Raw genomic sequence first — 216,073 nt, 5'->3', positions numbered from 1 at the left:
TATCAACACTAGGTTATAAGATCCTCTCATAAGATTGCAAACTTAAAAACAATAGCCTCAAATGTTTAACAGAGTAGGTAATTCCAAAAAAAAATGCTTGTTGAAATAAACAGTATCAGATAATGAGGATCTCTGGTGTTTTAAAATGAAAGTGGTATAGATGTCTTGAAAATTTAATCTAAGTAGCACAATGTAGTAGGATGAAGAAACCTGGGAAATTTGAGAACTTGATTCTAGACCCAGCATTTCCTGGTTGTTGTGGGGAAATCATCTGACCTCTCTTTAGCAGCAGTTCTCAACCCTTTGTAACAATGAAAATACATCCTGCATATCAGATATTTACATTATGATTCATAACAGTAGCAAAATTACAGTTATGAAGTAGCAATGAAAATAATTTTATGGTTGGGGGTCACCACAACATGAGGAACTGTATTAAAGGGTCGCAGCATTAGGAGGCATTAGGAAGGTTGAGAACCACTGCATGGGAAAGGAAAGGGTTGTATTAGATAATTAAGGCCCTTTCAGTTCTGTAGCTTGTATCAGTGACCAACATAAAACATTAAACCATGGTAATGAGTACAGAATGGAATATATAAAATTCATTTAAAGACAAGAGGCACTAATTGGAAACAATATATGCCATTAATTGTAGTAGGTGCTAGGAATAAAACGCTTAAGACTAGATACTGCCTTTCAAGAAGCTGCCAACTTAGAGAAGTCAGAAATAACGACTAACACATTGGTTCACTGGTTTCCAAATATTTATTTGGCATCTACTATTTACTGGGTACCAGACTGTCCTATGCACGAAGGATACAAAGATGAGTAAAACGTAGCCTCTTATCTTTCACAAAGAGTACAGTGAGGGAAGACACATGTAAACAGTTATGTGACAATTTAAGTGCTATAATAGAAACATGAATATACTAGGAAGCACAAAAGGGCCAACATTTATGAAATACTTTACAAATATTAGATATTGGGATCATCTTGCATATGGGTCATAAGATTTTCTATTGTTTTAGGACATTTTAATTGAATACAGTAGGGTTATAGAGAAGCTATGAATTCTACTTTAAAAGGGTCATTTCATAGATGAATGTTTCACTTATTGGAAGAGAGGTGAAGAGAAAGAGGAGGCAGTGTTCCAGAGATAGAGGTCATTCCCTACCTCCATTATCAGTTCTACACCACTGGATCCATATTTCTACTATTTGGAGTTTAGGCTACTTTCCAAAGAAAAGTAACTGAGACTGTCCTTTCCAAAATTACTTAGGGGTGAAACTTCAGAGTTTATTTCTCGGTGGCCATCAAGTACAATGATCCTAAAAGGCGTGTTGTGTTTAGGACATCAAGTTTCAGCTTCTGGGGGAACATTAGGTTTTCAGGGCTGAATGAAAATGATAAAGAAAGAGTTGGGTGAGGTCAGATTATGCAGATTATGAAAACTTTTGTAGTCCATGATGATTATTTGGGAACTCACTAACATTTCTAAAACAGAGACTAAATAACGGTCAGATTTTTGTGTTTGTTTTTTTTTGAGACGGAGCCTCAAGCTGTCGCCCTGGGTAGAGTGCTGTAACATCACAGCTCACAGCAACTTCCAACTCCTGGGCTCAAGCGATTTTCCTGCCTCCGCCTCCCAAGTAGCTGGGACTACAGGCATCTGCCACATCGCCTGGCTATTTTTTTGGTTGCAGCCATCATTGTTGTTTGGCGGTCCCGGGCTGGATTTGAACCTGCCAGCTCAGGTGTATGTGGCTGGTGCCTTAGCCGCTTGAGCCACAGGCGCCAAGCCAACGGTCAGATTTTTATTTTGGGAATCAGTCCCTGCCGCCGCTCGGTAAAGTAGGTTGGAGTAGCGGAAGAGTTAATCATCAGCTTTTAGGTGTTGCAACATTCTTAAAAATAGTATGGCCAGTTCTAGAGCTTTAGCAATTAATAAACTCATGGCTGGGTGCCCACAGCTCAGTGGCTAGGGCGCTAGCTACATACAACATACAAGAGAAATGGAGTAGTTAGATTCTAGAATTTTAAAGACTTTACATGGGACCTGGTTAGTAGCGGGTCCGTACAATACGGGGAAGAATAATTAGCCAAGGGTAACTGGGTTGGCGTGACTGGATGATGTTGCTCTCATAGGTAGTGTGGCACCCAAAGAGAAGCGCAGGGAGATCAGGGAAAGTTCATTCGCGATAACCTGACTTTGCCTCCTGCAACGCCCAGGTCTGTGCGAGGCCGGCGGGAAGTAAACCAGCGCCTGGAGCTCAGCACCGTGGAAAGGAGGAGGCTAAAGTCTGGGCGCCAGCGTTAAAGTGGCGGTGCTGGGGCGTCGAAGATTTTCAAGGAAGAGGATTAAGTGGACGAAAAGATACGGGAGGCTGTGAAAAGCATTAAAAAAGGCGAACAGGGATAGAATTCTAATTCTTTGGCCCTCCCCAGAGTGTAAAGAACCCAGTTCTGGCCGGGCGCGGTGGCTCACGCCTGTGACCCGGGCATCCTGGGAGGCCGAGGGGGTGAATCGCCCAAGACCGACCCGGTCAAGAGCCAGACCCCGTCTCTAAACACAGCCGGGCGCCTGCTGGCCCAGCTACTTGGGAGGCTGAGGTAGGAGGATCGCGTTAGCCCAGGAGTTTGAGGTTGTGAGCTGTGAGCTAGGGCGACGCCACTGAGCTGGAACCTGGGCGATAGAGTGGGACTCGGTCTCAAAACAAAACAAACCCCAAGTTCTGCTTCACTTGCAACAGGCGCGAAATCCTATCCCCTCCTCGCCCCGTCAGCAACCAGGGATGGACTGAGGAGGGGAAGGCGGCAGGAAAACACTTCACAACCAAAGCGGATGGGTAAGGAGCCAGCCTCACCAAGTAGGACCCAGAACCCCTCCCACGCACTACAGCAACCTCCGGTACCACCGCCCTCGGCCGGGTGCTGGTTTGCACCCGCGCTGTCGCCCACCAGCTAGTCCGCGGCGCTTCTGCAGCGCCGGTGCGGCGGGGCCCTGGCGCGCGTGCGCGTTCTCCCGGCCGTTGGCGGCGCGCGCGGGGCCTGCCGGGACTGCAGGCGCCCTTCTGTAGCCAGGGAAACCAGCCGGCTGGTCCCGGCTGCGTTAATTTCTTCGCGCCTGCTCCCTCCCACCCAGGCCGAGAAGAGAAATGGCTACGGTTGGTTTTCCTTGTTACTGCAGGCAGAGGGTGTCGATGTTTGCCTAAAAAATTTAAAACTGCTGGTGGTAATGCAGTGGCTTGCAACTTCGGAAAACAAGCCAGTACGCCCTCAAAGAACTAAACCCAGAGTCCACCCCTACGTGTGCACACATGTGACCCAGCGATTCCACTCCTACGTGTGCACACATGCATACTCAAGAGAATTGAAATGCTCGCGTGGAAACCTAGGCACGAATGTCCATGATATTATTCATAGTAGCCCCAAAGTAGATAACCTAAACATGCTTTTTTTTTTTTTTTGTCTTCAGACAGAGTCTTACTTTGTCACCCTGGATAGAGTGCCATAGGGTCACGGCTCACAAACTCTTCGGCTCAGGCTCGGTGCCTGTGGTTCAAGCGGCTAAGGCTCATACAGCAGAGCTGGAGGGTTCGAATCCAGCCCGGACCCGCCAAACAACAATGACGGCTGCAAGCAAAAAATAGCCGGACGTTATGGCGGGCGCCTGTAGTCCCAGCTGCTTGGGAGGCTGAGGCAAGAGAATCTGTGGCTCAGTGAGTAGGGACCCGGCCCCATATGCCGAGGGTGGCGGGTCCAAACTGCAACAAAAAAATAGCCGGGCGCTGTGGCGGGCGCCTGCAGTCCGAGCTGCTTGGGAGGCTGAGGCAAAAGAATCACGGAAGCCCAAGAGCTGGAGGTTGCTGTGAGCTGTGTGACGTCATGGCACTCTACCCGAGGGCGGTAAAGTGAGACTCTGCCTCTAAAAAAAAAAAAAAAAGAATCACTTGAGCCCAGGAGGAGTTGGAGGTTGCTGTGAGCTGTGATGCCAAAGCACTCTACCCAGGGCGACAGCTTGAGGCTCTGTCTCAAAAAAGATAAAAAAAAGAAAAAAAGAAAAAAGAAAAAACAACTCTTGGGCTCAAGAGCTTCTCTTGCCGCAGCCTCCGCAGTAGCGGGAACTGCAGGCGCCCACCGCAATGCCGGCTCTTTTTAGAGACCGGGTCTTGCTCAGGCGGGTCTGGAACTCTGAGCTCAAGCAATCCACCCACCTCGGCCTCCCAGAGTGCGAGGATTACAGGGCTGAGCCACTGTGCGGAGCCCTAAATGTTCATCAACCATCAATGGATAAATGTGATGTATCCACACTATGGAATATATTGGGGCCATAAAAAGTAATGACATAAAACATATAGAGTGAAAGAAGCCAGACATAAAAGCGCACACGTGTGATTGCATTTCTATGAAATGTCTGGGATAGGTGAATCCGTACACACGCATGAAGTCCAAAAACGGGGAGGGAAAAACAGCCATTGCTAATGCGTATTGGAGTTCTTTTCACTTTCTTTTTATTTCATTTTAATTTTTTTTGAGACATTCTCACTATGTTGCCCTCACTAGGGTGCAACCTCAAACTCTTGGGCTTAAGCGATTCTCTTGCCTCAGCCTCCCGAGTAGCTGGGATTACAGGCTCCGGCCACAACGCCTGGCTATTTTTTGGTTGCAGTTGTCATTGTTGTTTAGCTGGGCCTGGCCAGGTTCAAACTGCCAGCCTCCGTGTATGTGGATGCTGCCCTACCCACTGAGCTGTGGGCACCGTCTACTTTCTTTTTAAATTGTGGTAAAATATACATAAAATCTACCATTCTAAAAAAATTTTTTTTAAAGACATGGTCTCACTGTTGGCAAGGAAGGAGTGTATAGTGGTGTCGAAGATCCTTTTGTCTCAGCCTCCTGAACACCTGGGACTTAATAATTTATTTTTTCTAGAGATGGGAAAGTGTACATTTCAGTTGCATTAAGTACAATACATTCACATTATTGTATAACCATCACCACCACCTGTCTTCAGAACTTTTTTCCACCAAAACTGAAACCCAGGACCCATTAAACAATAATGCTCCATTCTTCCCTCCCCTGTCCTCTGGCAACTGTCATACTTTGTCTCCCTGAATTTGACCACTTTAAGTACCTCCCATAAATGGAATGAATCATATAGCATTTGTTCTTTTGTGACTGGGTTATTACCTTTGCAAAATATCTTCAAGCTTCATCCATATTGTAGCATGTTAAAATTTCTTTCCTTTTATATATACCACATTTTGTTTATCCATTCAGTTTCTTTCTGAAGTGACAGAAATGACCTAAAGTTGTGGTGATAGCTGAACAATTCTGAATATAGCTTGAATATACTGAAAGCCAATGAATTATACACTTTAAATAGGTGACTTGTATGGTATATGAATTAGATCTTAATAAAGCTGTCACTAAAAATCTTCCCAAGCTTTAAAAATTGTGCCTGTTCCTTTACCAGTAGTATTTGTGATACAGTTATCAACTCTGCTCCATTGCACTGGGGAAGTGGGGACTCAGAAGGTTAGATCACTTTCCATGGAAGATTGAGGCCATTCCTTTCCACATATAATAGAGGTCACAAAACACCTCAGTTTGTTTCTTTGAGAGAATATAATCTATTTTACTGGTGAGATGAATAAAATATCTTTGTGGAATAGTAATTAACAACAGCAAAAGGCTGTCTAGATTGGTACTACAATTCTGTGGTCTTGAATACTATTTTTTTTTAGAAACACAGGATTCCTTTGTTGCCTGGGCAAAACGGTACTGTCATGATCATAGCTCACTGTAACTTCGAACTCCTGAGCTTAAGTAATCCTCCTGCCTTGGGCTCTGGAGTAGTTGGGACTATAAGGCACGAACCACCAGCCATCCAAGCCTGGCTAAGTTTTCTATTTTTTGTAGAGACAGAGGGTCAATTATGTTGCCCCCGTGGGTCACAAGCAATCCTCTTGCCCCAGCCTCCCAAATGCTAGGATTACAGGCATGAGCCACTATTTTTAATATTTTAGATGGGCATAGGCTATGTCTGACAATAGGCCTTATATTTAAAAATAGAATCAGGGCAGCACCTGTGGCTTAGTGGGTAGGGCACCGGCCCCAAATACTGAGGGTGGCAGGCACCTATAGTTCCAGCTACTTGGGAGGCTGAAGCAAGAGAATTGCCTAAGCCCAGGAGTTGGAGGTTGCTGTGAGCTATGACACTACAGCACTCTACTGAGGGTGACAAAGTAAGACTCTTGTCTCAAAAAAAAAAAAAAGGAATCAATTCTTCAAGAAGATATTAATATACTTTAAAAGTTTGATTAATCAGTTATAGCCATAACAGTTCATTTCTGTGCCAAAGTAAGTTTTTTTTTTTGTTTACATAAATTAACCCATTTATTAGTGGCTTGTGTTGTCTGAAAAGGAAGAGCTTCTATTGGTCTTTCAGTTCCTTCAGTCTTCTAACCACAGACTTTACTGTAACAGCACAAGTGGTGTTGTAGGTCCAGGAACCACACTGCCAGATCCCCACAGCTCCTCTCTTCATCTTGGTTTTGTCACAGAAGGAGCAAGTGTACTTGGTGTGCTGGCTGATTCCAATCTTCACTATTTTCTGGAGGGAGGCACCATAGCAGGAAGGACGATCCCGAACTTCCTGGTGCATTTAGCCATGTCGCCATGAACCAGGCCTGAGCCCAGAGAGCCAAAGTAATAGTTTCATATCAAACGAGTCTAGCAAAATAGTCTAAAAGCTTTTTCTATACTTAAACTCTGAAATACAGGTTAGACCTAAGAATAGAATTTAATACCTTAAGAATTCAGCACATTACCACACATTGCAAACTCTTTGAAAATGACGGTTGATATCTAAAATCAAAATTTCATTGCTCCTTACTGCTACATTGCTGTAAATACTTATAGGACTTTATTATTACAGAGTATCACTGAGCATCAGAAACAAATTTTCACGGGTAGCTTGAATTAGAAATTTCCCAATTTGGTTGAAACTTTTAAGTTATATGCAATGTGTAAAACAAGTCTTTGTAATAAGCAATATTTACTTTTAGATACATTCACATAGAACATCTGTCAGGCAGGTTCATAAAAATGAATAGATGAATATTTTTTATTATCCAGTATATTCATCTTAGTTTTTTAACTCAGGCATGTGTATGTGAAAGATTTTATGCAACCCAAATCCTTTCCCCTTTTGTACAGCCCCCCCATTACTCCAGCCCTTTAATTTTTCTTTTACTCCAAATTCCTGGTCTTACATGTGATCTGGCAAAATGGTTCAACTACTTCTTTTAAAGTGGTGAAATTATGAATTGTTTTTATTTTGCCTTTTATAGCTAATATTTTTTGCCTTTTAATATTTTTCATTGTTATACTTTTTATACAGCAAGATGAACAGCTGTTAAGTGTTAAAGTTTTGATAAATATTAATATAAAGCTTTGGTTTTGATATCTAATAGATGCATACTGCTAGGAGATATCATACAAAGGAAGTATTACTGATCCCAGCTACTTAGGAGACTGAAGATGGGAGTTCAAGACCAATCTGGGCCACATAGTGAGATCCTATCTCAAAAAAACAAAACAAAACAAAGCACCTCCCCAGACCCCATCAATATATCAATAAATCTAGCTGTCATTTTTGTATTATTATTTACTGTCATTGAGGCAGCATCAGACAAAAATTCAATACAGCAAGGCTGGAAAGAATCGAAGAAAATACAACATGCTGAGATCAGATTTGACCATTTGAGTGGGTTGATTTTACTGTATATAAGCTTTCTGGATTCCATAATACAATCATTAAAACACAAATATTTAAATATTGACAACTCATTGTAGACTTTTTTCTCAAAGATTTAACTAAAATTAAAGTGGAAATCTCTTCTCCCTAATAAATTACGAAAAATATATTAGAAAAAATATGAGACCGATTCCTGCAAAAGAATTTACATTAAAGGCTTGGCTCCTGTAGCTCATACACTGGGCCTGGCAGGTTGGAACCCATCCTGGGCCTGCCAACAACAACTACAACAAAAAACAGTCAGGCATTGTGGCAGGTGCCTGTAGTCCCAGCTACTTGGGAGGCCGAGGCAAGAGAATCGCTTAAGCCCAAGAGTTGGAGGTTGCTGTGAGTTGTGATGCCACAGCATTCTACCGAGGGTGACATAGTAAGACTGTCTCAAAAAAAGAAAAAAGAAAAAGAAAAAAAAATTTACTATTGCTGAAATTATACCTGTACAGTGTTTACTCTCTTTATAAATTTCTTAAATTCAAAAATTATTTTGGTATATTAAAACTGTGCAGAGCATATGCTACCAATGTCTACATCATTTGGCAACTACTCTCCAGGCGTGACAACCCAATTTTGTGATTTTCTGTGTGTATCCTGATGTAACAATGGTTGGGAAGCCACTGTAGCCATCAACAATTTTGACAGATGTTAGATGATCATTAATTTTTTTTGCTAATTTTATTATACTATATAGATTTGTATTTATGATCTGAGAAACAGTAAAATTCTATTTTAAATTTGTTCTTAAAATATACAATATTGCACTTTAATTTTTGGCAGTATAGTTAAGGAATGACTTCACAGAAAAAAATCATACAAGAAACAACAATTTTTATTTTGCTTTATAAGAAGCAAAGAGCTTTGTGTAAAAGCAAAACTTACAGTAGTGCCAAATAAACCAAATATTTACAGTGTAGATGTTAAAGTCTTCACCTCTAAAGGAAGATTCAGTGTATTTGTATTGAATGTAAATATCATTAGCCTAACAAAGGCATACCACCCACATTCTGCCGAACATTTTTAAGACAAAGGGTATTGGTGATTTCCTTCTCAAGAAAACATAGAAGAAATGTTTGTTCTTAGAGTATCTAAACTGGGTCATTGACCTCTTTCACAAGAATATTTCCTACATGGCTTCAAAAACCTCTAAACTAAGAATCAGAATTGCACATTAAGCATTCTTTTAAAGTTTTCTATAGTTACTCTCTTTTATTTCTTGTAAGTGTACAACTTAGTTGGGTATGTTATGATTTTATGGCCAGTTTCCTGTACTTTTTCTAAGATACAAAAAATACTGAATGTGCATCTGCCTATTTTTAACTTGTGTCACATTATATACATTAACATTGGCTCAGAAATTGTTGTTTTACTTTTTAATTCCAATTAGGCAAATACTTTAGAAAGCTCAATTTTTTTTTCTTAACCAATTTGGAAGAGAGTTTTTAAATGGCTATTTGCAAAAGCAAATACAAAGATCCAGAACTACTTAATAGTATATTAAACATTCAAAAGACCAACAGGAACATAAATAGAACATTATCTATAATATAAATATATCACTTAGAGACATTCATTTGTGGCACCACCTAAAAAAAGCCAGCAGTACTTTATTAACCATCACATCTTTGGAATACTTAAAATTCCTAATCTTTAAGTCTTTTCTTTTTCTCCAGAAGAAAAACAATCCATAAGTTTAAATTGGTATTTCAAACGCAATGATTTCCTTTTGTTACTTCTTAAATGATCTGAATGAACAATTATTCAAAGTGTTAACTAGCAGCCAATGCATTAATTATGCCTTTACATTTTAATCCTACCAAGAATGGATTGTTTCAGTGATTTATCATGGAAAGAGATAAACAACCACGTATTAATTGCATAGTTCTGATTTGATAACAAAAGTCATAGTAAAGAGTTCAAAAGTGTTAGTATATATTAACTTAAATCGACTGTTAAGAAACAGTCTATCACGGGTAGATGTTAGTGTAAACTTAGAGGGAAAAAAACAGTCAATAGCACAATGTTTTCTTTAAAAACAGGTTAATGTTAAGAATAATAGCTTTTAAAATTTTTGTTCAAAAATAAGCTTAATAAACAATACAAATTTTAATCAAAACATAGCTCTTTGAAATGCCCTATTTTCTTGCATATAGCAGAAAATACATTTTCCATAATTTTCAATATTACATGTAAAAATGAGGCACTAGTTATACATATTTGAATATATTCACAGAAATGAGTTTCAGTCCCATCCGTGGCTTGTATTTGCTCTATAGTTTCTGAATGGCAAACCATTCACAAAAATAAGTCTTCTGAAGGAGGTGCGTAAGAGAAACCAAGGAATGCGTCATCAGCCTCCAAAACACTGGCATTCACTACAGAATAGTCAGAAGACACACACACAGAATACGGAACAGTTTCTTCTGTAAATGCTGTGTCAAAGTTCCTGATATCATCTGGTCCAGCCTAAAACATCAAAAGCATAATATTATTCAACCTAGCTTGTTTTTCATTAACTTAGTCCTTTAAAAACTCCTTTATGAATTTGTGTATTTACTAGTAGCAAGTTTAGATGTCTTCCTAATTCATTTCTTTGGAACATTTCTCTGCTTTTCCTTTCCTGACTTTTATTTAGGTGAGGTTATCTGTCCTAACAGTTAAGGTTTTTATTGGGTGGAGGGAGGAGAAGAAGGGTAAGGAAGGCTAGCAAAGTGCTTGCCTATGCTAATTGGAATCTCAAGCCCTGTCCCTGGTTCTCTTTTTTTCCTCTACCCATCACCACCCCAAAGCTCAGAAAAGGGGCTCAGGTACATTTTCAGGATGGGATTTTGTATTTGAGCTTCCACAAAATACCTGCCCATCTAGTTTCTCAATCCTTGATGGGTGAAACCTTCTGATGAAGAAATAAAGAAGGTGATAAGTAAAACTGTGAAATGTGACTCAGTGTGCTATAGACAAGGTCGTGAAGTATTTCATAGGGCATCCTCAGCTCTGGACGGCTGTGGGGTCCAGGTACACAGGAAATGAGGCACAGTGGCTGTGTCTCAAAGGCAGTGGTTCTTAACCTTCCTTTACCAATCTGATGCAAGTTAACAGATTCTCCCTTTCCAATGTATTTATAGATTAACACTGGGCTACAAATTCAGGTGATTCACTTTTCAAGTCCATCCTTGAAGCTCTAGGTTATTTCTGCTCTATAGGGAAGGGAATCCCTAAAATGTGCAATTCATCAAGTATAACTGAGGTGAACAGGCAGGTATTCAGAACAGATGTAAATTAAGGATAGTAGCTAGCCTGGTACACCTAAAACTGAGCAGAGACAAGACCAGGAAAAGCCAGAATGCTACATCCTTTCATAGGAGAAAACATCCACACATGGCAAAGAATGCCAGAAATTATATGTGTGTATGTATATTTTTTTCCCTCAAATTCTTACATATAATCCTAGAAAAATCACAGGCTCTTGATTTGTGGCTGTATCATTCTTTATTTAAACTACCCTATCACTATGAGCTTATTTCTTCTTCTGTAGTAAGAACACTATCATCTACCTCTTAACGCAGTGGTTCTCAACCTTCCTAATGCCATGACCCCATTACAAAATGCTTAATACATCAAATAATTACTATAAAAACTGATAAAGGCACTTTTAATTCGAGGTTTGTTTTCTGGCAACCACTAATTTGAAATGTTAGTGAGCTCTCTCCTACCAAATAAGCAACTCTGTTTTCATAATTTTTAAAATCTAAGTTCATAGTAGACTTTTATATGTAGAAAGCAGAAATTCCTAAAGTAGGGACTGAGGCCGTGGATCTGTAAACTATTAGCTATGCAGAAGACTCAATATTTCAAAAAGGAAGCCAAAAACCTGAGGGAGCTGCACTCCAGAGGCTGCCAAGATGAAAGCAGTAATAAAGTCAGTTATTCTGAGGATTACAGTAGAGGCAAGGATCGCAACCCAGATGTGCCCGACACAGTGGAATATTAGGGGCGGCTTCCATAGGAGATTTCTATAGTTTGGACTGGAATGAGTGTACATAGAAAGAGGATTTTAAAGGCACTTTATAAGGTCCTGTCCAAACATGGGTTACTATACAGGGACTTACTTTGTTTTGGTTGTTCTCAAAAGGTATATTGAGAAAAAAATTTTTAAGATATCACAAAGTGCTTGTTGGGACCAGGTGCAACGGCTCACATCTATAATCCTAGCATTTTGGGAGCCTGAGGCAGAAGGTTGGCATGAGGGCAACAGGGAGACCTTCCTTCTAATAAAAATAAAAAGGCTTGCCTCATACCTATAATCTTAGCATCTTGAGAGGCCCAGGCCAGAAGATCACTTGAGGCCAGGAGATAAAGACAAGCCTGAGTAACATATGAAGTTCTTTTCTCCACAAAAATTAAAAACAAACTAACTGGCTCAACACCCATAGTTCAGTGGTTAGGGTGCCAGGGCTGGTGGGTTTGAACTTGGCCCAGGCCTGCTAAACAACAATGACAACTGCAACAAAAAAATAGCCAAGCATTGTGGTGGGCGCCTCTAGTCCCAGCTACTTGGGAGGCTGAGGCAAGAGAATCATTTAAACCTAAGAGTTTGAGGTTGCTGTGAGCTGTGACGCCATAGCACTCTATGGAGGCCGACATAGTAAGACTCTGTCTCAAAAAAAAAAAAAAAATTAACTGGGAGTGAGTGGTACATCCTGTAGTCCCAGATAGTTGGGAGGCTGAGACAGAACAGTGCTATAGACCAGGAGTTTTGAGGTTGCAGTGAGCTGTGATGACACCACTGTACTCTAGCCTGGGCAACAAAGTGAGACTCTGCCTCAAAACTAAATGAATACATACATACATACAACTTGTTGATGAGCTTTATAGCAAAAAGAGTTTGCAATATAGTACTATACCCACATATACCCAATATAGTACTATACCCACATTGTTTGTGTTAGGCAATTTTAAGACCCCTGCTATTCGCCCCTCTCTTTTATAGTTACTATCAGCTGCTGGGAGAATAAAATTAAACCACCATTGCTAGTTAGGATGAATTAAATATTTAGAAGTATAAATTCAATTCTGTGGATTAACAAAAAGAATTCATAATGCATGTTACCTACTGTTAACAGGGAAATAAACTGATTATACTCCTCTTATAATAAGAGTGCTTAGGAATATATGATTGAAGTAAATACTTTATGCAATATATTGGATTTTGGAAGAACTTTTAACTGCTAGAAACACTCTTCGTAAAAATGTTGAAACTTAGCATGGTCAATAAGCCTACTCTCCCCTTTCGTAGTAACTAATTCTATATAAAATATAGAACACCAACCTGACTAAAAATTCAATGAATGCATTTTAGTCACAGGATGAGTAAGCATCAAAGACAATCTCTATCAGCTGCTTTTCCTGCACAAATGTAATCATAAGTCATCATGAGGCATCTGGTTTCTGGCCTTACTTTACATATTTCAGTTCAACCAAAATATTAAATGCCAAGTACATGCTCACAATAGAGTTTTTAAACTCTTTATCTCTTCCTAGTTTTACCTTTTTAACTCTGAAGACAGAGTCTATGTCCTATGCATATGTATTTTCTAACTAAGTTACCAATAAATATTTAACTGACACATTCCCAAATGGAGGGAAGAGGAGAAGAGAACTAATACTGATTGAATACCTACTATGTGCAATGGACTCACAGGTGCTTTACGAATGTTACCTAAATTAAACCTCACAACCAGTGGGTTTTTTTTTTTTTTTGCAGTTTTTGGCCGTGACTGGTTTTGAACCTATCACTTCTGGTATATGGGGCTGGCACTCTACTCCTTTGAGCCACAGGTGCCACCCCAAAGGCAGTGTTTTTTTAAAAGCCACAAAAAGGGCAGTGACTGTAGCTCAGTAGGTAAGGCACTGGCCATATACACTGAGGTTGGCGAGTTTGAACCCGGCCCGGGCCAGCTAAAATAACAATGACAACCGCAACAAAAAAATAGCCAGGCGTTGTGGTGGGCACCTGTAGTCCCAGCTACTTGGGAGGCTGAGGCAAGAGAATCACTTGAGCCCAAGAGTTGGAGGTTGCTGTGAACTGTGATGCCATGGCACTCTACCCAGGGCCACAGCTTGAGACTCTGCTCAAAGAAAAAACAACAAAGCCACAAAAAACGCCACAAAAAAACCCCAAAACCTTGGAGTGGCTTAATGTCTAAATAATCATAGATGACCAAGGATCCAAAGTTTGAGGTATGGGACTCTCAAGTCAACACTGTTTTCAGTTCCAGTGAAATGTTGCTTAAGAGGAGTCCCCTAGCTCTCTACTGCTTGGTGATGTACTTGAGGATAACTAAACTCAACTAAGACTGTCAGTCTGAAGAGAAAAAAACAACAATTCTTAAAAGTCCTAGGTTCCACAAAAAAAGAGCAACAATCCCATCTATCACAGAAACATGAACAGAACCTTCTCTGAGGAAGACAGGGGAATGGCTAACAAACACACGAAAAAATGTTCACCATCCCTAATCATCAGAGAAATGCAAATCAAAACCACCTTGAGAATATCACCTGACCCCAGTAGGATTAGCCCACATCACGAAGTCCCAAAGTTACAGATATTGGCACAGATGTGGAGAAAAGGGAACACTTATTCACTGCTGGTGGGACTGCGAACTAATAAAGCCTCTTTGGAACAAAATATGAAGAATCTTCAAAGAACTCAAATTAGACCTCCCATTTGACCCCACAATCCCATTTCTAGGCACCTACACAGAGGAAAAAAAAATCATTTTATCATAAAGACATTTGCACTAGATTGTTTATTGCAGCTGAATTTACAATCACCAAGAAGTGAAAATAACCTTAACATCCATTAACTCAGGAATAGATTAACAAACTGTGGTATATGTATACCATGGAATACTCTTCAGCCATAACAAAAGATGTGACTTTACATCTTTTGTATTAACCTGTGGATGGAGTTGAAACACATTCTTTCTAGTGAAGTATCACAATAATGGAAAAGTTATAAAATGTCACACCTATTAATGCCAAGCTATGAGCTATGTACAGAAACTAACCTTTAACAAAGCCTGAGTAGACTAAATAAAACTTTCCTAAAGAGATTCCCTTTTCTGTTCTAATACAGTAAAAAAAATTTCCCTAAGTTTTACACCAACACCAAAAAATGTTAAATAAAAGAAAAAAAAAGTGGGGCACGGTGGTGACTCACGCCTGTAATCCTAGTACTCTGGGAGGCTGAGGCAGGTGGATTGCTTGAGTTCAGGAGTTAGAGACCAGCCTGAGCAAGAATGACCCTGTCTCTACAAAATACTGAAAAACTAGCCAGATGTTGCGATAGGCACCAACAGTTTCAGCTGCTGGGAAGGCTGAGGAAGGAGAATCTCTTAAGCCCAAGAGTTTGAGGTTGCTGTGAGCTATGATGTCATAGCACTCTACCCAGGGGGACAGAGTAAGACTCTTTCACAAAACCAACCTTAGGGGTGGCGCCTGTGGCTCAGTGGGTAGAGCGCCGGCCCCATATGCCAAGGGTGGTAGGTTCCAACCCAGCCCTGGCCAAACTGGAACAATAAAAAAACAAAAACAAAACCTTAGTTTATATCTCTTCCAGTCTTATTTTACCGTTATAATCAGAAGTCACAAAAATTGTAATTATCATGTTCATCAAGAAGATTTTCTAAATGTTTGCTCATTTTTATTATAATTTACTCAATAAGAAAAGGAACAGAACATAAGAAAGCACAGAAAGAATGACAACTTTGGAATCATGCACAGATTTAAAATCATGGCTTTGCTACTTTTCATTCAGCTATGAGACATCTCTGAGTTTCGATTTCCTCATTTATAAAATATGTATAATAATATAGTAATAGCAGTAAGCTTATAGCTTGAGGAGTAAGTTATATGCTTTTTTTTTTTTGAGACAGTGTTTCACTATGTCACCCTCAGTAGAGTGCTATTGCATAACATCTCACAACAACTTCAAACTCTTTGGCATAAGCGATTCTCTTGCCTCAGCCTCTCGAGTAGCTGGGACTACAGGCGCCTGCCACAATGCCCAGCTATTTTTTTGTTGTTGTTACAGTTATTTAGCTGGCCCGGGCCAGGTTTGAACCCGCCACCTTCAGTGTATGTGGTTGGAGTTATAACCACTCTACTACGGGTGCCGAGCTGGAATAAGTTATATGTTTTAACACATACAGAGTGTACATGGTATACACGGGAAGCTATCAATAGTTAGTAACGTCATCATAGGCCTACTGACACATATTTATATATTTTTATTTGTATGTATATGTATATAAAAATATAAAAACCAATTCTCCTATTATTATATATTTGCTAGCTATATTTCCAAAATTTCCTAACACTGTTCTGTCCAGGGATGTCTGATTTGTGGCCTGCATGCTGATTTTGTGAGGACTGCTTTTGCTTATTTGTGGTGTCAGACATCATGAAAAGTATGTACAGACTTTTTTTTTGTAATCAGCTTTTGTTGGTGTTTGTGTATTTAATGTGTGGCCCAAAACAACTCCTATTCTTCCAATGTGTGGGTGGAGAAAAAAAATTGTTGGACACTCCTGCAATCATGTCTTTGATACAGCTATTTGCTTTAAAAAAATTATCTTTAGGTAAAATGTTTCTATCACTGGGTTTAAAAAGTCTAGCTAAAATGAACACTTTTATTATATTCTCTTATTGTTTTCAAAAAAGGATGTAACAATTTACATTACCATTATGGTTTGTTTGTACCAGGTTTTTATCACTCTAGTAGAAAACCATGAATTAGTGTTGTTTATTGATTTAGTACGGATAAAAGTGATACCAAATAGTTACTTTATTTTTTTTTTTTTTTGAAACATCTCACTTTAGCACCCTTGGTAGAGTGCCATGGCATCACAGCTCATAGCAACCTCCAAATTGTGGGCTTAGGCGATTCTCTCGTTTCAGCCTCCAGAGTAGCTGGGACTACAAGCGCTCACCACAACGCCTGGCTATTTTTTGTTGCAGTTTGGCCAGGGCCAGGTTCGAACCCACCACCCTCGGTATATGGGGCTGGTGCCCTACGAACTGAGCCACAGATGCCGCCCTGTAAATAGTTACTTTAATTTGCATCTTCTTTTCCTTGCTGAATTCGTCCCCTTCTTATATATGCTCCAGAAAAACACTTGACAATTATTATTATTATTATTTTTTGAGACAGAGCCTCAAGCTGTCACCCTGGGTAGAGTGCCATGGTGTCACAGCTCACAGCAACCTCAAATTCCTGGGCTTAAGCGATTCTCTGGCCTTAGCCTCCCAAGTAGCTGGGACTACAGGTGCCCAACACAACGCTCGGCTATTTTTTGGTTGCAGTTGTCATTGTTTGGCAGGCCTGGGCTGGATTCGAACCCACCAGCTCTGGTGCATGTGGTTGGCACCTTAGCCGCTTGAGCTACAGGCACCACTCCACTTGACAATTATACTGGAAGATACTTTCATCAACTTAATCTAATTATAATCTGACTGGTCATCTTTGAGTTATCAGATATACTTGACAACCTGAATGACATATTTCACAGATACTTAGGTAATGATTCCATTTATAGAGGTTAGATTTTGAGATCTATTTCCAGAATTAGAGTGAACTACAGTTCTATGTTTCACTATTTTAGTAAAAGAAAGATTTGGATACTTACCACATTAGGATTAAACGGTGGTGGAATCTTCTTTTGTACAAGGTCAGTCCAGCTGAGTGATTCAAAAAAAGGATGACTCTGAATTTCAAGCTAGAATATTAAAAAAAAAGATACATTTTTTTTTTCACTAATGCTGATGAACATATTAAGTATTCAGTAAAGAATTTTATGAATTCTTTCCATATTGGCCCCTAATAATTCTTTTTAGGCACATGTTTGTTACTTATGCAGCAAAACGATGTAATTTGTATGGCAAAGTGGTAGAAAGACCACCAAGACAGACCTGAAGGAAAGTTACTTAGAATGACCTACTTGAAGTTATAGCCTCTTCACAGTCAGTTTCCTCAGAGCTCAAATGGGGTTAACATATCTGTCCTAAATACTTCACAGATTGTTTTAAGGATCAGGGTAAAGTGTGAAAATAACAGCAGCTATATAAAACAGCCAACTCAAAATACAAAAAGAAAAGTGCGATGAATAGAATGAAGCACTAACAAAGAATTATTATTACCGGAGTAGGAGAGGTAAAGAAGTGGGGCAGAGAAATTTTCTACAGTGGGGCAGAGGTAAAATTAGGACCATGAGCTCCACTACCAAAAAAAAACATTCCAGTCTGGGTTGGTACTATTGAAAATTGGTGCAATAGTGATTCTAGCTTTTTTTCCTGCAAGAGGTCACAGGAGTGTAGAAAGTAGGATCCAACCTTATTTGTTGGCTTAAAAAAGACTTCTTAGATTAAGTGATATCTCACCACAAGTCTGAAAGATGAGTAAGAATAAGCCAGATAAAAGAATAAGGGAAAAATGTTCCAGGCAGAATAGAAAGATCCTGAGGTGGCAAAAACGTTGGTTTGGTCAAGAAAATTAAGTGTCTGATATGGCTGAAGCCCAGAAGAATAGGACTGTCACATAAGTTCTGAAGCTCAAAGGCTAAATTGGATAATATCATATCAGGTCTACATGAAGAAATTTTTTTTTTTTTTCAGACAGAATTTTGTCACCCTTGGTAGAGTGCCATAGTGTCCCAAATCACAGTAACCTCAAACTCTTGGGCTCAAGGGATCCTTTTGCCTCAGCCTCCTGAGTAGCTGGGACTAAAGTAGCCCACCAAAAGGCCCGGCTATTTTTTAGAGACGAGGGCTCACTGTTGTTCAGGCTGGTCTTGAACTTGTGAGCTCAAGCAATCCGCCTGCCTCAGCCTCCCAGAGTGCTAGGATTACAGGTGTGAGCCACTGTGCCAGACAAAGAATTTTTTTCTTTTTATTTTTTTTGAGATGGGGTCCCACTCTGTCACCCTGGATAGAGTGCTGTGGCGTCATAGCTTACTCACAGCAACCTCAAACTCTTGCACTCAAGCGATCCTCTTGTCTCAGCCTCCCAAGTAGCTGGGACTATAGGCGCCCACCACAATACCCAGCTAGTTTTTCTATTGTTAGTAGAGATGGGGTCTTATTCTTGCTCAGGCTGGTCTCAAACTCCTGAGCTCAAGCAATACACCTGCTTCAGCCTCCCAAAGTACTAGGATTACATGTGTGAGCCACCACACCTGGCTATGTTAAGAGTTTTGGATTTTATTCTAAGGTTATAGGAAGCCATTAAGAAGTTTTAGTCTTCTATGTCACAACTGTTTTTCTTTAAAGACTACTCTGGCTATAGGGGGAAATAGATTGGAGAATCAAGAAAGGACAAATAGCTATTGTGTGGCCAAATTGAAGACAACAAATGGCAGGAAAAGATAGTAGCAGCACGGCTAGGAAGAAATGTGGAGATATGGGAAAGATTTAGGAAGCAAATGCAGCAGGATCCAGCCATTTGTTGAGCATGGAAGTGTGACAAAGAGAGGAGTCCAGGATGCCCCTCGTATTTCTGATCTGAATTCCCATATGGACAGTGATGTCCTTTAACATGAAAGGAAGCAGGCTCAGCACCCATAGCTCAGTGGGTTAGGGCACTGGCCACATACACCAGGGCTGGCAGGTTCAAACCCAGTTGGGGCCTGCTTAAACAGCAACTACAACAACAACAACAACAAAAAAAAAAAAAAAACAGCCGGGTGTTGTGGTGGGTGCCTGCAGTCCCAGCTACTTGGGAGGCTGAGGCAAGAGAATTGCTTAAGCCCAAGAGTTAGAGTTTGCTGTGAGCTGTGACGCCACAGCACTCTACCAAGGGCAACAAAGTAAGACTCTGTCTCAAACAAACAAAACAAAACAAAACTACAAGGAAGCACAGGAGGACACTGCCTCAATTTTGAACATGTCATGTTTAAGGTTCTCTCAAGAAATCCAAGTGGTGGTGCTGGGCAGGCAAATTTTGTGTAAGTGCAAAAGAGAGCTCTGGACTCATGATATAACTGTGAGAGATAAAGACAGATAGAGAACCACAATCAGGAGACCAGATGAGACTGTCTAGGAAGACAGCTTAGAAGAAAAGAGGGTTTAGGACAACAAGGAACTGCTACACTAATAGGTTGAAGAAGAGGAGCTTATACAAGAGATAGCGAAAGTGGGCCCAAAATACAGAAAAGCATGAGATGAGATGTATGCTTTTGTAGAAAACCAGGAAATGCTGGTTTGCATTTAAATGCTGCTGAGAGTGTGAGCAGAGGAACAGATGTATTTAGCAACTCTACTGGCTACTCTGTAATAGACTGAAAAATGAGAGCATGGTAAAGAAGTAGTGAATACAGAAAATTTTCGGTAAGTTTGGCTAAGAGGGGAAGCAGAGCAGTATCTTGCAGGATGGTAGAGTTGAAGATTTTTTTCGTGTTTTATGAAGCAATAGATTTGATAAAGTTTAATTATTGATTGAAAAGAATCAGAACAAAAGGGAGCAGTTATCTGAGCAGCAAAAAATGGCATGATGTGAGTTCCTCGCAAGGGGACAGGATTCAGTGTACATGCAGAAACAGACCTTTTCGACTATAGTAGGAAGAAGAAAATGACAGGTTTCTGCAGGTGTAAATAGGACGTCAAATTTGTTAGCAGGTGGCTGGGTTAGTTCTGTTCTGATGGTTCTATTTTCCATGTGAAATGGAAGGCAAGATAATCTGCTAAACGTGTAGAAGAGGCATAAAAGGAATCTAGAAGTCTGGAGAGAAGGCATGATATAGTAGAGAGAGTAGGGGAGTAAGCTAACTACAGAAACATAAGAGCATTACCAGACAGTGCTAGAGCACAGAGGAGGTTCATGACTATAATGCCACAGTGCTTTGAAAATGCCCAGCTATGTTATTTCATTCAGCACTGTCCAGCAGCCCAGGAGATGACAGCTGGATTCATCCACGATTGCAATTTCTGCCAGTGATTTCAATAAAAGGACCAAGGGACAAGGAAGTGTGAAATATTAGCAAGACTGACTGAAACAATAGATAGAAAATTGTTGAGAGAGATACCAGCTGCAGTGGGTAGTGCCACCAATTTAAAAAAAAAGGTCATTTGATGTTAGTTCAAGGCAAAAGGCATTGAACCTTTTGAACCATTGAACCTCCTGCCTCAGGCAGATAGGAGGCGCCTTAAATTCTTGTTAAAGAAAATGATTTCAAAGGTTAGGTAGCCCCCAAACCCCAACAAAAAGCTTACTTTGTTATTATTTTATGGTAATGCTAATGTTATTTAGCAATAAAGACACCAAAAAAAAAAAAAAAACCCATACTTAGGTAGTTAAAAACGTAACACCACATAGCATTTTTTTGAAAGAAGGGAGGAGGAGAACTTCAAATAAAAAATTAAATTAAATAATAGGGTATGACAGCTGGATGTGGAGGATGAGGAGAGGATCAAATTGTAAGGATCAAATGAAAGAATGCAAGTAAGCGTGTTTTAAATACTGTATAGTTTTATATAAACACAGGTAAAAAACTATGGGGATAAGTATGCTTTTATCCCATGGTGCTATTCTCCAATAGTTATGTTCATTCCATTAATACTACATAAAATAAAGAGGTATCTCCAAATTTTAAATAAGCTTAAATAGAGCTGGAACTGGGAAACATGTTACATACAAAATCTTCTTTGGCACCGAGTCGATTTTGCCTGTCTTTTTCTAGGAGTTCCTCCAGAATGGACCAGGCTGTGAGGCTCACCCCTGGCCTCAAATTTAGGGGTTTGTGAAGGATGTTGTCATACATTTCAGCAACATCTCGGCAATAGAAAGGAGGCTGAAAAAAAAAAAAAAGTAAAATAAACTTAGAGGTAATTGAATTATGCCAAAATGGGGTTATAATAGTTGGATTTGGCTTTGATCTGAAGGGAGGACTGTCCAGAGGTGGACATTTGCAGAAATGCCTGGGCCTTTAGAATTGTGTAGAGATCTGCAGTGTGCAGATCTGCATCTCCCAATGCGAGGAGATTCTAAAACCCAGCACATCACCAAGCTTAGGGCTAATTTGTTCAATAGCATCCTGTAGACCTGTTTTAGAGAAAACCACCAACCTCATTATAGGCAAATGATAGAACCACTGGAAACAGAGATTCAAGATAGATTAAATAATCTGAGACTTGGGAATAAACTCACTAAAACAAAAAGATTTCCAGTAGAGATAGAGAGCTGAATGCTTCTGCCTAAGTATTTATGATAGTGACAGCTTTATAGATGTATGTCACAGGATAAAAATGTAGTATCAGAGACTAAAGACCTGGGGTATACCTTCAACATGACCATTAGCCGGTTAACCATCGAATTAAAAAGTTTAAAGTAAAAATAAGTTTTAAAGTTAAGAGAGTTTTATAGGTTTATCAACTTTCTTTTTTTTATAGGAAAGAAAAAACTTTTGTATTTTAAAATATAACTATTTTTAAAGCATCAATAAAAGTCTTATTATTTTTTTTTATTTATTTTATTATTTTTGTTTTATTAAATCATAGCTGTGTACATTGATATGATCATGGGGCGTCATTCACTAGCTTTATAGACCGTTTACCAAGTTTCACATATACCCTTGTAAGATGCACCGCTTTAAGGATGTTTTAAATATTCCCTTTTGAATCAAGTGCATTTTATATACAATGATATTTCATATTTTCTCTAAAGAAATTCAAAGGATTCTGAAATATCAAGATGGTAAATAACTGTGCTTGAAGAAAGCAAGATGTAAAATTGTTTTCTTCATGTGCTGAATTTTACTGAAATCTCCACAATTTTCAGGAAAAAGCAAACTACACACTCTAACTCAGGTCTCAGGTGGTGGTAGCAGCTTTAGGGATTAGCACGTAGTTGCCAGCATGAGGCTGCTGAACACTTCCAGGACCACAGTGGAAGTCTGAAAACTACTCCAAATATTTCCAAAAGCCTAAAGAAAACCATATATTTACTCTATAAAGCTATGTAAGCTAACTGTATAAGATGCATAAATCAAAAAAAAAAAAGAAAAGAAAAGATGCATAAATCGTTGGCTCTGGGTTGGAACAATATTAACTCAATGTAATAAAGCAACCTTACTCATGTTTATCTGAGCTCTGGCTGGCCTTATGTGTCTTGAACTAATAAAAACCGGGGAAACTGACAACATACTAAACATCACTTTTTTTGAATAAAATCTTTAGGACATGGTGTTTTCAGGAAAGAAAATACAAGGTACTCTCCAGTAGTAGAAAAAGCCTATAAAAATAAAGTAAAAGACAAAAATGAAAAGACATTATCTTCTGAAATAATGTGTGTTGTTGTTTTCTTTTTAAGACAAGAGGGTCTTGCTCTGTTGTCCCAGCTAGAGTGCAGTGGCCTCATCATAACTCACTGCAACCTCAAACTCTTAAGTTCTTGCCTCATCTGGGACTACAGGCAGCCACCACAGCTGGATAATTTTTCTATTTCCTGTAGAGACGGGGTCTTGCTCTGGCTCAGGCTGGTCTGGAACTCCTCACTTCAACCCATTCTTCCACCTCAGCCACCCAGAGTGCTAGGCATGAGCCACAACGCCTGGCCTGTACCTTAATAAAAACCAAAGTCTTTTCCTTACCATCTTTTTGAAATTAGAATAATGTTAGGGTAACCGAATAAACGTAGGTAATTTTAATATTGCAACTAGGCGTCTAGTTCTAAAAATGCTAGTGGGATGTGAATACTTGAATGATTAGCATGACAGAGAAATAATCATATTAATTCAAAAAATTCCTAACAGAATGAAAAGTTTTTCTTTCTCTACATATTCCTAATATGGTTTTGGATTGATTTAACCAGGCTATTACTATTCAGTTAGTATTGTCTAAGTGTCCATCATATTATTAAGGAAGAGAGGAGAGAACCAAATCAATGATAATCAATAATATTAAAGTATAGAAATACATACCAATCCATACAGCATTTCATACAGAACAGCACCAAGGCACCACCAATCTACAGTATTATCGTAAGGTTGTTTTCTGATTACTTCAGGGGCAAGGTACTGTAGAAAAGAATGAAATATTAGAGGAAATCAACATAAAATTAAAAAATAATTGAGAAATTTAGCAAATTGTAGGTGTTATTATCACACTTAAAACATATTATCTAGAAAAGGGTTTGGATGTTGTATATTCTCCAGTGGTTCATAGGCAGTACCAACTGGGACACTTTTCAAAAATACATGGATTAGTGCACTTCTCAGAAACTGTGAAACAGTTAAGACAAATATTAATACAAATATTAAAAGGACAGCAAATGTAGAATCTATAATACTGCATAGGTAAAGTAGGTATCTGGGGGAAAGTCTTTCGTAAGATTAAATTTTTTTTTTTTTTTTTCTTTTTTGAGACAGAGTCTCAAGCTGTCACCCTAGATAGAGTGCTGTGGCATTCCAGCTCACAGCTATCTCCAACTCTTGGGCTTAAGCGATTCTCTTGCCTCAGCCTCCCAAGTAGTTGGGACTACAGGTGCCTGCCACAATACCTGGCTATTTTTGTTGTTGCTGTTGTTGCAGTTATCATTGTTGTTTAGCTGGCCCGGGGCCGGATTCAAACCTTCCAGCCTCAGTACTTGTGGCTGGTGCTGTAACCACTATGCTATGGACGCGAAGCCAAGATTAATTTATTTTAGAAGTTCATTATTCATAATGTTTGCCCTTGGAAAAAAAATTCATGTAGCAATTATAATACACGATTTTTCTTTTCAGTGAAAAGAAAAGAGAATGAATTATATTCTTCTCTAACGTATTATTTAGAAAAGTGTGAATTGTTAGATGGCTATTTACGTTTTTTTTTTTTTTTCGTAGAGATAGAGTCTCACTTTTATGGCCCTCAGTAGAGTGCCATGGCATCACACAGCTCACAGCAACCTCCAACTCCTGGGCTTACGCGATTCTCTTGCCTCAGCCTCAAAAGTAGCTGGGACTACAGGCACCCACCACAACACCCAGCTATTTTTTGGTTGCAGTTCAGCTGGGGCTGGGTTTGAACCTGCCACCCCTCGGTATATGGGGCTGGCGCCTTACTGATTGAGCCACAGGCGCCACCCAGATGGCTATTTACATTTTAATTTGTAAAAAATGTAATCACAATTTCACAAATATAACAAAATATTGAACTTGAATTTTAAATTCGAAAATATATTACCCCTTCCCATGTGAAATACATGTAAGGAAATAGTTTCCTCATAACCTTTTTTGTGATCCAAAGAAATAGGAACATATATAAAAAGAATATAATAATTTCTGGTCACATTTATATTTAGATGACCAAAAATACTTATGGTTTCCTTTCTAAAACCTGCAGAAATTAAGGTTTTGAGGCCAGGTGTAGTGGCTCAGGTGGGCCTTATGTGTCTGAGGTGGCCTATGTGCCTGTGATCCTACCACTCTAGGAGGCTGAGATGGGAGGACTGGTTGAGGTCAGGAGTTTGAGACCATCCTGAGCAAGGGCAAGACCCTGCCTTTACGTGTAGTGGTGCATAACTATTGTCCCAGCTACTCAGGAGGCTGAGACAGGAGGATCACTTGAGCCCAGAAATTCAAGGTTACAATGAGCTATGATGATGCCACCATTGCACTCTAGCTGAGAAGACAGCAAGCCCCTATCTTGGGGGTGGGGGTAAGAATCAACTTAAATGCCCGTGAATTGATGAGTGGATAAAGAAAATGGGATATACATGTGACACACACACATACATACACCATGAAGTACAACTGACTGGTAAGAAAGAATGAAATAATGTCTTTTGCAGAAACTTGGATGGAAATAGAGGCCATTATCCTAAGTATCAGAGGAGTAGAAAAATAAATGCTGCATGTTCTCACTTATAAGTGGGAGATAAACTGTAGCTCACAAGGACATAGAGTGGCATAATACTATGGTCCCCAGACCCTGGGCTGCACACCAATACTTGCTGGTCTATGGTCTGTTAGGAACTGGGCCGTATAGCATTGGTGCCTGAGCTCCACCTTCTGCCTGCCCCATGCCCTCCCCTCTTAAGTGGAAACACTGTCTTCCATGAAACTTGTCCCTGGTGGCAAAAAGGTTGGGGACCTCAAGTATAATGAACACTGGAGACTCAGAAAAGGAGAAAGGTGGGAGGGGGTGAGGGATAAAAAATTACCTATGGGGTGATAGAGAGCAAGATGGCAGCCAACTAACAGCTTCCCTACCATCTGGGCACCACGAGTCTGGGGAGATAAAGACTCCAGGCACCTCTGGCTGGTGGGATCTGCCTATAATCAGATATAATCCTTTGAGGATACAGGGAGTCAGCAAGAGACTTCTGGACCCCAAGAGGAGGACAAAAACAGTGGAAAACTGGCAAGTGGTCACGTGTGTTTGATGGGTCTAATCTCACCGGCAGCTCTAAGTACAGTAGCAGCGAGACTGCAAACTGGAAAGGCCGTACCTGTGAACTGTTTTGGTGTTTTTGGACTTGGCACTCAGTTGAACTGCCTTGGCGAGAGCTTGAGCAGGAGTGCAGAGAATTCTGGGAATTGTCTATGGCCCCAGACTGAGCGGCTGAGCCAGACGGAGCTAATAGTGTTTGGCTGTGGGCCGCAGGGAGGTATTATGAGAGAACTGCCCTGGCAAGCTCCGCCCTCAGGGTCGCAGAGCAAGGATCGGGCGGGAGCTCGTAACCTATTGACTGAGCAGCCTAAAAGCAGGGACTAAGCCGCCTTACAGCCTTAACCCTCAGGGGCAGAATGAGACTGGTTTTGGCATACTGGTAAGTGGATAGCCACTTCAGCAGTGATCCCAGTGACAAGCACTTTCCTGGAAAAGCTTCTGTTTAGCAAGTTTACAAGTTTAAAGTGCCTCTTCAGAGGGCTGAAGAGAGATTAAGGGGGTTTGAGAAATCAGCAGAGGCCTCCAGTTGTATCAGCATTGTAATTAACATCTCATACCCTAGAAGACCACCTGTCGCCCAGACAATATTCAACAAGATACATACACTGCTTTGTTTTTTTGTTGTTGTTGCTGTTTGTTTTTTATTTTGATGTTGTTGTTGTTCTTTTCTAATTTGAACCGTTTCCGTAGACATTTTTTTTCTTTTTTCTTTCTTTTCATTCTCCATCTTTCTAGTTTAAATACAATTTCCCATTGCTGCCTTTTTCAATAACCAGAACTTCATTTTTGCTACTGTTTCTACCACTATTATTTGGTTTTTCACCCAATTTTATCCTGTAAAGTTATCTGTTTGCTTGTTTTGGTTTGATTTATAGCATTTTTGTCTTTCCTCTCTACTTGATAGAGGTGGGGTACTATGTCTGACCAGGTTAGCAAAGAGCTGCTGACCTCAAGGAAACCACCCAACCGGGTACCCCCAGAGGTTGGGTTTTTTTTTAAGGCTGTGTCAAAGTATCCTACTGTACACCTATATTGCTCTGTCTCCCTCTTTCTGTGCCTCTCTTCTTTTTGTCAGTATTCCCTTTTATCCACACCCTCTTCTTTCTCTATTTTCTTTTTGTTCTTTCTTTCTTTTATCCCTTCTTGCTCTTCAACCTTCTCATTCTTCTGGTCCTGTACCAAAAGGACACATCGAAACCTTAGTCCACAGGCATGGGAACTTAAAGAGCAAGAGGAAGTGAAAGAAAAATTAGGGCAAGGAAACAGATAAAAGAAATCACTCATGAGGAAGAATCAGCAGAAAACTCCTGGCAACATGAAGAACCAGTCCAGAACAACCCCGCCAAGGGACCATGACGTAGCTACTGGAGGATTCCACCTATAAAGAAATGTTAGGAATGACAGAAAGGGAATTTAGAAAACACATGATGAAAACAATGAAGGAAATGATGGAAACAATGAAGGAAACTGGTAATAAAGTGTAAAAAAAACAAAAGGAAATCCAAAAAAAGAATCAAATAAGAGATGAACGATAAGAAGAATACAGAAAGGATATAGCAGAGCTGAAGGAACTGAAGCAGTCAATTAGAAAACTTAAAGATGCAATGGAAAGTATCAACAACAGGTTAGACCATACAGAAGACAGAATTTCAGAGGTAGAGGAAAAAGTTCTTGAGATAGTAAAAGAGGAAGAAAAGAAGAGAGAGAAAGCAGAACGTTCACTGTCAGAATTATGGGACTGCATGAAGCGTTCCAACATACAAGTTATAGGAATCCCAGAAGGGGAAGAAGAATGCCCCAGAGGAATGGAAGCCATACTAGAGAATATTATAAAAGAAAATTTCCCAAATATCACCAAAGATTCGGACACACTGCTTTCAGAGAGATATCAGACCCCAGGTTGCCTCAACTCTAACCGACCTTCTCCAAGACACATACATTGATGAACCTGTCCAAAGTCAAGACAAAAGAAAAGATTTTGCAAGCTGTCAGGAAAAAGCGCCAGTTGACCTACAGGGGCAAATCCATCAGAGTGACTGCAGACTTCTCTAATGAAACTTTCCAAGCAAGAAGACAATGGTCATCTACCTTTAATCTACTTAAACAGAACAATTTCCAGCCCAGAATTTTGTACCCTGCTAATAAGCTAAGCTTTAAAATTGACGGAGAAATCAAATCATTTATGGATATATAAACATTGAGGAAATTCGCCACAACAAGACCAGCTCTACAGAAAATACTTCAACCTGTTCTGCACACTGACCATCACAATGGATCAGCAGCTAAGTAAGAACTCAGAAATTAAAGGACAGAACCTAACCTCCTCACTGATGCAAAAGATAAAAATAAGCAATGGATTCTCACAAAATAAGATGAATAGAATACTACCACACTTGTCAATTATCTCAATAAATGTTAATGGCTTGAATTCCCCACTGAAGAGACACAGATTGGCTGACTGGATTAAAAAACACAAGCCATCCATTTGCGGTTGTCTGCAAGAAACACACCTGGCTTCAAAAGACAAATTAAAACTCTGAGTCAAGGGTTGGAAGACAATTTTTCAGGCAAATGGAATTCAGAAGAAAAGAGAAGTTACAATCTTATTTTCAGATACATGTGGATTTAAAGCAACTAAAGTCAAAAAAGACAAAGATGGTCACTTTATATTGGTCAAGGGAAAAATACAACAAGAAGACGTTTCAATTCTAAATATTTATGCACCTAATTTAAATGCTCCCAGATTCTTGAAACAGACCTTACTCAGTCTGAGCAATATGATATCCAATAATACCATCATAACAGGGGACTTTAACACTCCCCTTACAGAGCTGGACAGATCCTCTAAACAGAAATTAAACAAAGATATAAGAGATTTAAATGAGACCCTAGAACAACTGTGCTTGATAGACACTCCATCCCAAAAATAAACAATATAAATTCTTACCTGACAATTGCAATCAGTGTAACCTGGCTTATTGTACCCTCAATGAATCCCCAACAATAAAAAAAAAAAAGAATATACATTCTTCTCATCACCCCATGAAACATTCTTCAAAATTGATCATATCCTGGGACACAAAACAATTATCAACAGAATAAAAAGAATTGAAATTTTACCTTGTATCTTCTCAGACCATAAGGCACTTAAGGTGCAACTCAACTCTACCAAAAACGTTCGACCCCACACAAATGCATGGAAATTAAACAACCTTCTGTTGAATAACCGATGGGTGCAGGAAGAAATAAAACAGGAAATCATTAACTTCCTTGAGCATAACAACAATGAAGACACAAGCTACCAAAACCTGTGGGATACTGCAAAAGCAGTTTTGAGAGGAAACTTTATCGCTTTAGATGCCTACATTCGAAAAACAGAAAGAGAGCGCATCAACAAACTCACAAGCCATCTTATGGAATTGGAAAAAGAAGAACAATCTAAGCCTAAACTCAGTGGAAGAAAAGAAATATCCAAAAACAAATCAGAGATCAATGAAATTGAAAACAAAAGAATCATTCAGAAACTAAGGGTGGTGCCTGTGGCTCAAAGGGGTAGGGCGCCGGCCCCATATGCCGGAGGTGGTGGGTTCAAACCCAGCCTTGGCCAAAAACTATCAAAAGAAAAAAAAAAACAAAACACAGAAAATTAATGAAACAAGGAGTTGTTTTTTTGAAAAAATAAATAAAATAAACCATTGGCCAGACTAACGAGAAATAGAAAAGTAAAATCTCTAGTAACCTCAATCAGAAATGATAAAGGGGAAATAACAACTGATCCCACAGAGATAAAAGAGATCATCTCTGAATACTACCAGAAACTCTATGCCCAGAAATTTGACAACATGAAGGAAATGGATCAATATTTGGAATCACACCCTCTCCCTAGACTTAGCCAGGAAGAAATAAACCTCCTGAACAGACCAATTTCAAGCACTGAGATTAAAGAAACAATAAAAAAGCTTCCAACCAAAAAATGCCCTGGGCCAGATGGCTTCACACCAGAATTCTATCAAAGGAAGCTCTTCAAGGAAGAGCTTATTCCGGTACTGCAGAAATTATTCCAAAAAACTGAGGAAGAAGGAATCTTCCCCAACACATTCTATGAAGCAAATATCACCCTGATACCAAAACCAGGAAAAGACCCAACCAAAAAGGAGAATTTCTCTCTCTCTCATGAGTGAGAACCAATCTCACTCATGAATATAGACGCAAAACAATATCCTACCCAATAGATTACAGCTTATCACCAAAAAAGTCATACATCATGATCAAGTAGGCTTCATCCCAGGGACAAAAGGGATGTCTTTAACATACGCAAGTCCATAAACGTTAACCACCATATTAACAGAGGCAAAAATAAAGATCATATGATCCTCTGAATAGATGCAGAAAAAGCAGGAAATTAGAACACTGAAGAGTCTAGGCATAGGTGGCACATTTCTAAAACTGATTGAAGCTATCTATGACAAACCCACAGCTAATATTTTACTGAATGGAGTAAAACTGAAAGCTTTTCCTCTTAGAACTGGAACCAGACAAGGTTGCCCTCTGTCACCTTTACTATTCAACATAGTGCTGGAAGTTCTAGCCAATACAATTAGGCAAGACAAGGAAATAAAGGGAATCCAAATGGGAGCAGAGGAGGTCAAACTCTCCCTCTTTGCTGACATGATCTTATACTTAGAGAATCCCAAAGACTCAACCACAAGACTCCTAGAAGTCATCAAAAAATACAGTAATGTTTCAGGATATTGTCCACAAGTTTGGATATTGTCAGGATAATGTCCACAAGTCAGTAGCCTTTGTATACACCAATAACAGTCAAGATGAGAAGCTAATTAAGGACACAACTCCCTTCACCACAGTTTCAAAGAAAATGAAATACCTAGGAATATACCTAACGAAGGAGGTGAAGGACCTCTATAAAGAAAACTATGAAATCCTCAGAAAGGAAATAGCAGAGGATATTAACAAATGGAAGAAAAGACCATGTTCATGGATGGGAAGAATCAACATTGTTAAAATGTCTATACTTCCCAAAGCAATCTACCTATTCAATGCCATTCCTATCAAAATACCAATATAGTACTTTCAAGATTTGGAAAAAATTATTCTGCATTTTGTATGGAACCGGAAAAAACCCCGTATAGCTAAGGCAGTTCTTAGTAATAAAAATAAAGCTGGAGGCATCAGCATACCAGATTTTAGGCTGTCCTACAAAGCCATAGTGGTCAAGACAGCATGGTACTGGCATAAAAATAGAGACACAGACACTTGGAATCGAATAAAAACCAGGAAATGAAACTAACATCTTACAACCACCTAATCTTCCATAAACCAAACAAGAACATACCTTAGGAGAAAGATTCCCTATACAATAAATGGTGTTGGGAGAACTGGATATCCACATGTAAAAGACTGAAACTGGACCAACACCTTTCCCCACTCACAAAAATTGATTCAAGATGGATAAAGGACTTAAACTTAAGGCATGAAACAATAAAAATCCTCCAAGAAAGCATAGGAAAAACACTGGAAGATATTGGCCTGGGGAAAGACTTCATGAAGAAGACTGCCATGGCAATTGCAACAACAAAAATAAACAAATGAGACTTCATTAAACTGAAAAGCTTCTGTACAGCTAAGGAGACAACAACCAAAGCAAATGGACAACCTACACAATGGGAAAGGATATTTGCATATTTTGAATCACACAAAAGCTTGATAACTAGGATCTATAGAGAACTCAAGTTAATCCACACGAAAAACGCCAACAATCCCATATCAATGGGCAAGAGACATGAATAGAACCTTTTCTAAAGAAGACAGACGAATGGCTAACAAACATATGAAAAAATGTTCATCATCTCTATATATTAGAGAAATGCAAATCAAAACAACCCTGAGATACCATCTAACCCCAGCGAGAATGGCCCACATCACAAAATCTCAAAACTGCAGATGCTGGCGTGGATGTGGAGAGAAGGGAACACTTTTACACTGCTGGTGGGACTGCAAACTAGTACAACCTTTCTGGAAGGAAGTATGGATAAACCTCAAAGCACTCAAGCTAGATCTCCCATTTGATCCTGCAATCCCATAACTGGGCATCTACACAGAAGGAAAAAAATCCTTTTATCATAAGGACACTTGTACTAGATTGATTATTGCAGCTCAATTTACAATCGCCAAAATGTGGAAACAGCCTAAATACCCACCAACCCAGGAATGGATTAACAAGCTGTGGTACATGTATACCATGGAATACTATTCAGCTATCTAAAAAAATACAGAGTTTACATCCTTCGTATTAACCTGGATGGAAGTGGAAGACATTATTCTTAGTAAAGCATCACAAGAATGGAGAAGCATGAATCCTATGTGCTCAATTTTGATGAGGACAATTAAGGTCATGGGGGGTAAGGAAAAGCAGAGAGATGGAAGGAGGGAGGGGGGTGCCTGGTGTGTGCCACACCTTCTGGAGGCAAGACATGATTGAAAGAGGGACTTTACCTAACAAATGCAATCAGTGTAACCTGGCTTATTGTACCCTCTATGAATCCCCAAAAATAATAAAAAAAAAAAAAACTCAGAAAAAAAAAGATAAATTACCTATGGGGTATAATAAACTATTCGGGTGATGGGTGCACTAAAAGCCCAGACTTCACCACTGTACAATATATACATGTAATGGAATTCAACTTGTACTCTTTAAAAATGTTTTTTAAAAGGAAAAAAAGAAAAATAGGGCGGCGCCTGTGGCTCAAGGAGTAGGGCGCTGGTCCCATATGCCGGAGGTGGCGGGTTCAAACCCAGCCCCAGCCAAAAAAGAAAAAAAAGAAGTAAAAGGAAAAAAAAAGAATGATTAACTGTAAAATGAATATACACACACAAAAATGTTTCATGTATAAACCAAAATAGAAATAGTTACAAATATATCCAAGAGCTATGATTAGAGAGAAATAAAGAAAAAATACTTTTCGGGCGGCGCCTGTGGCTCAGTGAGCAGGGCGCCAGCCCCATATGCCGAGGGTGGTGGGTTCAAACCCAGCCCTGGCCAAACTGCAACAGAAAAATAGCCGGGCATTGTGGCGGGCGCCTGTAGTTCCAGCTGCTCGGGAGGCTGAGGCAAGAGAATCGCGTAAGCCCAAGAGTTAGAGGTTGCTGTGAGCCGTGGGATGCCACAGCACTTTACCCGAGGGCGGTACAGTGAGACTCTGTCTCTACAAAAAAAAAAAAAAAAAAAAGAAAAAGAAAAAATACCTTTCAAGATAAATAATTGTTACTCATAGACACTTCACATTAAGTTTCTGATGTCAATTCAAAGGTTCATGCGAGCTAGTTTACCGTACATTTTCAGTATTGTACTTGCAAGTACTCCATGGTAATCCTGAAACATTACATGGCATCTAAGATCACTACAAATACACTGAAATTAGACAATTTAAATCTGAACACATTTGTGAAGTGAGAATAAGGCTTTTAAATAAATTGTAAGGATTATTGTCACAAAAAGATGTTTTCCACTAACAAACAATATTAGAGAATGTGATGTTCTGGTTAATTAGGTCTTTTTTTTTTTCTTTGAGACAGAATCTCACTATGTTGCCCTTGGTAGAGTGTGGTGGCGTCACAGCTCACAGCAACCTCCAACTCTTGGGCTTAAGCAATTCTCTTGCCTCAGCCTCCCAAGTAGCTGGGACTACAGGTGCCCACCACAACACCCGACTATTTTTTGTTGCAGTTGTCATTGTTAGCTGGCCTGGCCAGGTTCGAACCTGCCACCCTTGGTGTACATGGCTGGCGCCATAACCACTGTGCCACAGGCAGCAAGCCAGGTTAATGAGTTCTGATTCACTTTTCTCCGTACATTCAATGCTTTATTTTCTTCTGTTAAATAATTTTATTATAAAATATTACAACCAGATAGAAAAACAGAATAGAAACCAATAAAGCTATAATCCAGATATAGGCAATGTTAATATTTTGCTCTAGCTCATAAAAGAAGTTTTACTGGGGAGGGAGGATGGCTGGAGGGAGGGTAATTGGTGGGACCACACCTACGGTGCATCTCACTAGGGTACATGTGAAACTTACCAAATGTAGAATATAAATTATGTCTTAACACAATAACTAAGAAAATGCCATAAAGGCTATGTTAACCAGTTTGATGAAAATATTTCAAATTGTATGTAAAACCAGCACATTGTACCCCATGACTGCATTAACGTACACAGCTATGATTTAACAAAAAATAATAAAAAAAAATAGTTTTACTATACCACTTTCAAAAATCTACAGGGTCAACATGGATGAGAACCAACCAGTGATTGTCAGACACATCAAATAAAATCATAAAACCACACAAAACCCCCAGTTCTATTGACATCTTCACATACCACACAATTCACCCATTTAAAGTCTAAAATTCAATGGCTATAAACATATTCACAGAATTATGCAACCATAAACATAGTCAATTTTAGGACATTTCCATGACTGGTTCATGATTTTTTTTTAAAGGATTAGAAATATAATTAAATCTTTAAAGAACTCTATGGTAAATTTTTAGCATTAAAAAAAGCATAATTTACTTATTTATTTTTGTTTGTTTTTTTTGTAGAGACAGAGTCTCACTTTATGGCCCTCGGTAGAGTGCCGTGGCCTCACACAGCTCACAGCAACCTCCAACTCCTGGCCTTAAGCGATTCTCTTGCCTCAGCCTCCCGAGTAGCTGGGACTACAGGCGCCCGCCACCATGCCTGGCTATTTTTTGGTTGCAGTTTGGCCGGGGCCGGGTTTGAATCCGCCACCCTCGGTATATGGGGCTGGCGCCTTACCAACTGAGCCACAGGCACCGCCAGCATAATTTATCTTTGTTGGGTTATTCAAAAGGGTCTTGTGGTATCTCACAATCATAGTTAAAAATACCAACTATTGGCTTGGCGCCCGTAGCTCAGTGGTTACAGTGCCAGGCACATACACCAGGGCCTGCGGGTTTGAGCCTGGCCCAGTCCTTCTAAACAATAACAACTACAATTAAAAAAAACAAACAAACAAAAAAAACAGCCGGGTGTTGTGGCCGGCGCCCATAGTCCCAGCTACTTGGGAGGCTAAGACAAGAGAATTGCTTAAGCCCAAGAGTTTGAGGTTGCTGTGAGCTATGATGCCATGGCACTCTACCCAGGGCCACAGCTTTAGACTGTGTCCCAAAATAAATAAATAAATAATAAATACCAACTACTGATAAACTCTAAATGTATAAAAAGGATTATCAGATATTTCCACTTGTTTAGAAGCAGAAATGACAGTCTTTATTCTACTTTTCTTATTTCAAATTTATATATGCTATGCAATTTGTGATTCATATTTGCACTTTCTATGTGATTATATGAATGACAAATGAGACGTATTTCTTACCTCTGGTGTCCCACAAAATGTTGTGGTGGTATCAGAAATAGCAATTCCTTCTTTACAAAGCCCAAAATCTGTTAAGACAACATGTCCCTGACAAATACAGGAGCAATAAGAGAAAAGAAGGCAAGCATATAAATTGACAAATTTTAAAACCTTTTTTATTTGACATAATTACAGATCCACAGGAAATTGCAAAAACAGTATACAGAGTCTGATGTATCTCTCACCCCACTTCCCCAATGCTGACATCTCACTAACAGCAGTACAGTGTCAGATAGGAAACTGATGGTGTACAGTACTGTCAGCCAGACCACCACGCTGGCTCAGTTGTCACTGTTTTTTATAGGCATACTTGTGTATGTGTGTGCAGTTCCATGCAATCATACATGCACTGATCATGAACTATCCATCACAAAGCACCTCCCTCCTGCTAACCCTTTATCTTTGTGCTATCTCCACGAACTCTGTCTCCTTGCAGCTACCAATCTGCTCTCCATCTCTATAGTTTTGTCATTTTGAGAATGTTACATAAATGGAATCATGCAGTATGGAACCTCTGAGACTTTCTTCCTCTGACCATACAACCACCACCAAATTGAGAACTAGTCAAAAGAGAACACTTACTACTGAATCCAGAAGAATATTTTCTGGTTTCAAGTCTCTATCAAATTAAAAAGAAAGAAAAGCAAAACTGAATATAAACCTAAATAAATAAAATTATCAAAAAGAAAGTTTTACAAGTTACATTTTAAAATTTTACCTGTACACGATTTTTATGGAGTGTAAGTAACCCAATGCACTGGCAATTTCAGCAGCATAAAACCTAGCTCTGTGTTCAGGAAAGGACCTTTCTCGTTGTAAGTGAAAAAATAGCTGTAAAATTAGAGGTGGGGAGAGAGAATGTTAGGCTCATTCGGACACAGCATTAAACAGACATATTCCGTAAATACAAAGATAGAATTGGTTCTGTGACTATGAACATGAGATAAAAACGCACCAAAGCACGGAAGTGTAACTCTCCTTTCTCACATCCTCCACTTACCAATTACCCTCTCTTTGCAACCATGTGCCTGTTTACCTGGCTAATGTCACTCTTCTCCCACTTATCCCTCAATCCGCAATATAGCAGTGTCCTCACCCTTTCAAGCAATCACTCAGGAAAAGACTTATCAATGAAGATTTAATATTGCCATTTTGGACTATTTTTTTCATTAAAAAAAAACAAACCCTATTCAAAGATGAAAACTAGTGGTTAGCAGAACAAACACAGTACACAGACACAATTTTCTTGAGCCAAATACTATTTTCAGAAAAATCTAAATTAGGGGTGGCACCTGTGGCTCAGTGGGTAGGGCGCCGGCCCCATGTATACCAAGGGTGGCAGGTTCGAACCCGGCCCCAGCCAAACCGCAGTGAAAAAACAGCCGGGCATGGTGGCAAGTGCCTGTAGTCCCAGATACTCGGGAGGCTGAGGCAAGTGAATTGCCTAGGCCCTGGACTTGGAGGTTGCTGTGAGCTGAGATGACACTGCACTCTACCAAGGGCGATAAAGTGAGACTCTGTCTCTACAAAAAAAAAAAAAAATTAAAAAGGAAAAATTGAAATTAGGTGATAACATTAAAAACTGCGAATTTGGGGGGCTAACAATTCTTTAGCTTTGGTGTCTTCTGAAAAAGAAAAAAAGGGGTGAGGGGAGCTCTGAACCATTAGCCTTAAATTTTAATGTGGTGGCAACCGGCTAGAGCAGAGCAGCGGCTGGACTCTGCAGTTCATTCCTCATACTTCCTAATTTTGAAGTTGATTTCTTACAAGGTGGCCTTTAGCCATTAGGTTACCTGCCTGCGACCTTTCCAATAGGTCCCTTTCGGTCCCTTGGGTCTGGGAGAGTTTCGTCTCTGCTCCTTCTGGTTCCACATGCAGCAGGGGTGACAGGGATTCTGCCCTTGCCACTATCATTCTTTCTCCAAATACTCTTCCCAGGTAACCTTATCCTTTTAATGATTTTTACCACCATCTCTATGTTGATATCTCCCACATAAACATCATTCAACAATTTAGAGGCAGAAAATGAATGAGGAAACTAAGGTCTCAAAGGGCTTGTTTATCTGCCCAGTGTCACAAAACTTACATGTTTATACTCTGTTCCAAATAAGGCATCAAGCAGTATACAAAAATTAAGTATCACGTGTCAAGGTTAAAATCTAAGTATGAACCATCGAGAGGTAAATAACAGTCTAATAGTAGGGAACACGTGATGAAACCACACTCCTGCCTCTCCCTTTCTGTCTGTCCTCATCTTTATTCCTTGTCTACCTACTGCCCCACTCAATTCCTCCTCCACCCATCCTACCACTCTATTATACTTTATTCTTTTTCTCATCATCTTAGCCAAGTGTTATCTTTTAAATTACAAGCTTTCCTCTTCCCATCTTTCCTGTTCAGTTTAAGAGCAGTCACTGTGTAAAAAAAGGGCCCAGAGGCAAAGGCCTAAAACAGCATGAGGAAACCACATATGCATAAAGCAGGAAAGCTGCAGTAGAATCTCGTCTGCATTTAGAGGTTCAAGGAACTGTGTCTGGCACTGAAGAAAGGGCTTTGCAGTCAGGATGTCTAAGTTAAAACCAAGGCCTGGGCTCGGTGCCTGTGGCTCAAGCGGCTAAGGCACCAGCCACATACACCTGAGTTGGCAGGTTCGAATCCAGCCCAGGCCTGCCAAACAATGACGGCTGTAACCAAAAAAAACAGCTGGGTGTTGTGGTGGGCACCTGTAGTCCCAGCTATTTGGGAGGCTGAGGCAAGAGAATCGCTTAAGTCCAGGAGTTGGTGGTTGCAATGAGCTGTGATGCCACGGCACTCTACCCAGGGCAACAGCTTGAGGCACTGTCTCAAAAAAAAAAAAAAAAAAAAAACAACCAAGGCCTGACACTTACTAGAACATTGTGACATTAAGAAAGTTACTTAACCTCTCTGAGCCTCCTTTCCTTATCTATAAAATGGGTCTAACTAAATAACCTGGGAGTTACAGTGCCTGTAGTCCCAGCTACTCAGGAGGCTTAGACAGGAGGATTGTTTTGAGCCCAGGAATATGAAGCTGCTGTGAGCTAGGCTGATGCCATGGCACTTTAGCTTGGACAACAGAGTGAGACTCAGAAAAAAAAAAAAAAAAAGAAAGAAAATTACAGTGGTTATTTCAAAGAGCTATGATGCACTGAAACAAGACATGTGAAATAGCTGCAAAGTTGCAGGCCTCAATAAACTGTTATTATCTCTTAGTACTCATGCACACACAAATAAAATGGCCAACTTCAAAGTGGGAACAATGTAGGGTACATCACAGAATAAGGAAGGGTGCGCCTTGGGCTGGGCGTGGTGGCTCAGTACTTGGGAGGGCGAGGCAGGTGGATTGCCTGAGCTCACAGGTTTGAGACCAGCCAGAGCCAGAGTGAGACCTTGTCTCAAAGAATAGCCAGGTGTTGTGGTGGGTGCCTGTAGTTTCAGCTACTTGGGAGGCTGAGGCAAGAGAATCGCTTAAGCCCAAGAGTTGGAGGTTGCTGTGAGCTGTGACATCATAGCACTCTACCAAGAGCAACAAAGTGAGACTCTGTCTCAAAAAAAAAAATAAATAAAAATAAAAAGGAAGGGTGCCTGGAAGACACATAATCTTGTCCTGACCTTGAGGAGCATTAAGAGACTTTTGTCATAATTGAGTAATGATTCTATTTATGACCTTTGCCCAAAATGATCTTTAGGTTTATCTGACCACCTTTTGGATTTATAGGATAGAAACTGCTCTTTCTTATAAGTTCCTTTATTCTACAGTTAAATGTACTCTAGTAAGGTTGAAATATTTTTTCCTTTCTTCTTAGTATCACAAGAATGGAAAAGCAAATATCCAATGTACTATATATAGTACTATATATATCCAATATACTAATATGAAGCCAGAAGACAATCTAATACATGCCCACCGAAGAGAAAACTCAATTCAAGTTGTAGGGGGAATTGGTGTGTTCCCACCTAACGGGCACGATGTAAGGGTACATGGCATACCGCCTGGGTGCAGGGCACAACCACAGCAGGGATTGTACCTAACAAATGCAAACATTATAACCTAATCATTTCTACCCTCATATTAATTGGAAATTTAAAAAATATTCTTTTTTGGGTGGCGCCTGTGGCTCAGTTGGTAAGGAGCCGGCCCCATAAGGGTGGCGGCTTCAAACCCGGCCCCGGCTGAACTGCAACCAAAAAATAGCCAGGTGTTGTGGTGGGCGCCTGTAGTCCCAGCTACTTGGGAGGCTGAGGCAAGAGAATCGCCTAGGCCCAGGAGATGGAGGTTGCTGTGAGCTGTGTGACGCCACGGCACTCTACCGAGGGCCATAAAGTGAGACTCTGTCTCTACAAAAAAAAAAATTCTTTTTCTCTCTGCTCTCAGAGTGGAAGATGGACAATCTCTTTGTAAAGATATCATGTCTACTAGTTTAAATAATTTTTGAAGACATTCACATGTTAAAGATCAAATTACAAATGTGTGTTTTCCTCGTTTTCCCCGCCCCCCCCATTTGTTCTGCAGGTAGATTCATTACACAGCGGAAGCCCAGTGCGTGCTCTTCGTGGTTGGCCCAGCAATCTCTGCCCTTGGCCTAGTGGACGGAACAGCTCCCCTCACCGAGGCAGAGAGCCTGGGCTCACGGGGCCATGGTGTCTGGACTCTGGGCTTGCTGAGCACCAAGTCCTCCCAGGCTCTCAGAAGCGACCAGCAACTGCCTCAGATGCCAGGACACCTACAACAGGGACTGCAGTGCGGAGGCAGCCACTGGGGTGGTTATAAAAAATGGCCCAAAGAATTGCCCTAAGGAATCGACAGCTAGGAATTGGGATCAAGAAGATGTAGCTGAAGAGGTGGAAAAATTCTCAGTGGCCAGTGAGGAAGTCTCGAAGAAGAGAGCCATGAAGAAAGAAAAGTGCAGAAATGCCAGATCTCAATCCGATCGTGTAGGAGCCTTGAAAGGCCTGGTTGTCCATTCTGGAGGAGTAGGGTTTTCTTGATTTGGTGGAGGTGCTCGGAAGGAAGCCTCTGCAAGGACTATCAAATGGAAACTGCGTAACCAGCACAAGGGTGGCAACAGATACCAAGGCTGACTTTGGTTGGGTTGCTACAAATGGCCTCACCACCTTGGCCGATAGAACAATTTCAAATCCCAAAACTAACAAGGACAGTCAGCAATCTTCCTCCTATGGCTTTGCTTCTAGTAAAGCCCACATATGAATACCTGGAACAAGCAGCTGATAGTCTAGAACTGCTCTTTTCGGGATTGGCTAGGCAAGCATGTAAATGCAAACCCACTCTGGGATCTGACACCTGCCTTTAAACACTATGAGAAATATTTAGAGAATATTAAACAGCAGCACATATACAATGTCAGGAGTAATCCTCAGAATAAAACTAACAAGACAGTGGTTGAATAGTAGTCTCCTTCCCTATTTGGTTCAACAAAATCACAGAAAGAGTCAGCATTTTTGTTCCATGGCAACAAAACTAAAGATACATCTAAAAAGAAGATCAAGCTTTTACCTAAAAAGAAAATTCCATCACTAGAAGGAATAAGTGCCTTGTTTAATTTTGGCAAGATAATAGATAGCTCACTTTTGCACTCATTAAGCTCTGGCTCCTTGGCTGGAAACTCTGCTTTATTTGGCAAAGATATTACCCAGAACAAACCCGTTTCTTTTCATTTTGCACTAAAACGCTGGCGAGCTGAGCAGAAGGCGGCAGTAATGAGAGCAAAGGTAGAGCTGAAGAGGGTCCGGAGCCACCCAAAGTGGTAGTTACTGAAGTAAAAGAAGATGCTTTTTACTACAAAAAGCAACATATTGCTGAATGTTCTGATTTCATCCAATATGCCACGTACCCGAATGGGGAAAAATCATGTACTTAGTGTCTGTGTTCCAAATCTACCAATTGATGATAAGGATAGCACTATCCCAATTACTATGTTAATCTGGGCAAAAACTAGCAAGGATACAGACGAATTGCACAAATTTTACTGGAGAAAAAGGATGCTTGAACACATGAAGCCAAGCAAGGAATTACTGCCAAGTTGGTGCTTGCCCCTCCACCCCTTAAATATAGTTTTTTTCTCTTCTTACTTTGACATCCTAGGAACTTAATAACTTGACTTTTGTGAGGAAGGTTAATATGGCCAATAAAACCTTTAATATTAAGTGCCCAGAAACTGTATTCTCCCTTAACAATTGTCTAATGTATAACATACAGTTCAACGAAATTTTTGAGCAGACTTTTTAATGTTCATTTGTTTACTAAACTAACCATAAATGATTTTTAAAAAGAAAGAAAACTGTGAGGATTAAGTAGAAGAATGGGAATGGTCATCTGTCTAGATTCAGGATCAGACTGCCTGAGTTCCTTCCTGCCTCCAAGACTTCCTCACCACATGTCTTCCATAAGCTACCTAGCTTCTTTGGCTCTCTCTCTCTCTCTTTTTTTTTTTTTGATCTTATATAGTAAGGTTGTTGTGAAGATAAAATACTTAAGTGCAAAGAACCAGAGTGCTGGACACATAATAATACTCAATACATGTTAGTTGTTACTGTAATTATCATCATAGTAGCGGCGTTTCCCATAGCATATTCAATATCCATCTGAATCAGAATTGGGGGGAATATTAATAGAATTGGTTCAAACAAAAATGAAAACTATACAGTAAAAAAAAAAATTCTCTTAATTTATCATAGCTTTGCTTAAGGCGGAACTTCTGTCTTTAACATGCTGAAATGTACTGTGAATCACCAAGGAGACACACCATGAAACATTTCCCAAAATGACTTCACCATGTAGCCCCTTTTCAGAGGCTCATCTCGTTTGTTTAATAGTATGCAAATTTTAGATGATGATAGACTGGAGTAATATTTATATGCAACTGTTGGAACAACTATCAAAATTATAAAGCATGTTTTTTCTAACATTTTTGATGTGTATTACTCATGCTCTATAGCATGGTGATAAATCTGTCCATGAAGTCTGCTGCTTCGTGCCCCGTTCTTTTATGAACCTTCCCGACTATATACGTACCATGTGCTTAAGGGCCCTGTGTTGTGTTTCTCCGCATCTTGCATTGTACTTAGTACCTGGAATATTACTGCTACTCAACAAATAGCTATTGATAATGCATTGTTTTTCTACAACTAACAAAAGAAAAATTTGGTCTTTATGCTATTTTTTCTAAACTATTAATATGAGGAAACTAATGAGAAAACTCACCTCCCCTCCATTAACAAAATCCAGAACAAAATAAAGCTTTTCAGTTGTTTGGAAAGAATAATGTAATCCAACCAAAAATGGATGTTTCACATTTTTCAAAAGCACATTACGTTCAGCCATAATATGTTTTTGCTGGAAAAAAAAGGTAAAGGATCAATTATATTATTCACCCCACAAAAAAGCATGTTAATTGAGAAAACGGGCTGAAGACAAACAGCTATTGCAATTTTACCTCTTTTCTGTTGAGAACTACTTTTTTCTGTAACACTTTGACAGCATAAAATTTTCCATCCAGTTTTCGTTTTGCAAGAAGAACCTGTTATAAACATTATGCACACTATTAGAAATTTCAATATTCTGAGATTAATTTTAAATAAATCAATACTTCTTAAATTATGTAAAAAGAAAGCCCACTGGCTCGAAGCCTGAAACAGTGGTTACGGCACCAGCCACATACACCAAGGCTGGCGGGTTTGAAACTGGCAATAGCCGGGCATTGTGGCAGACACCTGTAGTCCCAGCTACTTGGGAGGCTGAGGCAAGATAATAGCTTAAGCCCAAGAGTTTGAGGTTGCTGTGAGTTGTGACGCCATGGTGCTCTACCAAGAGCAACATAGTGAGACTCTTGTCTCAAAAAAAAAAAAAAAAAAAGAGTCCACACAGGACCTAGATATGTTTTATTCTGAAAAATCAAGAATTATTGCATTTATTTCTATAATTCTACTCTTCCCTAAATATTTTGTTATTCATAAAGATACAGTGAACACATTTTTAGGGTGAAATAGTCCTAAAGTCAACTGTTGGTATTTTCCTTTTGTTTTCCATAACATTTGGCTCTGTTGAACATTACTCCCTAAAATTTTTCCTTTTCTTGACAATTCTCCTCTGCCTTTTTCTTCTCCAATATTTTGATTGGTTCATTTTAAGTACCTTCTGAGAAAATAACTCTAAGAACATGGCAATTAGTCATTATTAATTCCTTTCAAGTAGGTATTTTTTTCCAGTAAAGTGGAAGCTTTGGACAACAGTTAAGAAGCAAATAGGCAGGGCGGCGCCTGTGGCTCAGTGAGCAGGGCGCTGGCCCCATATACCGAGGGTGGTGGGTTCAAACCCGGCCCCGGCCAAACTGTAACAAAAAAATAGCCGGGCGTTGTGGCGGGCGCCTGTAGTCCCAGCTACTCGGGAGGCTGAGGCAGGAGAATCGCCTGGGCCCAGGAGTTGGAGGTTGCTGTGAGCTGTGTGACGCCACGGCACTCTACTGAGGGCGATAAAGTGAAACTCTGTCTCTACAAAAAAAAAAGCAGCAAATAGGCAAATGAAAAGTGGAACTAAGACCAGACACTGGAGAAGGGTTTAGAATAATGTCAGATTGCCATTATTGCTATTTAGTTTATCACATCTATTTTTCTAATCTTCAAATTGTGAATTTGCATTTGTTTGCTTTTCCTTTGTGTATTGTTTTGCTTTGTTGCAATTTTTTTTTGCATTTTGCAAAAAAAATTTTTTTGAGACAGCCTCAGTTTGTCCCCCTCAGTAGAGTGCAGTGGCATCACAGCATACAGCAACCGCAAACGGTTGGGCTCAAGTGATTCTCTTGCCTCAGCCTACCATACCTGAGACTACAGGCACCGGCCACAACGCCTGGCTATTTTTAGAGACAGGGTCTCACTCTTGCTCAGACTGGTCTCCAACTCAATCCACCTGCCTTGGCCTCCCAGAGTGCTAGGATTACAGGCATGAGCCACCGTGCTTGGCCTGCATTTTGCAAAATTTTAAACTTTTATTAAACATAGCATACATATACAAAAACTCAAAAATCATTACAGCTCAGTAAATTATTATAAAGTGAACACACACAGCTATACAGCCACTATCCAGGTCAAAAATTAAAACAGTAGCTGAACCTCCATTTTCTCCCATCCCAGTCATGACTCATCTGCCTCAGCCTCCCAGGTAACTACCAGCATCTCAACTTGCAGTAGCATGGGTTAAGTTTTGCCCTTTTTTGAATTTCATGTAATTACAACATAGAGTTGTTGCTGTCTTAGTTCTTTCATCATAAATTACATAAGTTTCATTCGTGTTGTGGCAGATGGCATAGTTTTCATTATTTTCATTGCTGTGCAGAATATTCCATGATTACCCTATATACCATAGAGTACCTCTGTTCTATTGATAGGTATCTAGATTGCTCATGAATAATGACGCTATGAACATTCTTACACACACCTTCCTATTGCACATGCATTTCTGCTGGATATGTAGCTAGGAGAGTTTTCGACAGCATAAAAAACATCTAGGAATAAATCTAATTAAAGTTGTGTAAAAATTCTAAGCAGAGCACTATAAAATATTTTTCTTTTTAATTAATTTTTTTTTTTTTGAGGCAGAGTCTCATTCTGTAGCCCTCAGTAGAGTGCTGTGGCATCATAGCTGACAGCAACCTTAAACTCTTGGGCTCGAGTGATTCTCTTGCCTCAGCCTCCCAAGTAGCTAGCTGGGACTCTAGGTGCCCGTCGTAATGTCCAGCTATTTTTTTTTTTTTAGAAACGAGGTCTCGCTCTGGCTCAGGGCAGTTTCGAACTCATGAACTCAGGCAATCCACCCACCTAGGCCTCCCAGAATGCTAGGATTACAGGCGTGAGCAAACTGTGCCCGGCCACACTATAAAATATTATTGAGAAAACTTAAAGATGAGCTAAATTAACAAAGAGATATACTATAGCACGGATTGGAAGACTCAATATTGTAAAGCTAACAATTCTCCAAACTCATCTACAGATTCAATGAAATCTCAACCAAATTCTAACAGAATTTCTGCAGAAACTGACACATTGACTCTGAGTTTGATATATTATAGATATGTAAATGGTTAATAATATCCTCTGGGATATTCTTAAGGAAGGACGACTTGTTCTGTTGGATATTAAGCTACAGTTGTTAAAGCAATGTGGTATTGGTGCCAGGATAAACAAATAGGCCAATGAAACAAAATATAAAATCCAGAATCATTAGGGAAAGAATATTTTTTCATAGATTGTGTAGAATCATCTGGTTATCCATATGAAAAAAATGAACTGTGACCCTGCGTCTCACATCATACGCAAATTCCTGACAGACTCTAGATCTAAACATGAAATTTTCAAAAGATAGTGCTTTTTTTTTTTTTTAAGGCAGGATCTTGGTATGTTGCTCAGGCTAGTTTTAAACCCCTGGGCTCAAGCAATACTCCAGGATTAGCCTCCAGTGTAGCTGGATTTGTAGGTGTGCATCACAGTGCCCAGCTCAGATAATACTTTTTTTCTAATGATAAAGTATCTCTAGCATCCCAACAGAATTTTGGGCATTTTGAGAGAAGGATTCACCTCTAACTTTCTATTGCTTATACTAGCATAATGTCCAGCATATGGTAGGTGGACAATATACATTTGATGAATGAATAAACACACATGGTTTTAACTGTATGGCCACAGTTTCTGGTCTCAAGGGAACTCAGAAAAGAAACAAGAGTTGCCAAAGCTATGTATACAGCAAAATATAATAAAACACATACATATTCATTTTTACTACAGATTGAACTACAGTGTATAAAAGCACTTAAATATATTTGATGATTCTGGTAACTTCATCTGTGATTTCTTTCCTGGCATCCCTGGCCTGAAATGCTCCCTTTCCTTGGTATGACTACCCTGTCAAGCTATGTGATTCATCTGACCACATAGGAGAATAAGGTCTTCACACATATATTCCTTTCCTGCTCAAACTGTTATCTTACCCAGCTGCTCGTTTCTGCCTTTTCACCTCCAGCTTACACACCACATCTTCTAAGAAGCCATTCTAGATCCACCCATCTCAGGCAGGGGGGACCTTCCCCTAGATGCCTGGCATCCTCTCTCATTTCACCTTCATCTTCATTTCCTTCATAGCCATTACTATTTGTGATTATTTACTTGAATATTTTTAATTGTCTATTTCCCTCACTAGCTTGCAAGCATCAGGAAGGTAGTAACCACGTCAGTTTCTGTCAGTATCTAACCAGGGTCTAGTAGGGTAGTTGGCACAGATACCATGTAAAAGTGAACTTTATTTTAGATTACAAGTGGTTGCTTCATCTCTCTAATTACCGTTAGTACTTTGAGGGTAGGGAAAGTATCTTAATTCTATATGCTACATGCCGAAAGTCCTGTGGCTCACATATAGAAAACATTTATTTAGTAGATGAGAAAATAAAACCATTCTTACCTTGCCAAAGCTGCCTTTTCCAATAACTTTTAAGAAATCAAAGTCAGTTGGTTTAGCACTGAAATAAATTAACAAGAATTAGTCCCCCCCAGTTAGAAAGATATTAACTTTAAAACATTTCTTGGGCCCACTCTTTAATAAATAATGTTAGGCACAAAACACTTCATCATTGTGACTCCAGCTTTCCCACCAGTAGTAACTCATCTTTAATATATAAAAGACAATGTAAGTAGTAATAATAACTACTTTCTGATCAGATAAAACATTTTCTAACTTTAAATCTCATTAAGCTACTTAAGAGGGACTTCAATAATATTCTCTTTGACAGAAAAGATGTATGTATATCCTGTATAAGGATGAACTCAAAGTAGCCTCTCTGTAAACCAATTTTATTAGCCAAGAATCAATGTTGGAATGAGGAAACTGAATATGTATATTAGTGATACATTAGGACTATCTGTATCTGGTAATTCTTCTGAAAAGAAAGTTCCTCTTTGGAACACCTATTGAAGATGCTAAGAAAATTCCTGATGGAAAAAAAACCCTACCATATTGTTTTACATATAAATCACCTAGTATACATTGAAGATAAAAAACCTGCTTATTCTCGTGGATGGTAACACAGGAAATTCGGGAATAGAAAAAAGCCAGCGGGAATATTACGACTGTCTATTTACGTTAGCCTATCAGATAAAAACAGCATAGGCTTTATGTTGGCAAAAGCACCCAGCAGCAGAAAGTTGAGATGAAGCAGCCAGAAAAAGCTATTTCCTCCAATACCAGTCTAAATTCCTAAGTCATACTAGGGAGAGGGGAATGATTCCATTTAGATTTAAAATTTGCTTCAATTTATTATCAAAATAGTTAATTCAAACACCAGGGCCAGGTTAAACAGTGACAGGTAAAGATTAGTGAGATAAATAGTTAACTACATTTAGATGTTTTTCTTCTTCAAAAACCCCCTCTTTGGACTATTTTGTTCTCTAATAACATGCAGAGATATCAAAATATTTTTAAACAAATGTAGAGTGAAAAACACGCCAATCCCTCAGACATAGGAAACAGGATAACTAAGGCCATACCAATGGCACCCATTGTTAACTGCTCTGATGAACCCTAACTAAAAGCAAATTTCCATTTTTCTTCAATGCTATGAATAAGAGAAAAGAATGCTCAAAAACAAACTTCCTCTAGTTAGCATTCCATTTCTTTGCTTTCCTTGCAGGAAAACTCAAGTAAGTTTTGTAAACTGTCTCCACCTGCTGTCCTCCTCTGGCTCTCTTGCGAACCCCTCCGTCGCGGGCCCATCACACCACAGACGGCTCAGAGTTTAGCAGCCAATCTTCAACTTTCATCTTACTTGCACTAACAGCAACGTGAACAGAGTTAATTACCCCCCTGACTTTGGGAAACTACATTCTTGGTTTTCCTCCTGTCTCACAGACTGCCCTTTCTGTCTCTATTACCGGTTATTCCTTGACTTTATGATGCTGAAGTGTCCCAGGATTCAATCCTTGCACCATTTCTCTCATCTGTCTATACTCACTCTCCAAGGAGACCAAGAGGGTGGAGAAAGCCTGGTGCCCTGGGATGAAATAATACTTTATAATTAATCCAATAAGCCTGTGAGGATAAAGTAAGGATGCAACACCACAACTCTCCAATCCATGGCAGATGTCATCAATCATTCAGGGCTTTTCTCAAACGGAGCTAAGCAGCCTTGGAATCCTTCTTTGTATGGAGTATTGTAGCCATTCACTTCCAATGAACTGCTGGACTTGACATTCCAGATGAAGTCTATACCTGCCAACCCTGATATCGTTCAGTATTGCTCAGACTGTGTTTCTCAAAATGTTCCCCATGCTCAAATAAATGTGAATATGGGGAGAAACTGAATAAATAAAGCTTACTAGCCTTAACATACTAACGTCCATCAAGACTCCGCTGGAACAAACTGGCTAACAAGTAGGGTGAACCAACAACAGAACGCCAGGAGGGTATTAATCACGCTTGCAAGGGCACTTTCTTTCTGACTACCTTATAGGTCCCTCCAAGAACTTATTGTCCCCTGGGAAGTATGGTCAACTGATTTTCTCCAAATGCATACTCGCCCCCAAAATAAGACCAGAAAAGTGACAATGACAAAACAGCAGAACCCAACCAAAAATATGTGGATTAAAAACTCCTCAAGGCTCTACTAAAGCAATAAAAAGTTAGAGCAGCAATTAGTGAAGCATATGACAGTACTATATTCACTGTAACCATGGTTATATTTCATAGGCCTCCAATTAAACTGGTATAATTATGCATATCTGCATACTCTCAAAAAAGATCTTCCCAAAATTTAGTCAAAGGATGGTTTGAAACAAATTAAACCTACTGAGGATTTCCAGATGGTCCCAGGTTGATGTTCTGTGAGGTAGTGTGTAGCTGTTTGGATGGGGGAAAAAAACAACATTCTCAATGGAGCTTCAAAAATTATCAATGTTTAGAAATAAAACATACAGAACTGTACCACAGATAACATGGGTATTGTCATATAATAGAAACCTAAGGCCTTAATAAGTATATAGACTTATTTGGAAACATATAATTGATATAAGCATAATTATTTTTATCACAATAACTTCTAGGAACAGTTGTAAGGAAAAAAAGTAAGTAAGCCAGAAATCAACCTCAAAGTTGGCAAATGAATGAAATACACTGGAGGAAGCTCCTTGGAAGAGGTGGGTATTGAAACATTAAGAGGAAACATTTTATCAAAGAAAACTATTTAAAAATGGCTATTTTTCAAGTTTTCAGGTAATTAAAGATAGAAGATAGGATACTGATGATGATTGTAAATGCTGGATTTCAGTTTTAATTTGACGCTAGGTAAATATAGGCAAAGCAAATACAGACAGCAGTGCTCTTCCAATTCCAGCACTGTAGTAGCACCAAAATTTTAAAGGCTTTCTTCTTTGTTACACTTACAATATTATAAATTCAACCTCTGATACTAATTTAGAAGCAGATCTTTCTGTACCTATTATGCCATAAAAAAATTAATAAAAGTTTCTAGTTCATTAACAATTAGCCAGAAATTTGACTCAGAATCTCAAAAGATTAATCTAACAATCCTAGCAGACCAGTGTAGATGAATTCTGCTTCACATAAATTCACTTTGAAATTCTTCACACAAGAAAAAGGAGACGAAAAAAAATTCTTTATACATTCAGAGAATTAACTCAGTTATAAATGTCTGAAATACATGCACTTTTACTAGTTCTCTATATAATTATACTTCATATAAGTTACAAATATAAAAAGCTTTAAAAAACTCTTTAGGCTCGGCTCCTGTAGCTCAGCGGCTAGGGCGCCAGCCACATACACCAGAGCTGGTGAGTTTGAATCTAGCCTGGGCCTGGCAAACAACAACTCCAACCAAAAAATAGCCGGGCGTTGTGGCAGGCTCCTGTAGTCCCAGCTCCTTGGGAGGCTGAGGCAAGAGAATCACTTAAGCTCAAGAGTTCGAGGTTGCTGTGTGCTGTGATGCCACGGCACTCTACCAAGGGCAACATAGTGAGACTCTGTCTCAAAAAAACCAAAAAACTCTTTAATCAGAATCATGAAAATTTTACCTTGTCATATTTCTTATCACTGACATATGTAATATATAGTAACTTAAATTCATTTCAAATTTATAGTCCTCAGAATAAAAAATATTTTTCAAAATAAAGGACAATTACTCTCATCCTTCAAAAGTTCTTAAGTGTAAGTTTCTTAGAAAATAACACTAGCACTAGTATTTTGTTTACAATTCAAATTTATTTCCTCCTGATACCTGTATATGAAAACTCCTCGTGTAATAGATTTTCAATCCACAGAAGACAAAAATACATGAAACTTATGATAATATAATAGGAGACACAAAACTTTATAAATTTCACTAAATGAGATTAGTCCGCTGTGGCTAATTTTAACATGAGAGCAGCCTTTCATGTTTATATACTATAGTGCTCCACAGATTCTAACAATGTAATTCAAAGTAAGTTGTAATTTCAAGTCACTTATTATTATTGTTTTTTTCTAAGATAGACTCTCACTTTGCCACCCTCGGTAGAGTGCCATGGCATCACAGTTCATAGCAACCTCAAACTCCTGGGCTTAAGCGATTCTCTTGCCTCAGCCTCCCAAGTAGCTGGGACTATAGGCACCCGCCACAACACCTGGCTATTTTTTTGTTGTCATTGTTGTTTAGCCAGCCTGGGTGTATGCGGCCTACACACTGAGCTATAGGTGCCGCCCAACACTTACTCTTTTAATGAATGTGTAGATATTTGGATCAATTTTCCATTCAATAAACTTCTCATATGTAGATGAAGAAAAATAATTAAATAAGGGTAAATTAAACAACATAAAAAAATTTGTCCCTTCTGTAGATTTTTATTACTTGGCAGTAATTTCCCTAATGGAGCGCATTTCTAAAATGACAAATATATTTGGGACTAGACAATTTTTCACTGTACCCATTTTTTAAAGATAATGGCTCGGCGCTTGTAGCTCATTAGTTAGGGTGCCAGCCACCTACACCGGGCCTGGTGGGTTCGAACCCGGCCTGAGCCTGCCAAATGACAATGACAACTACAAAAATAACAACAACAACAAAAACAGCCGGAGCTCAGCACCTCTAGCTCAGCGGCTAGGGCGCCAGCTACAAAAACCGGAGGTGGCGGGTTCGGATCCAGCCTGGACCTGCCAAACAACTGTGACAACTACAACCAAAAAATAGCCAGGCATTGTGGCAGGTGCCTATAGTCCCAGCTACTAGGGAGGCTGAGGCAAGAGAATCACTTAAGCCCAAGAGTTTGAGGTTGCTATGAGCTGTGATGCCACAGCACTCTACCAACAGTGACAAAATTCAAAATATTTTTGCAATTTTTTTTTTTGGCCAGGGCTGGGTTTGAACCCGCCACCTCCGGCATATGGGACCGGCGCCCTACTCCTTGAGCCACAGGCGCCACAAAACAAAGATGATATCAAATTAAGGGTGAGATATAATTTATTAACAAAATTAACACTAATTGAGATCATAAGTTTCTTGACTTCTCTTGGCCTCTAGTTTTCCCTTTATACATAGAACAGTAGGTCCACATGCCTTCTAAGATATTTCAGTTGTATCTTCACTTAGTTATCTACTTAACAGTCCTTAACAGTTATAACTGTAAGTCAAAGTATGGCGCTTTCCTTTTATTAAAGAGATTCTTTTTTTTTTCTTTTATTTTTTTGACAGAGTCTCACTACGCTGCCTGAGCTAGAAAGCAGTGGTATTATCATAGCTCAATGAAGACTCCTAGGCTGTAGTGATCTTCCTGCCTCAGCCTTTACAAGTAGCTGGGACCACAGGTACATGCCACCATGCCCAGCAAAGTTTTCTGTTTTTTGTAGATACAAGGTCTTGCTATGTTGCTCGGGCTAGACTTGAACATCGGCCTCAAGAACCAATCCTCACAGCTTGGCCTTCTAAAGTGCTAGGATTACAAGCATGAGCCAGTGTACCAGTCTTTGAAGATTCTTTTTATCAGTATTTTAAAACTTTTAGAGAGTCTAGTCCAAGTTTCAGGCATTATGAATGAAAAAGGTAACAAAAATAAAATCTAAAGCCAACAGTGGCCAGGCACAGTGGTTCATGCCATTAATATTAGCACTTTGAGAGGCCAAGGCAGGAGGACTGCTTGAGGTCAGAAATTCAAGACCAGTTTGAGAAAGAGCGAGACTCCTGTCTCTGCAAAAAAAAGGAAAAGAAAGAAAAGAAAAAAGAAAAATAAGCTGAGTGTGGTTCTCAGAGGCTGAGGCAGAAGGATTGCTTGAGACCAGAAGTCTGAGGATACAGTGAACTATGATGATGTCACTGCACTCTAAGAGCCTGGGCAATAGAGTGAGACCCTGTTTCTAAAAACTAAATTAAACAGGCCGGGCAGAGTGGCTCATGCCTGTAATCTCAGCACTCTAGGAGGCCGAGGCAGGTGGATTGTCTGAGCTCACAGGTTTGAGACTAGCCTGAGCAAGAGTGAGACCCCATCTCTAAAAAGGAATAGCAGGAAGTTGCTGTAAGCTATGATGCCATGGCACTCTACCAAGGGTGACAAAGTAAGACTTTGCCACAAAAACAAAACACCAAAAATCTAAAATAAATAAATAAATAAATAAAGTCAAAAGGGACAGAACAGCAGCCAGAACCCAGGAATCTCTCAGTTTAGCTAATTCTGCAAAGCCAGCTGTCTCCTATAGCAATGCAAGACATTCTTCAAAGAACCTAAACCTACAAATTCTCACATTGGTAGCAAGCAAAAAGTGGAAAAATCAGTTATATATATTTTAGTCTTTAAGATATTATTTTAAGTCTTTTTCAATTAAAAATATATACTCAGAAAATATAGAAAAGTATGAGAAAAATATTTAAAATCCATAACCTCACTAACACATTATTTTGCAAATATGTAAGTAAATTCATATAGTCCTTTCTTGCCTTTTAAAAACTAATTCACAATGTGTGAATATGCATATAAAATTTGATATATTGGGGCGGCACCTGTGACTCAGTGAGCAGGGTGCCGGCTCCATATACCGAGGGTGGCGGGTTCAAACCCAGCCCCGGCCAAACTGCAACAAAAAAATAGCCGGGCATTGTGGCGGGCGCCTGTAGTCCCAGCTACTCGGGAGGCTGAGGCAGGAGAATTGCCTAAGCCCAGGAGTTGGAGGTTGCTGTGAGCTGTGTGACGCCACGGCACTCTACTGAGGGCAATAAAGTGAAACTCTGTCTCTACAAAAAAAGAAAAAAAAAAAAAAAAAATTTGATATATTGATTTCACATGTTTTCACTTGTGTCAAAGTTTAAAATATTACCTTCGAATGTTACTTAAAATGTGTAATATATACAAATACCTTCTGATTGATATTAAGGTTCTAATGGTTTTATAACAGATCACGCTGAAATGAACATCTTTGTTTTTGTCTGTGTGAAGGATTTTATTGGCATCCACTCCTACATGACATGAATATGTTTATATTTGATACATGTTGCTGAATTGCTTTCCACAAGAGTTCCAAAAAATTATGACATAAATAATGCCTCAGGGTGTTTGTTGTACCTTACCCTTATCAGTCTGGCAGTATGTAAAATACTTTACATTTTTGCTCAATTGATGGAAAAATACAAAACACTCCTTCAAAAATTTCATTCGTTATTAGCATCACGGTTGAACATTTTCCCATCTATGTTTTTCCTAGCAGTCCTCGGTCATGTCCCTTTTCCTTTTAAGTACCGGGGGGTATTAAGAAGCCTATTTAAGGGCAGCGCCTGTGGCTCAGTCGGTAAGGCGCCGGCCCCATATACCGAGGGTGGTGGGTTCAAACCCGCCCCCTGCCAAACTGCAAGCAAAAAATAGCTGGGCGTTGTGGCGGGCGCCTGTGGTCCCAGCTGCTCGGGAGGCTGAGGCAAGAGAATCGCTTGGGCCCAGGAGTTGGAGGTTGCTGTGAGCTGTGTGACGCCACGGCACTCTACCGAGGGCGATAAAGTGAGACTCTGTCTCTACAAAAAAAAAAAAAAAAAAAAAAAGAAGCCTATTTAAAAACTCATCTGGCTCAGGGGCGGCGCCTGTGGCTCAGTTGGTGAGGTGCCGGCCCCATATACTGAGGGTGGCAGGTTCAAAACCGGCCCCAGCCAAACTGCAACTGAAAAATAGCCGGGTGTTGTGGCAGGCACCTGTAGTCCCAGCTACTCGGGAGGCTGAGGCAAGAGAATGCTTAAGCCCAGGAGTTGGAGGTTGCTGTGAGCTGTGTCAGGCCATGGCACTCTACCGAGGGCCATAAAGTGAGACTCTGTCTCTACAAAAAAAAAAAACTCATCTGGCTCAGCACCTGTAGCTCAGTGAGTAGGGCGCCAGCCATGTACGCTGAGGCTGATGGGTTTGAGCCTGGCCCAGGCCTGCTACACAACAATGACAATTACAACCAAAAAACAGCTGCACGTTGTGGTGGGTGCCTTAGTCCCAGATACTTGGGAGGCTGAGGCAAGAGAATCGCTTAAGCCCGAGAGTTTGAGGTTCCTGTGAGCTGTGACTTCATGGCACTCTACCGAGGGCGAAACTGAGACTCTGTCTCAAAAAAAAAGAAAAGAAAAAAAACCCACAAAACTCATCTGTATGAGCTTTTTACATAAATGTTATTTCTTCTTATGCCTTGTTACAAATGTTTTCCCAGATTATTATTTTTTTCGCCAACTATAAAAATATATATATCTTTTTATTATTTATTTATTTATTTATTTATTTTGAGACAGAGTCTCACTATGTCACCCTCGGTAGAGTACCGTGGCATCATAGCTCACAGAAACCTCAAACTCTTGGGCTCAAACAGATGCCCGCCTCAATGCCCGGCTATTTTTTATTTTTTATTTTTTTTTTTTGTAGAGACAGAGTCTCACTTTATGGCCCTCGGTAGAGTTCCGTGGCCTCACACAGCTCACAGCAACCTCCAACTCCTGGGCTTAAGCGATTCTCTTGCCTCAGCCTCCCGAGCAGCTGGGACTACAGGCGCCCACCACAACGCCCGGCCATTTTTTGGTTGCAGTTTGGCCGGGGCCGGGTTTGAACCCGCCACCCTCGGTATATGGGGCCGGCGCCTTACCGACTGAGCCATACCCCGGGGCAGGTTCAAACATACAAGCCCCATGGCTGGCACCCTAACCACTGAGCTATGGGCATCCTGCCAGCAAACATATATCTTTTTACACTGTCACAGGAGCAACCATGTCAAAGATACAAAGGTTAAATTTGTTCTCATAAGTAAGAATCTTTTGAGGGCATCAGAGAAAAAAAATTGCTACTTCCTAATAGTCACAAAAAAGGAATATTTTTTTTTTCCCAAATGAATATTTTAGCCCTAGGATAGTAATATGTTCTAGTACATAACATTATCTTTTAAATTATAAAAATAAAGCCATAAGAAAATTAAAATACATTATAAAGAAAAATGTAAATCAAAAAAAAAAAAGAAAAATGTAAATCAACCCAACACCTCAAATTTTCATGTATATATTTAATTATAATTACAAAGCTTGAATTATAAATATATTATATTTAATTATATTCATAATTATAATTTTAATTGCTACATAATATATTGAGTTAAATTATTACAGTTTTCCCTTTCTATACAACTTTCTAAAGTAAATGATGAAAACATCTTCATAATAAGGTACACAAGTTTATTTTACTTATTGCTATCATAGCTATCATAATCTAGTTAAAAAATAACAATACCCCATTCTCTATTAGGAATATATATTTATTATGTACCTATACATAGAAATAAAAGTTAGTTGATGCCAAATGGCATGTGTGTACGGATTGCTCTATGTATAAAAACCTGACAAGGCAGAGGAAGAGCTATGTAATTTGTGGTTGAAAAGGCCTTTCCTGCTGGCCAAAATTCAAAACAATAATTTCAAGTACAGTGATGATGATAAATATAAATAATGATCAAAAAGTAAGACATAAAGTGAAGAATATATACTTGTACACACTGTATAATTATCATTAGAGAAATAAAATTAAGATTAATTTTTATGAGATAAAATTAGATAATTAAGAGAATACAGGAAAGAAAATCACTAAAATATTAAAAATTACTAGGTCTCGGGAGGCAGGAGGGTACTTGGGGGGAGCCTCACCTAATGTGCATAATGAAATGGTACATTTAAAAACAATTAAGAAAAGAGTATAATTGTGATGGATATATTACTCAGTTCAATGTAAGCATTTCACATTGTATATCAAATCAGTTATCCTGCCATAATGCATCATAATTACAAAGGTATCATAAATGCATCAAGGTACACAGTTATGATTTAATAAAAACAAAAAAATTTTAAAAAGTAAAAAATAAATAAACAAATAAATTGAAAAAAATTACTAGGTCTGGGTGGCAAAAAATATGAGTAATACTTTATTAACTGCTATTTTCAAATTTTTCTTTTATTAACTTATACTACTTTTTATTACATAAATATTCAGCCTATAAATTTTATATGAAATAGAGATCAGAAAAAAAAGTGATCAGTAAGTTGTACATGTTTGTCTTTATGTATTTTATGTAGCAGAAACCTACTATGGATGAAGTTACTTCATTTTAAGTATATGTTGCCCTAAAGTTGCCACTAATTTCAACTTTGGGGGAATGGTATTTTTTCTGTTAAAAAAAATTCCTCTTACTACCTTCTGAATACTTCTTTCATCCTCATCTTCAGATGGATCTGACTGGTGTTTTGGACTGTCCATTTGAAGGAATGCTCTGACATCTGGACTAAAAACAAAAATTAACTTTATTATAACTTCAACAGCATTTCTACAGGTTTTCTGCCTTTTAAAATAGAAACCAATATAGAAATAACTATATTAGCACTGATAGTAAGAAAGCCAACAAAATCTATTAACATTATAAAAGCAGTAAGAAAATTACTTTTTAAAAAACAAGGAAACCAACAGACAAATGGGCAAAGGTATAAAGAGGTAGTTGATAGAGAAAACGTAAATGACAAAGCAAATTTATGAAGATGCTAACTTCACTAATAACCTAAAAATATAAATTAAAACAATAAGGATATACCATTTTATATCTACTAACAGGCAAAAATTAGGAAGATAATATCAGGGGTGGCGCCTATGGGTCAGTGAGTAGGGTGCCGGCGCCTTATACTGAGGGTAGCGGGTTTGAACCCAGCCCCAGCAAAAAAATAGCCGGGTGTTGTGGCAGGATCCTGTAGTCCCAGCTACTTGGGAGGCTGAGGCAAGAGACTCGCCTAAGCCCAGGATATGGAGGTTGCTGTGAGCTGTAACACCACAGCTCTCTACAAAAGGCGACAAAGTAAGACTCTGTCTCTAAAAAAAAAAAAAAAGGGGGGGGGGGAAGAAAGCTAATACCAGAAGTTAGTAAGGACTTAGGGAAAGAGACACCCTCATGAGAGGTGAACAAGAAGATAGAACAAGACAACTTTTCTGTAAAGAAATCTGGCAATACTTGGTGAAACTGTGTATGCATTTTCTCTGGGCCCAGAAATTCCAGTTCTAGGGATTAAACCATACAAAAATTATGTGCAGGACCAGGCAAAGGCATGTAGTAACCGTGACATTCACTGCAGGATTCTCTACAGTAGGAATTTGAAGCAAAGTAGGCATCAGGGAAATCAACTATGGTAACAGACTACAGAGAATATCAGTCAGCAGCCAGAAACAAGGAACTATAACACAGGATATATATATTTGCTTTCTATCTACATATATATATATAAATATGTGTACACACAAAGCATCAGTAAGTCTAATTTTAACAAAGTTACATAGATACAGATATGCAAGCACATATATCCAACATATTAACCTGGATGTCAACGGTGACGATGAGGAAATGGGTATGAAGATCAAGGATGAGGAGAAAGGCACAGCACCCACAGCACAGTGGTTCTGGCGCTGGCCACATGCACCAAGGGTGGCGGGTTTGAACCCGGCCCGGGCCAGCTAAACAACAATGACAACTGCAACAAAAAATAGCTGGGCGTTGTGGTGGGTGCCTGTAGTCTCAGCTACTGGGAGGCTCAGGCAAGAGAATCACTTAAGCCCAAGAGTTTGAGGTTGCTGTGAGCTGTGACACCAAGGCACTCTACCAAGGGCAACATAGTGAGACTCTCTGTTGCCAAGAAATAAATAAATACATAAAAAGAGAAAAAAATGGACTAAAATGAAAGATGGGCCACGCGTGGATTAGTGACAATTCCGAGGAATGATTCACTCTCTACACCTGGTACAATGTACATTCGTTGCAGGGAATTCAAAAGATAAAAAAATTACAAACAATATACATTCATTGCAGGGAATTCAAAAGATAAAAAAAATTTTTTTTGAAAGGGAAGGGCGGGCGGTGCCTGTGGCTCAGTCGGTAACACGCCGGCCCTGTATACCAAGGGTGGCAGGTTCAAACCCGGCCCCGGCCAAACTGCAACCAAAAAATAGCCGGGCGTTGTGGCGGGTGCCTGTAGTCCCAGCTACTCGGGAGGCTGAGGCAAGAGAATTGCTTGAGCCCAGGAGTTGGAGGTTGCTGTGAGCTGTGTGAGGCCACGGCACTCTACCAAGGGCCATAAAGTGAGACTCTGTCTCTACAGAAAAAAAAAAAAAAAACGGAAGGGCTGACTCGGCGCCTGTGGCTCAAGCAGCTAAGGCACCAGCCACATACACCTAAGCTGGAAGGTTCGAATCCAGCCTGGGCCTGCCAAACAACAATGATAGTTACAACCAAAAAATAGCCAAGCGCTGTGGTGGGCGCCTATAGTCCCAGCTACTTGGGAGACAGAGGCAGGAGAATCTCTCGAACCCAGGAGCTAGAGGTTGCTGTGAGACAACAAAAAATTAGCCAGGCATTGTGGTGGGTGCCTATAGTTCCAGCTACTTGGGAGGCAGAGGCAGGAGAATCGCTTGAGCCCAGGAGCTGGAGGTTGCTGTGAGCTGTGATGCCATGGCACTCTACCTAGGGTGACAGCTTGAGGCTCTGTCTCAAAAAATAAATAAATAAATAAAATACAAATAAAAAGGGAAGGGCTGGCATGAATGTAAAATGGTACAGCTGCTGTGAAAAACAGTTTCATAGTTCCTTGAAAAGTTAAACAGTTACTGTATGACCTCACAATTCCACTCCTGGGCATATATCCAAGAGAAATAACAACACATGAGTATGTTCACACAAAAACTCACACAGGACTACTCAGAGCAGCATTATTTTTGTTTGTTTGTTTTGGAATGAATGAATGAATGTGGGAGGATGACATTTTCCACAGTGGTGCTGGAAAGGCTGGCACCTGTTTTCATTACCTGACAGGAACCTGGGGAAGCCACCCTTAACAGTGGGGCAGGATTTAGGAGAGGAAAGGGAGGGGCCGCATAAAGAGAACATACAAGGCTAGGGAAGGGCTTCTGTAATTGCCTTTAAATTCTTTTTGTTGGCTGTATCTGTTAAGTGTGATAAGATATTATTAATCTTTGGACAATCTGGCCTTGAATACCTGAATGAACTCTTGTTAGTGGGTTCACTTAGGTCTCTTCACCTCCCTAAATGCTTCTTGAATGAATGCTGGCCGAAGCATGACAAGGCCCTATAAGACAGTCCATGTATCTTTCCGGTACATTTCTTGTGAATGATTCACAAGAAAGATCCCGGAATGTTGCATTAAACTGACCAGAATTAAGTTGCTTGATGATAAATTCTATCTGGCGGGGTGGTGCCTGTGGCTCAAGGAGTAGGGCGCCGGTCCCATATGCCAGAGGTGGCGGGTTCAAACCCAGCCCCGGCCAAAAACAAAAAAAAAAAAAAGAAAAATTCTATCTGGTGGATCATTTCAGCGTTGCCTTCTTTGATGAAGCAGTGTAGGATGTCTTCCATCCCCATTGCTCTCGCTTCCTCCTGGATGGACAGAATAGAAAGGATGCTGTACAGAGCTCCATTCACATACGGCTGGATCTCGTGGCTTTTATGGCCAAGCAGATCTGAAAAGACTTTGAGCACGAGGCCTGCCACCTTGGCACACATGTTCTTCCCTGCACTCCGGAGGCAGAGGTTCATAAGCAAAGCACTAAGTACTCCAGTGTATAGTCAGACCGGCAATCAGAGTCCTTCAGAATATCAATCAGCCAGAAGATGAGACATCTTGAAGCGATACTGTCTGCAGCGGGCACCTGAGGCTGAACTTTTGCAAGGCCCCAAGGACATTCGCCTGGGTGATGACATCCTTGTCCTCCTTCAGCCTTCCCTCCAGCATCCACAGCACCATTTTGTTCTGAGCAAGGTAGAGGCGACCTTCAGCTAGTGATGCAAAAGCGTTGATGAGCCTGGCCATGTATTGCCGCACCACCTCACTCTTTGCGTGCAGCAGCTGAAGCACATTCCTCTGGTTGTGGCTATGACAGTCCAAGAGGTCCTTGCTGATGTAGGCCTGCAGAGAACCGTCTCCCTCTGCTCTCCAGGACAGGAGGTGCTCAAGCGCCAGCACAGAGCCTGCAACAAGAAGGCTTTTAAACGATCACTCCCCCAAATCAAATCCTTCTTCAGTTTCTCATAATCCAGGGAGGGCAGTAATGGGACATCTTTCAATCTCACGGGTGCCAAGGAAGCTTGTAACATGGTGGAAGCCGTCCCAGGCCTTGTGAAGTCCACGCTATGAGCCAGGCTCTGCCACATCTGGTTGCTGAAGAGGCGGACATGGACACTCTGGAGGTACTCAGGAGTGATCATCTTGCCACTGACTGTGGCCTGAGAGAATCCGCCAGCTCTGCTGTGACTCCAATGAGATTGTGGTAGTCTGCTTGGATCTTAGTGTACCGTCTCAGGTACGTCATTGACCTAAGTTCAGCTTTGACCAGCTGCTGGTGGAGTGCTGCAATATTTCTTTGTTACTTTGTCCATTCTCCTTATACACTGTTAAAAGCTTCAGCGTGTTGCTATCTTTAAATATTAAAGCTAGAAACTTTCCAACTTCAACTCTGGAGTCCAGGAATGCTGAAAGAGTTCTTTAAACGAAGGGTGTACCATAGGGTTGGGAACAAAAGGAAGGGCATAGAAAGGAAGAAACTCGGTGGTCAGGCTCAGCGCTGCTCCTTTGGTCTCCAGGTAGGTTTTGAAGTAAGAAATCCTTTCCTCCAGAACCTCTCTGTCTTGTCTCCCTACGGAATGTTTCAGAGGATAGATGGCAAAATGGATGTGAAGATAGAATTCCAACTTCTGGGCAAGGGCATCACCATTTTGGATGAAACTGGGAATGTGTTCTTCCCATAAATTGAAGAACACCTTCTTGTCTCCATTGTCAAATGCAGAGACAAGATCCTTCTGAATTATCAATGATTTAGAGTCCTGTAAAGATCCACCTGCTGTTTTACATAATGGTTTTCCTTTTATTTTGCATTCTTTTGAAAATGTTTTCAAGATATCTTCAAATTCAGCAAAATCTAAATACTCTTTCACTAGTCCGAGTATTTCAGATTCATGAGCCAGAATATCCCCCATATTGAACTCTTACTGGTAATTCTCACAGGAAAAATGCCTGTACTTCGGCCGCGGACCAGCCTCCACCCTGCAGCATTATTCATAATAGCTAAAAAGTGGAAACACCCCAAATGTCCATCAGTGGATGAATGGATAAACAAAATGTGGTTTATTATCAAGTGATTCTCTTGCCTCAGCCTCCCAAGTAGCTGGGACTACAGGTGCCTGCCACAACACCCAGCCTTTTTTTTTTTTAGAGACAAGGTCTGGCTCTGACTCAGGACGGCTTCAAACACATGAGCTCAGGCAATCCACCCGACTCAGCCTCCCAGAGTGCTAGGACTACAGGCATGAGCCACCACACCCAGCCGAAAGGATCACATATTGTGATCCTTTTCTATTTGTTTATTTATTATTCTATTTGTTTCTATTTGATTTGACTATTTGATTTGATTCTATTTGTTTATTATTAGCCTTGCCAAAGCAAGGCCTCAAAAAATTGATTAAAAACTCAACTTGTTCCTCTCCACGGAAATCTTTTTTTTTTTGAGACAGAGTTTTACTATGTTGCCCTGGGTAGAGTGGTGTCACAGCTCACAGCAACCTCAATCCCTTGGGCTTAAGCAATTCTCTTGCTTCAGCCTCCCAAACAGTTGAGACCACAGGTGCCTGCCACAATGCCCGACTATTTATTTTGTTGTTGTTGCAGTTGTCATGTTGATTTTAGCAGGCTCAGGCCAGTTTGAACCTACCAGCCTGGGTGTATGTGGCCCGTACTCTACCCACTGCGCAACAGGTGCTGCCCATTCTCCAAGGAAATCTTTAGTAAGATTTGCCCACTCTGAAGAGAAACCAGACCATACTGTATGATTTCACTTTATTTATTTATTTTTTGAGGCAGAGTCTAAAGCTGTCACCCTGGGTAGAGTGCTGTGGCGTCACAGCTCACAGCAACCTCAAACTCTTGGGTTTAAGCGATTCTCTTGCCTCAGCCTCCCGAGTAGCTGGGACTACAGGCACCCGCCACAATGCCCAGCTATTTTTTGGTTGTAGTTACAGTTGTCATCGTTGATTTTAGCAGGCTCAGGCCAGGTTCAAATTCGCCATCCTTGGTGTATGTGGCGGGTGCTGTACCCACTGAACTACGGGCACTGCCCGTATGATTTCACTTTTGATATACTCAGAATAGGCAAATCTATAGAGACAGGAATAGAATAGTGGTTTCAAAAGTTGGAGGAAGAGACAATTTGGAGGTAGTTTCTTTTGTGGGGGGGATGAAATGTCAGATTAGACTTGGAGTAATAGAATTAGATGCTGAAGATGGTTGTACAGCATTGTGAATATATTAAACACCACTGAATTGTATACTTTAAAATAGTTAAAATGTTGAATTTTATCTCAATAAAAGGGGGGTGGAGATTTTTTTTTTTTTTGTAGAGACAGAGTCTCACTGTACCGCCCTCGGTAGAGTGCCGTGGCGTCACACGGCTCACAGCAACCTCTAACTCTTGGGCTTATGCGATTCTCTTGCCTCAGCCTCCCGAGCAGCTGGGACTACAGGCGCCCGCCACAACGCCCGGCTATTTTTTTTTTGTTGCAGTTTGGCCGGGGCTGGGTTTGAACCCGCCACCCTCGGCATATGGGGCCGGCGCCCTACTCACTGAGCCACAGGCGCCGCCCGGGGGGGGTGTGTGGAGATTTTTAATCTTACCACACACAAGCACTATTACCATTTTAGCATGTTTTATTTCAGTCTTGTTCTCTGCATAATTAGGATCATGCTATATTTAAATTTTTATGTTTTTCACTTAAAAATTAATTATAAACATTTGCCAATGTTGTTAAAAAACTCTTGATAAACAGTAACTTTTGATAGATATATGATGTTGTATAATATGGGTGCACTAAAAGTTACTGAATGAAAAAAATAAAAAGACATGTTACTGAATGATTCTTTTACTTTAGGATCTATAGATGGCTTCCAACTTTTTACTATACAATTTCATTACTATAAATAACACTGCAATTGACCATCTTTGTGCTAACGTTAGAACTCCACAGATTTTTTTTTTTTTTTGAGACAGAGCCTTATTTTGCTGCCCTCAGTAGAGTACTGTGGCGTCACAGCTCACAGCAACCTCAAACTCTTGGGCTTAAGCAATTCTCTTGCCACAGCCTCCCAAATAGGTGGGATGACAGGCACCCACCACAACACCCAGCTATATTTAGACACTGGGTCTCGCTCTAGCTCAGGCTGTTCTTGAACCCGTGCACCTAGGCAATCCACCAGCCTCAAAACTGCAGATTTTTAAAAATAAAATTACTGGTCAGAATTGTAAACAATTTTTCAGCATTAAATAATTTGTTAAAGTGATTTCCAGAGAGGTTATACCAATTTACACTCCGTTAGCAGTATAGGAACACCCTGAAAACTCTCCCAGCCTTGGTTTGCATTAAAGGTATATACAAATACACATTGTATATTAACATCTTTGATAATTTGGTAAGCGAAAAATTGCATTTTTCTAAAAAGGTATTAAGCAAATGCAAATTAAAGAAACTAATGACTTACTAAAATGGAAAAGACTAACAATGCTAAATGCTGGTGAGATAAGCAATGTGATTTAATGGTAGAAGTATGAAACTGGTACTAACATTTTGGAAAACCATTCAACATTATCCACTAAGGTTAAACATATACATATCCTATAACCCAGAAGTTCTGCTTCAAGATACATAAAGAATGTTTGCATGTGTGCACCAAAAGATGTTAATGACAATATAATTTACAATAGCCAGAAAACAGAAACAACTCAAGTGTCCATCAATAGTAGAACAGATTACTGTGGCACATTCATACAATGGAATATTACATAGCAAAGGAAATAAATTACACCTACATACAACAACATGGGTAACTCTCACCTTGTTGAAAATAAGCCAGCTGGAGAAAAAACATTGTATGATTCCATTTACATAGAGTTTAAAAACAAGGCACGCGAATCTATATTATTAAAAATCAGGACAATAGTTACTTTTAGGAAGAAAAGAAGACACAGAGATTGAAAGAGGATGTGTGAGGGGCTTCAGGGGTATTGATAACGTTTTATTTCTTGGCCTGCTGGTCAAGTGGGTCACCCAGGCTAGAGTACAATGGCATGGTCATAGCTCATTGTAAACTCAAATTCCAGGGCTCAAGCAATCCTTCCACCTCAGCCTGCCAAATAGCTGGTAATAGTGACAACTGAGGTGTGTTCCCTTTCTGATCATTCGTTGAGCTGTGTAGACATGATCTGGGCACTTTTCTGAATCTTACGCTTCCATTTTTTTTCTTTCTTTATTTTTTTGAGGGTCACCCAGGCTAGAGTACAATGGCATGGTCATAGCTCATTGTAAACTCAAATTCCAGGGCTCAAGCAATCCTTCCACCTCAGCCTGCCAAATAGCTGGGACCACAAGCATGTGCAATCACACCAAGCTAATTTTTTATTTTTATTTTTTGTAGAGATAAAATCTTGCTGTCTTACCTGTGCTGGTTTTGAACTCCTGGCCTCAAGCAATCCTTGTGCCCCAGCCTCCCAAAGTGCTAGGATTACAAGCAAGAGCCACTGCATCTGGCCATTTTCATTTCTTAAGGAAATGTTCAGTTTTTCTGATAATTAATCAGCCATTTGTATCTCCTCTTTTGTAAATAGCTCATTTGCTTTATTTTTCTTTTGGTGTCTTGAGTGTATTATTTGCATGAGTTCTTTTCTATATTAACTTTACTTCTCTATTGATCTTTATCATGGAAAATATTTTTGTATTTTTGATTTAGGATTGATAATTCATTTATGATTTACGAGAAGTTTTTAATACTCAAATTTTTCATTGTTTTACTTTGTGATACATCATTCACTGCCAATATTCTCAGACAACCCTCCTCCATATACAGGTCAGAGAAACTAATAACATTTTATTCCACTTTTTAATGATTTTTAAATTTGATTTTAATAAAGTTATCTTAAAAATGAGCTTTTATCTATTGAAGTAAAGCTTTTTTTTTTTTTTTTTTAAGAGCCTACGGTAGAGTGCCATGGCGTCATAGCTCACAGCAACCTCCAGCTCTTGGGCTTAGGCGATTCTCTTGCCTCAGCCTCCCAAGTAGCTGGGACTATAGGCTCCCGCCACAATGCCCAGCTACTGAAGTAAAGCTATTTTTAAAGTACATTTCCTCAATAGTAATAAAAGGCTTGATTGGCTTCTTGCAATCTTAAACCTTTACTATTTTAGGGCGGCGCCTGTGGCTCAGTGAGTAGGGCGCCGGCCCCATATGCCGAGGGTGGCAGGTTCAAACCCAGCCTCGGCCAAACTGCAACAAAAAAATAGCCAGGTGTTATGGCGGGTGTTATGGGTGCCTGTAGTCCCAGCTGCTGGGGAGGCTGAGGCAAGAGAATCGCGTAAGCCCAAGAGTTAGAGGTTGCTGTGAGCCGTGTGACGCCACGGCACTCTACCCAAGAGCAGTACAGTGAGACTCTGTCTCTACAAAAAAAAAAAAAAAAAAAACCTTTACTATTTTAAAAATAGCTTGATCTCAAATGAAGAGCATGAAAATTAAAGTTCTGTTAATAAGAGAAGGGATCCAGAAAATATGAAAGGTCACTTTTATTACAAAGAAAATGTCAGTTACAAAATTAAGTTTAAAAAACTCTTGGCTATTCTGGGGGTGCTAGAAATGTTCTCTATCTTGAATGTACTGGCGGTGGCTACAGGGGGCAAAAGTATAGAAAAATCCATTGAGTTGTACGCTCAAGAACTGTATATTTTACAGTACAATGTTTTATAAACTGGCGATTTTAAATAATCAAGTTGCTTTTAGTTGAATTTTAATGTCAAATATAACATCTTTGTAATACTACACTTCAAGATTCAGAATATTTAATATTTATTATATATATAGCATTAAAACTTCTGAGTAACAATTAAAAATATTAGAATAATCACCACCCTCATCTTTTGTATACTTATTCCAAGTCAGCTCTGTCAAAACAGAACAGATTAAAGCTTTGAATGCATGGAATATATTTTAAAGGAGCCAGTCATATACTATTTCAGAGTAACAGCCAGTGCCATAGCCAAGACTGGCGGTTAGAAGGGTACATCTAAACTGAAGATAGCATAGAACTTGTCCTCAGGAAAAGGCATAATGTTTAACCAAGTAATTCCACTAAGAGCCAAACTGTAAAAGAATCTTTGCTAAATTAGCTGGGCATTGTGGCAGGCGCCAGTAGGCCCAGCTACTCAGGAAACTGAGGCAAGAGGTTTGCTTGAGCCCAAGAGTTGGAGGTTGTTGCGAGCTATGACATCACGGAGCTTAACCCAGAGCAACTGACTGAGACAAGACTCTGTCTCAAAGAAAAAAAAAAAAGAAATAAAGAAAAAAGTCTTCATTAAGGAACAGACTAGAAAGGGAATTCAATTTCATGTGAAGACACCTGCTCGAACTGCACTGGTTAATCCAGGGGCAAGACCTCCTTGACCCTTGTCCTACCTGTGAGCATCAGGGGAAATCCATAGCTCTGGGCAGAAGACCTTGTCAGAGAAGACTCAGTTTTAGTATTTTTAGTAACTTAATAAATTAAGTAAATTAAAAAAGAGTGGAAGTTGGCTTGGTGCCTGTAGCTCAGTGGGTAGGGCACCAGCTATATACACCAAGGGTGGTGGGTTCGATCCCAGCCCAGGCCAGCTAAATAACAATGACATCTGCAACAACAAACAGCTGGGTATTGTGGTGGGCACCTGTAGTCCCAGCTACTTGGGAGGTTGAGGCAAGAGAATTGCTTAAGCCCAAGAGTTTTAGGTTGCTGTGAGCTGTGATGCCACGGCACTCTACCGAGGGTGACAAAGCGAAACGTTGTCTCAAAAAAAAAGAAAAAAAGAGTTGATGCCTTCTTTGAACTATGAAGAACTATATAAATGGTAATCATGGTTTTTACAACAAGTGCTCAAAAACACAGTCCTTCAGTGTTGTACTTCTGAAAAGATTATTTAAGTGTTTTGTGTTTACATCCTTATCCATATAAAGCAACTTCTGCATTTACATAGCTAAGTTAGGTGTGAAAAAGCTCCCCAGATATTTTACTTTACCTTCTTTATTTCTTCTTAGAATATAATACTTTTACATACAAAACAATGTAAGTACTGTAACATATATTAAATTACCAAGGACAATAAAGGTAATCACTATGAACCAACTACTAGACTCAAAAATAAAAACATAAACTAAGCCACAGATCTACCAATGTTTTCACAGGTATTTCTTTCTTTCTTCTTCTTCTTTTTTTTTTTTTTTGCAGTTTTTGGCTGGGGCTGGGTTTTTAAACCCACCACCTCCGGCATATGGGGCCAGCGCCCTACTCCGTTGAGCCACAGGCGCCACCCTTCTTTCTTATTTTTTACAGACAAGGTCTTGCTATGTCACTCAGGCCGGCGTACAGTGGTGCCATAGTAGCTCACGATCAAACCATTTTTAAATGGGGTTCAAGCAATCCTGTGTCTTCCTGAGGAGCTGGGACTACAAGTGCTACCACACCTGGCTAATTTTTTTAATTTTCTAGAGACAGGTCTTGCTATACTCAGGCTGGTCTCAAATTTCTGGCCTTGAGTGATTCCCCCACCTTGGCCTTCCAAAGAGCTGAGATTACAGGCATGGGCCAACATGGCAGCCAGGCCTGGGAAAGTGCCTTCATCTGCCTACAATACTATGCTGAGAAAGACTAGAGGCCTTCTGTGGGTCAACAGAACACTGCTGCAGCTAGAACAAAGGCTGGGGGCATGTGTGCCTGACCCTACCAACGCCATCAGCCTCATCTCCTTTCCAAAACCCTACTCTGTTCCAGTCACTGTGAAATGTTATAAGTGGCCTCGTGGTTCCGGGTTTTTGCATCCTCTGTTACATGTACTTCTCCCTTTACCTGAATGTTCTCCCTACCTTTTTTTCTTGAATGATTATACATGCATTAAGTCCTAAAAGGCTTTCCTTGACATCCTCAAAAAGAGAGGGCCACATATTTTTCTGTTATCTTCTGACATCTCTACCATAAAAACTACCCAACTTCAATTACTTGTTTATATGTCTGACTCTCCCACTGGGCTGGGAACCCATGCCTCTAGAAGGGATGAAAGGGATGGAAGTCATTTTTTTTTGTGGTTTTTGGCCGGGGCTGGGTTTGAACCCGCCACCTCCGGCATATGGGACCAGCGCCCTACTCCTTGAGCCACAGGCGCCGCCCCGGGATGGAAGTCATTTAGCTTTATATTCCCAAAGCAGGCAATGGGCACGTAAATGCTTTTTGAAGGCACAAACATAGTATCAAATAATTAGCAAAATGTTTTAACTGCATTATGCAAATTTATTTCAAGTTTAATCTGTAAAACTAATTCAAATACAAATGGAAGAAAGAAAAGAAAACAAGTTGATGAAGGGCAAAGGGAATTAAGAACATCAGGGAGGAAATGCTCCAGGAAGACTTTACGAACATACCTAGTATAGCACAATTTCACAGAAGAGATAAAATCTGTGTGAGGCTTATTTAACATTCTTAGGTTTGGTTTCAGCATCCCTTCAGAATACAATGATAATGACTTACTGGTTATAGAGCTCTGGATGCCTAACCAGGTTCTGAATAAATTCATTCAGTCCTGCTCTTCTTTGTTTAATAAAATCTGTTAAGAGAAATATAAGACCTTCAGTTTATTTATGTCAGATTATGTAACTATCATCAATACAATTACATAAGAATAAACAGGTATAGACGGTACATTTTGATTAAGAATCTATTTCTCAATTCATGCTTCTTGGTTACAATGAGGAATAAATGCTCAGAAATATACATCTATAAATACAATAATTAACATAAATCAGATAATGTAGCTCCCAAAATAACTTAAAAGCTATCTATTTTGGATTGTGAATACATTCAACTACAAAACTTAGAAAAGTACTTTGCTTTGTCTAACTCCTCATGTACTGTCAAGTAATGAATAAAAATTAACACTAATAACTATCATGCTAACTTTTAAAAAACAAATGACAAAAATAAGTATTACTGGAAATCCTTTGCAACTGGGGAATAGTGATTAATTGATTAACTGAGTACTACCAAAACTCTGGTTTAACCCTCATTGTTAAAACCCCCTTGAAAATGTATGGGTACATTGTCCTAACAAGTACTTGTACAGCATCTTCTAAGTATTTTATTTGTTGATAATCGAGGGTCATATAACAGCAGTTTAGTAATAAATGTGAAGCATAAGCCTTTCTTAGAATTAGAAAACTTTACCCAAGTATCTTGTCTCTGGTACTTACTAGATGACCTTAAACCTTTCTAAGACTTAAATCCTTACTTTAAAATGGGGATAACAACAATATTCATATGTCAAAATGCTGCTATATGATTAAATGAGACACACAGTAATGCATATAAGCTTATAGCAGAATGTCTGGCAGATGGTTAGGATGTAATCATTAGCTGCTATTATTTTTATTAAATGTGGGGTTAAAAAGCCATCATCCTAAACCCTAATACTTAAGAAATATACAGAAAAAACTGAAGAAATGTGACTTGATAAAGTGCCTCCTAATAGTGAATATCTGAATAAAAACCCACAAACAGTATGTCACTTAATAATGAATTTTGGTTTAGTAAATCCACTCAATAAAGGATTTAAAGTACACCATTTGTCACCAAACTGATGGGTTATTTCCAGTCACGTAGGTTTATTTCTACTTCTTATATGTTAAGTATGGCTGTTAAAGAACAAATATAAAATTAGGTGTGGACTTTTGGACTGATGCACTTGGTACTTTCTTTGTCAACTATGAATTCTCTGAAGAATTTCAGGTATCTTGTAAGATTCTTCCAACGACATTTTTTCATGTCACCAGACAATGCACATGTGAGGATTACATGAAAAACTGTACTTGAGGCTTGGGTCTGTAGCTTACTGAGTAGGGTGCCGGCCACATACACCGAAGCTGGCAGGTTTGAGCCCAGCCTGGACCTCCTAAACAACAATGACAACTGCAACCAAAAAATAGTCGGGCATTGTGGTGGGCACCTATAGTCCCAGCTACTTGGGAGGCTGAGGCAATAGAATCATTTAAGCCCAAGAGTTTTGAGGTTGCTGTGAGCTGTGACACCACAGCACTCTACCATGGGTGACATAGTGAGACTCTGTTTAAAAAAAATGAAAAATAAAAAACTGTACTTGAAAAACAGTTATTTCTTGAGAGCTGGACTTAGGAATATGGGAGGAAGAACTAATATGAATGACTGCATTGGGAATATTAAAAGAAAATTTTTTTTCTCCTTGGAGGCAGAGTCTTACTATGTTACCATCTGAGCTACAGAGTGCTGTAGCATCACAGCTCACAGCAACCTCAAACTCTTGGGCTTAAGGGATTCTCTTGCCTCAGCCTCCCTAGTAGCTGCGACTACAGGTGTCCGCCACAACACCCGGCGATTTTTGTGTTGTAGTTGCCATTATTGTTTAGCTGGCCCCCGCCAGGTCGAACCCACCAGCCTTGGTGTATGTGGCCGGCACCCTACCCACTGAACTATGGGTGCTGCCTTTAAAAGAAAAATTTTTTTTTTTTTTGAGACAGAGTCTCACTTTGTTGCCCTGGGTAGAATGCCCTGGCATGACAGCTCACAGCAACCTCCAACTGTTGGGCTTAGGCGATTCTCTTGTCTCAGCCTCCCAAGTAGCTGGGATTACAGGTGCCCACCACAACACCCGGCTATTTTTTTTGTTGTTGTTGCAGTTTGGCCAGGGCCGGGTTTGAATCTGCCACCCTTGGTGTATGGGGCTGGCACTCTACTCACTGAGCCACAGGCACTGCCCCTAAAAGAAAATTTTAATGACTATATGGAAGGAGCTTTAAATTCTTCTGTGGATATTATTAAAGATGTTTTACTTTTGGAGACTAGTATGATAACAGAGGGAGTTTTCTTTTTTCAATGAGCTATAGACCGCGCTGCACTAAGCGCTACAGACTTTCCAGTTCATCACTAACTAAACAGTTTTGAAATGCCAGTGTGAGGCCCTATACGGAAAGAGAAAGAAAGAAGTCTACAATCAAACAAGAAGTTCAGCAGCAGTCATAATTTAGGAACAATTCCAAGCTTCATTTTTTTAGATCAACATTGAGCATGCAAATATCTGAAAAAATTCCAGAAAAGACTAAAATGTGTACCATGCCATTATAGGATTAAGTGCCAAGAATTTTTATAAGGTTGAGATATTGTGTTAAGAATTATACTAGGCATTTTTAAAATCTTTCTAATGAAGAACTTACACAAACATATCTGTTGTAATTAAAAAGAAATTTCAATTAGAAATTCAGAAAAACCCTTAATGCTCAGATAATAAAATGAAAAGCTTTAGTCTCCAAAATAAGTATTAAACTGAACTATTCCCATTTCTATCATTTTGCTCTTCATGAAAAATCATCCAAAAGGACACTATCCTCAACAGTGTGGGGCAGAGGAAAGAATCATCGGTCTGACTGAGGAGATGTTGGGTTTTACGACCAATGCCATGAACTCTGCTTTTAAAGGCGTCCTATGTTTACACACGAAGCAGACAGTAAAGAGGGGAGGGAATGAGCTCTGAAGACGGACGACCTGGCAAGTCTGATTCTGCCCTGGATTAGCTATGAGACTCGGGAAAATGGCCTAGTCTTGCGAACTCTCTATTTTCCTCATCTGTGAAATAGAGGTAAAAGGCACTACCGTATAGATATGAACTCAAGTAACAGCACAGTTACCATTACGACTCCTACTATTATAACGGCCTGCCACAGCAAAGGACACTGGAGTAGTCTCCTAACTCTGGATCTTGCCTGTGCCGCTTTCTGGCTTTCTAACTTCAAACAAATGCCCCCTTTCTTTATCTCATGATCTATAAGAGATCCTTCCAGCTATACCACTTTGTGATGGTCATCTAAAAAAGAAAGGGGGTGGGAAGCTAGCTAACAAAATTATTCTACCTAATTTGGAATCCTTGATAATTTAGAAGTTTAAGTTATACAGTAAGTGATATTTAAAAGCTTTAACCTAATATTGAATAGCCTTTCTAAAAGAAGTCACTCAGGTGAAAATGGCATACAAGCATTCATTTATTCATTCATTAATCATCTATTGTACACTTTAAAATGTGCAAGGCACTGGAAATACAAAAATGTTTCATTAATACCTGATAACTATCCTCAAGAAGTTCACATTCTAGGCTGGGCAGGGTGGCTCACCCCTATAATCCTAGCACTCTGGGAGGCAGAGGCAGGTGGACTACCCTGGACTCAGAGGTTCGAGACCAGCCTGAGCCAGAGTGACACCCCATCTCTACCAGAAAAAAGACAGGCGTTGTGCCGAGTGCCTGTAGTTCCAGCTACTTGGGAAGCTGAGGCAAGAGAATCTCTTAAGCCCAAGAGTTGGAGGTTGCTGTGACCTATGATGCCATGGCACTCTACCGAGGGCCACAAAGTGAGACTCTGTCTCAATAAAAAATAAATAAATAAAAAGGAAAAAAAAAGAACTTCACGTTCTAGTGGAGAAGAAATTTAAACAAATCACTACATACAGGCACACCAAGGGTACTAACAGCAAAGAACTCACAGGTTGTTTCAAAAGCAAAGAGATTCCCAGCCTATCTAGGGATTAGCTCTTAAGAAAAATATCCTGGACAGCTGACATGACAACAAGTCTTATAAAAAGACCTGGATAGATAGGAAGTCTGGACTTCAGTAGAACTCAAAGACTGGGACTGAAATAGGAAGTAGTCTTTTTATTTTGTACAAACTTATTTGTCTTCAATAAGCAGAGGTAAATATTGAGTAATAAAAGAAGTTTATAGCTAGGCCAGATGTGGTGGCTCACTCCTGTAATCCTAGCACTCTAGGAGGCCAAGGTAGGTAGACTGCCTGAGCTTAGAGGTTCAATACCAGCCTGAACAGGAACAAGACCCCACCTCTAAAAATAGCCGGGTTTTATAGTCCCAGGTACTTGGAAGGCTGAAGCAAGAGAATTGCTTGAGCCCAAGAGTCTGAGGTTGCTGTGAGCTATGACACCATGGCACTCTACCAGGGGCGATAAAGTGAGACTCTGTCTTAAAAAAAAAAAAAAGGAGTTTCTATCTAAGCTGTTTAAGGGAAGGATCATGCCTTCCTGGTGGGAATGCAAATTAATACTCATCATCCTTAATGCTCATCATCCTTAATCATCAGAGAAATGCAAATCAAAACTACTTTGAGATATCATCTAACTCCAGTAAGATTAGCCCATATCACAAAATCCTAAGACCAGAGATGTTGGCGTGGATGTGGAGAAAAGGGAATACTTCTACACTGCTGGTGGGAATGCAAATTAATATATTCCTTTTGGAAAGATGTTTGGAGAACACTTAGAGACCTAAAAATAGATCAGTCATTCAATCCTGTAATTCCTCTACTAGATATATACCCAGACGACCAAAAATCACATCATAACAAAGATATTTGTACCAGAATGTTTATTGCAGCCCAATTCATAATTGCTAAGTCATGGAAAAAGCCCAAGTGCCCATCAATCCACGAATGGATTAATAAATTGTGGTATATGTACACCATGGAATATTATGCAGCCTTAAAGAAAGATGGAGACTTTACCTCTTTCATGTTTACATGGATAGAGCTGTGATATTTTTCTTACTAAAGTATCTCAAGAATGGAAGAAAAAGTATCCAATGTACTCAGCCCTACTATGAAACTAATTTATGGCTTTCATATGAAAGCTATAACCGAATTACAACCTAAGAATATGCGGATGAGGAAGGGGGAGAGACAAGGGAGGGAGGGGGGAGGATGGGCAGAGGGAGAGTTATTGGTGGGATTACACCGCGGTGCATCTTACAAGGGTACATGTGAAACTTAGTAAATGTAGAATATAAATGTCTTTTTTTTTTTTTTTTTTTTTTGTTGTTGTAGAGACAGAGTCTCACTGTACTGCCCTCGGGTAGAGTGCCCTGGCGTCACACAGCTCACAGCAACCTCTAACTCCTGGGCTTACGCAATTCTCTTGCCTCAGCCTCTGGAGCAGCTGGGACTACAGGCGCCCGCCACAATGCCCGGCTTTTTGTTGCAGTTTGGCCGGGGCTGGGTTTGAATGGCATATGGGGCCGGCGCCCTACTCACTGAGCCACAGGCGCCGCCTGAATATAAATGTCTTAACACAATAACTAAGAAAATGCCAGGAAGGCTATGTTAACCAGTGTGATGAAAATGTGTCAAACGGTCTATAAAACCAGTATATGGTGCCCCACGATCGCATTAATGTACACAGCTATGATTTAATAAAAAAAATTGATCTTTAGCCCTTAACATAATGTCTTACAAGGCATTTAATACTTACGAATAGGCTCGGCGCCCATAGCACAGTGGTTACAGTGCCAGTCATATACATCCAGACTGGTAGGTTCAAACCCAGCCCAGGCCAGCTAAACAACAATGACAACTGCACAACAACAAAAAAAATAGCCAGGCGTTGTGGTCGGCACCTGTAGTCCCAGCTACTTGGGAGGCTAAGGCAAGAGAATAGCTTGAGCCCAAGAGTTTGAGGTTGCTGTGAGCTGTGATCCCACAGCACTTTACTGAGGGTGACACAGTGAGACTGTCTCAAAATATATATATATATGTTAAATAAATAAATATTTGTAATTAAAGAAAATACTGAGCAACCATTTATACATTCTAGCAATTCACATTCTCTAAATTTCATAAAACCACCCCTTAATGAACTCAATTTCTTTATAATTTTGCCATTTTGTTATTTTCAACAATAATCTTTTTTGGTAAACAAAAAAGTGGTGTCTATATTGATATCAGGATCCCAACAGCAAAAGATTTGATACTAAACTATTTTGAACATAAGAAATATAGTTTCCTGGGCAGTGCCTGTGGCTCAGTGGATAGGGTGCTGGCCCCATATACACAGGGTGGCGGGTTCGAGCCTGGCCCCGGACAAACTGCAACAAAAAAATAGCCCGGTGTTGTGGCAGGTGCCTGTAGTCTCAGCTACTCGGGAGGCTGAGACTGGAGAATCACCTAAGCCCAGAGTTGGAGGTTGCTGTGAGCTGTGTGATGCCACAGCACTCTACCAAGGGCGATAAAGTGAGACTCTGTCTCTACAAGAGAGACTCTGTCTCTTTTCCCCCGGGCAGCACCTGTAGCTCAGTGGCTAGGGTGTCAGCCACATACACTGAGGCTAGCGGGATTGAACCTAGTCCAGGCCAGCTAAAACAATGGCAACAAAAAAAAAGCTGAAAGCCAAGAGTTCTGGCGGAAACCTGTAGTCCCAGCTACTAGGGAGGGAGCCTGAGGCAAGAGAATCACTTGAGTCCAAGAGTTTGAGGTTGCTGTGAGCTGTGACACCATAGCACTCTACCCAGGGTGACAATTTGAGACTCTGTCTTGGAAAAAAGAAAAGAAAGAAAGAAATATGGTTTCCTTTGGGTGTGCCTTATAAAAAATCTTATATTCAAAATAAAATTTTAACTTTGAAAAATATAAGCAGAAATCATTCTTAAGCCTTCAAGCACATAAAACTCATCTTACAGAGGTTGGCAACCATCAGAATAAAGAAATAAAAAAAGAAAATGAAGACACAGGCTTGTGCTGCACCCCAAGGACTCAGAAAGATGTAAAACAAACTCAGGATGATGGCTGCCAAACACAAATTAAGTTAAAAGGGGAATTTCAGGCTCAGCGCCTGTGGCTCAAGTGGCTAAGGTGCCAGCCACATACACCTGAGCTGGCAGGTTCGAATCCAGCCTGGGCCCGCCAAACAACGACGGCTGCAACCAAAAAATAGCCGGGCGTTGTGGCGGGCGCCTGTAGTCCCAGCTACTTGGGAGGCGGAGACAGGAGACTCCCTTGAGCCCAGGAGTTAGAGGTTGCTGTGAGCTGTGATGCCATGGCACTCTACCCAGGGCGACAGCTTTCTATCTCAAAAAAAGGGGGGGCGGGGGAATTTGAGGATATTTTTCTAAGGTATGAATTTATTTTTAACTTTTCACTGTGGAAAATTTTAGAAATACACAAAAGGTGACAGACGAGCATAATGAACCACATGTACTCATTACCCTGCTTTAAAAATTACCATACCAACATTCTGGTATTGCTGGCTCATTTATCCCTATTCTTTACTTTTTTTTCTGGAGTATTTTAAAGCAATTTTTAGACAACTTTGTGGTTTTGTTTTTTTAAATACATCATTGTGTATTGCCGGTAATATCTTTTTTTAAAAAACGTGACATCATCTTACAATGTCCATAAAGTCTTCGATTTGCCTCCAATCTATAGACAGAGCTTAATTCTTCTCTTGAATGTGTGTTGGACTAATTGACTATCTTCGAATTAACTGAATATGGTGGATGTGATGGTATGTGACTTCCAAGTCCAGGTCATAAAAGGCATTGCTAGTTCACTTGGATCATTCATTCCGGAAAAGCCAGTTGCCATGTTGAAAGGACGTGGAAGGCTAAGTAGCCCACATGCAAGAAGGCTTTCTGCCAAGAACCACAAGAGTGAGTCATCTTGGAAGTGGATTCTCCTGCCCCAGTAAAGCTTTCATCATTGATGGTCTGTGCCTAGATCCATTAACTCATCAGAAGTTATACAGTGATTCTTCCAATTTTGTCATTCCTTTTGCAATTATGAGCTGTTGATTCTTTTATGAAGAAGTACTACTTTCCATCATTATCTCTTTGGTACAAAGAAATTATGTTTCATACCAAACAAGGATAAATGTTTGATTCTTTGACTGACTGCAAGAATAATAAATCAGTAATCTAGTAACCTCTAAGGTATTTGATGAGTTGTTCTATTTTTTTTTTAAAGAATCCATGTGAACTCTTAGCCGGGCGTTGTGGCGGGCGCCTGTAGTCCCAGCTACTCGGGAGGCTGAGGCAAGAGAATCGCTTAAGCCCAGGAGTTGGAGGTTGCTGTGAGCTGTGTGAGGCCACAGCACTCTACCGAGGGCCATAAAGTGAGACTCTGTCTCTACAAAAAAAAGGAAAAAAAAAAAAAAAGAATCCATGTGAACTCAAGGGTCTTTATATATTAATGTGTTCTAACCCACTCCAATACTCTTTCTCCATGTTCTAATTGTCCAATCTTTGCTCAACTAAAGCTCCAATAAATTCAGCTCTTTTGTAGTTTTGATAAACCTTCAGTAATTGCAGATCGCTTCTGTGTGAAAATTTAAGGCAAGATGTCTTGAGATAATCTTGTACATTGCTTGCCCAGAAGCTGAAATGACCATTTTCCAGGAACTCTGGTTCCCTTGAGAGGAAAATGGTATTTAGAGATCACAACTTAAATGCTGGGGTTGTTGATTGCTACTTATTTGTTACTGCTTTTAGGCATTTCCAGGAGAGAACACTAATACGTACTGTTTGAAAATGTAAAAAAAAAGAAAAAAATTATGATTCCACGTTATGTTTCAAAATGAAGCAAAAATTATAGGATTTTCACTTAAAATCTTCGATTTCATATTTGTTTCTCTTTCCTCTTCTGCTTAAAATCTTGGTTCCCATGACATTAACATAATTCCAGAATAACAACTTTATATAACTTACTATCGAATGCCATATAAAACTTCTTTGAAGGTTTTTGTTTTTGTCTTTGGCATATAAACCCATGAGATATAGTCAAAATCTTATTCTAATGATTAATTATTCTCTAAGTATTTACAACAAAAATCAAAATATAGTTAGGTTATTTTTTCCTTTAGTTTATTTTCAATTGTTAGAGGTCTCTTTGTTATTGCATTTTAATTTTTGTTTTTAAATCATGTAAAACGGGGGCTGGGCCCAGTGGCTCATGCCTGTAATCCCAGCACTTGGAAGGCTGAGGTGGGTGGATTGCCTGAGCTTACAGGTTCCAGACCAGACTGAGCCAGTGCAAGACCCAGCCTCTAAAACATAGCCAGACGTTGAGAAGCTGAGGCCAGAGGATCACTTGAACCCAAGAGTTTGAGGTTGCTGTGAGGTAAGACGCCACAGCACTCTACCAAGGGTGACCAAGTGAAACTCTGTCTCAAACATACATACATACATAAATTATGTAAAACAAATACATGGTTCCAAAGTCAAAACAATGAACAAGATTCACTCAGGGACATTTAACTTCCACCTCTGTGGCGTCCCCTAGCCTCTCCCTCCTCAAAGTCCCAGTTTTGATTTATTCTTTCATCATCTCCTCGGTAGAGAGCCGTGGCGTCACAGCTCACAGCAACCTCCAGCTCTTGGGCTTAGGGGATTCTCTTGCCTCAGCTTCCCAAGTAGCTGGGACTACACGTGCCCGCCACAACACCCAGCTATTTTTTGTTGCAGTTTGGCCAGGACCGTGTTTGAACCCGCCACTCTCGGTATATGGGGCTGGTGCTTCCCTGAACATACATCATTTTATGTGCAGTTTATCTTTGGGATAGATTCCTAGAAATGTAATTTCTTGGTCCAAGTGAAATACATACAGTTTTCCTAAATATTACCAAATTTCCATCGACATGGATTTCCATTTGGCATTCCTACCGGCAAAATATAAGAATGCCTGTTTCCCCAGCAAGGCTTAACCAAACAGACATTCTTACCTATTTCTGGATTTTTACGTTAAGACTTACATTTGCTATCCCCAATGCTTTTCAAGATTTCTGTTACATACAATGTAGTTCACTGTTACTAAATCATATACAACACACTTTAAGATAGACTGCAAATGGCTTTTCAATAAAAATCCATTTTTAGTGTCAAATAATTAATTCATTAAAACATAGGTACCATTGGGCATTCAGTCTGGTTCTTGTCTTTTACAAGAAAGGAGTAGAGCTGCGGATCTTTTACTTCTTTGTGCCTTCATTCCTTGAAGGAATGACTGCCTTAACGATTCAACTAAGGGCTCTACAGAACTCCAACCCAAGTTCAAGTGTCATCACTAGCATAGTTTGATTCTTCTCAAAGTCTTTCTGCCACTTCATATTAATTAATTTTCTCAGTCAGATCATACCTGACACTTCACTTATCTCTCATTCTCTTCTTTATGTGGCATTACTAAGCAATCATCAAAATTTCTCACAGATTTATCATTAGAAGAGCTTTTGCACACGGCTCATTTTTTAACCCTATTCCCACTCGAGTCTCCATGCTCATTATCTAATGCCATGACTGGTGGGAATACTCTCTTAACCAGCCTCCCACTCTCTACTTGGTCTTTCCTCTCTGCAGTGCCTACTACAGGGTATTCTAAAAGTCTCCACACACAGGAAAAACTTTAACACAACAGATCCCTTAGACTGTGTTCTCCAGGAGTAAGGGAGAAGACTGTGTATGTTACAAAGAGGTGGCCACTGAGAACACATAGAGAATATTTTGTAATTTTTTTCTACATATCTATATCTATCTTTCTTTAATTTAAATTGAGTAAAAAAGGGAAATTAGAGGCTCAGCACCTGTAGCTCAGCAGCTAGGGCGCCAGCCACATACACTGGAGCTGGCGGTTCGAACCCAGTGCAGGCCTGCCAAATAATAACTACAACAAGAAAAGAAAAAACAAAACCAGCCAGGCATTGTGGCAGGCACCTGTAATCCCAGCTTCTTAGGAGGCTAAGGCAAGAGAATCACTTAAGTCCAAGAGTTTGAGGTTGCTGTGAGCTGTGACAGTATAGCACTCTACCAAGGACGATATAATGTGAGACTCTGATTAACATAACATAACGGGAAATTAGACAAATTGATATACTTAAAGCCTAAAAGAGGATATTTTTACAATCCTAGTATCTGCTACCCTTAAATTAAATGCCAATGATAGCATGTATAAGGATTTTTGCAAAGTACAATAAACTTTATACACAGTGGAACAGACTATTATGTTACATTTTTCAGAAATATGATTACTAGAGTCTGTCTCATTACAATAGCAAAAATATTTTCAGCATGTACCAAAGAAATGCTTGAACTATGTATCTTACTATGTAGAACAAAATTATATATATATCGATCCATCTATCCTGGGCTCGGTCCCTGTAGCTCAGAGGTTAGGGCACCAGCCACATACACGGGAGCTGGCATGTTCGAATCCAGCCCAGGCCCGCCAAACAACAATGACAACTACAACCAAAAAATAGCTTGGTGTTGTGGCAGGTGCCTATAGTCCCAGCTACTTGGGAGGCTGAAGCAAGAAAATCGCTTAAGCCCAAGAGTTGGAGGTTGCTGTGAGCTGTGATGCCACAGCACTCTACCGAGGGTGACAAAATAAAACTCTGCCCCCCACCCCCAAAAAATATATATATACATATGTATATAGGTTCAGTGCCCATAGCTCAGTGGCTAGGGTACACTGGGGCTGGCGGGTTCAAACCCAGCCTGGGCCTGCTAAACAACAATGACAACTACAACAAAAAAATAGTCCCAGCTACTTTGGGAGGCTGAGGCAAGAGAATTGCTTAAGCCCACGAGCTTGAGGTTGCTGTGAGCTATGACTCCACAGCATCCTACCGAGGGTGACATAGCAAGACTTTGTCTCAAAAAAAAAATAAATAAAAAGTTTCTAAATGTAAAAATAAATTCCTTTTCTGGCATTGTTTAAAGTTAGAAAAGTACCCCTAAGTTGGCGATTGCTAAATTTATCTGAGGCAAGATTGCTTGAGTTTAACTTCCAAAGCTGCCATTTACCCTCTATGTGTGACCCTGAGCAAAATAATGAACCTAACTGTGCCTCAGTTTCCTTATCTAATAATGACAACAATACCTACCTTATAGGCTTGTTGTAAGGATTGAATAAATTAAAACACCTGGCACACAGTAAGCACATTCCCAAGCAGTATTTTCATAAAGCACAAGATCAATTAGTTTTCTAAAGTCCTGCACTATGACACAGTCCAATGAATATGCTCATGACTTCTTCAAACCTGAACTACCACTTAATTCCTGGTCTATAAAGTTACACCTTACCTGGATCAAAATTATCACCAAATATTCTCTTGGCAGGAATCTTCAGGGCCATAGCAGGAAACTGCTTCTTTAACTAAAAAAATTTAAAATAACATTACAAATTACAAATAATTTTGCAAGTGGTCTAGTTCTGCATGCACCAAAACCAAATATAACCTGATTTTGAAGAAAACCCATTCTAAAATACTTTTAAACAGATGCCCACCCAATGTACAGTATTAAGTTATACCAGTAAACCACACACTGACTAAGCATCTTTATTTGCCCCAATAAAACACTTGGTATCTGTGTTGCCTTGTATCAGTTACTTAACATCTCTGGGCCTCAGTTTTCTGGCCTGTGAAATGGAAGTAATTTTAGCAATTCCTTTACAGATTTATTGTGAGACTTAAAGGAGATTGGATGTTAAGTGCTTGGACGAGAATCTGATGTGTAAGTACATGTTACTCACCATTTATTACCTCAAGAGGAGATGTGATCTTTTGTGTTCCCTCTACATGAACAGATTAACAATAGTTTTCTTTCTTTTCTTTTTTTTTTTGTTTTTTTGAGACAGAGCCTCAAGCTGTCGCACTGGGTAGAGTGCCGTGGCATCACAGTTCACAGTAACTTCCAGCTCCTGGGCTTAGGTGATTCTCTTGCCTCAGCCTCCCAAGTAGCTGGGACTACAGGCACCCACCACAATGCCCAGATAGTTTTTGGTTATAGATGTCATTGTTTGGCGGGCCCGGGCTAGATTCCAACCTGCCAGCTCTGGTGTATGTGGCTGGCACTGGCCGCTTAAGCTAGAGGTCCTGGGCCAACAACAGTTTTCTTAAAAAGCTGATGTATTGACAGCTGCCCAGGCTCGATGGGCTCCAGGTATGGTCTCCAGCCTGGGTCGGAGTCCGGGGCTCCACATCCTGCCCCCCTCCAGCGCCCAGGCCAACGGGAGGCATTAGAGGTGAAAAGGAGATCAGGTCACCACCAAGGGAAATGTATCCGGAATGTTCTCAATGTCTGCCCTCTGGCTGAGTGAATGGATTGCTGCAGTTCAGGCCTGTTGAATCAACAAGGCATTCAGCAGTGAGACTTTTATTATCAAATAGTACTGACGGAGGAAGTTTAGTTTCCTCTTCTGGTGAGATGATATTCTGTGATGGTTTAATTTTTTCAGGGCTACTCATCAAAACATCGTGTGATATAATTGAAGAATTAGCTCCATTCCTTCCACAACATCTGAAATTTCTTCTTTTTTGTTAATATTATCTGCTACTCCACCAGCAAGAAGAGGCAAACTCAATTCTTTCACTGGGTAAGTAATCCATCCCAAAGTTTACCTTATTTTCATCATGTTTTGCTTCGATTAAATCTTATGATCCAGGACACTGAGCATCTTCTCCTAGGTTGCTCTGGCTTTCAGGAGTATTTTCGAACAAAGTCTTCTTATCATCGTGTTCATTTTTGGTACTCCAAGGACTGGAACTCTCTGGTGATGCAGTTTGCCCTAGAAGGCCCACCGCACCCCTGCTCTGAGACGCAGCTTTGCTGACAGACTTAGGTGTTCAACGTCTTTTGAGAAGGATGTTCAAAAGAAATGGAAAGTCTTGAAAATGATATAACGGGACTTTCAACCCTGAAAAATCCAGCATCAAACACTATTTTATCAATCAAACACTATTTTATCGATCTCCTTTGGCATCGAAGAGGCTGCTGCCTCCGCATGTTCTCCCAGCTTCGTCTTCTCTCTCTCTGCACTTTTTATGGCAGCCAAGCGATTTCTACCTGCAATTCTTCCACCATCACGTGGAAGAATTTGTTTTGGTTTATTCACCATACCTGAGATGACTTTTTTCCTGAAGACTAAAATGCTTGCATTACTATTGTTTTGCCACCCAGATTCTTCAAGTCTGGTCAAATTTTGTTGAATTTTTGCTTTACATCTTCTTTCTGAAAACTAATCATATCCCAGAACCTGTCCAGATCTGTGCGAGTAATCTCCTTTTCACCTTGTTTGTATTCACAATCATTCACTAGTCCTTCAAATTGTTTGAACCTTTCCTTCATAAGGAGTCTTGTTGGACCAACTGCTGTGCGAATAAGATCTTTAGCATCATCTGGAATGTCCGATCCCAGCTTCTTCTCCCCCTGAAGGCAACTTGACATTGTTAATTTCTCAGTTTCTGACTGGAGGATATTTCTGAAATATGGTACATCATATTTCTGAAATATGGTACATATCTGTCCTTCCTTCATTTCAAGTGATGGGACCTCTGTTACTGGAAGGCCATTTGACTTTTTAATAGATTTATTATGATTTAAGACCTGTTCTTCATTCCAAACTGTTAGAGAACCCAAAGGATGTTGTAACTTATTTGAATCTTGCTGTACTAACTCAGTAGCCGACATTTTACATTTTAGCACCAAAATGTCTTTTGTTGCTTCTTGAGTCTTATCATCTTCTATTTTGCAAGAGGTCCAGGTGTAACTGGGTGTCGAGAAATTGTCAGCACTTCTGGGAGTCATGGGTGTGACTTGATAGGTCTTCAGACCATCCAGGGGCTTTGCAGGTTTTGTTTCTATTTGGGGGGGCGGGTCTTCCTTTATTTGGTGCCTTTCTTCCTGGTTCACCGTCACCAGTGGCTCTTGAGAATGGCTTTCTTGCTGTGCTGGATGAGACTGCTCCAGCAACCTGCTTTGCTGCTTGAGCAGCAGATCAAGTCATTCTCACCGATGTGGGCACTACAGGCTGTCCAACTTTTCCCTCTTTGTCCAACACTTTGTTTTCAGAAGTTTGTCTTTGACCAGGTCATACTGCTGGTCATACTCCCATTATTGGGAGTGATGTTCGAGCAGTACAAGTGAGCCTCCTAGGACAAACCAAACAGGTCTTTGGCCTTTGACCTTGTAATCCATACAGAAGAAGTCTTTTGTGGCCCAGCTTTCATAGCATTCAGGTTTGATGAAAGAAAACCAGGCATATCAGGTCTATAAAAACCCACTTTAAACACTTCTCGTTTAGCTTTCTCTTTCTCTGTGCTTTCAATTTTTGTAGTTGCTTTTCTTCTTTGTATTTTTGGAGCGTTTCTTTTCGTTGGTCACACAGAACAGTTTTTATTGACCTTGGCTTGGCGTTTTCTAGAGCAAGCTCTTGAGATGTCTCATCTAATTCAACAAGAATTCTACCTTCCAAGGTTGGAATGCTGACATCTTTCAAACCAAAGAGTCTATTTTGTTCATATTCCTTATGCCTGTTTTTGTTTTCTCAGACAGTGATTTCCTTTGAGCAAGTTTAGTCCTAATCATTTCAGTACTGAAATCCTTTCTGAACCAACTGGCAAAATGTGATGAAGACATTCTGAAGCACCTCCTAGCATGAACCTCAAGTGAATCAAAAGTTAAGGAACCCTGGAAGTGGACGCACACCACCGCCTCCAAGGCTCACCTCCATACAACTCAAACTTCCTGCACTGAGCCCATCTTTGGATTTTTAAATAATGCTTTATGAGTATTGTATATAAAATTTTAGAAGTGAAATTTCTGTGCCAATGGATATAGAAACATTGCTTTAAATTTTTGCTAAATATTGAAAAAAAAAGCTGATGGATTTTGCTTTAAATAACCTCTGCTCTAGCCTTCTTATTAATATTCTAATATATTCAGGCGGCACCTGTAGCTCAGTGGGTAGGGTGTCAGCCACATACACGGAGGGTGGCGGGTTTGAGCCTGGCCTGGACCTGCTAAACAATGACAACTGCAACAAAAACAAAAAAAATAGCCAGGCGTGGCGGCAGGCACCTGTAGTCCCAGCTACTAGGAGGCTGTGGCAAGAGAATCACTTGAACCCAAGAGGTGGAGGTTTTGAGCTGTGATGCCACAGCACTCTACCGAGGGCGACATAGTGAGCCTCTGTCTCAAAAAAAAAAAAAAAATCTAATGCATTCATATCAGATTTGCATGTCCCCAGAGAAGGTAAACTTGGCCCTGAAGAAATTAAATTTGGGACAGTAAAGTCACAAAAATGGTTTATATTTATAATATAAACTTCATATAAACAAAAACCACACGCAAATACAAAAACTACAGCTCTAACACCTCGAAATACGAAGAATAAAAGAATGCATTAATCACTTTACAATATAGGCATACTGTCAACTGGAAAATCTATAAAAAAAGAAAAAGACTTTTTTTTTTCTTTTGGCCGGGCTGGGTTTGAACCCACCACCTCCAGCATACGGGACCGGCGCCCTACTCCTTGAGCCACAGGCGCCGCCCAGAAAAAGACTTTTTTTCACAAAAGTTTGTAGAGGAAAGAAAAGAGAGGCAAAGGGGAATTTGGTGATTAAAAGACACTTGATAGGGCGGCACTTGTGGCTCAAAGGAGTAGGAAGCTGGCCCCATATGCCGGAGGTGGTGGGTTCAAACCCAGCCCCAGCCAAAAAACCACAAAAAAAAGACACTTGATAGAGCTATTAACCAGTCCTATGAACACTAACTGGATTTTTTTTTTTTTTTTTGAGACAGAGTTTTGGCTTGGCACCCATAGCACAGTGGTTATGGCACCAGCCACATACACCAAGGGTGGCAGGTTTGACCTGGGGCAGCTAAGCAACAGTGACAACTGCAACAAAATAAATAGCCGGGCATTGTGGTGGGCTCCTGTAGTCCCAGCTACTTGGGAGGCTGAGGCAAGAGAATCTCTTGGGCCCAAGAGTTTGAGGTTGCTATAAGCTGTGGCACCACGTACTCTACCGAGAGTGACATAGTAGGGTTCTCTCTCAAAAAAAAAAAAAAAAGAGAAAGAAAGAAAGAAAAGAAAAAAGAGAGTTTCACTTTGTTACCCTTGGTAGAGTGCCGTTATAGTTCACGGCAACCTCAAACTCTTGGCTTAAACGATTCTCTTGCCTCAGCCTCCCGAGCAGCTGGGACTACAGACACCCACCACAATGCCTATTTTTAGAGATGGAGTCTCTCTCTTGTTCATACTGGTCTTAAACCCATGAGCTCAGGCAATCCACCTGCTTCAGCCTCCCAGAGTGCTAGGATTACAGGCATGAGCCACCATGCCTGGACTCTAATTAGATATTTGATACTAAGGCATTACTGTTTTTTTTTTGTTTTTTTTTGTAGAGACAGGGTCTCACTTTATGGCCCTCGGGAGAGTGCCGTGGCTTCACACAGCTCACAGCAACCTCCAACTCCTGGGCTTAAGCAATTCTCTTGCCTCAGCCTCCCGAGTAGCTGGGACTACAGGCGCCCGCCACAACACCCAGCTATTTTTTGGTTGCAGTTCAGCCGGGGCCGGGTTTGAACCCACCACCCTCGGTATATGGGGCCGGCGCCTTACCGACTGAGCCACAGGTGCCGCCCTCTTTTTTTTTTTTTTTTTTTTTTTTAATGTGATAGTAGTTTTCTTTTTAAGAATTTTTATCTTTTGGCTGGGTGCAGTGGCTCACTCCCGTAATCCTAGCACTTTGGGGAGTCAAGGTGGGTAGATTGAGCTCTGAAGTTCAAGACCAGCCTGAGCAAGGGCAAGACCCCATTTCTATTAAAAAAAAACAACAAATGGCAAGGCATTGTGACGGGTACCTGTAGTTCCAGCTACTCAGGAGGCTAAAGCAAGAGGATCACTTGAACCCAAGAGTTTGAGGCTGCTATAAGCTATGACACCATGGCACTCTCTAGCAAGGGCGACAAAGTAGAACTCTGTTTCAACAAAAAAAAAAAAAAAAAGAATTTTTATCTTTTAGAGATGTACACTAAAATATTTACAAATGAAATGATGTCTGAGATCTGTGTCAAAATCATTGATGGAATGGTACAGGATAGAGATTAATTAATCAAGAATAGCCATGTACTGGTAATTGTTGAAGGTTAGTGGTACAGTTACATTATATTACTTTCTATATTTATACTAATCTACTTCTGCATGTATTCGACAATTTCTATAATAAAAGGTTTAAAAATATAAACTATAGTCATCAAATATACATTTAAGCTGACAATTAAAATGCTTACAGTTTGGAAAATTTTATTATACTTTTTATCTTTTCTTTTACTCTAAAAGGAGAATAGTTCAAGAATTTGTGTTTTTTGAAATCCAGGCCAAGTTTAACCTCATGTCTGTAGTTTCAAAGAACACAATTGATACCATTTTTCTGTTTTATTTCCTGCCCCTCACCACAGGAGGCAGAATTAAAAGGAGTTATATAAAAAGACAGAGGTAGACACAAAAAGGAATGAAGTAAGAAAAAGATGAAAAAAAGGAAGAGAAATACAAGAGCAACAAGGGAGATGAATGATAAAAAATGAATTACATATTAAAAAATTCTGCTGCAAAAGTTTAAAGATAGGGCATTTCAAAGAAGAGAGAATAAAAGTGATCATGGGGGAAGGGGCTCATACAAGTTTTATTACTTCACCTTTATTATTAAAGATATACAAATATACACACACATATATATATATATATTTTTTTTTTTTTTTTTTTTGAGATATAGTCTCACTTTGTCACATTGGGTAGAGTGACACCCTGGCATCACAGTTCACAGCAACTTCAAATTCTTGAGCTCAAGTGATTCTCTTATCTCAGCCTCCCAAGTAGCTGCGACTACAGGCACCCACCACAACACCAGCTATTTTTTTTTTTTTTCAGAGACGGGGTCTCACTCTTGCTCAGGCTGGTCTGGAACTCTTGAGCTCAAGCAATCCACCCACCTTGGCCCCCCAGAGTGGTAGGATTACAGGTGTTGAGCCACCTCACCCAGCCAAAGGTACACAAATATTAACACTCTGTCTATGAGATCATCAGCTATTTAATTCATAAAACCATCTTCAAGTGCAGCACTGGGATGGATCGCCATACTGCTCAGTTTTTAGGTGACATTCCCTGTACACCCCTTCCTTTTATGAACAGTTCTGCTAAAGGTAAGTTTAGAAAGCAAGTGTAGCCTATAAAATATTTTAAGCAGAATGTAGAAAGAAGTCTCAAATTTCAGTTATTACTATTTCTTTTTTTTTTTTGGCCGGGGCCAGGTTTGAACCCGCCACTTCTGGTATATGGGGCTGGCACCCTCCTCCTTGAGCCACAGGCGCCACCGTTACTACTATTTCTTTAAACAAAATTTCGTCTTATCTAAGAAAATCATATAAACTGTGTTCATAGGAGAAAGATATTGTAATGTTATTTTTCCCTGGTCTATGGGGCTGGCACCCTACTCCTTGAGCCACAGGCGCCACCGTTACTACTATTTCTTTAAACAAAATTTCGTCTTATCTAAGAAGATCATATAAACTGTGTTCATATGAGAAAGATATTGTAATGTTATTTTTCCCTGAGCATAACTAGGTATCGCAGTGGGTACAGAGTTTACAATCCTCAAAACAAGGATGAACATGTAGATAACAGGTATCTAAGAGTTTTCAGCAGAACTAACAGTTCAACTCTTACTCAGTTTCCAAAATAAAACCATTTTTTAAAAATTACGGAAGGCAGCCTGGGTATGGTGGTTCATGCCTATAATCCTAGCACTCTGGGAGGCTGAGGTGGGTTGAGTGCCTGAGCTCACAGGTTCGAGACCAGACTGAGCCAGAGTGAGATCTCCATCTCTAAAAACAGCCAGGCATTGCAGCGGGCGCCTATAGTCCCAGCTACTTGGGAGGTTAAGGCAAGAGACTCACTTAAGCCCAAGAGTTTAAGGTTGCCTGAGCTGTGACACCACAGCACTCTACCAAAGGTGACAAAATAAGACTCTGTCTCAAGAAACAAAAAAATTGGGCGGTGCCTGTGGCTCAGGGAGTAGGGCGCCGGTCCCATATGTCAGAGGTGGCGGGTTCAAACCCAGCCCCGGCCAAAAAACCACAAAAAAAAAAAAAAAAAAAAAAGAAACAAAAAAAATTATAGAAGGCTAGCCAGGCATTGTGGTGGGTGCCTGTAGTCCCAGTTACTTGGGAGGCAGAGGCAAGAGGACCACTAGAGCCTAAGATTTGAGATTACTGTGAGCTGTGATGCCAGAGCACTCTATCCAGGACAATACAGACTATGTCTCAAAAAGAAAATTATGGAAGGTATTTATTTGCATGCACAAAGTTCTACTGGCTTCTACTTATTTCAAAAGTGGAACTTTGGCAGGGAACAGTGGCTTATCTTGTAATCCTACCACTTGGGCCTCTGTGTAGGATCTTCAAGGCAACACTGTCCACAACCATTGGTACCTATGTAAGATCTGGCCTGATGTATCACAACAGAGGTGGTCTGTGGCCTACTCTAGAAAGTATGTACTAGGAGCACTGCAAACACTAGATTATGAATACTATTTCATATCTGCACTATGAATGCATAAAAATAGGTTTTAATTATTTAAGTAAATAGCTAATGGTCTCTCATCCCAGGTAACTATCAGAACTTCTGAAAGTTTATACACATTTCAGTTGTGGGAGGTACTTAAAATCTGGAACCTGAGACTTACCTTCTAACTAAGTATGAAAGGAGAGTGGGTACATGACATAAGTTCAAACTTAAACCTTACAGTTGGGCAATTTAAACAGAAATATCTTGATGATTAACCATTATCAAAGAGGTAGGTAGAAACAATTTATTTCTAATATTCTGTGACAGTAAAATGTACAGGGTGGCCATAAAGTTTGTGCATGAACTTTAAGCCGTTATCTAGTTCTCTTACTTTCAATGATTTATTTGGAACCTCTCAATGGTATCTGTTCATCTTCTTCTGTAAGAATTCTTTAAAGTTACAATGCATTTGAAAAATCTTACCCTTTTCTTCTTATCTGATATGTGCAAATATTAATTTAATCATTCAAATAAATCTCTCTCATTTGGTCATTTTCTCAGGTTATTTTGTTTTAAACGAAAATCTTATAAAACGACTATTACTTACAGTGTTATAAAGTTTATCAAACTCTGCATATCTCCTGAAGACAAACCATTCACTCCTGCCCACTGAGACCAGAACTTTATAAACCTGTGGAAATAAAAAGTAACATAATGAAACAAAATTCAATTGCAAAAAAATCCACTGTCTATTTAAATATGTGAAAATCTGTTTTCATATCCACAACACTGATATATATTGTGATTCTGTAAGATACATAAGCATGTCAACTAAAACACTTATTATATCTTGACAAAAGGTGATATTCTATTTTAGAAATGTTGCTGGGCATGGTGATTGCTGCCTATAATCCTAGCACTTTAGGAGTCTTGAGGCAGAAAAATCACTTGAGGCCAGGAGTTTGAGACCAGCCTAGGCAACAGTGAGAACCCATCTGTATAAACAAAATCAGCCGGACAAGGTGGCAGACACTTGCAGTTCCGGGTCCTCAGAGGGGTGAGGCTGAGGACTGCTGAGGTCAGAAGCTACGACGATGCCACTGCCCTCCAAGCTGGGCGATAGAATAAGACCTTGTCTCCGAAAGTTGTGAAATATTTCTGTAATTCTCAAAGAATAACACCATGTTTGCTGTGAATTTTCTCTGAAAATTACAGAAATGTTTCTTTGTGCTCATTATTTAGAGCTATTAAATTCTATCATTTTATCATTCTTGCGTCATATTTTTCCCCAAGAATAAAATATTATAGATTCAATTAACGTCATTTTCCTCTCTTCTTCCTCAGCCATATATATATATATATATTTTTTTTTAGAGACAGATTCTCACTTTGTTGCCCGTGGTAGAGTGCCGGCATCACAGCTCACAGCAACCTCCAGCTCTTGGGCTTAGACGATTCTCTTGCCTCACTCAGCCTCCTCAGTAGCTGGGACTACAGGCACCCGCCACAATGCCCTGCTATTTTTTTGTTGCAGTTTGGCTGGGGCTGAGTTCGAACCCACCACCCTCGGTATATGGGGCCGGCGCCCTATTCACTGAGCCACAGGTGCCACCGCCTTAGCCACAGTTATTACTTTGAAATTATAAAGTATTTTAAAAGTGATGCCTGGCACACAGTAAACAATTATTAGTCCCCTTTCTTCCAGATCATCTTTTAAACATTATATTTCAAGCTAAAAACTTATCCTCAGGTTTCTTACTTCCATCTTACGTGCGTTTAATATTTTCATACATAATCTCACATAATCATATGAAGCCTATGATAAGCAGAACATTGCAGCTTCCACTATATCTCTACTATACATGAGGAAATAACAGACCAAAAATTTATGTAACTTGCCTAAGTTCACAAACTTAATAAAAAACATAAAACTGAGACTAAAATCTAAAGCTAATTGTCTACCCACAAGAAACAGTATCAATTATAATATACAATCAACCCTCATAATTCATTCTACAGGTACTCTCAGAATATAATTCAACATACCAACAGTAAGAAAAGAGTTTGGAGGACCAACGGTCTTGGACCATTTCTAAAGCGAAAATAATAAGAATCCAGCTATATGAGGAAAGACTAGATGATGATGGCTTGAGTTACCAATCTTACTATTTTACAGTGATGATGAGGGGAAACATATGATTTGCTCTGGGGTTTATGATACAACTTTCCACAGTCTGTTGAACAAGTTAAAAGAAGAAATAAGATTTACTTCAGAAGACAGGCATACTAAAGTGTATAAACTATCTCTTCCCATGAAAGATAGGTAACCTATACTCACAAGTTTATATTTAGATAATACTGTGAGGAAAACATCTCTCTGATCCTATAGGTGATATTATACATGAATTCTGTAGTACTGTTTAAACTTTAAAATATGGTCACACTGGCTGGGTGCATTGGCTCACACCTGTAATTCTAGCAGTTTGAGAGCCCAAGGAAGGAGTATTACTTGAGGCCAGGAGTTTAAGATGAGCCTGGATGAACACAGTGAGACTTGGTCTCTACAAAAGTTTTAGAAATCAGCCATGCATGGTGGTGTGTGCCTAGCTACTTGGGGGACTGAAGTGGGAGGACTGCTTGAGCCCAGCAATCCTGCAGTGAGCTATGATAGTACCACTGCACTGAAGCATGGGTGACAGACAGAGACCTTGTCTGGGGATGAGGGGAGAAGGTTATATTAACAGCTCACCCATAGTGTCAGTGAAAAGGCCTAGAATGCAAAGCTATATCCCTCTGTAAAAGAGGGGGAAAGGTCTCATCCAGAAGGTGAGGCAAACAAGGTACTGGTATTAGACACCTGGGCAAGGAATGCATCCATCCAGATGGATAGGAAAAGAGGGTAATATGTAGGGGGATAATCTGGCCCTTTGGGTCTTAGCCAAGAGGGCATCCAATTGTTTAGGAGAAGCTCCAGGGTGAAAAATGTTAGAATAAATAGTAATGGCTCGGTGCCTGTAGCACAGTGGTTACAGGGCCAGCCACATACACTGAGGCTGGCAGGCTGGAACCCAGCCAGGGCCAACTGCAACAAAAAAATAGCTGGGCACTGTGGCAGGCACCTGTAGTCCCAGCTACTGGGAGGCTAAGGCAATAGAATCTTTTAAGCCCAGGAATTTGAAGTTGCTGTGAGCTATGATGCCACTGCACTCTACAGAGGGTAATATAGTGAGACTCTGTCTCAAAAAAAAATAGAGTAGTGAGATGATACTCCCCACATGGAAAGAATGCAAAGTGGGCTCAGCGCCTGTGGCTCAAGCAGCTAAGGCGCCAGCCACATACACCTGAGCTGGCGGGTTCGAATCTAGCCCAGGTCCACCAAACAACAATGATGGCCGCAACCAAAAAATAGCTGGGCATTGTGGCAGATGCCTGTAATCCCAGCTACTTGGGAGGCGGAGGCAGGAGACTCGCTTGAGCCCAGGAGTTGGAGGTTGCTGTGAGCTGTGATGCCACTGCACTCTACCCAGGGCGACAGCTTGAGGCTCTGTCTCAAAAAAAAAAAAAGAACATAAAAGTGGAGGGTAAAGGACCTAGCCAAGGTACTAGTGAAGCTGACTGAAACTAAGCAACAGATTTATCTTACACAGCACTCAACATCAGCAGACAGTCCTAGAAACAGAATTGCTACAGGAAGATCAAAACACTTAGGCCATATGACTGAGTTTCTTGAATTCTTTGTGCTGACTTCCTGGTGAGAAGAGCAGGGTTTGGAAAGGTCAGATGCCCCCTCCCACTACCCAAGTGCAACCAAGGCTAAAAGCAAGTCTAAGCTCCAGTCTGGAGCAGTTTTGCCATAAATATATTTACAGGAAATAAGATAAAGCTTTATAGGAAATAAGATAAAGCTTCGTGAAGCCATTAATAGTATGTTTTATAAACAAATGCTTATTAAGTTCTTATAAAAAGTCAATAAGCAAAAATACCTATTTAAATTCCTAAAAATACTTTCATTTGCAAAAAACAAGATTTCACAAGAAGCAGTGAATACTTACTATGTATGAAATGATCTTATATATTTTTAAGTATTTCCTTACTGTCTGTCCTGCCCCACTAGAACGTAAGTCACTCTTACTATCCCCTACACCCCCAGTGCATAGAACAGTGACTAGTATAATACAGAAACCTGACACTTTCCTTTTTTTTATGTAGAGACAGAGTCTCACTTTATGGCCCTCGGTAGAGTGCCATGGCATCCATCACACATCTCACAGCAACCTCCAACTCCTGGGCTTAAGCGATTCTCTTGCCTCAGCCTCCCAAGTAGCTGGGACTACAGGCGCCCGCCACAACGCCCAGCTATTTTTTGGTTGCAGTTCAGCTGGGGCCGGGTTTGAACCCGCCACCCTCGGTATATGGGGCCGGCGCCTTACTGACTGAGCCACAGGCGCCGCAGAAACCTGACACTTTCAACTGGATTGAGTCAAGACATCCTAGAATGTAATGCATTTCTCTGTTAGAAGTCCACCAGTACAGAGCTATATATAAGAGTCTATTTTTATTTCTCAGTATAACATAGGCTTCTGGGCCTGCTGAGGGTGGACAGAGTCCTGTAGGGGGTGGGGTCCATATGCACTGACTAGAACCACATTTCTGAGGACTGAAGACTACACTGTAGTGATCAGCAAATAACTTGTGAACTGGTACTACTTTTCATTCAATACCAAGTCAACAAATATTTATTTAAACTTCTACTACCTCTGTTCTAAGGGGATGGTCAAATAATAGTGAGGGACATCTTTGCTTCAAAAGACCTTGCATTCTAGTCAGGGAAAGCACACAAAATATGTCAGGTGGTGATAAAGGCTATTTAAAAATTAAGTAGGGGCCTGGCACAGGGGCTCACACCTGTAATCCTAGCATTCTGGAAGGGCAAGGCTGGTGGATCCCTGAGCTCAGGAGTTTGAGACCAGCTTGAGCAAGAGCAAGTCCCCATCTCTAAAAAAAATGGAATTACTAGCTGGGCATTGTGGCAGGTGCCTATAGTCCAGCTACTCAGGAGGCTGCGGCACAAAGATTGCTTGAGCCCAGGAGTTTGAGGTTGCTGTGAGCTATAACACCACGGCACTCTACCCCAGGGCAATTGAGTGAGATTCTGTCCCAACGAGAAAAAAATGTTATAAGGAAGATATTACAAAAATTTCAGTAGAGTGTTCTTGACATGGGATCAGTGACTTCAAGAGGGCATTAACCCTGATAGTGCATACAAAATTATACGCACGTGTAAAGATCCCTGTGTATGCACATGCTCATCTTCTGGTAAGAGGATTAATCAAGCTGGGCAGGGTGGCTCACGCCTGTAATCCTAGTACTCTGGGAGGCCAAAGCAAGTGGATTGCTTGAGCTCAGGAGTTAGAGACTAGCCTAAGCAAGAGCGAGACCCCATCTCTACTAAAAACAGGAAAAACTAGCTGGGCGTGGTAGTGCACACCTTTAGTCCCAGCCACTTCGGAGGCTGAGGCAGGAGGATCACTTGCACCCAGGAGTTTGAGGTTGCTGTGAGCTACAATGATGCCACAGCACTCTACCCTGGATAAAGAAGTGAGACTCTGACTTGAAGAAAAGAGAAGGGAAAGTGAGGGGAGGGAAGGAGAGGGGAGTAGAAAAGAAAAGGAGAAGAGAAGAGAAAAAGATTTAACAGTTTCACAAAATTCTACAAGAGAATATATAAAAAGGCAAAAATCTAAACTAAAAAGGGAAAATTTATTCCATCACAGTGGCCAGGGAAGACTCTATGGAGGAAATATGATTTGAAAGAAGTAAAATCTGGATATGTGGAGATGGGGGAAGGGGGTGTTCTAGGATAGCAAAGAAAAGCAGAAATGAAAATATTCTCTATATTCATGTTTTCCCATATGCTTTGTGTTACATACTTACAGTGAACCTCTTCTTTTTCTCTCTGTGTTCATCAGAGCTGGGAATGCTTACACTTGGGCAGCTTTCCTTGTAGTCCATGGTATAATCTCTTTGAATTTAATGCCTCAAAAGGACACCAAAAAATGAGTCCAAAGAAATAGTCAGATGACAAACCCAATTAACTAATCCAAAATATAAAACCTCTTGAAGTAATGTTCAAATTCCATCATGCAACCTTAACCAACAGAAGAAAAAAAAGAACTGATTAGCAAAACAATTTTTTAAAATACTTTGTCATTCCTGCGCCCAGGATCCATGTTATGTTTATTCCAGCAGGACTTACTCTGTTTATACGTCTCAGTCCGCATTAGAGATGCAGTTTCTGTTATGTTCCTATCACTAAACCACAACAAAACATTTACATCCCATCTATATTCCTTACTACTAGGAAATTTCGTAGGCTTATATACCACAGTTCATGTGAACTAAAGGCTAATTCTCACCTAAAAAGCTCTAGTTGGACTAAAACATTTCAGACTTGTGGCATATGCTGAACACTTCAGATTACAATCCCATGTAGTAAGTAACGATTTACCCATTTTATAAATGAAGCAACTGAGGCTGGGCTCCCATCTGTAATCTTAGCACTCTGAGAGGTCGAGGCAGGGACTGCTAGAGCTCAGAAGTTCTAAACCAGCCTGGGCAAGAGCGAGACCCTGTCTCTAAAAACAGCAAGGTGTTGTGGTGGGCATCTACAGGCTCAGCTACTTGGGAGGTTGCAGCAAGATGATCACTTGAACCCAGGAGTTTGACGTTGCTGTGAGCTATGATGCCATAGCACTCTACTCATGGCAACAGAGTGATACTCTGTCTTAAAAAGAAAAAAAGAAAAACAAACTCACACACGAAAAGCAAAACAACAAATGAAGTAACTGAGACACAAAGAGGTTAAATAATTTACACATCCACGATTTGAACCCAGGCTGTCTGGCCCCAGGCCTGACTCTTAACCACTGTTCTTTGCTGCATTTTATTACCTGAGGGTATTTGTTATACACTGAATACCTGGTTAAAGACATTACGGTACATCTTCACAACGAAGACATGCAGTATGTTAATATCACCTCACCCTTGAACAAGGGGTGTGAGATGTCACACTGGTGTCACCTTTGCTACACACAGCAGCCCATACTCTCTGATGACACGCAAAGCAATACTTTTCAAAGTATCACTTTACCTGGATAACTTTCCTTGATTATTTGTTTTGGGAAATCACTCTAAGACAGGGGTTCTCAACCTGTGGGTCGTGACCCCTTTGTAACAATGAAAATACATCCTGCATATCACATATCTACATTACGATTCATAACAGTAGCAAAATTACAGTTATGAAGCAGCAACGAAAATAATTTTATGGTTGGGGGTCACCACACCAGGAGGAACTGTATGAAAGGGTCGTGGCAACTAAAGAGATCTGACCACTGTAAATGTCAGCTCATAACTTTATTCAGGTATAACAAGTTTTAACTGATTTAAGTGTACTTCCCTTTGAGATGATTTAAAATGTATGTTGTTGGATTTGCTGCTGCAAATGCATTAAGGAAGAATTTATATGTAGCTGAATTCCTGGTTAGAAAATACAGATACGTAACTGACTCTCCCCTAAATGCAGTGTGCGGCATCTGTCTATATGAGATACAGAACCTACAGCAGCAGCCACTTCGGCCCCATTAGACCAGGGCAGCACCCACTAGGGCCCTACTTACCCTCCCAGGGCCCCCGTCACAGCTCTTACATGAGAGCAGGTGGAACCCACTTTAGCCCATCCTTCTTCACTGCCACAGACAGGGTAAAGATTATGAGCTACATTTTGTACACCTCTCCCTTGAGAAAGTGGAACACAGACAGAGGGGAGTAGGGCCCGCTGGTACTTTATTACGTATGAGCTTGAATATCTGTCTATGCCTGTTGGGCCACAGCACACAGGAACAGCATTCCAGGAAAACATCAGGCCTCAGGCCTTCCCTCTGGAAGAAACAGTAAGATATTAAGTGGCATCAGGAATAAAAAAGAGGAAAGAGCTGGTAGGCAGGATAAGCTGTTTTGTACAGGTTGCCCAGGGGACGTCTAAGAGCACAGGTACAACAGGCAGTAAAGTGTAGAAGCCTACATCCAAGGTGTGCACTCAGACCTGGGCCAGAGGCTTCAGGGAGGCAATAGACGTAGATAATCTCCACTGATGCTTCCAGATTCACTCTTTTCTGCTCTGCTGCATGCCCAGAAGCTGACCTCTATGGACTACACATCGAGGCAGGCCACCTCTTTGTCCTTGGCTTCTGGCTGGGTTTAGCCAATGCCAGGGACTAGCAGACCAGAGGGTAGGAGGAGTGAGATGCTAAGGTGTTCTCCCTGGCCTCTTTCTGACTCCAGGGTTTTCTCTGCCCAAGGCCACAGTTCCTACCAGGCAACTCCTCCCACAGCTGCAGCTGAAGTCCTCAGAGCAGTTTCCTAATGGTTAGTAAGAAGGGTGCTTCATCACACCTTGCTGGTTCCCGTAACCCTGCCCACACTATCTTAGTAAATAGTTCTTTGTATGACTCCCTTCAATTACTTCTGAGTGTGCCATGTGACTGATGCAGTTAACTGACACCAAGAATGACCCCAGAAAACCAGGCTCAAAAATGAGATGCATATTTGGTAAGTGCCCTGACAACCTTCCTGTGGAGGGAAGGGATGGCACACAGTGACATCATGATCACTCAAAACTTCCTCCTGTGCACGGTGTCCAGGGATGGAATGCAGGTGCAGGGCAGGGTGCTCAAAGTCCAAGCAGCTGGTGAAAACATGGACTGCGGCTGCTTCCGGCTGTCCTTGAGAATGTGCACAAAGCAAGTGACAAACTGAAAGCTGTGAATTTCCAAAAATATGGGTGGAAAATCTACAGCTATTTAAAAGAATGCTTTTAAAAAATAAATTAAAGAAAAAGAATGCTTTATTTCATAACAGTAGCAAAATTACAGTTATGAAGCAGCAACGAAAATAATTTTATGGTTGGGGGTCACCACACCATGAGGAACTGTATGAAAGGGTCATGGCAACTAAGAGATCTGACCACTGTAAATGTCAGCTCATAACTTTATTCAGGTATAACGAGTTTTAACTGATTTAAGTGTACTTCCCTTTGAGATGATTTAAAATGTATGTTGTTGGATTTGCTGCTGCAAATGCATTAAGGAAGAATTTATATGTAGCTATTTAAAAGAATGCTTTTAAAAAATAAATTAAAGAAAAAGAATGCTTTATTTCTTAATAGTTGCTGAGCTGATGGGACTAAGGATCAAGCCTGGAGTTTGATGGTAAGGGCTGCAGAGCCCATTAAGCACCCAACTCTGCACAGTCTCTTGTGCTAACACAGGGTATGGGCTAAAAAAGTGAATAATGCCAAATCACAGATGCAGGCATGTGGGAAGACACAAGCAAGACTAAGAATGTTGAACACCAAATTCAAATGAGCTTCCCCTACTGAAAGCAGCTACCTACACCACACTAAGGAGACCCAGCTTCCCAACGTCCCTACCACCAATAAAACCCTTCCACATTGTTTCACATGTGATTGTCAGTCTTCTTCACTAACTACTCCTACCCCTTTTCCTTGCCATCTAACCCAAAAGATCCCAGAAATAAATTCAAAGCCCTCTCTGGGAGAAGACTATTTCTATACAAAAACATTTGCGCAATCTCAACAAGTTTCACCAGCAAGAGTCTGGGGAGCACATATAGGAGTACACTTGAACCAAAGACGACTAAATACAAGATTATTATGACCCTTTAAACAGCCATAAGTGGCTCGTGCCTGTAGCTCAAGCGGCTAGGGTACCAGCCACACACCCTGGAGCTGGTGGGTTCGAGCCCAGCCCAGGCCTGCCAAACAACGACAACTACAACCAAAAAATAGCCTGGCATGGGGCGGGTGCCTGTAGTCCCAGCTACTTGGGAAGCTAAAGCAAGAGAATCGCTTAAGCCCAAGAGTTTGAGGTTGCTGTGAGCTGTGATGCCATAGAACTCTACAGAGGGCAACACAGTGAGACTCTGTCTCAAAAAAATAAATAGCCATAAGTGTATATTGTTGACCTTTCTCCAGGCCCTTTCCAAAAGAGACCTGCATCAATTCCCGAGGGTGACTGTCCATTGCAGAAAGGGAAATTTATAATCCTTCTAAGGGTCACTGGATACCAGCTCTAAACTGACACATCACTGGGGACCAACACACGGTCTCCCAGTCAAAGTGGGACTTCCAGGGATAAGGGAAGAGATGAAGTCAGCCCTAGTGTCTCATAGTGGGTCCAACTGGACCATAGGCTCAACTTGTGCTTATTTCCCTAGTCCTACAATTTTAGTAGAAATAGATACACTTAGTGTCTGGTCAAATGCCTACATTGGTTCCCTGCCCTATGTCATAGAAGCTATGATAAGGAGAAAGGACCATGAAAAATCCCTGGAACAGTCTCCTTTCCCCCCCAAGTAAGAAGTAACCCCAAACTATATCACATCCCTGGGAGAAAGTCAGAAATCAGTACTGCTATCAAAAATTTAAAGGATACAGGGATGTTGGGCGGCGCCTGTGGCTCAGTCGGTAGGGCGCCGGCCCCAAGGGTGGCGGGTTCAAACCCGGCCCCAGCCAAACTGCAACCAAAAAAATAGCTGGGCGTTGTGGCAGGCGCCTGTAGTCCCACCTACTCGGGAGGCTGACGCAAGAGAATCGCTTAAGCCCAGGAGTTGGAGGTTGCTGTGAGTTGTGTGAGGCCACGGCACTCTACCGAGGGCCATAAAGTTAGACTCTGTCTCTACAAAAAAAAAAGGATACAGGGGTGTTAAATCCTACTATAGCCCCATTTAACTTGCCCATTTACCTTGACCAATGCTGGAAAGATCTTAAAATATGACTATGGATGACCGTAATTTTTTCTTGTTTTTATGAGACAGTGTGTCTTACTTTGTCACCCTCGGTAGAGTGCTGTGGCATCATAGCTTGGAGCAACCTCAAACTCTTGGGCTCAAGCAATCCTCTTGCCTCAGCTTGCCAAAGTAGTTGGGAATACAAGCGCCCTCCACAAGGCACTTTAGAGATGGGGTCTTCTTGCTCAGGCTGGTCTGAAACTCCTAAGCTCAGGAAATCCACCCATCCTGGCCTCCCATAGTGCTAGGATTACAGATGTGAGCCACCCCGCCCAGCCCTGATAACCACAATTGTAATCAGATTCAATACCAATTATAGGTTATGATTCTAAATGTGATGTATTTTGCTGAGGCAAATTAGCATAACCTGGTATCTGGTATATGACTATTGACCTGATAAATGCTTTCTTTTCTATCACCATCAGTAAGAACCATGAGATGCAATTTGCCATGAAATAGCAGAAACACCTTCATTGTTTTACCTGAGGGCTGTGTCTGCATTGTCATAACATAGTCTCGGAGAAACTTTAATCATCCTGCTAGCCCACAGGTCACCCCACTGGACCATCATAATGATGGCATTATCTTAAATGGACTCAATGAACAAAACATTAGCAAGTACCTCGGACACCTATGCTAGACACACGAGCAAATCAGAGGGTGGGAGCAAAAAGCCATTGGAATTCAGGGATCTGCCACATTGATGTTTTCTAGGGTTCTGGTCTGGGATAGGGTACCACATCTCAGGAGACAGAAATTACCACACCTTGGACCACGTCCACCGAGGAGGCGAAACAACTGGTGAGCTTCATATTTGGAATGCCAATGTGACCCCGAAACAACTGGTGAGCTTCATATTTGGAATGCCAATGTGACCCATTTACTGGGTAACCCATAAGGCTGACCATTTTAATTGAAGCCTGTTCCAAGAGAAGGTTCTACAGCAATGAGAGCAGCCGTAACTCTTGAGCCTATGCCTTAGCGCACCTGACAGTACTAGAAATGACATGGCAGACAGGAACGAGTGAGGGAAGCTCTGACAAGCACCAAGAAAAGAGTAAGAGTTGTAGACCCTTGAAGGTTTGCCTACAACTACTGTCCATTTGGTTGCTGGCTTACTGCTAGGCCCACGTAGAGATTAGATGCCTGCCTATGGAAAATCAAGAGGCTGTGTGATAAGCATCCCCCAATATGAATAGAATATCATCTGAATTACTGAATCACAAAACTTTTTATGTACAGACAACAGCATTTCACTTGGTTCAGTAAAAAAAGACTAGGCTGTGTGGCACACACCTGCAGTCCAAGCTACTCCGGAGGCTAAGGTGGGAGGATTACTTGAGCCAGGAGTTGTGGGCTATAGTGCACTACAGCAATGGTGTCTGTGCTAAGTTCAAGACCAACATGGTGACCTCCTGACAGTGGGGGACCACCAGGTTGCCCAAGTATGAGTGAACAGGCCCAGGTCAGAAACAGAGCAGGCTATGGATTGGGAGTTGCTGCATTCCTCTCTAAAGTCATAGCCCCTGTCACAATGGGATGGGAATGCAGTCCCACCTCTTGTAACTACAATTCTTTTGGGATGAAATGTTACAATTCTCTACTCGGTGTCCTTGAACAAATTTAAATGATCTGACCCCTGGTTTCCTAATCTAGAATTTGGCGCTAGTAACACTGACTTCATAAAGTGCTTTAAGGATTCAAGACAATTATAAAGGCCAGGCAAGGTGGTCCACACCCGTAATCCTAGCATTTTGGGAGACCAGGGCAGGAGGATCATTTCAAGCCAGGAGTTGGAGATCAGCCTGAACAAGAGTAAGACCCCATCTACAAAAAATTAAAAAAAAAAAAATCAGCTAGCCATAGTGGTACAGTCCTATAGTCTCAGCCACTGAAGAGGCTGAAGCAGGAGGATCACCTGAATTCAGGAGTTCAAGATTGTAGTAAGTAGTGATGAGGCCACTGAACTCCAGCCTGGGCAACAGAGCAAGACCAGGTCTCAAAAAAAAAATTGAAAAAGTACAGAATCTAGCACCATACGGGTTACCAATAAATCACATTTAAAACATGTCAATTTGTTTTCAATTAATTTTCATTTCCTTCAACAAATACTGAGCATTCATCATGCACTAGGCAATAAAAACAGAGAAAATCCTAACCTCAAAGAACTTAACCAATAGGGAAGACTGACAAGCAACTTACAAATCTGTGAAGTGTGATGCTGTGTGTGGGCAGGTACACCAAGAGAGCACTGGGAAGGGGGACAGCCGCAGACTGTCACCTGTGTTCAGCTTAGCTAAAAATAAAGCCAGGCAGGTATGGAAGCGTAAGTTTGAAAAAATATCACACACATTTAACTCAACTGTCTCTGTGAAGAGACAAAAGCACGTGTCGGAAATGAAGCTGCTGCTGTGAATGAAAACAGAGAGAGGTGAAATCACTTGCCCAAGTTAATATCCAACTAACAAACAACAGAGTTACTATTCAAATTTGTCCAACTCTAAAATCCGCTACCAATTTTTTTACTATCTCCACAGTTTTGCCTTTTCCAGAATGTTACGTAGTTGGGATCATACAGTACATGGCCTTTTTAGATTGACCTCTTTCACAGAGTACATGCACTTAAGGTTTCTCATGTCTTTTTATGGCTTGGTAGCTTCTCTCTCCCTCCCTTCCTCCCAGCAACAAAGAAAAATAGTAGACAGTGGTCTGTCTTAAAATCAAAACTCCCACTTTTGAGCATAGTTCATTTCTTTGTAGTGCTAAAGATCATTTGTCTAGATGTACTACAGTTTATTAATCTATTCACCTACAGAAGGACATCGTTCTTGGTTGCTTCCAGGTTTTGGCAATTATGAATAAATTTGCTATAAACGTCCCTATGCAGGTTTTTGTGTGGACATAGTTTTTAACTCCCTTGAGTAAGTACTGAGGAGAGTGATGGCCGGACTGTGTGGTTCAGAGTATTTAGTTTTGTAAGAAACCAGGAACTGCCTTCTAGAGTAGCGTTTAGCATTCCCACCAGTAGTGAATGAGAGTCCCTGCTATTCCCTGTCCCCCTTATAGCACTTCCAGGCCTAATTCTTTTCTTCCTTCCAGGCTTGTTCTTGTTTCTCTGACTGCTGTATAGTGAAGAGTAGGTACTCTTACCTTCTTATCTGGGTAGGGTTCACCAGTCAGTGTCAAGCAGTCTTTATGATGTGTAAAGGAAATTTTCCGGAGGTGGTGGGTTCAAACCCAGCCCCAGCCAAAAAAAAATCCTTTTGGCTGCCCTGGACAAGATCCGTCTTTGGACAATAATTAGCCTATGGTGGACAAAAAGATGGACACAACGATGAAGGGAAAAAACCTTTAAGGTCTGTTTTAACCAGTATTTGTAACAACAAAATTCTAGCATAAGAATTTGGGGAAGTTTTCTATCCTGGAGTTTCACCCATACTGTTAACTTTTTACAGCTCCCATTGATAAAAAATTTAAGTCTCTAAATGCTTTTTTTTTTTAAAAAGATAACTTTGCCTCCTTTTCTAAAGATCATATCCTTGATCATATACCCTTTCTTATATACTCTTTATGTTATAATTTATTGGTTGTTCTTGTGATGGAGCAACACTGAGCCTGCTCTTAGATGTACCAAGCTCTTGTTGAGATATATGTTTACATGTGGTGTTTCAAGAAAGGGAAGGCAGGGACCACTACTGACATAGTGTCACACAGACTTTGACCCCTCCTGGCGGCAGAATCTGAAGTCTGCTTTTCCTGTGCGTGGCCTTCTGTCTGTAACCTTATTGACTATTGAATACCAGCTGCTCTCTTCTCTTCAGTTTTGATTTGCAGAGATGACTTAGAAGTGGACAATGCAACAGTAGCAAAAGAAATCAAGGGACAAGGTGTGTGAGCTGGGCTCAAGACAGAGTGCTATCACCCACAGTTGTGTGGCCGTATGGAAGTAGTCTTTGAAGCCTAGGTTTCTTCTTCAGCTTCTTTCAGGAGTAGCTGTGAGGATTCATGGATGTGTTAGATGTGAGGTTAGTTTCTCAGCCTCAGCACTGGTGACGTTTTGAGTCAGATGATTTTTGTTTTTTTCTGTTGTAGACAGTCCTGTGCATTGTAGGTGCTTAGCGTCATCCCTCACTCCCCAAGTGGTGACAGCCAGTCTCCAGACATTGCCAAATATTCTGTGGCTCAGTGGGTAAGGCGCCGGCCCCATATACCGAGGGTGGCGGGTTCAATCCCAGCCCCGGCCAAACTGCAACAAAAAAATAGCTGGGCGTTGCGGCGGGCGCCTGTAGTCCCAGCTACTCGGGAGGATGAGGCAAGAGAATCGCTTAAGCCCAGGAGTTGGAGGTTGCTGTGAGCTGTGTGACGCCACAGCACTCTACCGAGGGTGACAAAGTGAGACTCTGACTCTAAAAAAAAAGCCACATACATACTACTCTGGGCATGGAATGGCATGGCATGGCCCGAGGACTGGATGAAAACTCAAGTAAGAAAAGAAATAAAGGGGCTCAGTGCCTGTAGCTCAGCAGCTGGGGCACTGGCCATATACACGGGAGCTGGTGGTTTCTAATACAGCCAGGGCCTGCCAAACAACAATGACAACTACAACCAAAAAATAGCCAGGCGTTGTGGCAGGCGCCTGTAGTCCCAGCTACTGGGGAGGCTAAGGCAAGAGAATTGCTTAAACCCAAGAGTTTGAGGTTGCTGTGAGCTGTTGATGCCACAGCTCTCTACCGAGGGCAACATAGTGAGACTATCTCAAAAAAAAAGAAAGAAAGAAAGAAAGGAAAGAAAGACAGACAGACACACAGACAGACAAAAGGAATAAAGGAACTGGAGATGGGGATGGGATCGGGGATTATTCACGAAAAGGGAAGAGGCCACGTGAAAAGGTTTCATTTTAAGTTATTTTAAAAGCACCCTCCCAGGAAATTATAACCCCAATTATAACTGAAAGTCTACTGTAATAGTATATAATCTGTATCCATTTATTTCCGCCTGTCAGGATACTAGCTCCAAACACATCTGAAATGTTTCAACAGAAACAAAGCACATCTTTGTTATATCTGTAAATTAAATTCACTGCAGAAAAGATTAAAAATCTAGCAGACTCTGCCAATGAAAGATAGAGAGTAACATTCTCCCCTCTCCTCACACATATCACAGGATGAACCAGTTACTTTTCCTGTTTTCCTTCTTTACTAATATATCCTTCCTGTAATTCCCATGCCACCACCCCACTCTGATTTTTCCCTCATTCTGTATGAGGAAGCAGTCCCAGTTTTGCTAGGTTTATTACATGTCTTATTTGAAGTACCTTTTATATTTCTTGATCCTTTATGAAATGATAGAGGAATTAAAAATAAAATACAGTATAGGCAAAATAGCCAACATTGGGGCTAATGCAATATAGAAGAACAGGGTGCACTCAAAAACTAGAGAGAGGTGTCCAAGATCCTCTCCAAAAGTCACAAGCCTGCTGATTCCCTGAAACCAGCTTCATTTAATTATGGACGTTTAGAGTAATGGACTGAGTGAGGAGATGGATGTTACCAGGGACAGCTCTTTGTTTTGATCAGAACCAAAATTGCCAGGATAAGGAGGAAGGCCCTAACCTTACTTCAGTAATACCATGCCCCTACATTTGGTCCACAAAGAACAGGCTGGGACGGAAGCAGTGGCAGAAGGCTCTGTGCTGGCCTCCAATGCCTCCCAAGGTTGCTGGCTGTCTTGGGTCCCCAACCACAAGAAAACTGTAAATCTGATAATTTCACTCCCTACTTAAACTCTTTCCATGGCTTCCCACTGTCTTTAGAATAAAATCCAAACTCTGAAGCTACTGACAACTTACTACCTCCCACAGGCCTAATCTCTGCCCACCTCTCCAGCTGCCCCCTCCTCCCCTTCTGTTTACTAGACTTTCCTAGTTTGCACACACACCAAGTCCCTTCCCATCTTCTGTCTCTCAGCCTCTTGTACAGGTAGCCCCTTTATGATGTTGTCCTCTCTCAGCTCTTCTCCCTGAGGCTTTTGTTCAAATTCTTCTGTAAAACTTCATGACCACCCGAAATAAAGCACTCTCTCTCCCAGGTAATCATCGCATTTATAGATTGCATCTAGGATTGCATTTTGCTTGTTTATTGAGAGCCTCTTTGACAAAGGCGTAGACGTGTGACTCATTCAATGACTTGTACTTAGGAGGCCCTAATAAGATATTTCATTCATTAATTCAACAGGTGAAGAGACACACTTGGAAATTCAACTTGGCAAAGTGTGCTAGTGAGATCTTCATAGTGACCAGTGCCTCATCCTTCTTTCATCAGTCCCCTGAATCACCAATTTCTCCCTCTTTACCGGGTTACTCCCAGTATAATATGTGATCTTAATAAAATTCTCCCTAAAAATAGAGATTTCCTCATTTAATGATATTTACTGCTTATCATGTGCTGGGGATGTATCATTAGTCTGCACCCCCCACTTTTATTAATTGTATTAATGAGTCCATCTGCTAACACTGTTAATTAAGGCTTTTTAAAAATGAGGGCTAAAAATAAACACAGATGCTTAAACAGTAAGATAAAGAAAACTTCACTCCAAGTTAAGTATTTGCTTTCAAAATTCTTCTCACAGTAAAACTGTGCTGGTTAGCACATTAGAAAAAATTTCCCAAAGCACACAAATTACAGTCAACTAATATGTAAATCATAATACTTTTTTTTTTTTTTGAGACAGAGTCTCACTCTGTCATCCTGGGTAGAGTGCCATGGCATCGTAGCTCACAGAAATCTCAAACTCCTGAGCTCGAGCAATCCACCCACCTCGGTCTCCCAGAATGCTAAGATTATAGGTGTGAGCCACCACGCCTGGCCTATAATACTTATTTAAATTATACTATTTCCTTTCAAATCCTGACCTTACACTGGGTATGCTACTGGTTAAGACAACTTGAAGAATTCTACCTTAATGTTTTAACATTTCAAAAAATTATATTTCCCTACTCTTTCTGATCAATAGAAACTGCAGCTTCATCCCAGGAATGATAAACTAAATTTAGACCTATACCTGTAAGTACTCAAAATTACGAACAAAGAAAGTAAGTTAGGTTAATGCATGCCCTAGAACGGGAAAACCCCAGGTAAGCTGTGGGAGGCCACCGGAGAAGAAAAGATAAAATAAGTGGCAGAAACATCTACACAAATTATTGAGTTAATTTTTAATCTGCAAGTCACAAGTAAAATAAAAAGATTTAATTGGAATATATGCAAGGATTTATGTGTGATGTAAAATCAAGCAAAATGTGTTAAACCAAAAGTTGACATCAAACTTAATAAAGCTGAGAACTTCAACAGTAGCCACACTCAGGCATCTTGTATCTACCCACCTATCTCTAAAGAACTAAAAGCTTCTGGCATTTAACTTCTCCATATATCCAGGACAATACATTAGAAAGAGGTATAAATATTTTTTAGATTAAACAAAGAAAGGATAAAAGGTAAATCATACAGGCCAGAGAGAGGAAAAGAAAGATCAGCCCTATCCAGCTTAGAAAACAAAGCAGAGAAACAGTATTATGCATGCCTGAAGACACAAAAACAAAATATAGTTTAAGAATAATACTCCAGGGCGGCGCCTGTGGCTCAGTGAGTAGGGCGCCGGCCCCATATGCCGAGGGTGGCAGGTTCAAACCCAGCCCCGGCCAAACTGCAACAAAAAAATAGCCGGGTGCTGTGGCGGGCACCTGTAGTCCCAGCTACTCGGGAGGCTGAGGCAAGAGAATCGCTTAAGCCCAGGAGCTGGAGGTTGCTGTGAGCTGTGTGATGCCACGGCACTCTACCAAGGGCCATAAAGTGAGACTCTGTCTCTACAAAAAAAAAAAAAAAAAAACAATACTCCAGGCTCGGTGCCTGTAGCTCAAGCAGCTAAGGCATCAGCCACATACACCTGAGCTGGAGGGTTCAAATCCAGCCCAGGCCTGCCAAACAACAATGACAACTACAACCAAAAATAGCTGGGCATTGTTGTGGGCGCCTGTAGTCACAGCTAATTGGGAGGCTGAGGCAAGAGAATCACTTAAGCCCAAGAGTTGAAGGTTGCTGTGAGCTGTGATGCCTCAGCACTCCACCCAGGGCCACAGCTTGAAGTGCTGTGTCAAAAAAAAAAAAAAAAAAAAAGAATAATACTCCACAAGAAAATCCAAAGCTGCACATATTGCTCCACAAAGTTTGTCCTGTCCTAATGGTTTCCTGAGTAGTTTATCACGTATTTTTTAAAATATCTGTCTATCCACATGGGTGTTAGGTATGCAGCTCTCCCTGCACCCACTTCATTCTATGAAACCAGATCCCAATGTTCATATGTACCTTTTAAAAATTTATTTATTTTTGGGGACAAAGTCTCACTTTGTTGCCCTCGGTAGAGTGCCACAGCATCATAGCTCACAGCAACCTCAAATTCTTGGGCTCAAGTGATCCTCTTGCCTCAGACTCCCAAGTAGCTGGGACTGTAGGTGCCCACCACATCTCTAGTTTTAGAGATTGCATCTCACTCTAGCTCAGGATGGTCTTGAACTCCTAAACTCAGGCAACCCACCTGCCTCAGCCTCCCAGAGTACTAGGATTACAGGCATGAGCCACCACTCCCAGCCTTGTACCTTTTTATTTAGTACTGAATTTTTTTCTGTTCATCTTCCTATTTGTCCATCCTATAGAAATAATTGTTGAAGTTTAATGACTTCAAGGCCTATTAGAACTTTAAGTTTCCTTGTATTTAAAAAGCAGAGTGTGGGTCTTATTTTTCCTTTAAAAGTAAACAGATTTGTGTATGCATGCTTCTTGTCCTCCAGAAGCTCACATGTGGCAAAAAAGACAAATGTCCAAAGAATTACAATTCAAGGTAGACTGTGCTAAGTTCTCTAAGAGAGTCACCAGCATTCATCAGAAGGAAAAAAACACTTGCAACTGAACGTATCTAGGTATTGGGGTCGTGTGGAATGTGAGAGAGGTTTGAAGGATGGTCACTCAAGAAAGAAAGGACAGTAGAAGTCCTTAGAACAAACAAGGGCTACCCAGTTTGGAAATGCCTGCATCAGATGCAAGAAATTGAACTTTCTGTGTGTTAAGTTTTATTTCTAGGCACTCAGGATACAGCAATGAACTCAACCAGCAAGGACTCCGACCTACACGAAACTAAAGAGTGGCAGACAGGAGATAACGAATAAAGTAAATATACAGGTAGATGTATCGTATAGTATAGGAAAAGTGGAATTGCACGTAACTTTAATTTCAGGTAACATCTGAACAAATACCCAAAGGTGAGAGAGTGAACTACACAATGAGCTGGGCAAGAGTCAGCAACTAACACAACAATATCTCAAAGCAATTTCACTCCACAATGCTTTGAAGTTAGCAGCAACGCTCACTGCAACTTATCTCTTTTGGACCCAGTCCTACTTCCTTCAGCTAGTACTCAGGGATCCACTTCCTGACTCTATCTTACCCCAATCAAGAATACTTCACCAATAATACAGTGATAACAAACTGTCTAGTAGGTTAATTTATTTATACTGGCTGTTTATTTTCCCTACATAGGAGAAAAGGCTGCGTTTTAAAACAACAAAACCAAAGCACTGTTGGAACATGTTTGTACAAAGCTTAAGAAGACAACCATCTTGTTCTCAAAGCAATAATTGATGTAGCAACCGGAGACTTGTGATTTAAATCAAAGGTTCTGAAGAATGATTATGAATCATGCAATTAAACTACCAAGCAGGATGCTGCTCAGAGAAAGAGAATTCACAGTACCATAAAACTGTCAAAAATAAAAATAGTAACCATCATCAAAAGTAGAAATATTATCCTTTGGTTTTATAATTTGTTCATCAGAAGAGCTGAATTCTAGTCTAAACTCTGCCATTTACTGGTTCTGGATCTTTGGCCTTATACATAAAGACCAGCTAGTATGATTTTTCAGATTTCTTTCGATCCCAAGATTCTATGTGGCAAGCTAAGGTTCCTATGATGTTTATGTATTTTGAGTGCCCTGGTTTGCTTCATCTTGCAATAACAGGGTAGGTACCTACCCAAAATACTGTGATACAACTTATAAATTCTGAATAAAGTGATATGTACTGCTTTTAAACAAAACTAGCTGAACTAGGTGCTTAAAATGAGGCTACATTCACCCTGAAGGTGCTGCCTTTTACATCTTTCTTTTAGAACTAGATTCTAGTTCTGGCCTAGAACTGGTTTCTACGCCAGTTGAGAGTGGATGTGATTTAAAACAAAACAAGGTGGATAATCACATCAGGCAACACCCCTAGTATTAGAAAAAGTTATGAGATCTTTTCTTCTAGGACTCAAAATCTATGAAACTGTTCCAAAGGAATCCCCAAGCATTTGTAGCAACAGTTCTGAGGAAAGAAAAAATGTATGTTTTCTGATAATGACAACTTTGGAGATTACTGCCCATCTGAATGTATGATAAAGAAAATAGCCAAAAGGGCGGCACCTGTGGCTCAATGAATAGGGTACCAGCCCCATATACCGAGGGTGGCTAGTTCGAACCCAGCCCCAGCCAAACTGCAACAAAAAAATAGCCGGGCGTTGTGGCGGGCGCCTGTAGTCCCAGCTGCTCAGGAGGCTGAGGCAAGAGAATCAAGTAAGCCCAAGAGCTGGAGGTTGCTGTGAGCCGTGTGACACCAAGGCACTCTACCAAGGGTGGTAAAGTGAGACTCTGTCTCTACAAAAAAAAAAATAAATAAATAAAAAAATAATAAAAAAAAAAGAAAATAGCCAAAAGAAAAAAAAAAGAAGAAAGCCAACATTTACTGTGTACTATGTGCCAGGTACTAGTACTAACTCGTTTAATCTTCAAAACAATCCCGTAAAGTTGGGACTATCATATCCCCACTTTGCATATGCGGAAACTAAGACATAGAGAAGTTAAGAAAATTCACCAAGTTTTCACAGTTAATAAGTAGATTCAAACCCACACCTTGTAGCTTCAAAGCCTCCTGCACGCTTAATCTCCCCATACACTCCCCATGTAAATCTGTTGCCCTAATTTAAGTAACAGTCTCACTACTCGCACCCTCCCTGCAAACAGATTAACACGAAGTGAAAATAAAGCGGCGCTGCAAGCTCACTATCCAGTTTCTCCTCCAGTCCTGACCCACGACTATAAATATATTTTAAAGAATACAAAAACTTTACAGTTTCTTCTCGAGATTTGGGGAGTGAAAGTACGGAACGACTCAAACGTTTTCTATTCCGAAGCAAACGCCCATAACTAGTGCTGCGAAGCCAGAGCAGGACCCGGGTAGTCCCCGCGTCTCCCTCCCGGGTTCCACGCGCGGAGGCTGCCCACCCGCCCGCGTCCTGCCCCGCCTTCCAACCCGCTGCGGAAATGGAACCTGGGCCCGCCGGTCCAACCACACACCTGCCCCGGCGCACCCGCGGAGTCCCTCCACCTGGCCCACGCGGCGCCAACATCCCTCTCCACTTGCTGTCCCCGCACGAGCTCGGTGCGCCACACGCTTACCTTCGGGGACCCACGCCCGGCGCGTGGCGAGCGGGGAGCGGCTGGTCCCGGACAGGCGCCGCGCCACCCACTCGCAGCTGCGCCGGCCGCGCTCTCCGCCTGAGCTGAACCTCCGGGTCCCGCCCCCCAGGGCAGGCTCCGCCCCCACCAATCACCAGCGCCCCCGCAGCGGCGGGCAAGACCCGCCTCGGCTCGCTCAGCCCCGCCCACTGCTCTCGTGGAGCGCCGAGACCAAGAGGAGGTGAGGGCGGGCTGCAGTCCCGGAGGCCCTGAGCAAATAAAGGGGGTTACGGACTGGAGGTGTATGACCTGAGGGGAAGGAAGGGCGGGAGGCCGGCAGACTGAAGAGGAAAAACCAGAAAGAGCCCTTCTAGAAGTAAGGTGGAGAAAAAGTCGTGGTAAGGTAAAGATAAGGCTCTCTCCCCGGGTCCCAGCTGAAATGTGGTCTTTTTTTGTTTTTTTTCAGAGTCTCACTATGCCGCCCTCAGTAGAGCGCTGTGGCATCACAGGTTACTGCAACCTCAACTATTGGCCTTAAGCAGTTCTCTTGCCTCATTCTCTCAAGTAGCTGGGACTACGGGCGCCCGCCACAACACCGGGCTATTTTTTGGTTGTAGTTGTCATTGTTGTTTGGCAGGCTGAGGCTGCGTTAGAACCCGCCAGCCCCGGGGTATGTGGCTGGCGCCCTAACCCCTGAGCTACGGGCACCGACCAGCTGATGTGTGGGACTGGATGAGATCTTAAAACAACAGAGTTCACTCTTTCAGGTCATTGGCATAATCTCATTCTCGTTTGTCAGGCTGGGAGTTACGAATCCAGGGTTCCATGTTGAGAAGTCTTTGGGAATGGGATTCACAGGAGCAAAGAAAGGAAGCAATTCCTTTACTGGCCTCCAGCACATATCCTTCAGTTTAAAAATTATGGACGCATAAGAATCCTCCTCCCCGCCACCCGGCTTAAATTAATGTTAATCATCCCCTCTCCCCTCAAACAGCTCCAGCACACTTCAAGAAAGCAGATCTAGCACACCTGGGTTTGACGTGAATGTCCACAGTGTACTTACTACAAGGTTTGCAACTGAGAGTATGGATAAAGGAAAACCAGATTACACAGATGGACTTGTTTTAACTATTAATGCGTCAAAGTTTGGAAGGTGAAAAACAACTTGAGGAATCAAGTCAGTAACTAATTTGAGATGGGCCTATGCCTGTAATCCGGGTTACCTCAGGCAAAAGGATGGCTTGAACCACCCCAGGAGTTCAAGACCAGGATGGGCAAAATAGCAAGACCCTCCATCTTTAAAAAAAGAACAACTCAATACTAATTGAATTATGGCAAGGAAACAAGGCTCACTTTGCCAACAATCAGGACTGACACGTAGTAACTTTTACTACAAGAATTTGGGAAAATAGTTCCAAGAGGCCAGGTATGTTACAAGATTCAAAGCCCTCAAGTTGCTTATCAGTAAAATGAAGGGATTCGTCCTTGTGACCACATGGCCTCTAAATACCCTTTCATACTCGAGAGTTCATCCTGCCAGGCTCAACTCTTAAAGGAGAGTAGAAGGAATGCAGTGAAGAAGCCAGACAGAAAAATTGGGAATTTTTTGAAAAGCTTCAGGGATCTCTGGCATTACTTCATTCAAGCTCTCCTATCTGACTTTCCTGTTTGTAATGATAATAGTACATTAGTTCCTCTTTATCTTCAGTTTTTCTTTGACCCAAGGTTAACTGTAGTCTAAAAATATTAAGTGGAAAATTCTCATACATTTTAAATTGTGTGTTCTTTTGAGCTGTGTGATGAAAGATCACACTGACCACCTGTCCTGGATGTAAATCTGCCTTTTGTCCAGTTTATCCATGCTGTGTACACTCATTAGTCACATAGTTATGAGATCATCTCACTTATCACATCCACTATCTTGGTATGGCTGTGCTTGTGCTCAAAGAACCCTTACTTCATAAGAGCCTCAAAGCACAAGAATGGTGACACTGGCAAAAATTGTTATACTTACTCTATTTAAATATTAGTTATTGTTAATCTCTTATTATGCCTAATTCATCAATTAAACTTTAACATAGTTATATACATATAGGAAAAAAACAGCATAAATGGGGTTCAATACTGTCTGCAGTTTCAGGCATCCAGTGGGAGTCTTGAAATGTATATGATATGATACTGAAGTAACTACCAGTTGCTTTGTGCTAACCAAGAGCTTTGGTTGGCAGTTATATATGACTGATTCATAAAAATGGAGAAATTAAATAAGACTTGTTTGGAAGACTAAATCTTTGCAATTCATAGAGATAAATAACAAGTAGGCTACCCACTTTTCATCACTTATTAATGCCCAAAGAAGTGATTTACCCATATTAAATGCTTAAAAATATATTAATCAGTCCATGATTATTTTCAGCTTTCCGTAAGCCCTTTTTCTCCCTTGCTATAACTAAAATACTAGTCTTTTCTTTTTCATGCAAATAAGATAGAGTTTCTCCTTCTAATTTTGAAGAAATTCTCAAAAATAAGATAAGGAAGAATCACACAGAACTTCCTGGAGTTGGACTAGAAAAGTTTTCAGTGCTCTAGAAATAAACCCTTGAATCACAGTAAATTCCCTATGTGGGAGGAGTCCTACATATTATTAAGATCTTTAGAGAGTACATTTTCCCTAACTGCACTTTTTTTTTTTTTTTTTTGGTTTGTTTGTTTTGAGACAGGTCTTCCTTTGTTGCCCAGGTTGGAGTACAGTGGCGCAATCATAGTTGACTGCCACCTTGAACTCCTAGGCTCAAGCAATCCTCTTGCTTCAGCCTCCTGCATAGCTGGGGACTATAGGCATGAACCTCTATACCAGCAGTTCTCAACCTATGGGTCACGACCCCTTTGTAACAATGAAAATACATTCTACGTATCAGATATTTACATTACAATTCACAACAGTAGCAAAATTACAGTTATGAAGTAGCAACGAAAATAATTTTATGGTTGGGGGTCACCACAACATGAGGAACTGTATGAAAGGGTCGTGGCATTAGGAAGGTTGAGAACCACTACTCTATACCCAGCTAATTTGTAAAATTCTTCTGTGGAGAAGGAGTCTTGCTACATTGCTTAGGCTGGTCTTGAACTCCTGGCCTCTAGCAATCCTCCCACTTAGGCTTTCCAAAGTGCTAGGGTTACAGATCCGAGCCACCGTGCCCAGCCCCTTAACTGTAACTAACCAGATGGTACCAGGAGAAGCAGGACCAAGCTTACAGAATGACTACCAAGTAAGAATGAAAACCTTTTTTTTTTTTTTTTTTTGAGGCAGTCTCATTGTGTCACTCTGGGTGGAGTGCCATGGTGTCATGGCTCACAGCAACCTCAAACTCTTGGGCTCAAGTGATCTTCTTGCCTCAGCCTCCCAAGTAGCTGGGACTACAGGCGCCTCCCACAATGCCCGGCTAGTTTTTAGAGATGGGGTCTTGCTCTTGCTCAGGCTGGTCTGAAACTTCTGACCTCAAGCAAACTTCTGACACCCACCTCAGTCTCCCAGAGGGGTAGGATTATAGGCATGAGCCACTGCACCTGAACTGAAAACTTATTTGCAAAGTGTTTTGCAAATGTCAGTGACACAAATCAGGGAGGTCCCAGAGCTCTGAAGTCTGGCCCAGACAATCTATAAATCACTACCAACAGCAAACCTCTATAATGTTTTAGAGATTTAAGAAGTATCAAATGGGCAGAACTAAGCAACAGTTACACTTCATTTTACAGAGTGGTTGTACAGAGGCTATTTGTTATAGACCCTTGGAACTTTTCCTCTCCTGAAAATGTGACGTGACTATTAAGAGTAAAGCTTTAGGGGACTTTTGAATTCAGCCAAGATGGAGTAACAAGAACCAGATTGACCCTTCCACCTAAACCAATCAAAACAAGAGAGCCAGACAAAATATATAAAACAACAGTTTTCAAGATACTAGATATCAGGCAATGGAGGAAAATGATCCCTCAGAGATGAATAACAAATATGGTGTACACAGCTTACTATTTTCAGAGGGCTTATATGCCATTGCATAGAAAGAAAGAATGCAAAGAGCCTAGCAGACTCCCTGAATTGAGGAGATGGAGCTGTGAATCTAGGGAGAACAAATGGCCAGAGTTCACAACACACAGTTAATTGCACAGAGAATCCCGAAGTTCTACAGAGGGTCCTCCTTGAGAATTTAACAGTGCTAATCACTAATCAGTGCATGGATGTGTGTAAAGTATAAATTATCCAAAAAAGAAAAAAAACATTTGAAAGCATTAGAGGGAACTCACAGAGGACCAGAAACAGGGACTCCTCCCACCAAGATACCTAGAAAACATCAGAGTTCATTGGTGTACCTGTAGTTCCAGCTACTTGGGAGGCTGCGGCAAGAGAATTGCTTAAGCCCAAGAGCTTAAGGTTGCTGTGAGCTGTGACGCCACATCACTCTACCCAGGGTGACACAGTGAGACTCTGTCTCAAAAAAAAAAAAATGTGTTACTTGATCTGCCTTTTTCATGGTGTTGACATGTGTACTAATGGGTCAAAAACTGGCTAAAACTGCTGGTACCTTGCCATGAATCAAGGCAGTGGAACCACTGCACTCGTAGTCATTATATTCTTCACCATCGTTTACTTGAAGTTAAAAAAATAATAATGAAAATTAAAAAGGTCAGGTTCACTTAAGAATATTCTTGATAGGGCGGCACCTGTGGCTCAAAGGGTTAGAGTGCTGGTCCCATAGAGGTGGCGGGTTCAAACTCAACCCTGGCCAAAAACCACAAAAAAAAAAAAAAAAAAAGAATATTCTTGATAAAGCAGTAAAAATTGTTAATTTTATTCAATCTTAACCTTTGAGTAAATTTCCTTTTAATATTTTGTGTGACAAAATATAAAGTATACATAAAGTGCTTCTGCTATATACCAAAGTCTAAGGAAGGGAAGAAAGGCCTTTGTATGATTGAGTTGCAATCTAAGCTGCTTTTTACTTCAAAGGGTGACTGACAAATGATGGTATTTGCCAAACTGGGGTATTTGGCAGACATTTTCTTGAAAATGAACAAAGTAAGCCTGTCACATCAAGGAAAACAACTCAATGTATTTGTTGGCAATGATAAAATTCAAGCTTTCAAGCTCAACAGAGTTTTGGAAAGTTTGCTTCTGCCACCATGACCTTGTCTGCTCTCCTCCACTGAAAGAGTTTTCTGATGCACTCAGCGATATCAACAAATGGGGTTTTAATATTGTTAAATGAAATGTATCATTTAGGAAATCTGCATAAATTAGTGAACCAATATTTTACAAATGACTATGGCATGAAATGACAAAACCGTGCAAGCCCAAAAATCCATTCAAAATGTTATGTGACATGTGAGTTGAATGGTGGTCCCCCAAAAGGTTTTCAAGATGAGATCACCCCAGATTATCCAGGTAAGCCCTGAATCCAATGACAGATGTTCTTGGAAGAAAGAGAAGAGGAGAAGACACAGAGACTCACGGAACAGAATGGCTTGTGAAGTTAGAGGCAGATAAGCCCTCCAAAAAAGGTGGGAAAAGGTAAAGAACCCATTGTCTCCTAGTTTTGGGAGGGATTGCAGCCCAGCTGACAACTTCATTTCAGATTTCTGGCCCCTAGAACTGTGAGAAAGAATGTTTCTGTTGTTTTAACATGCTTGGTTTGTGTTTATCTGTTATGGCAGCCCTAGGAAACCAACCTGATGATCAGTGGGTTTAAATGTAACTGATACAAGTATACTGATATGGATTCAGAATACACATTGCATCTAATCTTTAAGAAACTACCACTTACCCACAATTTTGAAACTACGGCTTTAAAAATATCGTATTTTGGCTCAGCGCCCATAGCACAGTGGTTAGGGTGCCAACCATATACACCAGGCAGGTTAAAACCTGGCCAAGAGCCTGCCAAACAACAATGATAACTATAACAAAAAAATGGCCAGGTGTTGTGGCGGGTGCCTGTATTCCCAGCTACTTAGGAGGCTGAGGCAAGAGAATCACTTAAGGCCCAGAGTTTGAGGTTACTGTGAGCTGTGACTCCAGAGCACTCTACCAAGGGCAATGAAATGAGACTGTCTCAAAAAAAAAAAAAAAAACCCTGTTTTTTCCAAATACATATATCAGACCTGATTTTTTTTTTTTTGGTAGAGACAGAGTCTCACTGTACCGCCCTCGGGTAGAGTGCCCTGGCGTCACACGGCTCACAGCAACCTCTAACTCTTGGGCTTACGCGATTCTCTTGCCTCAGCCTCCCGAGCAGCTGGGACTACAGGCGCGCGCCACAACGCCCGGCTATTTTGACTTGATTTTATTTTTTAATATACTTAAATATATTGTAGCTAGTCTGAATACAGAAACGGGTAGAATTCAGTTGCCACCAATTAAGCTAGATATTAAAATGATTTGCAAACATATACAATAATGCTAATCACTAAATTATTTATTTATTTATTTTTTTTTTTTATAGAGACAGAGTCTCACTTTACCACCCTCGGTAGAGTGCCATGACGTCACAGGACTTACAGCAACCTCCAACTCCTGGGCTTAAGTGATTCTCTTGCCTCAGCCTCCCGAGTAGCTGGGACTACAAGCACCCACCACAACGCCCAGCTATTTTTTGGTTGCAGTTCAGCCGGGGCTGGGTTTGAACCCGCCACCCTTGGTATATGGGGCCAGCACCCTACTCACTGAGCCACAGGTGCCACCTGACTAAATTTTTTAGCTTTGGGAAAAAAGTTATTTTTATAAAAATATGTTTTTATGTTAACACATAATAGGTATTTATTATTTATTTTTTATTTTTTGAGACAGAGTCTCACTTTGTCACCCTTAGTAGAGTGCCATAGCATCACAGCTCACAGCAACCTCAAAGTCTTGGTCTCAAGAGATTCTCTTGCCTCAGCCTAGTCTGACAAAGTGAGACTCTGTCTTCATTTTAACTCAGTACCTTTTTAAAGACTTTCTCCAGGGCGGCGCCTGTGGCTTAGTCGGTAAGGCGCTGGCCCCATATACCGAGGGTGGCGGGTTCAAACCCGGCCCCGGCCAAACTGCAACCAAAAAATAGCCGGGCGTTGTGGCGGGCGCCTGTAGTCCCAGCTACTCGGGAGGCTGAGGCAAGAGAATCGCTTAAGCCCAGGAATTGGAGGTTGCTGTGAGCTGTGTGAGGCCACCACACTCTACCAAGGGCCATAAAGTGAGACTCTGTCTCTACAAAAAAAAAAAAAAAAAAAAAAAAGACTTTCTCCAAATATAGTCACCGTCTGAGGTATGGGGGGTTGGGACTTCAACATCCGAATTTAAAGGGACATAATTCAACTAACTCCTCCTTGCTCCTTGGGAATCAGCCTGAATCAGACTTCCTCAGGGAAGCTTTCCTAGACCCTAGTCTTAGGTGAGAACTCCTGTTATACCCATACAATTGTCATTTAATTGTTTTATGCCTGTCTTACCTACCAAACCCTAAACGCCACGAGGGCAGGGACCATGTCACGTTCACCACTGAGCCACAGGGTTTAGAACAACGCCTGATATACTGGGTCACTCAGTGAGTAAGGAAATGCTGTATGGCATCACAAAATGGGAAAGTTTGAGAGGTGAAAACTCAAGAACTCTTTTTCTGGAATGACCATCAGAGCTCTGGTCATACAACATGAAAACACAACAGGGCAGTGCCTGTGGCTCAAGAAGTAGGGCACCAGTCCCATATGCCAGAGGTAGCGGGTTCAAACCCAGCCCTGGCCAAAAAAATAAAGAAAGAAAGAAAGAAAGAAAACACACAACAGGGCGGCGCCTGTGGCTCAGTGAGTAGGGCGCCAGCCCCATATGCCGAGGGTGGCGGGTTCAAACCCAGCCCCGGCCAAACTGCAACCAAAAAATAGCCGGGCGTTGTGGCGGGCGCCTGTAGTCCCAGCTGCTCGGGAGGCTGAGGCAAGAGAATCATGTAAGCCCAAGAGTTAAGAGGTTGCTGTGAGCCGTGTGACGCCACGGCACTCTACCCAAGGGCGGTACAGTGAGACTCTGTCTGTACAAAAAAAAAAAAAAAGAAAACACACAACAACAATAATAAACGCTGTCTGGTCCAAAGATAGTCAGTTATCTCACTTGAGGGTTCATAGCCAGTTACAGATTGAACTCCTTATTCTGCTCTTTCCTCACATTCACTACTGTGCTTGACTAGACTTAAAAAAAATAATAATAATGAATGGCATGAAGCAAGATTCTGACATGAACACAGCCACGAAACATCAAAAGCTATTAAAACTTTACTGAGTTATTTATATAGTACGGCCAACGTATGCTCATGCTGGCAAGTTTGTGACCTTAACTATCAGACCTCATATGAAACACTTCTGGTCCTAAGCATTTTGGATAAAGAGTACTCAACCTATACCAGCAAATCAGTTATCTTTGTGGGAAAGTTTCATTGGCTCTTAAACCCACTGTAGCATTGGGTTGAGGAGGTAGGGACTTAACTTTAGTCCTGGTTTTTTATTGCTATTATTAACTAGCAATAAAAAAACTTTTGCATTCTCTTGTATTCCTCAACTGTAAATGCAGAAATTTTCTGAAGCCAACACTGGTCACAATTTAAACAGAAAACCCCTGCTGCAGCTAAAACAAACAAACAAACAAAAAAAAAAAAAAAAAAACACTTCCAAGGCTTTGAAATACTCTTTTTCATGTTTCAAAAGGGGGTTTCAAATCAAAGAAAGCTCCAAGGAGCCTCCACCACTTCCTAAAGACTCAGGGTTCAGAGGGCAATTGGAGTTCAGAAGTCATAAGGTCATCTGAAATCTACAGCCATTATAATAATGTTGAGACTTGGTTAGGAGTTAAAAAGTGATATCCCCTTGGGAGGTGCCTGTGGCTCAGTGGTTAGGGTGCCAGCCACATATACTGAGGGTGGCAGGTTCCAACCCAGCCCCAACCAAACTGCAATAAAAAATAGCTGGGCATTGTGGTGGGCACCTGTAATCCCAGCTACTTGGGAGGCTGAGGCAAGAGAATTGCCTAAGCCCAGGTATTGGAGGTTGCTGTGAGCTATGACACTATGGCACTCTACCAACAGTGACAAAGTGAAACTCTGTCTCAGAAAAAAAAAAAAGTGATGTTCCCAACATATAGGGGAAAGTGTATTTCAATTAAAAAAACCAAAATATGAATAAATGGCTAGAACTTTGTGGGGCATAGAGAAGGGAAGATCATATTCTTTTTTTTTTTTTTTTTTAAGAGACAGAGTCTCTAGGGCGGCGCCTGTGGCTCAGTCGGTAAGGGTGGCGGGTTCAAACCCGGCCCTGGCCAAACTGCAACCAAAAAATAGCCGGGCGTTGTGGCAGGTGCCTGTAGTCCCAGCTACTCAGGAGGCTGAGGCAAGAGAATCGCTTAAGCCCAGGAGTTGGAGGTTGCTGTGAGCTGTGTGAGGCCACGGCACTCTACCGAGGGCCATAAAGTAAGACTCTGTCTCTACAAAAAAAAAAAAAAAAAAAAGACAGAGTCTCACTCTGTCGCCCTCAGTTGAGTGCCGTAGCGTCACAGCTCACAGCAACCTCCAGCTCTTGGGCTTAGGCGATTCTCTTGCCTCAGCCTCCCAAGTAGCTGGGACTACAGGCACCCACCACAACCCCCCTATTTTTTGTTGCAGTTTAGCTGGGGCTGGGTTCGAACCTGCCAGCACCCTACTCACTGAGCCACAGGCGCTGCCTGGAAGATCATATTCTTTTCTAAAAAAAATTTTTGTAAGCTGGAAAAGTATGTAATATAGAGAAAAGCCATGTCTCCATAATCTATAGAGTATCTAGCCCTAGTTATCTCCTATGTATTTGCCAAACCATATTTACTACCCATGTGACTTAGGACTAGACGTTTGGTACTGTCCCTTCATGTGGGGATAATAATGCTGCAAGAGGTAGTTGTATCACATAAGGTCATATATGGGAATACATTAAATGCAGAGGTTAAGAGCAAAGGGCTTGATAGAATTCTGGCTTCCATCTCCAAGAAAATGCGTAACCCTTGGGTGAGTTTTAACTTCTTTGTGCCTAGGTTTCCTCATCTGTAAAATGGAAATGATAATGGTACCGTCTCTTGTGCTTGCTGCAACCATCAAATGTAATAATGTTAACATACTTAGCCCCTAAAACAAAGGAAGCACCAGTAAGTGTTATTTCTTTTAATACTATGCAACATTCAGTGCCTTTCACCTAATACAATCTCAATTGGTCACCTCAGAAACCTATAATTTCCCATCCTCCCTTTCTTCTCCCTCTCCTCCTAGAAATGCTCCAGTCACTAAAAACATAGAGACCACCAGGCTTAATCTCCCTCGGCAACCCCCACATCCTCCAATGGCTGTGGCATAAACACCTGGGCTACCTTCCCCTGGACTCCTTCCCTTCCTCTTGTTCCCTTCCCTTCCCCCAGGCCCCTTTAGCTACTTCCCCTTCTCTTTCTGGATAAAATAACCTGTGATTCTCTAAAAAACACACTTTCTGCCTAAGAGCTCTGTTCCCCAAGTTTTCATCAGAGTAACTCCTACTCTTTTCTCTGGATTCATTTGAACTGCATCATCCTCTCTCTGCTGGCTTCTCTCTGGCCATCTTCTGCAAATTAGAGGTATGTTCCCATGGCCCCCTAAATTTACTTCTATCCTAAATTATCATCCTATATAATAATTCTTTCTTTGCTTGCCTATTTCTTTTACATCTTCACTGTACAATGTCTAGCACATAGGTGGCCAATTGCTCCTGTTTGCCCAGAACTGTACTGGTTTTTATTTATTTATTTATTTAGAGACAGCGTCTCACTATGTACCCCTTGGTAGAGTGCTGTACTGTTACAGCTCACAGCAACCTCAAACTCTTGGGCTTAAGGGATCTCTTGCCTCAGCCTCCCTAGTAGCTGGGACTACAGGTGCCCACTACAACGCCTGGCTATTTTTTTGTTCTTGTTGCAGTTGTCGTTGTTTAGCTGGCCCAGGCCAGGTTTGAACCACAAGCCTAGATGTATGTGGCTGGCACCCTACCCACTGAGCTATGGGTGCCGCCATACTGGATGCTTTATAGTCCTTCACAGATCAACTTCTCCATAATGACATTTAATAATCAGAGAATTCATATGGTGAATCTGGTCTTTTTTTAGCATGAAACAAGCCAGTATTTTTTTTTCTTTTGAGACAGAGTCTCACTTTGTTGCCCTCAATAGAGTGCTATGGTATCACAGCTCACAGCAACTTCCAACTCTTGGGCTCAAGCTGTCCTCTTCCCTCAGTAGCTGGAACTACAGGCACCCACCACAATGCCTAGCTATTTTTAGAGGCAGGTTGTCACTCTGGCTCACGCTGGTCTCAAACCTGTGAGCTTAGGCAATATACCAGCCTTGGCCTCCCAGAGTGCTAGGATTACAGGCATGAGCCACTGCAAACATTTAGTACTGGCTTGTTTCAGCCAGACAAGGTGGCTCACACCTGTAATCCTAACACTCTGGGAGGCTGAGGTGGATGGATACCCTGAGCTCACAGGTTCAAGATCAGCCTGAGCAAAAAACGAGACCTTGTCTCTAAAAAAAAATAGCCAGGCATTTTTGCAGTAGTTGTAGGAGGGTAAGGGAAGAGAATTGCTTGAGCCCAGGAGTTTGAGGTTGCTGAGAGCTAGGACGTCAGCGCACTCTACCAAGAGCCACAAAGTGAGACTCTGTCTCAAAAAAAGATAAAAAAATAATAAAATAAAATGTTTGCATTTTTAAGAATATGAGTATTTGTAGATTCAAGGGACCATCCTATGTGGTGTTCCATGTAATTCTTTTTCTTTTTATTGCAGTTTGGCCAGGACTGGGTTTGAACTCACCACCCTTGGCATATGGGGCCAGTGCCCTACTAACTGAGCCACAGGTGCCTCCCTATTCCATATAATTCTAAATGTCCTATCATACTTATGACTTCATTGGGCTAATCACAGATGTGATCAATGACTGCTAAGTGTTTTCTGAATAAGAAGTTTCCAGAAGTGGCTTGGCGCCTGTAGCACAGTGGTTATAGCACCAACCACATACACCAAGGGTGGCAGGTTCAAACCCGGCCCAGACCAGCTAAACAACAATGACAACTGCAACAAAAAACAGCTTGGTGGTGTGGCGGGCACCTGTAGTCCCAGCTACTTGGGAGGCTGAGGCAAGAGAATTGCTTAAGCCCAAGAGTTTGAGGCTCCTGTGAGCTGTGACACCACAGCACTCTACCGAGGGCAACACAATAAAACGGGGAGAAAAAAAAAAAAACAAGTTTCCAGAAGTGCTGGCTCATGTTATTAAAAAAAAAAACATTTAAGGCAATGAGAAAAGCAGTTCTCCTTTTTCATGAAATCTAAACAAGAAAATGAAACAGTATTTTAGGAAGCTCATAATAAGTAATTTTCTTTTTCTTTTAAGCTCTGAAAATATATATACAGAAATGACCTATAAAAATGAATGTGTAAACCAATACTTAAATTTACTGAGTTTTTTTAAATTAGAGAACAGATTTTTTTTAACATCCTAAAAGGAGTGCATTCCCCTCATCCCTTTCATTTCTTAAAACTACTTATCAAAGAATAATGCCTAGGAATTGCCTGTTTACACGTTCCTCTCTCCTACTGAACTCAAAGTTCTTTAAGGACAGGATGGGATCTTGTGTCTTACAGCATCTCTAGCACCTAAATAGATGCCTAGCTCAAAAAGGAGTGCAAACAAATTTCTTAGCTGGGAGGTAGGAAAGAAGGGAAGAAGTTTTAAAAGGGAGAAATTTTTTTTTTTTTTCGTAGAGACAGAGTTTCACTTTATGGCCCTCTGTAGAGTGCCATGGCATCACATAGCTCACAGCAACCTCCAACTCCTGGGCTTAAGCAATTCTCTTGCCTCAGCCTCCCAAGTGGCTGGGACTACAGGCGCCCGCCACAACACCTGGCTATTTTTTTTGTTGTTGTTGCAGTTCGGCCGGGGCCAGGTTTGAACCCGCCACCCTCGGTATATGGGGCCGGCGCCTTACTGACTGAGCCACAGGTGCCACCATAAAAGGGAGAAATTTTAAATTGTGATAAAATAGGAATTTTTCTGAAGGGAAGGCATTGTATCAGAAAGGTACATAACTTTTATTTATAAAACATTTCCAGATATGGGGCGGCACCTGTGGCTCAAAGGGGTAGGGCACCAGCCCCATATGCCAGAGGTGGTGGTTCAAACCCAGTCCTGGCCAAAAAAAAAAAAAAAAAAAATTTCCAGATATGTACAAAGGAAAGCTTTGGCAATAAACACTAACTGTAAAGTTGACCATTGTGATAGCCATTGCTGATTCCTCTTTTCTTGAATTTGTAGAATTTCAAATATCACAGTAAAAAATTAATTCAGCAGCTGGCTTGGCACCTGTAGCTCAGCGGTTAGGGCACTGGCCACACATACCAGGGCTGGAGAGTTCAAACCTGGCCCGGGACTGCCAAAACAACAATGACAACTACAACAAAAAAATAGCCGGGCATTGTGGCAGGCGCCTGTAGTCCCAGCTACTTGGGAGGCTGAGGCAAGAGAATCACTTAAGCCTAAGAGTTTGAGGTTGCTGTGAGCTGTGATGTCACAGCACTCTACTGAGGGTGACAATAAGACTATCTCAAAAAAAAAAAAAATTCGGCATTTTGTTGTGGGTTTTTTTTTTTTTTTTTTTTTTTGTAGAGACAGAGTCTCACTTTAAGGCCCCTGGTAGAGTGCCGTGGCCTCACACAGGTCACAGCAACCTCCAACTCCTGGGCTTAAGCAATTTTCTTGCCTCAGCCTCCCAAGTAGCTGGGACTACAGGCGCCCGCCACAACACCCGGCTATTTTTTTGTTGCAGTTTGGCCGGGGCCGGGTTTGAACCTGCCACCCTCGGTATATGGGGCCGGCACCTTACTGACTGAGCCACAGGTGCCGCCCCGGTTTTTTTTTTTGGCTGGGGCTAGGTTTGAACCCACCACCTCCAGCATATGGGACCGGCACCCTACTCCTTGAGCCACAGGCGCCACCCAAGGCATTTTGTTTTTTTTAAACAGAGTCTTGCTTTGTCGTCCTTAGTAGAGTGCTGGGGTGTCACAGTTCACAGCAACCTCAAACTCTTGGGCTCAAGAGATCCTCTGCCTCAGATTTTCATTTTTAGTAGAGATGGGGTCTCCTTCTTGCTCACTCTGGTCTCAAACTCATGAGCTCAAACAGTCTACTCACCCTGGCCTCCGAGAGTGCTAGGATTACAGGCATGAGCCACCATGCCTGGCCTCTTTTTTTTTTTTTTTTTTTTTTTTAAAATACAGAGTCTTGCTCTGTCACCACGACTACAATGCAGGGGCATCATCCTAGCTCACTGCAGCCTCAAACTCCTGGCTCAAGCCATCCTGCCTCAGCATCCCAAGCAGCTGGGATTATAGGCCTGTGCCACCATGCCTGGTGAATTTTTTCTATTTCTAATAGTGACAGGGTCTCACTCTTGCTCAAGCTGGTCTAAAACTCCTAGCCTCAAGTGATCCTCTCGAAGTACTAGGATTATAAGTGTGAGCCAACACACCTAGCTTAAATCAGCATTTTTTTAAGACAGAGTCTCAACTCTATTGCCCCAGGCTAGAGTACCATAGGTCAGCTTAACTCACAGCAACCTCAAACTCCTGGGTTGGAGCAATCCTCTTGCCTCTAATAACCCAAATAGCTGGGGCTACAGGCACTTGCCACAAGACCTGGCAAATTTTTCCATTTTTAGTAGAGACTGGGTCTTGCTCTTCCTTAGGCTGGTCTCCAACACCTAAGCTCAAGTGATCCTCCTGCCTTGACCTCCCAGAATGCTAGGATTACAGGCATGCGCCACAATGCCCAGCCTAATTCAGCATTTAATTCCAGATAGCAGAAGATGTGCTGGGATAAATGTGCATATAAATATAGAAAAAATAATTCCTTTTAATACAAAACCCAAGAAATATGAAGATAATTTTTTCACCTTCCATACTCAGAGATTTACTAACACATTTCATGCACATACACACACACCTTTCCAAACCTATTTCTAGGCAGTGGCTGATATTTAGTTGGCATGTACCAAGATAGTCATCCTTTTTTATATGTATTCAGTATGGTAGCCCTTATTATTATGTTCAAATTCTTGTAATTATCTATATCTATGTCTTTTATCTTCTATTATTTTTTTTTGAGATAAGGTCTTGCTATATCACCTAGGCTACAGTGCAGTAGCCTCATTATAGCTCACTGCAACCTCAAACTCCTGGGCTCAAATGATCCTCTTGCCTCAGTCTCCTGAGTAGGTAGGCCTACAGACATACACCACCAACCACAGCTAATTTTTCTGATCTTTGTAGATACAGGGTCCTACTCTTGCTCAGGCTAGTCTCCAACTCTTGGCCTCAAGAAATCCTCCTGCCTCAGCCTCCCAAAGTATTAGGATTATAGGCATGAACCACCTCTACTGGCCTATGCCTTATATCTTTATATCTGTATCTCTATATTGCATGTAAATATACCTAAATTATTTAGGATTCCACACTTTTTGACCTTTCTGAATAAATCAATTATCTCTAATTTCAAAAGCACACTATGTATTTTTCCTAAAAAATTGCTAAAATGGATACAAAATTATCAAACCACTGATTTGAATCAAATTATCCCAATCTCAAATTCTCCTTAAAAAAAGAAAATTACATTTCATATTAAATTCAGATATTAAGATTGGCCTAGCAATTCCACTCTTGCTCACATTAACCAAGAGACATGTACCAAAAGTCAATGTTTGTACTAGTCAAAAACTAGTAACACGGCTATAATCCTAGCACTCTGGGAGGCCAAGGCAGGTGGATTGCTTGAGGTCAGGTGTTTGACACCATCCTGAGCAAGAACAAGACCCCATTTCCTCTAAACATAGAAAAACTAGCCAGACGTGGTGGCACATGCCTCTAGTCCCTGCTACTTGGGAGGCTGAGGCAAGAGGACTGCTCAAGTCCAAGAGTTTGAAGTTGCTGTGAGCTATGATGCCAAAGCACTCTACGCAGAGTGACAGAGTCAGACTCTATCTCAAAATAAAAAACCAAACAACATGGGCGGTGCCTGTGGCTCAAAGGAGTAGGGCACCAGCCCCATATGCCGGAGGTGGCGGGTTCAAACCCAGCCCTGGCCAAAAACTACAAAAAAATAAATAAATAAAATAAAATAAAAAAAAAAAACAAACAAACAAGAGGCTCGGCACCTGTAGCTCAAGTGGCTAAGGTGCCAGCCACATTCACCAAAGGTGGCAGGTTTGAATCCAGCCCAGGCCTGCCAAACAACAATGACAACTACAACCAAAAAATACCTGGGCGTCGGGCGGTGCCTGTGGCTCAAGGAGTAGGGCGCTGGTCCCATATGCCGGAGGTGGCGGGTTCAAACCCAGCCCCAGCCAACTACCACAAAAAAAAAAAAAAAAAAAAAAAAAAATACCTGGGCGTTATGGTGGGCGCCTGTAGTCCCAGCTACTTGGGAAGCTGAGGCAAGAGAATCACTTAAGCCCAGGAGTTGGAGGTTGCTGTGAGCTGTGATGCCATGGCACTCTACCCAGGGAGACAGCTTGAGGCTCTATCTTAAAAAACAACAACAACAATAACAACTAGCAACAACCCAAATGTTCATCAAGATAACAGCTAAGTAAATTATTTGATAGTGACACAATAAAATACTATACAGAAGTGAAAATGAATGAGTCACACCTGTCAACATCAACTTGGATGAATGCAGTCAATGTAATTTTAAAAGTATCAGGAGAAATCATTCCATTTTTATAAATGTCAAAACCAAAAATATTCAATAAGATAGTATTTAGGGATAAATACAAATGTAAAAACTGGTTTTACAAAGAGGCAAGAGAATAATGAACACAAAATTGTATTCCCCAAATACTTTGAGGATGGAAGGAGGAAGCTACATAAGGACTCTTAACATTTTTGTCATAATGTATTTCCTTCTTTTTCTTGTTTTTTCTTTTTTTTTTTTTTTTTGAGACAGAGTCTCACTATGTTGCCCTTGGTAGAGTGCGGTGGCATCACAGCTCACAGCAACCTCCAACTCCTGGGCTTAGGTGATACTCTTGCCTCAGCCTCTGGAGTAGCTAGGACTACAGGCGCCTGCCACAATGCCTGGCTATTTTTTTGTTGCAGTTTGGCTGGGGCCAGGATCAAACCTGCCAACCTTGGTACATGGGACTGGTGCCACTGAGCCACAGGCACCGCCCCTACCTTTTACTTAAGTATAAATTGGCTTGGTGCCTGTAGCACAGTGGTTACAGCGCCAGTGACGCCACAGTACTCTACCGAGGGCAACATAGTAAGAATCCACCTCAAAATAAATAAATAAAAAGTATAAATGGGAGCTTTTAGTTGAATGAAAAAGTTTCGAGGGCAGTGCATGTTGCTCAAAGGAGTAGGGTGCTAGTCCCATATGCTGGAGGTGGTGGGTTCAAACCCAGCCCCAGCCAAAAACTGTAAAACAAAACAAAGTTTCAATCGTGGGGCGGTGCCTGTGGCTCAGTGGGTAGCGCATCGACCCCATATACCAAGGGTGGCAGGTTTGAACCCAGCCCCTGCCAAACTGCAACAAAAAAAAAAATAGACAGACATTGAGGTGGGTGCCTGTAGTCCCAGCTACACAGGAGGCTGCGGCAAGAGAATTGCCTAAGCCCAGGAGGTGGAGGTTGCTATGAGCTGTGACACCACAGCACTCTACCCAGGGCAATAAAGTGAGACTGTTTCTTTTTTTTTTTTTTTGTAGAGACAGAGTCTCACTGTACCGCCCTCAGGTAGAGTGCCGTGGCGTCACACAGCTCACAGCAACCTCTAACTCTTGGGCTTACGCGATTCTCTTGCTTCAGCCTCCCGAGCAGCTGGGACTACAGGCGCCTGCCACAAGGCCCGGCTATTTTTTTTTGTTGTTGCAGTTTGGCCGGGGCTGGGTTTGAACCTGCCACCCTCGGCATATGGGGCCGGCACCCTACTCACTGAGCCACAAGCGCCGCCCCAAGACTCCGTTTCTTAAAGAAAAAAAAGTTTCAATAGTGCTACAAAATATTTACCATTAAAATTCAGAATAATCTTCCAGGCTCAGTGCCTGTAGCTCAGCGGCTAGGACGCCAGCCACATACACCAGAGCTGGCAGGTTCGAATCCAGACCGGGCCTGCCAAACAACAATGACAACTACAACCAAAAAACAGCCAGGCATTATGGCAGGTGCCTGTAGTCCCAGCTACTTGTGAGGCTGAGGCAAGAGAATCGCTTAAGCCCAAGAGTTTGAGGTTGCTATGAGCTGTGACAGTATAGCACTCTACCAAGGACGATATAGTGAGACTCTGTTGCAAAAAAAAAAGTCTTCCAAATGCAAGAAATTTAGCTTAGTAATAAAATAACTTTTCTATCAGATATAACAAATCAAATTTTGCCCAATTTGCCATATGTTGACCAAAGGTAATTCCAGAAAGTATATTAAACTAAGATTTTCTAAATAATACAATATGGACCTATTCCTTATTCCCTTCATATTTTCTTCACCAGTGTCTCATATAGCTTTCATATAATTAGACTATCCAGTAAAGGTTTCACAGGAAATAATTTAACAGCAAAGGCAAAAGTCCCTAATGGCCAACTCTGACATAATGGATTTCAAATTGATGAGTCTACATCTTTGTGAAAGTAACTCAGACAAATTGATGACAATAGTATGTAGGCAGTTTTCAAAATTAAAATTGATGAGCATGCTCTTCTACTTGTCATGGTAGTGAGCTTATTGATCTCAAAATGTGAATCAGGTTAGTGCTGGACTAGTCCTGTGGGTCCCTTGCCAGGTCCAGGAGGATCCTAATGCCGGTGATGTCAATAACAGTGGTAATGACACATGTCCCCTGACCAGGATGAGCCCAGAATATTTACAGTGCATTAACAGAGGAAGGAAGAATCTATCAAGGTTTGACATATTTATATATTCCCCTAGGTAACATCTAAATCCTCAGTAGCTAAGCAAACAAATTATTAAAAAAATCTGGGGTTTCCTTCAGCAACTCACTGTTGTTTTTATAGGTTGCTAATTCAGCACAGACAAGGATCAATTCTTTAGAGATCTCTGAAAATAATTAAATGCCACTTTATGGCCTTGGTATTTTTAAATTTACCAAAATTATTTCCAAATTAAATCTTCTAAGAATGAGAAGAAAGGATTTGTATTATATAAGTTTCTACTGGTAGTTTTGACTCAGCAGAACATCCTGAGTAAGTAGGAGGAACAGTAGGAGGAGAAGGCATTGTGCTAGATGCTTCACATACCTCAATAAAAAGGGCCACGCCCAGTGCCGGGGACTTTACCGGCATCACCTCAGGTAATCCCAACAAGCAAAACCTTATGAACTCTGTCTGACAGATGTGGAAAGTGAAACATTGAGTAACTTGTTCAGATTCATGTGGTTAGTACGCAGCAGTGCTGGAATCCAAGCCGGGTCCAGCTGAACACTAATGCTTGTGTTCTCCCTGCTGTGATATCCAGTACTGCAAAGCACATTTCATTTTTAATAAAGACTTAACAAATCAAATAGACTAAAATACCTAAATCGCCAAACAAGTAAGTTTGAAAGGTAAATGGATTTTTAGCCTTATACTAAAATGGCATACATATCAAAGAATTTTTTGAATGCTCACACATAGTACCCCATTCTTCCTTAACATGGAACCATCCCAGTGCTCCTCCCATTCTCCTACAAGTCTCCCTGAGACTTTCTAGAATAGGCATTCTATACTACATAGTAAGAAAACTGTGTGGCTGGGGCAGTGCCTGTGGCTCAAAGGAGTAGGGTGCCGGCCCCGTATACTGGAGGTGGTGGTTTCAAACCTGGCCCCGGCCAAAACAAACAAACAAAAAAACACAAAAAAAACTGTGTGGCTGTTTGAACTACTAGAAGTTAGTCTATTATTTGCAATTACTCAATTAGAAATTTAATGTAAGTTACTGAGATGGAAAAGCATGTTCCTATGCTTAAAAAGAGAAAAAAAAAACATTAAAATGGGATTAAGGAATAAAACAGTCCATTTTTAAAATAAACCTCACACCTTTTTTTTTTTTTTTTTTGTAGAGACAGTGTCTCACTTTATGGCCCTCGGTAGAGTGCCATGGCCTCACACAGCTCACAGCAACCTCCAACTCCTAGGCTTAAGCAATTCTCTTGCCTCAGCCTCCCGAGTAGCTGGGACTACAGGCGCCCGCCACAATGCCCGGCTATTTTTTGGTTGCAGTTTGGCCGGGGCTGGATTTGAACCCGCCACCCTCGGTATATGGCGCCAATGCCCTACCCACTGAGCCACAGGTGCTGCCTATATTCCCTCCATTTTTAATGATGGATACAGAGAAACTTGTCAATTCAAAAGTTCAGAAAAGGATTTCTTGTTTTAAATTGTTGCAAAAAGATGCTTCACCCTTTCTCTCAGAATTCTACTGTATACAAGAGGGGAAACACAACAGAAAAGACAAAGTCCACACAATCTGAAGATAGAAAATCAGTGGGAAGGCCAGGCGAGATGGCTCACGCCTGTAATCCCAGCACTCTGGAAGGCCGAGGGGGGTGGATTGCCTGAGCTCACAAATTGGAGAGCAGCCTGAGCAAGAGCGAGACCCCCATCTCTAAAAATAGCTGGGCATTGTGGCGGGCACCTGTTAGTCCCAGCTACTTGGGAGGCTGAAGCAAGAGACTCACTTATGCCCAAGAGTTTGAGGTTGCTGTGAGCTATGAGACAAAGTGAAAAGAAAAGAAAAAGAAAGTCAGTGGGAAATAAAGAGAGGGGTAGAAGATGACTCGACTCCTAAGGGCCTACAGAGAGGACACCAGATAAGAGTGAGCAGACCTAATCTTCAGAACCAGGGAAAAGGCCCAGAATTTGGCATAATAGGCAAGAGGTGAGAGGCTGCTTCTGTGGAAAAACTGAATGGTTCTGAGAAAAACAGATGCTGCTAATGCTATAATCTGTGATGGCATCTACCAAAAAAGTTGGCTGGGTTGAGCAAGTTGACTCATGTCTGTAGTCTTAAGAGCAGCAGTTCTCAACCTGTGGGTCGCGACCCACGGGAACTGTATTAAAGGGCCGCCTCATTAGGAAGGTTGAGAACCACTGCTTAAGAGGCTAAGGCAGGATCATTGTTTGAGCTGAGAGATTTGAGATCAACCTGAGCAAGAACAAGACCCTGTCTTTACAAAAAATAGAAGAATTAGCTAGGCATAGTAGTGGCGCCTATAGTCCCAGCTACTCGGGGAAGCTGAGTACAACTACTGAGGTTGTAGTGAGCTATGGTGACACCACTCACTGCATGCACTCTAGCCAGGGTGACAGAGCAAGTCCAAAGTCAGCTCACTTTAATAAATTCACTATAGTTTTAAGGTTTTGTCCTATCCAAAACTCATGTTGAAACATATCCCCAATGCAACAGTGTTGGGAGGTGGGGCCTTTGAGTAGGTATTTAGGATTAATGTCCTTATAAAATGGCTTGTAGGAGGGGCTTTGCTCTCTTCTCACCTCTTCTGCCTTACGAGGACATAGTATTCCTCTTCTCTTTAGGACCCAGTGTTCAAGGCGCCATCGTGGAAAAGGATGCTGGGCACTCAGCAGACAACAAACCTGCCAGGGCCTTGATCTCGGACTCCCCAGACTCCAGACTGTGAGAAATAAATTTCCATTCTTTATAAATTACCCAGTCTCGGGCGGCGCCTGTGGCTCAGTCGGTAAGGCGCCGGCCCCATATGCCGAGGGTGGCGGGTTCAAACCCAGCCCCGGCCAAACTGCAACAAAAAATAAAAATAGCCGGGCGTTGTGGCGGGCGCCTGTAGTCCCAGCTACTCGGGAGGCTGAGGCAGGAGAATCGCTTAAGCCCAGGAGTTGGAGGTTGCTGTGAGCTGTGTGAGGCCACGGCACTCTACCGAGGGCCATAAAGTGAGGCTCTGTCTCTACAAAAAAAAAAATAAATAAAATAAATTACCCAGTCTCAGGAAATCTGTTATGGCAGCCCATATGGACCAAGACAAAGTCCCAGCCAGATGCACAAAACTTTTACTCAGTTTTTAATGTATTGTTCTGGTGTCTTACTCTTAAATAATCACAAAGCAGTCAAGGAAAATCCTCACCTAAGGGACCAAAGCAAAAACAAAAAACACGATACAAATTAGAATAAATAAAAATAGGAAATAGAAGCCTAGGAATAGACAATTGGGTTTCTTCCTACCAAAAAAATGCTCATAGAGACATATATATGAAATAAGAAACTTTTTTTTTTTTTTTTTGCAGTTCTTTTTTTGGCCAGGGCTGGGTTTGAACCCACCACCTCCGGCATATGGGAGCAGCGCCCTACCCCTTTGAGCCACAGATGCCGCCCTTTTTTTTTTTTTTTTTTTGTAGAGACAGAATCTCACTGTACCGCCCTCGGATAGAGTGTCAGGACGTCACACGGCGCACAGCAACCTCTAACTCTTGGCTTCGCGATTCTCTTGCCTCAGCCTCCCAAGCAGCTGGGACTACAAGCGCCCGCCACAACACCCAGCTATTTTTTTGTTGCAGTTTGGCCAGGGCTGGGTTTGAACCCACCACCCTCGGCATATGGGGCCAGCGCCCTACTCACTGAGCCACAGGCGCCGCCCGAAATAAGAAACTTAAAAAAAATAAAATAATGAAAAAGCACAATCAAAGAACAAGAATGGGGCGGCCCCTGTGGCTCAGCGGGTAGGGTGCCGGTCCCATATGCCGGAGGTTGCGGGTTCAAACCCAGCCCCGGCCAAATTAAAAAAAAAAAAAAAAAAAAAAAAAAAAAAAAAAAGAACAAGAATGAAAACTAATAATGATAGATAATATAAAAAATTGGAGTTTTTTCATTTGTTTTTGTTTTTTTTGAGACGGAGTCTCACTTTGTCGCCCTGGGTAGAGTGCTGTGGCATCATCATAGCTCACTACAAGCTCCAATTCCTGGGCTCAAGCCATCATCTTGCCTCAGTTTTTTCATTTTTAGTAGACACAAGGGCTTGCTCTTGTTCACACTGGTCTGTCTCAAACTCCTGAGCTTGAGGAATCTGCCTGCCTGGGCCTCCCAGAGTGCTAGGATTATAGGCATGAGCACCTTGCCCAGCCAATAAAGCGATTTTTATTTGGGGGTGGGTGGGACATGCATTTTGTGAAATTAATGTATACTAAGTTGTCTGCAGACTCATTTCCACCTGCTTCTTATCTCAAAGGGTTTCTCCCTTAGCTGATGGTGTGATGAAGTGTGCTTTGCAGCTAAGGGCAAGCCATACCACCTCAGTTTTCCTTAGCAGCACCTCAGTCCTGAAAAGTTAAGTGAGGGCTCAGCACCCGTAGCTCAGTGGGTAGGGCGCCGACCACATACACTGAGGCTGGCGGGTTCGAACCTGGCCCTGGCCAGCTAAAGAAACAATGGCAACTGCAACAACAAAAAAGCCGGGTGTTGTGGCAGGTGCCTGTAGTCTCAGCTACTTAGGAGGCTGAGGCAAGAGAATCGCTTAAGCCCACAAGTTTGAGATTGCTGTGACCTGTGATGCCATGGCACTCTACCCAGGGCAACATAGTGAGACTCTGTCTCAAAAAAAAAAAAAAAAGAAAAGAAAAGAAAAGTTAAGTGAGGAAGGCACCCAAAGGCTCCTGTTACTTTTACTGAAAGTCCTCTGAAACCACATCAGAAAAAGAAGAACAAGCGGTTTGAGGACAAGAAAAGAGAAGTTTAGGGCGGTGCCTGTGGCTCAAAGGGGTAGGGCACAGGCCCCATATGCCGGAGGTGGCAGGTTCAAACCCAGCCCCCGCCAGAAACTGCAAAAAAAAGAAAAAATAAATAAAAGAAAGAAAAGAAAAGTTTATTATTTTGCTGGCAAAGGAGGAAAATGGCAGACAATGGTCTCAAAATCCAAATTTCTGCTTCTGAGCAAAAGTATAGACCTTTGAAAGGTTCTGATCCCATAATCCTATCTTGGGCCAAGACAATCTCTTGGCCTCTGCCTGGATTCATCCCAACTTTGGCTAAAACAGTTGTGATCTCCACCCAGATTAATCCCATCTTCAGCTAAGAGGATCTTGTGACCTCTGCCCATACAATTCCCTTGAGCTCTCTCCTATGGCACAAAGAACAAGAGACATTCCCTGCCCCTCCCAAACACTGGCCTAAGGCTGGGGAAACAGAAAACACTTTCCCTCTGCAACATATTCCCTACTGTCTATTTTACCCTTCCAAAGCAATGGGAGGAGGGACAATGTAGTACTTACCTTGGGGTGCTAAGAAGGGTCTCTCATAAACTATTACTTAGGACCTGAACTTAATCCTGCTTCTAAAGGGGTACCCTTATCCAGAGGAGGGAAAGTGGCAATACCTTACTGCACTTTAGGTGAGTTCCAAGTAATTTTTCTTTTTTTTTCTTTTGAGACAGAGTCTCAAGCTGTCACCCTAGGTAGAGTGCCGTGGCATCACAGCTCACAGCAACCTCAAATTCTTGGGCTTAAGGTGATTCTCTTGCCTCAGCCTCCCAAGTAGCTGGGACTACAAAGTGCTCGTCGCAACGCCCAGCTATTTTGTTGTTGTTGTTGTTGCAGTTGTCCTTGTTGTATAGCTGGCCAGGGCTGGATTTGAACCTGCCAGCCTTGATATATGTGGCCAGCGCCATAACCACTGTGCTACAGGCACGGAGCCTCCCATCTTTAATTTTAAAGGGGATCTTGGCACCAAATGAATCCCCACTATCTTTTTTTTTTGTAGAGACAGAGTCTCGCTTTATCGCCCTTGGTAGAGTGTTGTGGCATCACAGCTCACAGCAACCTCTAGCTCTTGGGCTTAGGTGATTCTCTTGCCTCAGCCTCCCCAGCAGCTGGGACTACAGGCACCCGCCACAACACCCGGCTATTTTTTGTTGCAGTTTGGCTGGGGGTATTGAACCCGCCACCCTCAGTATATGGGGTTGGCACCCTACTCACTGAGCCACAGGCACCGCCCCCCACTGTCATTTTGCATCTAGGCTTCAGTAGGGAGACATAGAGCCCTGGGTCCCCTCAATGGGGTCCCTCCTGACAATTTGCACTTGGGCTTCTATGGGACTATTTGGGTTGGAGCTACTAGTGAGGCAGGGGGTCCGTGGGACCCCCTCCTTCATCATCTTGAGTCCTTTCAACTATCTCAAAGGGTCCTTGGCTGGCATGAGTTTACTATTCATTAATTCAACAAATGTTTTGGGGTTCTACTGTATTTCTCTGAGCTGTGCTATATTATAGGTATAATCAAAACCTTAATACCTTAATAAACTATTACCTGACATATAATAAAATGGTAAAAATTGTTGAGCTGAGTCACATTAATGTGTCAGCATTCTGGTATAGTAAGGTGAGTTTATGATGATTAAGTACAATGGGAAAATACTCATATAAAATGACTGAACTTTTTTTTTTTTTTTTTGTAGAGACAGAGTCTCACTTCACCACCTTCAGTAGAGTGCCATGATGTCACAGGACTCACAGCAACCTCTAGCTCTTGGGCTTCCGCGATTCTCCTGCCTCAGCCTCCCGAGCAGCTGGGACTACAGGATGACTGAACTTAGTATTATTTTCATAAATACAAATCAGACCTTTTTTTTGAGACAGTTTCACTATGTTACTCTCGGTTACTATGTTACATCACAGCTCACAGCAATGCCAAGCTCTTGGGCTTAAGCAATTCTCTTGCCTCAGCCTCCCAAGTAGCTGAGACTACAGGTGCCTGCCACAGTACCCAGCCATTTTTTGTTGCAGTTCTTGCTGTTTTGCTGGCCCGGGCTGGCTTCGACTCCACCAGCCTCCGTGTATGTGGCCAGCGCCCTACCCACTGAGCTACAGGCACCAGCCAATTTTTTTTTTTTTTTTTTTTTTGATATAAGGTCTCATCCTGTTGCCTAGACTGAAGTCCAGTGACATGATCATAGCTCACTGTAGACCTGAACTTCTGGGCTCAAGCAACAAGCAATCCTCCCATCTAAGCCTCCCAAGTAGCTAGAGCTACAGGTACATACCACTACACCCAGCCCAAAGCACATTGTTCTTATTCTTTTCTTTTCTTTCTTTTGTTAGTGCTTCTGTATTAATAAATAGTTTTAATGACAACTATGACTCTCCAGAAGCCTACTGAACATGTCTTAGGGAAACCAAGACTTAATCATGTGCTGCAAGAGAATAGAGAAAGACACCTAGGTGCTTGTGGCTCAAAGGAGTAGGGTGCTGGCCCCATATACTGGAGTGGCAGGTTCAAACCCAGCCCCGGCCAAAAACTGCAAAAAAAAAAAAAAAAAGAAAAACACCTAAAAGATAATTCCAGTACAATAGTGTGTGCTGTGGGTACCCACCAAAACTCAAGTTGAAATTTAATTACCAATGTAATGATGTTGGGAGGTGGAACCATTAACAGGTGGGGCCTAATCAGGGGTGCTTGGATCATGTGGGCTTTGCCTTTGTGGGTGGCTTAGCACCACTCTTGTGGTACTGAGTTAGTTCTTGCTCTCATGACTCTAGTTCTCGTGGGAATGGATTACTTCCCACAAGAGCTGATTGTTATAAAGCAAGGACACCCTTGGTATTTAGCTCCTTTGCATAAGTCTGCTTCCCCTTGGACCTTCCGCTATGTTATAACACAGCAGGAAAGCCGTCATCAGAAGTCAGTGCCATGCCCTTTAACTTCCCAGCCTTCAAAGCCCTGAGAGAAATAAACTAAAGCAGCTTCTCTTTTCTTTGTAAATTACCAGCCTCAAGTATTCTGTTATAGCAATACAAAACAAACTAAGTTTGTTAGGATAAATGTATCCAGAGGTTACAGTGGAAGCACAGGAGAAAGGCAAGTGTTTCAATTTTGACAGGCAGTGTAGGAAAGGGGGGGTGGAGGAGGGTGTTAGGAAAATGTCCTAAAGAAGATGTCTCTTGAGTTCAGTACCAACTAGTGAACAGTGGAGGGACAGTACTCCAAGCACATCTAATGTATTAGCATTGTGTGTGGAAGTAAATACTAAGAGAATGAGCCTAGGAATGCCAGCAGGTAAGTAGAAGTCAGAAGATCACAATGAGCCTGACAAGCCATGCTAAGGACCTTGGATATGATCTTGCAAGAAATGAAGGTGTCAAGATTGGGGATAGAGAAAGCACTTAAGAGGGGGCCACTGAAAGAGGCAAAAAATGATTAAAGGCCTCAAAAGTTTATGTTAGAAATGGACAGATGGAACAGACGTGAGAAATATTTAGGAGGTAAAATCAGAAGGGCTTTGGAAATTAGGAAACCAAAAAGCCTATGATACCTCTCAGGTTTTTGGGTGGATGATGAGACAATAAATTGAATAGGGACAGTTTTTTAATAAAAGAAATGGATGAAAAGTGGGAGCAAGCATTAGGAGAAGAGTGGGGACTGTCAGTATGGCCACCAGATGGCTGAGGAAGTAATTTGAAGGTGACCGTAGTGATACTGAGCAATGAGGTATGCAGCACTTTTTCTAGGATGAGTTCACAAACTTAATTATCTGACCTCATATTTTGTTTTATACATGCTGAATCTGAACTACCTGCAGGGCAGGGAGATCTCTCCTGAGCCCAGGAGTTTAAGGCTGCAGTGAGCTATGACGGTATCAGTGCACTCTAGCCAAAGCAACAGAGACTCTATCTAAAAAAAAAAAAAACACCAAGAATTCTTTCTTTGCTTTAATCCAGAACTCTTCCTTATAGCTTCTCAGGACTTAATGAAGGAAAAGTAATGTTAAAAGAGAAACAAAGTACAGGCAGTAACATATTATCCACTAAGAATATCCATTAATTACTGACACTTTTTGAGTACCTACTATGTCACAAGCACTATGTTAAGGGCTTGACAAGTATTATTTGCAGTCATCTCTCAATATCTGTAAGGAGTTGGTACCAGGACACCCACAGATACCAGTCTGTGGATCCTCAAGTCCCTGATACAATATGGCATAGTATTTGCATATAACCTATGCACATCATCCTGTGTACTTTATTTAGGCAGAGTCTCACTCTGTTGCCCACCCTAGAATGCCGTGGCATCAACCTAGCTCACAGCAACTTCAAACTCCTGGGTTTAAGCAATCCTCCTACCTCAGCCTCACAAGTAGCTGGGACTATAGGCAACCATCACACACGGCTAATTTTTTTATTTTTAGTCGAAATGGGGTCTCACTCTTGCCAGACTGGTCTTGAACTCTTGAGCTCAAGCAATCACCCACCTTGGCCTCCCAGAGTGCTAGGATTACAGACATGAGCCACCATGCCCAGCCTATCCTGTGTACTTTAAATCATCTCTAGATTACGTATACCTAATACAGTCTAAACCCTATGTAAATAGTTGTTACATAGTTTTTTGTATTTTTGTTTTAGTGTTGTTTTATATTTATGTTTACTATTTTTGATCCACGATTGGTTGAATCTATGGATACAGAACCCACAGATATGGAGGGCCAACTGTATTTTTTTTTTTTTTTTTTTGTAGAGACAGAGTCTCACTGTACGGCCCGCGGTAGAGTGCCGTGGCGTTACACGGCTCACAGCAACCTCTAACTCTTGGGCTTACGCGATTCTCTTGCCTCAGCCTCCCGAGTAGCTGGGACTACAGGCGCCCGCCACAACGCCCGGCTATTTTTTTGTTGCATTTTGGCCGGGGCTGGGTTTGAACCCGCCACCCTCGGCGTATGGGGCCGGTACCCTACTCACTGAGCCACAGGCGCCGCCCGGGCCAACTGTATTTTAAACTTAATAACAACCTTATGAACTCAGCGCCCATAGCTTAGTGGTTAGGGCTCCAGCCACATACCCCAGGGCTTATAGGTTCAAACCCAGCCTGGCCCTGCTAAACAACAATGACAACTACAATAACAACAACAAAAAATAGCCAGGTGTTGTGGCGGGTGCCTGTAGTCCCAGCTACTTGGGAGGCTGAGGCAAGAGAATCGAATAAGCCCAAGAGTTTGAGGTTGCTGTGAGCGGTGACGCCATGGCAATCTACCAAGGGCAACAGCGAGACTCTGTCTCAAAAAAAAAAAAAAAACTTATGACGTAAGTACGTCACTTTATTATGTCTATTCTACAAGTAAAGAAAGTAATTTCTAAGTGATGGATTAACCACCATCTGAACTATTTTCTGGGTAAGTCTAGAACCCTGATTCTTAACCACTGTTAAGTATAATCACGGTGGCGCCTGTGGCTCAAAGGGGTAGGGTGCTGGTCCCAAATACTTGAGGTGGCGGGTTCAAATCCAGCCCTGGCCAAAAACCACACACACAAAAAAAGGTATAATCACTTACAGAAGTTGAAAATAGGGAACAAATCACTGGAGCCAACCTCCCACTTCTATACATAACAATGCTTGTCAATGACATTTAACCCATTTGTGATCATCTTATAAATTTTCCAGGGAATATTCTATTTTCACATATGATTACACCAACATTTGGATAAAGGTTCTATTTAGTGCCCAAATCTAAAGACGCATTTTCTTCTAATCATAGAGAAGAGAGGAAGTTTCCATCAAAATGGAAACCCGAGTAGTAAAATTTAATGACTTTCTTTTTAAGGGCTTTTTAAGCTCAAAATGTTAATCTATATGCACATCAGGTGAAATGGGAAAGTGCTTCTTGCTTTTTTACTTGTGAAGATAACTCTGAAAGTCTATTTAATACTGTCCACTAGAAGAGGGGTAGATCTGACGGACCTTAGAAAGGCTTAAGGGCAAATGGTAACCAGGGTGGTACAGAACTGCCTAACTCAGTCTTCAACACAATTACATATTCAGAAATCTTTTCCAAGTAATCTGAGCTTTATATATCAATGATTAGAAAGTGCATGAGAAGAGATTTCCATTCAATACATACATCATCATTTTCATTAAGGATTTAGAAAATCTGTCACTTAAAGAGAGCCATGTGCGTGACAGATTCTTCCACTTCTGTACACACTTACACAATCAACCGTAATGACTCATAAACCACCATCCACCACCTAATTTTGTGTTTTGCAACTTGTTTTCCACTTTTCCCTCCTTTTAAAACTACACTATATAGGCCAGGCACAGTGGCTTGTATATATCGGTTATCCTAGCACTCTTTGGAGATGAAGGTGGGAGGATTACTTGAGGTAAGGAGTTCAAGATCAGCCTGAACAAGAGTGAGAGACCACCCTCCATCCCTGCTAAAAATAGAAAAATTAGCCAGGTGTTAATTGGCCATTGTGGCAGGTACCTATAGTCCCAGCTACTTGGAAGTCTGAGGCAGAAGGATCACTTGAACCCAGGAATTTGAGGTTGCTGTGAGCTAGGCTGATGCCACTGCACTCTAGCCTGGGATAACAGAGTAAGCCTCTGTCTCAAAAATCAAAAACAAAACAAAAAAAAACCCCAAACTATGTACATTAACAGTACATGGTGTTGCCCTCTTATCCTCAGGGGATACTTTCCAAGACCCTCAATGGATGCCAGAAACCATGGATAGTACCAAATCCTGTATACACTGTTTTTTCCTAAACGTACCCACCTATGATAAACTGTAACATATAAATTAGGCACCATAAGAGAGTAATAACAACAATAATAAAATAGGACAATTATAATAATTTGCTATAATAAAAGTTATGTGAATGTAGGCTCTCTCAAAATATCTTACTGTACTGTACTCACCTACTTTCAGACAGTGGCTGATAGGAAACTGAAATCACAGAAAGCAAAACCGCAGGTAAGAGAGGACAACCGGCGGGGTGCAGTGGCTCACACCTATGATCCCAGCACCGTGGGAGGCTAAAGCAGGAGTATCACTTGACTTGACGTCAGGAGTTCTGAGACCAGCACAAGCGAGAGTGAGACCCCCCACGCTACTAAAATAGAAAAGTTAGCTAGGCATTATGGCAGGTGGCCTGTAGTCCCAGCTACTCAAGGAGGCTGAGGCAGCAGACTCCACAAACCAAGGAATTTGAGGTTGCTGTGAGCTAGGCTGATGCCATGGCACTCTAGTCTGGGCAGTAGCAGAGTGAGACTCTGTCTCAAAAAAAAAAGAAAACGAAAGAAAGGAAAAATCAGGCCAGATACAGTGTGTAATCTCAGCACTGGGAGAGTAATCCCACCACTTGGGGGGCTGGGGCTGGTGGATCAGATGACAGACTGAGCTCAGAATTTGAGACCAAACCAACCCGAGCAAGAGTGAGACCCTGTCTCTTAAGAAAAGAAAAAAAAAAAATAGCCAGGCATTGTGGCGGGCACCTGTAGTCCCAGTTACTTGGGAGGCTGAGGCAAGAGAATTGTTTCAGTCCAAGAGTTTGAGGTTGCTGTAAACTGTGATGCCACAGCACTCTACCAAGGGCAACAAAGTGAAACTTGGAAAGAAGAGAGGAGAGGAGAGGGGAGGGGAGGAAGAGAGAGGGAGAGAGGGATAGAGAGAGAGAGAGAGAGAAAGAAAGGAAGGAAGGAAAAAAAGGAAAGGAAAGAAAGAAAAAAATCAGCTGGGCTTAGGGGCACCCACTTGTAGTCCCAGCTATTCAGGAGGCTGAGGCAGGAGGATCACTTGAACTCAGGAGTTTGAGGTTGCAATTAGCTATAATGAAGCCAGTATAATCTAGCCTGGGTGACAGAATGAGACTCTATCTCAAAAAAAAGAGGAGGACTACTGTATATAGAATTATGAGAAATGAACTTTAATAGCAAGAGTTTAGAATTTTTTGTAAAAACCCACAGTACATTTGGATGGTTTGCCTCCTACTTTTCCCAGGAAACCTCAAATGAATATGTAAAGTGTATTCTTTTAATAGAGGTAGAAAAAAACTTTTTTGCTTCTCACAATTTTAACAATTTTTAAACAAGGTATACTACATGAATAAGAGTCCATATAGCATTATTTGAAACCAAGCATTGGCTTCTTTTAAAAACAAAGATGACCAGCTAGGCGTGGTGGCTCACACCTGTAATCCTAGTACTCTGAGAGGCTGCGGCAGGAGGAATGCTTGAGCTCAGGAATTCCAGACCAGCCTGAGCAAGAATGAGATCCCGTCTCTAGTAAAAATAGAAAAACTAGCCTGGCATGGTGGTGGATGCCTGTAGTCCCAGCTACTTGTCTCAAAGACTCTGTCTCAAAAAAAAAAAAGGGTGACCAACCATATTTCAAAATGGAAAAAGTGTTCCTAAAATTTTCTCACCATTCACTTTTTACTAGAAATCACATAAATCCAGAAAACAACTGTAACAAGCAACAACAGTTTCTCTGACAGCTTTGCACGAACAGAGCCACATTTCCAAATGCTTTTCACTGTGATTCTTGCAACAAATTCCACCAGTACATTTTAGAACTTTTGCAAATTAGAATTACTTGTTCACCTCAATTCATCTCTGGTGAATGGCTGTGTGAAACTCTAAATTTAAGTACAACCGCATTACTGTTCTCTGGTTTGTCTAGAATAATTCTTGGATTCATGGCAAAGCCAAGCTAAATGACACTGCAAAGAAACCCTTTGTTTTCAAATAAATCAGTGCATGGCTTTAGATAATACTGTAAAGAATCTTATTCATGCAGTGTACCCTAATTAAAACTGGAAAAGTTAGGAACGACAACAGAAATTTCCACCTCTGTTGAAAGAATAATCTTTATTTGAAGGTTTTTTTCTATATTAATTTAATAGAACCATAGAATTTTTGAGGTGGAAGAAACTTTGAGTAATTTATAGTAAAAGAAAATAAAGGCACTTGTTAAGGGTTACTTAAATTAGTGACAGATCTAATAACAGAACCCAGGCCTTCTAAATTCCCTAGCCAAGGCTATTAAATGTTATAAAACATTATGAACAGGTTAAAAATCAGCCAACATTTACCAAGAGTCCACTTCGTGCCCTTCATCATCCCAAGCATTTTCAATATCCATTGTCTCTTTCCTAAATCATTTCATAAAATTGGAAAAGAATTATTTAAACAATCACATTCATTCCTTTGGAGTTCAGTGTTACAAACAGAGCCTTTTGCCACATGATCAAAAGAGAAAAAGATAATTCAATTACTACAATAATTACTCTATTGAAGACGTTGTGTTCCAATAACACAATTCACTCCCAGAGTTGAAATGATTTAGAAAGCCTAAGAATGCATTTCCAGGTACTGGTCTCTTTGCAAAGATTTGTAAAGATTTCAGGCTCGGTGACTGTGGCTCAAGCGGCTAAGGCGCCAGCCACATACACCTAAGCTGGCAGGTTCAAATCCAGCCCGGGCCCACCAAACAACAATGACGGCTGCAACCAAAATATAGCCCGGCGTTGTGGTGGATACCTGTAATCCCAGCTACTTGTGAGGCGGAGGCAGGAGAATCGCTTCAGCCCAGGAGTTGGAGGTTGCTGTGGGCTGTAATGCCATGGAACTCTACCCAGGGTGACAGCTTGAGGCTCTGTCTCAAAAAAAAAAAAATATTTTGGCAGCTACTTTCTTCATTTACTTCTATACTTTTGTCCCCTATCACTTTTCTTGCTTGAGTCTTCTGTAGCTGCCACTTGTTACCCAATCTATACTTTCTCCTGAATTGCTATCCCTCTGATAATCCAGAAATTATGCAACATTTCCATGTGCCCTGCATGCCTTGTAGAATTTGTCCTCTACATTCTGACCCATATCCTTTACCAGCTGGAGCCAAACATCCCTCCAAAATGGTCATTATTATACGACAGAATTCATTAAATGAAGAGATCACTTTACTGCAGATACAGCTTTAAAAAGCATTAAAATGTGGATATTTGCTTTGTTTATAATTTCAAAACAATAGTTTATTTTTCAAATACAGAATAAGTTTTATATGTGCTATAAGGCAAAGTCAAATTATATTATTTTCACATAGTTCATGTCACTAAAATGTCCAAGTATTTTTAAATGAGGAAAAGAATTTACTGGTATTCATGTATTTGTACATTTTAAACTGCTTCAACTAACTAGATCTCACATGGCCTTTATACCACTATAAATTTTCATATATCTAATTCATAGAATTCTTCGGTGCAAATCAAATAATATCACAATGAGAAACAAAAAATGGCTCGGCGCCTATAGCTCAAGCAGCTAAGGTGCCAGCCACATACAACAGAGTTGGCAGGTTCAAATCCAGCCCGGGCCTGCCAAACAATGACAACTACAACCAAAAAAATAGCCGGGCATTGTGGCCGGCACCTGTAGTCACAGCTACTTGGGAGGCTGAGGCAAGAGAATCACTTGAGCCCAGGAGTTGGAGGCTGCTGTGAGCTGTAACGCCATAGCACTCTACTAAGGACGATAAAGTTAAAAAAAAAAAAAGAAAAAGTTGCTCAGCCCGAGAAAAAGACCAATTTCAACATAACTATTATTCCTAGCAAATAAGTTGATCAAAATATGAATGTTAATTTGAGATGGATATCAATAGTGTCTGGAAAAAAGTTCCAGTGCATTGGGGGGGTCCCTGTGTCTCAAAGGAGTAGGGCGCTGGCCCCATATGCTGCAGGTGGTGGGTTCAATCCCAGCCCTGGGCAAAAACTGCAAAAAAAAAAAAAAAAAAAAAATTCCAGTGCATTTTACTAGTAAATCCTATCACACAGAAACAAAGAATCATGGATCTGAGAAATTAGCAATGCAGCTACATTTAAATTTTAATATCTAAACATAAATAATCTTCAGATGTAATTTTCTTAATAGCACACTAAAACAACATAAGTTGCATTAAGTCTTTTTATCTTGATAGTAAATTTTCATATTTATACTAATATGAAATATTAAAATAGTGCTTTAAAAAGAATTTAGGGAACAACTAGGCAGAAGATCAAAGGAAAAGGAAGATATGAACCTAATGGACATCTATAGGACATTCCACCCAAAAGCAGCAGAATATATACATATTCTTCTTCTTTTTTTTTTTTGTAGAGAGAGTCTCACTTTATCACCCTCAGTAGAGTGCTGTGGCATCACACAGCTCACAGCAACCTCCAACTCCCAGGCTTAGGCGATTCTGGGACTACAGGTGCCCGCCACAACGCCCGGCTATTTTTTTTGTTGTTGCAGTTTGGCCAGGGCCGGGTTTAAACCCACCACCCTCGGTATATGGGGCCGGCGCCCTGCTCACTGAGCCACAGGCGCCGCCCTTTTTTGACATTTTTTTAAGAGACAGAGTCTCACTTTATCACCTTCAGTAGAGTGCTATGACATCACAGCTCACAGCAACCTCCAACTCCTGGGCTTAGGCGATTCTCCCACCTCAGCCTCCCGAGCAGCTGGGACCACAGGTGCCTGCCACAATGCCCGGCCACTTTCTTTTGTTGCAATTTTTGGCCGGAGCTGGGTTTGAACCCACCACCCTCGGTATATGGGGCCGGTGCTCACTCACTGAGCCACAGGCACTGCCCTAATCAAGGGTTTAAAGACCAAATTATAAGGGAAATTAAAAAATACTTTCAGATGAATGAAAATGAAAATACAACATATCAAAACTTGTGATATGCAGCTCATGTAGTATTTAGAGGGAAATTTATAATTGTAAGTACTTACATAGTATTTAAAAAGATCTCAAATCAACAGCCTAATTTTCCATCTTGAGAAACTAAAAAAGAAGAGGAAGCTAAACCCCAAACAAAATCAATGAAGGAAATAACAATAATTACATCATAAATCAATGACATAGGGAAGAAAAAAAAACAAAAAAGTCAATAAAACTTTAAGTTGGTTCTTTGGGGAAAAGATCAACTTTTAGATAATATATTACTAAAATCAGGAATGAAAAAGGGAAAATTGCTACCAACCTCACAGAAGTAAACATGATTTTAAGAGAACATTTTTTTATGAGAAAATTTTGAATAACTGCACACCAACAAATTGGATAACCTGAATGAAATGAACAAATTCATAGAAAGAAACAAGCTATTTTTATTTATTTATTTATTTTTTTGAGACAGAGTCTCAATTTGTCGCCCTGGGTAGAGTGCTGTTACATCATAGCTCACAGCAACCTCAAACTTGGGCTCAAATGATCCTCTTGCCTCCGTTTTTTTATTTTTGAGTAGAGACAGGGGTCTTGCTTTTGCTCAGGCTGGTCTCGAACTCATGACCTCAAGCAATCCACTCACCTCGGCCTCCCAGAGTGCTAGGATTACAGGCGTGAACCACGTCACCAGTTTACAAACTATTAAAATAACTCAAGAAGGAATAGGAAATCTGAATAGATACACAACAAAGAAAGATGGCATTAGGGCGGCGCCTGTGGCTCAGTGAGCAGGGCGCCGGCCCCATATGCCGAGGGTGACGGGTTCAAACCCAGCCCCGGCCAAACTGCAACAAAAAAATAGCCGGGCGTTGTAGCAGGCGCCTGTAGTCCCAGCTGCTCGGGAAGCTGAGGCAAGAGAATCGCGTAAACCCAAGAGTTAGAGGTTGCTGTGAGCCGTGTGACGCCACGGCACTCTACCGAGGGCGGTACAGTGACTCAGTCTCTACAAAAAAAAAAAAAAAAGAGTTAAAGAAAGATGGCATTAGTAATCAAAAAAACTTCCCATAAAGATAAGCCCAGATAGGGCGGCGCCTGTGGCTCAGTGAGTAGGGCGCCAGCCCCATATGCCGAGGGTGGCGGGTTCGGATTCAGCCCTGGCCAAACTGCAACAGAAAAATAGCCCGGCGTTGTGGTGGGCGCCTGTAGTCCCAGCTGCTCGGGAGGCTGAGGCAAGAGAATCGCATAAGCCCAAGAGTTAAGAGGTTGCTGTGAGCCGTGTGATGCCAGGGCACTCTACCCGAGGGCAGTACAGTGAGACTCTGTCTCTACAAAAAAAAAAAAAGATAAGCCCAGATACATATGGCTTCATTGGTAAATGCTATCAAATGTTTTAAAAAGAATACCAACTCTTCACAAAATCTTCCCCCCAAAAAAGAACAGGAGGGAACACTTTCCAACTCATTCAATGACGCCAGTATTACCCTGACACTGGAACCAGGTGAAATATCATGAGAAAGGAAAATTACAGACCAAAATAGATACAAAAATCCTCATAAAAACACCAGTAAATCAAATCCAGGAACATATAAAAAGGATCGTATACCATGACCAAATGTGATAGACTCCAGAAATTTAAGATTTATTTAACATCTATAAATCAATCACTGTAATATACTATATTTAAGGGAAACAAAACCACATGATCATCTCAACAGATAAGAAGAGTCACGTGACAAAATCCAGCACCCTTAATGATAAAAACATTCAACAAATTAGGAATAGAAGGGAATTTCCTCAAGCTAATAAAGGGCATGTAGGAAAAACCCACAACTGACATCATACACAGTATAATGGTGAAAATCTCATTAGACACAAGAAAAAATAAATAAATAAAAGACATATAACGTGGCAAAGGAAGAATGAATTAATAAATTGTGGCATATGTATATAATGGAATACTATTCAGCCATAAAAAGATGAAGACTTTACATCTTCTGTATTAATCTGGGTGGAGTTGAAGAACATTCTCCTTAGTCAAGTATCACAAGAATGGAAAAGAAAGTATCTCAATACTAACACTAAGAAAGTTCTCAGTACTAATACTAAGAAAGTTCTCAATACTAATATGAAACCAGTAGGTAAACAACTACACCCTCACACGAGAGAAAAACACAATGAAATTGTGCTCACTTTGGCAGTACATATACTAAAATTGGAATGATACAGAGAAGATTAGCATGGCCCCTGTACAAGGATGACATACAAATTTAAGAAGCACTCCATATTAAAAAAAAAAAAAAACCTCAATGAAATTTAAGTGGAGGAGGAGGGAAGGAAGGGGAGAAGCAGAGGACTAAGGAGGATTGCTAAGTTCTCACCTAATGGGCACAGTGTAAGGGTACATAGCACACCTCCGGGTGAGGTGCTCAATTACAACTTGGACTTTACCTAACAAACACAAACAATGTAACCTAATCATTTGTACCTTCATATTAATCTGAAATTTTTTCAAAGTTAATAGAATTTGACAAAGGAAAAAGGTAAAACTATCCGCAGATGACTTTACCTTGAAAATCCTAAGGAATTTGCCAAAAAATTATTCTGAATAAATAAGCTCAGCAATGTTAAAGAATAAGAGATCAACATTAAAAAATCAATTATATTTCCATACAGTAGTGATGAGCAAATATTAAATGAATTAAGAAAACAATTCTAGGTTCGGCACCTGTAGCTCAGCAGCTAGGATGCCAGCCACATACACCTAGGCTGGTGGGTTCGAACCCAGCCCAGACCTGCCAAACAACAATAACAACTAAAACAAAAAAATAGCCGGTTGTTGTGGTGGGCACCTGTAGTCCCAGCTACTTGGGAGGCTGAGGCAAGAGAATAGCTTAAGCCCAAGAGTTTGAGGTTGCTGTGAGCTATGATGCCATGACACTCTACTGAGGGCAACATAAAACAATTCTATTTACAATAGCATCAAAAAGTATAACATACTTAGGACTTCATTTTAAGAGACAGTCTCACTTTGTTGCCCTTGGTATCGAGTCCCATGGCATCACAGCACACAGCAACCTCCAGCTCTTGGGCTTAGGCGATTCTCTTGCCTCAGCCTCCCGAGTAGCTGGGACTACAGGCGCCGGCCACAACACCCAGCTATCTTTTGTTGCAGTTTGGCTGGGGCCAAGTTCAAACCCACCACCCTCGGTATATGGGGCCAGCGCCCTACTCACTGAGCCACAAGCACTGCCCAGGACTACATTTTACCAAAATGTAAGCCATAACTGAAAACTACAAAACATTTTTGAAAGAAATTAAAGAACTTAATAATTAGAAAGACAACACATGTTCATGGATCAAAAGATTAAATATTGTTAAGATGATAATACTCTTCAAACTGATCTACAAAAATATAATCTCTATCAAAACCCCAGTTGCCTTTTTTTTTTTGATAAACTGACATGCTGATCTAAAATTCACATGGAAACATAACAGACCCAAAATAGTCAAAGAAGAAGAAAGTTGGAAATCAGACCTCTTGATTTCAAAACAGCTAGTTTTTCTATTTTTAGCTTTTTTTTTTTTTTTTTTTAAGAGATGGTGGGATCTTACTCTTGCTCAGGCTGGTCTCAAACCAGTGAGCTCAGGCAATCCACTTGCCTCCTGCCTCCCAAAGTGCTAGGATTACAGGCATGAGCCTGAGCCATGGTGCCATGCTACACAATCAAGTTTTTTTTTTGTAGAGACAGAGTCTCACTGTACCGCCATCGGGTAGAGTGCCGTGGCATCACACGGCTCACAGCAACCTCTAACTCTTGGGCTTACGTGATTCTCTTGCCTCAGCCTCCGGAGCAGCTGGGACTACAGGCGCGCGCCACAACACCCGGCTATTTTTCTGTTGCAGTTTGGCCGGGGCTGGGTCCGAACCCGCCACCCTCGGCATATGTGGCCGGCGCCCTACTCACTGAGCCACAGGCGCCGCCCCACAATCAAGTTTTAAATGTAGAATTTTAAGTCCTTTTAGGCACGAAATACACAGTTAAAATATTTGCAGTCACATTTGTTATTGAAATCTGGCATAAGTTTCTAGATTAAAACATTAAAGTGATTTCACAATAATACAGTAAAAACAAAAAGCTGGTCTTCAAACTCACTTAACCACTGCCTCATCAGTAGATGGATAACCTGGGTTATTTGTAAATCAATTCTGCCTGGTGCCCCTGATGAGGGGCTTTGAGACGAGTCATTAACACAATGACTGATAAAGCCAGGGAGACCTGCTAAACCAGGGAGACCTCCTGATAAAGCTAGGGAGACCTGCTCAGAACAGCTCTGCCCTGTGTTGGCCACAGACAACAACCTTCTTTTTTTTTTTTTGTAGAGACAGAGTCTCACTTTATGGCCCTCAGTAGAGTGCCATGGCATCACACAGCTCACAGCAACCTCCAACTCCTGGGCTTAAGCGATTCTCTTGCCTCAGCCTCCCGAGTAGCTGGGACTATAGGCGTCCACCACAACACCCGGCTATTTTTTTTTCTTTTTTTGGTTGCAGTTCAGCCGGAGCTGAGCCACAGGCGCCGCCCAACAACCTTCTAAGAAATCAAGCTCACTTTGCTCATCTGTAAAATAAAACTACCTACCCACCTGCAGAGTTATCATGAGTATTTAATGAAATAATGTCTTTAACTAGCAAATGGTAAGAACTCAATAAATGTTAGTTCCTTTCTCTTTGCTCTCTGCAAGGTAAAATACAGATCTCAAGCAACAATCCTAATGAAATAAAATACTTGGATTAGGGCATATAACTTGAAAAGGGCAGAATTATCTAAATACTAAAAATAAACCAACTTTTATTTCCTAAAAGCACCAAACTCATATAATCTTAGGTAGATAAATAATAACCATGATGGTAAGATATACGTTACTGTGGGAGAAAAAATTCACTAACTTTGAACTAATTATGTTAGTATTATCTAATAGTTTTATTAGGAAACTGAGTATTCAATTGGCAAAATATAGCAGATAATTTCAGTTAAATGTTTCTTCCAATAAGCCAACAATAACTGAAAGGTTAGCCATATTTGTAGTATCAGAATTTCCTAATGGAAGGCTTCATAATGGATCTTTGTCACAGCATTTAAGAGAACTGAAGGGGAACAAAGCCTTGGCAAGGTGCCTACAGACTACTACTAATCCTTTGAGACTAGACTACAGGTGTAGTCTTAAAAAAAAAAAAACTAAAACAGTAACTTTACTAAAGATTTATATGGAAAAAGGACAGTATATGCCTGTACATAGATGATTGATAGATAGATAGGATTTAATAAAAAAAAATAGACAGATATATCTACTTTTAAAAAATCAGAGAACTCAGGAGCATGATTTTTAAAATTATTTTGACATTGGTTACATATTCACATGGTTCAAAAAACAAAGAAATAGAAAACGTGAAAGTCTGCTTCCCACGTATCTCCATCCATATAGTTCTCATCCCCCAACCCCAAATAGATAAAAATGTTAATTTCTTATGTACCCTTCTAGAGTCTCTGTAGGTATCACAAGCAAAGCAAAACATATTCTTATTTTTTCCTTGTCTTTTCACATACAGGTAGCATTTTTTTTTTTTTTTTTTGTAGAGACAGGGTCTCACTTTATGGCCCTTGGTAGAGTGCCGTGGCCTCACACAGCTCACAGCAACCTCCAACTCCTGGGCTTAAGCGATTCTCTTGCCTCAGCCTCCCGAGTAGCTGGGACTACAGGCGCCCGCCACAACACCCGGCTATTTCTTTGTTGCAGTTTGGCCGGGGCCGGGTTTGAACCCGCCACCCTCGGTATATGGGGCCGGCGCCTTACCGACTGAGCCACAGGCGCCGCCCTACAGGTAGCATTTTAAGATAACATTCTGCATCTCACCAACAAATTTTTATTCCTAAAATACAGCAGTAAGTAAGTTCAATGGGAGAGGGACTTTTATTTACACTTAAGGGGACCTTTAAAAGGGGTAACAGAAATAAATGAGTTTAATGTTAGTGGGAGTCAGAAATAAGAGAAATCTAAAAGGAGACAATATTTAAGGGATAAAAAGGATGTAGTCTATCTTAAAAATCTTTAAAACTCTTCTCTGCTAAAACAATGGAGTGCCTTATGTTTCATTAATTAAAAATCCCTTATAGACAAAAAACTAAACTAACTATTAGGGAGAGGAGAGAGTAAAACAAAAAGAGATTAATTAGAAAAGAGAAAAGTTCTCATGTCAAAAGAGACTAAACTGGAAACTCTGTATGACTATACACATTTAGAATTACTTATGTATCCTTTTAGGGTCTTAAATTCAGTATGAATTATTTTTCATTATAGCAAAGTCTTACTTCTGAATATTTATTAATGATGGTCCCAGTTCAAAAGAGCAAGTAATATACTACTTTCGTGTTTAAGCCATCATCAATTTTAGCACCATGTTGTTGGGATTCTGAATAAAAACATTTTTTGGAAGCCTTTTTCATTAATGCTTCTGAAAGAACAGGCCTCTACTTTCAGGGCAGCTTAAATAGCTATTGTCTTGGTGGGAAGCGGCTTATAATGTCTGGCCCAAGCACCTTCGCAGGTCAGCTGAAGTTGGTATGTAGTCGTTACCTAGACCTGATCCACCTCCACTTCTTGTATCTCCAGCAGAGTCCCAGCGCTTGTTTCCTTTCTAACTCCCAAGCATCTGATCCAACTCTCAGCTGTGCATATCTCTTCTGATAAAAATCTGGAAAGAAGGTGTTTGGAATCTTGGCATACCACTTTCCAAACAGTGCTAACCTTTGGTCTAAGATACTCTCTTAGTCTTCACCTTACTTGAAAACAAAAAGATTGTTTTTAAGCCAGATAATAAGATCTTTGGATGTATTTTCTTTTTTTTTTTTTTTGTAGAGACAGTGTCACTTTATGGCCCTCAGTAGAGTGCCATGGCATCACACAGCTCACAGCAACCTCCAACTCCTGGGCTTAAGCGATTCTCTTGCCTCAGCCTCCCAAGTAGCTGGGACTACAGGCGCCCGCCACAACGCCCGGCTATTTTTTGGTTGCAGTTCAGCCGGGGCCGGGTTTGAACCCGCCACCCTCGGTATATGGGGCCGGCACCTTACCAACTGAGCCACAGGCGCCGCCACTGGATGTATTTTCTTTTTTTTTTCTTTTTGCAGTTTGCAGTTTGCAGTTTCTGGCCGGGGCTGGGTTTGAACCCACCACCTCCGGCATATGGGGCTGGCGCCCTACTCCTTTGAGCCACAGGTGCCGCCCTGGATGTATTTTCTTAAGGGAACAGTTGTCATAGCTGGGAGCTAGCGTTCAAGATCAGAAACACTCTAAAGGGTATCCCACCATACGTGGGGGAAATGGGAAATTATGGCTAATATTCATTATAATTGTTTACAAAATATTTACAAAATATTCTCTACATGATGGCCACCTCTTTGTAAAATTTTGTAATGAATATTCTGTAAATAAAGATAACATTTAGCTGCAATTTCGCATGTCCCTTTGTATGGTGACTTTGGGACACCCTGTATTCAACCCATAACATCTTCAATAGGGAGGGAAAATGGCACAAAACAGTGCTGTTGCAATGACATGAACAAAGAAAATTATAAATAGTTTTAAAGGAAACTTTCCTTAAGCTTAAGGAAAAACAGCTTATTTTGAGAAGAAGAGGTGAGTGGAGACTTTTGTGGATCTTTTGAAAGCAATTACTAGGTATTCTCAAAGGCTTTGAAGGTTAAAACCACAAGTTCTTGAAAATGTCTACCTTTCCTCCCAAAATAAAAACTTTCCTTTTCCTTATTAAAGGCCTGTTCTGAAATATATCATGACTAGTGTCTTTTTTGATCCTGAGATCAAGAAAGTGAGATAGAGAAAAGACAGAGAAATGTTCTTGATACAATAGTTGAAAGAAGGGCGGCGCCTGTGGCTCAGTTGAGTAGGGCGCCAGCCCCATATGCCGAGGGTAGAGGGTTCAAACCCAGCCCCGGCCAAACTGCAACAACAACAACAAAAAATAGCCGGGCGTTGTGGCGGGCGCCTGTAGTCCCAGCTGCTCCGGAGGCTGAGGCAAGAGAATCGCGTAAGCCCAAGAGTTAGAGGTTGCTGTGAGCCGTGTGACGCCACGGCACTCTACCCGAGGGCAGTACAGTGAGACTCTGTCTCTACAAAAAAAAAAAAAAAAAAGAGTTGAAAGAAGAGGAAAAAGGGTTTAAAAGGAAATACTATTGGCTAGGCTCCGTGACTTGACCGGGTGTGGTGGCTCATGTCTGTAATCCCAGCCCTCTGGGAGGCTGAGGTGGATGGATTGCTTGAGCTCAGGAGTAATAAACCAGCCCGAGCAAGAGCAAGACCCTATCTGTAAAAATAGTCGGGCATTGTGGTGGGTGCCTGTAGTCCCAGATACTCAGGAGACTGAGGCAAGAGGATTGCTTGAGTCCAAGAGTCTGAGGTTGCTGTGAGCTATGATGCCAGGACACTCTACTGAAGGCAACAAAGTGAGACTCTGTCTCTAAATGAATGAATAAGTGAAAAGGAGATACTGTAATTCCAGCTACCACAGAGGCTAAGCTGGGAGGATTGCTTGAGGCCAGGAGTTCCAGATCAGCCTGGATAACACAGCGAAGCCTATGCTCAAAAAAGACTAAACTCTCAGAAAGGAGGGGATGTCTCAGAAGGGGACAAGAGGCAAGTTCCAGCTATAGCTTGTGCATTTGCACCCTGAGAGAAGAAAGGGGATGGATAGTTTGTGTAATCACACGTTGAGAGAAAGGGGGTGGAGAGATGTAATGCTTTCTGGAAAAACTGGTGGCGTTAGTATGTAAGAGGAAGTTCTGTACATGAAATTATACAAAGTCAAATGTTATTAACTCTGCATCCTATAATATAATAGGATGGCAGGAAACTTCAAAATCACCTATTCCTATGATTGGTGAATCACACTGTTAAATCAAGTATGTTTCAAACAATATTATTTCAAAACATCCAAATTCAGCTGTTCTAATTTTTTTTTTTTTTTTTTTGAGAAGGAGTCTCACTCTGTCACCCTAGGAAGAGTGCCCTGGTGTCATAGCTCACAGTAACCTCAAATTTTTGGGCTCAAGCGATCCTCTTGCCTCAGCCTCCCAAGTAGCTGGGACTCCAGTGCCCACCACAATGCCCAACTAGTTTTCCTATTTTTAGTAGAGATGGAGTCTTGCTCTTGCTCAGGTTGGTCTCCAACTCCTGAGCTCAAGCAATTCACCCACCTTGACCTCCCAGAGTGCTAAGATTACAGACATGAGCCACCACACCCAGCCCCAGCTGTTCTAATTTCTAACTGAACTTTGGTTCAAGTCCATTATTTCTGCTTCTCCTTTCGTGATTACTATCAATTTCTCTTCTTAAATATCTTGTGTTTAAGATATACTTAAAATACAAATATGGACTGATTTCCATTAGAAGGATATGCATTTTGGCTTGGCACCTGTAGCTCAAGCGGCTAAGGTGCCAGCCACATAGACCAGAGGTGGCAGGTTCAAATCCAGCCCAGACCTGCCAAACAACGACAACTGCAACCAAAAAATAGCCGGGCATTGTGGTGGGCGCCTGTAGTCCCAGCTACTTGGTAGGCTGAGGCAAGAGAATCGCTTAAGCCCAAGAGTTGGAGGTTGCTGTGAGCTGTGATGCCACATGACAGCTTGAGGCTCTGTCTCAAAAAAAAAAAAAAAGAAGGATATGCATTTTATGTTGATTTGCATGGATTTGTCAATCAATCCACACACTCTTACTTCATCCCCCTTTTCAGCAGTAGTATAAATTTCCAAGAGTGTTACCCAGGTTTGGGGTATGGCAGGTGGCCAGGAAACACTGAAATTACTGGTTCAAAGGTACACAGAATCTATGACGCTGGTTGGCTATATAAGCATGATTCCCTAACCAACAAAGCAACCTTGTATAAGAAAATGTTTTTTCAAGCATTTTTTTTTTTAGTTTTTATTTATTTATTTATTTTTTACTTTTATTTTTTGAGACGGAGTCTTAAGCTGTCACCCTGGATAGAGTGCTGTGGCATCACAACTCACAGCATTTTGTTCTAGCTGGGTCAGGCTGCGTTTGAACCCGCCAGCCTCCATGTACGTGGCCAGCACCCTATCCACTGAACCACGGGCGCCCCCAAGAGAATTTTGTTAATGGCATTGAAAATACACACACACACCCAAGTCCAGAAGGATATGCTCTAAAATGCTAACAACAGTTATTAATGTGGATAGGTTTACTGGTGGTTTTTTTTTTTTACTATTTTTCTTCTCTGTTTCTCTAAAAAATGTAATTGTACAAGACCACTCTGGCTCAACTTCCACATTACAAAGGTGTGAGTTGTTTTCAGTTGCCATGGACCCCCAGGTTGAAGGTCATATAACCTGGGCATGCCCACATGAACCAAGCAAAGACTCTGGGTGTATCCTAAGTACTCTGAGCAGGGACTGAATTAAGGAGTGGCCAGGAGAGTGCTCACACCTGTAATTCTAGCATTCTGGGTGGCCAATGTAAGAAGATTGCTTGAGGCGGCACCTGTGGCTCAATGAGTAGGGCGCTGGCCACATATGCCAAGGGTGGCGGGTTCAAACCCAGCCTCGGCTAAACTGCAACAACAACAACAAAAAAATAGCCGGGCGTTGTGGTGGGCGCCTGTAATCCCAGCTGCTCGGGAGGCTGAGGCAAGAGAATCGCATAAGCCCAAGAGTTAGAGGTTGCTGTGAGCCGTGTGACGCCATGGCACTCTACCCGAGGGCGGTACAGTGAGACTCTGTCTCTACAAAAAAAAAAAAAAGAAGAAGATTGCTTGAGCTCCGGAGTTCAAGACCAGCCTTGCCTCGATACCCGTAGCACAATGGTTATGGTGCCAGCCACATACGCCGAAGGTGGCCAGTTTGGACCCAGCACTGGCCAGCTAAAACAACAGCTAAACAGCTGCAATGGTACATTTCATTTTTTTTTTTTTTTTGCAGAGACAGAGTCTCACTTTATGGCCCTCGGTAGAGTGCCATGGCGTCACAGCTCATAGCAACCTCCAACTCCTGGGCTCAGGCAATTCTCTTGTCTCAGCCTCCCAAGTAGCTGGGACTATAGGTGCCTGCACAATGCCTGGCTATTTTTTTGTTGCAGTTTGGCCAGGGCCAGGTTTGAACCCGCCATCCTCGGTATATAGGGCCAGCGCCATACCCACTGAGCCACAGGCACCGCCCAAGAAAGACCCTGTTTCAAAAAAAGAAAAAAAAATAGAAAATGGATATTCAGCTATAAAGTAGACTACTACACAGCTACCAAAACTAATGACGTAGATCTGTAGAAGTCTATGATAATAGTGTTAAATAAAAAAGGGCCCAGCATGGTGGGTGGCTTTTGCCTATAATCTCAGCACTTTGTGAAGCCAAGGTGGGAGGCCCGGAGTTTGAGACTAGCCTGGGCAACACAGGGAAATCCTGTCTCTACAAAGGTAAAAAAAATTAGTCAGATGTGGTGGCGTATCCCAATACTCCCAGCTACTCCAGCCACTGAGGGGGAAGAAGCCCTTGAATCCAGGATTTCAAGGTTACAGTAAGCTATGATCCTGCCACTACACTGCACTCCAGCCTGGACAACAAAGCGAGACCTTTTCTAAAAAGAGAGAGAGAGGCTTGGCACCTGTAGCACAGTGGTTACAGTGCCAGCACATACACCAAAGGTAGTGGGTTCGAACCTGGCCCGGGCCAGCTAACCACCAATGACAACTGCAAAAAAAATAACTGGGCATTGTGGCGGGCACCTGTAGTCCCAGCTACTTGGGAGGCTGAGGCAAGAGAATTGCTTGAGCCCAAGAGTTTGAGGTTGCTGTGAGCTGTGATGCCCAAGAGTTTGAGGTTGCTGTGAGCTGTGATGCCATAGCACTCTATCGAGGGCAACATAGTGAGACTCTATCTCAAAAAAAAAAAAAAAGGAGAGAGAGAGAACAAACTAAAATAAAAAAATAGGGAAAAGGAGCTAAAAGGATGCATATGTTTTCTTGGGAAACTAAGGATATGATTCCAAAATTCCCTTTGAGCTGGTAACATATGATGTACATATGCATTAGAATATATAGTCTAGGGCGGCACCTGTGGCTCAGTCGGTAAGGCCCCGGCCCCATATACCGAGGGTGGCGGGTTCAAACCCGGCCCCAGCCAAAACTGCAACCAAAAAATAGCCAGGCGTTATGGGGGGCGCCTGTAGTCCCAGCTACTCGGGAGGCTGAGGCAAGAGAATCGCTTAAGCCCAGGAGTTGGAGGTTGCTGTGAGCTGTGTGAGGCCACAGCACACTACTGAGGGCCATAAAGTGACACTCTGTCTCTACAAAAGAAAAAAAAAAAGAATATATAGTCTATACTGGTCCTACATGTTTTTCTGCATGTACAGATGTTGAGTTGGAAATTAGATCATTTTAAGTTACCTTTGTCTATTTTTAGTAAAAATGGGGAGGTAAATAACTAGAATAATAAAGTTCCTTCTCATTTTCAAACTCATGAAGTGCCATTATATTTAACAGTTCATTTAGCAGTCTGCAGACTGGCTAATCCATCGGGGAGTCCCATTTTTGTATATGAATATATTATATATGAAATCCATTTTACTCATAAAAGAAAAAACGTTTGACTCTGACTGGTTTAGCAAATACATCAAGAACCTGAACTGAAGCAATCATCCGTATCATGTTCATGTGTAATTTCTTCAAAAACACAGAACAGTGAAAAGAATGACATTATTATCTTAACATGATAGGCATTTTCATAAAAGAATAAGCCTTGGCCGGGCATGGTGGCTCATGCTTGTAATCCCAGCACTCTGGGAGGTCAAGGCAGGAAGATCTCTCGGAGCTCAAAACTTCAAGACCAGCCTGAATGAGAGTGAGACTCCATTTGGGCATTGTGGCCAGGGCTCATAATCAAAGCTACTTAGGAGGCTGAGGCAGCAGGATCACTTGGACCCAGGAGTTTGAGGTTGCTATGGGCTATGATAGCACACACACTCTAGCCTGGGCAAAAAGAGTGAGACTCAGCCTCAGAAAAAGAAGAGCAAACCTTTAAAAAGATACAAAATCCGGGCCCTTACTCAACCAAAAGCCTTATTCTCAATTTAAAAGCCACTCAACCACCTCTCTACATTTTCATTAGGCACAAACTCACTTCGTGGCCTGAAGAAAGAACTCTCTATAAGAACACTTCTACATTTGGTGGTACAAAGGCACTCTGCTCCTCAAGATCATATCATGTCAACAGATGTTTCCAGTCCTTCTCAGACTTTGATCCCACATAGTATAGGTCTTTCCTAATGCATGGCCCTATCAGGGGAAGCAGAGCTGCACTGCTTAGGAATCCTGCCCTGTAAGATCTCATGACCTCTCTTCTTTCACCCACATATCTGTTTCCCATTTTACATATAATTTCCCTTTTGTCTTCTCATTTCTTTCACTTACCCCCAAGCACACCCAAGGAGAAGAGATTTTAGTTTTAAATAATATAACAGAGGCTATAAGGAGATGAAATTAGGCAGGTTTTCAGGACCAGAGGAAAACAGAAAGGAACGGAGAGATTGGACAACAGCAAGGATACTCCCCACTACCCTAATTCCCCGTGAAAGCCCTCAGGCACAGGTTCAGATAGGCAACATAGTTTTATTGCATGGTGCTTTGAATTGACCTTCAAAGTGTGATTTCTGCATTGTCTTCCTCACCAATGACAACTCAAAGGTAGTACTAAGTGAAAACTACTTCGACATGAACAAGATGTGAATTGGCACTTCTTAGATTACCACTTTTCTGCATGAAACGGGAGTGGGAAGTGAAATGAGAGCAAAGGCTCCCTCATAAAGAATGGACTAGGTAAAGGAAAATAGAGATGTTGGGTCTCTTGAAATAATGTGAGAGCTGTTTCTGTCAGGAATAACATGTTACATAATTTGGGTTTCATGAATCAGCAGTTTAGTCAGTCATTTACATGAATTAAAAAAAGAGAGAGAGAAAACATGAGGATTGGAAAAGGTAAAGTGGTTTCTGAAACAAGGCAGGTTTCAAAAGTATTTTATTCTGCTCCCACACAGAAGAACATTGACAGGCAGATGACTCAGTCTAGCTTCATTATGGGTTTCTTATCACCTAAGATCCCTCACGGGAAAGGCCATCTTATCTGTCATTTCTGCCTGATAGCCCTTCTCAAGTCCTCCCACCAGGTAATGACCATATTTTCCTTTCTAACTGAAGGTTATCCATCTGGAAATCACATACTATAGGATACAGAGAATTATGCTTAAAGAATAAAAATAATTGAGGATTTTTTTGTTTGTTTATTTTTTTAAAGACCCTTTATGCTAAGATAATTGCAACATTTCAAAAAAAACACAGTTGGGCGGTGCCTGTAGCTCAGTGGGTAGGACGCCAGCCCCATATACCCAGGGTGGAGGGTTTGAACCCAGCCCCGGCCAAACTGCAACAAAAAATAGCTGGCGTTGTGGCGGGCACCTGTAGTCCCAGCTACTCTGGAGGCTGAGACAAGAGAATCGCCTAAGCCTAGGAGTTGGAGGTTGCTGTGAGCTGTGATGCCATAGTACTCTACCAAGGGTGATAAAGTTGAGACTGTCTCTTAAAAAAAACAAAACAAAACAGTTGCATCAGACACTTCAAAAAACATTGTAATACCTATGATCAAACTTGATCATAAATCTAAGTAGCACAGAGAGGTAAGAAAGTTGTCAACACAAACATCATGTATCTAATCCGTACTCTCAAAATCAGAGAAAAAAGGTAAGATATTTGCGAGGGGAAAGAAATAATCAACCTATATTCAGTTTCAAAAACCAGAGATGACAAATCCTAAGAAATAAATCCACAGGGCATGCCCATAATTTCTGTAGAAAATATGTTTTACGGGCAACATGTGTGGCTCAGTGGGTAGGGCGCCAGCTCCATACCCCAAGGGTGGTGGATTCAAACCCAGCCCCAGCCAAACTGCAACAAAAAATAGCCGGGCGTGTGGCAGGCGCCTGTAGTCCCAGCTACTCGAGAGGCTGAGGCAAGAGGATCACCTAAGCCCAGGAGTTGGAGGTTGCTGTGAACTGTGATGCCACAGCACTCTACGGAGGGCAATAAAGTGAGACTCTATCTCAAAAACATATATATATATATGTTTTATCTGATATTGTTTGAAATTAAGAGAGGCATTGGATTAGGCACAAATCAATTACTATGGTAATTTGAGAGAGATGTTTTGAAAGAGCAAGATACCTGAAGTCATTTGGAGTCATTCATTCCACAAATGTCTATCATACAACTGCACGTGTCAGGTGTTGCCCCACAACACTCTCTATTCAAGCTCTGCCTCTCATTCACTGTGTAATTATGACTAAAGCACTTTAACATTTCTTTTTTTTACCAAGTGCAGTGGCTTGGCCTGTAATCCCAGCACTGTGGGAGGCTGAGGCAGGAGGATTGCTTGAGCTCACGAATTCAAGGCTTGTCTGAGCTAGAGGGAGACACCAACTCGTGAAAAAAATGGAAAAACCCAGCCAGGCGCCACGGTGAGTGCCTGTAATCCCCGCAGCTTCAGATGCTGAGGCAGCAGGATGCCCATAGCCGAAATCTGAGGTTGCAGTGAACTACAACGCCATTGCACTCTGCTCAGGGCATTGGGTAGAACTCTGTCTTGGGGCGGCGCCTGTGGCTCAGTGAGTAGGGCGCCGGCCCCATATGCCGAGGGTGGCGGGTTCAAACCCGGCCCCGGCCAAACTGCAACAAAAAAGAACTCTGTCTTGACAAAAATAATAATAATAATAAGACAAAGTCTTCACTTTGTCACCCTCTGTAGGATGCTGTAGCATCACAGCTCACAGCCACCTCCAGCTCTTGGGCTTAGGTGATTCTCTTGCCTCAGCATCCCAAGTAGCTGGGACTACAGGTGCCCGCCACAATGCCCAGCTATTTTTTTGTTGTAGTTTGGCTGGGGCAGGTTTGAACCTGCCACCCTCAGTATATGGGGCCAGTGCCCTACTCAATGAGCCACAGGTGCTGCCCCCCAATTTTTTTTTGAAACAGAGTCTCACTACGTTGCCCTCAGTAGAGTGCTGTGTCATCACAGCTCATAGCAACCTCAAACTCATGGGCTTAAGCGATTCTCTTGCCTCCGTCTCCCAAGTAGCTGGGACTACAGGTGCTTGCCATAACACCCAGCTATCTTTTGGTTATAGTTGTCATTGTTGTTTGGCAGGCCACGGCCGGATTCAAACCCACTAGCTCCGGTGTATGTGGCTGGCGCCCTAGCCGCTGAGCTACAGGCACCGAGCCCACTTTAACATTTCTATGTCTCAGTTTCTTCATCTGTAAAAATGTGAATTAAAAAAATGATTGAGAGACCAACCTCACAAGGTCTCTCTGAAGAGCAAATGAGTATATTTGGAAGCACTTAGTAAACCAGGAAAATGCTAGGTTTCATTTGGCTGAATTAATGAATGACACTAATGCCTGTTCTGCCATAAATTATATTGCAGAAACATTGGCCTTCCTGCTTCAAGAGACACTTTATGACCCTATTAAATAGAACTTACCAGCTCATTTAATCGTCTCCCTGGAAATTTAAATATATGACAGAGAGAAAAAAAGAGGGAGAGAGGGAGGGAGGAAGAGAGATAGGAAGAAAGTTAATATGTGCTGATTTTGACGTTACATCCATCATCATTATAAAAACCATGTTTATCTTATTCACTATTCCAGGTCTCTACTAATCTGGTCATCTGCCAAAATGCTCATTTGAAAAGGGCACTTTATTCTGAAAAAGTATTCTATCTACCTGCAGATCTCAAACTGGACACCTGAGAGGCTGACCTACCAATTCAATGTTGCCAGGAACAAACAGCAGTTCACTTACAAAACATTATTTAGTTGATGTGGACGCACAAAAAATGTTCTATTCTATTTCATAGTACAATTCAAATTCAATCTGACCCGCAAATCTAAGCTATGTCATATGAATAATGTAGAACATATTAAGAACAAAGCTCCTTTTAAAAACAAAATTAGGCTTGATGTAGTCAGTGGCAGTTGAAGAAAGAGGGAAGTTCTGGTCTTTCCAGAATTATCTGATGGGCACAATGGCGGATAAGAGAGACCATTTTACAGAAGCTGCTCAGGATCTGGTGGAGACCTGCTTGGAACTGGTCAAATTCCCTGAGATCCAGACTCCCTTCCCCCAGAGAAATGCAGGAACAGGGCTTGTCTTCTCAGGAGTGTTAGACAAGGGGTACAGAAGGCTCACTCAGTCCTAAAATACGCTGCAACTTCCTCTAATGTTTGTAGCTCCTGCAAAGACATGGTGGGAACTAAAATATGCACAGCCTCGTCATTGCTAAAACCGCTATAATTTAATATTTTGAGTTAAGATTTTGAGTTAATATTTATAAAGTACTTACAAAAAGTCCAGTACATAATAAGAGCTATCTAAGTGTTAAGCAAACAAACACCAAGTACTTTCCACATTTGGTTGGGTGAAGTCTCAACCTAGTGAGAAGGAAGAGAATCAAAGTACACAACAGTTTATTCTTCGCCTTGATCAAGTTTTAGAAATTGGAGCGCTCTCTGTTTGTTGTTGTAACTCAAATGCGCTCTATATAATCTTGTGCAGGTTTGAAACTGTGGTTCAGAAGTCACTGCAAAATTCAATGAAAGACTTTGAGTTTCAAAAGATTAATCCTTTCTCTTTTCTAGCTTTCTTTTTTTTTCTCTTTTCTATCTTTCTAACCATCACTAAAAATGCCAAAATCTAAACATCTCAAAGTTAGAGGGTACATACCAATGCTAAAACTATGAAATTAACTGAGCCAGATTCTCTTGGAGAGACGGAAGGGGTTCAAATGAGAGAACTTAGAAGTAACAAGGCATCAGAGTCTCCTACGCCAGGTCCTCAGGCCACAGGTTAAAGACGCCTGTCCACCGGGCCTCGCAGGTGACCCGAACCCACTTTCCACCTCAGGCGGCGTCTCCCAACCTGGGCGTTCGCGGCTTCTCTGGACTCAGGGGCTCAGCAGGGGTTACACTGTCCATCCCCCGACACCGCGGGTGTTTAGGAATCTCAAAGCAGATCCGAATTCACGCCGAGGACACAAAGACCACTAACTCTGGAGAGTCGGGGCCGGCCCGTCAACTCCGAGATTTCCGGGGCACCGGAGAAAGTCACGTTAGCGCGGAGCAGCGGAGCCGCCGAGGCCGCCCCGCCCCCTCCCGCCCGGGTTCCGACCGCGGCCCGGACGCGCGCGGACCCTCCCGCCGCCCGCGCCTACCTGCTCGGCGGCTGCTCCCCGCGCGGCGGGCGCGGAGCCGGACGCCCTCGCGCTTCCTCCTTCCCGGCAGGGCCGCCGGGCGCCGCCGTTTCCTCCCCGCCGCGTCACGGCCGCCGGCGGCTCCTCCCGCGGGGCGCACGAGGCCGAGAACGCCGGGCGGCCGGCAGCGCGCCCGGGAAGGCGCCGGGGGACGGCGGAGGGGCAGCCCGCGCAGCCCCGCTCGGGTCCGCCGCCCGGCCGAGGAGACCAGCTCTCCGCTCTTCCCCAGGACCCCCGCGAAAGGCCGGGCCGGGCGCGCGGTCTATCCCCTGTCCCACGGTGTGCAGCATTCTGGAGGACACCGCTGGATCCTGTCCAGAGGAGAACGTCTTTGGTGTTTCCCGCTGCCCAGCCGATGTTGACCGCTACCCTGGGGCCTAAGATCCGGTGGCCAAAGCGCTGGGCCGGCCAGTGAGATGACCTGGGGGTGACCGCAGAGGGATGCGAGACCCCCAGGATTGGCCTGGGTGGCATGTGGCTTGGTAGAAGTGAAATAAGTATGCAAATAATTTAGGACAGCTAAGCTTAAGTTAGCATTATTTGAACAGTTTTCTACTTTTTTCATCAGCAGAGTTATGGCTTTTATAGATAGATAGGCAAGAGCTTTCACAAAATGGGACACACTGTGTACAGAGAATTTCCTTTCACACATCTTTTTAGATCTCCTATTTTTTTTTTCATTCCCATTAAGCTTCCAAGTCAGCACACGTCACAGCCTCTTTACTCCTTCTTATTCTTTAACTACAGAAGCTGCATTTTAGACCCCTGTATCTTTTCCAGATAAGAGAGATAAGGAAACTTGGTGGAAAGCTAAGAATTACATGATTCAGCGAATGTGGCGTAAAGCGATTACGATGTTGAAGAAGACTGGGGTGGTTTTTTTTTTTTTTATCACACAATGCCACTTTAAGTTTTGTCAGATATCACTGGAAGATACACTCAAAGAACTATTTAAAGATTCCAATGTGCATATCATGTTTCAGATTTTGAGACAATGATCTATACTTCAAATCATAGGATTCCAGAGAACTTGTCACAGATCTATGAACAAATAAACTGCCAAGGGTAATTAGAGGAACTGGGATCTATGTGTGACTTCCCTAAATTCGGGGGACATTTCCTCATATTTTAAAATGATCCTCAAAGATTTTGCTCCACGGGGAAAGGTAAAAATATTCCTTTTTAATGTCAATAACCACAATATGTCCTTCTGTTTCTTAAAGAAAATGGATTATGAATCGAAATACATTTTATACTGCAAAACAGTAATCCTACACAGTTTTATAAATAATGGTTTCCAGTAGCATTGGAAATGCATATAAGACTACAGTAAATAGAGATCAACACATTGCCAATAGTCCTTTAAATGTCTTCACGGTGGGCTATGCACAAAGCTATCCACACAAAGAAGTGAGAGAAACTCCTTCCTTGTAACAAAACCAACAAGTGATGGTGTATCTCTTAATTAAAGTCATATTCACATTTCTGAAAAATTTCTCAAAGGGAATAAACTGTGTCCATAAACTGAGTGGAATGACATCATTCTCACTTTGGAGACAAATACCTGGCTATCAACACATTTCAACTTTAAAAAACAGGGTGGCGGGGCGGCACCCCATATGCCGGAGGTGGTGGGTTCAAACCCAGCCCTGGCCAAAAACTGCAAAAAAAAAAAAAAAAAACAGGGTGGGGCCTGTGGCTCAAAGGAGTAGGGCGCTGGCCCCATATGCCAGAGGTGGTGGGTTCAAACCCAGCTCCAGCCAAAAACTGCAAAAAATAAAACTTTAAAAAACAATAACATACATCTGGAAACCATTGCAACATTTCCAGGATAAAGTTGTCCTGGTATGAAGAACTCACACAGACCACCTCCCACAAACACACACACATACACATATATATATAATATATAGTTTTTGTTTTTGTTTTTTTGAGACAGAGCCTCAAGCTGTCACCCTGGGTAGAGTGCTATGGCATCACAGCTCATAGCAACCTCCAACTCCTGGTCTCAAGCGATTCTGCCTCTGCCTCCCAAGTAGCTGGGACTACAAGTGCCCACCACAACGACCGGCTATTTTTTGGTTGCAGCCATCATTGTTTGATGGGCGGGCTGGATTCGAACCCGCCAAATCAGTATATGTGGCTGGCACCTTAGCCGCTTGAGCCACAGGCGCTGATCCTTGTTTTGTTTTTTTAAAGAGACTCTTCGTTGCCCAGCCTGGAGTTCAGTGGCATAATCACAGATCATTGCAGCCTCCAATTCTTGAGCTCAAGTGATCCTCTGGCTCACTACTTCTATTTTTTTTTTCTTTTGGTCGTAACAGCTTTATTGAGATATAACTCATTTATTATACTATTCATCCATTCTAGTGTTACATTTATATATTCACAGACACATGAAATCATCACCACCGTCAATTTTAGATCATTTTTGTCACTTTGAAAATGAATCTGGCTCAGTTCTTGGGGTAGTTAGAACTACAGGTGCACACCACCACACCTGGCTAATTAAAAAAATATATTTTTGTAAAGACAGGGTTTCACTATGTTTCACAGGCTGGTCTCAAACTCCTGGGCTCAAGTGATCCTCCCACTTTGGCCTCCCAAAGTGGTAGGATTATAAGCCACTGAGCCCAGATCCCACAAACATTTTTTTTTTTTTTTTAGAGACAAAGTTTCACTTTATCACCCTCGGTAGAGTGCTATGGCATCACAGCTCACAGCAACCTCCAACTCCTGGGTTTAGGCGATTCTCTTGCCTCAGCCTCCCAAGTAGCTGGGACTATAGGCGCCTGCCACAACGCCCGGCTATTTTTTTGTTGCAATTTGGCCGGGGCTGGGCTTGAACCCACCACCCTCAGTATATGGGGCCAGCACCCTACTCACTGAGCCACAGGCAGATCCCACAAACATTTTAAGACAAGAAGGGGAGTTGGGCACGGTGGCTCTCGCTTGTAATTCTAGAACTCTGGGAAGCTGAGGCAGGAGGATTGCTTGAGCTCAGGAGTTCCAGACCAGCCTGAGCCAGAGCGAGACCTCATCTCTATTAAAAACACAAAAACTAACTGGGCATCAAGGTGGATGCCTGTAGTCCCAGCTACTCAGGAGGCTGAGGTAGGAGAATCATGTGAGCCCAGGAGTTTGAGATTGCTATGAGCTCTGACACCATGGCACTCAATCTAGGGCGACAGAGTGAGACTGTCTAAAAAAAACAAATAAAAAAGATAAGAAGGGACTACGAAGAGGTTATATTTTGCCTTTATAATCTGAAAGTTGTAACTTAATAGCTTCATTTCTTAGAAAACTACAGGAAGTAAATATATTCACAAACTATTAAGGAATTTTTCACTTAAAATTTATGTTAAGGGCACACTTTAAGACTGATCACATTTTGAAATGCTTGATTGATATTTGGCATAAATATGGTTTATGTAAAAAAGGAAAAAATTTTTGTCAAGACTATGGGCCCCAATATTTTGTTTGGAAATATGATTCTGTTCATTCAGGTAGGGCAAATATTTTTTTCATCTGTTTTATCCATAGTGCAAAGATTATAAGCACAAGCTTTTGAATCAGATATACCTAAGTTTGTTTAATACCACACTTTGCCACTTCTCACTTCTCTGAGCACTGGTTTTATCAGTAATGTGAAGATGAAAGTAGTGCTTTATCCTCCTCAGTAAAACGGAGATAATTATAATGCTTATCTCATGAAATTTCTGTGAGCATCAAAAGAACTTATTATTCTGGGAACATAATATCCAATGAGTATTACCATCATCCTTGTCATCATGACCTCTAAAACAGATATATGCCAATATTACATACATTTCATTTGTAATAGTATAAGATGGCCAAATTTTAGAGGTTTATTAAAAATAGAAATTCTGAAAGTAACAGGAAGAAAATCAAAAAAGAAATACTAAAACATAGTCACATTCAGAATTTTGGAAAATCAGACTGACAATAATGTAAATTGTTGACCTGAACAGTAAAAAACCCAACTACCTAACCAGGTAATACACTATTTTTTTTTACATACTATATACCATTCAAGATGGAAAATTTTTCTGTAAAATGGTGCCTGATACAGAGGCATCATTGTTTTTTTATATCATACTAAAGCTCTTTATTATTTGTAGTTCTTTTATTATAACCTTGGAAGAGGTAAGGGACATAACAATATAAGAAGTATTATCTTTTTCTTTTTACAAAACAGGGTCTCGCTCTTGCTCAGGGTGGTCTGGAACTCTTGAGCTCAGGCAATCTACCCACCTGGGCCTTCCAGAGTGCTAAGATTGAGCCACTTCACCTGGCCTATCACTTTTTTTTTTTTTTTTTTTGAGGCAGAGTCTTACTCTGAGCCTTACTCTTACACCATGGTGTCATACATAGCTCAAGTAGCTGAGCGTACAGATGCCTGCCACAACACCATAATACCTGGCTAGTTTTTTCTATTTTTAGTAGAAATGGGGTCTCATTCTTGCTCAGGCTTATTTCGAACTCCTGAGCTCAAGCAATCCACCTACCTCGGCCTCCCAGAGTGCTGAGATTACAGGCATGAGCCACCATGTCTGGCCTCTCTCTCATTTTTTTATTTTTTATTTATTTATTTATTTTTTTTTTGGAGACAAAGTCTCACTCTGTTACCCTAGGCTAGAGTGCCACGGAGTCAGCCTAACTCACAGCAACCTCAAACTCCTGGGCTCAAGACTTTCTCCTGCCTCAGGTCCACCCCGTCACCCGCTCCACCCCCGCCACCAAGTAACTAGGACTACAGGTGCCCACCACAACTCCCAGCAATTTTTTTCTATTTTTAGTAGAGACCGGATCTTGCTCTTGCTGAGGCTGGTCTTGGACTCCTGACCTCAAGCCATCCTCCTGCCTCAGCCTCTCAAGAATTCCAGGCCTCCCAAGAGTGCCTGGCCAAGAACTATCACTTCTGTTAGAGATACAAATTAATAAAATGGCAGTAACAGAACCTGAATGACTTCTATTCACAAATTGACTAGTTAAGGAAGTTAGGGTCAGTATTCATTAGCATATTTATTTTTAAATTTAATTTTATTTATTTATTTTGAGACAAAGTCTCACTTTGTCACCCTTGATAGAGTGCCATGGTGTCACAGCTCACAGCAACCTCAAACTCCTGGGCTTAAGCGAATCTCTTACCTCAGCCTCCCAAGTAGCCGTGACTACAACGCACACCACAATGCCCAACTATTATTAGAGATGAGCTCTTGCTCTGGCTCAGGCTGGTCTCAAACCTGTGAGCTCAGGCAATCCACCCACCTCCGTCTCCCAAGTGCTGAGATTACAGGCATGAGCCACCGCGCCCAACTTAGCATATTTGTTTTATAGCTCATAAAATGTCAAGTGTAGATAGGTAAGAACAATGCTACCAAATGCATGGTTACAAAAGCAAAAGATGGTTTTGTTTTGTTTTTTGAGATAGTCTCACTATGTCACCCTCAGTAGAGTGCTGTGGCATAACAGCTCACAGCAACCTCAAACTCTTCGGCTTAAGTGATTCTTTTGCCTCAGTCTCCCAAGTAGCTGGGACTACAGGCTCCTGCCACGCCTGACTATTTTGTTGTTGTTGTTGTCATTGTTGTTTAGCAGACTCTGGCAGGGTTCGAACCTGCCAGCTCAGGCATATGTGGCTGGCACCCTAACCACTGAGCTACAGGCACCAAGCGCAAAAGCAAAAGATGGTTTTGATTCATATTATTTGCATTGCTTTCAGATGCCTTTTCCTTCATTCTAGTATAGACTTACCTACATAAGTGGGTCAGACATCCTGAGTGGTTGCCATAGTTTCCAGCTGTATTAATCAGCTGATACACCGATCAGAGCATACCAAAGTTCAAACTATCTTTTGTGGGGAAGATAGTTTAAGACATAATCCTAACCATGAATATACTGTAACTAAAAATAATTAGATTTTCTGAGCAAAGCAATCTAATAAAACACAACACAACTTAAGATGATAATCAGAAAAATTCAGATACTCATGGGAACTGAGATAAGACTAATTAATACCTCCTTAGCACAGAGCAGAATTAACATGTTTCTTTGATCTGGAAAATGGTTCAGTGCCTGCTCATTTTTTGTGTTGGGGGTACCAGTGGGAGGCCTAAAGCTCCACATAATTTCTTGTCACAAATTAGCCAAGTTCAAACTCAAAGTTGAAGTGCCTCAAGTTCAACTATGTTGTAATAAAAGGAAAACTCTATTTTTGAGCAAGACAACATTAGAATCAAATATAAGGATTTTCAGCTCACAAGACTTTCTCACTTTCTATATTAGATTCATGAGAAAAACCAAGGGGAAGTGTTAGGAGAACAGAACCTTTAACTGCTAGTGTCAGCATTTTGATAAAAAAGTAGCCTGAAATTACTTTAAATTTCCCTAAGACTTTACTTATCTAAAGTAACACTGTTATACACTTCCCTAGTAGGAAAATTTCATTGCCTTCCATTCTAATTATTGTGAATATTAGGAATAAAATATAAATGACTTTAGTTTCTTTCTCATTTTCTGTTTTTTTCCTCCTATATCTCATGTGGATAATCTGTTACATACATCAACTACATCTGTTAATAGTTGACAATAACTTATTTACATAAGTCATGTCAGCAGTTTCTGTGTTTACAGAATCATATCATGGCTTTGAGCTCAAACCTGCTAGGTAGACTTTGAAGATAACTATTATTTTAGTTGCTTATCAGTGAGGAATAATAGCTTTTCTTAAATACTGTTCATTTGGTGACTCAGTTGTCTACTGTCAATTATGTACAATTGATAATTGAACCTGTTTCAAATGCAAAGGTTTAACAGCCTCTGGCGTTAAAAGGTGCATTGCTGTTATTTCCTTAAGTAATTCTCTAAGGAATCTGTGTCCGGCCTACCCAGATGTTGCCAAAGACTTAAATAGACCTTAAGGGATTATAACTCTTCATATACTGAAGAGACTTAAATTCCCCTAGGTTTTCTAGGATAAACAATCCAAGTTCTTTTAAGTTTTTCCTTACACTTATTTTTTGTATATATATTTTATGACTATCATACGAATTTTTTTCTTTTTTTGGCTGGGGCCACGTTTGAACCCACCACCTCCGGTATCTGGGGCCGGTGCCCTACTCCTTGAGCCACAGGCACTGCCCTATCATACGAATTTTTTCCAAATTGCCCACATTCCTCTTTAGATTATAGAGGTGTCCCGTATGAGACATGGAACTCTATAAAGGATCTGGAAAGTCCTTAGTATAGTAAAAGCATTCTCTCACAGCTCTTCAAGTCACAGTTCTATAATGCAACTTAGTATCAGTCTTACATTTAAAACTACATTTCAAGGCTGGGTGTTGTGGCTCAGGTCTATAATCCTAGCACTGACAGCCTGAGGCGGGTAGATTGCTTGAGTTCAGGAGTTCAAGACCAGCCTGAGCAATAGTGAGACCCTCCCATCTCTATAAAACAAAAAATAGAAAATTAGCTGAGCGTGGTGGTGGGCACATGTAGTCCCACCTGCTCAGGAGGCTGAGACATGAGGATTGCTGGAGTCCAAGAGTTGAGGTTTCTGTGAGCTATGATACTACAGCACTCTAGCCTATCAACAGACTGAGACTCTATCTCAAAAAATAAAAAATAAAATAAATAAATATAATAAAATTACACTTCAAAAAATTATATTTAATCATTATCAGAGTTTTAAATCTGAATTCAGCCTCCTTTTATTTCTCAAATTACATTTAAAATCAACTGTTTTGATTACCCTATTGAATTTCTCTGCACCTATTTTACTAAAACTATATTTCTCCTGGGTGATTTTTTTTGAGACAGAGTTTCACTTTGTCGCCCTCGGTAGAGTGCTGTGGTGTCACGGCTCACAGCAACCTCCAACTCCTGGGCTTAGGGAATTCTCTTGCCTCAGCCTCCCCAGTAGCTGGGACTATAGGCGCCCGCCACACCACCCGGCTATTTTTTTGTTGCAGTTTGGCCAGGACTGGGTTTGAACCCACTACCTTCCGTATATGGGGCCAGCCACAGGCACCGCCCTCTCCTGGGTGATTTTTAATTTTTCATGTTCACTAAGGCAAATGACATTGAAAGTAGAGAGTGCCCATCCTATAGGTGCTCAGGACAATCTACTACAGTTCAGAAAGAAAATATTGCAATGTCTACTTGTTTTTTTTTTTTTTGTAGAGACAGAGTCTCACTTTATGGCCCTCAGTAGAGTGCCATGGCCTCACACAGCTCACAGCAACTTCCAACTCCTGGGCTTCAGGGATTCTCTTGCCTCAGCCTCCCAAGTAGCTGGGACTACAGGCGCCCGCCACAACGCCCAGCTATTTTTTTGTTGCAGTTTGGCCGGGCCCGGGTTTGAACCCGCCACCCTCGGTATATGGGGCCCAGCGCCTTACCGACTGAGCCACAGGCGCCGCCAGCAATGTCTACTTGTTTTCTTTAAAAGGTAAGAAAGATACTGAGTTCTTTTATTTAACATATATGTTGACATTGGCATTTTCTTTTCCTTTCTTTCTTTTTTTTTTTTTGGAGAAAGAATCTCACTTTCTCACCCTCCGTAGAGTGCTGTAGCGTCATAGCTCACAGCAATCTCAAACTCTTGGACTTAAGTGATTCTCTTGCTTCAGCCTCTCCAGTCACTGGGACTACAGTTGCATGCCACAACACCTGGCTATCTTTAGAGACTGGGTCTCACTCTGGCTCAGGCTGGTCTCTGAACCCATGAGCTCAGGCATTCTACCCACCTGGACCTCTCAGAGAGCTAGGATTACAGGTGTGAGCCACCACACTGGGCTCAATGCTGGCATTTTCATATAGTCCTTTGTCAGTCATGTCATGAGTGTGCTGTATGAGGTGACCTGATAGGATGAGCTTTCCACAACTTGAAGAGGTTGACTGGGTACCTTCGTTCATCTATGAACAAACAACCTATTGGAATTCTGTGTAGCAGAGCAGGTCACTGATGTGGTTGATTTTGTAAAGCCAAATCTTTTCAATAGAATCTATAGAATACCTTATGCAACTGGGGAGTGATGGTGCAAACTTTATGTTCTAGCAAAGTATTCAAGATACTTACGGTTAAAAGCATAGACCCTAGACACCCACTGCCTTGGTTCTGACCACAGTTCTGCTTTCAACAGCTGTGTAATCCTGAGAAAGTTGTTTAACATTTCCTCATCTGTAAAATGTAGATAATGACAGTATCTACCCAGTGGGTTGTTCTCAGGAAGAAGTTGATATATATGCATATAAAAATATCTTAGTGCAGTGACCAGCATAATAAGCATTATGTAAGCTTTAATTTTTTTTTTTTTTTTTTTGAGACAGAGTCTCAACTATGTTGCCCTGGGTAGGGCGCCGTGGCATTACAGCTCACAGCAACCTCAAACTCTTGGGCTTAAGATATCTCTTGCCTCAGTCTCCTAAGTAGGTGGGACTACAGGCACCCACCACAACACCCAACTATTTTGTTGTTGCTGTTGTCATTGTTGTTTAGCAGACCCCGGCAGGGTTCGAACCTGCCAGCCTCAGTGTATGTGGCTGGCACTGTAACCACTGTGCTATGGGAGCTGAGCCAGTAAGCTCTAATTGTTATCACTTAAAACAGTGGTTCTAACCTGTGGGTGGCGATCGTTTGTAACAATGAAAATACATCCTCCATATCAGATATTTACATTACGATTCATAACAGTAGCAAAATTACAGTTATGAAGTACCAACAAAAATAATTTTATGGTTGGGGGTCACCACAACATGAGGAACTGTATTAAAGGGTCACAGCATTAGGAAAGTTGAGAACCACTGACTTAAATTTTAAAAAATAGAAATTATTCCTTGCATCTTCTTAGATCATCATGGAATAAAAGTTGAACTCAATAACAACAGGAACCTGCATACCCATACAAAAACACGGAAGCTAAACAACCTTATGCTGAAGGACAGACGGGTTATAGATGAGATTAAGAAGGAAATCACCAAATTTTTGGAACAAAACAACAATCAAGCCGCGAATTACCAGAACCTCTGGGATACTGCAAAGGCAGTCCTAAGAGGGAAATTTATAGCACTGCAAGCCTTCCTCAAGAAAATGGAAAGAGAGGAAGTTAACTTAATGGGACATCTCAAGCAACTGGAGAAGGAAGAACACTCCAACCCCAAACCCAGCAGAAGAAAAGAAATAACCAAAATCAGAGCAGAATTAAATGAAATTGAAAACAAAAAAAAAATTATACAACAGATTAATAAATCCAAAAGTTGGTTTTTTGAAAAGATCAATAAAAGAGATAAACTTTTGGCCAACCTAACCAGGAAAAAAAGAGTAAAATCTCTAATTTCATCTATCAGAAATGGTAACGATGAAATAACAGCAGACCCCTCAGAAATTCAAAAAATCCTCAATGAATACTACAAGAAACTCTACTCTCAGAAATATGAAAATCTAGCTGGGCGTTGTGGCGGGTGCCTGTAATCCCAGCTACTTGGGAGGCTGAGGCAAGAGAATCGCTTAAGCCCAGGAGTTGGAGGTTGCTGTGAGCTGTGTGATTCCACGGCACTCTACTGAGGGCCATAAAGTGAAACTCTGTCTCTAAAAAAAAAAAAAAAAAAGAAAGAAATATGAAAATCTGAAAGAAATTGACCAATACCTGGAAGTACGCCACCTACCAAGACTTAGCCAGAATGCAGTAGAAATGTTGAACAGGCCTATATCAAGTTCTGAAATAGTATCAACTATACAAAATCTCCCTAAAAAGAAAAGCCCAGGACCAGATGACTTTACGTCAGAATTCTACCAAACCTTTAAAGAAGAACTAGTACCTATATTACTAAACCTCTTCCAAAATATAGAAAAAGAAGGAATATTACCCAACACATTCTGCGAAGCAAACATCACCTTGATCCCCAAACCAGGGAAAGACCCAACAAGAAAAGAAAATTATAGACCAATATCACAAATGAATATTGATGCTAAAATACTCAATAAGATCCTAACAAACAGAATCCAACAACACATCAAAAAAATTATACACCACGACCAAGTGGGATTTATCCCAGGCTCTCAAGGCTGGTTCAATATACGTAAATCTATAAATGTAATTCAGCACATAAACAAACTAAAAGTTAAGGACCATATTATTCTTTCAATTGATGCAGAAAAAGCTTTTGATAATATCCAGCATCCCTTCATGATCAGAACACTTAAGAAAATTGGTATAGAAGGGACATTTCTTTTTTTTTTTTTGTAGAGACAGAGTCTCACTTTATGGCCCTCGGTAGAGTGCCGTGGCCTCACACAGCTCACAGCAACCTCCAACTCCTGGGGCTTAAGCGATCCTCTTGCCTCAGCCTCCCGAGTAGCTGGGACTACAGGTGCCCGCCACAACGCCCGGCTATTTTTTGGTTGCAGTTCGGCCGGGGCCGGGTTTGAACCCGCCACCCTCGGTATATGGGGCCGGCGCCTTACCGACTGAGCCACAGGCACCGCCCAGAAGGGACATTTCTTAAACTAATAGAGGCCGTCTACAGCAAACCCACAGTCAATATCGTATTGAATGGAGTTAAATTGAAATCATTTCCACTTAGATCAAGAACCAGGCAAAGTTGCCCATTGTCTCCATTGCTCTTCAACATTGTAATGGAAGTTTTAGCCATTGCAATTAGGGAACAAAAGGTGATCAAGGGTATCTACATAGGGTCAGAAGAGATCAAACTTTCGCTCTTCACAGATGATATGATCGTATATCTGAAAACACTAGGGACTCTACTACAAAACTTTTAGAAGTGATCAAGGAATATAGCAATGTCTCAGGCTACAAAATCAACACCCATAAATCTGTAGCCTTTATATATACCAACAGTAACCAAGCCGAAAAAATAATCAAAGACTCTATTCCTTTCACAGTAGTGCCAAAGACGATGAAATATTTGGGAGTATACCTAACAAAGGACGTGAAAGATCTCTACAAAGAGAACTATGAAACTTTAAGAAAAGAAATAGCTGACGATGTTAACAAATGGAAAAACATACCATGCTCATGGCTGGGAAGAATCAACATTGTTAAAATGTCCATACTACCCAAAGCAATATATAATTTTAATGCAATTCCGGGCACACTTCTACACTGCTGGTGGGAATGCACACTAATATGTTCCTTCTGGAAGGATGTTTGGAAAATACTTAGGGACCTAAAAATAGACCTGCTATTGGATCCTATATAAATCCTTTACTAGATTTATACCCAGAAGACCAAAAATCACAATATAACAAAGACATCTGTACCAGAACATTTATTGCAGCCCAATTCATAATTGCTAAGTCATGGAAGAAGCCCAAGTGCCCTTGAATGGACTAGCAAATTGTGATACATGTATACCATGGAATATTATGCAGCCTTAAAGAAAGATTATGCAGCCTTAAAGCCTTACCTCTTTCATGTTTACATGGATGGAGCTGGAACATATTCTTCTTATTATGCAGCCTTAAAGCCTTACCTCTTTCATGTTTACATGAATGGAGCTGGAACATATTCTTCTTAGCAAAGTATCTCAGGAATGGAAGAAAAAGTATCCAATGTACTCAGCCCTACTATGAAGCTAATTTATAGCTTTCACATGAAGGCTATAACCCAACTATAGCACCAGAATATGGGGAAAGGGCCAAGAAAGGGGAAGGGAGGGGGGAGGTTTTAGTGGAGGGAGGGTAATGGGTGGGGCCACACCTACGGCGCATCTTAGAATGGGTACAGGTGAAACTTACTAAATTCAGAACACAAATGTCTACATACAATAAGTAAGAAAATGCCATGAAGGCTACGTTGAACAGTTTGATGAGAATATTTCAGATTGTATATGAAACCAGCACATTGTACCCCTTGATTGCACTAGTGTACATAGCTATGATTTAACAATAAAAAAAAAACTGTCACGAGAAAAAAATTTTAATGCAATTCCTATTAAAGCTCCATTGTCATATTTTAAAGATCTTAAAAAAATAATACTTCATTTTATATGGAATCAGAAAAAACCTCGAATAGCCAAAACATTATTCAGCAATAAAAACACAGCAGGAGGAATCATGCTACCAGACCTGAGACTGTACTATAAATCAATAGTGATCAAAACAGCATGGTATTGGCACAAAAACAGAGAAGTAGATGTCTGGAACAGAATAGAGAACCAAGAGATGAATCCAGCTACTTACCGTTATTTGATCTTTGACAAGCTAATTAAAAACATTCAGGGGGGAAAAGATTCCCTATTTAACAAATGGTGCTGGGTGAACTGGCTGGCAACCTGTAGAAGATTGAAACTGGACCCACACCTTTCACCATTAACTAAGATAGACTCTCACTGGATAAAAGATGAAACTATAAAAATACTTGAAGAAAGTGCAGGGAAAACTCTTGAAGGAATCGGCCTGGGTGAATATTTTATGAGGAGGACTCCCCAGGCAATTGAAGCAGCTTCAAAACTACACACTGGGACCTGATCAAACTAAAAAGCTTCTGCACAGCCAAGAACATAGTAAGTAAAGCAAGCAGACAGCCCTCAGAATGGGAGAAAATATTTGCAGGTTATACCTCCGATAAAGGTCTAATAACCAGAATCCACAGAGAACTCAAACGTATTAGCAAGAAAAGAACACTTGATCCCATCTCCGGGTGGGCAAGGGACTTGAAGAGAAACTTCTCTAAAGAAGACAGATGCACGATCTACAAACACATAAAAAAAAGCTCATCGTCCTTAATCATCATAGAAATGAAAATCAAAACTACTTTGAGATATCACCTAACCCTAGTAAGAGTAGCCCATATAACAAAATCCCAAAACCATAGATGTTGGTGTGGATGTGGAAAAAAGGGCGCACTTCTACACTGCTGGTGGGAATGCACACTAATACGTTCCTTCTGAAAGGATGTTTGGAGAATACTTAGAGACCTGAAAATAGACCTGCCATTCATTCCTATAATTCCTTTACTAGGTTTATACCCAGAAGACCAAAAATCACAATATAACAAAGACATCTGTACCAGAATGTTTATTGCAGCCCAATTCATAATTGCTAAGTGCCCATCGACCCACAAATGGACTAGCAAATTGTGGTACATGTATACCATAGAATATTATGCAGCCTTAAAGAAAGATGGAGACTTTACCTCTTTCATGTTTACATGGTTGGAGCTGGAACATATTCTTCTTAGCAAAGTATCTCAGGAATGGAAGAAAAAGTATCCAATGTACTCAGCCCTACTATGAAGCTAAATTATAGCTTTCACATGAAGGCTATAACCCAACTATAGCACAAGACTATGAGGAAAGGGCCAAGGAAGGGGAAGGGAGGGGGGAGGTTTTGGTGAAGGGAGGGTAATGGATGGGGCCACACCTACGGTGCATCTTAGAATGTGTACAGGCAAAACTTACTAAAGGCAGAATATAAATGTCTACATACAATAACTAAGAAAATGCCATGAAGGCTACATTGAACAGTTAGATGAGAATATTAAAGATTGCATATGAAACCAAAAAAAAAAAAGTAGTGATTTGAGATATTCAAGGCAAGAGACTAGACCACATGATTTCCTGGGGTCTTGTTTACTTAAACTCTGCAAATAAGTGAAATCAAAACTCCTTCTCACCTTCAGAGGAACTGACTAACCTGTTTATCTTCCTTTTTTTTTTAAATAATATTTTAAATATAAACAAACTATTTTATTTTTTATTTTTATTATTATTTATTTTTTGTTGTTGTTGTTGTAGTTTTTTGGCAGGGACCGGCGCCCTACTCCCTGAGCCAAAGGTGCTACCTTAACCGGTTTAACTTTCTAAATGTAAGTGGTACTAACAGTTCAGAAACTTTGAGCATGGAATAAATGTAGGAGTTAGTTACCAAAATTCGGTTAATAATATAAAATTCAATTAAAGAATATAAGCAGTACAGTAAGGCAATTTTATTATTCAGAGAGACAATATGTTTATTTGAATTTTAACTAATCCATGAACTATGAGTCCCACAAAAAATAAAAAATCCAATTTCTGGCCAGGCGAGGTGGCTCATACCTGTAATCCTAGCACTCTAGGAGGCTGAGGCGGGTAGATCTCCTGAGCTCAGTTCAAGACCAGCCTGAGCAAATGAGACCCCATCTCTACTTAAAACAGGAAAACTAGCTGGGTGTTGCTGTGGGCACCTATAGCCCCAGCTACTCAGCAGGCTGAGGAAAGAGGATCACTTGAGCCCAAGAGTTTGAAGTTGCTGTGAGCTATGACTTCACAGCACTCCAACTTCTGCTACGAAATTTTCTTCTTGGAAAACACAGTAGAACCTCTGTAAGTTGACCACCCCTGGGGACTGTAAGAAACTGGCCCACATATAGAGGTCGTCAACATAAGGAACTAGGCCTACTGTACTGATCTGTACATGTGGTGCATGTCCGGTTTACAAATAATTAGGTCAACTGAGGGAGATGGTCAATGTAGGGAGGTGGTCAACTATGGAGGTTCTACTGAAAATACAGGTTGAACAAATTTCATGATTAAGTACAGGACTTTAAAAAGCCCTAGGTTCAAATCTCATTATGTTGCTTACCGGCACTGGATCCAGACCTTTTCTAACTTCCGTAGACTCAAATTTCTTACTTGAAAAAGTAGCTCTTGGGCGGTGCCTGTGGCTCAAGGAGTAGGTCGCCGGTCCCATATGCCGGAGGTGGCGGGTTCAAACCCAGCCCCGGCCAAAAACCACAAAAAAAAATGAAAAAAAGAAAAAATAGCTCTTACTTCATGAAGTTATTGTTGAGGGTTAAGTGAGAAAAACATATAATAAGAACATAATCCTTGGCAACATTTAAAATTATGTGTATTATACAGTAGTCACCTTTATCTGAAGTTTTGCTTTCTGCAATTTCAGTTACCCACGGTAACCTATGGTCCAAAAATATTAAATGGAAAATTCCAGAAATAAATAAGTCATGAATTTTAAATGCACATCATTCTGTGTGATGAAATCTTGCATCGTCCCACTCTACCCTGCCTAGAATGTGAATCATTCCTTTCTCCAGTGTATCCATGCTATGTACAACCCACCCTTTATAATGTAATTGTATAGGAAAAAAACATAGTATGTATAGGGTTTGGGATTATCCGCTGTTTCAGGCCTCTACTGGGGGTCTTGGAACATATCTCTTGTGGATAAGGGGGACTATTGTATACATTACTTATATAAAATATATATACAATTATTTTGGCAAGTTTGATGGCTCCCCAAAGATGTTCACATTCTAGTCCCAGGACCTGTGAATGTGTTACTTTACATGGCAAAGAATTAAGGTCACAGGTAGAATTAAGTTTGCTAAGCAGCTGACCTGAAGATAGAGAGAATATCCCTAGTGGGTGCAACATAATCACACATAATCACAAGAGTCCTTAAAAGTGGAAGAGGGAGGCAATAGGAAAAGAGAGAAAGGACCTGACTACAGAATGGTCAAAGAGGTGCAACACCTTGGGAGAACTAGGCCACAAGTCAAAGAACATGGGTGGCCTCTAGAAGCTAGAAAAGACAAAGGAATGGACGCGCTCCTAGAGCCTCCGAAACAGGAACACAGCTCTGCCAACCTCTTTTTTAGCCCAGTGACACTCATGTCAGACTTCTGCCTTTCACAATTATAAGATAATAAATTTGTGGGTGGCGCCTGTGGCTCAAGGAGTAGGGCGCTGGTCCCATATGCTGGAGGTGGCAGGTTCAAACACAGCCCCGGCCAAAAAAAAAAAAAAAAAAAGATAATAAATTTGTGTTGTTTAAAGCCTCTAGGATTATGGCAATTTATTACAACAGCCAACAGAAAACAAATTAGATATATATCAGGAGTCCTTCAAAAGATACATGCAAGTGCAAGTACAGGTATATGGAAAATTATCTCTTAAAGTTGTTTTTTTTTTTTTTTTTGTAGAGACAGAGTTTTACTTTTTCACCCTCGGTAGAGTGCTGTGGCATAACACAACTCACGGCAACCTCCAACTCCTGGGCTTAGGCGATTCTCTTGCCTCAGCCTCCTGAGTAACTGGGACTACAGGTGCCCGCCACAACGCCCGGCTATTTTTTGGTTGTTGCAGTTTGGCCGGGGTTGGGTTTGAACCCACCACCCTTGGTATATGGGGCCAGCGCCCTACCCACTGAGCCACAGGTGCTGCCCATGTCTTAAAGTTTTTTCCAGTTTTAGAAACCACAAGAATTGGGGCTCAGTGAATAGGGTACCAGCTCCATATACTAAGGGTGGCGGGTTCAAGCCCAGCCCCAGCCGGGCATTGTGGCAGGTGCCTGCAGTCCCAGCTACTTGGGAGGCTGAGGCAAGAGAATCTTCTAAGCCCAAGAGCTGGAGGTTGCTGTGAGTTGTGATGCCACAGCGCTCTACTGAGGGCGATAAAGTGAGACTGTCTCAAAAGTAAATAAATAAATAAATACATAAATTTTTATTTATGTAAAATCTAGTTTTTTTAAATCATTTTCTTATTTGTGTCTAGACCCCTGAGAATATCATACAAAATAGTTCTGAGCTGACAATTCATTAGACTAACAGAAGTGGCCCTGTCATCCTTCCCAAGAGGCAAGGACAGGAGTTATCAAAGGAGTCAGGTCGCATACACTGAGCACTCCCTGCCTCTTCTTGGCTCTATCTGAAGCACATTATGTACATTATTGTCTTTAATCCTTATACCCACCCCATTATTATCCTCATTTTATAGATAAAGAAACAAGTTCAAAGAGGCGAAGTATCTTTACCCAGGTCACACAGAAGGAAAATGGCAGGGCTGAGTCCATTTGCTTTGAAGCCTGTGTAAAATTTTTCTAGTGCACCATGGAGCCTCTGACATCAGTGGGCGGTGATGGATGAAGGCATCAGGAGGAGGTATAGAAGAGTTTATGGGAGGCATGACAGGTGCTGAGTGTCAGTAGAGGTGAAAGTGAGATGATACAATCAGTCTCAGTGAGTGCCAACAGGGTGTGGAAAGGACTGTGAATAAAACACAAAGTCAGCTGGGCATGGTGGCTCACGCCTATAATCCTAGCACTCTGGAAGGCCAAGGGAGGTGAATCGTCTGAGGTCATAGGTTCGAGACCAGCCTGAGCCAGAGCAAGACTTCGTCTCTAAGAATAGCCAGGTATTATGGCCAGCACCTATAGTTCCAGCTGCTTGGGAGGCTGAGGCAAGAGAATTGCTTGAGCCCAATAGTTTGAGGTTGCTGTGAGCTATGAAGCCACAGCGCTCTACCGAGGGTGACAAAGTGAAACCCTATCTCCAAAAAAAAAAAAAAAAGAAAGAAAAGAAAATCCACACAGTTCTTGCCCTTTCTAAAGGGAACAGCTGACAGCAATTACCTTCTGATTGTTGCTATGTGGGTACCTAGGCCCAATGTTGCCAGATCTATTAATTTTCTAAGAAAAGCTAAAAATATACATTTTTATGTAAAATGGCATAATTTCAAAATGCTATGAACTAATTCAGATGCTCTTAGAATGCTGTGCGGCCCAAATAAACCACGTCTATAAGCAAAACTTCCCCATGGACTGCTAATTTGAGACCACCAGCAGAGACTGCAGGAATCTATACCAACCCAGGGAATGGTCTGTAGTCATGCTGAAAGAGAAGTTATGGAAAGACTGGGCTACATTTTGATTGAGCTCCTTGAGTGAAGTCCTTGTCCTCCCTACGCCAAAGACAAGGGAAGCTTCTTTTAGGGCACTGAGGCACCTCAGTGGAGGGAATGTGACTCAACTTTTCCATAGAATCTTCTTAAAGAGATATGTCTAACCCAGCTGTTCTCAACCTATGAGTCGTGACCCCTTTCAGGGTCGAATGACCCTTTCACAGGGGTCACCTAAATACATTCTGTATGGGCGGCACCTGTGGCTCAGTCGGTAAGGCACCGGCGGCCCCATATACCGAGGGTGGCGGTTTCAAACCCGGCCCCGGCCAAACTGCAACAAAAAAATAGCCGGGCGTTGTTGCGGGCGCCTGTAGTCCCAGCTACTCGGGAGGCTGAGGCAGGAGAATCGCTTAAGCCCAGGAGTTGGAGGTTGCTGTGAGCTGTGTGATGCCATGGCAGTCTACCAAGGGTCATAAAGTGAAACTCTGTCTCTACCAAAAAAATAAATAAATAAATACATTCTGCATATCAGATATTTACATTACAATTCATAACACTAGCAAAATTACAGTTATGAAGTAGCATCGAAAATAATTTTATGGTTGGGGGTCACCACAACATGAGGTACTGTATTAAAGTGTTGCGGCATTAGGAAAGTTGAGAACCACTGGTCTAACCAATAATCAAAGGAATTCTAAAAATATTAATACACCTGTTATTTTTTCTTTTTCTCTTTGTGAATGCATAAGCACTTTTGGAAAAAACTTAATAGGTGTGCTTATCTTCTGTATTTCTGTATGTAGTAATTAGTAACCAGGTTATACATTTTAATAGGAAACAAGTTAATAACACAAATACAATTTTATGTATATACAAAAAGTCGACATATCTATAGAATGAGAAGAAATAGTAAATGACTTTGAAAATAGTTATTCAAAATAGTGCAATATTAAAAAAAGAAAACTACAGTTAAAACTTATGCACATTTGAAGTCAAAAGCTTTGATTTGAGAAACACAGAAGTAATTGGAGGAAACACTAAAGGATGAGTTGATGTAGGAGACTGTGAATTATATTAGAAGGTATTTTCACCATTGTGGTTTTTCTCCAGCAAAGCTCTGTAGCCCTGAGCCAGCCATGGACAAGGCAGCTCACTTGATTGAGCCTGGGTCCCGAAGGTTTAAGAGAAGGACAAGGGAGCAAGGAAAAAAAGCCCAAGTAGGAATGATGCCATTTAGCTTTGCTAAAGAACGCAAGAGCAAGGGCACAGGGGATTTAAACAGGTAGAAAGTGAGGTTAACAAAACCTTTTCATGCCCTAAACACTTTTTATCACACTATTAAAAATAATGTATATTTTAAAGTACACTTCAGGCTGGGCACAGTGGCTCATGCCTATAATCCTAGCATGCTGGGAGTCTTGAGCTCAGGATTTTGAGACCAGCCTGATCAAAAGGGAGACCCCATCTCTACTAAAAATAGAAAAATGAGGTTGGCATTATGGAGAGCACCTACAGTCCCAGCTACACAGGAGGCTAAGGCAAGAGGATCGCTTGAACCCAAGAGTTTGAGGTTGCTGTGAGCTATGATGCCATGGCACTCTACCCAGGTCGACAGAGTCAGACTCAATTTCAGTAATAAAAAAGAAAAGGCTGGGTGGCGCCTGTGGCTCAGTGAGTAGGGCGCCAGCCCCATATACCAAGGGTGGCAGGTTCAAACCAGCCCTGGCCAAACTGCAACAAAAAAAATAGCCAGGCATTGTGGCTGGCACCTGTGTCCCAGCTACTCGGGAGGCTGAGGCGAGAGAATAGCCTAAGCCCAAGAGCTGGAGGTTGCTGTAAGCTGTGATGCCATGGCACTGTACCGAGGGTGACAAAGTGAGACTCTGTCTCTAAAAAAAGAAAAGAAAAGGCTGGGCATGGTGGCTCACACCTATAATCCTTGGGAGGCCAAGGCAGGTGGATTGCTTAAGCTTATGAGTTCCAGACCAGCCTGAGCAAGTGTGAGACCCCGTCTCCGCTAAAAATAAAAAAAAACTAGCCAGACATGCTGGTGCATCCCTATAGTCCTGGCTACTAGGATGCTGAAGCAAGAGAATTGCTCAAACCCAAGAGTTTGAGGTTACTGTGAGCTATGATGCCACGATACTATACCCAGGGTGACAGAGTGAGATTCTGTCTAAAAAAGAAAAAAAAAAAGTATACTTCAAATTACAAGGCATGGGTGGTGTCTGTGGGTCAAAGAAGTAGGGTGCTGGCCCCATATGCCAGAGGTGGCGGGTTCAAACCTAGCCCTGGCCAAAAACTGCAAAAAAAAAAAAAAAAAAAAAAAAAAATTAAAAAACAAAAACAAAAACAAATTACAAGGCATTTTTAAAAATACACTTTATTTTTTTTAACGGTTTTAGGTCCACAGCAAAATTGAGAAAGTACAGAGATTTCTCACATAGTCCTGGCCTGCACATATGCACAGCCTTCCCTCATTATCAACATCCACATCTAAATGGTCCATTTCTTGCAACTGATAAACCTGCACTGAAACATCCTTATCATCCAAAGTCCATAGTTTCCATTAGGGTTCTCTCTTGGTTTTGACAAATGCATAATGACATGTATCCATGATTCTAGTATCATATAGAGTAGTTTCATTACCCTAAAAATCCTCTATGCTCTGCCTGCTTATCCCCTCTACAGGTATGCCTTTCCCAGAATGTCATGTAGTTGGGATCATACAGTGTCAGCCTTCTCAGATCGGCTTCTTTCACTTGGCAATATGCATTTAACGTGTCCCTCCCATCCCCCCATCCTCTCATGACTTGATAGTTCATTTCTTTTTTAGCACTAAAAAATAATTCATTGTATGGATGTACCACAGTTTATCCATTCACCTACTGTAGAACATCTTAGTTGCTTCCAAATTTTGGCATTTATGAATAAAGTTGCCATAAACATTCAGATGGAGGTTTTATTGTGAACAAAACCTTGTTGCATATGTAGTCTGAGTATGAACACAAATTCTCTCAATTGAACCCTAACAAGCCAAATATAGCACTCTGTTTTTTTTTTTTTTGAGACAGAGTCTCACTATGTCACTCTTGGTAGAGTGCTATGGCGTCACAGCTCACAGCAACCTCAAACTCTTGGGCTTAAGCAATTCTCTTGTGTCAGCCTCCCAAGTAGCTGGGACTACAGGCACCTGCTACAGCACCCGGCTATTTTTTTTGTTGTTGTAGTTGTCATGATTGTTTGGCACTCCCGGGCTGGGTTCAAACCTGCCAGCTCTGGTGTATGTGGCTGACATCCTAGCCGTTGAGCTACAGGTGCTGAGCACAGATACAGCACTCTGAATCAAAGCATATCAATATGACCAAAACAATTTATCCTTCAAAACCCCAATGAAACAATAAAAACTATCACATTATGATGTTAGGAATAAAGACTCTAAATTGATGATCTCAACAATGTTTTTTTTTTTGAGATGGGGCCTCAAGCTGTCACCCTGAGTAGAGTACTGTGACATCACAGCTCACAGCAACCTCCAACTCCTGGGCTCAAGCGATTCTCTTGCCTCCGCCTCCCGAGTAGCTGGGATTGTAGGCGCCTGTCACAACGCTCAGCTATTTTTTTGGTTGCAGCTGTCATTGTTTGGCGGGCCTGTGCTGGATTCGAACCCGCCAGCTCAGGTGTATATGGCTGGTGCCTTAGCTGCTTGAGCCACAGGTGCCGAGCTGATCTCAACAATGTTTTGGCAAATTAACTCTCTATTTCATCATCTCCCTCATCTTCTGTCTGTCCCATCACCCCCAACCTCAACAGTTAATATGAGATAGTGAGTCAACTATACCATGCTAACTCTGTAGCCAAGTTGCTGGTATTTGTTCTGTTTGAATAATGGTGCTTTGACTTTTACAATCTACATGACTTGGGGCAAATTATTATATTTAACATCTGTGTGCCTCTGGTTTCCCATCTGTAAAATAGGAACTTTTAATAGCCTTTATTTCATGGATTAAATGAGTTTATATCTATAAATTCTTAGACTAACACCTGGTGAGACAGTAAGCTTAGGGTGGGCAAAAAAGTAAATAATAATAATAAAAAGAAGCAACACCTGGCAATTAAAGGTTTGTTAAATCAAATGAATAATATGTTCATGGACCTCTTACGTGAATGCTGGTCTCACACACAGTGTACAGGGCTGTACACAGTTATCATGAGGTTGTCCTGTTGAGCCAAATTGTCAGGTTTGTTATTTGATTTTATCCTACTTAGATGCCAGCAAGGAAGCCTGTTACTGCTGGAAGAAGACATGAGGCTTCTGAGTCAGAGAACAAGAACTTTATTATTCACAGCACATCAAAGAAAATAAAACACGAACATCAGTGTGTTTCTATCAGTCCCATCTGCCCTCAAGTTCCACAGGGGTGACATGAAGCCTCAGACAGTGTGTTTACATTGGAGCTGTGGAATAATGAGTTAGGGTAACCCACTGCTTTTATAGCAAGCAACAGACTTAGCCTGCTCTTTACTATGGAAGGAGACGTTACCTCATCTCTCAAGATTTCTCACTGCAGGGCTGGGCGCCGGTAGCTCAGCAGCTAAGGTGCCAGCCACATACACGGGAGCAGGCTGCTTCGAATCCAGCCCAGGCCTGCCAAAGGACAATGACAACTGCAACCAAAAAACAGCCAGGCTTTGTGGCGGACGCCTGTAGTCCCAGCTTCTTGGGAGGTTGAGACAAAAGAATTGCTTAAGCCCAAGAGTTGGAGATTTTGTGAGCTGTGATGTCACAGCACTGTACCGAGGGCAACACACTGAAACTTTGTCTCAAAAAAAAAAAAAAAAGATTTCTCACTGTAAACACAACCCTGTGAGAAATGGATTAAAGAATGGTGTGGCAGAGAGCCTCTAAGATGGCCCTTAGTGGCTGTTGCCTCCTGCTACTAACTCCTTTGTGTACCAGGGTGTCCAACCTGTAGCCCACAGACTGCATACAGATTATTTGAGGATTGATTTGCTTATCTGTGTTGGATATCATGAAGAGTATTCACAGGCCTTTTTTGTGTGGCTGTTCATCAACTGTTGTTAGTGTTTGTGTATTTAATATGTGACCTAAGGCAACTCATGTGGCAGTTAAGAAAAAAGGTTTGATACCCCTGATCCCTCCAATTCACTGTAGGCTAAATCTACTAACCAAGTGAATACAGCACAAGGATGGGATGTTACTTCAGAGATGAAGTTATAACAAGACTGTGGCTTTTGTCTTGGGCATCTTCTCATGTACTCTCACTCACTCACTCTGAAGGAAGACAGTTGCTTTGCAGCCAGCGGTATTAGGGGTGGACCTGCCCAGCAAGGAACAAATGTCTCTAGCCAACAATCAGCAGTGACCTGCCCACCAACAGCCACACAAGGTCTTGAGCTTTGAGGTGACATCAGCCCCAGCCCACACCCTGACCATACCCCTGTGGACCCTGAGCCAGAGGCACCCAGTTAAACTGCATCCAGATTCCAGACCCATAGAATCGTCAGAAAACAAACATGCGCTGTTTTAAGCCTCTGTGTTTTGAGGTAATTTGTCATGCAGTAATAGATGAGTAGTACAAGCATGAGGGTCTTGCCTTTTTGACCTACTGAGCAAAATATGCAGGAACACAGAGTATGATAGTTTACCATCTCCCAACAATAGGGTAAAGCTATAACCCTAGGGTAGGAGACACCACCTTCCCAGATGAAGGCGGACATGCTTGTGTCTATCATCTAAGGAAAAGGCAGATCCTGAGACTGGAAATTAGAATTCAGAAGGAAATCCTTAGCTGGAACTAGACTTACCAATTTGGAGACTGACTTTAGAAGAATTTAGCTTATTTGAGGACATTACACAGGGAAGGAAAAAAGCTTTGTGTATGTAGTGGGAAGCAAGGTAGGATGGAATTCTTTTACAGTATCAAATGCTGAAATACCTATACTGCATTCAGTGACCCAAATTATCTAGTTGTATATAACTTCCTGTACTTTTTTGCATTCTATTTATCTGCAGCCCTTTGTAAAATTTTAAAATATTCTCCCTGGTCTCATCTGTGTTGCAGGAAATGAGTAGAAGGCTTCGGCCACACTAATAAAGGGGAAACAGCGCCCTCTGGAGGTCTGGGTGGCACTGCCCAGAGACCCCCGCCAAAGCAGGAGAACGTAGCACAGGCTGTGGGGATGGCAGGGGGTTCCTTATAAATGCTAGGAAAATATTTGATAAAACTAAAAATATTGTTTTACTATTTAAAGCCTTTAATAAATCAGTGTGGAGGGCAGCGCCTGTTGCTCAGTGGTTATACCAAGGGTGGCGGGTTCGAACCTGGCCTCAGCCAAAGTGCAACAAAAAAATAGCCAGGCTTTCTGGCAGGTGCTATAGTCCCAGCTACTCAGGAGGCTGAGGCAAGAGAATTGCCTAAGCTAGGAGTTGGACGTTGCTGTGAGCTATGATGCCATAAGAACTCTATCAAGGGCGATAAAGTGAGACTCTGTCTCAAAAAAAAAAAAAAAAGTCAGTGTGGAAGTTTTCTTTCTTTCTTTTTTTTTTTTTTTGTAGAGACAGAATCTCACTGTACCGCCCTTGGGTAGAGTGCCCTGGCGTCACACGGCTCACAGCAACCTCTAACTCATGGGCTTACGCAATTCTCTTGCCTCAGCCTCCCGAGCAGCTGGGACTACAGGCGCCCGCCACAACGCCTGGCTATTTTTCTGTTGCAGTTTGGCCAGGGCTGATCTGAATCCGCCACCCTTGGCATATGGGGCCGGCGCCCTACTCACTGAGCCACAGGCACCGCCCGAAGTTTTCTTTCTTATACGATAAAGAGCTCCCTGGTCCCAGGAAATTATTTACTTTACATTCAATAAAAGGTCAGACACAGTACAGTCATTAAGAATGTGGTTTTGGGAAAAAAAAAAAGAATGTGGTTTTGGAACATGACAGGTCTTCCTCTTGTTATATGTGTGCCCCGGGCGAGTTGGTAAATCTTTCTGAGCCTATTTCTTTGCCAGTAAAATGAAGATATGTCGTTAAATTACAGTGAGAATTAAATGAGGTTATGTATATAATATTGTTAGCAGTTGGTAAGCACTCAGTATTTGAGAGCTGTTGTTATTATTTACTAGTACGTCTACTACTATTACTGCTATGACATTAACAAGGTAAGGGTGTTTCGTGTAACCACAAATAACTTAATATACTATTATAATGCTGGTAAGGGAATTTTCAGGTAAGAAAAAGTTATAAGAGATATAAATTAGAATAAGTAGAGGCACAATAAAACTCAAGAATAAATTCTGGGAAGATGGCCGACTGGTAGCAACCCTCAGCAGAGGCTCCTGAGCAGAGGAAGAAAAACGGGACAGAATAGGACTCTATGAAGCCAAAGGTGGGGAGCTGAGCCAAGAAAGAAGTTCAGCAAGCTGTAATTCTAAGGAAGAGCATTCAAGAAAACAAATTACAGGTAAAAGCCTATCGACTAGAGGATAGGAGACTCCCTCCCCCAAGCAGGAGGCCTGCCGCAGGCTATCTGTGAATGAGCAGGGAACAAAAGACCTCTCATTTTACTTCCTTGGACAGAGCTGCTAAACTCCAGGTCTCTCTTCCAGGGAGGTCCCACTTATGAACCTAGATACCACCTTGCCAGGCATAAAATCGAACAGATATTTTCCCCAACAAGTCCAAACTCCCAGTCCACACTTTCCCCCTCACAAGGCGGTCTGAAGTTCTGCCCCCTACAGGGGACAGAGTGTTTGGTCTTGTCCTGAGAGATCTAGGCATAGTGTGGACCACTAACTATTAGGACGGAATCTGTGACTAACAGGAAAGAAAAAGGGTACAGGAAGAAAGGGACACTCAGCAGGAGGAGGAGCAGTCCCCTGGTTATGACTATGCCTGGCCAGTGGTGGTGTTGACCCTTGGTTTGGGCTGTGTCTGGTGGGATGGGGTATAGAAGCCCCAGCTCTGATGGCACCAAGAGTGAGAGAGTGGTTGCCCTGTGTGGACTGAATTTGGCAGACATGGCTCCCCAGCCCCTACTGGACCTGCGAGCAGAGGCTTGCTAGGCATGGACTGAAACCTGAGAGCAAGGGCGTGATCCCCTGATTCCAACAGAACCCTCGAGCATGGCTTGCTGGGTGTGAACCAAGAACTGAGGGCTAGGGTGTGGTTCCATATCTCCAGCGGGGCTGGTGAGCAGAGGCTTACCAGGTGAGAATTGAGACCTGTGGGCGGGGCATGGTGCCCTGACTCTAACAGCTGTGAACAGAGGCTTGCCAGGCAGTGGACTGAGACTGGCAGGTGGGGGTGTGGTCCCCTGACTCCATCTGGTCTGCCAAGCAGAGGCTAGCTGGGTGTGGACTGAGACCGGTGGGCGGGGGAGTGGCCCCTGGCTCCAACTGGGCCTGTGAGCAGAGAAGCGGACAACAGTGTGGACTGAGTCTGGTGGGTGGGAGTTTGGATCCCTGGCTCCAATTGTGCTGTTGAATTCCTCTCTGTTAAGCAGGGTTTGCACTGCCTGAGACAATTTAATTGTAACTTGTGTCTGGGGTTGTCTAGTTGGGGACATTCTGAGGTTGACCTTCAAAGTTCTGTAGCAGAAAAGAACTGAAGAGTGGGGGCTGGGCACCGCAGCTGTTTGTATTTCTTCACAGTCAAGATTTAAAACGAATACTGTGGTTTCTTAGGATAGGGTAGAGTTTGGCCAATATCAAAACAGAGCTAGCTTGTGCTATCTCACCAAGTAGGTCCTCAGAGTCTCCAGCCAAAACTCTGAAAGGGGCCTTTGTAAGGTTGTAGGAGATAAGCCACAATTACAAAGCCTAGTGCTTTGGTAAGGGGCTTTCTCTACTACCTGGGAACCCCAATTCAATTTCACCCTACCAGTTCTAATAACCAAATGGTGGAAAATAAACATGGTGTGGACCCAACAGAAGAACTCTGGCAACATGAATAACCAGAGTAGATCAACCCCCCCAAAAAATGACAAAGGAGATACAACTGAAGATGCCACGCATAGACCAATGGCAGCAGTGTCAGAAATTGAACTCAGAATAGCGATGGCAAATAAGATAAATAGCATGGAAGAAAAGATGGAAATTGAATTCCAAAGAGTAGTTCTAAAGTTGTCTCAAGAAATCAATGAATTCAAAGCCCAAGTCACCAAAGATATGGACATAATGAGAAAAGAAATAGCAGAGCTCAAGGAAATGAAAAAGTTAGTTGAGGAACTCCAAAATACAGTTGAATCCCTCAGTAATAGAGTTGACCAGGCAGAAGAAAGGATCTCTGAAACTGAAGACAAAGCTTTTGAATGTTCCCAAACACTCAAAGAGGCAGACAAATGGAGAGCAAAAACTGATCATTCCCTGAGAGCGTTGTGGGATCACTCCCTGAGAGAGTTGTGGGATCACTCCAAAACATCAAACATTCATCTTATAGGAATTCCTGAAGGAGAAGAGGATGGTCCTAAAGGTACAGATGCTCTACTCCAAGAGATTTTGAAGGAGAATTCCCCAAGCATTGCAAGAGATACAGAACTTCAGATAGTACACAGTTTCAGAACCCCAGCAAGACTCAATCCAAATAAAGCATCTCCTGGACACACTGTGATGAATTTTGCCAAACTTAAGATGAAGGAGAAAATTCTGCAAGCAGCCAGATGTAAGAAAAACATCACCTACAAAGAGAGAAGTATCAGAATGGCTCCAATCTCTCAGCCAAAACGTTTCAAGCCAGAAGAAGATGGTCATCGACCTTCAATCTCCTAAAACAAAACACTTCCAGCCCAGGATCCTGTATCCAGCTAAACTGAATTTCATTTGTGATGAAGAAATCAAATACTTTAATGACATAGATATGTTGAAGAAATTTGCCATAACTAAACCAGCTCTCCAGGATATTCTCAGACCCATCCTCCACAATGACCAGTGCAATGCTCTACCTCCAAAGTAAACTCACCCAGAAATTTTTGAAGAAAACCCAACTTCCACAGTGGTGAAAGGATTAAAAATTGTCCACTGGACATCCTAAAATCATGACACCCAAAACACAACCAGGCTTATCAATTCTCTCAATGTGAATGGTTTAAAGTGTCCTCTAAAGAGGCACAGGCTGACTGACTGGATACATAAACTCAGACCAGATATCTGCTATATGCAAGAATCTCACTTTACCTTAGGGTGAAGGGATGGACTTATACATTATAGGGAAATGGAAAACAGAAAAAAGCAGGGGTTGCAATTTTAGTAGCAGATACAACTGGCTTTAAACCAACAAAGATAAAGAAAGATAAGAAAGGTCGTTACATATTTGTCAAGGGAAACACCCAACATGAAGAGATTTCGATAATTAACATGTATGCACCCTACCAGAATGCTTCTCAATTTATAAAGCAGACCCTAATGGATAGGAACAACTTGATATCTTCCTGCACTATAATAGTTGGAGATTTTAATACCCCTTTGACAGTTTTGGATAGATCCTCCAAGAAGAAACTAAACAAAGAAATATTAGACTTAAACCTGACCCTAGAACAAATGGACTTTACAGACCTCTACAGAACATTTCACCCTAGTATAACTGAATATACATTCTTCTCATCAGCCCCCAGGTCAACCTCCAAAATAGATCATATCCTAGGACACAAGTCTAACCTCAGCAAATTTAAAAGTGTAGAAATTACTCTGTGTATCTTCTTGGACCACCATGGAATAAAAGTTGAACTGAACAGCAACAGGAATCTTCATACTCAAACAAAGTCATGGAAACTAAATGATCTTAGGCTGAATGATAGCTGGGTCAAAGACAAGATTAAGAAGGAAATCACCAAAGTTTTGGAACAAAATGATAATGAAGACACAAACTATCAAAACCCGTAGGATACTGCAAAGGCAGTCCTCAGAGGGAAATTTATAGCATTGGAATCCTTCATCAAGAAAACAAAAAGAGAGGAAGCCAACAACTTAATGGATCATCTCGAGCAACTGGAAAAGGAAGAACACTCCAACCCCAAACCCAGCAGAAGAAAAAAAATAACCAAAATTAGGGCAGAATTAAATAAAATTGAAAACCAAAGAATCATTCAGAAGAACAACCAAACAGAAAGTTGATTTTTTGAAAAGATTAACAAAATTGGTAAACCTTTGGCCAACCTAACCAGAAATAGAAAAGTAAAATCTCTAATATCATCTATCAGAAATGATAAAGGAGAAATAACAATAGACACTTCAGAAATTCAAAAAATCCTCAATGATCACTACAAAAATCTCTATTCCCAGAAATATGAAACTCTGAAGGAAATGGACCAATACCTGGAAGCACACCACCTTCCTAGACTCAACCAGAAAGATTTAGAAATCTTGAATAGACCTATATCCATCACTGAAATAGCATCAATAACACGAAATCTCCCAGAAAAGAAAAGTCTGGAACCAGATGGCTTCACATCCAAATTCTATCAAACCTTTCAAGAGGAACTAGTACCTATATTATACAATCTTTTCCAAAGCATAGAAAAAGAAGGAATAATTCCCAACACATTCTATGAAGCAAATATCACCCTGATACACAAACCAGGAAAGGATCCAACGAAGAAAGAAAATTATAGACCAATATCATTAATGAATATCAATGCAAAAATATTCAATAAGATCTTAGCAAACAGAATTCAACAGCACATCAAAAAAATTATACGCCATGATCAAGTTGGTTTTATTCCAGGTTTACAGGGTTGGTTCAACATATGCAAATCTATAAATATAACACATCACATCAATAAAATAAAAAAAACAAAGACCATATGATTCTCTCAATTGACACAGAAAAAGCCCTTGATAATATCCAGCATTCTTTCATGATCAGAACACTTAAGAAAATAGGCATCGAAGGGACATTTCTTAAACTGATAGAAGCCATCTACAGCAAACCCATAGCCAATATCATATTGAATAGTGTAAATTGAAAACATTTTCACTCACATCAGGCAAGGATGCCCACTGCCTCCACTGCTATTCAACATAGTAATGGAAGTCTTAGCCATAGCAATCAGGCAAGAGAAGGCAATCAAGTGTATCCAAATAGGGTCAGAGAAGGCAATCAAGTGTATCCAAACTCTCACTCTTCACTGATGATATGACCCTATACCTGGAAAATCCCAGGGATTCAACTTCAAAACCCTTAGAAGTGATCAAGGAGGCGTGGCGCCTGTGGCTCAAGCAGCTAAGGCACCAGCCACATATACCTGAGCTGGCGGGTTCAAATCCAGCCTGGGCCCACCAAACCACTACGATGACTGCAACCAAAAAATAGCTGGGCGTTGTGGCGGATGCCTATAGTCCCAGCTACTTGGGAGGTGGAGGCAGGAGAATTGCTTGAGCCCAGGAGTTGGAGGTTGCTGTGAGCTGTGTTGTCAGGGCACTCTACCCAGGGCAGCAGCTTGAGGCTCTGTCTCAAAAAAAAAAAAGTAGTGATCAAGGAATACAGCAGTGTCTCGGGATACAAAATCAATATTTACAAGTCAGTAGCTTTTATATATGCCAACAATAGTCAAGCTGAAAATATAGTCAAGGACTCTATTCCTTTTACAATAGTGCCAAAGAAGATGAAATACCTGGGAATTTACCTAACAAAGGACGTGAAAGATCTCTATAAAGAGAACTTACTATGAAACTCTGAAACTCTGAAAGATCTCTATAAAGAGAACTTACTATGAAACTCTGAAAAGAAATAGTTGAAAATGTTAACAAATGGAAAAACATACCATGCTCATGGCTCATTTTAACAATCAATATTGTTAAAATGTCCATACTACCTAAAGCAATCTATAGATTTCATGCAATCCCTGTTAAAGCACCATTGTCATACTTTAAAGAACTTGAAAAAATAGTACTTCATTTTATATGGAATCAGAAAAAACCTTGAATAGCAAATACATTACTCAGAAGTAAGAACAGGCTCGATGCCTGTAGCTCAGTGAGTAGGGTGCTGGACACATACACCAAGGGCTGGCAGGTTCAAGTCCATCCCAGGCCTATTAAAACAACAATGACAACTGCAACCAAAAAATAGCTGTGTGTTGTGGCCGGCACCTGTAGTCCCAGCTACTCAGGAGGCTGAGGCAAGAGAATCGCTTACTCCCAAGAGTTTGAGGTTGCTGTGAGCTGTGACAATATGGCACTCTATCAAGGGTGACAAAGTGAGACTCTATCTCAAAAAAAAAAAAAAAGACACACACAAAAAAGAAAAAGATATAAGAACAAATCAGGAGGTATCACATTACCAGACTTTAGGATATACTATAAATCTATAGTGATCAAAACAGCATGGTACTGGCACAAACACAGAGCCGTAGATTTATGGAACAGAATAGAGAACCAGGAGATGAACCCAGCTACTTATCGCCATTTATCTTGAACAAGCATATCAAAAATATTCAGTGGGGGAAAGACTCCCTATTTAACAAATGGTGCTGGGTGAACTGGCTTGCGACCTGTAGAGGACTGAAACTGGACCCCCACCTTTCACCATTAACAAAAATTGATTCTCACTGGTTAAAAAATTTAAACTTAAGACATGCGGGCAGCACCTGTGGCTCAGTGAGGAGGTCACCAGCCCCATATACTGAGGGTGGTGGGTTCGAACCCAGCCCCAGCCAAACTGCAACAAAAAAATACCCTGGCATTGTGGCGGGCAGCTGTAGCCCTAGCTACTCGGAAGGCTGAGGCAAGAGAATTGCCTAAGCCCAAGAGCTGGAAGTTTCTGTGAGCTGTGACACCACAGCACTCTACCAAGGGTGACAAAGTGAAACTCTATCTCTAAAAAAAAAAAACTTAAGATATGAAACTACAAAAATACTAGAAGAGAGTGCAAGGAAAACACTTGAAGAAATACCTGGGAGAGTATTTTATGAGGAGGACCCCCTTGGGCAATTGAAGCACCAAAAAAATACATTACTAGGGGGCAGCACCTGTGGCTCAAAGGAGTAGGGCACCAGCCCCACATACTGGAGGTGGCAGGTTCAAATCTGGCCCCAGCCAAAAACTGCAAAAAAAAAAAAAAGAACATTACTGGGATCTGATCAAACTAAAAGGCTTTAGCACAGCCAAGAGCACAGTAAGAAAAGCAAACAGGTAGGCCAGGCAAGAGAAGACATTGGTTTTCACAGAAGTGGCTGGAGTGGAATTGGAGAGAAAGATACAGGAAAATAAAATCTTACTAAAAAAAAAAAAAAGAAAAGCAAACAGACAACCTTCAGAACGGGAGAAGATTTTTGCAGGTTATGCTTCTGACAAAGGTCTGACCACTAGAATCTATAGAGAATGCAAACTAATCAATAAGAAAAGAATAAATAACCCCATTTCTGTATGGGCAAGAGACTTGAATAGAAACTTCTCTGATGAAGACAGACACATGGCCTACAAACACATGCAAAAATACTCAGCATCCTTAATCATCAGAGAAATGCAAATCAAAACCACTTTAAGATATCATTTAACTCCAGTAAGATTAGCCCACATCACAAAATCCCCGAACTACAGACGCTGGCATGGATGCGGAGAGAAGGGAACGCTTCTACACTGCTGGTGGGAATGCAAGCTAATATGACCTTTTTGGGAAGAAGTTTGGCGAACACTCAAGGAAGTAAAAGTAGACCTACTATTGGCTTGGTGCCTGTAGCTCAAACACCTAAGGCACCATCCACATACACCAGAGCTAGTGGGTTTGAATCCATCCCAGGCCTGCCAAACAACAATGTCAACTACAACGACAAAAAAAAAACAGTTGGGCGTTGTGGCGGGTGCCTGTGGTCCCAGCTACTTGGGAGGCTAAGGCAAGAGAATCATTTAAGCCCAGGAGTTGGAGGTTGCTGTGAGTTGTGATGTCATAGCACTCTACCCAGGGTGACAGCTTGAGGTTCTGTCTCCAAAAATAAATAAATAAATAAATAAATAAATAAATAAAAATAAAAGTAGACCTACCATTCAATCCTGCAATTCCTCTACTAGGTATATACAGATGATCAAAAATTATTACACAACAAAGACATTTGCACCAGAATGTTTATTGCAACCATATTCATAATAGCCAAAAATGGAAACAGCCCAAGTGTCCTTCAAGCCATGAATGGATTAACAAATTGAGGTATACGTCCACCAGGGAATACTATGCAGCCATTAAAAAAGATGGAGAGTTCACATGTTTTATGTTTACCTGGATGGAGCTGGAACATATTCTTCTTAGTAAAGTATCTCAAGAATGGGGAAAAAGTATCTAATGTACTCAATACTACTATGAAATCAATATATAATCACCTACATACTCATATGAATGACAAAACATAACTATAGTCCAGAAAGTAGAAGGGGAAAGGAGAGGGGAGAAGAGGGGAGAATTGGGAGGAGGGAGGGTATTTGGGAAGACTCATCTAATGTGCGTGATGCAATGGTACATTGAATTTTTTTGTGATAGAGTCTCACTTTGTCTCCCTCAGTAGAATGCTGTGGCGTCACAGCTCACAGCAACCTCCATTTCTTGGGCTTAAGCAATACTCTTGCCTCAGCCTCCCGAATATCTGGGACAAGAAGGTGCCTGCCACAACGCCCGGATATTTTTTTTGTTGCAGTTTGGCTGGGACTGGGTTCGAACCCACCACCCTTGGTGTATGGGGCCCATGCCCCACTCACTGAGCCACAGGCGCTTGGCACATTTCAAAACTATTAAGAAATAAGTACAGGGCAGCGCCTGTGGCTCAAAGGAGTAGGACGCCATACCCATATGCCAGAGGTGGTGGGTTCAAACCCAGCCCCGGCCAAAAACTGCAAAAAAATAAATAAATAAATAAAAGAAATGAGTATAATTGTGATGGATGTGTTACTTAGGTCAATGTAAGCATTTCACATTGTATATCAAAGCAGTACCCTGACCCCATAAATGCATCAATGTACAAAGTTATGATTTAATAAAAACTAATAATAAAAAATTAAAAATTAAAATTAAAAAAACCCAAGAATATTTGTAAAGGTATGAGGAAAAACAGAATCTTTAAGAATTTTCTTCGGGAGGCTGAGGCAGGAGAATCACTGAAGCCTAAGAGCTAGAGGTTGCTGTGAGTCCTGTGACATCATGGCACTCTACTGAAGGTGGTAAAGTAAGACTCTGTCTCTACAAAAAAATAAAATAAAAAGAATTTTCTTTTTGTTTTTTTTGTAGAGACAGAGTCTCACTTTATGGCCCTCGGTAGGGTGCCATGGCCTCACACAGCTCACAGCAACCTCCAGTTCTTGGGCTTAGGCGATTCTCTTGCCTCAGCCTCCTGAGTAGCTGGGACTACAGGCGCCCGCCACAACGCCCGGCTATAAAAAGAATTTTCTATCCAATATACAGAGTTCTTACAAATTCATAATTAACATCACTAGTCTATTGGATAAGTAGTCAAAGGAGATGAAAAGGTGGTTTAACAACTATTTTTTTTTTTTTTTGCAGTTTTTGGCCTGGTCTAGGCTTGAACCTACCACCTCTGGTACATGGGGGCTGGCGCCCTACTCCTTTGAGCCACAGGCGCCACCCTAACAACTATGTTATTAAGAGGGCTTCTTACCTACTAAACCAACTTTCAGGTTTCATACAACTTCTAAGGTTTCAAATTAAGGAAAAAATGAAAAGAATTCCTTTAGAATCTATTGAGGAAGACATAAGAAGAAGGCACTGACCCTGGAACGGGGTGTGAAAGGGTAACTCACCTCCCTTCTCTGTGCCTCAAATGAAACAATTTAGAAATATTTTCCAGGTGGCAGCCATGGCTCAAAGGAGTAGGGCTCCGGCCTCATATACTGGAGGTGGTAGGTTCAAACATGGCCCCAGCCAAAAACTGCAAAAAAAAAGAAAGAAAAAAATATTTTCCCATTAAAAATATCCTATTGGGGGCGGTGCCTGTGGCTCAGCGGGCAGGGCGCCGGCCTCATATGCCGAGGGTGGTGGGTTCAAACCCAGCCCTGGCCAAACTGCAACAAAAAAAATAGCCGGGCGTTGTGGTGGGCGCCTGTAGTCCCAGCTACTTGGGAGGCTGAGTCAAGAGAATTGCCTAAGCCCAAGGATTTGGAGGTTGCTGTGAGCTGTGTGACGCCAGGGCACTCTACCAAAGGCGATAAGGTGAGACTCTGTCGCTACAAAAAAAAAAAAAAAAAAAAAAAAAATCCTATTGTAGCTCAAGTAGCTAAGGCACCAGCCACATATACCTGAGCTAGCGGGTTCGAATCCAGCCCTGGCCGGCCAAAGAACAATGATGGCTGCAGCCAAAAAATAGCTGGGCGTTGTGGCGGGCGCCTATAGTCCCTTAGAAGGAGGCAGCAGAATTGCTTGAGACCAGGAGTTGGAGGTTGCTGTGAGCTGTGATGCCACAGCACTCTATCCAGGGTGACAGATTGAGGCTCTGTCTCAAAAAAAAAAAAAATCCTATTCACTGGACATGGTGGCTCACACATGTAATCCTAGCAACCCTGGGAGGCCAAGGTGGGTGGATTGCCTAAGCTCAGGAGTTCTAGACTAGCCTAAGCAAGAGCGTGACCCCCATCTCTAAAAACGGCCATGCCTTGGAGTGGGCGCCTGTATTCCCCTACTCGGGAAGCTGAGGCAAGAGAATCGCTTGAGCCCAAGAATTAGAGGTTGCTGTGAGCTGTGACCCCATAGCGCTCTACCTAGGGCGACAGAGTCAGACTCTGTCTCAAAAAAAAATAAATGAAATGAAATGAAATAAAATAAAATGAAAATGTCCCATTCATAATAATCACAACTATAAAGTGCCTAGAAACAAAATTAATAAGAAATGTTTGGCTCTTAGCACCGAACCACCTTAGCGTGGTGGTTACGGCGCTGGCCACGTGCACCGAGGCTGGCGGTTTGGAACCCAGCTCGGGCCAGCTAAACAACAATGACGACTGCAACCAAAAAATAGCTGTGTGTTGTGGCCAGCGCCTGTAGTCCCAGCTACTCAGGAGGCTGAGGCAAGAGAATCGCTTACACTCAAGAGTTTGAGGTGGCTGTGAGCTGTGACTTCAAAGCACTCTAAGGAGGGTGACAGTGAGACTGTAAGAAAGGAAAGGAAGGAAAGAAGGAAGGGAGGGAGGAAGGAAAAAAAAAACTGAGGCAAGAGGATCGCTTGAGCCCAAGAGTTGGAGGTTGCTGTGAGCTATGATGCTACAGCACTCTACCCAGGGGGACAGCTTGAGATCTGTCTCAAAAAAGAAAAGAAAAGAAAAGAAATGTCCAAAACTCATGTAGAAAGCCAGTATCTCTGGCTATTTATTATAATGATCTATAAATTAGGCTCGGCGCCTGTATCTCAAGTGGTCAGGGCGCCAGACATGTACACCAGAGCTGGAGGTTCCAATCCAGCCCTGCCCTGCCAAACAACAACGACAGCTACAACCAAAAAATAGCCGGGCGTTGTGGCAGGCGCCTGTAGTCCCAGCTAACTTGGGAGGCTGAGGCAAGAGAATTGCCTAAGCCCAAGAGTTTGAAGTTGTTGTGAGCTATGATGCCACAGCACTCTACCCAGGGGGACAGCTTTGACTCTGTTTCAAAAAAAAAAGAAAGAAAGAAAAAAAAAATCTATAAATTAAATGAAATTTTCATCAAAATCCCAATGGAATCTTTTTTAATTAATTAATTATATATTTTTTGGGGGGGTAGAGACAGTGTTACTTTATCACCCTTGGTAGAGTGCAGCGGCGTCACACAGCTCACAGCAACCTCCAACTCCTGGGCTTAGGCGATTCTCCCGAGGACCTGGGACTACAGGCGCCCACCCCAACGCGTCCTATTTTTTGTTGTTGTAGTTTGGCTGGGGCTTGGTTTGAACTTGCCACCCTCGGTATATGGGGCCAGCGCCCTACCCACTGAGCCATAGGCACCGCCCAGAATCTTTTTTTAATTTAAAAATTGGTAGGACTTTTGGGGACGAACAATTATAAGAGGGTCTTTATCTAACAAATGAAGTTAATGTAACCAGGTTCTTGGTACCCTCAATGAATCCCCGACAATAAAAATAAATAAATGAATAAAAGTTGATTCTCTAGTTTATCTGGAAGATAAACGTTTGAAAATAATCAACAAAGTTTTTAAAAACAACTATAACAAGACTTGAACTACGAGACAATGAAAGGAAGTATAAAACTACTAATTAGGGGGCAGTGCCCGTAGCTCAGTCTGCAGGGCGCCAGCCACATACACCAAGGGTGGCAGGTTCCAACTGACCCTGGCCTACTAAACAAGGACAACTGCAACCAAAAAATAGCCGGGCGTTGTAGTGGGTGCCTGTAGTCCCAAATACTGGGAGGCTGAGGCAAGAGAATTGCTTAAGCGTAAGAGTTGGAGGTTGCCGTGAGTTGTGATGCTACGGCACTCTACCCAGGGCAACAGCTTGAGGCTCTGTCTCAAAAAAACAAAAACAAAAACAACAAAACTATTAATTAGGGCAGAGTGATACTGATCGAGAAAAGATGAGTAGATCAGTGGGGTGAAACAAAGCCCAGAAAATAACCCAAGTTCATACATATGCAATTTTACACATGCTCAAAGTGGCATTTCAAATCGGGATGGGGAAGACTGGATTTAATCACCTGACAGTACAAGGATAACTGGCTATCCATAAATTTCCAGTGGTTTAAAGATCTAAATATAAAAAAACCCCAAAACCATAAAATGATTTGTAAAAAATATAGACACATACCTCTATAATTTGGGGTAGGAAAAAACTTTCTTAGCCTGACACAAAACCCAGAAGCTAGGAAGCAAATGATGGGTTGATTAGATTACATAAAGATGGGACCTTCTCAACAGAGAGTCCTGGCTTTCCATAGTTTCATCTTCCCCCCAAGAATCGCTAAGAATGACAGTGTGCAGCCATGGTGGAGGGTAGAACCTAGGACTTGGATGGCAAAGAGAGGATTCCTGCAAGGTACTTCAGGAATCATATACTAAGCTTTGCCTTGATCTTGGGCATTGCTGCACTCTCAGATAAACAAAGATTTCCCATCTGGAATTCTGATACTTTTGGAACATGGTCCTAAGTTGCTAGTATTTCTAATTTTAAAATAAATTTAAATGAAAAAAAAAAACACCTCATTTGTACCCTCCTCCAAACTTTAATGTAACTTCCACAGAGAAAGAGACCATAACGTGGCACCTGTGGCTCAGAGGGGTAGGGCACTGGCCCCATATGCTGGAGGTGGTGGGTTCAAACCCAGCCCTGGCCAAAAAAAAAAAAAGAACTGCAAAAAAAAGGTGAGAGATACACAGAAAATATTTGCAACACATGTAACAAAGGGTTATTATTCATAATATATAAAGAGCTCCTTGAAAATAAGGAAAAAATAGTTGGGCGGTGCCTGTGGCTCAAAGGAGTAGGGCACTGGCCCCATATGCCAGAGGTGGTGGGTTCAAGCTAAAAAAAAAAGTAAGAAAGACTCAGCGCTTGTAGCTCAAGCGGCTAAGGTGCCGGCCACATACACCAGAGCTGGCGGGTTCGAATCCAGCCCAGGCCTGCCAAACAACAATGACAACTGCAACCAAAAAATAGCTAGGCATTGTGGTGGGCACCTGTAGTCCCAGCTACTCGGGAGGCTGAGGCAAGAGAATCGCCTAGGCCCAGGAGTTGGAGGTTGCTGTGAGCTGTGACATGACAGCACTCTACCCAAGGCGACAACTTGAGGCTCTGTCTCAAAAAAAAAAAAGTAAGAAAAAGATCCAAAAGAAATAGCCCAAAGACCTGAGAAAGAAATACAAATTGGCAACAAGAGAAAAGCCTATGTTCAGTCTCACTACTAATCTGAGAAACGCAAATTAAAGCAAGATAGCTTTTTTTACCTATCGGCAGTGGTATACCAAAGGGATTGTCAGAGTGAGTGGTCAACAGGAGAAAAGGCAGACAGTAAAGGGGTGGGTGGCCTGTAGAGAATTTTAAAATAATATTTAAACTTATCATTATGCTCTGGAAATTCTGAACAATGTGGTAAGACACTCTATCCTAGAGGTGGCAGGCTGTTCCTGCCAACCCTGCTTCACCCTGGCTACCGGGGTGGCAAATGTAAAATGATCGATAGCCTTCTCTTGTAGTGTATTCCCATACACTGTTAGTGGAGGTATATAGATTTTGTGGATGGCAAATTGAAAGACTAAATCAATGTTTTGTCACAAACCAACATGGGGAAGGGGAGCGAACCAGAGTGGAATTGGTGGGGACTGAGAAATAAAACAGCATAAGAGAAGACAAAGAGACAAAAGATGGGATCAGGAGGACTGACTGAGCTGAGGGCTGCAGCCAGCACCAAAGCACAAAATCAGTTTTATTTTATAGTATCTGTATAGGGTTGTCCAGTGGGAAGTAGCATAGACAATATGGGGAAATAGCATAAACCAAAGACATATTTTTGCTCTAACAGTAAGACAGGAAGATGCAAATGAATAAAGACAAATCCTCTTGCTAATGGTTTCTACTCGACTTCCTTAACATATGATAAGAAGTAAGAAGGAAAGATCACAAGGATCTCTGCATAGTTAACTAGACAAAGAAAGGGCTACATGACTTCTGGTAGAGAGAGCCTCAAAAAAGGAACATGATTGTTTTGGCAATGGAGAAGCAGTTGGGGGTTCATTCCCCAAATGTTCCCCAGGCTGTGGGGGCCCTGCCATCTCACGTCCCACTCTCCACAACATTTTATTTTATTTTTTATTTTTTTCTTATTAAAACAGAGTCTCCCTTTGTCACCCTTGGTAGAGTGCCTAGAGTATCATGGGTCATAGCCCACAGCAACCTCAAACTCCTGGGCTTAAGGGATTCTCTTGCCTCATCCTCCCAAGTAGCTATAGGTGCCCACCACAATGCCTGGGTATATTTTTGTTTGTTTAGCCAGCCCGGGTGGGGTTTGAACCCACCAGACCCGGAGCATGTGGCTGGCGCCCTAACCACTGAAAGACGGACGCCTAGCCTAAATCAATACTTTAAATGAGCATTTCCTTTGATCCAGTAATTTTTTTTTTTTTTCGTAGAGACAGAGTCTCACTTTATGGCCCTCGGTAGAGTGCCATGACATCACACAGCTCACAGCAACCTCCAACTCCTGGGCTTGAAGGAAAGTACTACCAAATCCAAAAAGGCAGGGGGACCAGATATGTAGCAGCACCCCTCACCCCCTACCATAAGAATGTGACCTTTTGTAACTGTCCTAGGAAATAGCCCTGAGCTGAAGCAGATAACCGGTAACTGGTTCTGAAAGAAAAAAGCTAAGCAAATGTTTAACTGCTGATCTTGTCTTAAGACAGATGAGTAATGAACCAGAGTTCTTCTTATCTGGAAAAGCCCCTATATCTGCTACCCCTCCCTAAAGCCCCTGCTATGTCTGCTACCCCTCCCTAAAGCCCCTGCTATGTCTGCTACTCCTCCCTACTTTATGGTTTTTGCCTTTATAAGCTTGTAAAACCTGCTGTTCAGGGCTTGACTCCTCGGCTCCTAAAAGAGTTGTGAGTCAAGCCCCAGCATGCTGGAATAAAATCCTCTTGCTATTTGCATCAAGTGCCGTCTCTTGCGGTTGATTAGGGGTTGTCAGAGCTCAGGGCAGAGTGGGGGGTCCTGCCCCAAGTCTTTCAGGCTTAAGCAATTCTCTTGCCTCAGCCTCCCGAGTAGCTGGGACTACAGGCGCCAGCCACAATGCCCAGCTATGTTTTGGTTGCAGTTCAGCTGGGGCAGGGTTTGAACCCACCACCCTCGGTGTATGGGGCCGGCGCCCTACCAACTGAGCCACAGGCGCTGCCCCAGTAATTGTTTTTGAAATCTAGAAGGCTGAACTATCCCCAAATGTGCCCAAAGATGTGTGTACAAAAAAGTTCACAGAAACCTTGTAAAGGTGACATTTGGGGCACAACTTAAATTTTAATTACTACGGGGCGGTGCCTGTGGCTCAGGGGATAGGGTGCCGGTCCCATATGCCGGAGGTGGTGGGTTCAAACCCATCCCTGGCCAAAAACCAAAAAAAAAATTTTTTTTAATTACTACGGGAGTGAGTTTATATAGAGTGGCATACGGCAGAATCCCCTAGAATGGTTGGGAGATGGGACTAGATAACTTCTAAGATTACTCCTCCGATTTTCTGACGCTGGATTTCAGCCTTTTGAAGACAATTCCAAAAGAGGAGATTTCAAAAATAATTTGAGTAACAAGAGCATTAATGAAATAGCCATGAAATTTCTTAAGATTGACATTTAGAAGAAGAAATTAACTTTAAAAAACATTTTATGGGTGGTGCCTGAGCCTCAGTAAGTAGGGCGCCAGCTCCATATACCAAAGGTGGTGGGTTCAAACCCAGCCCAAGCCAAACTGCAACAAAAAATATAGCCAGGTGTTGTGGTAGGTGCTTGTAGTCCCAGCTACTTGGGAGGCTGAGGCAAGAGGATCGCCTAAGACCAAGAGCTAGAGGTTGCTGTGAGCTGTGACACCACCGCACTCTACCAAAGGCAATAAAGTGAGACTCTGTCTCTAAAAAAAAAAAATTATTTTGAAATAGTTTTATATTGGGCGGCGCCTGTGGCTCAACGGAGTAGGGCACCAGCCCCATATGCTGGAGGTGGCGGGTTCAAACCCAGCCCCAGCCAAAAACTGAACTGCCCCCCAAAAAATAGTTTTATATTTAGAGAAGAATTATAAAGATAGTAATTATAAAGACAAACTTCCCATATATCCTTTTACTTTAATTTTGCAATAATATTTATGCACTATAACCTGTTGAAGTAATGAAGCCAAAAAAACCCTAGTGATCTAATTCTAGTTACACAGGTAATGAGAGTCCCTGCTCCATTGGCAACAGAGGCTAATTATAGCAAAGCAATCAAAGTCATCCTTCTCAGAGACAGACATTGAGGTAAAAAACATGCATTGTTCGGTCATGGCTTCTTCTGCCTCCCATCCAAGTACTAACCAGGCCCGACCCTGCTTAGTTTCTGAGATCAGACAAGATCAGGCGTGTTCAAGGTGGTATGGCTGTAGACTCATGGCTTCTTCTGTATATCCTTAAGTGGTAACAAACTTGGTTTTTACCGATGTTACCTTCAGTTCAACTGTTTTAAATTTTCTAATTTCTGAAGGGAAGCTGAAAGAGGTTAATGAACTGAAGCATCATCTTGTTTTTTTTTTTTTTTGTAGAGACAGAGTCTCACTTTATGGCCCTCAGTAGAGTGCCGTGGCCTCACACAGCTCACAGCAACCTCCAGCTCTCGGGCTTAAAGCGATTCTCTTGCCTCAGCCTCCCGAGTAGCTGGGACTACAGGCGCCCGCCACAATGCCCGGCTATTTTTTGGTTGCAGTTTGGTCGGGGCCGGGTTTGAACCCGCCACCCTCAGTATATGGGGCCGGCGCCTTACTGACTGAGCCACAGGCGCCACCCCATCATGTTTTTTAAAATGCTTGAGAAACTGTGTGCTATTTTCAGATTCTGTTAATTTAATAATAGTTGACAAATCATACTGAGTGAGCAGGTCAAAAACTTGAGAAGGCTGGATGATAAAATTAAAACATTAAACACAAGCATTCATATTAAACAGCTTGCATACGTGTGCCAAGGGGAGGATGAGGTGGGTTTTATGGTTCACAGGATTGTATGCCAGACACTTCAAAGAACATTCCAAAGAGGGAGCCTAACTTCCTGGACTTTAAAGTTAAGCTTCAAATCTAATATTTTTTCCTGTTTTATTGAGACAGAGTTTTGCTCTGTCACCTGGGCTTGTGTGCAGTAGCATCATCACAGCTCACTGCAACCTCAAGCTCCTGGGCTTAAGCCATCCTCCTGCCTCAGATTCCTGGGAGGAGCTAGGACTACAGGTGCACTCCATCACTCCCAGCTAATTTTTTTCTATTTTTCGTAGAAGATGGGGTTTAGCTTGTGCTCAGGCTGGCCTCAAACTCCTGACCTCAATGATCGTCCAAACTCAGCCTCCCAGAATGCTAGGATTACAGATGTGAGCCACCATGTCAGGCCATTTTCCTATTTTTTGTTTTTGTTTTTAAGGAGTTTTTATTATGAAAAAATAAAAAGAGTTTTTATTATGAAGTATTGAGATATTTCACAGGATACCTAATACAAAACAAAAACCCCTAAATTAAAAATTTGACTTATTAAGATTTATGAGTCAATGACATAATTTTTTAAAAGAGAAAAGGAAAAAAAAGGAGAAAATAAAAGCAGTTCTCCAAATTAAAAGAGAATTAAAGTATTTAGCAACCAAATGCATTTGGCAGAACTTATTTAGATCCCGATTCAAACAAATGAACTATAAAAATACTTGAGACAGGTGGCAGTGAGTAGAGGGCTCGCCCCATATACTAAGGATGGCAGGTTTGAATCCAGCCCCGGCCAAACTGCAACAACAACAACAAAAAATAGTTGGGCATTGTGGCGGGCACCTGTAGTCCCAGGTACTTGGGAGGCTGAGGCAAGAGAATCACCTAAGCCCAAGAACTGGAGGTTGCTATGAGCTGTGATGCCACAGCACTCTACCGAGGGTGATAAGGTGAGACTCTGTCTCTAAAAAAAAAAAAAAATCCTTGAGACAATCGGCTCAGTGCCCGTAGCACAGTGGTTATGGTGTCAGCCACGTACACAAAGCTGATGGGTTGAACCCAGTCTGGGCCAGCTAAGCAACAATGACAACTACAGTAGAAAAACAGCCAGGCATTGTGCAGGTGCATATAGTCCCAGCTACTTGGGAGGCTGAAGCAAGGAGGTTGCTGTGAGCTGTGATGCTACAGCACTCTATTGAGGGTGACATAGTGAGACTCTGTCTCAAAAAAAAAAAAAAAAAAAGAAATCCTTGAGACAATCAAGGATATTTAGTTAAGGAGATGGCATTAGGTATTTCCAATTTATTGTTTGTTTTGGGAATATGGTATTTGTAGCATGAAAGCAAATGTTCATAGTTTAGATACAGATCCTTGATATATAAAGGGATGAAATTACATGGTATTTGGAATTTGTTTTTAAATATTTCAGCAACAGATGATGTAAATATCAGCAAACTTAATAATTATTAAATCAAGGTAATGAGAGTTTATTGTACTATTCTCTTACATACATTTGAATTTTTCAAAGTAAAACATTTTTAACCAATTACCCACAGAATTTAAATAGAAAGGAGGTAGTAACAATTGTAAGTCTAGACCTTCTAGATCTAGACTTTTGAGAAATCTATAGTGGTCATCATGAATCATCAGTGGTGTCCAACCTGTGGCCCATGGGCTGCGTGCTGATTTTGTGAGGACTTTTTGCTTATCTGTAGTGTCAGATATCACATAAAGTATGCACGGACAATTTTTTTGCTAATCAGCTTTCATTTGTGTTTGTGTATTTAACTCGTCATCCAATGTGCCGTAGAGGAAAAAAAATTGTTGAGTACCCCTGGTTCTTTAATCTGTATCTTTGGGTGTTGCTAAAAACAAAACAAAACAAAACAATTATTAACAGATGAAGTTAAAGTCTTTCTTTGCTGGTGTGGTTTTAGCAAACTTCCTAACAAGAGGCAAACACTCTGAGGTCTCCAAAATTCTGCGTTTCCTAAAGTTGCCCCAAATTGTAACCTTGCTTCCAGTCCTGCCCTTCTCTAGTCATTTTCTTCCTACTACCTAGATTTATATTTAAAAACATAAACCCAGTCATCTCACTCTCTGCTTAAATTCCTTCCCATTTCTGGAATACAACCAAAAGCCCTCAAACGCCTCGTGCAGCCCTACATAAGCCAGCCCATGTGTTGGCCACTCCCTGACTGCATGGCACCAGCCTCACTGGCTCTTTCAGATCTTCAGTGGCCAAGTTCTGTCTTGGCCCATGACCTTCCCAGAGCTGGTCAGGATGTTCCTCTGGGAACATCCTCCCCACACACAGTTTCCTCCCTTATAGAATCCAGCTTTTTCCTCCTAGCTAGTTTCACAATTTAATTGGATTTGTTTCATGTCTGTTTCCCCCACTCTTATGAAATCTCCATGTGTATTTTTTACGATATTCAATATTTAATCAGTTAAGAAACATTCTCTTCAAGCTTGCAATCCCACAAATACCATGTGAATACTGAAATTTACTTTTGAAGTATTAGAGGGAATTTGGTAAATATTATTCAAAAAATTGGCTTAAACTTCAGAGGAATTAAGGTTAAAGAGAGCAGAAGAAGCATTTGAGAGGGGGAAACGCTGGAAGGCAGCAAGTGATAAAAGGCTGCAGTACAAAACGTTACAGAAGGGCAGATGGCTGTGATTCTCTGGGTACTTGAATTCATTTATTTCCACGTACCCAAGATGCCCTTTGCCTCGGTTAGCACCCTGACTTCTTAGTTCTCTGCTGTACAGTGAAATATAGCCCTCACTATTGGGTCAGGGGACTGGGCGATAGACAACTGACCAGGGTCTCTCACTGCCATGCCAGGGGGCCAAAGTAGGTAGGAGACATTAAAATATGTACAAATTGGAGTTGAAACAATTCTTCTCAGTGAAGTATCATGAGAATGGAAAAGCAAATATCCAATGTCTCGATACTAATAAGAAGCCAGTAGACAAGGTAATACATGCCTACACAAAAGAAAAACACAATTCAAGTTGGGGGTAAGGAATGAGGGAGGATGGGAGGGGAAGGCCAAAGAGGGATTGGTGTGCTCCCACTTAATGGGCACAATATAAGGGTATACTGCACACCTTCTGGGGGTGGGACACAACTATAACAGGGACTATACTTAACAAATGCAAACACTGTAACCTAATTCCACTCTCACATTAATCTGGAAAAAAAAAGTACAGATCCACAATCACAAAGTTTTTTTTTTTTTTTTTCATTAAATCATAGCTGTGTACATTAATGGGACCATGGGGTACAATGTGCTGGTTTTATATACAATTTGAAATATTTTCATGAAACTGGTTAACATAGCCTTCATGGCATTTTCTTAGTTATTGTGTTTAGACGTTTATATTCTACACCTAGTAAATTTCACATGTACTCTTATAAGATGCACCGTAGGTGTGGTCCCACAAATTACCATCCCTCCCCCCATCCTCCCCCCTCCCCTCTCCTCCCTCTCTCCTTTCCCCTTCTTCTTGGGCTATAATTGGGTTATAGCTTTCATAAGAAAGCTATAAATTGGTTTCATAGTAGGGCTGAGTACATTGGATACTTTTTCTTCTGTTCTTGAGATAACTTTGCTAAGAATATGTTCCAGCCCCATCCATGTAAACATGTTAAGAGGTAAAGTCGGGCGGCGCCTGTGGCTCAGTGAGTAGGGCGCCGGCCCCATGTGCCGAGGGTGGCGGGTTCAAGCCCAGCCCCAGCCAAACTGCAACAGAAAAATAGCTGAGCGTTGTGGTGGGCGCCTGTAGTCCTAGCTGCTTGGGAGGCTGAGGCAAGAGAATCGCGTAAGCCCAAGAGTTGGAGGTTGCTGTGAGCCGTGTAACGCCACGGCACTCTACCTGAGGGTGGTACAGTGAGACTCTGTCTCTACAAAAAAAAAAAGAAAAAAAAGAGGTAAAGTCTCCATAATCACAAAGTTTTAACAAACTTCTCTAAAACTTGAGAACTCAAACTTACAAAATGAGAACAAGAAAGTTAACAGATTTGAGCAATTGAACTTGCATATAAACGTATGTCCATATTATTTTGAAATTTGACACTACATAGTCCTTATGATGCACCAGGCACTGGTTAAGTGCTTTACAGGTATTAACTTGTTTAAAGAATTAAAGTAGGCTGGGTGCAGTGGCTCATGCCTGTAATTCTAGTAGTCTGGGAGGCTGAGGCGGGTGCTTGAGTTCAAGACCAGCCTGAGCCAGAGAGAGACACCATCTCTAAAAATAGCTGGGTGATGGCCAGGCACAATGGCTCACGCCTGTAATCCTAGCACTCTAGGAGGCCGAGGCAGGTGGTTTTGTGGTGGGTGCTGGTAGTCCCAGCCTCTTGGGAGGCTGAGGCAAGAGAATCACTTGAGCCCATGAGTTTAGGTTTGCCATTGCTGTGAGCTATGACACCAAGGCACCTCTACCAAGGCTGACAAAGTGAGACTGTCTCAAAAAGAAAAAAAAAAAAAAGGCAAAATTACATTTAAAAAAAAGAAATAATCTGTATTAATATAAAGAGACAAGGATAAAGCAAATGTGGGGAAAAAAGGGTATATGGGAATTCTTTATAATATTTTTTCTTTTTTTTTTTTTTGTAGAGACAGAGTCTCACTTTATGGCCCTCGGTAGAGTGCTGTGGCCTCACACAGCTCACAGCAACCTCCAACTCCTGGGCTTAAGCGATTCTCCTGCCTCAGCCTCCCAAGTAGCTGGGACTACAGGCGCCCGCCACAACGCCCGGCTATTTTTTGATTGCAGTTTGGCCGGGGCCGGGTTTGAACCCGCCACCCTTGGATATGGGGCCGGCGCCTTACCGACTGAGCCACAGGCGCCGCCCATATAATATTTTTTCTAAATGTCTGAAATTAAGTCAAAATAAAATAATTAAAGCAATCAGCAATCTCAGTTGTGAGTAAATGGATGTCATACTATCTAATTCACATTTTAAGTATTTCATAATTTCAAAAGAAAAAAATTAAGCACAGCAAATTGTTTATAAGAGGAACCCCCTCATGTCAGAAAGGATGAGGCTGTTGCTAACCCATAAAAAGTTGCTTTTGAGTAAACTGAAATGAGATGCCCTCAGGTGGCTGTGCTCCTCCACAAGGCTTAGAATAGGTTAGTCGCACTGTTCCCTGGTTGCTCTGTGCAGGGAACAGCTCCTCAGCCCTGACCCCACATTTTTCTTTATCTATAATTAGCAGTTTTTCTCTGACAGGATAGATCAGTAAACATTAAAACACATCTAAAATTTGTTTATCCATTGTCCTGTGCATACATGCCAATGCTGGGGGCTCATTATAAACAAAACATTGCACTAGGTACAGCAAAGTATGAAAATGTAAAATACAAGACATGGCCAAATGTCACCCCCAAACTCTCTCCTGACAGGGACAGTAAGGGTCCTGAGTGCCTGTCAGTGGTTGTACTGTCCAATTTCATTTTTGCTGCCCCATTTCATTTTCATACCAATTCTGGGAAATGGGTTTCATTTATTCTTATTTTATAGATGAGTAAGTCCACAGAAATTAACTTGCCTAAAATTACATAACTACCAAGTAACAAAGCTAGGAGTATCATCTGAGGTATCATGTCTTTCTGACTCCAAAGTCTACTCCGTATCACCTTTCTTTTGTTTTTTTGATAGAGTCTCACTTTGTCACCCTCGATAAGAGTTTCGTGGCACCCTAGCTCACAGCAATCTCCAACTCTTGGGCTCAAGCGATTCTCTTGCCTCAACCTCCGGAGAAGCTGCGACTACAGATGCCCACCATAACTCCTGGCTATTTTTAGAGGCAGGGTCTGCTCTTGGTCAGGCTGGTCTTAAAACCTGTGAGCTGAGGCAATCCACCCACCTTGGCCTCCCAGAGTGCTAGGATTACAGGCGTAAGCCCCCAGGCCTGGCATGTATCAGCATATTTTAT

General features: G+C 41.4%; 1 protein-coding gene, 1 non-coding gene and 3 pseudogenes across 8 annotated transcripts; 1 reads left to right on the top strand and 4 right to left on the bottom strand.

The window, feature by feature from the left end:
* Positions 1–6,436: 6,436 nt before the first annotated feature.
* LOC128563967 (60S ribosomal protein L37a-like) lies at positions 6,437–6,675 on the bottom strand (annotated as a pseudogene).
* Positions 6,676–7,767: 1,092 nt separating this feature from the next.
* On the bottom strand, positions 7,768–166,896 carry SGK3 (serum/glucocorticoid regulated kinase family member 3). 7 transcript variants are annotated; one of them, XM_053559187.1, is made up of 18 exons: positions 112,930–112,996; positions 104,545–104,699; positions 96,460–96,673; positions 91,133–91,216; positions 82,257–82,329; positions 69,863–69,938; positions 57,428–57,515; positions 49,552–49,601; positions 47,172–47,229; positions 43,162–43,245; positions 42,930–43,061; positions 36,408–36,520; positions 36,272–36,308; positions 35,651–35,737; positions 23,782–23,877; positions 21,499–21,654; positions 17,500–17,589; positions 7,768–10,279 (listed from the first exon to the last, which is right to left on the bottom strand). In XM_053559187.1, exons 3-18 carry the CDS (start codon positions 96,535–96,537, stop codon positions 10,109–10,111), a joined length of 1,473 nt encoding a protein of 490 aa, XP_053415162.1. In that variant the 5' UTR covers positions 96,538–96,673; positions 104,545–104,699; positions 112,930–112,996; the 3' UTR covers positions 7,768–10,108. The 7 variants fall into 7 exon arrangements, with proteins under 7 accessions (XP_053415162.1, XP_053415160.1, XP_053415164.1 ...); XM_053559185.1 differs by lacking the exons at positions 104,545–104,699; positions 112,930–112,996 and adding an exon at positions 166,798–166,896; XM_053559189.1 differs by lacking the exons at positions 104,545–104,699; positions 112,930–112,996 and adding an exon at positions 166,798–166,893 and having other exon boundaries at positions 96,460–96,562.
* Positions 60,056–62,448, bottom strand: LOC128563742 (lisH domain-containing protein ARMC9-like; annotated as a pseudogene).
* Positions 83,042–85,971, bottom strand: LOC128563986 (disks large-associated protein 5-like; annotated as a pseudogene).
* LOC128564086 (U6 spliceosomal RNA) lies at positions 150,641–150,747 on the top strand. The gene has a single exon (XR_008373974.1). It is a non-coding gene; the product is annotated as a U6 spliceosomal RNA (small nuclear RNA).
* Positions 166,897–216,073: the final 49,177 nt, after the last annotated feature.

The sequence above is a fragment of the Nycticebus coucang genome, chromosome 13 (assembly GCF_027406575.1).
Source record: "Nycticebus coucang isolate mNycCou1 chromosome 13, mNycCou1.pri, whole genome shotgun sequence".
NCBI classification, from domain to species: domain Eukaryota; kingdom Metazoa; phylum Chordata; class Mammalia; order Primates; family Lorisidae; genus Nycticebus; species Nycticebus coucang.
This window is presented reverse-complemented; position numbering and strand designations above follow the sequence as displayed.

Excerpts from the sequence above, each read along its gene's own strand:
- SGK3 (XM_053559185.1), bottom strand. The coding sequence starts at position 96,537 with ATGGACTACAAGGAAAGCTGCCCAAGTGTAAGCATTCCCAGCTCTGAT. Across the intron at positions 43,246-47,171 it reads GAAAAGGCAGCTTTGGCAAG|GTTCTTCTTGCAAAACGAAA; the intron begins GTAAGAATGGTT and ends TGTTTATAACAG. Across the intron at positions 17,590-21,498 it reads TCGGTGCCAAAGAAGATTTT|CTTGAAATTCAGAGTCATCC; the intron begins GTATGTAACATG and ends TTAATATTCTAG.